The sequence below is a fragment of the Mytilus galloprovincialis genome, chromosome 8 (genome assembly GCF_965363235.1).
Source record: "Mytilus galloprovincialis chromosome 8, xbMytGall1.hap1.1, whole genome shotgun sequence".
In the NCBI taxonomy this organism is placed as follows: domain Eukaryota; kingdom Metazoa; phylum Mollusca; class Bivalvia; order Mytilida; family Mytilidae; genus Mytilus; species Mytilus galloprovincialis.
This window is the reverse complement of record NC_134845.1, coordinates 66,355,330-66,643,687: the sequence shown is the minus strand read 5'-3', so window position 1 is coordinate 66,643,687 and position 288,358 is coordinate 66,355,330. Positions and strand designations below refer to the sequence as shown.

Sequence of the window (288,358 nt, the reverse complement as noted above, 5' to 3'; positions counted from 1 at the left end):
TGTAATCTTAATACTTGTTGGTGTAACAATTTCAACTTTTAAAGTACTTTTTATTGGTATAGTAATCAAAGCCGAAAAATAATCTTCATGCAATCAAATCTCTGTTTTTTGGCCGTAAAAGTTTTGTGAAGGCAATAAAGTTTAACTCGGACATTACCGCAAGACATTGCAAACCTATTGTTTTGAATTGAATATGTAGCTCAATTCATTCATTAATTTGAACTTTTGGAGCTTACACTTATTACAAAACGATCGTGCTTACAATTTAATAAATTACATGTCAACATTTAATTATTTTAACTGAAATGTTTCAAGTTTTAAACTAAATTCCCCCTGGGACAGTCATTGATACATATTTTTTTCAAAATATCTATGCTAATTTTATATTGAGACGGTCATGTAATATATCACGACATAAACATTCATGCAAAATTTCGAAGAGTTGCGTGAACATTTCGCGAATTGTTCGAGGTTAATGTTTCGTGTTTGTTACATGGGACAACGCCAAGTGAACGTTTTTTTCTGATAATCTGTGTCTTCCGAAGCCTATGAATATTATATTTTTATTCTTTGTCTATCATACTGTGAAAATTTAAGAAGCAATCTTTGTTTTCATTTATAATTTGAATATCCAACTCTCCGTAAATATAGAAGACAGGAAGTGTACCCAAATTTTTGTTTGTATCTACCTAATAACTAAGTGTATGCATAATATTAGGCAGATTGAAAAATCTGGGGCTCTCAACATTGCTATGTGCCCTTTGTCCTTACATTTTGACATTTTGTAGGTGAACAGTGTCATTCTAAGCTCTCCGTAGATATCGATGATGAAATTATTCAGAACAATCCTTTCGATATAATCTTAATTTTAATTTTTCGACGTATATTGCTATCACGTTGGCGTCGTCGTCGTCGTCTTGCGTCGTCGTTGTCCGAATACTTTTTGTTTTCGCACTCTAACTTTAGTAAAAGTGAATAGAAATCAATGAAATTTTGACACAAGGTTTATGACCACAAATGAAAGGTTGGGATTGATTTTGGGAGTTTTGGTCCCAACATTTTAGGAAAAAGGGGCCAAAAGGGCCCAAAATAAGCATTTTCTCGGTTTTCGCACTATAACTTTAGTTTAAGTGAATAGAAATCTATAAAATTTTGACACAAGGTTTATGACCACAAATTAAACTTAGTTTGATTTTAACAAAAATTGAATCCTTGGGGTTCTTTAATATGTTGAATCTAAAAATGTACTTAGATTTTTGATTATTGGCCCAGTTTTCAAGTTGGTCCAAATCGGGGTCCAAAATTAAACTTTGTTTGATTTCATCAAAAATTGAATAATTGGGTTTCTTTGATATATGCCAAATCTAACTGTGTATGTAGATTCTTAATTTTTGGTCCCGTTTTCAAATTGGTCTACATTAAAGTCCAAAGGGTCTAAAATTAAACTAAATTTGATTTTAATAAAAATTGAATTCTTGGGCTTTTTTGATATGCTGAATCTAAACATGTACTTAGATTTTTGTTTATGGGCTCAGTTTTCAAGTTGGTTCAAATCAGGATCCAAAATTATTATATTAAGTATTGTGCAATAGCAAGAAATTTTCAACTGCACAGTATTCAGCAATAGCAAGAAATCTTCAATTGCACAGTATTGTGCAATAGCAAGAAATTTTCAATTGCTCAGTATTGCGTAATAGGAAGAAATCTTCAATAGCAGAGTATTATGCAATAGCAAATATTTTCAATTGCACAGTATTGCGCAAGAGCCAGAAATATCTAATTGCACAATATTGTGCAATAGCAAGAAATTTTCAATTGATTGGAGTTATCTTTCTTTGTCCAGAATAGTAGAAGAGTCAACTTAAATCATTGTTTTATACAATATACAATGTATATTCACTTTTACTACCAACTGATAAATTAAAACAATCTTTACCATTCAGTGATAACAAGCACCTATTGTTACATTTTAATATTTTATGATGTATTTAAATGAGTAGTTATTGTTGCAAACTCCATTAGAAATTGAATTGAGATCAGTTTTTTGAAAAAGGGAAAGGGGGATGTGAAAAAAAATGGGGGGGGGGGTAAATTTTTCTCATTTCAGATTTCATAAATAAAAAGAAAATTTCTTCAAACATTTTTTTGAGGGGATTAATATTCAACAGCATAGTGAATTGCTCAAAGGCAAAAAAAAAAAATTTAAGTTCATTAGACCACATTCATTCTGTGTCAGAAACCTATGCTGTGTCAACTATTTAATCGCAATCCAAATTTAGAGCTGTATCCAGCTTGAATGTTGTGTCCATACTTGCCCCAACCGTTCAGGGTTCAACCTCTGCGGTCGTATAAAGCTGCGCCCTGCGGATCATCTGGTTATATACATATGGAAAAAAGTATTCCAACACAGAATTGAAATTCAAATTAAAAAAAAAACACTCTTTATTGTTTGGTGATATAATTTGTTGAAAAGAGCTAGATAAATATTATTTAAATCTCACCTGAGTTTAATCAATGCATATCGACTCGATAAGTTCTTATCTGCACATGCAGCTACTGTACCCGTACACAATAAAACAGATGTTTTATCCTTATTGTTTTCAACAATTTAAATAACCAAGTTTATAACGTTATGTGACTGACACCTTAACTTGTAATGGGTCATCCACAACTCTTAACTGCAGCAAGATGGCAGATTCTCAGCATGAGAGAAGCCGGTATGTCGCTGTGACAATTGCACGTATTGTTTGTCATCACCATTCCACTTTTAGTCGTTTTGAGAATAAAAATCAGACAACACACGATGTTAAAGGAATTCCGAGATTAAAAAGACCCTATAACATCTGCTAGGGAAAATCAAGAATAATTATGATAATGATGATTGGTCATTGCAACCAATATATTCCTTAAAAAGTGGTTGCAATAGGGAGTCTTTAAATAAGAACCGTTCGAGCTCGACTGATCGCTACTGGCTATCGTGCGATTAGCCCATTTCGGGGACCTTTGCTTACGAACAGACGTACAGTGGCCCGTATCCAATGTAGTGCAGAGCTTGCCAAAGTTGGAAATTAGCATCGTTGAGGAAGACCCATTGTTCCAATGGAATTCGATTTATCTTCCTTGGCCCGTTCGTAGCCCGGATTTGAAGCATATCGAGCATATATGGGACACTAATGGGCGTAAAGTGCGCATAAGGACACCCCCAGTTCAAACACGTCATGAATGAAACAATGCCCGTAATCAGGAATGGTTGCGATTACATCAGCAACAATTTATTCGACTGGTGGCAGGAATCAGACAACGTTAAGAGGCGGTTATCTGTTTAAATGGAGGCTGCACCAAGTAACAATTCTTTGGCGTATAACGATTAACCATGATATCAACAACCATCGTTAGATTAATTTTGAAATGTCTGCCATTGTAAAGTTCGACTACAGTAAAAGTTGGAAAATGGATTTTTTTTTTACAAAAATACTTCATTTTGTTATCAAAATTGTGCTTTTTTCATACGTTTTTTTATTCGTTTTAGTGCCAATGTTATCATTAACTATGTTTCAATGTTTGTTTTATGATGGATTTGTTTCAGGATAATAACTTTTGAATAAGTAATTAATACGAAATCAACAAAATTTTAACACAATGTTTATAACCACAAAAGAAAGCTTGGGATTTATTTGGGGTTATGGTCCCAAAGTGGCAAAAAACAGCAATTATTTAGTTTCAGGACAAAAAGTTGTGTATTAGTATTTCAATTGTTCTGATATTGTACAACAATGTTTAATACCATTAGTATTATTATTTTAAGGGGTTATTGGGCAAACAGTCTATGATTGTAACAAAAGGTGCCAAAAACAAGCATTTTTCTAGTTTCAAGACAATAATTTGTGTGTACATGTAACTGTATTAATCTTTCTGACATTGTACCACAAGTTTCCATATAACACAGGGAAGGCTGGGTATAAGTTTGCGGTTAATTTTTTCAAATAGGTAGAAATAAGGGGCAAAAAAAAGGGCCAAAAAGAAGCATTTGTCTAGTTTACAGACAATAAACTTGTGTTTAAGTGTATGGATCTCTATATGTTTTTACAAGAAGGTTCAATTCCACTAATGGAAGGTTGGGATTAATAAGGGACCAAAAAGGGGGCCGAAAATAATCATTTTTGTAGTTTTCAAACAATAACTTATGTTTAAGTGTAAAAATCTCTCTAAAATTAAACCACAAGTTTCCATACCATGAAAGGATGGTAAGTATGGACTGTGGGGCGTTATGGCTCAAAATGTTCCGGGATAAGGGGCAAAAAAGGGGACAAACTAGGTATTTCTGGTCAATGGAGAATTAAGACAATTTAAAAGCAGTGTAAGGGAGGTAATTCTAAAGCATTTAACATAGAATGTTGGGTATGTTCGGATTTACCTCCCTTACACTACTTGTATATTATGTACACAGAAATGTCAGGTTTTGGAATAATTGCAATAAAAAGGGGGTGGAAGTTGTTTTTAATTTGTTTTTTTCAAATTTCTCAAATTCTAAATTTTTGAAAAGTTAAAAGAAGAAATCTTTAATTGCACAATATTGCACAATAGATTTGTACGATCCTGACATTTGTTTTATGTCAGAAACTCATTTTATGTCAACCATTTGACCGCAATCTAAATTCTGAGCTTTATCAATACTTGTCCATACTTCAAATACAATGAAAGTCCCAACTATGTATTGGCTTCCGAAGCTACACAAAACCCCTTACAAATATAGATTTATTTCGTCTTCAAGCCATTGTTCAACTACTAAATTGTCTATTCTTCTTACCAGCACACTTGGTACAATTAAAAACCTGATAATAAATTGTTCAAACAAGGCCTTCGAAAATAGTGGAATAAATTACTTTTGGAGTGTCAAGAACTCGTTGGAAGTACTTGATGAATTGCATGCTTATATTGGTGATTTTGAATCTGTTCAAAGTTTTGATTTTTCTACCCTGTATACCACATTGCCTCACATTCTCATTAAGAAAAAATTCACACACCTAATTAAATGGGCATTCAAAAAATCAGAATGTGAATATATATGTTCAAACTCTTTTAGGTCATTTTTTAGTAGCAATAAACAAAAAAACTATGTTAATTGGACATGCTTTGATACTATATATGCCCTTGAATTTTTACTAGATAACATTTTTGTTCGCTTTGGAGATTCCGTATATCGTCAGATTATCGGAATTCCAATGGGGACTAACTGTGCACCACTTATTGCGGACCTGTTTTTGTATTGTTATGAGTTACAATTTATGACAAAAATAAGCAAAGACCCATCGAAACAACATCTGATAAACAAATTTAATAATACTTTTAGATATTTGGATGATATTTTGGCTCTCAATAATGACGACTTCAGTATGTATATTAATGAAATTTATCCTGTTGAACTTACTTTAAATAAAGCTAATACTAACAATGACCACTGCCCTTTTCTCGATCTTGATATCTATATCACTAATGGAAAGCTGAATACTAAAATTTATGATGAAAGGGATGATTTTTCATTTCCTATCGTTAATTATCCGTTTTTAGATGGTGACGTTCCCTTGTCACCATCTTACGGTGTTTATAATATCTCAACTTGTACGATTCGCTCGTGTATGTAAAAATGTTTTCGATTTTAACGAGAGAAATTTATGTATTACTGAAAAATTATTACACCAGGGTTTTCGATATCACAAACTAGTCAAAACATTTACTAAATTTTATCATCGGTATAAAGACATCATTCGTAAATATAGCTCAACATGCAGACTTCTAATACGTTCAGGTATTTCACATCCAATTTTTTATGGTAATATTCTTTATAAAGCACAAAGGTGTCAGTATTCACCTCAGAAACTTACAAAACCTTTGAACAGACTTATTAAGAAGGGATATAATTACGATACTGTAGTCAAGTCATTAAAGATTGCATATTTTGGCGTTAATATTGAGTCACTGATAAGGTCTTTGCATCGGAACTAAACACATTTATTCTAAAAACAGTTGTTGGCATGACACGGGTTATGTTCTTCTCATATATGTTATGATGGTATGATACTAAACCCCTAACGGGAAGGATTGTGCCTGATGTTCATATAATGAAATCATAATCATTCAGTCAGTTTAATTGAAGTCTGGAGCTGGCATGTCAGTTAACTGCTAGTAGTCTGTTGTTATTTATGTATTATTGTCATTTTGTTTATTTTATTTGGTTACATCTTCTGACATCAGACTCGGATTTCTCTTGAACTGAATTTTAATGTGCGCATTGTTATGCGTTTACTTTACTACATTGGTTAGAGGTATAGGGGGAGGGTTGAGATCTCACAAACATGTTTAACCCTGCCGCATTTTTGCGCCTGTCCCAAGTCAGGAGCCTCTGGCCTTTGTTAGTCTTGTATTATTTTAATTTTAGTTTCTTGTGTACAATTTGGAAATTAGTATGGCGTTCATTATCACTGGACTAGTATATATTTGTTTAGGGGCCAGCTGAAGGACGCCTCCGGGTGCGGGAATTTCTCGCTACATTGAAGACCTGTTGATGACCCTCTGCTGTTGTTTTTTATTTGGTCGGGTTGTTGTCTCTTTGACACATGCCCCATTTCCATTCTCAATTTTATTTTGTCTCAACTTTTCAGGGTTCGACTTCTGCGGTCTTAAAAGCTGCGCCCTGCGGCGCACTTGGTTTCAATGTGTATATGTACAGAGTCTTTGAATTTGTCGAATTTTTAGGACATTGAAAGAACACAGGGGGTCACACTGTCAATTAAGCGTTGTCAGGTAGGTTTTTAACTATAAATTACATTTTTTTTTGGGAGGGGGGGGGTGGTGGTGGGTGGGGGTCTGGTTGGTTTGGGGTGCTTTCTATATATATATTTCTATTTATATTTCTAAATTTCTAAAGTGCTCGGTTTTTGCTTTTATTTTCAGAAATAAATGTGTTTTTTTATAATATTCAACAAAATTTGAATATCCAACCGACTGCTATATTGAATATCGAATATCGATAAACGAACCGGCTGCTAACTTCACATTCATTAATATTACATCTAAGTAGTTATATTTGTTACAATACAATAATAATATAAAAGCGTGTGCTCACCTCGTGGCGATAACATTTTGATGAAATATGGTAAAAAATCTTTTATGGTAATATTCTTTATAAAGCACAAAAATGTCAGTATTCACCATAGAAGCTAACAAATCCTTTAAATAGACTTATTAAGAAGGGATAATTATAGTTACAATACTGTTCTCAGGTCATTAAAGATTGCATATTTTGGCTTTAATATTGATTCACTTATAGGGACTTTGCATCGGAACTAAACACATTTATTTAAAAACAGTTGTTGGCATGACACGGGTTATGTTCTTCTAATGTATGTTATGATGGCATGATGATACTAAACCCCTAACAGGAGGAATTGTGCCCGATATTCATATGATCAGTTTAATTGAAGTCTAGAGCTGGCAAGTCAATTAACTGCTAGTAGTCTGTTGTTATTTATGTATTATTGTCATTTTGTTTATTTCCTTTTGTTACATCTTCTGACATCAGACTCGGACCTCCCTTTTACTGAATATTAATGTGCGTATTGTTATGTGTTTACTTTGCATTGGCTAGAGGTATAGGGGAGGGTTGAGATCTCATAAACATGTTTAACCCCGCCGCAGTTTGCACCTGTCCCAAGTCAGGAGCCTCTGGACTTTGTTAGTCTTGTATTAATTTTAACTTTAGTTGCTTGTGTATAATTTGAAGTTTAGTATGGCGTTCATTATCACTGAACTAGTATACATATTTGTTTAGGGAACGGCTGAATGATGCCTCCGGCTGCCGGAATTTCTTTGAAGACCTATTGGTGACCTTCTGCTGTTGTCTGTTCTATCGTCGGGTTGTTGTCTCTTTGACACATTTCCCATTTCCATTCTCAATTTTACGATTGAATAAATTTCCTTTCTTATACTACTGGTAATCAACACTGGATGCATGAAACACGTCAACACCATACTTTACCAACACTAGTAGTATTATTTGAGAATGAAACATAACAAATTTTTAAAGCATGGTTTTTGGCAATATTGCCGCTAACATGGCTAACGAAATTAACAGATTGCCTGCTTAGAATTTCTATAAAGAACTCATTTTGAGTATTTCTAATACATGATTCACTATCTGGAAGAGGACCCAGCGATTACTAGATTTAAGTCTATTTACTTACATTCCAATAATTTCAATTCAGAAAACTTTTTTCAGTTAATGTTGCTAAACACAGTTTAGAAGAAAATCACCCCAAAAATTATAAACTTTAATAAGATTTGATAGATGGACAGGGAATACAAAGTTTCCATTTATACCAATAAGAGGTCATACAGATATAAGAATATGTGGTATGAGTGCCAATGAGACATCTATTCATGCAAGCCACAATATGTTAATGTAAGCCTTTATACATGTAGGTCAAAATATGGTTTTTAACACGGAGCCTTTGCTAAGAACACCAATTGACTATTGCAAAACCATTTAAAAAGGAAAATCTACCAGAAACGAAAAACACTTATGAACGACGATCACGGAACATCAGATTCCTGACTTAGGTCAGAGTGCAAACAAATGCAGCGGGTTTAAAAAGAGGGACGAAAGATACCAAAGGGACAGTTAAACTCATAAATCTAAAACAAACTGACAACGCCATGGCTGAAAATTAAAAAGACAAACAAACAACAGCACACATGACACAACATAGAAAACTAAAGAATAAACAACACGAACCCCACCAAAAAACTAGTGGTGATCTCAGGTGCTCCGGAAGGGTACGCAGATCCTGCTCCACATGTGGCACCCGTCGTGTTGCTTATGTGATAACACATCCGGTGAATAGTCTTATTCGGTGGGTCACATGCATGAAAGGGAAGGGGATCGTAGTTATAACGTAAGGAACATATCCGATATAATTTGTGAAACGGTTATTCCATAACGGTCAACCAACTCTTAATGGCGTCCGTAAAATTTACGAAGGGATGATTTCAACTTCACCATTTGGAACTCTTGGTTTAATAGCTTCCTTGTGAGCAACAACCCTCTATCAAGAAAATCATGATAGGAAATGCAAGCACGGGAATATCGTATCAATTGGGAGATATATACCACGTATGCAGGTGCTGCTGGAATGTAGCTACTTAGAAATGAAAAGTTCACAATTGGAAAGCTGAAATCATCTCTTTTGTCGTAAAGTTTTGTTTTCAACCGACCCTCATTGTCAATTTCTAGATGCAAGTCAAAATATGAGGCCGACTCATAACGTTTTAAAAGGTACAAACCTTGACCCTTTTTTGAAACAATAGTGTAACATCACAACATATAAATGTTCACTATAATATATCAATTGAAATGGCTCATCTCAATCAAAAGACATATCAACAAAAAAGTTAACATACACAAACGTATATATTTCATCTATGCATGACACAATGTAATTATATAAATACAAAATTAATGAAATACATCATGTAAATGGTGAAAACCAATATAAGAAAGATTATCATAACCTTAGACAACATGCCGCCAAATAAAATAACGTAAATGTACACATGCAATTACAAATAATTTTGATGTACGGTATACAATGATACAGTCATGGAGTACGGACATATTTTTTTGCAAAATAAATAACTTTGTTGTTCATATATAGTGCAAGAACAGAAATGAAAATGTATAATCATACTAAACACTTATGAAAGCTGGTATAGATTAAAGAATATCGAGACGAGATATAACACCAAATACATTAAATAACAAAAAATGTATACATCATGTACATATTGAGTCAACAGACCAAATCACCGTTAGTACGATTCTAGAGTACTCCAAGGTATTGATAGCTTGTTAAAAGCCAAACACTGTTAATAATACAAAAGCATGAATCAGAGATTAAAATCAACTAAAAACACATCTCGAGATTTAGTATTTTAACGTCATGGGCAGTCAAAGAAGACATGTCTTGTGCAACGCCAAAAATTACGTTTTGACACAATTAAACCTTGTATGATCTCGTCAAACATGAAATTATTGCAGCTCTGTCTAATGCTGAATCTTATTGAGTATTTATGTTTGTTATTTTTGGGCCCTGGTTTTTCATTTAGTCAAACATTAGGGTTGACCACATATATTTGTGTCCATAACCTATATTATCATGATTATGTCAATAGTTTGATCACAATTCTAATCATATAGTATCAAGCATCAATATTGTGTCAAAACGTGCCAGGGTTTGACCTGTGCGGCCGTATAATGCTGCGCTCATCGAAGCATTTTATTTTTATTTAATCTTTATTTATGTAGGCAGAAAGTGTGTTTTACGGGGAAACCTTGACAGTGAAGAATGCTCCTTTAAACGATTTCAGCCAATTGTATTTAGAACTGAGGGTAACAGTGATTGCATATATACTAAGTCTTCATGTGAAGATCAGGGACAAGTAATTCACCACAATGGGTCAACCGCAAACAACCGTAAATGTCGATGTGCCTTTGATTGTGGATATCTCTTCGTTTTTACACCACAGCTTACTTCATTTTGCAATCCCTTTGTTGAAGATTGTTCGTGCTTCAGAAATACATCCGTTGAGTCGCTCAACAATTCTGAAGGTAAATATCTAATGGTGTAGGGCATGCCAACATTTTTTCTTATGTAACTTTTCGTTACTTTCCAAAATAAATTAACAAAATATATAGAGAAACGATATTAAACCAAATAAAGATTATTAAATTATATGCCATTTCTTTTTAAAACTTTCAATTTTTAATCGAAATTAGACATTTTTCAATCGCAAATTGAATAATCTAATATATAAAAGAAAGTATTTTCTTTATTTTTCATAGAACTCAACAACACGAAAGACACCTTGGGATGTTCAAAGACAAAACGGTAAGACAATTTTAATCCCTTTTAGCGTATTATAATTTCAAGAAATTACTTTGTATATGTGAGATAATAAATGTTTTCATTAACTGTTCAACATTTAATGAAAATTAAATGATACGTTTATAGCAATTTATGAAGATTCGCATTGTACACTACTACAGCCGTTGTGGTCACTTTTTTTTGTAACTCTTTGTTTGATTGTAAATACTGGCCTTACATGCCCTAGTCTAAGTAGATTCATCAAAGATGTCAGGATTTAAATGGTGTTATCCAGATTTGCGTCAACACAAGTCTCATCAGTGACAGCACTGTAAAGAGAGAAAGAAAAATTATCAAATTAAAGAACATATAATTACTTTTTTGCATCAACTTTTTGTCTAACCTTAATCGAAAGACTAGCTGTTTGTTAAAACGGTTCGTTGTTATTTCAGTGTGTAAGAACAACCAATAATGTAAAACTACTGTACTGATAAGACTTTTTCAGGTTGCCAATGTCTGATAAGATTAACTATCAACATGATCAAATACAAACTACTTTTAGAATTGAACAAGGTATGTGAATGTAAGCTATGGGTTGTGTTCTGTTTTTTAATTTGGATAAAATGTTTATAATTTCACAGAAAACTCAAGAATGATTATTGCATTTACACAACCAATGTATTGTGGACAATAAAACAAAGATTCACATATTGCAAAACACTTCTTGAAGAATAATCCTTGCAATGGGGAAATGATAAAGAATGCATTTAGTCGTGCGAATTAAAAGTTTAATGCGGTGATATATTCTACGTCTAGAGGACATTACAGATGTGTCTTTGTGATGGCATTGATATGAAAGATGGAGTATTAAACCCCTAACGGGAATAATTGTACTTGATATTGAAGACATACTCTTTTAAACAGTTTATTTTAGGTCTGGGGTTGGCATGTCAGTAACTGCTAGTAGTCCTTTGTTATTTTTTGTATCATTGTCATTTGTTACTTAACCTGGCCCAAAGGGCCAAGTGAGCTTTTCTCATCGCTTGGCGTCCGTCGTCCGTTGTCGTCTGTTAACTTTTACAAAAATCTTCTTCTCTGAAACTACTTGGCCAAATTTAACCAGAATCATCATTGGGGTATCTAGTTCAATAATTGTTTACGGTGACCCGTCCAGCCAATCAAGATGGCCGCCATGGCTAAAACTAGAACATAGGAGTAAAATGTAGATTTTAGCTAATAACTCTGAAACTAAGATCTACAGATAAGTCAACTTGACCAAAATATTCACTTTAGAGCCTCTAGTTTAGTTTCTTTTATTACCTATTCTGACAATGGACTCGGATTTATTTTGAACTGACTTGTACTGTGATTATTGCTTTTCGTTTGTTTTTTCTACATTGGCTAGAGGAATAGGGGGAGGGTTTATATCTCAAAAAACATGGTTAATCCCGCCGCATTTTTGCCCCTGTCCCAAGTCAGGAGTGTCTGACCTTTGTAAGTCTTGAATGATTTTTATTTTTAGTTTCTTTTGTATATTTCGAAGTTAAGTATGACGTCCATTATCACAAGACTAGTTTTTGTTTAGAAACCAGATGAAGCACGCCTTCCGGTACAGGAGTTTCTCACTGCAGTGAAGACACATTGATGGCCTTCGGCTATTGTCTGTTCATTGATCGGGTTGTTGTCTCTGACGCATTCCTCATTTCTATTTTCAATTTTATTTTCTTTATCATTTCTTGGCACGTTTGGCACTTTGATTCATGTTAGTTTTTTAAGATTTTATATTGACATCATCCTCATCAATGATTTATACTCTTTGATAATATCCGTTGACACCGTTGGAAAATATTTCAATCAAACTGGTGATGAATGGTATTTAATATACATGGTGTGTGTTCAAGACATGTCAATCAACCAATTGACTTAAAATAGAAAATTAAATTATAATCAAAAGTTAATTGTCCATTTCATGAAGAAATGACATGATTATACAAAAATGAATCTGATAGAAAAAAAGAATAAGATACCGTGGTCTACCATTTCCTATTCCTAACAAAATTAGCTGATTATTTTTATAGGACTTTTTCTCCTGAAATGGCGTTTTAGATTGCTTTCCTTTCATGGCGATTTCACAGCTAAAAAAATTAATTTCTGCAATTATCATTAATATATGATAAAAAACAGTTACTCGTAAATATCGAAGGTATACAAAACTGTATCATATGTGGTTGTAACCACTTCCTATACAATAAATTAAATGACTGTTAGTCACTGTGGTCTTTGTTAAACATACGTGGTACGTTGATTTAGATATCATATCCAATTGAATGTTTTACTCGACTTACACATGGTTTAAATTCAAGTCAACTTTCAAGTTAGCTGTTTAATTAATGAAATTTTTAAATATTATTTTTTAATGAGCGAAAATGGTACTCAGCACATTTATCTGTCCTGTTGTATGTTTGTCATCAACTTTTTCTCAACTGATATTTTCTGTGTTTTTGATTTGTTTTCCTTTTTGTTTGTGTCTTGATGTGTTTTTGTTTCTGTGTTATTCAATTGTATGCTGTAAATTATAAACAACAGATGGAAAGAGTTTCTGTGACAATTTTTATAATTTCAGATATTTTATCCTTTTTATTCCAAGGAGTTGCATGTACATTGTTGGTATTCACTATTATAATGGCGGCAGGTAAGTGAACAAATAAACTACATGTATATGCAGTCTTTTCTTTTTACTTTTTGTCAGTAGTTGGAATATTTTATTATATCTCTATGGTGCCATAAACATTTGTTACAGGAGGTCTCTACATGGCAATTGTATCATGCTTTAATATCAACTTAAAATTTCTGAATTATATATCAAAATGTATGGGATATCATTATTAGCTGGAAATTTACGTTAAAGCGTTTATTTGACGACACATAGCAAACAAAGAAATTTTTCACGACAGTTCATTGAAAACTACGGAAGCCCATTTAGGACCTCCTGATAATATAATTTGAATTCGAAATCGCGAATTTAAATCGTTATCACGAATTATATAATTCGTTATTACAGATTAAATTTGTGATATCGCATTGGTTGTCACAATTTTATGTAATTTGTGTTTATATCGAATTGTATAATTGGTTATAACGGATGTTATTCGTGATAATGAATTTGTGGAATTCGTGATTACATGTTTTATTGTAATTTGTGATTCCGGATTAAAATTCATTATCACAGATTTTTAGCTCACCCGTTGTATATCAGTATGTATGCTCGAAGTAAGTTTTTGTGTGTAAAAGAGAGTTGTCCCCATTTTTCTAGTATCTTGTATTTTTGTTTGTGACGTCATCTTTGTTTGATTAAAATGTAGAAATGGAAGCAGATGTGTTTTTATCTGTCCGTATATAATCGCCTCCAGCTGTAATACACCTCTGGGAACAGTATATCTAATTTTATATTTATGTCCCTGCTCACCTGAACCACAGGGCTAAGTGAGTTGAACACAATCATTTTAATTTTAACCGATTGTATTTGCAAAATAAGGGTATGGGCACAAACTGAAACAACGTTGGTGACTTTTCAATGTATTTGTTGATATGTTAGATATGATGAGAACATAATAAGATTGAAAGCGGCAATTGACATTGTTAACCCTAGTGTTATAGTTTTGGCCATGTCCGTAGTCGGGCAAATCGCACACACTCTGTACAGAAGATACCCTACTTTATTTCTCTCACTTCCCCTTACTTCGGTTAACCGTTCGTAATATACTTTTTATACGACCGCAAACAATTTTTGCGGTCGTATATTGGTATGACGTTGGCGTCATCGTCGTCGTCGTCGTCGTCCGAAGACACATTGGTTTTCGCACTATAACTTTAGTTTAAGTAAATAGAAATCTATGAAATTTAAACAAAAGGTTTATGACCAAAAAAGAGAGGTTGAGATTGATTTTGGGAGTTTTGGTACCAACAGTTCAGGAATAAGGGGCCAAAAAGGGCCAAAATAAGCATTTTTCTTGGTTGTCGCACAATACCTTTAGTATAAGTATATAGAAATCATTGAAATTTAACTACAAGGTTTATAAACACAAAAGGAAGGTTGGGATTGAGTTCGGAAGTTTTGGTCCCAACAGTTTAGGAAATAGGGGCCCAAAGGGTCCAAAATTAAACTTTGTTTGATTTCAACAAAAATTGAATCCTTGGGGTTCTTTGATATGCTGAATCTAAACATGTTTTTAGATTTTTGATTATAGGCCCAGTTTAAAAGTTGGTCCAAATATGGGTCCAAAATTAAACTTTGTTTGATTTCAACAAAAATTGAATATATGGGGTTCTTTGATATATGCTGAATCTACCCATGTATTTAGATTTTTGATATTTTGCCCAAGTTATCAAATTGGTCCACATTTAAGTCTAAAGGGTCCAAAATTGAACTTTATTTGATTTCATCAAAAAATGAATTCTTGGGGTTCTTTGATATGCTGAATCTAACCATGTATTTAGATTTTGGAAATTTGAACATACTAGGTAAATGTCCAATTTAAAATTTGTTTAAGTTTAAGTTCTTAGATTGTAAAGGCTTTAAGTTCTTAGATCACATTCATTCTGTGTCAGAAACCTATTTTGTGTCAACTATTTAATCACAATCTAAATTCAGAGCTGTATGAATGTGATTGGTGTTAGGTTTTAACTTCGATAAACCATGTTGCCGAAACTACTTCTATTGCCTTTGTATGAAATATATTCATTGACGATACGCACGAAGGAAATCAACGGCCTGAAAAGACTTTAAATAAACAAAATAATGTATAATATGACTATTGAACACATTTTGTATTCCCTACGCCGTTAGACCATGTAGATGATGGGGATATTTAGCCAAGCCCCTGTCCATCATTTCAGTCCTTCCGTCGCTTACGTACCAAACAAATGGTTTCTGTTTGTCTCAATTAAGTGTTGTAAATCTAACTTATACACTAGGTTCATAACAACAAAACATTGATCAAATTTGAAATTGAATAAAATAAACAAACAAAGTCCCTAATTGAGTGTCCAGTCTTTTTGCTTATTTTTCAAATAAAACTCATTAAAATTAAATTGCTTGTGGTAATTTCGTTTCACTTTGACTAAAAGGTTTCAGTGAAGTAGATTTTCTTAAAAGTTATGAACAGCAACGGGTGCAAAATGAGGAGAAAAGCTCACGTAACCCGGTGTTTCAGTTGAGCTAAACATCTGTGATGGTGAATTTTATCAGAAAACAAAAATTACCAAAATTCTGTGATAACTAATTCCACAAATTCGTGATCACGAATATAATTCGTTATCACGAATATAATTCGTTATAACCAATTATACAATTCGTTATAACGATTTTTATTCGTTATCACAAATAACAAAAAAAATGTGATTACGCGAATTACAAAATCTGTTATAACGATTTCCACTAATTCGTTTTCACAAATTTAATCTGTTATAACGAGTTATATAATTCGTGACTTCGAAATAATATTTTTTTCGAGGTCCTAAATGGGTTTTCGCAGAAAGCAGATCAATTTCAATGTATTTTTTTAAACATATTTCTATATATATATATAGCTATATAAAGCTATCATTAAAATAATGTTTGTTTTCATCTTAAAAATATCCTAGTAATTAGATATTTAGTTTTCTCGCAACCTACGCGACGTGAGTCACATAATTTCTTACGTGTCTTTACAATCTACCGTTGTTTCGTTTCAATGGAAAATTAGAACAATTTAGGTAAACCAAATAGATTAGATACTGATCGAATTTGATTAAATGCATATGTCGATTCTTTTATTTATGAAGAGTTTATTGTTAAATGAATCACTTGTTTCAGGATTTGTTGTCTATATTATATGGTTTACCTGTGGTAAGTTTAAATGTGTAACGTATAAGCAACGAAAACCAGCAAACATCTTATCTTGATTTTTATGTGTACTTGCATTATACTAACAAAAGAAAATTATATTCCAGCTATTTCATCGAGTGAACAAAAAAAAGGGATCGTAAAGGCTTTAAAATGGAGAGAAAAATGAATGCTACGAAATACATAAGTAGACAACTAGCAGATATCCTTATATATGAATTTTGATTTATCCTACATTGAGTTATTTGAAAATGTTAAAGAAATATTTTAAAATGATATAATTTAGTATTATTATGTATTATTTGAGTTTCGTGAATTGAATTTGGTCTGTTTTATTTAGACCTTATGATCAATTGTATCCCGTCATCGGTCGAACGTTTTACGTTGTGCATCCAACGATTTTAAATGAATATATTTACAATCGACTTGTCCGATTGCAATCATAATTAGGTGTAATGTATGTTCTAGTATCTACATAGATTGTCATGGCTAAGCGATAAAGAGTGAATGCAAAAAATCTTTAAAAAATTTGGAAACCATAAAACATATAGGACATCGACAACGATCGACAAATGCTCAGTATGTTAAAATGTATGTACTTACTATTTCATATGCATAAACTACCAGAATACTCCCTTTTAAAGTTTTTGCTCAATTTTATAACAACTTATTGCCTTTTTGCAGTTAACCTTAGACCTCTAATAGAGTAAACTATAAAACAAATCTGAAATAAGTAAGCTAGACAGAAATCGTAAACTTATCTCTCGTGCGTTATCTTAGGAAATTTGATTTTTCACCATTGTTTTTTTCTTTATTCCTTAAAGCTCAAATAGATATACAGAAGTGATCATACAAATACTGGGTCATTATCATACTTTATTTGACATTTGTTTTTTTATTCGAGTATCATCGAAAGTCTTTGGTCATGTTTAAAGACTAAGCGTACGTTTGGGCAATCAAAATTGTTAGCCTGGTATCTACATTGTTTTTTTTTCTTAAATTTTTTTTGCATTTTTACCTCCCCTGCAAGAAGCAAGACATAGAGAGTACTTTGTCGGCTGTGGCTGCGACGAGGACGTCCAACCATTGTTAAGTTTTCTGCTTAAATTAGTTTGATATAAACTACTTGTGATGTATCATTGATATTTTGTATGTAGATGCATTGTTATCAGTACATACCAGATTGACCACAAGTATTTGGCCTTGCCCCCTCTACGCAATGATCCACTGACCTTAAATTAAAACGCCATCATTAGTGATAAGTTTTTTGCCTAAGTTATTTGGATAGAAACTACCTGAGAAAGATCAATGATGTTTTGTTTGAAGTTGCCTTGGAATCAGTACAGATCAGTTTGACGATAACTGTAAGGCCTCTCCCTCTGAACTAGTGTCCAGTGACTTTAAATCAACTACCAAGTTTCAATTTTAAGATTTCTGTTGATGTTAGTTTGATAGAAACTACTTTTGATAGATCAATGACATCTTCTGTAAAGTTGCATTACTATCAGTACAACTATTGTAAGGCCCTGGTCTCATATGTATCCACGGCTTTCCTCTTCATCTTCAAACAATTTAAAACATGTATAATTTATAAATATCATATATTATACAAACTTGATGATTTAATACCAGAAGGAATCTATCTCTTTATAAACACAATTATAGATTATGTGATGAAATAATTGGAGGACAAGAGTAACAACGTTGTTAGAGTTTTCACAGTTGTTAAATGTGTATTACAACTTTTTAAAGCCTTAGGTTGGTAGAGTCAAAAAGTATTCATTACAACTTTAAAAGATTGTCACAATCGGTAAATTGGTAAAAGTTAAAAAAAAATACAAAAAAATAAAGTGTTTACAGTCGGTAATTTTTGGTACAAGTATTGTAGCGTTGTAGACATTACAAATGTTTGTTTCACCTAACGTTTGGTATAGTTGAGATATGGCTAACGATTTATGACAGTATCATGTATTGTTTTGTTTTTTGTAGGTTGATGATTGTCTTTCTATCATTTTTCGTTTATTGCCATGTACCAGTTTATTAAAAAAAAGGGTAAAATAGTACCAAGTGATATTTTTTTTTTATTGAAATTTATATTTGAAATACCGATATTTTTTTATAGATGATGTAGAAATAGTACGACGTTTAATGATTTGTCGATAAAACTGAAGTAGATTTTAAGAATGTATAACCTTTCACATAATTACTGATTGTATTTGAGTTGACACTATAAACGGATTCAACACTAAAGGACAATACACATGATACAATCTGAATGGCATGTCATGGTCTTATTTCTGTATTGCAAGACACATTCGATGTTAAATATTTTGCAGGTGAAAACAGAGACCCAGAAGAAGGTTCAAATGAATTATATGGCCACGCGAAAATACGTGAAACTGGTGTGTTTTATATACAATATTGACACCTGGGTGCATGAAAGCATAGTATAAATCGTCACGTTTAGTACTGATTCTTTATATTGAACCCTTAGATTATCTTAAGAGATATTACAGTTTGTTAATTTGTAAGGTCCAAAACATATAGGCACCTTAAACATGATAAATGTTCAGAAATGACAGAGTTGAACACGGTCATATGTTTGACTAAATATTACGAAAATTGAAGTAGATAGGGACATTACATGAATTGAAAAAAAAATGTGTACCATGTTTAATATGGTATTCTTGTCGTATGAAAATCAAAAGGTCGTTAAGAGTACATTACAAATATCATACATTAAAGGGGAGACCTTTCAATTGTTTTATATCAGTTTATCTAATGTTTGTTTTTATCTTTTGTATTAATTCAAAAATTTTTTTGACATGACCATCCTACTATTGAAGCTATCATGACCTACTAAATTATATCATCATGAAGTATAAAAAGATAACCTTATGTAAGATTCCTTACTTACATTAGAAGCAGTTTCCCTTCTATTGTTTTTGTTGGATATTTATCCCTCCTCTGCATGTTCTTTATTCGGACACTATCTGTCAGGGATGAAACGTAGTTTAAAAATATCATCGAGAAAGAAACTTTCTGTGTCCGTAGATTTCTTTTTGTATTAGCATAGTAATAAGGACAAACAGTAACATTTACGAATGTTCTCTTGCTGAACTATGTTTGAATAGTTTGACAATGACATTTGTCTGCTCAATATACATATAAGTTGGCTTTATCAAAATATTTCCGACTTTCAGTTTGATTGTCCCTTCGGAATATGTCGCGTCCCTAATAGAAAGATCTATATGTATTGAACCTCTAAGACCTTTAAGTAAAAAGATTGCTTTTTCAACGATACATTTCCCGTTAAATGATTTACAGGTATACAAGACCTACAAGAAGAAAGTTCAAACGACACTTACAACGAGAAGAGAAGTATAACAGGTGTGTTTTATTTTTTATTTTTACCGCATTAACAATGATAATACCGACAAAAAAACACTATGAGTCACTTAATGAAATATGTTTTCGACTGAAACAGGCATGTAACGAAAATGAAGAACTTGTGTATATATAAGTCTGAAATATCTAATACTTTTAGATTTTTTTAATCAATATATAAACTATTTTATACAGCTTTTTTAAACTAAAATCTATTTCATAGTAAATTCAAAGTAAATGAGGCACAATCTGATTTTTTGGTCAATTTTCAATTATGTTGAAATAGTTTTTCTACAATAATTTTAGGTTGTATGTTCATTGAAGTTTGTAAATCTAAGAGGGCATTACAAATTTAGAAAAAGTTGAAAAAAAATTTAAGGTTTTGTTTACAGGCTATTTCAAAAACAACTATGATATAAACACATTGCAAAAAATGAATTCAAAACAGTAATTTACAGTTATCTATTGTGCAAAATAGTTACAGGAGCTGAAGTTATTAGTTTCAGGAATACATACAGGTTTGGTTTTTTTCGCTCTTTTTATGAATTATAATATTTTTGTCACTATCCCCTCTTACTTTTATGAGACTGTTTTAAAAGGTTCATATATTGATTACAATTCAGATACATTACTTATCATATAAGAGTAATCCTTCAACTACACCCCAAAAATGTATTTAATTTATATAATATAATTAAAATAAAAGATACTTTATCCATTTAAGTATTTATTTTTATTAATTTGAGTATAAGTCTATGAATCTCATTTGAAATAAACTACATTGTTTCATACCTGAAAAGTAATGGGGGTTGATTTTGGGGGTTATGGGTCTTATAGTTTATGAATTGGCCCAACATCCATACTTTCTAACACTTTGTATAACTGCTTATTTCTTTTCATTTGTCAACGGTGTTTAATTCAAAGTCTTGAATTCACGCGTTTCTTCAACATTTGTTCAATATGCTGAATCTTAACGTGTTTTTAAAGTTTTTTTTTATTCTAAGCCCCGTATATAAAGAGTCCAAATACAACCTATTTGATTTCCTTAACGATGCAATTTTTCGTTTCTGTAATATGCCGAATAAACTTTATTTTATATCAAGAAAAAAAAATAGTTATCGGACTTCTTAAAAAAAAAGCGCATTTAACCGTGTATTTTGAATAAGGATCCGAAAGTTGTTTACATTAAGATTCAAAATGCCCAAACATAAACTAAGTTTTTCTAAATTAATTGAATTGTTGGGGTCCTTTAATTTGCTTAAACTAAACATGTATTTAGATTTTGATTTTAGGCCCAATTTTCAAAATGGTCCAAATTGTGGTCCAAATTTTGCTTGATTTTATTAAAAATAGATTCTATTTTTTTTAAATGAAGAATATCACCATGTATTTATATTTTGTATAAGTTACTTGCATCTTTTTAGGCAAGGCACATCTTGTCCAGTGGTTGCTGTCTGCTTTAATTGAAAATAAGAATATGTGGTTTGAGTGCCAAATAAACATCAAAGTCACAATTTGTAATAGTAAACCGATATTGGTAAAAGTACAGACTATAACACTGTACTTGGCTCACAGCGATCAGGAAGCTATGCATGGTCCCATAAATGACTAGTGTAACCACACAAACATACTGTATTTCCTATAAAAAAAAAACGTGAAACGAGAAATACTTATGAACAACATCAACATACGACAACCAAGTATGATCAGCTTCCTAACTTAGGACAGGTGCGAATAAATGCAGCTGGTTTTAACATCAGAACATAATGACATAGAAACACACACTTTGACATATCAATAGAGTTTGTTTTCCTTTTTTAATTGATAAAGCTCAAATCAGGCCATTTTTTTCGTACTTACATTTTGGTATTGTGGAATGTCCAGGTTCCTTCGCCCTTTTAAAAACCACTGTAGGCATGAGTGTTGTTGATTGTTGAATGTTGACCGACAAACAGTTGGACACCAAATCATTCGGTCAGACAGCAATGTTTAGATTTTTTAGTGGAAAATATAGTAGAAAGGTCATATTTCTGAATCGGTCAGACAAACCATAAACAAGTTTGGCACAAACTGGTATAAGTTAATAATTTTACCACATTGTTAAAAGAAGTTGGATGGATAATTGTCTCACATTTTTTTCGTTGTCTTTCCAGACAATTATGCACCATTGCCATTTAGAGAAAAAAAATGACGACGTGTCACATGTTGAATGACCATTAAGACACTAGTATATTGCAATGGTTGTTATGCATTTTTACACTAATACTGATTAATTGTCCTTTTTTTAAAGAAAGTACGAACCAACATGACAGTCCATTTACATTGGAACAATCAGTCACACGTCTTACGTTGCCAGGAGAAACTCGCAGCACTGTATACAGTGGAGGTAATCTTTTCTCTCTGAAAATTCATCATTCATGGTAACAAATAATATTGTTAATTTTATAATAGCAACATTATCTTTTATATTGTTCAACATTACAAAACGTTGGTTTTGCAAATCATTTGTGTGGTAATCTTCTACTTTGATTTCGTATTGATTGTAGAAGACAATATGAATATAATGTAATGCTTGATAAACTTACGATATGGATATAGTTTTGAGGTTTTTGGCAAACTTCATAACTACATTGGCTTTCTAGGAAAAGAAAACTCATTTCAATAATATGTATTCAATACTTAATTATCCATTGAAGTTATTAAACTTTTATAGACAAATAAGAAGCTTAGCTTCGAATTCCATTGAACGAAGTTTACCGAAGTCTACTATTGTTAAAGGCCAAAGTCCCTTGGTCATATCTTCATGACTCTTTCGAAAATTCAAACATCGTCCAGTTTTGAATATTTGCAATTAAGCTTTAAGATCAAGAAATCTGGAAGTAATCTTTATAAAAGAAGTAATTTTCATTACAGAAACTACCTACATATGTATGTTGTTTAGCTATGCATGGCTGACGAATATGCAATCCTCTTTTGTTTCAGCTATAGTTTAAAATAAACATGTATAACATAACCTTAGAAGAACAATGTAAAGATTTTCAGATACAACAATGTATCAAAATTTTGAAAACCACCTTGAAGACGAAACCTTTATTTCAAATTTACATCTTGTATAAAATCATACATGCTCAAATGTAGAGTGTACCTTAAATACATAGACATTTAACATGTTGCGCGTGTATAACTTTATAAAGTTTGGGACTACTTGTAACATGCTTATTTGTGTGCTGTACATATGTGTTTCTCCTATAGTTAATCGTTGTTTTTATAATTCATAAGCAAAACTTACCAGTAATGAGCTGTCATTTTTTTATTATGATAACACCACTTTTCGTTCAAATTTCCGCTTCTTGAAATCATATAATGATGTTTGATTGACAAACTTTAAATATCAGTTTACTATGGTGGCCAATTAAGGCCATTTCACGTTTTCTCTTTTCATATTCTATAGGGCGAACACGCGAAAACGCGAAATCGCGAAATCGAAAATGCGAAGTTGAAATTGGTTTCGCGTTTTTGACTTCGTGTTTTCGCGTTTGCGACTTTTCGACTTCGCGTTTTATACTTCGCCTTTGTTCGCATTTAAGAGATTAATCCAAACTTATCAGTAATGAGCTGTCCTTATTTTTTCTGATATGATAACACCACTTTTCGTTCAGATTTTCGCTTCTTGAAATCATATAATGATGCTTGATTGACAAACTTTAAATATCAGTTTACTATGGTTTTCCCGTTTTCGCTTTTCATATTCTATAGGCCGAAAACGATTAAAACGCGAAGTAGAAATCGTTTCGACTTTCCGACTTCGCGTTTCTACTTTTCGACTTCGCCTTTTCGCGTTTGCGAAAGCGCGACTTCGCGATTTTGACTTCGCTTTTTTGCGTTTTTGCGATTTCGCGTTTTCGACTTCGCGATTTCGCCTTTTCGCGTTTTTACGATATACATGTTATTATAACATAACATTTCAAATATAATTGGAGACAAGACTTCAAAGTATAAGTCATTCAAATGGTTGTCATATAAATTTCATATCTGTGGTTTACTTTAAATATTTTCATAAATTAGACAATTCCTTTACATTCTTCGTTTCAAATACTCTAACAAGTCATTATCTTTCTAAAGGTGTCAAATTTATAAGTTAAGCCACATACCTGGATATAGATAACATCACTGAAGAGACATTTATTGGCGAAATCCGGATCTAGTGTTCCAAATATATTTTGTCACCTTATGCAATGTTATGTTTGTGGCTTAAAGAACATCAGTTGTTCGACCTGTTAGTCAAATGCATTTTGTTTAAATATACTTTTTTAACTTTTTGGGTCTTTTTGGAAAATGTTGTTTGTGCTGTATTTAGACCCTTCTACAACGAAATTTGTTTTACATGCACACATTGCAGTTTTTATCCAACGCAATCATAAATTTGAACGTAGTTTTCAATTAAGACTTGTATAGATATATATTATATATACATATTGTTTTACGAAAATGAAGTTCATCAGCTACTGATGACATTGTTTAGATGAAAGAGATACTAGCATATTGTTAAGATTATAAACATTCGATCTTGTCAAACAGCATAGCGAAATGCTTCCATATGGTAACATCATTTGGTAAAAGGGGGACAAAAGATACCAGAGGGACAGTCAAACTCATAAATCAAAAATAAACTGATAACGCCATGGCTAAAAATGAAAAGGACAAACAGACAAACAATAGTACACATGACACAACATAGAAAACTAAAGAATAAACAACACGAACCCCACCAAAAACTAGTGATCTCAGATGCTCCGGAAAGGTAAGCAGATCCTGCTCCACATGTGGCACCCGTCGTGTTGCTTATGAGATAACAAATCTGGTAAATAGTCTAATTCGGTAGGTCACATTTATGAAAGGGAAGGGGATTGAAGTTACGACGTAAGGAACATATCCGATATCATTTGTGAAACGGTTATTCCATAACGGTCAACCAACTCGTAATGGCGTCCGTAAAATTTACGAAGAGATGATTTCAACTTCACCATTTGGAACTCTTGATTTAATAGCTTCCCTGTGATTAACAACCCTCTATCAAAAAAATCATGATAGGAAATGCAAACACTGGAATATCGTATCAATTGGGAGATATATACACCGTATGCAGGTGCTGCTGGAATGTTGCTACGTAAAGTTTTGTTTTCAATCGACCCTCATTGTCAATTTCTAGATGTAAGTAGAGATATGAGGCCGACTTAACTGTATCTGTGGTATTCTTTATCTCTAGTTCAATGGGATAGATGCGTTCGACATAGTCACCAAATTTTGAATTATTTAGTGAAAGAACATCATCTATCATTCTATATAGCGGAAAGTAGAGTTAAAGGATATTGCTAACTTCATATCTTTCTTTCTAAGAAATTCCTGCATGAAGTCAGCCTCATAATAATAAAGAAACAAGTCGGCAAGAAGAGGGGCACAATTCGTCCCCATTGGAATGCCGATAGTCTGGTGAAAAACACGTCCTCCAAACGAAACAAATATGTTGTCAATCAAGAAATCAAGCATCCTTCTAATGTCAGTTTCAGAGAATTTTTTGTTTGAATCAGAGTGATCCTTTACAAAGTAGGATATATCAGGATATATCGTAAATGTCTGTTTAATCCTAAAATGTATGAACACCGAGCGTGTCTGTGTCCTGTAATGCCAATGGTATATACAAATCGTTATATCATTGTCATTAGTACATGATCTCATTATATACATTTGCTTCTGAACAAATAAATCATTATTTAAAAATTGTTTATATTGACATAGTTATGTGTTGGGGATAAATGAATGGATACTGTTTATGTATCCTTTCTTATATTTAAGATGAAGTGTATTCCATTTTACATTCTGGAATTTTTTTTTAAAATACGGTCATGACTAGAGTACAATATCTCCTTTTTTACAATTAAAACTAATTCTCTGTGTTGGTTCTTCACGCATGCTCCGAATATATCATGGTAAATACATCGATACATTACACTTTACGGTGTTCGTACATACGTCAATCTGTCTGAGCGGACAGTATGTGGTTATATTTTTGATCACCATGATGTTTAGGCAACATTAATTTAAAACTTTGTACACATTCATTTATTTATTTAATTTATTTCCTCTATCAACATATGCAATGAACAACTATATTTTTTTTTTAATATATTAAATTCAAAAATTAGCAGAACAGATATAACAATATGTGCAATAAGTATAGTAATGCAATTGTATATCACCAAAAGAACATTGCAGGAACATTACTCTTATTAACGATAGTTCATGAAATGGAACGCTATCGTTTTGCTGTTCTCATAAATCTGGTACATTCAGCAACATAATGGGCAATGCATGCGTGACAAAGCTTTATAAAAACTATCAGTGTCGATATCATCAGTTGTAACGTACTTACCAAAATGAATGCAGTGTAACTGTTTAGCATCGTATACATAACGTTCAACAAATAATTGAATGTTTTCAAAAATGAACGCCCTCATACATCTCTGATTGATTAAGTTCTACAACCACAACAGTCATGTACGTTTACATCTACAAATTGTCTGTGACATAGCATGTCCGTGCTTTCCGTATTATTTTCGAAATGTCAGAAAGTAAATTAGTTATAAAATATGAGTTTATGATTTCTCTAGATGACCTCGCGCGCTTCAAGAATTCAGGAACTTTAATTGAATGTATCTAAATAGAGAACACATATTGTCACTATGTAAACGACTATCATGTCCATTGCTCAGATGGTTCTTTGTCTACCATATTATTTATGATATTTTTCTAGATTGATTTGTAGTAAAATCTTTCCCGCAATATCATATGCTGATAAGGATAATAATTGTACACGATTTTCATAATGTTTACGTCCAATGTCAATGGAATAACAGACGCACACTTTTAAAAAAAATATTTTAAGACTGTTGAAATATGTATACTTGTATACCTCTTTTTAGCTCACCTGGCCCGAAGGGCCAAGTGAGCTTTTCTCATCATTTGGCGTCCGTCGTCCGTCGTCGTCCGTCTTCGTTAACTTTTACAAAAATCTTCTTCTCTGAAACTACTGGTCCAAATTAAACCAAACTTGGCCACAATCATCATTGGGGTATCCAGTTTAAAAAAATGTGTCCGGTGATCCGGCCAACCAATCAAGATATCCGCCACGGCTAAAAATAGAACATAGGGGTAAAATGCAGTTTTTGGCTTATAACTCAAAAACAAAAGCATTTAGAGCAAATTGTTGGGGTTAAATTGTTAATTAGGTCATGATCCATCTGCCCTGAAATTTTCAGATGGATCAGGCAACCTGTTGTTGTGTTGCTGCCCCTGAATTGGTAATTTTAAGGAAATTTTGCTGTTTATGGTTATTATCTTGAATGTTATTATAGACAGAGATAGACTGTAAACAGCAATAATGAACAGCAAAGTAAGACCTAAAAATAAGTCAACATGACCAAAATGGTCAATTGACCCCCTAAGGAGTTATTGTCCTTTAGAGTCAATTTTTAACAATTTTTATAAAATTTGTAAATTTTTACTAATATTTTCCACTGAAACTACTGGTCCAAGTTCATTATAGATAGAGATAATTGTAAGCAGCAAGAATGTTCAGTAAAGTAAGACGTACAAACACATCACATCACCAAAACACAATTTTGTCATGAATCCATCAGTAAAGTAAGACGTACAAACACATCACATCACCAAAACACAATTTTGTCATGAATCTTCCTTTATTCAATATTCACATAGACCAAGGTGAGCGACACAGGCTCTTTAGAGCCTCTAGTTCATTTGAATATTTGTATTGCAGAGAAAGAGACCCGCATAGTTTTAATCGGGAAAATTGGAGCAGGAAAGAGTTCAACGGCAAATTCTTTATTCGGATGCAATTGTTTTGAGGCAACAGATGACCCTACATTGGTAACAAAGAAATGTGTAATGGTAAAAGGAACCGTGCGTCGAAAACCTGTTCTTTTAATTGATACACCAGGCATATTTGGAATAAATGAAAATGAAAAGGAGACCGAGCTAGAAATAAAGAGGTGTATTCATTTAGCAGCACCTGGTCCCCACGCTTTTTTATTTATAATGGAGTATGGTCGTATCAGAAAAGACGATATTGAATCCATTAAAACATTTTTTAAATATTTTGGGGAAAACCTCAAACATTTCATTATAATCATTTTCACTCATGCTGAAATAATGAACGAATATCAGACAATAGATCAATGGCTAAGAAAACTACCTGACTTAGATAACTTTTTGAATGAATGTGAGAGACGATACTGTTTAATTAGTAATAAAGCCAATGCAAGAGACACAGAACAATACGTTATTAGCATTATGCACGCAATTGAGGCACTGAAATTCAAAAATGGATTGTTGTGTTATACTGATGAATACATAATAGATATAAAACGCAAATATCTAGAAAAAGACCAAATTTTAGGGAAAATATCGGACTAGGTTTTCAACGACAAAAAGACTGTGACGGATGGGTTAACTCAATGTCTGAATTCGTTTGATTGTGTAATCTCAACACAATATAGTTACATATTACATAACGGTATTAATAGTAGCGTTATCGTTTGACGCGTAAGTTAAATTGTCCCTGAATCACCGACATACTCGGGACCACCAGAAGCAATGTCCATTAGCTGTGATGTATAGTGGCGTATGGAAAAACTGTACTAGATTGGTATCACAAATAAGAAAAATAACATTCAATTGTGATAATTACGTAAACACTCATTGAATGTAACATTCTTTTCACAAATAAGAATTTCAAACATATGAAATTATGAAATTACGTAAACACTTGTGTGCTATGCCTTATAACGTTTTCTGTCATTTATTTAACCAATTAAATGTTTATTTGGCAGCGGATTGAAGTACTGTTTCCATTGTAACTTATCTGTGTTGTTTTTTTGCAAATATGTGATACACTTTTCTCCGTATTCTTCTACAACTTCCGACTGACGCTTGATGTCATCGCTTCGTTAAACTCCCAACGGTTATTAGCTCCTAAATTTTTCTTTCCAAGTCGCAAACAACAGCTCTATGATCAGTCAAAAAAGTCATCAATGCAGATTGTTTTCAACAGGTACATACAAGAGATAACCAATCATAGACTTGACTGTGGTCGGTCTATTTCCTCTTGTTATTTCGCCTCAATTATTGACCAGTAATAATATGCGCATATCAACAAGCTTAAGGATATGTTGAATGTATCCTCTGCGGATATGGGATGTGCGACTCGTTACAATGTATCTATTAGTATGACAGTGCTTTGCTTTCCTTTCGTGATGTAGTATGAATAGAAGCGGCTTTTTTGGTACAATGATTGCTTTAATTTCTATGTTGTTATCATCAACTGTTTCAATGGCTAATTTTGATTTTTCAAGATGACGAAACTGTCCTATGTTTCCTCAGATAGTTTTAAAGGTTTTAAGTGCAATCTTTTCGGTGGACTCAATTTTAAATTTGCACGCTAATTCATCAGTTATAAATGATCGAACTCTATATCTTTGCTCCCTTGTGAAGTGAAATAGTCATCATAATGGATCGGTTATCGGACCAAACAGGCGTCACCGCTGTTTTAAGTAGAACATCTCTATGTGCAGTAACAGTAGGATGCAAAAATGCGGTCGGCTATAGTGTCGTTTTCTCTACGGCAGTATGTATCATGGTTTTGTGTGTGCTATTCTCGTTTACTGTCAGGCTCTTTGATTCTATGGTATGTACCTGTGCTGTCTCTTTCCACAGTGTCGGCTTTGAAATTTAGATTAACATTCAGCTTCTCTTTGACTTACAAATTAGTTAGAATGTACCCTTTTTCGCTTCATAATTTCCTCAACATCGTTCACGTTTTCGAATGCATTTGCATGATGCGGTTTTTCACAAATTAAATATTTTTTTCGTGGCAGCTACTATTTTCTATTCTTTCCCTTACATGTTCCGGCAATAAACGAAGCGGGTGATCAAATTTCTAAATCTTCATTACTTGGATATATAATAAGGCATGTACGCATACTTCCCTATTTATTGCTGCTTTCAATGATTCCATGTCGTTTCCGCGGTCTCGGGTCTCGGGTTTTGTTTTTCCGTGCATCGGATGTCCACTTATTATATTTGACAGGAGTACACGTAATTATGGTTACAAATGTACTCTCGCTTGTTCCTTACGATTCTAAACCCAGTATGCTTCACCCAGTTATGTCGGAAAAGTATCTCTGCGTTTGACCTCGGCACTGGGATATCAATCAAATTTAGAATATATTTGTTGCACTTGTGAGTGGTAATCTGGCGATACATTGCAGAATTTGATATTCAAATACGTAAACTTTTGTTCATCTAATAATGTGTGTTTGTCATGTATTGTTGATTGATACGCATCCAAGCAAGGTTGTCAGTTTAATGAATTGCCATTACAATATGGAACATTTAATTTTGGTAGCTTGGTGTACAGTAAATGCTAGAATTTGGTGGCTCATTGACGATTTGTATTGCATGTCATTACTCTACATGGAATGTGGAGTTGATTAAAACAAAATCTGCTGCATTTGGATTTCAGTTCTGATAAGAGCTAGTTTCATTTGATGTGTATTTCTGTTTTGAGCTTGATGAATTATGTACTATTGTCAAAATACGTTCTACATCTATAACATATCGACCTGTGACCTCTATCTCTGCTTTCGTGTTTTCCTCTGTTATCTCCGCAATATTTTCACTGTCAAGTTGCAAAAGAATATCTCTCTTGTTCTTCAATGTCTCACATAGGCTTTCGATTTCATTGAGTTGTGTTGTTTCTATCTCCAACTCTTTTTCGATCTTTGAAAATTATAAGTTTGCAGTTTCTCGATTGTCTACTCTAATGGCCTTTTTTTTTCGTTATTATATCCGCTGGTCAAGGTACCAATGTGGCGCATAAATAGATTAATGAAAACGGCGATAAGAGTAGGGTTAATGTTTGAACCGTAAGTTAAACTGTCTCTAAATCACAGACAAAGACAAAAATTGTGATTTTGTTAAACGTTTTTTTATGTGGACATTTGATGAAAACCATTCGGATTGTCGTTCGTGATTGTTGGTGTTTGAATATGTTCTTGAGAGACAGTGTTCACACTCTAAAAAAAGAATTACTTGGAATTACCAAAAAAAAAGTAATTCAATTACTTGATTCAAGTAATGGAATTTGTCAAAATTATTGATCAATGATAGTAAATATTGGTTATGTTAAGTAATTTCAAGTAAATACAAGTAATTTACCTTTTCAGTAATTCTAAGTAATCTAATTCAGTAAACAAAATAATCAACATAAGTAATTCTAAGTAATATTTTAAGTAATTTCAAGTATTTATATTAAGTAAACACTAGTAATATAACAAGTAATTGTAAATAATTCACAGTAAAACGTCAAGTAATTCACAGTAATAATCCAAGCAATTTCAAGTAATCGTTAGTAATAATCTTAAGTAATTATCAGTAAAATAATAAGTAATTACAAGTAATCCCAAGTAATAATTTCAAGTAATGCTAAGTAATAATTTCTAGTAATCCTAAGTAATAACTTTTAGTAATCCTAAGTAATAATTGTAAGTAATCCTTAGTAATAATTTTAAGTAATCCTTAGTAATAATTTTAAGTAATTCTTATTAAAAATCTTAGTAATTTAAATAAAAATTCTACACTGTTTTATTATAAATGCATATAATTTGAAATAGTAACATACCTTTTTAAAGAATGATCATATACTATATCCTTTGTTATAATCCATTTCTCTTGTTTGGTGTAAGTTAACATGGGCTACCTCCCCGTCAACTCTTTGTGTTACATTTTCATTTAATTGAATTAGTACACAAAGAGTAGCCAGAAATATGAAAACCCACAAAGTGTCCTTTTTGTAAGGTTTTCCTTTCCTTTCATGTGTGTAACTCATGTAAGTATTTCAACAAACTCTGTAAACTTTTGTTCAAATTCAAAACTGAATGAGCTCCAGCCAATTTTCAAAAATATCTTACCAAAGTCAAATGAAACCTTAATTCTGATTGGCCGAATATTTTTTCAGTCTTTAATCAAAAACTACTTATCAAAATACAGGAAATATTATACAATTTTGTACATTTATAATAAATAGTTAATTTTTAATTTTAGTAAAACTAAGTCATGTTATTTTACATTATAAAAATTATATTAAAAATAGATAATAATAATTTGAAAATATTTTGATATGAAAATAGGTTAAGTAATGACTAATAATTCTAAGTAATTCCGATCAAATTTGTTAAGCATTGATTGAAAATAGGTTTTAAGTAATGACTAGTAATGCTAAGTAATTCCGATCAAATTTTTTAAGCAATACAAAGTATTATCTAAAAACAGGCTATTTTTTCAATTTGGAATTATTTTTATTTATGTAATTTGCATGCTTTCTTGTGCTTGAAATTCCATGTTATTCTGCATTTTTATTATTATTATTATTATTCAAATGGCTAGATACCAAACACCAAATTGATATCAATCAAATTGAAATCTTATCTAGACGCAATGTTTATTTGAGAAGTTGTAAATATATAGAGTAAAATTATATAGTAATCATTTCAAGTAATTTATCTTATCCTACCTAGTAATGAGAAGTAATTTTTTTCAAGTAATCAGAAGTAATTTTAGTAAATCATTTACTGCATTTAAGTAAAACTGAATGACTAAGTAATTTTTTAATTAGTTTTACTAAATTCAAGTAATCATTTTTTTACTTAAAACTATTTGGATTACTTAAATCAAGTAAAAAAATAAATTAAGTAATTTCAAGTAATTCCTTCAGAATATTTAGTAAAACTAAATAAAAGTAAGTAACTGTAAGTAATTGTAAGTAAATATGTAAGTAATATAATTACTCAAAATGAGTAAAGAAAATTTACTAAGTAATTTTGTTTTAGTGTGCAACCAATAGACGCGGCTTCCTTAATTATATTTTATTTTAGCAATCACATCTTCTGTGTCATCTTCGTGTTCAAAATTGTTCTTAATCTTTCTGCCAATGATTTAGACATTGAAATGTACAATCGATAGCGATGGTTTTGCCATATTATGTCCCCTATCACGGCGTGAGTTTCTCAGTAATACACCCGAAAATATTCGAACACTACGAACAGTCACTTCTTCAACTTTATCTGATTTTGTTTAATATTTCTTCATCTGACAACTCTGGGTGATGCGAAAGTGGTTATTGTATCTGTTGCAGATATAAATGTTTCCATTTAAACCAGGAATCCGGGATGATGGCATTATTATCCACGTTCGTTTCTCTATTCCCAGAGTCCGACATCCTTAAAGAATTATTCTTTTCGTCTTCTTTTTACACCGTTAATGCGTACATTCATTGATATCTCTTAATTGTTATTCATTTTTTTATTATGTCCTGAGTTTTGCCTTGAAATACTAAATCCTTTAAATGTTTAAGGTCTACTTATCTATTCATTGGTAACACAGGACCATAAGGAAAATTATGTTCATTATTTACCACCTCAGTCGCATAACTACCAAACTCAAACTCGATTGCCTCTGTCATTACTTCTTCTGAAACACAAACTTTCTGTTCTGCCTCTTTTTACCCAACCATTATCTTTACGATCAAGTTTACTTTTGTACATATATGCTTCACTCAATGAACATGATCAACAATTATCATCTGCATGTGTCGGGCCGTATTTAGAAACCCTTTAATCAATCCTGATTTTAAGTGTGTTTATTGATATGGTAAGCAACCCCACTTTGGTATGTGAAGAGTCTGCTAAAAATGTATATGCTAGTTCTTCCGGTTTTTATTCTTGCATTATCTTACACTTTATTATCATTCCGTTACCCCGTTCCGTATTCAATTTCCCACATAATTTTTAATTTCTAGATAACCCTGACTCATCTATGAATTCTAAATAAGCTATATCTTTTAATTTTATTATATATTCATCATTTCTGTCAGTCCAGGACATTTCCTTTGTTGAGCTTGAATAAATACGTAAACATTGGAGCTCAATTTGTTGTTTCCTAATCTCTTGCGATGTCTGTAAGCCAATCATACCTAGTAAATTTTGCTAAAAAAACTTGTAGTTGAATTCCTTCAAGAGTACTACAAGTATTCATATTTATTGAATAGACGTCTCGCTTTCTGCATTATATACATACAAATGCTAAGTCAACCACTGTATCAGTTAATCGATACAAAGCGTCAATGAACAGTAAAAAGAATTATTATTTTTATAAATACCCGCATACATATGACAGAGATGATATACGGATAACCATGTAAAGGCATTCTTGTCAGCCTGAAACAGTTTTAATTACTATTGGCAAATGTTATAATGTAGTGTATTTAGTCTAAAAGAAAGGATTGAAAACTATTAATATTTTTTTGGCTGTAAAATGTTTATAACTATCAATATTCAAACGTGAAAAGCAATTTTATATGATTTATAACTTTCCTTTACATCCATCGCATATGTGCGAAAAAAGTTTTTAGTACATTCCAAATAAGTAGACTTTGTTTCTCAATTTTTGTTGTAACATGTTTTTAATAGGAATATAATGGTCATTCTAATATGACGTGCTTCTTTCGCTTTGTAAACAACACTGTGAAAATTTTCGATATATCTATACTCAGCGCAGACTCAGAGATATACATAATAATGGATGTTACAATATACCTCCCACGTAAATCCACATGTATTTGAACCTACTTTGCAAACGCTTTGCTAATTTTATTGTATTATAAATTGTAATAAAACAAAAGACAAAAGACAAAAGAACTTTTATTCTTATTCGAATGCATAATAAAAAGAATTAATATAATGCAACTAGTTTTGTTTATTTCCTAAATATAGTAACACAGCTATATTGTGCAATGTCAATTTCATCATGGAACACTTTCTCTACAATCAGGGGTTCATTAAGGGATGAAAATAAGCTTGTTATTTATGTTACCATTTTAAAAGCTATTAATATACTAATTTAAGTTGCAGTATAAAAACAATATTTAGTCAATGTCACAAAAATATAATGTTTTTTGTAACCATCGAAGTTCGTATAATATTGTATTAAAATGGAATTCTGAGGTAGGTTTTCGTTTGTTTTCCATTCTATTGCATTTGATTTCAGCGAGTCAACATGGCAGCTCCTTCGTTACGAAATGTCAATTTTGGATTTGACGGTAGCTTACGAGAAAATATGTAAATTAAAAATCGGAAATATTGGGTTTGAGAATTAACATATTTTTTCCAGCGGTTATTAACGAAATAATCAATGCAAGCTAAATATTTATGAGAATATTTGAGCTTTATCTAACAAGGAGTAAAAAAGAACAGCTTTACACACGGCATACCCACTCTCACTTCAGTATTTGAATGAACTTATTTGTCCTATTAGAATCGAAATAATTCATGGAAGCCATAGATTTGTTGTAAATTTACACATGGCCTGGGCCGTGATATTCGTTAATTTTATCCCTCGCTAACGCTCAGGATAAAATTCGAATATCACGGCCCAGGCCATGTGTAAATTTCCAACAAATCTATGGCTTCCATGAATTATTTCTTAAATGAACGCCGTATCATTGCAGCAAATACTACATGGATTACATAAAGAAGAAGAATCCAACGGAATCTCACTTTCAAGGAATGGAAAGTAATAGGAAAGTATGTGTGTCCATGGTGTTACTGGAGACAACTGATTAAGGAGTAAAGCAAGAACAGATTTACAAATGACGCCAGTTCTGATAAATGTTTGTACGTTTTTTTATGTGGTCAATATATACAAATATATCGTTTTATTGCTACACTCAAAATACACATCTTTGGTTTAGATATGAATGAGAAATCATAACAGTTTTTTTCTCATTACATACAGACAGCTACCTTGTTATGACCAACGTAAAGATTAAAGGTTTGGAAACACAGTTTTCTTTCCTTGATGTTCGTTGTCAACAAATACAAAAAAATTGTATAGTCTCCAGTGTGGGCAGTGTTTTACTTGTATTTTATTTTTGAATATCCCTTCCAAATTTAGTTTGTAATGTTGTATACTTCAAAAAGCAAAAAGGGGGATAACATGTCAATGTTAGAAATTTGGGTCTTTAATTTTTATGTTTAGACTTAATGATTAAGTGATCTGAAACAAATAAAAAAAGTTAAAAATTGGTATTTCGCAAGCTGCCAAGGGTATTCAAGACCCCTTTATAATACAAATTCTTAAGAGTTCCGCGGAACTCAGTGTCTCACCTACTTTTGTTGTAAATCGCAGGCTCAACAAAAATAAGGAAAAAAATCAATAAAAATATTCATCTTGATACTATCTTTTGATTTGAAAAAGGTTCTGTGCAAGTTTGGTAAAAATCCAGGATAGTTTATGAATCTAATAAATGTTTTAAAACCTTTAAAGACTGTATTGTATGTAAGGTCAACTGGAACAAAAACTAAGTCCATTTATAAGTAAAATGCAGATACACAGATACAAACTATTAACAAAATTTCCTTCTAGATACTAACTTTTGATCATAAACTAGCTTCTGTCTAAGTTTGATACAAATTAAAAATAGTATAAGAATTTTTTTAAATTGTAAAAAACTATTTATTCAAACCTGTTGTATGTTTAATTAGTCTGTATAATAGTCTCATATTGTAATTTTCTGTAGTCTCTTATCTTTCTAAAATCTCATTAGGTGTAAATATTCCCTATAGTTTTATGAGGTGGTTGTTTGTTATTTGTGTCTTAGTGGTATGCAAAGACTTTTGTAAATGTATAGTACCACTCAGACACAAATAACAAACAACCACCTCATAAAACTATAGGGAATATTTACACCTAATGAGATTTTAGAAAGATAAGAGACTACAGAAAATTACAATATGAGACTATTATACAGACTAATTATACATACAACAGGTTTGAATAGATATCTTACTTATATGTAATATAAGTTTTGTTTATACAAACAAGAGTATAATTAATATCTGGTGAAAGATGCTGACATCATTGATACTTTTAACATCATTGACCACCTGTTTTAGCTTGAGAATATTTTCTATGGTATTTGACACTTTGAGGTTATGGAGTCTTAACAGGGAAACATTAATCTTTTTCTAATCAGATATATGTCACAAGCAATTACTCTTGGTGAGGAAATGCAGAGTATGAAAACAGATCTTATAAATTTATTGCACAGCAATTAGTATATCATTCTGAAGGCCAAGTGAGGTCAGTCTCCTCCTCTATATGATTGACATACCCAATCTGTGTGTGAAGCCATATGCATGGTCTTTGTATAATCACTGTCTAGGTTCATAGCAGTCTGACTAGTTGATATAGTTTAAAGGGCTATTATTTAATTTGCTACCCTCCATCCACCTTCCTAACAACTTCAATAATGTTTCATGACAAGAGAAACATTTCAGCATTTTACTAGTGATATATATTATTTTTCTTTTCTTATTATTTTCCTTGATGGAATTTTATCACTGGTCATTTCTAAATTTCATTCATCCCCAAGCATTTCGGGGACAAACTTGATCAAAATTATTCCAGCGCCAGTTTGATAGACCATGCTACTTACTACTTGTAATAGCACCACATGGGCTATCCCCTGATGCAGACCTTGCACAACCCGTCTGCAGATGAGATGTCTATTCTCATCCTCTCTGCGGAGACACTCCACTTCCTGGCTGGCGCATTGTCGGGCAGGCAGTTTCTTCCTTTAAATGAAGGTAACGCAAGCTGACCTGCTCAGGCAGGAACTCAAAATTTTATTTTGTATGCTGAGTGTTTCTCAAGGGCCAAAAAAACATGTTCATTTAATAATAAAATACGGATGAAATGGATTTTTTTTTTACAAAATTTACTTATGGAATATATCTTATCATCATAAAAAAGCTTCTGTCCAAGTTTGGTACAAGCCCAGGATGGTTTAAGAAAGTAATTACAATTTTGAAAAAAGATAACCATAGAGTGAATGTAATGTTTCACCGCAGTAAAATACATAACAAATGGAATTTTATTTTTACAAAATTTACTTCTGGATACTATCTTATGTTGCATTGTATTGCATGTCATTACTCTACATGGAATGTGGAGTTGATTAAAACAAAATCTGCTGCATTTGGATTTCAGTTCTGATAAGAGCTAGTTTCATTTGATGTGTATTTCTGTTTTGAGCTTGATGAATTATGTACTATTGTCAAAATACGTTCTACATCTATAACATATCGACCTGTGACCTCTATCTCTGCTTTCGTGTTTTCCTCTGTTATCTCCGCAATATTTTCACTGTCAAGTTGCAAAAGAATATCTCTCTTGTTCTTCAATGTCTCACATAGGCTTTCGATTTCATTGAGTTGTGTTGTTTCTATCTCCAACTCTTTTTCGATCTTTGAAAATTATAAGTTTGCAGTTTCTCGATTGTCTACTCTAATGGCCTTTTTTTTTCGTTATTATATCCGCTGGTCAAGGTACCAATGTGGCGCATAAATAGATTAATGAAAACGGCGATAAGAGTAGGGTTAATGTTTGAACCGTAAGTTAAACTGTCTCTAAATCACAGACAAAGACAAAAATTGTGATTTTGTTAAACGTTTTTTTATGTGGACATTTGATGAAAACCATTCGGATTGTCGTTCGTGATTGTTGGTGTTTGAATATGTTCTTGAGAGACAGTGTTCACACTCTAAAAAAAGAATTACTTGGAATTACCAAAAAAAAAGTAATTCAATTACTTGATTCAAGTAATGGAATTTGTCAAAATTATTGATCAATGATAGTAAATATTGGTTATGTTAAGTAATTTCAAGTAAATACAAGTAATTTACCTTTTCAGTAATTCTAAGTAATCCAATTCAGTAAACAAAATAATCAACATAAGTAATTCTAAGTAATATTTTAAGTAATTTCAAGTATTTATATTAAGTAAACACTAGTAATATAACAAGTAATTGTAAATAATTCACAGTAAAACGTCAAGTAATTCACAGTAATAATCCAAGCAATTTCAAGTAATCGTTAGTAATAATCTTAAGTAATTATCAGTAAAATAATAAGTAATTACAAGTAATCCCAAGTAATAATTTCAAGTAATGCTAAGTAATAATTTCTAGTAATCCTAAGTAATAACTTTTAGTAATCCTAAGTAATAATTGTAAGTAATCCTTAGTAATAATTTTAAGTAATCCTTAGTAATAATTTTAAGTAATTCTTATTAAAAATCTTAGTAATTTAAATAAAAATTCTACACTGTTTTATTATAAATGCATATAATTTGAAATAGTAACATACCTTTTTAAAGAATGATCATATACTATATCCTTTGTTATAATCCATTTCTCTTGTTTGGTGTAAGTTAACATGGGCTACCTCCCCGTAAACCCTTTGTGTTACATTTTCATTTAATTGAATTAGTACACAAAGAGTAGCCAGAAATATGAAAACCCACAAAGTGTCCTTTTTGTAAGGTTTTCCTTTCCTTTCATGTGTGTAACTCATGTAAGTATTTCAACAAACTCTGTAAACTTTTGTTCAAATTCAAAACTGAATGAGCTCCAGCCAATTTTCAAAAATATCTTACCAAAGTCAAATGAAACCTTAATTCTGATTGGCCGAATATTTTTTCAGTCTTTAATCAAAAACTACTTATCAAAATACAGGAAATATTATACAATTTTGTACATTTATAATAAATAGTTAATTTTTAATTTTAGTAAAACTAAGTCATGTTATTTTACATTATAAAAATTATATTAAAAATAGATAATAATAATTTGAAAATATTTTGATATGAAAATAGGTTAAGTAATGACTAATAATTCTAAGTAATTCCGATCAAATTTGTTAAGCATTGATTGAAAATAGGTTTTAAGTAATGACTAGTAATGCTAAGTAATTCCGATCAAATTTTTTAAGCAATATAAAGTATTATCTAAAAACAGGCTATTTTTTCAATTTGGAATTATTTTTATTTATGTAATTTGCATGCTTTCTTGTGCTTGAAATTCCATGTTATTCTGCATTTTTATTATTATTATTATTATTCAAATGGCTAGATACCAAACACCAAATTGATATCAATCAAATTGAAATCTTATCTAGACGCAATGTTTATTTGAGAAGTTGTAAATATATAGAGTAAAATTATATAGTAATCATTTCAAGTAATTTATCTTATCCTACCTAGTAATGAGAAGTAATTTTTTTCAAGTAATCAGAAGTAATTTTAGTAAATCATTTACTGCATTTAAGTAAAACTGAATGACTAAGTAATTTTTTAATTAGTTTTACTAAATTCAAGTAATCATTTTTTTACTTAAAACTATTTGGATTACTTAAATCAAGTAAAAAAATAAATTAAGTAATTTCAAGTAATTCCTTCAGAATATTTAGTAAAACTAAATAAAAGTAAGTAACTGTAAGTAATTGTAAGTAAATATGTAAGTAATATAATTACTCAAAATGAGTAAAGAAAATTTACTAAGTAATTTTGTTTTAGTGTGCAACCAATAGACGCGGCTTCCTTAATTATATTTTATTTTAGCAATCACATCTTCTGTGTCATCTTCGTGTTCAAAATTGTTCTTAATCTTTCTGCCAATGATTTAGACATTGAAATGTACAATCGATAGCGATGGTTTTGCCATATTATGTCCCCTATCACGGCGTGAGTTTCTCAGTAATACACCCGAAAATATTCGAACACTACGAACAGTCACTTCTTCAACTTTATCTGATTTTGTTTAATATTTCTTCATCTGACAACTCTGGGTGATGCGAAAGTGGTTATTGTATCTGTTGCAGATATAAATGTTTCCATTTAAACCAGGAATCCGGGATGATGGCATTATTATCCACGTTCGTTTCTCTATTCCCAGAGTCCGACATCCTTAAAGAATTATTCTTTTCGTCTTCTTTTTACACCGTTAATGCGTACATTCATTGATATCTCTTAATTGTTATTCATTTTTTTATTATGTCCCGAGTTTTGCCTTGAAATACTAAATCCTTTAAATGTTTAAGGTCTACTTATCTATTCATTGGTAACACAGGACCATAAGGAAAATTATGTTCATTATTTACCACCTCAGTCGCATAACTACCAAACTCAAACTCGATTGCCTCTGTCATTACTTCTTCTGAAACACAAACTTTCTGTTCTGCCTCTTTTTACCCAACCATTATCTTTACGATCAAGTTTACTTTTGTACATATATGCTTCACTCAATGAACATGATCAACAATTATCATCTGCATGTGTCGGGCCGTATTTAGAAACCCTTTAATCAATCCTGATTTTAAGTGTGTTTATTGATATTGTAAGCAACCCCACTTTGGTATGTGAAGAGTCTGCTAAAAATGTATATGCTAGTTCTTCCGGTTTTTATTCTTGCATTATCTTACACTTTATTATCATTCCGTTACCCCGTTCCGTATTCAATTTCCCACATAATTTTTAATTTCTAGATAACCCTGACTCATCTATGAATTCTAAATAAGCTATATCTTTTAATTTTATTATATATTCATCATTTCTGTCAGTCCAGGACATTTCCTTTGTTGAGCTTGAATAAATACGTAAACATTGGAGCTCAATTTGTTGTTTCCTAATCTCTTGCGATGTCTGTAAGCCAATCATACCTAGTAAATTTTGCTAAAAAAACTTGTAGTTGAATTCCTTCAAGAGTACTACAAGTATTCATATTTATTGAATAGACGTCTCGCTTTCTGCATTATATACATACAAATGCTAAGTCAACCACTGTATCAGTTAATCGATACAAAGCGTCAATGAACAGTAAAAAGAATTATTATTTTTATAAATACCCGCATACATATGACAGAGATGATATACGGATAACCATGTAAAGGCATTCTTGTCAGCCTGAAACAGTTTTAATTACTATTGGCAAATGTTATAATGTAGTGTATTTAGTCTAAAAGAAAGGATTGAAAACTATTAATATTTTTTTGGCTGTAAAATGTTTATAACTATCAATATTCAAACGTGAAAAGCAATTTTATATGATTTATAACTTTCCTTTACATCCATCGCATATGTGCGAAAAAAGTTTTTAGTACATTCCAAATAAGTAGACTTTGTTTCTCAATTTTTGTTGTAACATGTTTTTAATAGGAATATAATGGTCATTCTAATATGACGTGCTTCTTTCGCTTTGTAAACAACACTGTGAAAATTTTCGATATATCTATACTCAGCGCAGACTCAGAGATATACATAATAATGGATGTTACAATATACCTCCCACGTAAATCCACATGTATTTGAACCTACTTTGCAAACGCTTTGCTAATTTTATTGTATTATAAATTGTAATAAAACAAAAGACAAAAGACAAAAGAACTTTTATTCTTATTCGAATGCATAATAAAAAGAATTAATATAATGCAACTAGTTTTGTTTATTTCCTAAATATAGTAACACAGCTATATTGTGCAATGTCAATTTCATCATGGAACACTTTCTCTACAATCAGGGGTTCATTAAGGGATGAAAATAAGCTTGTTATTTATGTTACCATTTTAAAAGCTATTAATATACTAATTTAAGTTGCAGTATAAAAACAATATTTAGTCAATGTCACAAAAATATAATGTTTTTTGTAACCATCGAAGTTCGTATAATATTGTATTAAAATGGAATTCTGAGGTAGGTTTTCGTTTGTTTTCCATTCTATTGCATTTGATTTCAGCGAGTCAACATGGCAGCTCCTTCGTTACGAAATGTCAATTTTGGATTTGACGGTAGCTTACGAGAAAATATGTAAATTAAAAATCGGAAATATTGGGTTTGAGAATTAACATATTTTTTCCAGCGGTTATTAACGAAATAATCAATGCAAGCTAAATATTTATGAGAATATTTGAGCTTTATCTAACAAGGAGTAAAAAAGAACAGCTTTACACACGGCATACCCACTCTCACTTCAGTATTTGAATGAACTTATTTGTCCTATTAGAATCGAAATAATTCATGGAAGCCATAGATTTGTTGTAAATTTACACATGGCCTGGGCCGTGATATTCGTTAATTTTATCCCTCGCTAACGCTCAGGATAAAATTCGAATATCACGGCCCAGGCCATGTGTAAATTTCCAACAAATCTATGGCTTCCATGAATTATTTCTTAAATGAACGCCGTATCATTGCAGCAAATACTACATGGATTACATAAAGAAGAAGAATCCAACGGAATCTCACTTTCAAGGAATGGAAAGTAATAGGAAAGTATGTGTGTCCATGGTGTTACTGGAGACAACTGATTAAGGAGTAAAGCAAGAACAGATTTACAAATGACGCCAGTTCTGATAAATGTTTGTACGTTTTTTTATGTGGTCAATATATACAAATATATCGTTTTATTGCTACACTCAAAATACACATCTTTGGTTTAGATATGAATGAGAAATCATAACAGTTTTTTTCTCATTACATACAGACAGCTACCTTGTTATGACCAACGTAAAGATTAAAGGTTTGGAAACACAGTTTTCTTTCCTTGATGTTCGTTGTCAACAAATACAAAAAAATTGTATAGTCTCCAGTGTGGGCAGTGTTTTACTTGTATTTTATTTTTGAATATCCCTTCCAAATTTAGTTTGTAATGTTGTATACTTCAAAAAGCAAAAAGGGGGATAACATGTCAATGTTAGAAATTTGGGTCTTTAATTTTTATGTTTAGACTTAATGATTAAGTGATCTGAAACAAATAAAAAAAGTTAAAAATTGGTATTTCGCAAGCTGCCAAGGGTATTCAAGACCCCTTTATAATACAAATTCTTAAGAGTTCCGCGGAACTCAGTGTCTCACCTACTTTTGTTGTAAATCGCAGGCTCAACAAAAATAAGGAAAAAAATCAATAAAAATATTCATCTTGATACTATCTTTTGATTTGAAAAAGGTTCTGTGCAAGTTTGGTAAAAATCCAGGATAGTTTATGAATCTAATAAATGTTTTAAAACCTTTAAAGACTGTATTGTATGTAAGGTCAACTGGAACAAAAACTAAGTCCATTTATAAGTAAAATGCAGATACACAGATACAAACTATTAACAAAATTTCCTTCTAGATACTAACTTTTGATCATAAACTAGCTTCTGTCTAAGTTTGATACAAATTAAAAATAGTATAAGAATTTTTTTAAATTGTAAAAAACTATTTATTCAAACCTGTTGTATGTTTAATTAGTCTGTATAATAGTCTCATATTGTAATTTTCTGTAGTCTCTTATCTTTCTAAAATCTCATTAGGTGTAAATATTCCCTATAGTTTTATGAGGTGGTTGTTTGTTATTTGTGTCTTAGTGGTATGCAAAGACTTTTGTAAATGTATAGTACCACTCAGACACAAATAACAAACAACCACCTCATAAAACTATAGGGAATATTTACACCTAATGAGATTTTAGAAAGATAAGAGACTACAGAAAATTACAATATGAGACTATTATACAGACTAATTATACATACAACAGGTTTGAATAAATATCTTACTTATATGTAATATAAGTTTTGTTTATACAAACAAGAGTATAATTAATATCTGGTGAAAGATGCTGACATCATTGATACTTTTAACATCATTGACCACCTGTTTTAGCTTGAGAATATTTTCTATGGTATTTGACACTTTGAGGTTATGGAGTCTTAACAGGGAAACATTAATCTTTTTCTAATCAGATATATGTCACAAGCAATTACTCTTGGTGAGGAAATGCAGAGTATGAAAACAGATCTTATAAATTTATTGCACAGCAATTAGTATATCATTCTGAAGGCCAAGTGAGGTCAGTCTCCTCCTCTATATGATTGACATACCCAATCTGTGTGTGAAGCCATATGCATGGTCTTTGTATAATCACTGTCTAGGTTCATAGCAGTCTGACTAGTTGATATAGTTTAAAGGGCTATTATTTAATTTGCTACCCTCCATCAACCTTCCTAACAACTTCAATAATGTTTCATGACAAGAGAAACATTTCAGCATTTTACTAGTGATATATATTATTTTTCTTTTCTTATTATTTTCCTTGATGGAATTTTATCACTGGTCATTTCTAAATTTCATTCATCCCCAAGCATTTCGGGGACAAACTTGATCAAAATTATTCCAGCGCCAGTTTGATAGACCATGCTACTTACTACTTGTAATAGCACCACATGGGCTATCCCCTGATGCAGACCTTGCACAACCCGTCTGCAGATGAGATGTCTATTCTCATCCTCTCTGTGGAGACACTCCACTTCCTGGCTGGCGCATTGTCGGGCAGGCAGTTTCTTCCTTTAAATGAAGGTAACGCAAGCTGACCTGCTCAGGCAGGAACTCAAAATTTTATTTTGTATGCTGAGTGTTTCTCAAGGGCCAAAAAACCATGTTCATTTAATAATAAAATACGGATGAAATGGATTTTTTTTTTACAAAATTTACTTATGGAATATATCTTATCATCATAAAAAAGCTTCTGTCCAAGTTTGGTACAAGCCCAGGATGGTTTAAGAAAGTAATTACAATTTTGAAAAAAGATAACCATAGAGTGAATGTAATGTTTCACCGCAGTAAAATACATAACAAATGGAATTTTATTTTTACAAAATTTACTTCTGGATACTATCTTATGATCATAAACAAGCTTCTGTCCAAGTTTGGTAAAAATCCAGGATAGTTTGAAAAAAGTTATTAACATTTTAAAACTGTAACCACAGAGTGAATGTAATGTTTCCCGCAGAAAAAAAACTAAGTCCATTTATAAGTAAAATACATAACAAAAGGAATTTTATTTTTACAAAATTTACTTCTGGATACTATCTTATGATCATAAACAAGCTTCTGTCTAAGTTTGGAAAAAATCCAGGATAGTTTGAAAAAGTTATTAACATTTTAAAACTGTGTGTAACCACAGAGTGAATGTAATGTTTCCCGCAGAAAAAAACTAAGTCCATTTATAAGTAAAATACATAAAAAATGAAATTTAATTTTTACAAAATGTACTTCTGGATACTATCTTATGATCATAAACAAACTTCTGTCTACGTTTGGTAGACATCCAGTGTAGTTTAAGAAAGTAATTAAAATTTCAAAAACTTTAACCACAGAGTGAATATTTGTGAACGACGACGCCGATCGCTAAGTCTCGCTTTTTCGATTAAACTCGAAGGCTCGACAAAGGCCATGGTTTGAGTAAGATATGAGAAGAATATTAATTGCGATATATGTTGGAAAAGTAGTACACCGCACTAGGAAAATAAATGTTTGCATATTTTCTAATATAAATACACAGCTATGACGTTTTGCATTTATTTTATACTTTCGTGCCAAAGAGCCACATTTCATAATGTGATTCCTTATCCATCGAGCTGCAAATAAACCAACGATAAATAAAACTAACTCGAAAGCTGTCTATTTCATTTATAAATAGAACGTTTGTATTTGTAACAGTCTATATATTCGTTTGTAGCACAGGATTTCCTCCATCATTTAAACTATTTAAATCACGACAGTTTGTTTCAAAATAATTTCCGTGAGATATTCATGTATAACTGTTAAACGTATGGATTATAGTTTCCTTATACAAATGTTAATATACACTTTATTACAATTCGCAATAATTTCGTGCGTTTACGAAATTAAAATGGCAAACGAAGGTGTATGCGTCAAGGAAAAAATGTAATGTAGAAAATTTATTTTTAATTTATATCCGGTTATCTTTATCAAATGTTTATACATTTGCATGAATAAGTAGATAAATATGTGGACGAGTAATTTGTGTCATCTCATCTGAGCTTACTGCAATATATCACTCTGTTTCATAAGACCGTTGTCGATTTAAGTTGTGATCGAGTTATATCGTCTTAAATATATGGAAAACTGTATTTGAATTCAGCTTCAACCTTTCAATATGATCCAAAGTCGTCTAATATATAATTATGTGATTTAGATATATGATAAAAATGGGGTCATTTAAACAGCAGTTGAACTGCATATAATACCCCAACATCCTCAAGATGACATTTAAACGTCTAAGAAGACCTATCAACGATAATTATGTTGAATTCTTAATTATCACATTCTACATATTTGCAAATACATGTATTAAACCTTTTAAAAATCAGCCACCAACAGCATATTCTCCTGAGAAATCAATCACCTACCTATTATATAATATCGATTAATAGATATGATGATACATTAAATCAATTAAAAATATGGAAAGGAATTATATTAACACTACAATAATGTGCAAGATATTACAAAACAAAAATTAGAGCACATACAAAAACAATGAAAAAGAACCATAAATACATGTAATTTATCATTTAAAAAACAAGAATTACTTAAAAAAGAACTTAACAAATGATTTAGTACTAGATGCATGTTTTTAATTAGTTGCGAATGGCTTCGAACTAGCTGTCAGAAACTGTGAGTATTCTCAGATCTGTACTTAGTGTCGTTTGTGTGATGGGATGTAAATATACACTCTGTTTTTGTTAGATATATTTTCATTTGTATCCATCTGATTAGTTAATCGTTTTATTACGACCGCCAAAAAAAAAATTACGGTCGTAAATTGGTATCACTATGCCGTCGTCGTCGTCGTCATCTTTTGTCCGAAGACATTTAACAATAACTTTAATATAAGTAAATAGAAATCCATGAAATTTAAACACAAGGAATATAACCACAAAAGGAAGGTTGTGATTGATTTGGGGGTTTATGGTCCTAACAATTTAGTTATTAATGGCCTTAAAAGGGTCCAAATAAGCATTTAGTTTCTAGACAATAACTCTCTGAAATTATACCACAAGTTTCCACACCACAAAGGGATGGTTTGGATTAGTTTTTGGTTGTTAGAATTAGGGACTCAAAAAGGAATAAAACAATGGTTTCCTGGTTAATGGACAATTTAAAAGCAGTGTAAGGGAGGTAATAAAAAAAATGTATAATGTTGTTCGGTGTTTGATGACCTACCTTAATTTGCTTTTAAATATCTATTTTAAGACTTTTTTAAAGTATTTCAATTTGTAATTATGACTGCAAACTCCATTGGAAATTTAAATTGACCTAATAACGACCATAACTTGAGGTAAATATATATTTTTTGTGGAAAAGGGGTGGTGGTATAACAGAAATAGAGGGGGCAAATTTGATCATTTCAGAATTCAGAAATTAAACAAAATCTCTTCAAATTTGTTTTTGCAAACAATAAGGTGGGAATTGTTTTGGGTGGGGTGGGGGAGATGGGGGTTCAATATGCAACATCATAGTGTATTGCACAAAATAAAAAAATAGTAAATAAAAATTCAAATCATATAACCTATTCTTAGTTTTTTGACTACAGTTATTCTGTGTGAGACATCTATTATGTGTCAATATTTAATTACAATCCAAATTAAAACCTGTATCAAGCGCGAATATTGTGTCCATGTTTGCCCAACTGTTCAGGGTTGAACCTCTGCGGTCATATCCAGCTACGCCTGGTGAAGCAATGTATTCAACTTATTTTTTATAGGTAAAAGGGAGGGATGGCGGGCGTCCGCAAGCATGTTTAACCCAACCACTTTATGTATGTACCAGTACTAAGTTGTAATTGAGTACGCCAGACACACGTTTCGTCTACATAGGACTCATCAGTGACGCTCATATCAAAATATTTATAAAGCCAAACAAGTATAGGTGACTATTCGGCTGTGGTTTTGCACATTATTTGAAGGCCGTACAGTGACTTATGGTTAATAACTGTGTCATTTGGTTTCTTGTTGAGAGTGTCTCATTGGCAATCATACTACACGTATAGGTATTATTTCACATAAAATCTATAAGAACTAAACAATGTCCTTTTTGCACACAAATACAACTCATGAATCAAATTTTAAAGTTAATATTCACATCTTACGCACATGTGTTCATTTATACAAATCACAAACAGCTAACATAGCTAAAATGACATCATCTAAAATATCATATCATAAGTACAATGTACGAAATTTTAAAAGCGGAACGCAGTACCTTTAATGGAAATAGTGTTTACATAATTCATTTATTCAGCACACACGCTATAACGATACTGAAAACACAATGTTAACGAACGTGTACAAATTACAAGTTAAAAGTTACTGCGTTTCATAAAAACCTGTGAATGTCACACATACAAACCTAACCCACTTTTGATCTATCAGCATCCAAAACGTGACTTGTTCTTTCAATCATATGAGATCGCCTTCATACATGAACTTCCTTGAAGTAACAGAAGAAGTTGGCAGTATCCTTTAATCTTTATTTCCGCTATAAAGGTGATGTTCTCTTCCTAAATAATTAAAAATGTGTTTCCATTTGAACTTGAGATGTAAGATACAACTGTTACAGATAAAGTTTTATCGTGACTTACATCCTGACATTAACAAGAGGGTCGATTGAAAACAAAACTGTACGAGAAAAGAGATGATTTTAGCTTCCCAATTGTTAACTTTCCATTTCTGTGTAAGCGACTTCATATGGAGTATATATCTCCAAGATGATACGATATTGCAGGCTTGTATTTCCTAACATGTTTGATTGCTTGACGGTTGCGATTCACAAAAAAAGCTATACAAACAAGAGCTCCTTGTTGTGAAGTTGAAAACATAACAGTCAATTCAGACAGGACTTTGTAAATTTCACAGATGCCATTACGTGCCTGTTGGTAGTTATTGTATGTCCGTTCCACAGATGATAGCGGATATGTTCCAAATTTCGTAGAATCCCGTCTCCTTTACCCCGAATATGACTACCGAATTAGACTTCTTATCTTTTTTGTACTAACAAAAGCAAAACAACAGGTGCCACATATAGAGCAGGGTCTGCATAAAAGCATACAATACAGTTTCGATCCAATAATAATTGTATTTCGAAATCAGGTATTTTTTCACCTAAACAATACAAATGTGTATTAAAAAACAATGACCTTCATGTGTTCATTTAAATAGATAGTTTTGTTTATGGATAACCATATGTTTGACGTCTTCGTGGGTTTCTGAAAATGATCATCTGGAAGCTTCAAAAAGGAATCTCTGTGTCGCCCTTGAACGCCCTTCTCTCATAAAAGAGGAAAATAGGGTGAATCGGAGTAAGCCTAAAGTTATTCAGCGCTTCACTTATTATGTCGTTTTGTTCACGCATCGTTGTAAATGTAACGAAATTTTATGAGACTTTCGTACAAGTGAGAGGTTTAGCGCTATAAAACCAGGTTCAATCCACAATTTTCTACATTTAAAAATGCCTCAGCTAAGTCAGGAATATGATAGTTGCTGTCCATTCGTTAGATGTGTTTTGTCATTTGATTTAGCCATGTGATTAGGGACTTTCCGATTGAATTTTCCTCGGAGTTTAGTATTTTTGTGATTTTACCTTTTCCTTGAAAATGGTTCGAGCCTCTAATGTTACAAATTATTATCTGTGAAAATATTTCCATTAGATTGAATGCCAAAGTGGACAAATTTAAGTAAAACATTTCATGCTTGATTTGCATTTACAATCCCCCAATTTGTTTACGCCGCCCTTGGTTATACATTGAAATCACAAGGTATGCACCATATCTCACCGCACTGTATTGTACAAGCTACGCTGGAAGATCATTTGGTCGTACCTATCGTTAGCTCCTCATTAGTTTGATATGTTTGAACCTGTTTTGTACAAGGTGAGCAATTCTAAGCTTTGCCTCTTTAGTGTCTTCATAAAACGAATTCGCCAAAAATGGTTTAAGTTGCAATTTGAAATCAAATCCCCAAGATTGATTGATTGTTGGTTGCTTAACGTCCAGTGGCAAATCCAATCCCCAAGATGATCAACGTGTGACAGATTTATCCAATTGACAGTTAAACACTGTCAGTACAGAATAAGGCAAGTGAAGTGTAATAATACAAATAGTCTAACAAACAAGTGATTGCCTTTAATTATTTTCTGAAACTATGGAATAAATGTACGAATTTGTATTCACCCTTATCTAAGATGTATTGAATACTTTAGTGGTTACATGTATGTGTATGCAATACAGTCAATGAAAGGCAAATTATCAGCTACATTTAGTAAAGTTTAATTTTTTTTCATATTTATTATATTTTCAGGATAAATAATGAATCTGTAAATGTATCATTCTGCTGTGCATTCTACGAAATGAAAAATAACAGATGCATAGGTATTTACTATAAGAACAATTCAGAACCTTATACTCAACGACCATTATGTGTACTTATGTAACAGACAGAAGAAGACAACATAGGTCATCGAAAACAGAGAGAATTATATAAATTAATATTTATGAATTACTGCGGACTTTAAAACATACACAAAGACTTTCGTAAACTTTTCGTCAATTTTACAAGTGTCAAGCTTTCCAGTAATTCTCATCCTGCAATTATCTTCTTTAAAATGTACAAGCAATGTACATCCCTGCAATAGCGTTTTTTCAAAATGTTTTTTTTTTCTTTTTTTCTTCGTAAAGTACTAAAAAAGAAAATGAAAGATATGTATTTCCTATAAACACATTTTAAACGTTTTTTTTAAGTGATTTTTTACTTATATTTTCGGTCTTGTTTAAATAGTAGCATTCATAATAATGAAATTCCGATGACGATTAAATTAAAATGTAAATATTTATCTGTATAGTCAATGATGTGATTCGTATTATGTCATTTTAACCTTAACTTAATAGTGAATTACTAGTCAAGTATGAATTTAAAAGTTAAAAAGTTGTTGCTTTGACTCAATTTCTTGAGTTTTTATGTCGTTAACAATTAAGATAAGAAATATGAGTTTTTAGGTGAACAGGTTTTTTTTGTCAGTAACAGAGGTAAAAATAAGTTTAATATTGATTTTACACATTTTAATCGTAAATAGTGTTAACAATATCGCAAATGTGAATTATTGTCAACCTTTTTTTCGTTATTTAATGTTGCAATGAATTCAAATATTTTTTCTTCAAAATTATAGTAAAAAATGTGATTCAAGAAAATCCAAATTTGAGTTTTAAGGTTCTATATAAAAGTTCGGTAATCGGTAGTACGTATGAACATGCATATAAACCTATATTCTACATTTTTGAATTGTTAATATGAACAAGAAAATCGAAAATTTCGGATGAATAGGCGTAAATACGAATTATATCATTATATAATCATTTTTTTTAAAAAGTAATGTTAGTTACAAAACGTACATCATTAACGATTACCCTTTTGTTTAGAACACAAAAGTAAAAAAAAAACAGGATTATGACAAATGTAAAATTGTCGCGATTGCAGGATGACGAATGGCAGGATAGTTTTTGAGATAAGCAGAATGAGAAAAGTTTAATAGCTAAATACAAGTATAATTTTTTCAAAGGACAAAAAGAATATCACAAAAGACCAGCATTATCCAGTTTTCTCAGTTGAAATAGACACATGTAGATGTAGTCAATTACTATTTCATCATTCAACCTCATCCCCTTTTAGTGATTTAAAACCGTGAAATAACTAAATATGTCCATGGTACGTACGTACGTACACTACAAATCAGTCTATGAAACTCTATATTTAGACTTGTATAAAATATAGACTTTTTCAATATGTTTGTGTTTTAATGAGCTATCTCTGTATAGCAAATAGCATACGACAAAACATACCCTGTGTACCCCGGATCTGTAATCATAGCATACATGTAGTAATTCAAAAAGGGGTAAACAAATCATTGTTAATAAACATGATTAAGAATATGCAAACATTGTCTGTTTTGCTTAGTACTTCTCAACTAAAGACTCAATATATTTGTTGTTTGCAAAACATGCTGATGGTTTTTTTTAACTTTGAATTACAGTGGAAGTGCATGTATATATAACTATTCCTTAGTTTCTTCAAATCCTCATTAAAATGCTTCAGATCTCAAAAACAACAATAATCAATTGTGGAATATGCATTCGTCCTCTGAACGTCAGTTATCAGACAAACCTTACATATTGTTTTACATTTCTATCGTGACATTTATCCGAATCAAATTTCCTATTGCGTTCTTTCCTGAACTTTAAAAACACTAGTTTGCTGACTTTGCTGCTCATTGTTTCGCTTTTTTAACTTAATGTCCTGTTGCTGAAACTTTCAAACATGTTTTCTAAGAATGCCATCATCCTATTTACCTATGATTTACATGAACACAAATTCATTAGCACCAATAGATCTAGTTCTATACTCTCTTGTCTTGTGTGTTGTTGTGTATTATTTATAAATACATGTACCTTGCCATGTACAGTTCCTGTATTTATTTTTGTTTTTGCTTCTTATTGATTTGTTGAGATCAGACCTTTTCAAATTATTTGTATAGTTTGTTCTTATGCCGTTCTTGTACTAGTACACTACTGTTCAAGGTTAGGGGAGGGTTAGGCGCCAGCAAACATGCAAAATCCTACATAATTCTGTGTGTGACAGTCTCGAGCTCAAGTCAAGAACACATAAATAAGGGATTGTCGTTTTTTGCTGTAAATCTTGCTTGTTGTTGCCATGAAAATGAAGTCATTGGATGTTTTTATAACGGCATACACAATATCAATGGCTTTGCATAAGTGATTCCCAATAAACTGATTGAATTTAAACTTAAATATGTTGATTAAGGATACGTTTTAAAGTTCGTATTCTCGTTGAATTGTTTTACTTGCTTTACTTCGTGACAGTTATAGCGTACTACGTGGTATATGTTTTGCTCATTGCTAAAGGCCGTACGATGGAATACTGTTGTTAATTTCTATGTCATATGGTCTCCGATAGAGGATGAATGTTTCATTGGCAATTTTTTTATTTCTATAATCAACGAAAAATGGAAAACAGAAGAAAGTTGTATGACTGCCATGACATGGAATGTTTAATAAGGGATATATTATATACACCGTAAACCTTTTCGGTACTGATATATTCCCCCAGGAACATATCATATCGTTTATTATAAAATGTAGATTCTAATATGACGTTCTTCTTTAGCTTTGGATACAAAGCCATGTTCTAATTCGAATAGAACATGGGCTGCACGTGATTGACGTCACAATTGAAATTGCAACGTCAGACGAATTTTGAACAACACCAGAGATCAAAATAGACAATTTTGTTGGTGTTGTTCGCTAGGAAATTAAAAAAAAAACATTCTAAAAGTAAGTTTATATGTTTCTGTTCTTTTTTTTATTGGCAAACTGTTGATTTTTCTATAACGTTTTTGTTCATCAAATCAAAATGGCGACATTTCGAGCGTCTACTATAGGTCCGCTTCGAAGTACAAAAGTTCAAAATATTCCTATTAGAATCGAAATAATTCTATCATGCCATGCTCTATGCTCATTTTAACATGGGTATGCATTATATTTGTAAACATTTAATACCTCGCTAACGCTCGGTATTAAGATATTAACAAATATAATGCCTACCCATGTTAAAATGAGCATAGAGCATGGCATGAAAGAATTATTTCTTAATTGGAGCTTTATAATATCTGAATTATGCTTGAGGGATGCAAAAATACTTTTGCATTTTTGGACAAAATATAAACTAGTAATGTCATGCATCATGTGTTTTCCCCATTCATTTCATTCTTTTTTATTTTTATCTAGGGTGCAGTACAGGGTTTTATTCTGAGAATGGAAGTAACTGTAAGCCATGCCGTGAGAGTGTATATGGTATGAAATGCCTTTTGTCTTGCAAATGCACCGAAAATCAAAGGTAAATATTGAACATATTAACTAAATTTTTTTATTAATCAGTTTCTGTCTATCATATGTTTTTTTGTTCAGCAAATTTAGCTGCGATAATGTGTGGATATTTTAATTCAAACAGTTTAAATTCGTAAAAAAATCAAGTTTATTTCAAGTTGGAATTACAGTTAATGTACGATGTCAACTTTAAATTGATGTTCGAGTTAGACTATGGAAGTTAAAGTTTGAGTCTAAGTGGAAGTTCGAGTTACTTTTGAGTAAAATGGAATTCGAGTTTGATTTTTTTAACCAACAAAATGCATTCAATTTGAGTTGGAATCACAACTTCTGTTGGATTTAATGTACTTTTCGAGTTGGCGTAATCATTCGAGTTGAAAAAAAATATTTGAGCTTGATTTTATTTTTAATTTATATCATTTTTTATCCCACATATCACATATTGTACTTTTCCTTTTGCAAAAATTACCATTGACATATATACGAAATATCTCCTTTTGTAATAACCCATGTAAAGATAAAACAATCGTTCTTTTTGTAATATCTTACGGTATCATTTAGACGGAACACATTCGAATTACGAACCGCTATATGTGTTCACACATTCAGAAAGATGTTTGTTTTTTTCAAGCTAATAACGTAAGTTATGGGAAAATTATCAAATCTAATTATTATACCTTGGTCAAATTCTTGATTATTATATATTTTAACTTTACTTGCATCTTTTAAAAAAAAAACTCTTTAATATGACTATATGAATTCAATTAAAAACAACGTTATATTGATTATACCCATTCCTGTTATATTATGGCTTAATGAGAAAAAGTTATAAGTTACAAAAGAAATGTGAGTTTGCATGATGTAAATGATTCCAGTGTCACATATTATTGGGTCAAGTTTACAATATTCATTAATTGTGATATGTAGTTACAATGTCTCAAATAACTGAGTTTTAGTGTCGCAGATTCAGTAATAGAGATAAATTATCGACTCAAACTGAACCGGAAGTAGCAGATTATCTTACTTATTAGTAAGACATATGTTTTAGTTGGCATGATACAAATGAATCTACAGTAATATCAAGCCGGTATTATCCCTTGTATTGCCTCTTTTTTTAGCATGACGAAACTCTGGTATTATTGTGTCTGAAAAGAGTATACTCAAGGTATGAATTATTCATACCATGTGTCTGCATTTTAATTTTTTTCTATTGCCGTCTTTCTATATTTTTCAACCCTAACCCTCCCCCACCCCCAAAAAAATTGTAGTGGAACACTCTATTCTGCTTTGTTGTATCATTTTGTTTTAACATGCTTCATGTTTTCTTCATGCTTCTTTTTTTACATAAATTAGCCCGTTAGTTTTACATTGTCATTATTTCGGGGCCTTTTATAGCTGACTATTCGGTATGGTTTTTTCTCATTGCTGAACGTACGGTGACCTATAGTTGTTTACGTTTGTGTCATTTTGGTCTCTTGTGGAAAGTTGTCTCATTTGCAATCATATCACATCTTCTTTTCTTATTTTCAATGGGATATTTATTTATTAGTTTAGTAAAGCATATATATAATTTGTATAATTTGAACGCCGAAATAACATATCATTAGTGCAAAAGCTTATTGTATTGCATGAGACGGTTTATGTACGTATTTCTCACAGGAATTCATCTAAACACACGTTGTAAATGTATTTCATTTACGGTAGCTATGGTTTTATTCTATATCTCCTAGGTTGTTTAGTTTAACAACAGTTCTTTGGTTGTTTCTGTTTAGTTTAGTCACGTCGTTTATAGCTTGTGACATTTCTAAGCTTGGAATATTGTAAAAACACATGTCTAATCTGAGGAAACATTGTTTGCAGTCCCCTGAATGTCTTTTAGCTGTATTTTAGTTCCTGTCTTGTTAATAATGTTTACCGATGACATATATTCCACATGTTCTTTTATTCATAAACATTACTGCTAAATTGTTGAAACGTTTTACATTCTGTTTTTATCTTGATTGGGTCCTATACTTGCTCTGGTTTACGATTACGTCAACGCATACATCAGTTTTCTTTGTTGCTTTTTCATGCAAAAAGTTATATTTACTGTTGTTACCATCCTATGTATTTTATTCAGTAAAACTGTAAATTGATTAAAAACACCAAAGAGCAGGCGTTCGCCATTGATTACAGATTTTCCCCTGAGAATTAAGCATTTGTAAAATTTATTCCTTAAAATATGAATTTTATGCTCTCTATTCATGGAACCCCTTATGTTATTATCGGTTTGTACTCCTAGTTGCAAACTAATGTTTTGAAACATTTTGAATTAAAAGCAATTCAATTTTTTTTTTGGACAAAATACACAAAAAGTAAGTACAAGTTTTAAGTGATAAGCTTGGATTCATATTGCATTTAGCATATTTTTGGATGAAAAAAATATATAATCTAGCTCTATCATGGTTTACTTTTACAAATTGTGACTTGGATGGCACTCGTACCCTACCCCATCTATACAATAGCGATAAGTGCATGTATGTGTAATGAGAGTATTATATAGGTACAACGTTTATAATTAATTATATTAACTCTACTCTTGTAAAAGATTTCTGCGTTCATTCTTGTAGACGTACATGTATATGATGTATATACATTTCCTTATTATCCTGTGTTTGCATTTTCCAAAACCTACACGAACATTTAAATAATCTTTTTGATTTGTGTATCTCATTCTGAGTACATGAAGGGTTCTTATAGTTAAAACTATTTTATACATGTTGAATACAGTCATGTAGATAATAAATTTACTGGTCTACATGTTAACATACGTTAAGGCAAGTGATGCTGTACATACCACATTAACGTTGTAGATATAATGCACTGGAGGTATAGTAAAGTTATCAAGAGAAAGAATTATATTAACTCTTTAACGGTCTGTCAAATTATTTCGTATAAAGAGGTTTTTTTTCTATGTTGTAAACAACATCTATTTTTCATTACATACACACAGTATCAATCAATGTTGATCAACCACCATTTTGTAATTGTTATTTACAATTATAAAACCATAGCTACCGTCAATGAGATACATTTACACGTCATCTTTTGATTGATCACCACCAGTTGCAACTACAACCAATGACTATCATTAACTCAAACTCAAAACCACAATTCAATTTTTATCCGCCGTAAGCGGAGAAGAGAGGACTGGATCTTGCAAAGGTGGTTCACGGGGTTTCTTACTCATTTTCATCTAGTTTCCGGGACCATGATATTTGGTTCTACACAACTTGTACATGTAGCATACATATAACAAAGAAGATGCAAACACTATTGTGTATTTAGGCGAAAGTTGTAATCTCATCTGCATATAAAAAAAAAAAGAATAATGTAGGCATTCTTTCAGTGTTTGATGTATAATCATGATAATCGGGAAAGTGAAACATCAAGCAAACCAACTAATTAATATGGGTTTTGTTACTATGTTTAGATGTCACCATATTATGGGATGCATACATTTAGAATCTGCTACTGTTACCACGATGTTGAAAGGTTTGTTCATTAAACATAATAGTTCTTTTTATTGTCATATTTGTTGTTTATTTAGATTATTAAACAACATAAATTAATTGAAAAAAAAAACATTTAATAGCAATCATTGGCGGCATCTAACGATAACAGCTATTCAGTTGTTCAGTTAAATATTAAGTTACATATACAATGTTAACCGTTTATGAATATTCTCCATTTTTTTCTAATTTAGATGACGTTTCGTATATTTTTCGTCGAATTCCCTACCATTTTATATACTAGATGAAAGTTAATAGTGTATTTTATATAAACGTATTGTTAATTACATGTTCTCTTTTAGTCAACTTGAACATGTGAAATAGGTTCAAAACTATAAGATGACCATCGAATAAGTATTCTCTACTTTTAAAACTATTAAACAAGATACATTCTTGAAAATGAAGTTAATAATATTAACAACATTGCTACTAAATGTAACATTTTGACAAAAAGATAGTGAAAATGTATTTTTGAAAACAATGGAAAATATTGTTGTTTCCTTTTCACATAAAAATGAATCTTATGTATTATCTTATTACTTATATATTCAACATGTTCATATTACATGAAATAAAAAGTCACGAAAATTATACAATAAAAGCAGATACATGTGTTAAAATTTACAAAGAGACTTATCTGCACCAGATAACATGTATATACAGCATCTGTTAATTTAGTTGTTATAATATAAATACACTGGTATCATAGATTCAGTCAAAAATATTTGGTTTACAGTGATCGACTGGTCTGATAAAAACGATTTCTTTTGTGACAATTTAACGTGAAACCAAACGTAGTATTTTTACTTATACATTGTCATTTACACTTATAGAAAGCACAGTTCTGTATCCAAGGATTACCGCTGTAGTAACAGAGATGCAAGAAATAGAAAACAATGAATCGGAGCATGGTATTTTAAAAATTTTAACATTACAGAAATGTATTACAGTGAAATGATTCACAAGACAAGTATAGAAGAAACCCAATATTGCAATGAAAAATAGCCAAGCTAAGATTGTTAGCGTTGATAATATGTCTAAGTCAATTTTAGCTCAAGCTTGCTGCTTGTATTTTTTTCAAAGAACATATTTCAATTTATATTTAGATATAACCAATAATCTGTAAAATATTTTGTTAATCGCAATAAAGCGATAACATTTGTAGAGCTATCTTAATTTGACGATACGACGACTACATATCTAGTGTCTGCATTGTGAGTTTATTGTTAGCTAACTTAAAGATAATTTGCGTTTTTTTTTCGCTCATTTTCTACATGTTCTATGTTTGTATAGATTTATAAAATCGATATTCTAATACGATAAACCATGAAAAACGTACTTTGACTGAAGCTTATACTTTATTTACTGTCCACATTTTCATTATTACCGACCCTATTTTTGTCTTATCAATGATGTCACCGCCTTTTAAAAGAAGAACAAATTTTAGATTTTTTTTAAGTTTTGTTTCCAGATTTTATAAATATCTTCAGGCGTTTTGTTAAATGTTATTGAATTCCCAATTTTCCATAGTGTCCATTTAAAATATATGATAATTATGTTAAAATTATCATATTTAAGTTCCCCTATGTTTTTACCTAATAATTTTGTCCTTTTCAACAAAACGATTATGTATTCCTATGTTTGATTCGATAAGTATTTCTTGGAGATTTTTTAAAATTAACTGTACTACAACTGAAAAAAAGGGTTTCTATCTACCTGATTCACTTTTCCGTCCCATATAAAGTTCAAAATAATATTATTTAGCTTGTTAGTATATTCATCCGGAATTCCTCGTATTTCTATAAAGTATATTTATATTTTACTAAAAGTTTGTAAATGTAAGCTTCCTACTTTGCTATACGTGTATACAAATTTTAACTTTATCTATTTTTTTTCTCCAAATATCATCGTCATATATTTCATAACCATGACATACCCGTAAAACATTGCCTGTGATCCATTTAATTTTATCAAATTTGAATCGTTTTCTTTTAGAAGCCCCTAATAGTAAGCCTTTTGTTTTGTCAAAGTTAATTCTAGAACCCGAAGTTTTTCGTATAAGGAAAAAACTTAAAAGTATTTTCTACAGATTTTTCATTTGTATTAAATACCTGGATGTCATCTGCAAACATACATAATTTGGTTTCTATAAAGTTCCCACCCACTCCTAATAATTTTAATCCTCCTATTTTAATGTTACCCCTAATGCACATACAATGGGGTCAGCCTGTATGATATACAAGAGAGGCGCTATTGGACACCCTTGTCTAGCGGAGCGAGTACTCGAAAAGTCTATTGGTACAAAACCATTGGTTTTAATACACGTTGTAGCATTGTATAATAGCATTTTTGTCCAAGCTCTAAATTTCCCGCCAAATTCAAATTTCTCAGATACAAAGTCTATTCATTCCTATTAGTGTTATCAACGGTTAACCGGTCGAATGACCGAATACCAAAATCGCTAACCGGTTAACCGGATTTTTTTTCAATTTTGGTAGATTTGATATAAATTTGTATTGAAAGCATTAAATAGTTATGTTTTATTTAAAAATCGTCGGGGTAAATAATTAGACAAATCAATTGTCCAGTATATTGATTGCTATTGTTATCCTAAAAACATAAAATTAATTAGAACTTGTCTCTCAGCTCGGGACAGGATTTTAAAGAAACATTATTAGTATACATGTTTAGTTTGACAGTAACTTTAAATCAGTAAAACGATTTACTTCATTAGTTCGTTTTTTATCTAATTTTGTATAGACTTACATCTAAACGTGCAACCTCCGTCGTGGTCTTAGTCTTACTTTAAACGAAAGGCTAACTAAAAAATTGTGAAATGGAAACCAATGTGAATGTACCCAATGTATACGTGATAGTCCGAGTAACAAGCAAACAAAGCAAAGAAACAGATCGTACTGTGACCTATAGTTGTTAATTTGTGTGTCATGTTGGTCTCTTGTGGAGAATTGTCTCATTGGCAATCATACCAAATCTTCTTTTTTTAAATTAATCATTTCAAATTGAAACACTCCACATTATTTTCGGAGACAACAAGAGAAAAGGAAAGAATAATCGGTTTCAGACATATTCATTCTACGAGATTTATTTTCCAATCTGAAGTTGGTACAGACGCTATAGTTGATACGATGTATTTGATTATTAAAAGTCAAACTTCGCCAGGAATCCTCAAAGACAAACCTTATAATGCCAAAGTACAATATTCAAAGATAAACGCGTAAACCTATGACTTGGATGAAAGGTTGTCAAATTGACACTCATACCACATCTTATATTTGTGTATAGGATACTAATGATAAGGTTTTCAAACCCCAATTTAAACTATACCGGTTAACCGGTTAATCGGTCGAACGATTATCCGAGTAACCGGTTAGTGAAAAGTGTACGATTTGACAACACTAATTCCTATTCAACCGTATCAAACGCTTTTCGTTGATCTAAAAATAATATAATTCCTTCTTCATCTTCGTTGTCAATATATTCTATAATGTCCTGCATCATTCGGTTAGCCGCGCTTATATTTCTATCTTTAACCAACCCTCTCTAATCGGTATGAATAATTTTCGGTAATACCTTCTTTTAAGTCTTTCAGAAAGAATCTTTGCAATAATTTTTATAATCACAATTAAGGAAAGTTAGTGTTCTTTAAAAGGATTTATTTTCATTTTCTCCTCCTTTATGTAGTAAGGTTAAGATCCCTTATGTTGAGTTTTACTTAATATAGTTTCATTAAAAATTTCTTGTAGTAAACTAATGAAATCGTATTTTATTATTTCCTAGTGTAACACATAAAATTTTGATATTATACCATCTTCGCCAGGTGATTTGTTCTGTTTAAGTAATTTTTGTACCTTTTCTACTTCACCGATATTTATATCTCTATCTTACATTTCTTTATCTTCCTTACTTACCTTATCTATCATAAACTGACAAAGTTTTTTTGCCCGCTTTTTTGTCCCAGCCTTCCGTGGCAAAAGGTTTGGTATAAAATTTTACTTGTTCATTTAAGATTTAATCAATGTCACATCTATACTCACCGTTTTCTGTTTTTACACGTTGCCATAATTTGTTCTGCCCATTTTCTTTTCTAAATTAAAAAAAAGTATTTGGTCGACCTCTCCCCGTCTTCGGCCCATTTAGTTCGTGATCTAATTTTTATTAGCATACTATTCCTTGATTTTAAATGTTTTATTTTCTATTTCTAAAATTTTGTCACACGATTTATTTGATTCATTCAATTGAAGTTTCAATTTTTCAAGCTGTTTTTGATAAACGGTTTAGTTTTTTACTAATTTCCATGGTTACATTTTTTTTTTTTTGATTTTGTTACATCCCACTACTCTTGAATACTATTCCATTCTCATTCTTATTTTTATTGAATCGGTTCTTACTTTTACACAATTTTCGCAAAACGTTTTAAATGCATTTGAAAATCCATCTCTCTTACTTGTATTAAGATTCATGATCCACATCGCGGTCCTCTTTCAATATCATCTAATTTTATTTTTGAAGTAACTATGTCATGTTCACTAAATGGAAATGTGATTATACGTGTGTTTAAAATTTTGCAGCTAAGGGATTTCGTACAAACAATATAATATATTCGTGATTTTGAAAATACCGTCTATTTGTTGGAAATTTAGATCGCCACATAGCTTCTAAATCAAAAGTCAATAGAAGACTTTTCAACTCGTTTAATCCTGTATCATCATTTTGATGTGAAGAGGACCTCTCTAGTTTTCTATCTAATGCACAATTAAAATCTCCTAAGAAGATATTATAATGATCTGTGCCATCATCTGAATACAAGTCATTTTTTAAGTTTTTCAGGTTTTCAAAAAAAAGTTTCCTTTCCGAGCCCTTATATGGGGTGTACAAATTAAAATATATGGTAAATCGCAGTGTTAGTTTTAAATTCACAAAATTGCATTCTACCGTTATCATCAATCATTGAGACATCAAAACTAAGCGTAAAATCTTTTTTTTAATAAAATCCACAAACTTTCACCACCCCCATATTCTTTCTATTCTTTGTTCCAAAGCCATGTTTGGTTCTGTGTACAATGTGTTTCTTGTAAACAAATAAAAGATGAATATCTTGGAAATAACTTTATTATTTGTATTGCAGCTTTGTTAAATGAAATAAAAACAAAATATGTTCCACTTTTGAAAATATCGATGTATTTAGCCAACTATATGACAATTTACAGCAAGAAAAACATCATGTATATGTCTTTTAACTCTAAGCATAAACATTTCGTATATTCCCATTTTTTAATGATCACACTTTCCATATTTCTGAATGCGAGTAGAATCAACAAGCGTCGTTCAAAATATGAGTCCTGACCTGTTAAAAAACATATTGCATAATTATTATATTCTCCTTTTACATGTGGTATGCCTTATACAAAATTGAACGTTATATCGATATAAAATAACGTTACACTCGTATCGTTTTGTGCGTCCTCGACGAATTAACATTGAATAGTAATGTACTGATGTTGAATATCAATTGTTCTGATTTCATAAAGTAATGTACTGATGTTGGGTTATAAATGTACGTTGATCACTGGCGCAAACAAAAACGCCCAATTGCGTTCTTGATCTATTTTACCAAGGACATGGTTGTATACTGCTATGTCTTATGAAATCATGCATAAATAGCTGTTTAATATTGTTTTAGAAAATATGTGAACGTTATTTAAATAATTCATGTTCCTGTTTTGTAGGATCAGGACCATTTGATCAAGCAGTAACGATATATTCTGTATGCATAGCTGGTTGTTTGGTTGTTATAGCTGTGTGTTTTATCTGTTTTAAACGTCTACAAAAAGGTAAAACTGGACAATTGCAAGACCGTACCACGCAACAAAACCAGTTCCAGAATGCCCAAAATCTGTTCTTGAATGTACAGGAAAACATGGCGAGTCTTGAAAGTATTTACCATGAAATTGAGTAACTTAAACTCCACGTTGCTTCATTTTTTCGAAACCAGATACTAACATTTGTAATATATTTTTGTGAGAAAGTTCTGACATTAAGCATTAACATATGACGAATGAAGACTACCTTATCCCTAACCATCAAAACGTTAAAGACAAAGACAAATTCGACTGTTATACTTTTACGGTTACACTTTTACTATAAAATTGATTTTTTATTACCGAAAACATTGTTAAGACATAGTCGTACCAAGAATTATTGAAATACAAGTAGCCGACGACTAATTCATGCTGTATACCGCGTATCAGCATTCTATAATGATCGTCAATCAAAATAATTACAAGACTGAAAAAGATCAGCGTCATCTATGTCTCTCAGGCATATTGAATTAAATGTCATAAAGGGAAACGCATACCGAACTATACAGTACTACATTTCAATCAAAACCATTTTAATATTGCAATACAGAAACAAACGTTTGATTTCACAACATAGATGCTGTTCTATGTAGCAGTATTCCAGCAGTGCATGCAGACGAAATATATATATCCAGGTATTGTATTTCCAATCAGATGATTTCCTTGACAGATGACTGCTGCTCACAAGGAATCTATAAAACCAAGAGTTTCAAGTGGTAAAGTTGAAGGTATCCCTTCGTAATTTTTTCGAATACCATCACGAACAGGTCGACCGTTACGAATTATGTGTTACACAGATGAAAGCGGATATGTTAGACAAATTAGACTTATAAGTGGGTTTGTACTTAAATGAGCTATGTATATATACATACATGTATATGAATACGTATGAACCAGTGAAGACTCTATAACATTTTATTCATCGAATCATTAGCAGGGATGGTGATACAAAGCTAAAAATACAATATGTATATATAATTCGCCTAAATAACAGCCCAACAATGTTAGATCTGTAAATGTGCTTTTGTAAATAAATATGTGTGTGTAAAATATTATCTCAAGCAGTGCTTGTATATTTGTTCCACAGGAATATATCTGAATTATTTTCTTTTTCCTGTTAAATTCATAGCATCTTAAAAACACATCAACGTATAAGTTGACGAATGTGTGGATCTTTTCAATTACATCGGTTTTTGTGAAATATACTATGAGTTATATGGTTCGCTACTTTCCCTCAACGGATACATAGAGGGTTAGTAAAATCAATAGGATCCCTATGGATTTTACTCACCCTCTATGGATCTTTTGGGGTCAGTAGTTGAACGTATAACGAATTTATCGCACGCTGCACTTTTTCTGATTCTTTTTGTTGAAAAATAAATAAAAAAACACAACAACATTAATAGATGACGTCACCATTAACGCGTCATTAACCCCCGATGAAATTTACTAACCCCCACGGTCTCATAGGGGGTCACCACGTGACGGCGTTAAACCAATCACAACGTGATATGTTTCCAGCGGTGCGATAAATATCATTAAGCACCATACAGATTTCAATTTACATGACGTTAGGTAATATTTCATTACAACCACTGATAATCCCACATGAACGAAATAAATGGAATATAGCCGTGCAATGCTATACATTAGGTTGGAACGTGTCCAAATATAATCCGAATAAGTTCATCTTTATGTTCCTTTCGCATTTGATGAAACATGTGACAGACATGTTGAATAATGCCGTTTGGACCTATAATAATGTTTATTCAGAAAGTAAAGATGACGAATCCTGAAATTTCATCAGCTGAACATCGTATCAAAATAGAAATTTTAAAACTCACCTATTTGAATTATCGGACTTGTTTTTGTATATTTTATTTCACTGCCTGCCTGTGCATCAGTAAAATATGTCGGTTATGAAATGCATAACAAGTATAGGACTTGAAACACTCCATGACAAATTAATGGAACTTTCCTGGCTTTCTGTATTAAGCAATATGACACTGTATTTGACGTAATTTTAAAGTTATTTAAGTGTGATTCAGACAGCAGTTTTATAAATAGAAACGTTTTAATTTGAAATTTAATGCATTCAAATAATGAAGTTTATACAAATGCATAGACTAGCTGAAGCCTATTTCCGGATGCGGATTTTTACTTTCTGTGTTGCATTGGTGGCTTTCTGCTATGTTATGCTCTTTTGTTGGGTTGTTGTCTCTTTGACACATTCCACATTTCCCTTCTCAATTCTACTAGACAGTACACGAACAATTCAATGTATATGACTTGTTATAAAAATTACAAAAAACAATGAGAACAATTCCCAGCTGAGGAATTTTGATTTCGTGGTTTTAGCCAGTTTAATCTTAAGCAAAGGGTAAAAATCGTTTTCCCATAAATATCCATCAGGATAAAAACAAATAGATAGAAATACAAATTTTGCGGAATAAATATGAATAAACTCATCATAGATACCAGGATTAAAATCTTGAATTTACGCGTACAAAAGACTCATCAGTGACACTCGAATAAAAAAGGTTAAAAGGCCAAATAAAGTATGAAGTTGAAGAGCTTTGAGGACCAAAAATTCCTTAAAGTTTTGCCAAATACAGCTAAGGTAATCTATTCCTGAAGTAGAAAAGCATTAGTATTTTAAAATTCAAAATTTTAATAAGAGTAAATTTATAATTATGAACATATCACTGATAACTCAAGTCAACGTAGAAGTGCTGACTACTGGGCTGGTGATACCATCGGGGAAATAAATATCCACCAGCTGTGGCATCGACCCAGTGGTTGTAAATAAACTCATCATATGACTATGAAAGTCAATAATTTAACACAAACTAATAAAGTTATTGATATAGTGTAAATAATGCTCTGCTATTATTTTCTGTTTGTAAACATGTTTATCAAATACTTTTTCTAAAAACACTTGAGAGGGCAATCGTGTGACATTTGTTTACAATAAATTTATTGTGTCAGTTGTACTTGACATACTTTATAATTGAATGGATTATTTAGAATATCCTCATCATGTTCATTTCAAACTATATAAATCAATATGACTATGTTGCCAGGGTAATGGAAAAGGAAATTCCTCTCATTTGTTCTGATTTAATTGGTGGTCAATAAGGCTGTATTGGGTGTATTTCATGGGATTTTTCACACAAAACAAGCAGAAAATGTGTTATACTTCGAAGTTATTTCAAAGTAAAATAAATGAACAAAAAGAAAAAAAAAATTGTTATTATGCAGACTCAATATGAGAAATAAAATTAAACATTATATATGTTAGGTGTATGAACTTTTTTCGTCACTCTACTAACTTATCAGTATCCTGAGATACCATGTACATATCTTATTGTTTAGGAACGGACACGAATGCCATATCAAGTACATCCTAAAATCATCACTTAACATGCCTGTTTTTAACCAAAGGTTAACGAATCTTACATAAACTGTCATGTGTCGATTCATTCAATACGTATGGCTTAACATTATACAATTATATGCCGTTAGTATCACAATTCCATTGGTAGTATACTGATTGATGTTATAGTATGAAAAAACTAGGTACTTATTTAATGGCTTTTACCTAGATTTTGACTACTACGAGTACTCCTAGATCGGTTTTATTTTGTAAGGAAATGGTACACATTTTAAATGTTTACAATGCCCTGAATTCAAATGACAGAATACTATTATAATACTTATAAGGAACTATTAAAAATCGTGTCTGATAAACCTATATTATATGAAAATACATATTGCAAGTTATAACAGACTGAGGGGTATATGTGTTATCTCGCTTTATACAATTTGCGAAGAAAAATTTATTCTTACGGATATTTGTTTTCAATAAAAGATGCGGTATGAACGCATTTTTGTTATTAGCACACATTGTTTATTTGGTTACTCATGCAGAACATTCCACAAATGTCTTTTATCTTATTGCATGCATGAACCAACAATGTGTTGCGCGTTTAAAACTTGTTCAAATGGAAAGCTTTGATTTACAGCCACCATATTTGAACATGTTATTAAACAAATATACATACAAATGTATACCATAAGAACAGTTCATCTGTTAACCTATTTGTGTTTCTACCAGGAAAAATCCACACGTCGAGGAGACAATAAAAAAATCAATACTATTCTTAATAAACACAACTATACTTGCACAACAACTTATAACAAAACAAACTCTTCGTAAAATGTTTCATTGTTTATATAGGCCGTAACTTTATATTTGATCATTCAAATATTTCCTTTAAAAAATTGTCAATTTAACACGAAGATCTACGAGTGTTGTTTGTTAAAATCAAACTCTTAAACTTACTTATCAAGATATTCATAAAAACGGTGATCCTATTTACTCTTGTTGCTATCAATAATGTTTATGTCTTTTGTTTTTCGCGTTTCAGATGATTATGCTTTACCGAATTCTTAGATGATTTGTTAATTTTTCATAATTTTTATTATATTAGTTGAAGGCTTATTGGTTGATTTTTAAGCTGCGTTTTAAGTGATCCATTATTAGGACTACTATAAGTTCTGTACATAATGTATTCTATTCTTTTATCTATTTTGTTTTGTAGTTATACCACTGTCTGGAATCCAATTCAATTTTGCCAAATCTAGTGATAACTTTTTATGTGTTTTTGTACTAAAAATACCAACATATGCTAAGATATACAGACTTCTTATACGTTCAGGTATTTCACATCCAATCTTTTTTGGAAATATTCCTTATAAAGCACAAACATGTCAATATTCACCTCAGAAAATAACAAAAAACTATAAATATAATTATTTATAAGGGATATAGTTACGATAATGTTGTCAGGTCATTAGACATTGCATATTTCGGCTTTAATATTGATTCACGTATAGGGTCATTACATCGGAACTAAACACATTTATTTATAAACCAGTTGTTACTTTTCTACATTGGCTAGATGTATAGGGGAGGATTGAGATCTCATAAATATGTTTAACCCCGCCACATTTTTGCGTCTGTCCAAAGTCAGGAGCCTCTGGCCTTTGTCAGTCTTGTATTATTTTTACTTTTATTTTCTTGTGTATAATTTGGAGTTTAATATGGCGTTCATTATCACTGAACTAGTATATATAATTGTTTAGAGGCCAGCTGAAGGACGCCTTCGGGTGCGGGAATTTATCGCTGCATTGAAGCCCTATTGGTGACCTTCTGCTGTTGTCTGTTCTATTGTCAGGTTGTTGTCTCTTTGACACATTTCACATTTTCATTCACAATTTTATGTATTATCAAACATTGTTCTACATCTAGTTCCAATTATTTGACTGTCGTTTGAATTATTCTACGCTTCGACTTTTAAAGTTTTTTCTAAACAAATAACATCCATTCGAGACAATACTCTTATCGATCACCGAATAACGAAATTTGTAATTACACGGTAAACATAACTGTCAATTTGCCACATAGTATACGTAGTACCTTCTTCTGTTTGTAGAAAAACAGAATGTCATTTGTTAAACGATCTTCACTGCATGCTCTATGTTTAAAACTATAAAGCATAGTTTGAAGAGAAAAAGATATGAAAAATATTTGTTCAAAATACTCACCAAAAAAGGCCATATAAGATACGGTATTTTGGACTGATGAAATCATAAAAATGTAACCAAATATCAACATCTTTGTCTGAGGGTGTGCAAACATTTAATATTTTTTATTTCTTTTTTTTAGGGACGGGGAGTATAGTTTTCAACGGAAAAAAATGAGAAAATTCATTCTATAAATCATGCCAATGCCCCAGTGCTGACTTTTAAATTGGTTAATCGTAGATAGTGATCTAATAGATATCGTATGAACCAGCCTATTCAATTAACATGTTGCGTGTTTTGAATGATTTTGCTTATTGTAATTAGAGGCTTTGCCTTATGTATAACAATGCCTATATCCAGTTTTTCCCAATAACAAAACATTTTACATCCTTGACATACGTATTATAAAAACCTGAGTCATTCCACCGATACGGAATAGACAGTTACGTATGCATTTAAGTGAATGCATATATATATATTCTTACCATTCCTCGTATGATTCCGTCAGGACGTCTCAGAGCTTACAGTCAGCAGTTGGTATGTGGTTTATGATTGAGTCATAATAACGAAGCTATGATTCCTATTCATACGTTTGGCTTAATTTATGTCGACTGTATATTTGTAGGAGTTATTTGTTGTTGTTATATCTGATCTATTTAATAGTTTTGATAAAAACTGACGCCATCACGAAGATGACAGGTAGGTTCAAGTTCCATCATTAAAGTGTTGCCTAGTCTAACATTTAACACTGCTGTTATCGTTCAAAATTGAACAATTTTCGCATTTGTCTTATTTTAATCCTTTCTAATTCAGATTGATTGATGATATCGTTTCATTATTTAACCTTTACAAACACTTCAAGCATAGAATACGTAAGATGCATTTTTCTATTTTCAGGTCACTTTCTGGACAAAAAAGACAAGAAGGTTAATAGTAACTTATGTATTCATTATGATGTATACTAAATGCAATGTATTTTTGTAACTGCCAGTATATATTTTAACGATATGTTACAGCTAGTAAGCAAGGCTGATAAAATAGTAAAACGTGGAATGACCCGCTAATTGAAAGAACAACCTGTGATAGACCGTTGTCTTATCGACATTCACCGTACACATCCCCTCATCTTTATAAAAAGTAATTATAAAATATAGATTTGTAATACTATCGGTTTAGAGTTGATAGTCGTTGGTGAAAATTAACCAGTCTATACTAAGCATGTTTTCGTAAGTTGAATATTACAAGAGTTGTTGATAGTTATTAGATATAGTTGATATATCTCAAATACAATGTTAATACATATCTGTATTTTGGATGTTATATATAGCTCGGCAAGGACAATGCATTATTTAAAAATACTGTTTTCTTGTATAAATGTTTAAATATTAAACGACTGACTGAACATCCTTTGATTTTAAACGTCATGACAAAAATTGTATGAAACAAGTCTTTACCTGTGATTTAAAGTTTTGACATACAAGGATATTGTGTACAATAATATATCGTTATTCATAGTGATACTACGTTTATAATGGCACTAAGTACATATTAATGCTGCAGGTAGGTCTTTGTGTTTGTGTACGTCTTTTTATGCTGTTGGATATTTACACAGTTGGCAAACCTTTTAGGAAATTTGGTCCTCAATGTTTTTCAACTTCTTATTTTGTTTGGCCTTTTTAACTTTTTTGGATTCGAGTGTCACTGATGAGTCTCTTGTAGACAAAACGCTCGTCTGTCGTAAATATAAAATTTAATCCTGGGATCTATGATAAGATCTTATTGACAGCCGCAAATGTTTTAATTGCATACGATTAGTGAAAAATGACATATGGATAACACTTTTCCTAAAATACATATGTCATTTCCGTATTAGCAGCATACACCCTAGCATTGTTTAACCTACTGTTTTTTTTTATTACCTCCAAAAAAACTGTTCTCTATAAAACTGCGATAACGAGGTATAGGTAATACGTCATCGCGAATCGAAATAACGAAGACACATTTTGTATTTTAGGTTATATACAGTCTCCAACAGAGGCAGGTTTATGTACAATATACAAAGCTATCAATCCTCTAGAAAAGATAATTTTGTGAAATACAAAGTATCCAAGAATTGTTACAAAAATACATTTCTCAAAATTACATAAATATGGTGACTTGTTTAAATATCCACTGCTATGATTCGACTCTTGTGATAGGCACATTGAGATGAACTTATTTCGTTTTTCTTTTTTTAATAATATTTATAAAAGATACTAGACTAAGTTTACTTTTTTCAGGAGTAATTGTATTAATAAAGATTCGTAATTGTTTTTCTTAATTTGTATCATAATTGTAGTATGGTTAATTGTTTTACTGTCCTTTTAATCTGCGATTAGTCACTCTCTGAAACTGTGAAAACTTTCCTAAAAGAATGGTCGTTTGGTGAGTATTTTAAGTGCGAATATTATGCATGGTCAATATTGTCGTCCATATACACATCTTTTATTATTATTTCGCAAGGGGTGGCTAATTATTGTCTTGTATTAGTAATCAACGTATGAACTGTCACTGCTGTTCTGTGTAAATTGACTGATTTAATTGTCATATTCAATATTTAACTAATTTGTACATTTCATTGCATATGTAGTGTCACGGAGTCAATGCAAAGACATTTTAACATTTCACAGCTTGGTCTTCAGGTTAGTTTGCCAGTGTTTTAGGTTCAAATAGCTCATTGCGTGTTTTGATAAAAAAATAAATGATTGAACAATCAAAGCAGGGTGAATCTAGCAAGATGCCTACAAATAAGTATCTGTTTTAGATGTTTAGATGGCATACACTAAATATCTTTGTACATTTTTTACCAATAAATTGCATTCAGTACAGCATATGCATAATTGCAAACTTTATTTCAGAGACGTTTTAAACTGTTCACATTAATGTGTATTTCGTTGGAACAATTACTTGTTTTGTTTTGCGCAGCGATGTTAAGGCAGTTTTATTGTTATTAAATGTTGCTTATATGAGACGTATATCTACTTTCTACTTGCCAATGACATTATCACAATGTCCATTATTTGTTAACTAAAAAACTAAAAAAAAATCTGTATTGTTTTAAGAATATTTAGTCACTGAAAAAGTCACAATCCAGACAAAACATCAATTTTAAAACAATGATTCTATTTTTTCAAATGCCTGATATAGGTACAAAAGCCATATAATAATTGTAACCATCACAAAATTGTGTGCCTTTGGATTTCTATATGATGGCTGTTGAGATCAATGAATAGACATTATTTGTTTGCAAAAACATCTTGTGCAGTAGCATGTGTTATCGTTTGATGTTAGTTAACAAATATTAAATAAGTCTCATATTTGAATTTGTAGCAGACGTGCGTTTCGTATACGCTTAAATAAAAACAAGTTACCATCCCCTTCCCTTTTCATGAATGTGACCTACTGAATTATAATATTTACCGGATTTGTAATAACATAGGTAGCACGACGGGTGACACATGTGGAGCAGGATCTGCTTACCCTTCCTGAGCACTAGATATCACTCCCTGTTTTTGGTTGGGTTTGTATTGCTCAGTTTTTAGTTTTTTGTGTTGTGTCTTTTGCACTAGTGTTTGTCTGTTTGTCTTTTTCTCTTTTTTAGCATTGGAGTAGTCAGTTTTTTGTCGATCTATGAGTTTGACTGTCCCTTTGGTATCTTTCTTCCCTTATTTAAAAAGGTCAAATAAAGTACGAAATTGAAGAGCACTGATGACCAAAAATATTTCTGAAACGCTTAATACAGCTTAGGTAATCGATTTCTGAGTTAAAAAAGCCTTAGTATTTCAAAACTTCAACAGCTAATATATTATTATGACCATATCAATGATAATGTATGTCATCACAAAAAGTGGTGTCTACCTCTACTTGAGCACCCTGGTAATTGTAAACTGTTATATGATTTAAAGGCCTCATTAGTCATGTTAATTACTTTTACCTTTTATAAGTTTTTTAAATTCATATACAGAAAGAGGCGATTTTTACAGAAATTTTCTTTCTCTTCATTCGCTTTACAAAAGGACTAGTTTATACGGGAAAGTATTTTAGAGATGGAAAAGTAGTATGCATACCTTTAAACGACTTTTTGTGTGATTTAAAGTAATGCACTATATAACCTTGACTATTCATTTCGTGATTGATTTAGTATTTTAGACTTGAACTAGTGTGTGTAATTAGATATTATCTTTTGAAGATTTCCTTTATCTGAGTGTGTACAATATGATTGTATCGTCACTTCTTATGAAACCTAATCTATTGAGTGAAATTTTTCAAGGTTACTTGAACTTTAACACAAAAATGTATTACGAGTCTAAATATGTTTAAGCTGAAATAAGATCTAAATTTAACACTGTAATCTTAAAATAGCTTTGAACAGTTTCAAGTCGTTAATCAGGATTCATATTTCGTATTTGTTTTGTTTTTATTTAAAGTCGTATCCTTGAAGTTATCGTCAAATGAAAAGACAAACTGACAATGACGACAGAATTTTCGCTCATTAAGGTAAGACAAAACAGTCGTTATGCTATCTGTAGTAATAAAGAAAAACAATCAAAAATATTAAAAAGGAAAATAATAATCCTACGTACCTGAACTAGTAAAAACTTCAATGAAGCAGCAACTCTCCGACACTAAACACGAAAAGATAAATGGTTTAAACATACGATGTGTAACATGTACTTCGGACACCTTTTGATCTTATTCAGTAAGTGTACAGAAGTTGAATTAGGATTACACCAATTAACGGTACATGTAAAACAATACAATATATAATAAGTGTACACATGAATTAAGCTTAAGTATCGAATCAGTTGACAAAGAAGCACGCATCTGAAAGCCAGTGTTCCTCCCCTTGATATATTTGAAGGTAGATAATACGTGAAGGTAAGAGTTTGATAACTAATTAAAAAATACAAATTAGGAGAAGAAAAAGGCGTTTTGAAAAATAAAACTGGTATATATCATAGCCTTTCGTATTTGATGCGTCACTTTGTGTTTAAACATTGGAGATAAAAAAAACAATTTAGATGGTAAAAATAGGAAAAGTTGGTGACAAAATAAAATTCATTTTCAACTGCTTAAAGTTCGATGCAAACGTCAGCTTGTCGTACAAAATTACTCGTTCGACAATACCATGGTCAGTAAAAAAAAAAGCAATCAGTAACAGTCCTTATATAAAAACATGAGGACAGCTTGCTGAAACAATGACTCTTGTTATTATTTAATATATGTCACTCTTATATAATGGTATATGGTGATACTAAACCCCTAACGGGAAGGATTGTGCCTGATGTTCATATGAAGAAATCATAATCTTTCAGTCAGTTTAATTGAAGTCTGGAGCTGGCATGTAGTCTGTTGTTATTTATGTATTATTGTCATTTTGTTTATTTTCTTTGGTTACATCTTCTGACATCAGACTCGGACTTCTCTTGAACTGAATTTTAATTTGCGTATTGTTATGCGTTTACTTTTCTACATTGGCTAGAGGTATAGGGGAGGGTTGAGATCTCACAAACATGTTTAACCCTGCCGCATTTTTGCGCCTGTCCCAAGTCAGGAGCCTCTGGCCTTTGTTAGTCTTGTATTATTTTAATTTTAGTCTCTTGTGTACAATTTGGAAATTAGTATGGCGTTCATTATCACTGAACTAGTATATATTTATTTAGGGCTAGCTGGAGGACGCCTCCGGGTGCGGGAATTTCCCGCTACATTGAAGACATGTTGGTGACCTTCTGCTGTTGTTTTTCTCTATGGTCGGGTTGTTGTCTCTTTGGCACATTCCCCATTTCCATTCTCAATTTCATATAAACTATTTTGATTCTTATCATGATAATTATTATTTGTATAAGTTCTTTAATTACTTTTAAATATTTTTTAAACTGTTATTGAATTTACCTTAGCCGTATTTCGCATAACTTTTGGGAATTTTTGGGTCCTCAATGCTCTTCAATTTTTTGCTTTTTTTGGCTTTATAACTTTTTTGATCTGAGCCTCACCGATGAGTCTTTTTTAGACGAAACTTGCGTCTAGCGTATTAAATTATAATTGTGGTACCTTTGATAACTATTTACACCACTGGGTCGATGCCACTGCTGGTGGACGTTTCGTCCCCGAGGGTATCATCATCCCAGTAGTCAGGACTTCTGTGTTGACATGCATCGCAAATGTATGGTCATTTTTAAATATTTCCTGTTACGAAACTAGATTACCTTAGCCGTATTTGGCATAACTGTTTTTGGAATTTTGGCTCCTCAATGCTCTTCAACTTTTTACTTTTTTTGCTTTACTTTTTGTTTATCTGAGTGTCACTGATGAGTCTTGTTTAGACGAAAAGCGCGTCTGGCGTATTAAATAATAGTCCTTGTACCTTAGATATTGGATCAGAGACGAAAATCACAAAAGAGCAATTCAAACTCATAAGTCGAAATAAAACTGACAATGTAATGTAAAAAACGAGAAAATACCAAAAAAATAGAAACATCATAAGACACTTATGAAATTATCCAAGTTGCTTTGGTAGAGTAAGCAGTTGCTTTTCTTTATAAGCATTGTGTTGCTAATGCTAGTACATTACCGTTGGTAGGTCTTCTTTGGTAAGTCACTTACGATTAATTAATAGCTTCATTAACACCCTTTATCAAAGAAATAGAAAAAGAAGGACATTATTGAATATCGTGTAACTGGAAAATATATACTCAAAGTCCAAGCACGACTAGTGGTGTGCTGCAAATGAATGAACATTTCGGAATTGGAAAGTTAGAATTAATTATTTCAGTTGGAAATTGTTGTTTATAATAACTTTATTGTCAATTTTATTGATATTTCACGTTTGATGAGATAGAAAAAGAGAGGCAAAAGATACCAAAAGGTCATTCAAACTCATTAGAAGAAGAAATTGTGACAATTTATTAACCAACTAAGTACATTATTTCCAAAAATGACTATTTTCTGTAATGGCCCTGTTTTGTCTGTAATGGCCCTGTTTTTCTGTAATGGCCCTGTATTAATGCCCAGTTTGTCTGTATTAAGCCCAGTTAAATAAAGTTAATAAAATTAAGTTGTAAAGAGTATAATTCCTTTTTGTATTTTGTTTAATTTAGTAACCAACAACAAACATTAAAGAGTTATAAAGAACCATATAAAGGGATCACCGTTCATCCTGTTTTTCAACACATAACTTCTTTCAACTTTATATCTTGGATATTTGGTATATTTAAAGCTTTATCATGGTGGAATACAAATTATTTTTGTTCAAACTAAACTGTCATTAAAAGAGTAATAGAGTACATCAAGTTGGTAGCAACACATATACTTTTGTTCAGTTGGTTAATAAATGTTTTAAGAAATGGATGTTTTTATAATGGCCCTGTTATATGTCCTCGGTCAGTAATAATGGCCGCGGATGTCTGTAATGGCCCTCGGCGTTGCCTCTGGCCATTACAGAATTCCTCGACCATTATTACAAACCTTGGACATATAACAGGGCCATTATAAAAACACCCATTCATTAATATTATAATATTGCCATTAAACGAAATAGAGCAGAAAAACTAAATTGATGACAATATAAGCTCTATTTCATTCTCCTTAGAAATCTGCTCATATGTAAAATAAAATTATTTTTTAAATAAAAAATAAAAGGAAAAAATCCGAAAAAAGAGGAACCCTTTTATTACTAGAGACATTTATAGACGGTTCAATGAAGCGAACCAAATATCCTTTATTAAAGATACCAATAACAATTGTTCGTTGTATTTTGAAAAACTATGATGTCTCTATCGTAACTGCCATATTTAATTTCTATGTAGTTTGTTGTGCTGTTTGGTTTTGCTGACGTAATCATTTGTGTCCGATGCCCTGATTCGTCACAGTGGAAGTTAACTGCTAGAGGAATTTGCAATTTGACACATTCATCGTACAACTGTTTGTATGATGAGGATATACAGACACATAAAGAATTCTGCACTAAGAAGCCGGATTTTCAAAGGCCAGGTATTTATTTTTATTTTTCCACATAAAAAAAACAATTTGAAAATCCCACTTTATATATGATTAGATGGGTGAATATAATTCAATCCTTGACTGTTGATGACGTTCAAACAATGATTAATTTACCAAAGAGATTATGATATTCAACGCGACAAACAGTCGAGGATGAATGTTTTTTCTCCTGTGATGATACACAATTGAATCAACTCACATTTAAAGTCTACAACTATTTCATTATATGACTTTTTATCCTTAACTTATAATTTAGTTTTTGCTCAAAATACTTTTAAAACTGCTTTCTGTTTTTCATTTTCTTAAAAAGTTACTATTTTACATCTGTTGAAATATTTAATCAAGCTTTATTAGCAAATACACCGAAAACAAGAAGAAGATAAAAGATAACCGAAATCAAAAAGAAGAGACACATTGACAAAAAGAAGAAAAAGACGAAATCCGTAATTTTCATCGCAACATAAACCAACGTCAGTTAAGAACACATACGCTGTTCAAAATCTTATCTTTACCTTTCGTGATTTTGCTGCGGCGATTGCAGTGTTCAATTAATAAGGATTTGCTATGCTATTCGTCTGGCGTATCAAACTATAAGCCTGGTACCTTTGATAACAAATTAAGCCAAAGAGAAAAACAGGAAGTGTATGGTCATATATTCAGTTGTTAAAATTACGTGTTACGGTAAATGTATGAGTGGGCATGTTTAAACATATGACAAAATGATTCATTATCTCTCAGTACGATAGTTTTTTTATATATTACATCTTGATATAAACTATGAAAGATCAATTTTATCGTACTTTAATGTTGTCGTACTTTAACGATACCAGAGGAACATTCCAACTCATAGAACTAAAATAAACTGACCACGCCATGGCCTAAACAGAAAAAGACAAACAACAGAACACAACAAACAACACAGAAAACTAAGCTTCATAAGATATTCAATTATGTTATCTCATAATGAGTTTTTAGCAAAATCACATATCAGGCATGACAAATAAAATATCGAAACAGTGTTTTTCGAAAATACTTTAAGGGAATGTAGGAACCATGAGGTACAATGTAGTTCACTTGCACAATTATCATTGATATGAATTAACAGACTGAGTATATCTTACGGAATCACGTGTTATATCATTCTATTCTGTATATCCATTTGTTCTTGTTTACGTCAATCAAACATCTCTCTTTAAACATAAAATTTATTTGTTAAAACAAAAATTCCAAACAACATGAACAAAATGACACTATTTTCAGATATTTTCATATACATAAATTTTCATGAAAATACATTTAAACAATACGTCTAATATATATATAGGGAGACATTGTTTTAGTAGCAATTATCTTTCACATGATATTTTTAAAATAATAAACATTATGTAATGTTATCTATAAATAAATACGTATCTACAATCATGACTCCTCAGTTCACAAACATGTCACTTTGATGTGACTGAGACATCAACGACATCATGAAAACTCATAGATCTAAACTGAACCCCTTTAAATGTCAATTATGCGTAGCATTGAGTTAATTGACACATAGAAACAACCCTCACTACTAAATAACTTGTTCTCGTATTAACATACTCATCATATTTGAATACCAAAACTTGAAGCAAATATTTGTTGGGATATGGCATTGGTTCCTATATGAATATAAATTAGCCCTTAATGCTCGTCAACTTTGTCCTTTATTTATCCGTTCGAATCTTCTGATTCGACTGTTACTGATGAATCTTTTTAATCTTAAAAAAAATTGCTGCTTGTTGGTATGTTTCCTGTTGTAATGCTTATATAATGATTTATTCGTTACAGGATACAAATTTGTCATTAGAGGCAATATAGATGGGATCCAATGTAGTAAGGATATGTACCAGCCTATAAAATTCTGGACCAACGTTAGTCATCAGTGCATATTTCAGAAAGCTGTTTGTGCAGAACATGGGCAAGTCGTATATACCAGTGGCAATTCTACGTCAGACAGGACTTGTAAATGTGATTACACTAAAGGTTTTGCCTTTGTTTCCTCTCCAAAACAGGGTTGTACGTGTAATCCAAGTCTAGAGGATTGTTCCTGTTATAAGAAGATATGTAGTAAATTTTATGTCCTAACGCCAGGTAATTGTAAAATAAGCAAGATAGTGTGAAATATATTTGGACTTATAATATATAAAAAGAACCAATTAATTTGCTAGAAAGTTACCTATTTTAATTTAAGATTTTTAAAGATGGGCCTGGATAGGGATTGTATGTCTTCCATTGCAAACGATATTACAGTGTCTGAGAATGTTCCCGTTTTTTCGCTTTCAACTTTCCTCTTTGAACTTTCTTGGAAATTCCCTATTTTTGTATTTGCCTTTTCCTATTTCCATAGAATAGGTTTTTGCTAACAAAACATCTACTGAAACATAATTTAGAAATGGTTAGCAACCGTACTCAAGTTTGACTGACCGTTATGGAATATCTGTTTCTCTAAGGACGTCGATTGTTGTAATTGTCGTTACCTCAATCATCTCATCTTTTCATTGAATGTATCCTACCGAATAACAATAATCAATTGGTGCTACCTTACATAAGCACATCTACAAATGCCGTTAGTGGAACATAATCTGCTCACCCTTTTTGAATCACCATATACATGATATATAAATCCATGTTTTTCGTGTGGTTCGTTAAACTCATTTTTTGGTTTTATTATGTTGTGTTTTGTATCACTGCTGTTTGAAGAGAATGAGAAAAACTGGGATAGAATTTGATAATTGTACTACTGTTCCCCAATAATTGCCATTATCATACTGAGACAATTATGTCGACATTTAGATACATTATAAAGTTGCGTTTGTACATGATTCTTTCTATTTATAAGTGAAATTAGTATTTCATGAATAAGTATAGCGGTTCAATAAGGGATACATGTTCATACATAAATAGACGATTTGTAAATGAAACTCTTCAATTACAATTGTCTTGGAGGTCAATAAATGTATAAAATTTCATTCTAACATCTTTTGCAGATTATGAGTGCGTAAGAACTAACAGTCTATCTGGTATTTTTGTATGTCCATTAATAAAAACGTAAGATTATAATTGTTAAAGTTGTTTATTATTCAAAATATGAGATTTTAGAACTTATAAATTGATGAACGATATTTCATCTACCAGTTTATTTTAAAACGTATCTCGGAACTGTCAGCACCAGTACGTGCCAGTATATGAATTAAGTACAGTGAAACCAGTTAATACTATGACATTGGTGATAGATACCGGTGTATCAAGAAAGAACAAAAGATTATCAGAAGTAAACTACCACTTTTTCTCAATAAAAATTGGTTTCGAAAGGTTATTAGTATCTTTAGAATCACATCTCTAAAGAAAACTCGGCCAATAACGTCCTGGTAGAAATATATGTTTGTAAACCAAATCTAAGTCATTACAAGGAAATTCTATTTTTTTTCTATTTGAAAGATTGAGCAAAACGCCATTTAAAGAAACAACACAGTGTTCATCCTGCCCTGGTCATGCAAAAGTTAAGTATTACATAGATAGATTATTTGTATTGCTTACATTATTTGTGTTTATAATATGAAACAAAGTAGTTTCGCAGGTAGTAAAACAAATTTAATTGCCGAAGACGTCACTTGAAAACTTTCATCCGTGTAGGGAATTCTACCTTATTCAACTTCAGTAAGAAAGCTCAAACTGATTCATTAGAAGCCAGATTGAATGTAAAAATTGAAAACAACACGTTTAATAATTTATTGAGTCCGAAGCGCTTTTCTGGATTTAACTTCATCAGGAACGCTCAAAGCAAAACTTTTGAAGCGAATCCGAAGATTTCTAAATGTCTAAATATAGGAGATCCTTTAAGACCAAGAGTGGCCAAATTAAACTGTACGTTTTACTTAAGGATGTTTGAACCTTATATTTTTAAATTATATCTTGTGTATCAATAAAAAAAGTATAAAAAGTAATGAATATAAAAAAGAAGATGAGGTATGATTGCCAATGAGACATTTCTCCACAATTGACCAAAATGACACAGACATTAATCACTATAGTTCACCGTACAGCCTTCACGAATAAGATGAGCCCATACCGCATAGTAAGCTATAAAAGGCCCCGAAATGACAATGTAGAACAATTCCAACGAGAAAACTAACAGCCTTATTTATATAGGTCCTTTTTATAAAAAGAGAGCAACACATCTTATATAAAAGGTGCATTCACTCATTGGCACACAAACCACATCTTCTTATATCTACTTACAGATTGGATAACAACAATATTTATTATTGTCGCTATTTTATGCATATTTCCTTTGATCGTTTTTGTGATACTTTTTCATATCATGCTTTTCGCTTGAGATGGACAATTATCGCTAGAAACTAAAGAGCCACGTGGCGTTGCTAATGAAATTGACATACAATTGACTTGTCGTAATAGGTAAAAAAGCGATAAACAGATTATTATTGGTCATGTCAACTCAATTGCTTTTCTCGCTTTCGCCGTGACCGGCTCAAGCGAGAAAATCCAACGATAATCTATAATTCATTAAAGATAAAAAAAAAATTCAGCCACTCGTATATCATATATACTCACATAGATTAAACGTTCATCGCCATATAACATTACAATATCAATATGAAAAAAACCGCATAACTCTCAAGCTTAAAAAAAAATACTAATATCTGTTTGATCCTGTTGTTTACAGATGAATCTACTGCTATGACATTTCAACGAAAAGCTGCGATTACTACAACCATTTTAACTGCTTCATGTAAGTAATGACTATTTCATCACGTAATGTGACGTCGTATTATGTTCTTTGCTAGGAACCAGTGTCTAGCAAATCTATGTATTACTGATAAAATATTACACCAGGATATTAATATCACAAACCAGTCAAAACATTTATTAAATTTTATTATCGGTACACGGACATCATTTGTATGCAGATATCTTATACGTTCGGGTATTTCACATCCTATCTGTTATGGTGATATTCTTTTTAAAGCAAAAACATGTCGGCATTCACCTCCAAAGCAAACCGAACCTTTCAACATACTGATTTAGAAGGGATATAGTAATGATACTGTTGTCAGGTCATTAACTATGACATATATTGATTCAATCATAGGTTATTTGCATCGGAAATAAACATCAGCATTCTAAAACCAGTAGTTGGCATGATACGGGTTACATTCGTATCATATATTTTATGATGGTATGATACCAAGCCCCTGAAAGGGAGGAATTGTACTTGATTTGTTTTATGATGAAGACATGGTCTTACAATCAGTTTAAATGAGGTCTGGAGCTGGATTGTTAGTTACTTCAAGTAATCCTTTGTTGATTTATGTATCTTTGCCATTTTTCTTAGTTTCTTAACTAACTTATTCCTACATCGGACTCGGACTTAAACTAAATTTAACTTTTGTGTATAGCTGTGTTTGTTTTTCTACATTGGCTAGATGTACAGGGGAGGGTTGGGATCTTACAAAACATGTGTACACCGCAGCAATTTTGCGCCTGTCCCAAAGTCAGAAGTATCTGGACTTTGTAAGTCTTGTATGATTTTTATTTTTAGTTCATGTATAGGTTTCGGAGCTTAGTAAGGCGTACATTATTATTGAACTATTATATATTTTGTTAGGGGGTCATCTAAAGCACGCCCCAGGATGCGGGGTTTTCTTGCTGTGTTGGAGACCAATTGGTGGCATTTGGCTGATTTCTGTTCTATGGTCGTTTTGTTGTCTCTTTGGCAATTGTCGATTTGCATTCTCAATTTTATTGTAGAAATCGAACCAACCGACATACAGAATAACATATGTTTTATTGGCCCACTGCGCAGTTAATGCTTCAATTACCTTTTTTATTTGTTACATTTTGTATTTTACAAAATTGCAGTTTATTCAGTTTTATTGATTTCCCCTCAATTTTAAATTATTTTGGAAACACAGTCCTTTTTCTGCCAATTTAGAAGCCTTGGTCAGTGAATACGCCAGTGATTCCTCTAATATATGTCGAAAAGAATGTAACGAATTCATACATTAAATCAATCAAAAACGATCAAGTTATTCAAATTTAAAAAACGGGTTAACATATAACATGATTGTATAAAAAAAAACTATAAATTATGTACAGCGTATGCCTGATAGAGCTTACTGATATTTTGTTTAATCGTGTTTTAATACATGTTAACTAACTTATATTCCTTTACCTATTTATTACAGTTGTGCTCATTTTCGTTGGGACGCTGAGTGGTTCAAAAATACTGGAATGTTGTAGTAAGTATCACAGTATGAGAAGATAAAATGTGTGGTGATTAAGGTGGTACCTAACACTACAGGGAGATAACTCTGTAAAATCAGCTAAACGTTTTAATAACGTTGTGTTGTTGAGGGAATATCAAGCTTCTCAATGATCAAAATAAGTGTTTGTTAAACTGCTATATAACCAGTGTATTTTTTCTGATAAAACGGTCATTGACGGTTGGTTCAAATTTTTTGAAATTTTTATATTTTTGTAAAAGGGTCAAAATGAATATTTTTTCAAAATTTTAAGAAAATTAAACGAGCCAAATTAATTTTAGTTAAAGTGTTGGGTACCATCTTAATGCAAAAATTCATTAAACCCAACCCCCATCTAAATGATGGTATTTAGACGTAGACACTAGGTACTAGTATTATGTATCAAAACATTCCACACCAAAGTTTCCGCCTGCGTTTTTTGTTTTAACAAAAATGTGAGAGATACAAACAATAGTTTGAACAAGGTATTTTAAACGTTTTAGCGGCTAACCTCTTTTACTGAAGTTTTAAGCCCCAGTCCCACTAGACCGAGATCGCACCACGCTCACCGCGATCTAAAATAAATTCAGATCGTGGTGAGGTCGCAGTATGAGCGGCATGAACATGTAAATTTCCAATGCTTTCACGATGCTACTACGTCCTCAGTACGCTTCTACAACGATCCCGCTACGATTATACGACGTTTTCACCGCGCTTATTCTTCAACCTCACTACGCTTATCAAGATCTTTCTACGCTCATCACGTTCTCACTACGACCATACCACGAGTTATCCGATTGCAACACGCTCTTACCACGTTTCTACTGCGCTTATAGCACATTCTTACCACGATTATACTACGTTCATACTGCGATCTTACTACGTTCTCAGCAAAAACGTCAACATCGTGTTCCATATCAATACAGTTCCATTCCTTCTGTTTCTGATTAATACGTAGATTTCTCTAAAACAATACAGTCATGCCACCAAAATCTACTAGAACACATGGGCATGGTGGTAGGGGTTGATGTAGAGGCAAAGGGAGTTCTGATAGTAACGAATTCTGATCCAGCAGAGATGACGGACCGATCAATGCAATTGCAATTGCAAATTACAACCTATTGCTGGTTCATCAAGCTCAAATGACGATATTTTAGTGAACGATAGCACAGATGACACACATGTGTCAATATTAGTAGATATAGGAAGATGTGATATGAGCCAATGAGACAACTCCCAATCCAAGTAACAATTTATAAAAGTAAACCATTCTAGGTAAAGGTACGGCCTTCAACACGGAACATTGGCTCACATCGAACAGCAAATATAAAGAGCCCCAAAATTACTAGTGTAAAACCATTCAAACGGAAAACCCAACGGTCTAATCTATATAAAAACAAGAAGGTTTGGGAAAATGGACAAGAAGTCCTTATTACAAACAGACAAACAAAACCTTGAGAGATTTCATATATGTTATGTGAAAATGACAATAAGAATAAAAGTCGTAGTATGAACGTAGTGAGGTCGTAAGAAGAGCGTGATGAGGAGGGCAAGGGCGTGCTAAAATCGTACTGTGGTCTTAAACAGCGTGGTGTAAACGTGGTGTAAACGTGGTGTAAACGTGGTATGGTCGTAGTGGAAGCGTAGTTGAGTCGCGTTGAGAACGTGATGGTCGTAGTGAGGTCGTAATAACGTCGCTGTGAGATCGAAGCGCAGTCTCTCCGAATAGAATCACGCTTTCGCTACGCTGTCGCTACGATGGCACAGCGACCTTTGCGATCTTTCCACGACCGTAGTGCGCTCTCACTACGCTTCTACTACGACCTGTTTTCATCACGACCGCACCACGATTGTTTTGAACATGTTAAAAGTTGGCCACGCTCATTACGATCTTTAAGACCTCACCACGACCGTGCTACGACCCTACTGCGATCTACACGATCGTACTACGATCATCAAAATTTGCATTTTTTTCGCAGATCGTAGTGCGATCGTGGCCTTGTGGGACTGGGGTATTACGCCTTGTCATTTACTTTTAACAGAGGTCTAAACATGAAAACTATTGCTTTGAAGAAAGGAGCCAAATATTTATTAAAATCTCTCATTCTATTCATTATCTATTTACTAGGCAGTACGTATCTACAAAACTGATTGACGGATGTGTTCCCATGTGTCAAGTTTTAAAGTACCGTAAAAATTATAACAAGAACATATTGTTTTGTTTTTTTTCTTCATTTATTACAATGTAGATTACAATGTATAAGATATATATTTTTAATAATTATAAAAGAAACAAAATACGGCAAACTGGATTTGTCTGTTGTAGGTTAACTAAAACATATGTATATTACTGAATTGTTATCGAAAATAATACATTGATAATTTCTTGAGGTTTTATCATGAGCTTACATCATCAATTATTATAACATGTATTAGTACCTTATCAAATATAAAATTTATTAAAAAAAAAAAGAAGAAACAAAAGTAAAAAAAAAAATAGAGGCTAAATATGTTTCATGTTTCAGCCTTTTATTTACTAAATATCCAAATTGAAAGAAAAACAGATCAATTTAATATAAAAAAAAATACGCATTTGACGAAGCATCCCTCCAAAACGTTAGACCCTACATAACCATTACAACTTCAAGAGATTTAATATTCGTTCAAGGATGTTAAATGTGATCTACCACCTTTATGTGATTGAGATATTTAAAAAAAAACATTTCAATTCATAATTTGTGACAAAATACTTTTCCTCTTTTTAGGCACTCAAGTATTCAAACACAATTTTCTTTGGGATAGACAATGATCTGTTACAATCAGTTGGATTTTTTTTTTGAGTTTTTAGTGTTTACGTTTTTATTTGTGTATTGCTAGCACTTATGATATGTTGTTTGATATATGATATTTTGCAACTGTTTAATGCAAGCGTTCCATTATATTAACACTATTAGTTATGTTTCTATAACACAATTGCAAATTTAAGTAAGCAATTAAAGCTTTAATATGTACTTTCGCTATTATTGGTTTTGATATATTTCAGCTCTGTTATAGCATTTATAGTATTGTATTGTTAGCATTTTATCGAAGTTGATTGTAGCGTGAAACGGGTCGCCTTATTAAAGTATGCATGATGCATAATGTTGCACGTCTTACTGAATATAATCAAATGTTCGATTAATCGTGTATCATTCATTCACAAATGATCCATGAACGTGACATTTATTTATGTAATTAAGTAAAAGCTTTTACATTTGTTGATAATTTTAGGAAACGTTACTAGAATAACGATTGAGAAAACAGTAGAAATGAAATTGAAAGATGAAGTCACCAAGAGGCAAGATATCATTTTTGGTGAGTAGAGTTTCTTTCAAACGTTTGATGTCTCTTTTTCTTATCCCAGCAATAGATTACCTGATCTGTATTTGGCACAACTTTTTGGGGAATTTTGGGTCCTCAATGCTCTTCAACTTTGTACTTGTTTGGCTTTTTAACTTTTTTATCTGAGCGTCGCTGACGAGTCTTGTGTAGACGAAACGCGCGTCTGGGGTATTAAAGTGTAATCCTGATACATTTGATAACTATTTACACCACTGGGTCGATGCCACTGTAGGTGGACGTTTCGTACCCGAGGGTATCACCAGCCCAGAAGTCAGCACTTTGATGTAGACATGAATATCAATTATGTGATCATTTTTATAAATTGCCTGTTAACAAAACTATGAATTTAAAAAACTAAGGATTTTCTTATCCCATGAAAAGATTACCTGAGTTGTATTTGGCACAACTTTTTATTAGAATTTTGGGTCCTCAGTGGTACCTTTGATAACTATTTCTTAATAGCTGCCACAAGAAATTCAATACAACTAGTGTGCTATAGAACTTGACAATTTAATATCACATGACACATCTGTGTCTCACTTTTTTATGCCCTACTTACATGACTTACGACCTACATTGGTGTAATTTTTGTTTGTTCTACATTATTCCTTTGCATCATTAGAAATGAAAATGTTTTGATTATAGAAGATGTCTGCTATCAACGAGGAAAAATATCTTTACCATTTACTAAAAACAGGAATACAGTTCATGCGGTGTTGCTGTTGTAGCCTCTCAAATTATCAAGTACACATATATATACGGCTTTTCATCCTTTTTGTTGAGCGTTATTGGTGACGGTAAGCAACCAAATTATTGCCTCCACTTTCTAGCCCGGGGTTGATACAACTGTGAGGTGTAAGGTTAATGAGGGGAAAATTGTCTCAGTAATCTTTGGTGGTTTCATACATATCCTAGCATCGGAAACGGATTACTTTGAACTGAGTTTCACTGTGCTAATTGCTATTGTTTAGTTTATTCTTATTTGGCTTAAGGTACAGTTCAAGGGCTAGATATTACAAAACACGTTTAACTCCACCTTTGTAAGTCTTGTATGTTTTGGTAATTTCTGTTCATTTATATGTTTCAGAGATTTTCACTGAACTAGTACACATTTTTGTTTACCGGCGAGCTGAAATCGCCCTCTGAGTTTCTTCCTATGTTTAAAACCAATTTGTAACCTTAGACTGTTGTCTACTCTTTCGTTGGATTATTGTCTCTTTGTCACAAATTAAAAAAAATGGCACTCATACCACATCTTTCTATGTCTAATTAAAAAAATTTCCGCCAGACTTTTAAATTAGAATACCAGGCATTTAAATTACTTGCAACATTCACTTTGGAATAACCACTTATCTTTACACAGTATTGAAATGACTATTTGCAACCTATGACAATTTAATTGCCATCAACTTTAAATACCTTTAATTGTACATGGTTATTTGTCTTCACAACTGCTATGGTTTGCCTTGTGGTAGAAATAAAATAATGTGCGTTTGAAATGGTCTTCTAAAGATTTGAAAACATGCCAATTTAAATTATTTTACGCCAAAAAGTCTAGCAGGTGACCAAATTAAAGCGTTAACTCATGTGCAAGATGAGCTGAAAATAAACAATAAAGGAAGGACTGTTTATAAGTTTTTAATGTTTAAGCAAAGTTAGATAATGATAAAATTGAGAATGGAAATAGGGAATGTGCCAAAGAGACATCAATCCGATCATAGAGCAGACAACAATAGAAGGTCAGCAACAGGTCTTCAATGAAACGAGAAATTCCCGCACCCGGAGGCGTCCTTCAGCTGGCCCTTAAACAAATATTTACTAGTTCAGTGATAATGAAAGCCATACTAAACTCCAAATTGTACACAAGAAACTAAAAGTTAAAATAATACAAGACTAACAAAGGCCAGAGGCACCTGACTTGGGACAGGGGCAAAAATGCGGCAGGGTTAAACATGTTTGTGAGATCTCAACCCTCCCTCTATACATCTAGCCAATGCAGAAAAGTAAAAGCATAACAATACGCACATTAAAATTCAGTTCAAGAGAAGGGAACGTCACCATCTAAAAATGGATAATTAACGATAGGAAATGAAAAATCATCTCTTTTATCATAGATTTTAGTATTAAGCTTTCCGTTAATGTTATAAATGGTATACTGAAGATTTACTAAGTTATTACAGATTAGTTTAATTTACAAACTATGATGGTACATTGTATCGTTTTCAGAACTGATAATCAAATTCATCTTTTGTCATTAGCCGTTTAAACCTTCAACGATTAGATACATAATGACATACTTGTTCCGGCCGAATCTATTGTCAACACACTAACACATGCACAAACAATTAATCAATTAATATACTCCCTTTTAGCGGTCATGTGTTGCAAGCTTAAGTAAATGTGTTTATACTTTTTATTTAGAGTCTAACAGATGCAAAGCAGCTTTAAAATTGAACTGCAATGATATCATTACTACTGTAAAAAACAAAGACATAGTACGGTTTTTAACAGACAAAGAGGAACTAACTGTATTAGAACAAGAATCAATACAAATATGTGTTGGACAACGCAGAAAGAATTTTAGACTTTTTGAGATAATATTGAATCATGATCCTGTGCCATACACAGAATTTATTAATGCGTTACGTAGTAATGATATGTATGCCGAACTGGCAAACCAGATTGAACAAAGCAAAGGTAAGATTTTGTTCTTTATTGATTTACGTTGTTTTCAATAAGATCTGACCTTTTTGTAATGCATTCACCAAAACTAGTTGTTAGTTAAATCTTTTAGAGAAGGGACTTTATATGATATGAAACTCTTATGTCAAATCATGTGAAAGAAGTATTTACATAATTTTAGAGAGCGTGATAGAAACACCTGAAGAAATTAACATAGATATAGATGACTTGTACAACGACAAAATACCAGAGGAAGTTCGAAGTGAGTAACTTCTTATATAGTACACTTTTGACGCTAATTATGAAATAATATGTCTTACGACGTTCTGCATTTGACAACGTGAATTTTGAAATTGGTATATGTATGACAAGGAAAGCTTGATATACGTGCTCATAAAGAATTGTGAAATATGTAATTGTCAATTATGAGTAATGCGCCAACTATATATTATTTACAAAAAACATCCCGTCCTTTTGTCAAAGTGTCGGCACTGTTTGTTAACAAAGTATTTGCCAAGTCAATCACGTGATATAAACTTATCAACGTACTTGTTAAAAATTTCACGTGGATTTTTATACCTCTTGGAAAAGATTTAACATGTCGTTAATTTTTTTTAACGATTTACTAAACATTTAGCACTGCAGACCAAATTACACCACCGCGCTACGACCGATAGTACCACTCTCAAAAGGTATACCAACGCAGACCTTCGGACTTTAAGGGCTTTAGGGCCAGGGGAGAACATTGCATGTTAAGACTATTCTGCTTAACATTCTCTGGAACCTGCGATTGCCATCGTTTTTGTGAGGGGTGAGGGGGTGTTTATGACTCAGTCTTAAGAAGTTTTCCATGTTGTTTTATATAGACGCTTTTTTTCTAACGGTCTTATTTTAAATTTTCAGTTGATCATGATCATTTTGTGTATCCCTTCGATTCTTCGGTGACTTATAATTTGCTAAAAAGGAATGCTATATATCGTTCAATAGTATTTAAATGATTAAGGCTATAAATAATTCAGCTGAAAATAGTGTACAATCAATATCCAGTAAAAAAAACCGAAAACTTCGAACTTTCCCTCACTGAAATTTCTACTGTTTATAACCACTCTTACACATGATTATTGGTGTTTACCCCCTGCTCCCTTGGAGCTACTTTTATTGCTTAACTTTTGTCCTACCGTCAGAGTATCCCTCTGTTGTTACATGCATGTTTTCACACATTTTTAACAGATACTCCAAATCGGAGAGTCTTAAATTTAAAGGAAAGCGGTATGTGATTATTATATTCCATGTAATTTGTTTTCACATTCATCCCACATTTACTTCATGGATTCCCCTGATATTGATATAATGAAGATAGATATAAGAAGATGTGATATAAGTGCCAATGAGACAACTCTCCATCCCAGTCACAATTTGTAAACGTGAACCATGATAGGTCAAAATGCGGTCTTCAGCACGGAGCCTTGGCTCCAATTAACCAGCAAGCTATAAAGGACCTGTAAATTGACTAGTATAAAAATAGCATACATTATTAACATTATATAACGTTTAAATGATACACAAAAATTGTCCTCGGGGAAAAAAGTGTGAGCTTCTTAAGCATTAAATTGGTATCAAACTTCTTCGAGGGTAACAAGCTTAAAAGTGTAATGCACTTTCACATCTTTTGGTCATCGTTGTTCAACGAATTCTTATATCATGTATACCGGATGTACTCTTAATGAGTAGTAGATCACAGATCAGCTTTTTAGTCTCATATATCCCACATTTAAATGCTTCCTGTGGTCATCGGGTAGCAAACGTATATCCTTTCCCGGCTGGGTGAAGTCAACGTGTTTCTTCTCTATCAAGCACGTGACATTTAGAGAAAACACAAAACGAATTTATCATGAAAGACAATACTGTTTGCGGCTGGGTTACATGTATTCCCGCAGACTGTTACCTGGTTTACTTAAACAAGCAAGTCTTGTACAACCCAATGTTGACATGTATATCCCATTACAATATTTTAATCCGCAAAAGCTTGTGGCTTTGACCCGTAAAAGACGATAATAAACACTCATATCTCTCATTTGTCTCTTATAATTGCACCAATTATTGTCTCTATTGTTGAAGTGTATTTTAGAACTGTGTTGTTGTCGAATAGATAAACTATTGTATTCATTCAATTTGTTTTTGAATTTATATTACTTAGATTTGCATGATAGTCATATTAAAGATTGGAACTCCAAAGACAACATGATAATAGAAACCCAGGCGTTTCGCAATGTTATGCAACAGCTTTCAGACAAAAAATGTGTAGTTGTAGTTGGACGCCCGGGTAATGGTAAATCGTCCATTTTGCAGCATATTGCTCTCATTAAGAGTGATAATGAAGATTACGATATTATTCCTATAGTTATGGAACCAAAAAACATAATACATTTCTACAATCGAAAGAGAAATCAAATATTTATCGTTGATGATTTATGTGGTAAGGAAAGGGTTAACTCTCAGCACATAGATATATGGGGCTTAGATATTGACAAAGTTTTACAAATTATTAATGAAGCAAGTTCGCCTGGGGTTGACCGACGTGAAAGAGTGAGAGGAAAAACAAAAATATTAATATCTTGCAATGAGAATATATATAATGATCCTAGTTTCCATAGCTTACAGATTACACTCCATCCCTATGTTTGTCTGTTATCCAAATATCCTCTCTCGGAAAAGGAGACAACAGATATGCTAAACAAATATTTACCAAATGGTGTGGGCACTGCACAATATATGAATAGTAAGGAAATTGAGATCCCTTTACTTTGCAAACTCGCACAAGGAAAAAGTTATGATGAAATAAGAACATTGTTTTCCGATCCAGTTAAATATATTAAAAATGATCTGAATGAATTGAAGGATAAAAACAATCACAGGTTTTGTATCATTGCGTTATGCACGTTATTTGATAACACATTTAAATCCGAGTGGCTGAAAGTCGGTTCAATGCCTGAAAAAGTCAAATTTGCGGCAGAAGAAATAGGCCTAAACTTAAAGAAAGAATCAACAATAAAACGCATGCAAGAGGAATTTCTGAAGACAGATTTGCTTTATTTTCGTAGGACTGGTACTACTTATCACCTCATTCATGAAAAAATTCACAATATTGCTGCAGTTATTTGCGGCAACGAGTTTACAGAGTGCTTTATCGAATATTCATCAGGGTCGTTTATAGCGCAACGATTTTAATTAGATTCAAAAAATGAAGTTCCTGACAAAGCAGTTATTCTTTACCCGAAATACTATAAAAGATATTTTGATAGACTTCTGTTAGATTTAGAAAAAGGTGATACATACAGTTCTTTTCATAATATACAATTAAAGGAAAATGATTACAGAGAGAAATTTTGTGATTACTGTAAAGACAGAAAACAAAAATTTATGGAAATACTTAGTCAATTAAAAGTAAATACAAAGGTAGATAGAAGAGACGAGAGTGTTGACGATTACGACTGTTTGAAATGTAATATTTACTTTAATGATCACAAAATAGGTATTCCATTAATTGAAAGCGCTTGGGAGGGTCATGCAGATGTTGTCAAAATGCTGCTCGATGAAATGGATTGTGATGTAAATGATACTGACGCATTTGGAAGAACTGCATTATTCGTTGCATCAGCAAGAGGACATTTTAATGTTGTTAAAGAGCTTTTACAAAATCATAAGGCAGACGTATTATTATGCGACAACAAGAAAAGAACTCCGTTATACTCTGCGTGTGAAGAAGGATATAAAGATATTGCTCAAATATTAATTAAAAAAGGAGCAAATATTCTTGCAAAAGATATACATGGATGTTCCTCCTTTCTTAAAGCTTGTTTAAATGGCCACCGAGAAATCGCTGAAATTCTTCTTGAAAAAAGTACAGATGGTAAGGAGGAAATGAGAAAGCAGGATAATTCAGGTAGAACACCCATATTTGCAGCTGCCCAGAACGACCAATGTAATATTATAAGTTTCTTATTAGATAGGGGCGCGAACGTGAATGATGCTGACGGCAAAGGAATTACGCCACTTTATGTAGCAAGTCAAAGGAACTGTTCAGATACGGTTTCAAAACTGCTAGACCATAATGCAGACATGTTTAAACTGGATAATAACGGATGTTCTGCGTTATTCGTAGCATGCAGAAATGGATCAATTAAGGCTGTCAAAAAATTAATAACTAAAGATAAGGCCATAATATCAAAATGTGATTGGCATAACCGAACTCCATTTTATATTGCATGCAAGGAGGGACATACAGACGTTGTTCAAATATTGTTAAAAGTAGGTGTCGACGCAGCATTCTGTGACGAAGACGAAAAATCACCTCTTTATGTTTCAAGTGAAAATGGACATATAACTGTTGTTGAAAAGTTGTTAGAGGCAAACATCGATGTTAATAAGTGTGATAGACAAGGCAGATCTCCTCTACATGTCGCTTGTAAAAGGGGTCATATTGAAATTGTAAAAATGCTTCTTTCTAAAGGAGCAGACTTGTCACATTGTGACAGATGGGGTGGTTCGCCGTTTTTAATAGCATGCAGGGAGGGATATTTTGATATTGTAGAGTTTTTAGAAGATAAATACGTTTACGTGAATACATGCGATAACAACGGAAATTCACCCTTGTATGTAGCATGTGAAGAGGGACATTTAAAAATTGTTTTATTCTTGCTCCAAAAGGGGGCAAATATTAAAAATCTCAACAATAGCGCTCGGTTGGCAATCCACGCTGCAAGCTCAGGAGGATATAAGAAAATAATCAAAATTTTGATCGATCATGATTCTCCTTTCACACCGGACATTGATGGACAGACACCTGCTGCTGTTGCTCGACAACATCGGCTTATGTCTGTTGCAGAAATGATGGAAGATGAATTTAATGCCTACTAAGATAATAGTTTGTAATTATTGCAAAACGTTCACTTATCTGGTACTGTAATTTAAAAAAAAAACATTTAAAACACTTTTTCACAACTTTTTTCCATATCAGTATTACCGTCAAGTATTCAATAAGGATTAATTTGCTATGATGCATAACTGCTTTCCAGAATAAAATGAAACTTTTACAAAGCGCTGAATTGCGATAGATAGAAATATTTATAATTTGTAACAATTTGTTCTCCCTTTTTAGCTCACCTGGCCCAAAGAGCCAAGTCAGCTTTTCTCATCACTTGACGTCCGGCGTCTGTCGTCGTTAACTTTTACAAAAATCTTCTCCTCTGAAACTACTGGGCCAAATTCAACCAAACTTGACCACAATCATCATTGGGGTATCTAGTTTAAAAATTGTGTCCGGTGACCCGCCAAACCAACCAAGATGGACGCCATGGCTAAAAATAGAACATAGGTGTAAAGTCTATATTTTAGCTTATAACTCTTAAACCAAAGCAAAATCTGACAGTGGTAAAAAATTATATTAAGTCAAGATCTATCTGCCCTTAAATTTTCAGATGAATCGGACAACGGGTTGTTGGGTTGCTGCCCCTGAATTGGTAAATTTAAGGAAATTTTGTCCGTTTTCGGTTATTATCTTGAAAATTATTATAGATAGAGATAAACTGTAAACAGCAATAATGTTCAGCAAAAAATGATATACAAATAAGTCAACATGATCAAAATTGCCCCTAATATTCATTTTTACCAATTTTTCGTAAATTTTTGTAAACTTTTACAAAAATCTTCTCCTCTGAAACTACTGCACTAAATTTAACCAAACTTAGCCACAATCACAATTAGGGTATATAGTTTTAAAAATGTGTGCTGTGACCCGGCCAACCAACCAAGATGGCCACCATGGCTATAAATAGAACATAGGGGTAAAATGTAGATTTTGGCTTATAACTCTGAAACCAAAGCATTTAAGGCAAATATTACAAGGGATTAACTTGTTTATCTAGTAAATATTTATCTGCTCTGAAATTTCCAGATGAATTGTACAACTGGTTGTTGGGTTGCTGTTCCCAATTGCTAATTTTTAATGAAATGTAGCTGTTTTTGGTTATTATCTTGAATACTATTATAGATAGAGATAAACTGTAAACAGCAATAATGTTCAGAAAATTAAGATCTACAAATAAGTCAACATGATCAAAATGTTGAAAGTTGAAAATGTTGACCCCCTGAAGGAGTTATTGCCCTTTATGGTAATTTTTTTTTAAATTATTAAAAATGAAATTGGTATTGCGTTCCTTCCTATTTTATACTAGACTGATAAATATATATCTTACTCAAAGTTTCATACAAACGAGACCGAGAAAAGGAAGTACATTGTAGATTTCTGTGCAGATGCGGGAATTCAAAACATGACATCAAAAAAACTAAACGATTTTGAGTTCATTAGTACAATAAAAAATTTTGGGAAAATTTTCCCCGATTTTTTTTTTTTTATCGATTTTTCTACTGTTATTGGGGACTTCGTCCCCATATTGTACTAACTTTGATCATTCTTATATTTTACACGTTGACCAAATGCTCAACATGTTTTTTTGAAGGAAATCATAATTTTGAAAAAGATTCCAGTAAATACTGCAGAAAAATACGTAGTGTTGAATTAAATTCTTATAATGAATTTTTAAAATGATTTAATCTGAGAAATTTATCCACCTTAAAAATAAAAATACAAAGATGTGGCATGATTGCAAATTAGACAACTTTCTCGACCAGATACCAATTATCATAAGAAAGGTTACCAACCATATGTCACTTTTCGGCCTTCAACAATAAGTTAAACCCATAACGCATAGTTCTCTATAAAAGTGGGACGAAAGATACCAAAGGGACAGTCAAACTCATAAATCTAAAACAAACTGACAACGCCTTGGCTAAAAATGAAAAAGACAAACAGAAAAACAATAGTACACATGACACAACATAGAAAACTAAAGAATAAACAACACGAACCCCACCAAAAACTAGGGGTGATCTCAGGTGCTCCGGAAGGGTAAGCAGATCCTGCTCCACATGTGGCACCCGTCGTGTTGCTTATGTGATTACAAATCCGGTAAATAGTCTAATTCGGTAGGTCACATTCATGAAAGGGAAGGGGATTGTAGTTACGACGTAAGGAACACATCCGATATCATTTGTGATTATTCCATAACGGTCAACCAACTCGTGATGGCGTCCGTAAAATTTACGAAGGGATGATCGATATAACAGTCCCTGAATGACAAATGTAAAACAATGCAAACGAGAAATCTTACGGCATGACTTATGTAAAAAATAAGGAACGAAAAACAGATATACAACAATAACCAAAACATTTCATCTAGTATTAATACTAACGGAATTAATTACTGGAAAACACCAAACATCGATACATTACATCTATTTCCTGATATGTGTTGCTCTGTGTTAATTTTTGCAAGAAATTTGCCTTAAAATACTTAGTCTTAATTTCTGCATTTGACATTGCAAGAAACAAATTAGATTAATCAAGATGATAGTAACTACAATAGATTTATAACAAATGACTTTACTGCTGGGGAAGATATCGTTTACATACACCAGGTTCGTATGCAGGCCTGTAGATATGATAAAATACTAATTTATATTAAACATAAAACATCTTTGTACACCAGGTTCTCGTCCAGATATTAAACAATTATAGCTTTTGTATGAAGTTTATACGACATAAGAGAAAAATATTAAGTAAGAACGATGTCCGAGGTAGTAATGCCTCTGTAGATATATAAAAAAGAAGATGTGGTATAATTGTCAATGTGGCAACTCTTCACAAAAGACCAAAATACACACATTTTACAGTTATAGATCACAATACGGCATTTAACAATGAACAAAGCCCATACTACACAGTCAGATATAAAAGACCTCAAAATTGAAATGTTTTTTAACAATTCAAACAACAAAAATAACAACCTAATTATTGTACAAAAATTCAAGAAAAAACAATACTGAATTACTGGCAGGATTAAACAGTTTAGTAGGTTAGCGGGATCCCAATCCTCGACATAACATGTGACAGTTATGTAACAGTAAACCATAAGAACGAACATGCCTGTACCAAGTCAGGAATATGACAGTTGTTGTCCATTCGTTTTTTATATGTTTTGTCATTTGATTTTGCCATGTGAATAGGAACCTTACAAATGGACAACAACTGTCATATTCCTGACTTGGTACAGGCATTTTCAGATGTAGAAAATGGTGGATTGAACCTGAAGCGCTTAACCTCTCACTTGTACAGTCTAGTCAAATTCCGTTATATTTACAACGTGCGTCAACAAAACAGACATAATAAATAAAATAGTCGAAATATATAACACTAATAATTAGTTTGTTTTTAATATACAGATAGCAAATAAATCGATACGCATATCAATAAAAATAATTTTCAAAGACCTAATTACAGTGTTGAATTGGTAATCTTTTACATGTTTTGGTATATTTATTTAAAGGGTCGATAAGTTTACCCGGATAGTTTCCAAATTTCCAGGCACGCTAAACAACAAATCTGTGAAAATGAGGATGTTGTCGTTTGTTACACGTTGGGTTTCCCGTTTGAATGGTTTTACACTAGTAATTTTGGGGCCCTTTATAGCTTATTGTTCGGTGTGAACCAAGGTTCTGTGTTGAAGGTCATACATTGACCTATAATGGTTTACTTTTATTAATTGTTATTTGGATGGAGAGTTGTCTCACTCACACCACATCTTTCTAGATCTATCCCGTTCTAAATAAGATTTATACAATATAAAAAAAGAAGATGTGGTAGGATTGTCAATAAGACAACTATCCATAAGAGACCAAATGACACAGAAATTAACAACTATAGGGGATCGTACGGCCTTCAACAATGAGCAAAGACAATATCACATAGTCAGCTATAAAAAGCCCCAAAATGACAAATGTAACACAATTCAAACTTGAAAACTAACGGCCTAATTTATGTACATAAAATGAACGAAAAACAAATATGTAACACACCAACAAACAACAACCAGTGATGTTAAGGGGTAATGGTGTGTAATGTATTTTCACTTCATTTACCCGAATTAAAAGTCTTAATAGTGTGCCATTTTCAATTCTATTTACTATATACATTCATCAGACAAAATTTAATGAAAAAATAAAATCAGGAAGATATTGATATTTTTTGTGGGGGTTTAGTAGATATACATATTATTTAATGGAGTAGACAACAATGATCAACGTTTCCGTTAGAATAGACTGATTTATTAAAACAAAAATAATAGTACGACGTATAATTGATTATTTCTTCCTTCATGTACATTTTTACCCGTTTTTAAAAAAAAAAAAACATGAAAGGTTTAATAAACCAGTTTATATTAATTTCTATATCTGGATATTTCTACTGTGCAAGATCAATAGGAGTTTGCAGCAGAGTAAATAGGTAATATTTTTTTTTTAATGTAGTGTGTGTATTCATTCATTAGATAACTCATACGAGGTATACATTCAAATTGATTTTTTTTGGTAAATTTTTGGAATGCATTTTCTTATATCTTTATCAATCACTTAACTTTATTCCCACGAGGATGCAATGTGTCAATGCAAGATCATCACGATCATCACGATGGCCAAGTCCGAATGGTATAACTATTTTACATCCCTGCTGTTCTAGATTAGATAGAAAAAACATTAACGCTTCATAAACTGTAGTCTAAAACACCACCCCATCATTATAATATACTAAATATATCACTATATATTAAAAAAAACCTTTGCGTTCCCCTGACACAATGTTTAAATACTAGCATGCTACATTAACTATTACCTAAATTTAAGGAAAGCATGCACAACACATACACTCAAGCTAGGGTGATCTGGTAGGGGTGATCCGGATCAGATCACCCCTGTTAGAGCAAAGAAGCTTGGATGTAACAATAAAAAGACGACTAAGTAGTCTAACAACTGTATCACTAGCCTGTAGACACTGAGATTGTGAGTTCGAAACCCGCACATTGCAGGTGCGCTCGACTTTAATATTAATTGAATATCATTGTCAGTTTTCCTTCGGTGGTGCTATCCAGGTATTCCGGTTTCTTCTCACTAGTGTGTAAAGGGGTGATCAATCAATCTAAGTAAGAATATAAGTCAATATGTGTCATCTGCTTCCCCCAATAAAACAAGTATTTGATCTGGTACCAGTTGACAACTATAGGGGAGTGATAATGTCATAAAGAATCAAACTGTTACTTACGTTCAATCTGTCTTTGGACTTCAATCGAACGGTATTTTTACTGCATAGCTACAGTTTAGTAAAAGATTTTAGCTTTGAAATGACAAATCATGGTAATGCTACTGAAATACGTTTAGATCCTGTGATTAAAGTGTTTTAAATGTATCCATAACTAGCGTCATGATAAGCGCGAATAAGGCAACAAACCAATTGTTTTTGGAAACCAAACCATGATAAATTTAAAAAAAACTGAAGTAATCACTCCCCTTTGAATTGATGTGGTTCCCTGGAAGGAAACGCTTGTGTACAAATCTGATGTTAAATTGCTGAGAGCCTCAAGGTAGACTACGTGTGTATTACAAAGGTTTTCAGTGTAAAGTAAATATTTACCGTATCTGCTACGAAATAATTTTCCCGGGCAGATGTACACAAAGACGGAAATGATGATACTAAAAAAGCATCAATGCATGCATTAAATGCATTTACAAAAAGCATCTTTAGCACACACACACACACAAATCTTCAACTGCACATAACATTTGTATTCGTCATTGTATGAAGTTGTGTTTTGAAAGAGGGATTTCCTATAAAACATCCCCCCCCAAAGATCTTGAAATGAACACATAATAAACTACGCTGGTCATTAGCACTACTAGTATGTGGTATATAACAATATTCGTGGATTTTATGTGAAAGAAGAAAACGCGACACCCGTTTTCAACTTTATTCATTAAATATCATAACAGAAGAATTTAAATAACATTGAATCCATAACTCTTATTTTCGAGCAAGATTGCCAAGACCATAATTATAGCTTATTCACATATGATTTAAAACTTACGTGTGAATGAACTAAAACGTGTTACTTTTTTGGCAATATCAGGCCCAATGGTTAAATATTGATTAATAACATACATACCCGTATACGGGACGTGTTTGGCTCTAAATAAAAGGCCTCGTCCTGAATATACATGAAATATTTGTCACTGGACGTTAAGCAACCAACAATCAACTAAATAAAAGGAAATTGTGTGCACTACTACTCACTAAGCACTAATGTTTTATCTATAAAGGTACATATGTCTACCTTCTCTGCGGGTATATGCACGGCCGACACTCGGCTAACCGAGAGATTGGTCGGTTAATCTATATTGAGTATGCGGCTATATGGGCGATTGGTCTGTTAATCGGGTTGGTTATACGTCTGTTAAGAGTAAAACGCTTAATTTAATGTTAAACTCTATTAAATATACAGATTTTTGGCATGTTATAAGATCCAAATCAAAAAAAGAAAAGTGTCTGACAAAATGATATCTATCATAGAACATTTTGCACTTGTAAATACATTTCTTAGTCTGCGCAGTTTTCAATAAAACTAAAAGGCGTCGCGCAAGTATGTAGTATTTATGCTTATACGCATAGCAATTTTTTTAATAAAAGGCGAAACAAACAAATTTAGATATCATTTAAAGGACACAAAATAGTAGTTTGGTTTTGACATAAGTAAATATTTCATAATTGTAAAATAACGTGAATAATACCACGTTTTAGTAAAAATTATGGGAATAAAGTCTGTTAATGGGTTGGACAATTGAAATTGTGTCAGTTAAGAGTTATTTAGCCACGACAATAATTTTGCTAGCTTTATATTTTCCCCTTGAAAAATTTAAGAATGAGATATTCCTGAGTAAACAAAAATGACAGTACGGTGCCACAGTATCCTAGAAAGAGCATTTTTATTTTGACTTTCTTTGCATTTTATTGAAGGGTGTGTCACTTCAATATAGCGTGATATCGATTGGCCTCTGGAATATGCATGATTTTTTATTGACGTTTTCAATCAGCCTTAGTTTTTGTGTCTGTTCGAAGTAGCACGTTCTCAATTCCGACTGAAATTGTCTTTCTAATACAACACAGGGTACATATAACGTGTTCTCGTTCACATATGAACATGATATTTGTTACTGGACGTTAAACCCTAATTCGTGAGCATCATCCAATTGGTTCTTTTTTTCTATTACTTAATCATATGTTGTTTACAAATCACTCTAAAGAAGTAAACGGAAAGGAGCGAATGCAGCTACAAATGGTTATTTTAAGTTTCAATTCATTTTATTCCGTTTAGTTACTTTCTACATAAATGCAGAGGAGAACTACAGTTGTCTATGGTGGCCGGTGAAGTCCATTTCGCGTTTCCGCGATTTCGCCTTTTCATATTCTATAGGGCGAAAACGCGAAATCGCGAAGTCGAAAACGCGAAGTCGAAAACGAGAAATCAGTTTCGCGTTTTCGCGTTTTTGACTTCGCAATTTCGCGTTTTCGCCATATAGAATATGTAAGGCGAAAACGCTAAAGCGCTAAAACGCAAAATGGCATTAACCTGCCACCATAGTTGTCCGCATGTAAACTTCTAGAATTTGTCACCAATATAAGTACATCGCAATCCGTTACTGTTTCAACAGCCATCGGTGTTTCATGTGTGTATTCTTAAACAAGTATTATTTTTCTCTCGTTTTTAGCAATGTATCACTCTCTACTGTCCTCATATATTATTCTATATTTTGCGTTTCCATCCAGATTATCGTGTATACCATGAGGGTCCGGATTGGGGGTATTGTTTATTTCTGTATTCTTTAAATTGTCTTTTTTTTCTACATTTTATTTATCTTACTCATTATTTTTTCTTTATTTTTCATATTTTGTCATCCCGATATATTTTACTTACTGATGTTTAGTTACATTACGACATTTATCTCTGATTTATATACTGGTTACCAATGTAGATGACAAATTTGTGTCATTCATGACAATTAAACAGAATCAACATGATATATGCGATCATTCTTGGATGAAATTAATATTACTTTAATATTACACTTTTTGAAACCATTTTTATCAATTTTCAATTTCATGTGTTATTTCCGTATATGTTATGTTTCATTGCTCATGTGTTGTTTTCGTATATTTTAGCCGCCCGTCTTGAGCCTACTCATTTGATCCGATAACACCCCATATAGCAATAAAACTATACTTTTATTGCCATTTATAACTCTTAACAGACCAATTAACAGACCGGGTTTTATACATCCGACCCATTAACAGACCAGGTTTTAAATAAAGATTGATTTATGTCACCAAAATACAGATTTTCGTGTAGATTTTATACACAATGATATCAATATGGTTAACAAACATAATGCCTTTCTTTTTTCGATGTTCAAAATATTGAATGCAAGTAAATTTAACCAATGTGTCATTTTGTGTACATTTTATGTGTGTAAAATGTGTATAAATTTATTGATGAGTAACCCGCCTTTTCATTTTATAGATCGTACATCGAAGCTAGAAAAATAATAATTACACCACTGAATTCAGTACCTTGAATTGTTTTGTTAGACATGAATACTTTTTATGATGAAAATATATTTAGAAAGTTATACAATGAAACATGCTGAACTTTCAATGATTTTTTCGATAACACCTGATTAACAGACTTTAGCCAACCCGATTAACAGACCAACCGCCGATATAGCCGCATACTCAATATAGATTAACCGACCAATCTCTCGGTTAGCCGAGTGTCGGCCGTGATATGGTTTCAAACAATCTAATATACTTTTAACGTACTAGTATCCGACAAAATGGTCAATTAATAGTACATATGTATGTAAAGTTAGCGTAAAAGCAACAAAGTCTAGGAACTCATAAACAATGACTAAATAGATCGAACAGATAACAGAACTTATTAAAGTTGCACAGCTTACTAAAAAAATTACATAACAATACCTTTTCTATAGAAACCTAATTGAGCAAATCAGTTATAAAATATGAAGAGCCCACCCCGCCCCCCTCCCCCCCCCCCGCCCCCCTGTGTGTTTCGTATATTGGTTGTCATCATTGTAGTATAGGTAGTATATTTATTCGAAGTAAATTCATATAATTCCAAAGGTGTATGTATTCGACAGTTTTATCGACTATCGTTTATTTGGTTCTCCATCGTCCTTTCCTTGGTATCTGACATGACGGACGCCATAATTTCATGCAGCCGTCCTTGTATACTATTGGATGGAATCAAATTTAATTATGCTGGCCCACAAATTTAGACTTTGTATAGTGTACATGCCCACTGGATGAAAAGCTGATTTGGTGTTTATTTCTCGTCATGACGTAACTGACATCATGCGACTTGGCTGAGGCAAATGAAAGCAGAACATTGACATTCCGTCACATCGGAAATGAACAAATGGAACTTACTTATTAAGCTTACTCTCAGGATTGATGCAACCACTTTTCCAATATCCAGTTAAAAGTAAATAAACAAGGGAACTTTTTATAAGAGATGGTAAAAATGGCAACTTTGGTATAATTGAATTGTTTACATCTGTTTCTATGGCCTGAAGTTAATATTTGTTGCATGTAATATACGTTTTTATACGCAAATTAAAGTATGGGGCTTTTATATAAAAGGCATGTACTATTATAGAAAACGGTGAAATTGAAAAATAGATCTGATTGTTCACAGTGTACTGTAGCTGGAAATAGTCGTATAACTATAACTCCTCTCTAAGGAGAGCGGCGTGTCGATGTTATATCACCTCGATGACCGTAGTCACATCACGTTCGAGTGGGCTACTGTTTTGCATCCCTCGTCCTCATGGGGTAACTATTAAAGAACGCCACACATGCATTATAACATATGTTATGTATTTATTACTTTAAGGTATATACATATCCTTTATGAGCCGCTGATACAATCATTTAATATGTTAAATTAACTCATGGCAACAGTTTATACCTAGTCGAAGTATATCAACAATACAGTTTAGCGATACATGTACTCTATATTCATGATATCAAGAAATGAATTTATTTACATTCAATAATTGTTATTTTTCTGAAATTATGGATGTTCGCTACTCAGCTTCAAAATAGCAAGGTTTTTTTTAAATACTGTTACATGTATCAAGTGATAGTTTACGGATAAAGAAGCTTATTAAGCAGAACAAAAATAAGGGTCTGAGTGCTTGCTTTCGAGATATTAGCCATTGCAAATTTGGCGGGAAACAATTCACTCTTAGTTTATCATATATTTAATATTGACACTTTTTTTCTTTTTAAAACGATGAAAAAATAACAAGGATTTAATAATATTTTCAAAGATGACATATTAAACCATATATTATCATCAAAATATTGAAAGAAAAGTAGGGGTTAGTGGTCAAATTTGTTAATGGCACTACGTGGATAAAACGTCCGAAATTGTGACAAAAATTCAAAAACAGGAGGTGCGAACATCCTTTTTGATATATTTTTAAGAAGAACTTTTATCCTTATAGTACAAGTAATCAACATGTTATATTAATGTAAAAAAGAAAATGTGCGTTCGGTTTGTATCTTCTTTTTTCTCTTTTTTTAATGCATGTTGTATTAATTAGATAATTTACAATTGCAGCCTTGTATCTAATAATGGTGTGTACTACTACAGGAACGAATTCTGTTGTGACAATTATGAACGACACGAAAATGGTAGCTGTCTTGGTATGGTATCTTTTTAAACTATAATTTAATAAGAAATAACTACATGTATAATGAACAATCTCCTCGATTTAAGACTAAAATCGCCAAAGTGGTCCTTAATAGAGCTGTGACAAATTAAGACTGAGGAAATCAATATGTTTATCGTTTTAAGAGTTTTATCATGTATTACAAAACAGATATTTCTAACTTTATCTTGAAAGTAGATATGGTAGAGAATAATGTTCAAAAATGTAATTTTACCATCAGAAATGGTATTCTGTATGTTAATATAAAAATAAGAATAAAGATGCATATAGTCTTCAACAAAATGGTGTGTCTGTTTAAAATATGTAATCCAAATCACTCGAGTCTGTACATGTTTGTTTCATCTTAATCTCTTGAAGGTACATGTGCACTAAAAATCAATAACACCGAGTGGATATGGTAATATGTTGAAACATAACTCAATTCTTACAAATGAAGTCTTGAGAATAATTCAATACTCGTTGATTGTTATTTAAAAAAAAATGAATATATTACCCTGAATTTTGAATTTAGTTCGAATAGCTGGAAATCTGATAATGAAAAATACAATCTGGTTAAATCACATTTAATATAATAAAATATACGTACACATTTTTGTCTATTATAAAATAAACAGGGGGTATTTAAAATCTTGTGCATCTTGAGCTGAATACTAATAAAACGCAGACTTGTAGTCATTACTACATAACAAGTCCCCTCACAAGTATGTATGAGCACATTTGGAAAGATTATGAATTACACAATCGACATGGTCTCTTTTAACGATTTAGTTTGTACAGACTCACGAAGAAAGCTATCTTAACAATCAAAGACTCAAAGAGCAGTTATTAAAATACGACTTAAATAGCTCTTGAGTTTGTTAAAGCACCTGGAATCCCGCCGCATTTCTGTGTCTGTCCCAAGTCAGGAGTCTCTGGCATCTGTTAGTTAGTCTTGTGTGGGTTTTTAAAATTTTGATTCATTCATATGTTTCGGAGCTTAGTGTGAAGTCCATTTTCACTGAATCAGTACGAATTTTTATTAAAGGGCCAGTTGAAGCCCGCAGTTGTGTCTGGTAAGGAATTTTGTCGCTTAGTTGAAGACCCGTTGGTAGCCTTGTGCTGTTTTCTCTCTTTGATCGGGTAGTTGTCTCTTGAAAATTCACCGTTTGCATTCTTACTTTTATTGTAAGAAGTCATAAAACTTTCGAGTCAGTTTTTTGTACTCATACTCCAAAATCAGCCAATCAAAATGCTTGATTTCATGTTTCGAGCATGATTTGTGTGCTCCGAGCACTGAGCAAAGTTTTATCACTTCAACCCAAGATTATGGGTGGTAAATGTCAGTGAAACAGCTACCTTACGACAAAAATTACCAAAAGAAATCTATAAGGCAACCAACAGTGTGTAAGGTACGGTACACATTATGGCCATTCCCTATTATCAAAGGGTAGATATTTAATTTATATGAAATAATGTATGAATAAAATTTATATAAGTTACACAACGAATGTAATGATTTTGTATTAAAAAAAACCACTTGCTAGTTGCTAATGAGAAAAAGTGTGGTGTATCACTATATGTCGAATCTATGTGTGAATTGATGATTACTAATAGTTTCCTTGATAGTGAGGTTATTTGGTTGACTAGTAACTTTTTCAAATATTTTATGAAAAGTACCTAGTAATTTCCTTTGTTTCAAATTAAATCATTTCAATTACATCCGAAATCAATCATACTGCACTACCATACGGGTTAAAATTCACTACATCCTATCTTCCGTTTCGGAAAGGCTATTTTTAAATTCTCATGAAAACTTAAACATATTTTACAAAAACTTCCTCTTTATTCAACGCTGTATTACTTAACAATGATCCCAAAAAAACCCACACAAAATGAATTGAATACAAATTTAATTCGTACTGAGAGCGTGTGAATCTAAGGTATCCCAATGTACAACTAAAGCCTTGAAATTGACATGTATGATGAGTTCTAACAGTTACTGTGGACTGTTACCTTGTGAACTATCACGTTTAAATAGATATATGTCAATGAGACAACTGTCCACCCAAGTCACAATTTCTAAAAGTAAATCATTACAGGTCAAGGTAGGTCTTCAACACGGAGCTTAGTCTCACACCAAACAGCAAGCTATAAAGGACCTCAAAAATTACTAGCGTAAAACCATTCAAACGGGAAAACCAACGGTCTAATCTATATAAAAAACGAGAAGTAAGAAACACTTATTGAACCACACAAACAGACAACAATCATTGAACATCAGATTCCTGACTTAGGTCAGAGTGCAAACAAATGCAGCGGGTTTAAACGTTTTAATTGTACCAAACCTTCTCCCTTTTCTGAAATTATAGTAAAACAGGGCAACATAGAAAGACACACTATAAATATCAATTGGAATGGCGTAACTCAATAAAAAAAGTAGTTACACAAATTAACACACAATGAACGGATACATTTGATCAGTGATACAATGTAAATACATAGTTAATAAAATAAGGGATGAATAATTGAAATAAAAGTATAAACCGGTGTGAAAATGTTAAGCAATTTTAGAAAAAAAACCATCAACTATGAAAAAAATCACGTCAAAATCTGTTTAGTCTGTCGGTCTCGTTCAAAGCAGCCATCCTCCTTCTAATAATTATAATAAAAACCATTAAAAATTAAGTAGATTTACATGCATACAGCTTCTTTTATTTTGTCTGTTTATAGCTTGTCGTGTTGGATATACATCAAAAGCAGGATTTGGTTGCACTCCATGTCTCAAAGACACATTTGGATTCAGATGTGCTGACAATTGCAAATGTGACCAGAGTGAAAGGTTAAACATGCTATTCTATACAGTCACATTTGATTTCACTTGTTAGTTATTTGCTCTTTCAATACATTTTACGACAGGGGCGATGCAAAGTCGACGTTTTAAATTATTTGTAAAACATTTATTATTGTTTTGGTCTTTTTTATGACTATTTTGTATTGTTTATTTGTTTTACATTTCCGTTTAGTTTTTTGTTTTGCAAACGGTGGAATGGAACGAACAATTTCACGAATTTGTGTTCATACCATTTGTAAAACGGAAAGTAGCGGATAAAGATATGCATGTATCCATTTTTAAACGGTAAATTATATCTCTAAAATTACTACTTTTACCATTAATATCGTGTTTAGTACGGAGGCACTTTAAGAGCATATATAGAATCGACCTGTTAAGAGACCTCCAAATCTTTATTTCAAATATACGCAGTACAATTTTGTATTTTTATAATCTGATAAAGACAAGAAAAGGAAATTGTTAACCTCGATACAACCTAAAGCTTCGTATGTCCAAATTAGCCAACATTTTTTTTAAGAAACCAAATTTACGTATTAAAGGTAATAAAGTAAAACAAGAACGATGCTCGACATGACATCTGTAAAACTCTGCATAGCATATAACAGAAACGCATTTAACCATCTCGTGATAAAGAGTGACCAATTATGTTATCACGCATATAATGTTAGATGTATTCTCAAATACAGTGTAAAAATCATTTCAAATAATGCAAACATAAATAAAATATATAATGGCTTTGATATAAGGTCAAGACAAATGAAAACAACAAACAAACTCAAGAAATTAAAACATATTTGAAAGAAAAAAAAACATGTTTTTTCATAGTTAAAATTCTTTATTGTCCGGATCCATGTTAAAACTTATTTTTTTAAAGGTTTGTTTGCTTTTTTATCAAATTTATAAGATTTTATGTAAATGTTATTTTTTTCAAAAGGTGTGACAACGTGCATGGATGTGTCAGTGGACATTTTTCAAATAATCTTTCGACTCAAAGTAGCGTCATGAGTGCAAATATAACACAGAATGGTACATGTATGTATACTATACTATCAAACTTGCATTTACAGTTTATAGTTCGATATAACTGATGAATTCATGTGAATTTTGTTTTTTTAAACAATTAAGCCCACAGTTTACATTAATTTACAACAAAAAATTGTTTCAGCAAATCTAATCTAGCTTTATTCATATAATCAATTTAACCAGCTTATGTTCTTTTAAAAGCAGCCATTGGTCCAAACAAGTACATGTACTACAGATGGGTGCAGTCCTAACCTGTACAGCAAGTTAACTTGATAACCAGTCATTTGGACTGGTCAAAGTTAACCTGTGACCAAATTTAGGACTGCTGCTCTGACCAGTCCTAGGACCAAAATCTAGTTAACTTGAAAAGCGGACTTGGTCCTAGGACTGTTTTTATGTCTGCCAAAAAGTTAACTTCGAAACAGGTCCGCTATTGATGTATCCTTAATATGCAAATTTCACTTATATGCGTGTACACAATACTACAAATGTACATAATTACATTTGTAAGGCTTCAATAATCGATTTATAAGTTCTTCTGTTTTCTGTCCTTAATGTCTCAAATTACAACTGTTTACTCTGTGAAGATTTATACTGCTATTCAAAACCACTTTTGTTAGTGGATTTTTCATGTTCCCGTTAGTGCTACATTTTACTAAACATGAATTTAGAACCAAATGGTTAAACAAGTGAAAAAATATTCAGTTAATTCTTGTTGCGTAAATGCGTGTTGTTTCACTTCGGATAAAGTATAAATGTTTTTCGTTTTGCCAAATGATTAACCTTTAAAAGACAATTTTCACTTTTTAAGATTCGAACAAATATCAAACAACCACATCCCATCTGGATACTAATGTTACACCAACAAGAAAGGAACTACACAGCAGTGTATGGACATCACTAAAACCCAAAGAAAATGACAAAAAGAATGGTAAGACTGTATATCTCTACAACTATATGACCTTCCAAATTGGATACTTGTCCTTCAGAATTTTGTGTTATTATCAAAATGGGAACCAGCGAAAGATATCTGAAATTCGGTGGAATGAAGGCGTATTTTAAATTTATTGTACTTGAAGTATATTTTATAAGAATAGGCAATCATAAAAAAACTTAATGTAATTTGCACTGAATTAATACATTTCTAAAATCATATTGTTTAGAGCAACAAGAACGCCGTCAAAAAAGGGGGCATTTCAAGTGCTGAATAATCAAAGATAAGCAGCTAAAAAACATTTTATTTCTTAAAATGAATATGACTTGATATATGCATAATACAGGATGATGGTTGTGTTTAATATTTGTAAAGTATATCTTATCTGAAATTCACAGGTTTTATTGACCAGAGTGTACTAACATACATGTTTACGGCTGTAACTGGCGGACTTCTGCTGATTATAGGACTTTGTCTGTGTCTTATATGCGTTTGTTGGAAGCGCCATATGTCATCCAAAAAGAAGAATATTATAAGTTCAAGATCAGCTGTTCCGCTTACTCTATCATCTGATATACAAGACGATGCTTTGGATTCTCAAGGGACAAGTATATATGGCTATGAAGTAATTGATGAAGCAAAAATGGAGCGGGAAATACCAGTTATTCAAAACGATAGTATTAGTGTTAAAAGTCCGAATACTAGTTCAGGGATTTCTCCTACAGACAGTGATGGATATTTAAACCCCTTCCATTCTATCACTTATAGAAACAGTATTTCATGCAAAGATAATAAAAATAATGTTATAATATGCGAAGAGAGACAATACTTGGAACTTCCCGAAGCAATTCAATGCATAAGTAGAGTGCAGCAAAGAGAAAATTGCGAATTGGTTAAAAATGATTTTATCAGCAAAGATGATGATGATAGCATGTATGAAATTGCCAAAAGTGTAAACTGCATTGGTGACCAAGTTATTATCTTTTAAATAAAGAATGAAACTTATTACATTTAATTTAATACTAAATGAAATTGAGTTTCTAGTTTTTTCTAGTTTTCATTTTAGCTCACATGAGCGAAAGGCCAAGTGAGCATTTCTTATCACTTCGTTATTAACTTTTATAAAAAAAAGATCATCCCCTCTGAAACTACTTTGCTAAATGTAACAAACCTTGACCCCAATCCTAACTGGGTTATTTAGCTTTTTTAAATGACACCACCTGCCTACCATCATGTCCAAAAGTATAAACATATAACATAAGGGTTAAATGCTAATTTTGTCTACTAACTTGAAACCCGATATGAAAAGAGAAATCTGAACTGGCAGACATGTTAAAGTGTTGGTACCTCCCTACTGTCCATTAACGCCAAAGTTGTCTGACGAAAATTATAGAAGTAAGAACCCTTAAATGTCAAATTTTACAATTCTTAAAAAACAATTGTTTATTATTTTGAAAAACTATAAAAGATAAAAAGAAACTTCAATAATGAAAAATGATCAACAAGATCAGATCAACAAACAAATCAACATGGTTGAAATTGTGCTCTACTAAATGTACTATAGGAATTATAGCCTTTAGACAAATATCCTTTACCAATTGTTTGCGATTTTGCTTAGTATCAGGAAAGTTCTGAGTGAATAAAGGTAAACTTTGAAAAGCAAAATTGTGCAGGACAAAATATACAACTGTGTTTAAATGGCCATTCCATAGAGTTATTGCCCCCAAATGTTGATTTACATATATGCGCAAGACAAGATCAACAAACGTCCATCGTCGTTAACTTTAACAAACATTGAGTCCTAATGACCCTTCCTGGCAACCAACATGACCGCCATGGCCAAATATAGATAAAAGGGGTAAAACTCTTATTAACTTGAAAACTGCTATGAATAGAGGAACTATGACAATAACGAAATGATCACAATGTTGAGATCTACCTGCTGTCAATAACGTCGAAAATGTCGGACGGCGTATTGATAGAAGTATAAATTACTAACCTAAATCGTCAAAATATTTTTTTGTCAATTATTTTTGAAAACTTGAATGGAAACAGAGAAATATCTATTAGGGAAAATGATGAACAAGACAAGATCTATAAATAAGTTAACACTAACCATCATAGTTCAAAATCAATATTTGAAGAAAGTGAAAAACTATATTACATTTAAAGACAGTGGTAAGTGGTATTTGAAGTTATAAATATACCTATGTATACTGCCACATGATTGATTGTTGGTTGCTAAACGACCGGTGGCAAATATTTCATGCATGTTCATGACGAATATATATATACTGCTACTACATGTACATGTTGTATGTTCAAAGAATAGGTTAATTTATCAGATTAAAATTTTATATTGATTGTTTCCCCTTGAATGTTTTTTCCAAACATTTACACGTGTTATAACACTAGTACTGTTGTTGACGACTACATATTGTCTTCTTAATGTTTTGGTAATTTTTGTTGTTGGGTTGCTGCCTCGATATCATGTCATTGGTGTTTAACCAATATATTCATATCAATGAAAGTTGTCTTTTCACAACCCCTGTCATACTAGAAATATTTGTGCTATTCAGTATCCAGGTGTATTTTACCAACAATGTAGTACTCATTAGTCAAATCATAAAACTCTATACAAAGTAGTAATACAGCCTCTCACATTTCCAAGCAAGGCAATCAGGACATCAAATACAACAAAAACATGTTATATTATTCTGTGCAAGATTAGGAATTTGGACCTTGATAGTAGTAGACTTTAATAACAATGGCATCTTGAGGGGAATACAGCTGATTTGGGCTACAGTTATGCATAAAACGAAAACGTTGCATAATGTGAGGAACAAGAGTGCACACGCTGAAATGTCTCATCTGATTTAAACAGCATGATTTAATTTATAACTGAAATAAAATTGAGAATGAAACTTGGAAATTTGTCAAAGAGACAACAACCCGACCAAAGAGCAGACAACAGCCGAAGCCCACCAATGGGTCTTCAATGAAGCGAAAAACTCCCGCACCCGGAGGCGCGCGTCCTTAAGCTAGCCCCTAAACACACACGACTGACGTATACTAGTTCAGTGATGATGGACGTCATACTTAACTCCGAATTATAATCAAGAAACTAAAATTAAAAATCATACAAAACTAACAAAGGCCAGAGGCTCCTGACGTGGGACAGGTTTAAAAAGGCGGCGGGGTTAAACATGTTTTTTGAGATCTCAACCCTATACTTCTAGCCAATGTTGAAAAAACAAACACACAACAATACGCCCAGTAAACCTCAGTTTAAGAATAAGAATAAGGAATAAGAATTTTATTAGTATAAAATCCAAACAATAGGATTGTTACTAAAATACAAAACAAAAACAAACAGACAGACATACAGACAGGCATATTAATTACAAAACGATAGACATTAAACATAACAAACATGTAGCATTGAAAGATTTTTTTTTTATTTTTTTTTATAGATTATTAATTTGAATTAAAATGACATTATAATTGTTTCTCTCATTATACATTTCACTTATATAGTTAACAATAATAAGTAAAATATATCACATTCTTCACAGGAAAATATAAAATAAAATTTGTTTTCTTCACTCATTGAATTAAAACTGGGGACAATACTAGAAATTTCATTAAACATTTTGATCCTACTAGTTTTATTAATTTCTGAACATTTTATGATAAAATGAAATTCATCTTCCACCTCTTTATGGCATAAAGGACATATTCTATTTTCTAAAGCTGTTTTGTTGTATCTACCGCGTTCAACAGCCAGCATACTATTACTTATTCTTATTTTAGCATAATTTTTTGTAACATTTTTATCTAAATTCAATAAAAGGTACTTTTCTAGTTCATACTTTACTTTAAATTTTCTGTAGGTTCTTAGTTTATTTCCATTTATTGAATTATTACTTTGAATTATTAATATGTTTAAGAGAAGTCCGAGTCCAATATCAGAATAGGAAACAAAAGAAACTAACCAAAATGACAATAATACAAAATTAACAAAGGACTACTAGCAGTTACTGACATGCGATCCATGTAAATGAGATCAACGTAAAAAAAAACTGCCAGACAGACAAGTCATCTTCACCTTACAATCATACCACACACCAAATACAGCTAGCATATTGTTTATAGTATAGAACATTGACCAACGAGTCATACAATGAGGTCGAAGTCAAGAAAACAGTGTATGATGGACATGTATGTAGATCTTGCAAGGATTCCATATATCATAGTTATCCATTTACTCATGATATGCGAGTATCAAAGATGACAAACAAATAATATTTTACTCATGCTATGACATCGACTGCTATGATGTATGCGTCTCGACTTATGAGAGACTGTTCTTGGTCTAAGAAGTCATGATTCCAGAAAAGTAAATAGAACATACACCAAGTGATTGCAACAGCTCGCTTGCCACATAGAACCTGATGAGCATAAAATGGCGCTTTCTCTTCCTTTAAATATGAATACAGTCTTCAGATCCATTTGTAATTTATGTTAGTTTATCAAGAACAAGTTTTAAAGGTGTGAGCAAATAGGGTTAGTATGGTGCGTCTTTTACTATATGTATAAATGATAGGCTAAGTGTCATTATAGCTATATGCATATATACATGTACATAATTCATAAATATTTGATGTTTAACGGCCGTTGCTGTCTGTTTGATTATTTTCTTTTTCATATGTATCGCCTTATTGTTCGCTGGCTTATTGTTCGCGTGTTGTTGTTCGCTGGCTTATTGTTCGCTTGTTATTGTTCGCTGGCTTATTGTTCGCTTGTTATTGTTCGTTGGCTTATTGTTCGCTTGTTATTGTTCGCTGGCTTATTGTTCGCTTGTTATTGTTCGCTGGCTTATTGTTCGCTTGTTATTGCTCGCTGGCTTATTGTTCGCTTGTTATTGTTCGCTGGCTTATTGTTCGCTTTTTATTGTTCGCTGGCTTATTGTTCGCTTGTTATTGTTCGCTTGTTATTGTTTGCTGGCTTATTGTTCGCTTGTTATTGTTCGCTTGTTATTGTTCGCTTGTTATTGTTCGCTTGTTATTGTTCGCTTGTTATTGTTCACTTGTTATTGTTCGCAAGCTTCAGCCTGGTTAATTCATACACAATATTGGAGACATTCAACATTAACTACATTGAATGATTTAAGATAATTTTATGAACATCAACTTTCACAAATGATCTGCGCCTGAGAAGTTGTCTAAAAAAAGGCTTTCTTGCTAACTGTAATTGGAACTTATGGCACGCTTAAAACAAACTGATGAGCAGTAATTTTTTTGATCAAAAATACAACAGCTTGATTCTTTGCAAATTGTCAAATTGTTACAGAAATTCGACCACTTCTTCTTCCCGTGTAAAGAAGCTAGGATATTTGGGGTTTGCCCTGAATTATGAGGTCGGTAAGTTTCTTCTTATTTTTGTCTTTAAGAGGAGTTCAACAATTTCTTTCTTTCCAGATATGCAAAGCCATATGAAGAGAAGAACATCCATGTATATCACATGTAGAAATGTCAGCTCCTTTCTCAATTATTTTTTTTACAATATGGGTGTGTCCTTCTTCACAAGCCATGTGTAGGGAAGTTTTTCTGTTATTGTCGGTAAATTTGATATCCGCTCCGTCTGGGTTCTCTTTTATTTATTTCGAGTAAGAGATCAACCATGTGTTTATAGCCTTGCGATGCACCATCGATCAGAGGAACTTTAAAATCAAAGTCAACTGTATTTTGGTGAGGGAGTTTCTGTTTAACGGTTTTATCGCTCTTAATATTCCCAAGTAATTCTTTCAATTTTAAGGCCCTTTTCCTGCAGTAGGCTATGATCAATGTTCTGTACTTTGCGTCAGTTTTTTGTATTTAGTTTTGAATGTAACAGTTGTCAAACCATCAATGTGTGCAGAAAAACTATAACGTTGTGTTATAAAAGAGCTCATATGACTCTCCACATATAACTGATGAAATTATAAAAAAAATCTTCATGAAAATGGTGATGTACATTGTGTTTCACCAGAACTGTTACGCAAATCTATTTTTTCCTTCTTTAACTGGTCTCTGAATGAGATTCAGGTCGGTATCGTTTGTTAGATCTAAATGAATTCTTAACACATTTCTATTATGGCATCCTGTACACAAACATTTTCTTGTTCACTAATTATGATCAGCCATTGTTTTTTGAACTTGTTATTAAATAGAGTACTTAAAAGCTTTTGCACAAAACTGAAGACGCAGTCTGTCTTGTTTCTGAACATTCGACAAGTCATCTTTGGCAGTTTTGAGTTGGTCAGAAAACAGGTCACGAATTTCTTTCATAGTTTTTCCTTTTGACAACTTACAAAGCAGTGGGAAATCGAATTTGATTTGTTTGTCATTGAACGTAAAAGATTTTACTGATGCACCTGGAACGTATTTTCAATCATTTTTTCTCTCTCTTCGTTTGTCAAAGGAAATTTTGATAAATTACAGACAAACGATTCTAAATGTTTTTTCAATGGTTCCAAAATTGGGGTCTCGTAAACACTTGTGTTACAAGATATCTTAATTTTTGTTTTTGTCTTTTTTACTCTTTTTCACCATGTTCAAAACCATTCTTTTTCCGTAGGGAGTTTTTTTTTAGAATTAAAGAAGGGGATTGGTCAACATACTGTAAGGCACCATTCCCTACTCATTCTTATATAAAAAAATTTGTTGTTGATATTGTTGTGTGTATTATATGACAAGTACATGCAGTGTTTGAACTGTATATTTTGAAACGGCATAGATTTATAATGTTATTTATTTGAATGTTCACCATATGAAATGTGTTGTTTAGACAAGCAGCTTTAAGTATCTCTAGTCTTTTTGTAATTGTTCATTTTAGAACACAAACAGTGACATAACAGAAATAGAACATATTTTATTCAATTTTATTATTGACTAGAAAATTGCATCACTGTAATATTCTCAATTTTGAATGATTTATGGCACATAAAGTTAAACTTTTCACAGTTTAAATCTTTGAAACTGTTATTAACAAAAATAAATTGGCACGACATACTTCCCAGTATCTGTTTTATATCGCAGACTTTTGTATAAACATAACTTCCATGTTAATTCATTTGAAATTGTTGAAACTTTGGTCCATCGTCATGTTATTATATAAGGCTAAAGTGTCGTCTTCTGCTAGTGCCTCGTTCCAAAATCAATTTGCATTTTAAACATGCGCTGATGTCAATCCAAAGGGTGTTACTATTAGAAAAACGCAATTTGTATGCGTGTTGTAAATAAACTGCGGTTTTTGTATGAAGAAATGTTATTCCTTATATATCAGTCCTTTTGATTGAATCGTTGTTATATGAAGTTTTCCATTGTAGACTTTGAAATGTAAATTACGAGCACCTGTTCGGAGTGTTTATCTTTATGAATGAATGTGTAAATTCCTGCTCATGCGCAGTAGTGATAACATGTCACCTTATCGTTGATGATTATTTATGGCACGCCTGAACCACTTTTATTAATTAATCTTAGATTATCTCAGATAAACTAGGTTTATCTGAGATAATCCCGGTTTATCTCAGATAAACTAAGATTATCTCAGCTTAATTCAAATTTGAAAAAATCCTAGTTTAACTCAGAAAATACATAAAATTCATTATCTGGAGAAAATCCCGGTTTATTTTAAAATATTAAGAAAATCTAGGTTTATCTGAACGATTTTCAGATAATCCTACTTTATCTTCAGATAATTAATTATCTGAATTTCAGATAATTCATTATCTCATTTTCCAGATAATTTAGGTTTAAATATACCAAAGAACAATGTAACGAGTGTTATAATTGGACGACAATCGTTTGCCAGATACCGTCAGATAATTCATTATCTCAATTCCAGATAATTCATTATCTCATTTTGCAGATAATTTATATAAAAAATACCGTCAGATAATTCATTATCTAATTTTGCAGATAATTTATATAAAAAATACCGTTAGATAACTCATTATCTCATTTTCCAGATAATTAAGGTTTATTACGGATTCTAAATATACCATATCTTTATTCTCATAAAGCCAATGCATTACATCAGTACAGAGATAACAACAATAACTATTTACAATATATACAAAACAAAACAAGGAGAGAGGTTACAGAGGTCACTAGCCAGGAGGACAAACACAAGTATTAATATTTTTTATAAATAAACAAAGTTTCTTCAGGACTGGTTTTCGTGTACTCGACATAAGTTCCGAAAATTTAAATGTATTATGTCGTTGTACAACATAGGAGGATAAATACTCTGTACGTTTTTGATCGAAAAAAGTACATTCCAATATATAGTGATATTCGTCACCAATTTGTCGATTTTTACATAGATGGCAAACACGGTTTTCTCTCAGTAAACTTTGCCACCTTCCTGTTTCAATCGGCAATTTGTGATTGGTCGTTCGAAATCGACAAAGAACAACGGCATCTTTAAAGTTCAAAATATTAAAATATTCCTCAAATTCCCAGTTTTTCTTAAAAATTTTGTAGTTAATAGCTTTTGACGAATTTTGAATTAGCGAATTCCAATTCTGAAGAAACTGGTCTAACAGTCTTTGCTTTATAACAGTTTTTAACCAATCTTTATCTATAAAATTTTGTGTTTCCCATATATATGAGAAACCACAATCTTGAAATATTTTTTTGACAAAAAGAATCCATTTAGTCTGCATGTTAAAATGAACATTCATATGGCGAGAAAGTTGATACAATATACAGGAAAACTTTGCTTGTTTGCCGGATATCAAATTTGCCCAAAATAATACTGCTCGAATTTTTATATCTATGTCAACCGGATGGCGACCTAGTTCCCCGTAAACCATATAGTTTGGTGTTGAGGATTTCAGATTTAAAAGTAATTTACAGAATTTTAAATGTATTTTTTCTAATACCTCATTATTACTAAAACCCCATACTTCAGACCCATACAACAATATGGGCTTGACAATTTTGTCAAAAAGATCTAGCTGACATTTTATGGAAAGCTGATACATCCTTCCCATTTTCAGGACTTCGTACATGGCTTTTAAGGCCTTATCGGATAAATGTTTTTTTGTCATATTAAAATTCCCCGTTTTAGTAAAAATAATTCCCAAATAGTTACACTGCTTTACTATCTCAATGTTAGTGTTATTGTAAGAAAATCTGAGATTTTTTGGCAAACGCCCAAAACCAAACACTAAAGCTTTGGTTTTGTCAACGTTTACTTTCAATTTCCAAACCTTACAATAATCATGAAAGGCATTGAGTTGAGTCTGCAGGTCCTGTGCTGTTTCGGCCAGCAATACCGTGTCATCTGCGTACAAAATTATAAAAAACTTTAAGTATATTTCCAATTCCCTTTCCAGATCTTCTGAAATAGTTTGAAGTCCTGTGATATTTTTACTGACTAAGAAATTTTCTAAGTCATTCAAAAATAATGAAAATAGGAAAGGTGATAAGTTTTCCCCTTGTCGTACGCCATTATCACAAGCAAAGTATTCCGAATTACAATAATTATATGATATACGAGATTTAATATCACTGTACATATTCAATATTAAACACTGGACACTTTAAATTTGCAAAACACTCATTTGCAAATCCGCCGCCGCCTCAAATAAGAGCTACAGTGTCATGTATATAACCAAAATGTGCGGAATTACATGGGATTCAATAATTTCATTAGTTTTCTACTGTTACTATTATATTTATTTTGCTATTTGATTTATAAAAACATGGGATTTTCAATATCCCATGGGACAGGGCAAAATCCCATGGGATTTACCATTATCCCATGGGATTTTAGTTAAATCCCATGGGATTTTTTTTGGTCCCATGGGATAATTGTAGTCCCATGGGATATTTGTTGTCCCATGGGACAAAAAAAATCCCATGGGATTATTATTATCCCATGGGATTTTTAATATCCCATGGGACAAAATAAAATCCTATGGGATTCAAATTATAAATATATAGATATAAATATACAGTATGTGTATGTTGCAATGAATGCTGTTTGGTTGTAAAAAGTTTTAAATGTATACAAGTTTTTTTATATTTTATTAAATTTTTTTTCATTTTGTCACAAACATGTTTTTTATTTGTTAATACAATAAAGATTATAATTCTGATTTTGGAATGTATAATAAAATTTAAGGTCAAAGAGTAAAGTTCTTTCACTGAAACAAAATGATGACATGTTTAAATAAATGAAAAAATATTGTTTTGAAATCTTTGTCTTGTTTATTTTATAATGAAAAATAGAACTGAAAAAAATATTTCATATTCTGACTGAATAGTTTACTCTTTTCGTGAAGTAAGGTTTTCTTTGTTATAGTTTCATTGCAATACATGATTGAATATGCAAACAATTTGAATGATATACCTTTGTGGTGTACATAATATTATGCTTATATTTGCAAATTTATAATTTAAACACTTTTTGTGTTAAAGTTTTAGTTTTCTTTTTCGCTGCTTGCTATGTACTATTATTCAGTCCACTATATAAGAGTCAAGTCAATAAATTATTTCATCCACTAGAATATTCCTGCAAATTCTTAGACAAAACATTTTTCAATCTGTTCTTCAAAGATCCTCCTCGGTACATCTTTATTGGATGGAGCGATTCAAATGAGAAGACAAAGCAGGTTTATTTGGACAACAACATACTAATATTTTTTTCATTCGTTCCTTCTTTCAATTGATAATAACATTGTTGCGTTTACATGATCAAGTTCTTGAGCATCTATGATCGTGATGATATGACTCCTTTTTGTTTATAGTCATATGTTGAAATTTCCTTTTTCTATTAAATGTAGAAAAAAACATTCCATTTCAAATTAATAAAAAAAAGTCGCACTGTTGAGAAAAATATCATCTTCCAAGTTTTCTGTTCAGTATTGATCTGTTGAATGATGACCATGAAAACCGAGATGTCTGACCTACAAATACACAAAACTCAAAAATTATCAGTGAAGAGAAATACAGCAATAAAATGACTATTTTATCATGTTTATGAACATTTTAATAAACTTTCATTTAAATATCTATTGTTAGTACTCTTATTTCAGTGCTTTGTGTCTATGATTTACATATTACTGGTTATTGTTTGGTTCCTTGTTGCAGTCTTTTGAGTTAAGCCCATTGCAACAAATTTTTACAATTTGTTCAAATGTTGTGCTGTTATTAAAACCACTGTCCGGTATAGCGTTTGCTCATTGTCAAAGGCTGTACAGTGAACTATTTTTGTTAAATTAAGGGGGCTCACAGGTTTCAATCAATTTTTTTTTCTTAATACATGTAATATAGGGTTACGCTATATTTTTCTATAAATGAACTTTATCTTATACTTTATAGAAAAATAGAAAAATTAAATTAAAACTAGAGGCTCTAAAGAGCCTGTGTCGCTCACCTTGGTCTATGTGCATATTAAACAAAGGACACAAATGGATTCATGACAAAATTGTATTTTGGTGATGGTGATGTGTTTGAAGTTCTTACTTTACTGAACAAATTTGCTTCTTACAATTATATCTATAATGAACTTTGCCCATTAGTAACAGAGAACTATATTTGGTAAAAATTTACATAAATTTACCAAATTAATGAAAATTGTTAAAAATTGACTATAAAGGGCAATAACTCCTTAAGGGGTCAATTGACCATTTAGGTCATGTTGACTTATTTGTAGATCTTACTTTGCTGAACATTATTGCTGTTTACAGTTTATCGCTATCTATAATAGTATTCAAGATAACCAAAAACGGCAAAATTTCTTTAAAAATTACCAATTGGAGGGCAGCAACCCAACAACCAGTTGTCCAATTCATCTGAAAAATTCAGGGCAGATAGATATTGACTTGATTAACAATTTTACTTCTTGTCAGATTTGCTCTAAATGCTTTGGTTTCATAGTTATAAGCCAAAAACTGCATTTTACCCCTATGTTCTATTTTTAGCCTTGGCGGCCATCTTGGTTGGTTAACCAGGTCACGCCACACATTTTTTAAACAAGATACCCCAAAGATGATTGTGGCCAAGTTTGGATTAATTTGGCCCAGTAGTTTCAGAGGAGAAGATTTTTGTAAAAGATTACTTTAATTTACGAAAAAGGTTAAAAATTGAGTATAAAGGGCAATAACTCCTAAACGGGTCAACTGACCATTTTTGTCATGTTGACTTATTTATAGATCTTACTCTGCTGAACATTATTGCTGTTTACAGTTTATCTCTATCTATAATAATATTCAAGATAATAACCAAAAACAGCAAAATTTCCTCAAAATTACCAATTCAGGGGCAGCAACCCAACAACCGATTGACCGATTCATCTGAAAATTTCAGGGCAGATAGATCTTGACCTGATAAACATTTTTACTCCGTCAAATTTGTTCTAAATGCTTTGGTTTTTGAGTTATAAGCCAAAAACTGCATTTTACCCCTATGTTCTATTTTTAGCCGAGGCGGCCATCTTGGTTGGTTGACCGGGTCACACCACACATTTTTAAACTAGATACCCCAATGTAATTGTGGTCAAGTTTGGTTCAATTTGGCCCAGTAGTTTCAGAGGAGAAGATTTTTGTAAAAGTTAACGACCACAGACGTTGACGACGACGGACGCCAAGTGATGAGAAAAGCTCACTTGGCCCTTTGGGCCAGTTGAGCTAAAAATGGGGACACCATTCAATCACACTCACAATCCGCCTTTGAAAGAAGCATATATATACATTTTTGTAACGGTACTTTTTTTTCTGTTTAACTAATAGGAGAAATAGAGGTAATTTTGAAATGAAAAAAGAACTTAATTACAGAAATCGCTTAAATTTTACAATAGTTTAGTTTAAGTAAAGTTAGTTAAAAATGATTATAAAAAATATAGATCACTGATGAGCTAAAAAAGATATTACAATTCTCATGCCAAAAAATGGCATTTCTGCACCAAAGGGAGATAATTTGGAGCTTTTTCAATGATATGTCATGGTGTGTTATTTGGCTTAAATTTGTGTTAGTGTTATTTTGGATTATAATTATGTTTTATTTTAAGAAAGAAAATTTTATGTTTGTATTTTGTAAGAATTGTAATTAATTTGTTTAATTGATTTTACCTATGCTGTGGCATTAGTACTCGAAATGTCACAGTTTGCTCAAAGCACTTTATTTTGAAATATTAATTGTAATTAGCATATGTCACTAGGATTAGGCTTTGTTAATTAAAGTCTCTTTTTACTAATGAGAGTAATATTAACATCTTGTGTCATGTCAAGTTATTTTGTGTTTTAGTATAAATAGCGTTGTGAAATTTAGAAAAATTAGTCACCTTTCGGAAACCTAACCTTTCACTACTAAAGTCTATTATACTGGATCTGTAAGACTGTCGATCAGTCTACTAGTTGACTTTGTAGTGTTTAGACAAAAATGTATTTTTGACTCACCTTTTATTTTGGGAATTTTTTTAGATAGCAGTCAGTGTTTCGGAAGCGTAACCTCACACTACTCATGTCATTATACTGGACCTATAAGACTGTCTACCAGTCTACCAGTTGACTTTGTAGTGTGAGACAAAATTTATCTCTGACTCATAATTTAACTTTAGAAAATACTTTTGAGAAACTTTTATTTTGAGACTTTTATATTTTGAAATTGAGATTAAGTTCTATTTATTATTTAGTAATTTTGGCATTTAGTTATATTTTACATTTTAAGGAGAACTAGTTTTACTTTGGATTTGTTATTTTGAATTGATACTTTGTACTTTAATTAGATTATTATTATTTGGCATTGTTTATTGATTGATTTGTTATCATTCATTTAAATCGTTATCGTTAATTAAATTATGAAAACCTTCCTTGCGTTTTAGCTATGCCTGTCAGAACATTAAGTCTAGCGATAGACTGACCCCCTGTCCCTTGGTTCCAGCACATACGAGTTAGCTCCCCCTTATCTAACAGTGCTCTCGAGTGGACCTTGGTGACAGATATGGTGGATTGACCCGAGGCATGATACAAATTAGATTCTGAGACTGCATAGCTAGAATGTAGGTTGACAAAATTCATTCAAAATTATTTAAAACTTAAATTTCAAAATTGAGACAACAGCAGGAGAAACAATGAGAGGAAGAGAGAACCAGTAACAGCAGAGAAAAGTTGCAGATTCAACAACACACAACTAAAAGATAAGTACATCTTGCCTATTATATTACACTTTAATAACTTTTAAGTGAAAAGTATAGATGTATGTTGATTCTTGGTGTGAATCTGTTTACTTTAAATAAATATTTGTTTGTGCAAAAACTTTACAAAAGTTAACATTCAGTTCTGGAGAAACTGTACTTGTGCAAATAATTTTATACGATCTGGAAATTTGACTCATAGTAGAGAGAATTTAACATTTAGTTCATGAGAGATTTTATTTGCAAAATTAATGAAGTTATAACTTAAGGTAGAGAGAATTGAACATAAACAATATACTGACAAAAATACTTTAAGTTTTAGTTTGGTAATTGGAGTAGAATTATCATGGGGAGAAAGAGAATCTCAAAAGGATGGTGCTGCCAAAAAGACAGATGTGCCAGGCTATCCAGTGTAATACCAGGAACAGCAGGTTTCCAGTTTACTACAACCATGGAGAGGAACTTTGTCGAAATTGGAATAGAGAACCTTCAAGTGAGATGTTTAGTTGACAGTGGGGCTTCTTTATGCAGTATCAGCCAACATCAGTTGTACCGCCTTAACACCACTACAGCGATACACAGAGATCAACGATCAAGGATGCAATAAGTGTTCGTGGATATGTGTATGCAATAATCGGAAATATAGTGCTTCAACTTTCTTTTGGACATCTTACCAGAAATTCATAATTTTGAACATTACTTGCTAGAACTTATTTATAGGATTAAACTTTTTGTGCAAAAACAAAGCAAAAACAGACTACAAGAACAGAACTTTGACATTACCAACTCAGATCATTTAGACATCAGTGAATATCATGATGGTGCTTATCATGTTACCACAGCAACCTTCCAAGACAGCAGTACATAGAAAACTTTCGGTTTCTATCTTCTTTTTTTGTGGTTCTAGGAACTAGTAGGAGTGCACGCCTGTTGGTTCTTTTCACTACATCAATTTGAATTTTGGATTACAGAAATATTATTCTATTATTCGTCTGTTAAACAAGGAATAAAGGTTGCTGGAAGCTAGCAAGCTGATATAAATTGTTGTTGATACATATAATATATTTTTTCTTACTGACGCCAGTTTATAGTTTGTACAGAGTGTATTGAGATATTTTAGGTGTTAATATGTGAATGTATATATCATGTTTGGGGACAAACATATAAGAGTAGGGGGGAATATGTCATGGTGTGTTATTTGGCTTAAATTTGTGTTAGTGTTATTTTGGATTATAATTATGTTTTATTTTAAGAAAGAAAATTTTATGTTTGTATTTTGTAAGAATTGTAATTAATTTGTTTAATTGATTTTACCTATGCTGTGGCATTAGTACTCGAAATGTCACAGTTTGCTCAAAGCACTTTATTTTGAAATATTAATTGTAATTAGCATATGTCACTAGGATTAGGCTTTGTTAATTAAAGTCTCTTTTTACTAATGAGAGTAATATTAACATCTTGTGTCATGTCAAGTTATTTTGTGTTTTAGTATAAATAGCGTTGTGAAATTTAGAAAAATTAGTCACCTTTCGGAAACCTAACCTTTCACTACTAAAGTCTATTATACTGGATCTGTAAGACTGTCGATCAGTCTACTAGTTGACTTTGTAGTGTTTAGACAAAAATGTATTTTTGACTCACCTTTTATTTTGGGAATTTTTTAAGATAGCAGTCAGTGTTTCGGAAGCGTAACCTCACACTACTCATGTCATTATACTGGACCTATAAGACTGTCTACCAGTCTACCAGTTGACTTTGTAGTGTGAGACAAAATTTATCTCTGACTCATAATTTAACTTTAGAAAATACTTTTGAGAAACTTTTATTTTGAGACTTTTATATTTTGAAATTGAGATTAAGTTCTATTTATTATTTAGTAATTTTGGCATTTAGTTATATTTTACATTTTAAGGAGAACTAGTTTTACTTTGGATTTGTTATTTTGAATTGATACTTTGTACTTTAATTAGATTATTATTATTTGGCATTGTTTATTGATTGATTTGTTATCATTCATTTAAATCGTTATCGTTAATTAAATTATGAAAACCTTCCTTGCGTTTTAGCTATGCCTGTCAGAACATTAAGTCTAGCGATAGACTGACCCCCTGTCCCTTGGTTCCAGCACATACGAGTTAGCTCCCCCTTATCTAACAGTGCTCTCGAGTGGACCTTGGTGACAGATATATACATTTTAAAAGTTGTCTGGGGCCAAAACGAATGGATTTTTTAGAATGATTTCTGTACCATATGAAAAAGTAAAAACTAACAAAGTTATAAATAAAATTAGTTATGTAAAAAAAAAATATTTAATATTTTTCTGAAATTTTTATACCCTCGAGCCTCCTTAAACATTGTTAAATGTCATTTTATCTCTATTGGAGAAAAGTCTTATTTGAAATCAGACTGCTTCTTATTTTTATATCAACCCAGCCATATTATGCCTGTCCAATATCAGGAGCTTGTACATAGTTCAGTGGTTGATGTTGGTTCATATCCGTCATTTTTGTTTTTCATAATATTTTGTTTTTTTATAAATTAGTCTGGTATATTTGAAGTTTGAATTGATGCTTTGTTTCAAATTTTGTTAGCGTTGTCTTTTATAGATTACTATATCATGTATAGGGTATGAGTTTTTTCATTACTAACAGGTCATCATTGGCCTCTAATAAGTAATTACAATGCTTACATCCACTTAATTGAACTCTGATGGATATTTTTCTCATTTATCGTACCACATCTTATTTTAATAAATATTTAATCATTACTCAAGGGCTAAAACTTTTTTCAACAGTGGACTTACCATTTAGGCTTTGTTGACCTTTGTAAATCTATTTTTGTTGATAATTTCTTCTGTTTATAGTTTCCCTTTTATATCTTTAATATTCTTGCCCTACACATAAAAGGGTAAACAATATCATTTAATGACAAAAATAACTACTAATACATAAAAAGTAGGCAACTGAAAATTTTGCCTCATTTGTATATAACTTTGACTTGATTCTCATTCTTGCTGTTTAATATTATCATTGTTTTATGAAAATGAGGTCTTAGTAAAATTAACCTTGGCAAACAGATATCTTCTTTTTTTATATGACACCTTGCATTCATTTCGTACAACAAGTAGACCTATGCTTATAATATCTGATAAAATGACAAAACCAAGAAAACTTAGCATTGACCAAAGAACCATAAAATGCGGTCATCAGCTGGTCATGGTTTTATGAATCTGCCAGAGAGACATGCACACCTTACAATTGTTACATATCCTACAAATATAATCTACCTGTAACTTTAAGCATAATTATGATAAACAATCCAGTGTTTCATTGACCAATGAAAATGAGGTCACGGTCATATAAAATATGACAGACAGACATGTGCATCTTACAATCATTCCGTTCACTAAATAAAGTGACCTTATTGCTTACAGTATCTGGAAAATAAACCAAACCACAAAAGCTAAACATTTTCATAGTTCCTTATACCCTGTCACATTCATAATATATGTGCCTGTTCCAAGTCAGGAGCCTATAATTAAGTGATTGTCCTTTATTTATGTGTAACATTTAACTGTTTTTCCATTTTTTGTACATAAATTAGGTTGTTAGTTTTCTGGTTTGAATTGTTTTCGTTGTCATTTCTGGACCTTTTATAGCTGACTATGCAGTATAACTGGGAGTACTCTCAGATCTGTTCATTGTGTCTTTTTGTGTAGGGATGTACAAGTACCCGGCCACGTCCACTTGTATTTTTGTCCATCTGATGAGTTAAGCCTTTTTCAACTGATTTTTATAGTTTATTCTTATGTTGCACTGTTATACCACTGTCGCAGGTTAGGGGGAGGGTTGGGATCCCGCTAACATGTTTAACCCCGCCACATTATTTATGTATGTGCCTGTCCCAATCAGGAGCCTGTAATTCAGTGGTTGTCGTTTGTTTATGTGTTACATATTTGTTTTTCGTTCATTTATTTATATAAATAAGGCCGTTAGTTTTCTCGTTTGAGTTGTGTTACATTGTCTTATCGGGGCCTTTTATAGCTGACTATGAGGTATAGGCTTTGCTCATTGTTGAAGGCCGTACGGCGACATTTAGTTGTTAATGTCTGAGTCATTTTGGTCTCTTGTGGACAGTTGTCTCATTGGCAATCATACCACATCTTCTTTTTTATATTTGTTCATTGTTAAGGCTGTAGGATGACCTTGAGTTGTTAATTTCTGTTTCATTTGGTCTCTCATGGGGAGTTGTCCAATCATACCCCATCTTCTTTTTTTATATTGTCCTATGTACTATGAAGATAAAGTAAGATGAAACTTCTCAGTCAGATATATGCACCTAGTTGACCTTTTGCTAATTTGAAAATAATAAAATAGAGAAACTGGTCAAAAAAAACAAAAAGGTAACATTAAGCAATGAACCATAAAAATGAGGTCAAGATTGAATAAAACATGCCAGTCTAACATGTACATCCCTAAAAATTTTCATACAACAAATATACTTGACATGTTGCATACAATATTAGAAAACTCGACCAAAACACAAAAACTTAACAATAACCACTGAACCATGAAAATGAGGTCAGAGGATAGAAAACCAGATAAATTGACACAAATCCCTGTGGTAAGACAAAATGTGCCATAATATTAGTCCAAATGATAATAAAGTCTTGCATGGCTATTCTGTTCTGTTCTGGTTTAGAAAATCCCTCCTTCAAAGGAGCACTTTGCACAATGACGAATAAATGTTTATATATATATATATATACCTAAAAAGACATACTAGGTACGCCTCGTGAGATAAGTGTTGGTTACTGTCAAAGACCCTTACGCTTGCTTGGCAGAAGGTTTTTAATTATGAAGACGAGTTCGTACTCCATGAAGAGCAAAGCAAAGCTTCCTTGTTATGTATTCTACAGTGTAGCAGGCATCCATGCATTTACATTTGCAACCACAAGCACATATAAAGCTACTAGGGTCCAATATAAAGTTAGTGTCTAGCTATTTCAACTTTTTTCTTGGACGCCGTCATAGTAAAAAAAATCCTTTCAAGGTGTAATAATTGTTTGTATTACAAAAAGAAGAAACCTAAATCTTACTTGTTAGTTGTTATGGGCTAACAAAAAAGATTTATTTAAAGTTGGTTATACATACAATACAACATAAGCTCTAGAGCTTTTATCCAACATATATATGACAAGCACAATACATAAAACATTAAGTTCATCACTGAGATAATAGTCTCAGATAGAGGGAGACAGGGTCAACCAAACCCCTATTCAATCTGAATGTAGGACAGAAAGTCACAGGACAAAAAGTCACGGTCAACAAGTCACAGACAAAAAGTCACAATTCAGTTTAGAGATTATTTTTCTTTGAACAAGAAAACACTTTTTTTTGTATTTTTCTTGAAGTTTTATTTAAGAAGCAACTTAGTAATTAAAATTTATTCAATAAATATCAATAATAATCAAATAATTGTTATGAAAACAAAATTTCAAAGTGGCTTGGTACTTAAATGGCTTCAATTTGCCAATAAATATGGCCCCATAAATATATCCTTTGCAAGATTAAAATCTAATACATTTCCATTTATCGTGTTTATCAAGCTCTATGAGCAATTTCCTTAAATTAAAAATGAATGTATGTAATAAAAAGAAAATATTTCAAGATCTATGTAATAAAAAGAAAATATTTCAAGATCTTTTTCATATATATATTCAAACCAATTGTCAACAATTTGTTTGTGACTTTTTGTCCTATCAAATTTGTGACTTCATGTTCTGTGACTTTTTGTCCTGCGACTTTCTGTCCGTTTACCTTCCATCTAAATCAGTAAACTGAATAATTGTTTTTTGCAGTAGTCCGGGTAACGAGTCGATATCTGTTATTAATCATGCAAATTGCGAGTCAACACTTACACACTTTTTTTCAGAATGTCAGCTAAAAACAAAGAATCACTGGTGATAGGGGAGTGTAACCGATGAATTGATCCTGAATCAGATAAGATTTTCCAAGTATTACGGAGTCGGAGAACCTCTTTATTTGATCACACTCACCGGGAGATTCAATAATGAGGCTACTAAAAACATTTCATTTTCCCATGTTCGCTGTTTTTCGCTATAATTATTTAAAGCTGAATAAAGCTATTTGAAAAATACATTAATTTGTGTTTTTTACTGCTACAAGATATTTGAATAAAATCACGTAAAAAAATGCTAATTACGCACCAGTTGCTGAGCAGAGAATCATTTAAAGCCAGGAACAGTATATACTAACTGTAAGAATAAAAATTCCCAGTAAAAAGGCAGTCAAATCTTAACAGAACTGTAACTTAATGATACATGTATATCAAGTTCCAACACCTCACCCAGCACCCTGGCCCAGCACACTGAGTTAGCAAACTGGTGTGTGTCAGTCTTATAATATAAAACTGTGTAGGTTCATATCGTTAGATTTATCGTTTGTTTGGATATTTTTAGGATCGTTGTAAAATTATATATCTTGAACTTTGTTAAAATACTATTTTAAATTGTTCAATTCGTTATATTTCATAATTTTGTCAAAGTGTACTTTTTAAAGTTTTAAATTTTAAAGATATAAAAAATGAATATATATATATATATATATATTCCATTTTGATTTGAGGGAAATCTGTTTGAACTGTAATGACATGGTCAGTCAACTGATTTGTTGCAAAGCTGATTACAGGTAATTATAACATACAGCAATTTTCCATTACGACAGTGCGTGTACTCTCCGGTGTGTATAAAGTAAAGTTTCTAGAGAACATCCTGTCTACGTGTAATACAGATTGATGACATTACACAAAATTTCTTTTGTTAAATGTGCTTAGGTATCTGTGTCTATTCCCTATTTCAACACCACAAATTTTTAGAAGAAAAAAAATCAAAAAATCAATTATATGAAATAAAGAAGAAAAGTAGCTAATATCAACTTCAGTAACTAGTAACTAGTAACTGCGCATTGAGTAATCATAATTTCAATATTGCATGAACCAACAAATGGAAGTTTTTAACGACCTTGACTGGCTATACAGCCCTTGCACGGTCGGTAATGAACCAACCCTTGACAAAACGTATACATGTAGGCCTATGTAAAAGTGTTTAAAAAGACCAATTCCTATTGGTTATATTTCACACTAGGACCTTAGATAACTAGAACTAAGCAGTGGTTGATCCAGAAATTTTCATAAGTGGGGACCCATTGACCGGTACGTCTAAACACTGCTAAGGACTCCTTAGTGCACTAAGGACTCCTTAGTGCACTAAGGACTATACAATGCCACTAAGAACTAGAAGGAGTGCTGTTGTGTGTATTATTTTTACATATTATGTTAGAGATTGATATTTCGTGCATAAATTTCAAATTTTATAGAAAAATAATCATAAATAAACAAGATATTCAACATTATTTAGGCACGTGCCCGTTTTTCTTTGATATGCCGAAAATCAATGAACCGTTTGACACGTGCCAAATGACAAAACAATTCATTAAACAATCATAATCTTTTTATTTAAGGTAATAAACAATTGTATCTAAAAAAATGTATGCTTAATATTTATAATTAAATGTGTTGTTCTTATGAAAAATGATTACAGAACAAATAATTTTGTTTTTGTTTTACTTCTTTCCCGACAAAGTTATTTGCCACAAGTGCACGACTTTGATGTGCGCCTACTAAATGACTAATAAGTTAGAGTGTGGTCAGCTTGTTATGTAAGAGATATGAAGACAAAATAAATATATATATTGATAAGTGTTTTGTTTTTATTTTAATTTCGACAAAGATGCGTGTATATATACAAATGGTTTCACTAAAACAATACGATGGAATTGAGAGAGAGAAAATTATGTGTCGTTCTTGGGGTTTATCCAAACCACTAGTTTTCAACCAGCTTGATATTTGTTTACAAAGGCTTCATACGGTACTTATTTGTTTGTATATTTCGACATTTTATTATTCTTCTAAAAGTAAAAGAAGTTAAAAAAATCATTTCCCGATTTTAAGTCAGATTAAGTTTCATTTTCAAATATATAAAAGAGACAAATGTTTTAAAAATGTTCCACATCTTTTAGTACAGTATTCACGAATTTTTTTTTCAGTATGTGTAAATTTAGAGCTAAAGATATAATTCTGACAGAGAAAGAGAATGCTTCGTATGAATGCCTTGAAAATATGCCTTTACCACATGATGTGTAAATAATTATTTTTTGTAATGCAATATAATCAGAATATTTAAACCTAAATATATCACGCGAAAAAAAGAAAAAGCCGACAGAAATATTTTCAACTATAATTTCTTTAAATCTACTTTTCTTAAAGAAGAACAAGTATCACAGGCACTTGTCTCAGAAAAGGTATATAGGAATTTTTTTTCTGAGACAAATGCCTGTGGCAAGTATGTCAGAAGGAAATCCGATTTGTATTGTTTTTAACAAATTGTCTGCTTAACATATCGTACGAAATAATTTATGAAATAATGACTATGTGCTATGCGCTTTACTCACTGTTGAAGGCCCGAAATATATTACTCAAACGGGTCATATATGAACTTAGTGTGTTGCATGTAGTAAAAATGCATTATCTTATTGGTTTCGTTTTGTCCAGTTATACATTTCTTAAAATGTCTTCATATATGAAAATAAATTTTGAACAGTGCACCATAAGAAACAAACTAAAGTGTTCCAGCTCCAAACCAGTCTATTGTTCAAACGCATGTCCGTCGTCGCCTGTCACCACATTAAAGCACGCTTGCAAGAAAAAATAAACAGAATAGAGATACGGGTACAAAACACATTATAGATAATGTGTCCGACCACCTGAAAAATAAAATTGGTTCAAGAGACAAAGAACGCTACGAAATATTAGATTAATTTTTCGGTACTACCGGGCTTATCACAGCCCAATAACAAGATGAATTTAATGAAAACGCAACAAGCATCTGCCGGTTATCCAAACTTCAACACGTACTTTAAAAAAAATATATATAAATGTGAATTAAATATCTATAAAAATTTGTATTTCAGTCACTTATTAATATGAACATCAAATAAAAATCCGACATTAGATATATTTCTCTGGTGACAAATTTATTATTTACAAGAAATATACACTTGAGAAAATACTTCTTCATTCAGATTTTTTTGTTAATAAAATTTCAACAACAATTCATTTATTAGTATCCAACTTTACCAAAAGGCTTCCCGTGTAATCAATTAATATGTAATTTGACACTTGTCAAACGGTTCATGGATTTTCGGCATATCAAAGAAAAACAGGCACGTGTCTAAATAATGTTGAATATCTCCTTAATTTATTATTATTTTTCTATAAAATTTGAAATTTATGCATTAAATATCAATTTCTACCGTAATATGAAAAGAAATTGCATGTAACAGCTCTCCATCTAGTTCTTAGTGGCATGTTATCAGTCCTTAGTGCACTAAGGACTCCTTAGCAGTGTTTAGACACACCCCCCATTGACTGCCTAAGAGGGGGTCCCTGCCAGTCATGCTTCAGTGATTCCCTATATAATCTCCCATTTTCCAAGATTAGTGTGTGGGGGTGGGGCTGGAAAAAAACCTAAATCCGCCTCTGCTAATTGGGAAGTCATTTTGTCTGATACACACATATAAATACCTATAATGTACAAAATGCTTCAAATATATGCATAAATAATAATGGTACGTCTAAAAACCGTTAAGGATCTCCTCGGTGCACGCAAGACATAAAAAGTCACTTAGGACATGTATTTTAGTGTTGAGGGTATTCATTCGATTCAAAACTTATTTCTTAATCTTGTAATTTTTGTTTTGATAAAATTTGAGACATAAATACATGTATTGAGACATATAATATACATGTATTATATGTCTCTGATAAAATAAAACCAACTTTAAAGAAGTTATTTAAGTTTGAATCGGCTGTCACCTGTGTTTTGCATTGGGATGCCAAAACATTATTGTTATTTACAAAAATGCCAAAACCTGCAAATATATTTTAGGCAAAAAGAGACATTTATAAATCGATGATTTTTTACACTAAACGTTTTTATAATTTGTTATAGAAATATTAATAAGTACATGTACATAGTTTTATCAGAGACATATAATATAATTGTATTATATGTCTCTGGTTTTATCAAGGATTTGTATAGTAACTATACACATCCTTGGTTTTATAAAGTCCTTCATTGCTTCAATTAACCCCTTGGTGAAATTTAAATGGCGAGACGATAATTAATAAACTATCTATCTATCGACATGCGCCGTTATTTAGGATTTTAGAATACGTCACGGATGACCGATGATCATTTTCAATACCAATCATCATTTGAATTTTGTCAATTGATCTTTAATGATTAGGACTGATTGGCGATGGCAAAGAATGTGTCTCTGTTGATGGTTATAAACACATAGAAGTAAACTTGACAAAAAAAAGTTTACTTGGAAAAAAATATAAAATTATATGAATATGCTAAATAAATTTTTCTTTGGTATGTAATAATCGAAGACGTTTAGAAATATAAAGAATCTTCACATAGTTGGGAAATTTTCTATTCAAGTTATATCATTTAAAAACGTTTAGAAATATAGATCTTTTTCGATGTACAATTTGGCCCGCTTGGAGATCTTAATAATTGTTTGCCTACTTTCGTCTATTTATATTGCTGAAATTCTTTAATAAAAAACTTGTACAAGCCCTTGCTATAATATAATGAAACTCGTCGCCAATATCACCATAAATACTTAAAGAACAGATACAATCTTATCCTAAATAGTTTGCCATCTAACAATTTAAAAAGAAATTTTGAGTCGAAACTGAAGTACCAAATCTTGAAAAAGAATCACCTTTTTTTGTAACAGTATAGACGTCGAAAATTAAACTCTATATATATATTCTTTTTTCAAAACTCCTGAAATTATTTAAAATTATCTTTAGACAGCTTTCATATGCAAATCTTTTTAGAAGTATGTGAGCGTATTACCCCCCCCCCCCTTTTTTCCTTCTATAAAATTTATTTGTAAACGATTTTGTGTCTTAATTTGTGTTTGCTAATTAACTGTTATGTAACATGCCGACTATGAATAAAGCTTTGAATTGAATTGAATTGAACTGCGGTTCATGCTGTCAAAAGTAAAAAATGTCTCCTTGTGTATAAGTTATTGATAAAAAAATATTTAAAGCCGCCAGAAGAATAAATCATTTCCTGAACTTAAATACATTTATTTGTAAATAAAGACAATTTGCCTAAAACATTCTCTCATATATTTAAACAATTGTAAAATAATTAATTCAACGACTTTCTTTTACTTTTTACTTTTCTTCTTCAGTTTTTTTTTTTACCCATTGCTCTTCAATTACTGATCACAAATTTTTCGGATGCTTTTTATCCTATTTTCGTATCGAACTTACATGTTAGCAGTTGAACGGAATTAAGTACATTTTTCAGGAATTTCAACTAAAATTTTCAACAACAAAATTCCACACTTTTTTACTGGGATTTTTTTTTCTGTTTTAAAGGCGCCACCAGTGACCCCGTAGCACACATAACCAACACCTCACATGGCGTATTCACGATGTTGAGGTATTGACCTACACTCACATTTATCAATATACAGCAAGTAGGTAATTTGGTGTTGAATGCCAGTAGGTCAGAATTTGTTAATTGAATTTTACCTGTAAAAGGGTCACTAGCTGTCAAATTCATGTTCATCGATTTTAATCAAATTCACATAACATGTGGTGTTGAATTGTTTATTAAAATTCCACGCACAATCTTGGCTGATATGCATAAAACCATTATTTCATGAACCTGCATGAAATATTGACTTATCACAGAACTAAAAAAATAAACCACCGAAAGTCCACATAAGAGATCATAAGAGGGTATAGAGAATAACGGGCAAAGAAAAAAAGGAATAAAGAATAGTGAAAGAAAGAGAATAATGGTAAAAAGTGTAAGTCATTAAAAATATAGCTTAAAAAAAAAGAAGCCTCTTGCATCAATTTGAGGAATTAACCCAAGATTAATTTTACGGCGGCTTATTTTATTTTGGATTAAAAATAAACACAATTGACAAGTTTCCTTCCCCTGCATTTTCGATCGCACATGTAAATAGCACGTTGGTCTCAAATAAGACACTGATCACAGGCACTTGTTTCTATCCATACGAAGGTCGACTATCCATATAAATACAGGCACTTGTTTCTATCCATACGAAGGTCGACTATCCATATAAATAGAAGAAGGTGGCTAACGAAAATTTTTTTAGGTCACGACAGTCTCCGCTTGGGACGCTTTTTCTACCCTTCAACTTAATGCTAAAAATCCCTACCTTATATGAATCGATTCAGTGAATATTTTCCTTTAACACTAAACTAATTTCATAATCCCCACAGTGTTCCTCTTCACGGTAATCTACTCTCAATTCACTAAACCATGTCCAAAAGTTCAACTACCATCTTTCCAATGTATCTACTTCCGGTTGTGGGCAGAATGCTATCTTTTTAAAAACGAAAGGATTCTGTAAAATTACCAGTTTATTATTTTCATTATCAATATATTTTTAAAGATGAAATTTCACCGAAATAAGTACATTTATTGTTGTTATTAAAAAAATCAGAAAGTCAGAAACTAATTTGAATGAATTCGATAATACTAGAGAATGCCGAATGTATATGGTAACTCTAAAGAATTTCATCGATCTTTTATTTTGGAGGTAAAAAACGTATCAGAATTAGGGGAAAGAAACTGAGTCAATGAAAACAAAATAAATTTACTGCGATGTCAACCGGAAGTAGATACATTGGAAAGATGGTAGTTGAACTTTTGGACATGGTTTAGTGAATTGAGAGTAGATTACCGTGAAGAGGAACACTGTGGGGATTATGAAATTAGTTTAGTGTTAAAGGAAAATATCCACTGAATCGATTCATATAAGGTAGGGATTTTTAGCATTAAGTTGAAGGGTAGAAAAAGCGTCCCAAGCGGAGACTGTCGTGACCTAAAAAAAATTTCGTTAGCCACCTTCTTCTATTTATATGGATAGTCGACCTTCGTATGGATAGAAACAAGTGCCTGTGACACTGATACATTACAACACTTGCCGTCAGTATTTGAAAATATTAATTAAGAAGGTATAGAAAATTAATGCACGCACACTATTATCCACCACAGCCAGGCCTAAATCGTTAGTCCGCAAACAACGAGGGTGATAAAAAAAACCCAGCACTTTGAACACAGCCACCGGCATGCTTTGAATTTGAAAGCTTCCCAAATTAGTAACTATCAAGTTTATTAAGCATCTAGAAAACTTTTGTCCTTCTTTATCAAAAATGAAATTTAAATCAATTTATTCATATATTTGACCGACTAGAATTAATTGGGGAATTTAAACCAATTTCTATTGTAAGTGATAAAACTATCAGATCATATCAGGGTGATTGAAATGAGGAAAAGGGGGGGGGTGATGAGGTATTTTGGGGGGAAGAAAGAAGGGAGGGTGAGTCCACCCCCTTCAATTTGAGAATATGCTATTATCTTGTAAACGGTTTAGATCCCCACCCCTAAACCATATATATTCTTGAATGGGACAATAAAATGAATCAATTAAAATTAAAGGGAAGTCCCTGGGGGGTCACCCCACCCCATTCAATTTGAGAATGTGCTATTATCTTGTAAACGGTTTAGATCCCCATCCCCGTTCAATTTGAGAATGTGCTATTATCTTGTAAACGGTCCAGATCCCCACCCCTAAACCATATATATTCTTGAATGGGACGATAAAACAAATCAATTAAAATTAAAAGGAAGTCCCTGGGGGTCACCCCGTCCCGTTCAATTTGAGAATGTGCTATTATCTTGTAAACGGTCAAGATCCCCACCCCTAAACCATATATATTCTTGTATGGAACAATAAAACACATCAAATGAAATATAGGGAGAGTCCATGGGGGGTCACCCCCACCCTCACATGTTTGAAAAACTTTTAAATGGTTGAGATCCCCAGTAGTTAAGTGAAAAAAATTCCGGATCACAGGGGGAGGATTCTAGGGGTTGGTAGTTCAACTTGGAACCCCTCCTTTTTTTCAATGCATTTGAATGGGAACATATAGTTGGAACCACCCCTCCTAAATCTTGGGTTGGGAACAGGGAACCCCCTTTATAAAATGGCTGGATCCATCCAGGCATACCATCTAGCTAGCTATTAAGGCTTTAAAAATATGAAATAAATCAAACAAGGAAATTAACGGTGTAGGCAACTGTTTTGAATTTTTAAAAAAGCCTTTATTAACAATGTTAAATTTTGTGTGCATTTATTTTTGCTTATTTTCAATAACAAATAAATAATGGACAGAATTGCGTGATTGATTATTGTAATTTACGAAAAATCTGCATACATGTTATAAAATGGGAAGTAGAAACTGGGAATTTGTCAAAGAGACAACAACACAAGTGACAACCAAAGAGCAGACAACGACCGAAGGTCACCTATGGGTCTTCAATGCAGTGAGGAAATTTTGGCACTGGTCTTCAGCTCATAAATATGTCTCAGAAATGAGAATGATATACAGCTCTCATTTGCATTAATAAAAACCTCACAATATGTTCTGAATATCAGAATATACAGAATTGCAAGATACTCTCATATTGTACACATGGAGCTGAGAAACTGTAAAAATAATCATGCTAATTTAACATTTAAGTCCTCGGAATCAATCTTAATATGCATACTGTTGTACAAAGGAATATAAGTATGCAAAAGACATATATATATATATGGTCTTCAAAAATAAGAGTATCAATGCTATTAATTTATGACAAGATCTTAATCAAGTAATTATTTTGGTTTGTTTAAATATTTAGGAGGTTAGTATGACCTCCTTTTTTGTGATGATGTTTTCCTTTTAAGCTGGGAAAAATTGTTTGTATCAACAAAAATAAAAACACAAAGTTAATCTAAAATTATGTTTTTATCATTTTTTTATGTTTAGATCATGTAGATTGTCAGCAAGATGAAAAGAAAAAAAAATATGCAGCTCAAAAGTCAAAATGTGGATAAGCTGAGGTTCAAGGTCCTACTTTTGCAGATTTTCATATTTTGCATGAATGAATTTAAAGTTTATACCATGGACAGCAGAGAAAGAAAAAAAAACTTTCAATTTTCCTGCTTCTGAAGGATAAATGTAACACATCTTGTTTTTGGTAAGTTTTATGCTCTGTTTTAATAGTGTTGGTGCATTCATCTGTCCAGTCCTTCCTCTAAATTGTATCCTCTTTAATTTCAGTAAGTAGCCTGTGGATTTACATATATATATACTCAAAATTTAGTACTAATATTAAGGGATTTTAGCATGACATCCTGTCGAATGCTTGTTAATCATGTTTATGTTCCAGAACATATGAGTATTTAGACTACGCGTACAGTCTGCCCAATTTTAAGAAGTTGGTCAAGTTTATTAGAAACAAATATACATTACAGATCAACATAACTGAAATCTTTAATAGATTAATACAAAAAGTTTAATTGCAGTAGAAATAAAAATACATGTTTGGTTGAGCTCTGGTATTAGACAGTACAAGTACCGGGTATACTCAAATGGTCTGATTGTATGCATATGGTCGGACTGTAAGAGTATACTTATAATTATGTTTCGGACCATAAACGTACGGTCCAAATACTTATATGGTCTGAAACATTTATACATGTCTTAAAATAAGTATCTGACAAACACGTTGGTGTTTATGAACTTGGTAATAAGTTATTCGATAGAAATATAATGTTTTCAGATTATAAAAATAAAAATATCCCATATTTACTTTTAATAAAGAAGAAGATTATTGATGTATGTATAACTGTAAAATGAGACAGCAAGCCAACAACACAAAAAATAAGTATGAAACAATATATTTTTTTGTATCAATGTTATAATCATGATAATTTCCAATATGTCCGAAGATTTCAAGGTATTTTTACATTGAAATAAAACACAAATTGAACTCTGTCAGAACTTCAAAAGCTTAAAGATATATTGTTTCTGTTGTCTGCATTTTGTATAATATATTGAAATTCTAGTGAATAATGGAATATGTTATTATAATTGCCTAAAGTTTTAACATTGATCTTTATATATGATATAAATAACTTGGGAAAATACCCAAACATTATAAAGAAGAATAAATTAATTGATTATTATATACCGGTAGTATTAGAATAGGAAGATGTGGTACATTGCTAATTTGACAACTCTCCATCAGAGACCAAAGGATGTAAGAGGTTAGAAACTGATGACATTGGACAACCTTTAACAATCAGTAAAATCCATACCGCATAGCTATTTTTATTAAAAATCATATTATTGCTCCATGTATGCAAAACATTTTATATAATACTTCAGATTTTATTGGTTCTTTTTCAGAAGGATTGAAATTCATCATCTAGAATAAATGGAGAAAACATAGAAACAAGACCAGAATAAATTCAAAGACAAAAGTTGGATCAGCTATTATTTTCATCACTCAGTCAATGATTTGAAGTTCTTTTAAATACCAAAGATATTGAAACCACAATAATGTCAATGTTCTGTGGCTGAATGACCAAAAAGTGGACTATAAGATCACACAATGCTGGATGATAAGAAACTATTAATGTTTTGTGTGGAGGGATATTGTGAAAAAAAATAGATTTACTTAAATAGCTACTGTAAATTCAAGAATTGTTGTGAGGGTTTATATTTGCAAAAATTGCAACACAGATGTAAACGCAATAATTTAAACTCCCATTTAGAAATATTTTATATGAATTAAACTGATCTCAAAATCATAAAAAATTAAAATCTCATATTAGTCTTAAATGACAAAAATCCAATAATAAATGCACGCAATAATTTCTGAATTTACAGTACTAGTATGTTCAGCCTTATATTAGAGTTTTTCATTGATTTTAAATGGTAAATAATAGTGTTTCAAGAAAGTATTCTATAATTCATAAATAAACATATATTGATACTTACATTATCTACTTTGTTGTTTAAAAGTTTAGTTTTGAACAGTTATAGAACAATATGTTAAATTAACATTTCCAAAGAAAAAAGATATTCAATTAAAAAGATTCATCTTATAACAATTTACTACCAAATAGAATACATTGTAACATACACATTACTGTATATTTATATCTATATATTTATAATTTGAATCCCATAGGATTTTATTTTGTCCCATGGGATATTAAAAATCCCATGGGATAATAATAATCCCATGGGATTTTTTTTGTCCCATGGGACAACAAATATCCCATGGGACTACAATTATCCCATGGGACCAAAAAAAATCCCATGGGATTTAACCAAAATCCCATGGGATAATGGTAAATCCCATGGGATTTTGCCCTGTCCCATGGGATATTGAAAATCCCATGTTTTTATAAATCAAATAGAAAAATAAATATAATAGTAACAGTAGAAAACCAATGAAATTATTGAATCCCATGTAATTCCGCACATTTTGGTTATATTCATGACATTGTAGCTCTTATTTGAGGCGGCGGCGGATTTGCAAATGAGTGTTTTGCAAATTTAAAGTGTCCAGTGTTATTACATTATACATCTTACCATTTATATTATTCAATAGCATTTTATAAAACAAACCATCTCGCCATACAGTATCGAATGCCTTCTCAAAATCTACAAAGGCACAATATAACTTCTTCTTCTTACATTTCAACAATTCAAAAAAAGAATATAAGGTAAATATATTATCTGTAGTAGAATACTTTTGACGAAAACCACTCTGGTTTTCTTGTATGATAATAAATTCATCTGAAAAATCATTTAATCTTTTATTTAGTATTCCAGTAAATAATTTTCCCAAGCAACTAACAATAGTGATTGGTCTATAGTTCTTTGGATCTTTAGAGTCACCTTTATTTTTATATACAGGTTTAATAGTGCCAATAAGCCAACTTTGTGGAATTAAGCCTTTGTCGAATATAATATTAAAAAGTTTCTCATAAATACAAATAAACTGGGTAGATGTGGATTTTATGTATTCATTTATAATTTCGTCTTCTCCACAAGCTTTGTCATTCTTCAGTTTCTTAATGCACCGAAGAATTTCATCTTGCGAAAAAGGCGAATTTATATTTTCATTTAGCTGCTCACTTTGCATGGGATCAATGTCGGGAAAACGCACACTTTGATCATCTTCCGGTGCAGCGTTCAAGTTTTTGAAAAAATCGTGTAATTTTCCTATATCAATATCGGGTTGCTTTTTCTTCTTTCCTTTATTTAAAATTTTCCAAAATTCTTTCGGATTGTTGCCACGCAAATTTTGAATTTTGTTTGAAAGATCATTTCTAAACTTTCTGTTTTTGTTATCGAGAACCTTCTTATAAACTTTTTCGGCATTTAACATGTCTAAATGGTTTTGGCAACTATTTTTAGACTTAAATCGTCTCTTTAATTTTCTATAATTTTGGCGCGCAAATTTACATTCCACATCAAACCATGCTCGAAACATGAAATCCAGCAATTTGATTGGTTGATTTTCGAGTCTGAGTACAAAAATCATGCTCGAAAGTTTTATGACCGTGAGGCCAGGACTGCTGATACAATAATCAACGACACTGGCATTACGACAAGTAAATCGCCCAATATTTTGATCCCTTCCCATTCTCCCATTTAGTATGAAAACGCCGTTACCTTTACAAAAATTCAACAGCATATTTCCATATCTATTTTTTCCTTTATCCATGTTTACACGTTTAATAGGGAAAGACAGATCTTTAAGAGCATTAACGGGATTTTCGATAAAATCAGATAAATTATTATCACCATGTTCATTTCCATCAATAATTACAAAATCATCATCACAACCTGTTCTGGCATTAAAGTCGCCTAAAAGGCATATATAATTTGAATAATTTGAAAAGCGTAAGTATTCTTGTTCAATCTGATTTATCGCTTCATCTGATGAATACTTAGTATATTCCGGAGGAATGTAAACAACACCAAAAACAACGGGTTTGTCTAAATTAAAAACTTTCCCGTTTACTTGAAACCACAGAACGTATTTACAATCTGTTTCTTTAATTTCTATCATGTTCTTTAAATTTTCTGTATAACCAACTATAATACCCCCTGATCGTCTGCTAGTCACCGTTTTTCTGTTTTTCATTTTAAAATGAAAACCAGGAAAATTTATGACATCAATATCGTCCGTTTTCGTCTCAACAAAACATACGATATCGTGCTTTTTAATTATATTTTCAAATTCTGGATATTGCATTCTGGACTTTATGCCACAACAGTTTAAACATAAAATATTAACATCATTAATGACATGATTACTGTTAAAGGTACTATTTACACTCGGTGAACGACCACTAGTGTCATAGGAATATGAACTATTTAAATCTCTGTCGTATAAATCATCATTTAAAAAATCTGAATAGAAATTAGCAATGATTTCTGAAAATAAATTGTATATTTCAACTGCAGTAAAATGGTCAAAGAACAATGTAACGAGTGTTATAATTGGACGACAATCGTTTGCCAGATTTTATATAAAAAATACCGTCCTTTTTTAGAGGCGGCATGCAATTATCAAACTACTCATGGTGTGGACATCACCGTTATTGACACCTGGACAAGCGAAATTCGTTGAATAAATTAAAAAAAAAAACAGTGAATTACAGAAGGGCTGATTATATACAATATGAGATTAGTACACTAGAAAGAGAAAATCAAGTAATCCAATACACAAATAATGCACGATTCAATTATGGAAAAAACAATTATTTCGTCATGGAAAAATACATATTTTTCATTTTGCTTTTCAAAATAATTGAATACATAAGTCAGAGTTTAAATGCCTTAAACCTGAAAGAGTCAGTTTTAAATTGTAGGATATAAACAATACATGTACATTGTCGGAAAGACTAAATGTTTGCTTACTCGCTAAGAAACAGGAGAAAACCTCTTCGTTCTGTTTTTAAATCTGGACCCAAAAAAGTTTAATTTTTACAGGTAAATGTAATTACGGGTGACGTGATTGTCAAACCTCTACCTGTTACATATGGGTAATAAATATAGGGCGATATCTTTTTGCGCCAAAAAGTAACTCATTTGCGCCAAAACTTAATTGCGCCAATACCTCTTTTGCGCCACCTAATTTTCAAAACTATAGGTATCATTTGCGCCAATAAAATAATCATCTAATTGCGCCAATTTTATATATTTTTATTTATATATAACAACTAAATGATTGACTAAGTACCAACAGCAAAAAATTCCTCTGACAGTGTACACTGAAATTTCAAATTAGCCTCGCATCCTAATAAAATTATACCGCTTGTTGGATCGTTACACAATACAAAGTCATCATCTTTGTTTGTAATAACACCAATATCATCTAATACTCTGTGAAATTTTGCTCGATTGTTAGATTAAGCCGGACGCAGTTTTCGTCTCTCTATATACATAGACTGACTCACATATTTTAAATCTTTCTTTTCTAAATTTTATTCTTCAATTTGGAAGATCTCTGAATTTATTATTTTTGAAGGTCGCTCTGACAACAAATTGGTTGCTTTTCTTTTACACGCAGTTCTCAAAATTTGACGTTCTAATTTCTGGACTTTGATAATGAAAAAAATACATTTCTTTTTACAAATGAAAATATGGTATTTTATACTGCCAAAATCTGCTATGAAATTTTATTAAAGCGAAAATGTATTTTATACTCGTGATAGTTGACTTGTATTTGCATTATAATTTTAAGAAAAAAATGTTTTATAGTCTCTCAAAACTCTTTATAGAGTGGCCCTTGTTGTTAACTTGTGTGTTTAAAAAGCTGTATATTTTATATGTAACAAGTGGCGAGACTTTAATATAGTATTTGTCTTGTCTTGTCTTGATATAGGTAAAACATGTACAGGTATGATATAGGTAAAAAATATTAACAGGTAAATGTGGCGCAATTTCATTTCATTTATTGGCGCAAATAATACCATCAAAATAAAAGAGAGTGGCGCAATTAATACCTTTTCAAAACTGCAATTGGCGCAAATTGATTCTGCCCTAAATATACAACTACCCGCAATAAATGTTGACATAACAGGAAAAAAGTAATAAAGGTCTTTTAAGACTGCCCAAAACAAAAAAATAACTCATGCACGAAAAAGATATTTTGAAAGGTTAATATTCCTACGGTTTCTGTTTTATATATTTTTCTCTTATCTTTTATTCTAATTATCACTCCTGACTCGAAAACTAGCATATTTTAACACAAGACACAAAATCACAATCCAGTGATATGATTTTTTTTTAATTAAATCCTGCACATAGGAAATAGCCTTCTACAATAATTAAGTCAGAGCTCTTCAAAATTGACGAAGAACATATATAGAAAAGAAAGAAAAGAAATTTAAAATGTGTTCGTCAATCCATGTACAAATAAAGAAGGGAACTTCATCAAGTTCAACCAAAAATCCATCTGAATTTCACAAACTTCTAGATGATCTTGGTGTTGTCTCGGTGTTGTAACAAACACAGATGTTTCAGCATATTAATTTTGTAGAGAATTAAAATTACTCTACCAAGTTGTAAATTGCTGGTCCTAAGCATGAATAATGGAGGAGCGAATTCAATTATTAGTCGTTTTATACATTTATAAGTAAAAATAAATAAATTCATAAAATTGGCCAGACAAGATAAATTTATCAAACCGGCAAGACAAGACAATTTATTACAACTTAGGCACTCGTTACAAGATTAAAAGTCAAGATTCTTATATAAAATAATCTCAATAATTGTACAAAATCTAATGTTTGATCGTATTTCACTTTGTTTCTTTTCAAGGTAAATAAATAACATTTTTTTTTTAATTTCATTCTTCAAGTTTTAATTGTTTATTTTTTCCAGACAGTGGACAATTGACATGACAATAGTAAACCAAGGAAGTTGATAACCCTCTGAGACTCTGTTTGAATGTATTTAAAACGAATGTAGGACAGAAAGTCACAGGACAAAAAGCCACAGACAAAAAGTCGCGGTCAAAAAGTCACAATACAGTTTTTGAGAAAAAAATTCTTTGAATAAGAAAAAAACTAATTTTTAAAACATTTTTTTTTAGTTTGACTTGAAGTATTCTATATTGCAACTTTGTTATTTAAATGTATTAAATAAATATATATTATGATTAAATAATTGTTATCTGCCAAGGAATATATCATTTGCATGATCAAAATTTAATAATTTTTCATTTATCAAGGCTTATGGAGAGTTGTCTCATTGACACTCACACCACATCTTCCTATATCTATTATGAACAAATATCCAAAGCTTAGAAATGAAACAAATTAATTGTGACTTTTTGTCCTGTGATTTTTGTCCTATCAAATTTGTGACAAGTTTATGTCCTGTGACTTTTTGTCCTGTGACTCTGTTTACCATTTGAAAATGACATCTTCAAAGTTTCGGTGTTAAAAATATCCAGTCTTTAAAAACAGTAAACTTTATCAAATACAAATACAATAATATATATTTAATAAATATTTACACAAACGACGAACAAAGACATCGTTCATTGTTTTTTTGACACCATGTTATCATTTTTTTATTACAAGGTACAAAGTCTTGACATTTTTTTTCATGAATACATTCTTCAAGGCCATACATTTACACCTTTATTACAACTACGGATCAAGGTTATCTAGACTACAACAGGTATATTTTCTGTTTCATCAAACAGCCCAACGAAACATATACCCCAAATACAGCTGTGCAGTCCTTTTTTGTTGCACCATGTGCTCTTTTTGTTCCTCATAGCAAATTACGATTTCTGTTGATTCTTTACAAAACAGTGATTATAAGACCCTTTGTGCTCTTATGAACTCCTTTATGTTCCTTTCTGCTATATTGTGCTTTTATTGTGCTCAAAGGAGGTCCTTTATGGTGATTACGAGACCAAAAGAACATGATATGTTGTCATATGTTTGGTATGTAGAAAAATAAGTCTCAGAAAAAATCTCTGCGTGGGATTTTTTTTCATGAATTTGGATTATAATATTTAAATGTATGAATGATTTGGTCAATTTTAGAGGTCAATGTCTAACTCTATCTCTACCTCTATTACATGGCCCACAGCTGGTAATAGCATGAACAGTTCAGGTGGTCGTTGTGACAACCAGACACTTCTACCTAATGCTTTAAAACTTTTACTGGTCTAGTGCTATGGGTAATTTTAGATACCATGCATACATATGTACCTCTACTACTGGTAACCATGGCTTACACGGAAAAATCAATAGGACATTGAACAAGTTCCAAGTATAATAGATTTCAACACGTACCTGTAATACATATAGAATATCCAACAAGTACCTACTATACCAATAGCTAGGATATTTAAGAAGTACCTGCTTTAGATATATGACATTCAACTAGTACTTGCTATAACAATAAGACATTAAACAAGTTCCTACTATGATAGCAGGAAATTCAAAACTTACCTGCTTTATTCATAAGACATTCAACAAGTTCCTAGTGTACCAATAGCACATTCAACACGTACCTGTTATATCTATATGACATCCAACAAGTACGAACTATACCAATAGGATATTCAACAAGTACCTGCTATAGCTATGTGACATTGACAAGTACCTGCTATATGTAGAGGATATACATTAACTTCCTACTTTAACCCTAGGACATTCAACAAGTACTTGATATGACTTCAGGAATTTAACAAGTACATTTGTACCTGCTATGACTATATGATATTCATCGAGTACCATCCATAACTATAGGACATTCAATAAGTACCTGTATATCTCCATGACATTTAACAAGTTCCTGATATGACTACAAGACATTCAACAAGTACCTGCTATAGCAATACGAAATTCAACACGCACCTGCTATAACTATAGAAATTCAACAAGTTCCTACTATAACTATAAGACATTCAACAAGTTCCTACTATAATAACAGGGTTTTGCCACGCACTTGATATAGATACGGTATAGGACATTCAACAAGAACCTACTATATCAATGAGATAACCAACATTTACCTACTATAGCTATAAAATATTCAACAAAAACCTGCTATATCTAATATATTTTATATAACTCCTGCAACAACTATAGATCATTCAACTAGTATCACTATACCAAAAGGATATTCAACAAGTACATACTATACCAAAAGGATATTCAACAAGTACCTACTATACCAAAAAGGATATTCAACAAGTACCTACTATACCAAAAGGACAAGTACCTGCTGAAGATATTGGACATTCCAAAAGAACTTGCTATAACTATAAGACTATAAACATGTTCCTACTATAACAGTAGGAAATTCAGCACGTATCTGCCTATCAATAAGACAATCAACAGGTTTTCAGTATAACAATAGAAATTCAACACGTACCTGTAATATATATATATAAACGAGTCTAAATTGAAAACTACGTTCAAACCTATGATTGCGTTGGATAAAAACCGCAATTTTTATACGTGTGCATGTAAAACAAATTTCGTTGTAGAAGGGTCTAAAAACAGCACATACAACATTTTCCAAAAGACCAAAACAGTGAAAAAGTATATTTAAAATATATATATAACTCGTCTAAAGATCAACCCAACCATGTTAGTTCTGTGAATATACCTATCACCAATCTGTTCATCTATCTGCATACTGTATATCTATCGACAATCTGTACATATATCACCACTCTGTATATATATATCACCACTCTGTATATATATATCACCAATATGTATATCTATTAACACTCTGTAAATATATCACCCCTCTGTATATTTATCACCACTCTGTATATCTTCCACCACTCTGTATATTTATCACCACTCTGTATATCAACCACCACTCCGTTAACTACCACCACTCTGTTTATCTAATCTCATCTATACATCTATCACCACTCCACATCTATCTCAAATCTGTATATCTATCACCACTCTGTATATATTTCCTTAAGTGTATATATATATATCAAATACTTGTATATAAATTACCTCTATGTAAGTCTATCACCACTTTGTATATCTATCACCACTATGTATATCTTTCACCAATCTGTATATCTATCACTACTCTGTATATATATCACCACTCTTTATATGTATTATCACTTAGTATATATCTATCACCACTCTATCTTCACTCTGTATATCTATCACCACTATGTATATCTTTCACCAATCTGTATATCTATCACTAATCTGAACAGCTATTACCACTCTGTATACCTTTCACCACTCTGTATATCTTTCACAAATCTGTAAATCTATACCGATTCTGTATATCTATCACTACTCTGTATATATATCACCACTCTTTATATATATTATCACTTAGTATATATCTATCACCACTCTATCTACACTCTGTATATCCATCACCAATCTGTACACATATCACCACTCTGTATATCTTTCACTAATCTATACATCTATCCCGATTCTGTACATTTATCACTACTCTGTATATCTTCCACCACTCTGTATATTTATCACCACTCTGTATATCAACCACCACTCCGTTAACTACCACCACTCTGTTTATCTAATCTCATCTATACATCTATCACCACTCCACATCTATCTCAAATCTGTATATCTATCATCACTCTGTATATATTTTCTTAAGTGTATATATATCACATACTTGTATATAAATTACCTCTATGTAAGTCTATCACCACTCTGTATATCTATCACCACTCTGTATATCTTTCACCACTCTGTATATCTTTCACAAATCTGTAAATCTATCCCAATTCTGTATATCTATCACTACTCTGTATATCTATCACCACTCTGTATATATATTATCACTTAGTATATATCTATCACCACTCTATCTACACTCTGTATATCCATTACCAATCTGTACACATATAACCACTCTGTATATCTCTCACCAATCTATACATCTATCACCACTCTGTATATATATTATCACTTAGTATATATCTATCACCACTCTATCTACACTGTATATCCATTACCAATCTGTACACATATCACTACTCTGTATATCTATCACCACTCTGTATATCCATCACCAATCTGACACATATCACCACTCTGTATATCTATCACTAATCTGAACATCTATCACCACTCTGTAAATCTTTCACCACTCTGTATATCTTTCACCAATCTGTAAATCTATCCCGATTCTGTATATCTATCACTACCCTGTATATCTATCACCACTCTGTAAATCTTTCACCCCTCTGTATATCTTTCACCAATCTGTAAATCTATCCCAATTCTGTATATCTATCACTACTCTGTATATCTATCACCACTCTGTATATATGTTATCACTTAGTATATATCTATCACCACTCTATCACCACTCTGTATATCCATCACCAATCTGTATACATATCACCACTCTGTATATCTATCACCAATCTGTACATCTATCTTCATTCTGTATATACATGTATATCACCAATCTGTATATCTATCGACAATCTGTACATATATCACCACTCTGTATATATATATCACCAATATGTATATGTATTACCACTCTGTATATATTTACCAACACTTTGTATATTTTTCACCACTTTATTTTTTTTTCAACCTGTTGATATATCACCATTCTGTATATCTATCACCAATCTGTACATCTATCACCACTCTGTATACCTATCACCAATCTGTACATCTGTCTGCATTCTGTACATCTATCTGCATTCTGTATATATATCACCAATCTGTATATCTCACAACAATCTGTACATATATCACCACTCTGTATATATATCACCAATAAGTATATCTATTACCACTCTGTAAATATATCACCCCTCCGTATATTTATCACCACTCTGTATATCTTCCACCAGTCTGTATACCTATCATAACACTGTTTATCAACCACCACTCCGTTAACTACCACCACTCTGTTTATCTAATCTCATCTATACATCTATCACCACTCCACATCTATCTCCAATCTGTATATCTATCATCACTCTGTATATATTTCCTTAAGTGTATATATATCAAATACTTGTATATAAATTACCTCTATGTAAGTCTATCACCACTCTGTATATCTATCACCATTCTGTATATCTATCTCCAATATGTACATTTATCACCACTCTGTATACCTATCAGCAATCTGTACATCTATCTGCATTCTGTTCATCTATCTGCATTCTGTATATATATCACCAATCTGTATATCTCACGACAATCTGTACATATATCACCACTCTGTATATATATCACCAATATGTATATATATTACCACTCTGTAAATATATCACCCCTCTGTACATTTATCACAACTCTGTATATCTTCCACTAGTCTGTATATCTATTACCACACTGTATATCAACCACCACTCCGTTCACTACCACCACTCTGTTTATCTAATCTCATCTATACATCTATCTCCAATCTGTACATCTATCATCACTCTGTATATATTTCCTTAAGTGTATATATATCAAATACTTGTATATAAATTACCTCTATATAAGTCTATCACCATTCTGTATATCTATCACCACTATGTATATCTTTCACCAATCTATATATCTATCACTACTCTGTATATATATCACCACTCTTTATATATATTATCACTTAGTATATATCTATCACCACTCTATCTACACTCTGTATATCTATCACCACTATGTTTATCTTTTACCAATCTGTATATCTATCACTAATCTGAACATCTATTACCATTCTGTATACCTTTCACTACTCTGTATATCTTTCACAAATCTGTAAATTTATACCGATTCTGTATATCTATCATTACTCTGTATATATATCACCACTCTTTATATATATTATCACTTAGTATATATCTATCACCACTCTATCTACACCCTGTATATCCATCACCAATCTGTACACATATCACCACTCTGTATATATTTCACCAATATATAAATCTATCCCGATTCTGTATATCTATCACTACTCTGTATATCTATCACCACTATGTATATATAGTATCACTATATCTGTCACCACTCTATCACCACTCTGTATATCCATCACCAATCTGACACATATCACCACTCTGTATATCTATCACCAATCTGTACATCTATCTCCATTCTGTATATCTATCACCAATCTGTATATCTATCGAGAATCTGTACATATATTACCACTCTGTATATATATCACCAATATGTATATCTACTACCACTCTGTATATCTACCGACACTCTGTATATTTTTCACCACTTTGTATATCTTTTTCAACATGTTTATATATCACCATTCTGTATATCTATCACCACTCTGATTATCTATCACCAATCTGTACATCTTTCACCACTCTGTATACCTATCAAAAATCTGTTCATCTATCTGCATTCTGTATATCTTTTTCCACTCTGTAAATATATCATCCCTCTGTATATTTATCACCACTCTGTATATCTTCCACCACTGTGCATATCTATCACCACTCTGTATATCAACCACCACTCCATTAACTACCACCACTCTGTTTATCTAATCTCATCTATACATCTATCACCACTCCACATCTATCTCCAATCTGTATATCTATCATCACTCTGTATATATTTCCTTATGTGTATATATATCATACTTGTATATAAATTACCTCTATGTAAGTATAACACCACTCTGTATATCTATCACCACTCTGTATATCTTCCACCACTCTACATATATCTATCTCCACTCTGTTTATCTATCACCACTATGTATATCCATCCTTATCTGTACATATATCACATCTTTGTATATATCTATTACCTCTCTGTAAACCAATCACCACAGTGACTCTGTATATCTAACATCAATCTGTATATGATATCTATCACCCCTTTGTGCATCTATCAACATTCTGTATATCTATCTCCATCTGTATATATATCACCAACCTGTTTATCTGTCACCACTCTGTATATCTATCACCACTCTATATATTTACCAAAACTCTGTATTTCTTTCACCACTCTGTAAATCTATAACCACTCTGTATCTATATCACCACTCTGTATATCTTCCACCACTCTCTATATCTATCACTCCCATGTATATTTATCACCAATTTGTATTAATATCACCTTTTTGTAAATCTACCGACACTATGTAAATCTTTCAACATTCTGTATATCAACCACCACTCCGTATATCTACCACCACTCTGTGTATCTATCGTTATCTATACATCTATCACCACTCTATATCTATATCACCACTCTGTATATCTTTCACCACTCTGTATATCTATCACCACTTTGTCTATCATCCACCACTCTATATATTTACTAAAACTCTGTGTATCTTTCACCACTGTAAATATATCACCAATATGTGTATACATCACCTTTCTGTATATATATATCATCACTCTGTATATCTTCCACAACTCTGTATATCTATCACCACTCTGTATATTTATCACCTTTCTCTCTCTATATATATATATATATATATATCACCACTGTATATCTATCACCACTCTGTATATCTACCACCACTCTGTATATCTACCTCTACTCTGTTTATCTATCACAATTTTGTCTATCATCAACCACAATGTATTTCTACCACCACTCTGTATATCTATCTACACTTTATTTCTATCACCAACTTGTATATTTTGCAAATTCACGGCCAATTCTATCACCCTCTAATTGAGGTCCAATTTTTGGCTCTTCTAATCGAAGTCCAATTTTTAGCTTTTAATCGTTGTCCGTTTTAATGGACCTATGGAAAGATCCAAACGCCGAGACATTTTTTGCCGACATGCCGTATTATACAAAAATATATCTTAAAAAACTGAACAAAACTGTGGAAATTGGGACAAAAAAGTTTATAACAGAACTGAAAGTTGGATTGTCCGAGAAGAATAAAGATAAAAAAAAAAGTAGTAAAGACAGTTCTAGGTCAATATTTGTACAACCTAAACATAGTATATGTGACAAATAAAATATATAAACGTATAGAGATTGCTAATCGGACAACTATACACCAGAGTTCAAATAAAGTGGATGTAAGCAATTATATAGCCCTTTACCTTTACAGCTTGCTGTTCGGTGTGAGCCAAGGCTCCGTATTTAAGACCGTATTTTTACCTATGATGGGTTTCTTTTATAAACTGTGACTTGGATGGGGAATTGTCTCATTGGCACTCAAACCACATTTTCTTATATCTATAGGAAACTGTACGTCCTTCAACAAGGAATCATTGAGTAATTAAAGGTCACGACATGACACATATAAAACAATTATTATACAACTAAAAACTAACTTAAAACAAAATAATCTGAACAACAAATATTCAAGACATAAACCAACGACAACCACTATACTACAGGCACATACAATATTTGGCTGGGTTTAACATGTTTGTGAGCGCTTAATCTTCCTCTAATCTGAGACAATGGTGTAACAGCACAACATAAAAACATAATGCCAATTTATTTTGTATATTTTTCACTCCAGGTGTAAAACAAATGAATTTGTTGACAAACTTTTACAGAGTCCAAATTATAATACTTTAACAGTTGGCATTTATACTTCTTTATTTTGTCCATAATGATTGTTGAAGACTGAGTGTTGCCCTATATATATATTTCGTTTAGTTTTCTTTGTCGTTCGGTTCTTATTTAAGTATACTCGCATGTCATTTATCAATGTGCATTTACATGTATAAGTGTAAGTGCAGCAATTTGTTATTCTATTATTCATTAATAGTGGACATCGATAAGAGAAGACTACTATAAATCGGACGTCGTTTTTGGCAATACATGACGGCACATTGTCATTAGGTGTCGATTTGAGTATCAAACAATTGGACGTCTACTTTAAAAGAATTTAATCACCACTCTGTATATCTAACAACACTTTGTATATCTACAATCATTCTGTATATCTATCACCACGCTATACCCCGTGACACCCCTAATTATTTTTCTATAGAGGCTATGAAAAAAAAATCCCCATTTTTTCATATTTTTTTAACATAGTGCCACTCGATACCTTGCGCAAAAGATGCGCTTGTTTCTCCTCTACAAGACCTAAATACTCATACCCGGTGACTCCCCTCATTGTTTTTCTCAAGAAGCCATAAAATAGGCCAACCCCACTTTTTTCCGTTTTTTTTTCAAATTTTTAGCCCTATAGTTTCAGATTTTTGAACATAGCGCCACTCGATTCCTTGCGCAAAAGATGTTGTTCAATAGTCTAATATGAAGTTGGGCTATTGGAAGTATTCCGTTTAGGATGATGATAGTAACATCTGCTACATAAGTTGGTAATGAGAGTATAAGCTTAGAGGTAGTTTTTTCTAGAATTTTTCGATTAATTTTAGTGAATTTGTTTTGGTAGTGTTAGCTCTTATCCATAGATAAGTACTATAGATACGTAACACGAATGATTGAATGACACATGAAATGATTGAATGACACATGAAATGACCGAATGACACATGCAATTTTAATCTTAGTTTAAAAAGTATTTATTAATGAAAATTTTTACAAGATTAAGTATTACAATATGTTATATGAAGTTTTAATCTTAATTAGCATAAATTGGTGACTTTTAAACATTGATTTATAAATAGTATTGTGTATTAAAAATGATTTATTAAAGCAGGAAAGTACATAAAATGTTATTATAATTGTGTGGATACATCTGTTCCTGATTGCATATATACGATTGCCCAATGTGTTCAATCTGGACTACCAAAGTTGGGCTCTCATTTGTATAATAAATTAAAACTCACTGACACTCCATGAATTTACATGTATTTCATTTAACAGTAAAAAAAATTATTTTAAGTAATAATTTTCCAGAAAGTCTTAAAACCGCCCAGGACCTCCTGATTGCACTGAGTACGAAAGGTTTTCTTAGAACAAAAATAAAGATACAAGTTGCAAAAAAATAGATCTAATTCAATGCAAAATGTGGCGATCAAACACCCGTGTTAACAGCGTTTGCTTAATGGTTAACAATGCAGCATAAAAATTTTCATCCAGCTCAAGCGTGGGTCTAGCGTATACCTGTACGCTACACGCACGTTATACATACGCTACACGCGCGTTTAACGCGCTACAGATAAGTTTGAGACACGTTTAGGGCACGTTGTATACGCTTCGAGATCGTTCGACTTTGATTAAAAGTTAAACGTAATATGCGGGTGTGTTTGAAACAAACATCGAAATTACTAGCGTATTGGCAGCGTATATGATTTTTTAACACGCCCGTTGTACGTCGGGGCTATATGCTGATGTGTGACGCCGGTATTAAACTTGATCTGTAACTCATCTTTGTTAACTCACATGCCAAAAATCATCTCAATATCTGAAAGCCTCTAGAAAAAAAGTCCGTATAATTGTGATTTTCAACAATTTATCAAAGTCAGTAATTTTGGCAAATATAAGCGGAGCGGATCGAAACTTAAACTTGATCTGTAACTCATCATGGTTATCTAACATACCAAATATCAGCCTAATATCTGAAGGCGTTTAGAATAAAATCCATATAATGGTTTGATGCGGACTGACGGAATGACGGAATTACGGACTTACGGAATTACGGAATGACGGAATGACGGACAAGGGTAAAACTTCGTTGCGGGGCCATAAAAACATATGTAATTGAGGTTAAACTTAAGTTCTTAATATGATCACATGTATATTGGTTTTTATACCAAAAAAACACTTACGGAAGTTCAGGGGTTTAGAAAAAAAAATGACAGAATTTTCTTATTCTTTGCCAAAATGATAAAACGTATGGGTCACCGCGCTATGTACGAGTCGTTAAAAATTGCCAAAATTTGGTTTGATTATTCATGAAAAAACACATTTTTGTGCATAAAAAGAAATCTATGAGACAGAATTTTGAAAAAAAATATGACAAGATAGGTTTTATAATATATATTTAAAAAGAATAAAACTAAAAAAATTGTGTCACCGAATTTGTTTTCTTGCTACAAGTAAAACATAAAATTCCCCTATATGTCCAGTATAATTTTGTTACTAAGAGAGTTATCTCCCCTGAAATGGCTTATTTGAAAAATTAATTCATAAGCACAAATATTTAGTATTTGTTCAAATATTTTCCATAATGCAATGAATATCAAGTTTTCTTTATGTAAATAAAAAGTGTACCCAATACGTTGCAAATCTGTCTCAAAATTTGCAGATTTTGGCAAAGAACTATACCGATTATTTACTGTGATTGTACAATTTAAGAGAGCGGTATACCCCTTATTGACAGTATAGATATGTCATAGAATAATAAACTACATATTTGACGTCAATTTATAAAATTAGTGTCGGAGAATAAAGTTACACACATTCGTCAATCAGTATAAAAATTCTTTTTTTACTCTTACTTTTTGTCGGCAATTTTTGTTTACGTTGAAAGTTTTTGTTTCAAAATGTTTTCAATTTCTGTGTGTCCTCTCATTTGTGCAATGTCCGAGGGAGTTCTCTTATCGTTATCTTCATGATTAATATCAGCTCCTTTTTTAACTAAAATATTCACGATTTCAACATGTCCTTCATTGCAGGCTATCCATAACGGAGTTTGTCCATTGGACTCTGCAGCATTCAGATCCGCTTTGTTATCAATCAAACACATGACAACTTCAACGTAATTGCCTTTGCTAGCTGCATACAAAGGAGTTCTTTTATCGTTATCCTGACGATTAATAGCAGCTCCCTTTCCTACTAAAAGTTTCACGATTTCAACATGTCCTTCATCGCAGGCTATCCAAAGCGGAGTATGTCCATTAGACTCTACAGAATTCGGATCCGCATTGTTTTCAATTAAATACCGGACAACTTTAACGTGACCTCCTCTGCTAGCTGCGAATAAGGGTGTCTCGTCCCATATATTGAATACATTCGTCTGTGCACCCTTTCCAGTCAACTTCTTTACAATTCCTATAAATCCTCCTCTACATGCCACGTATAGTGGTGATCGTTTTTTATTATCAGTTTTCAAAACGTCTTCCGATAAGCATTTTGACAGCAAAATGTCAACAATTATCTCTTGCCCCTTTTCACATGCTATAAAAAGCGGGGTCTTTTTCTCCTCGTCAGATTGCGAAATTGTTTTATCGTAGTTTACCAACAGTTTGACCACCTTTTCATGTCCAAAAGAGGATGCAATAAATAATGGTGACTGTTGATGGCAATCTAACTTCAACACATCTGCTTTATGACTAAGTAAAATTTTGACTATTTCATCATGTCCCTTCTTTGATGCAATAGACAAAGCAGATCTTCCATCAACATCTTGATCATTGATTTTGATTTCATCGGGTTTTGCATATATCAATTCCTTAACCACATCCAAAGATCCCCTAGAACAAGCAGCCATAAGAGGAGAGAAACCTTTCATATCGCTATTATTGATGTTTGCATTCTCTTTAATCAATAACTTCACTATCCCCTTTCTTCCATAATCTGAAGCAACGAAGAGTGCTGAGCGACCCGAGTTATCATAATTATCTACATTGTTCTTGGTTACTAATAATGGTATTATATCTCTGTGACCTTCTGCACTAGCTGCATGCAATGGCGAATACCCATTTTGGTCGCATTGAGATGCAATGGCTCCTTTGGCAAGTAAAATCTTTACTATTTGTGTGTGTCCTCCTTTGCAGGCAGCATACAGAGGTGATTTTTCATCAGCTTCACATTTTGATAGGTCAGCTCCCCCTTCTATGAGCAGCTTAACTACTTCTTCCTTTCCCCGATAACAGGCAACATATAATGCCGATTTACCGAATTTGTCTGTTTCGTTTACGTCGGGTTCCAAGTCAATTAGCATTTTCACAATTTCATAATGTCCTTCCCATGCTGATTCAATTAACGGTATCTTCATATTGTGTGACGAGAACTGCCATGAATTATTAAAGTCTATGTAATCTTCATAGTCATTACTACTGTCTTTTCTTGAAACTATTTGGTTGTTACCTCGATTTTTCGGTGGTTGTGAAGCCCAATTTTGTAATCGGTTTAATAGTTTGACGAAAATTTTTTTTCTGCCATAACAATATTCACAAAAGAGGGTTCTGTATGATTTATCTTTGAGTTGGCAGTTGTGGAATGTACTATAAGTGATCCCTTGTTCTAAATCGTTCATCAATCTATCAAAATATCTTCTTTTTGTGTCTTTATTAACAATATATATGTTAGTTTCTCTTCCATTTGTTTTTGGAGGAACAAAAGAATAACGCTCGGCAATGAATGAACTGTATGCAAACCTAATAAAACAGTTTTGGAGTATTTCACCACATAATAAGGCTGCAATGTTGTAAATGTCTTTGTGTGCAAAATAATAGGTATCATGAGACTTTACAAAGAAAGTTTTTTCGAGATTTGCCAGTTCATCTTTTAATTTCATTTTGGTAGTTGTATTGCTAAAATCAAGATCGAACTCCGAGCAGACGACTTCTATTGTTTCATATTTTTCAGATGCATATTCCTGTCTAAAAATATCCTCCGTTAAATGTTTAAATAAAACACCCAAAGCAATCAAACATATTTGTTTTTTGTTTGTTTTTTGCAGTGTAATGAAGTCTTTTTTTATGATTTCATCAGGATTATTGAATAAATTTATGGTGTCGTTCGTCGTTTTTCCTTCAGAAAGTTTACATAGTAGAGGAAATATTTCTGTGTGATAGTTTAAAATGCCAGGCAATGATTTTTCAGCACTTTCAGGCAAATATTTGTTCATCATTTCTTTTTTTTCCCTTTCATTTAATTGATGATTGGATAGACGAACTTGGTAGGTTGAAAGACAATTTTCATGACTAAAACTTGATTGTTCAAAAACAAATGGCTGGCTTGCAAATAAAAGTTTTATTGTCCCCTGGCCTGTATAAGGGTGCTGTGTACTTGTTGGATTTTGTTTTATTAATTTCAGTACATCATTAATTTGTAGTGACCCCATTTGGACAACTTCGGCATTTGTAACCACTTTTCCACAAAAATCATCTAAAACAAAAAGTTGCTTTCTTTTTGGGTCATGATACCGTAAAATGTTAGATAAATCCAAAACAATAGGAATAACATCATAACCTTCCTCGTTAAAGAGTGTTAGAGCAATGTGTCGTATAATTGCCGACTTTCCGTTTCCTGAGCGCCCGATGACTACGACGCAGTGATTCTGTTTTAGTTTACTTTGTATTTCACGTGTAGCACTAGTAACAGTAAATTTATCATCATCCTTATACCAGGTTTCAAAGTATGTATTATAGGTCTCTGTAAATACAAAGTGTTCTATATTACATACACATAAAAACAAAATAAACCAATTGTTATAGAGTATATACATTTAGTGATGATAAAACAATTTAACGAATCATGGTAGAGTATATAAGAGTAATGCCCATGTTTAATTACGATAGTGGTAACTAATATGCATGATACCTAACAGTGGGACATTTGATGTCAAAGTAATGCCTGCCCTGTAAACACTAAAACTTGGTTTATTTCAATGTGTGTTCCGTTTTAGCAAGGACGCTACTGATTATAAATTCACAAGAAAAAGTTTAGGTAAATAGTTACAATTAATATGAATTGGGGTAAAAGAAAATCCTTTTACAATAAGCATTCCCCTCTTAAGATAGTGAACCACGAGTACATCTGAGTATAACATATTTAAGGGATTTGTGTTAAATTGATTCAAAATGCTAATATTCGAATAAGTACCAACTTTTATTAATTTCCTACTGACTGCCTAGCTGTCTGAAACATGCAAATTATCCGTTACGGTATATGTACGCAGCTAGAAAGTAATCCATCGATATGCAACATTTTGAATTCTAGTTACGAAGCAAATTCCAACCGACCTGATCCCGATATAAACATTGCATTTGCATATAGCTAGACGACCGCAAATGCTAATACTGAGACATGTATCGACGATTTTTTTTAAATAAAACAAATATATAGTAAATATCGGAAAGGATAACCTGGTGCTCTGTAAAAATATTTATCATATTTTTTTAATGTTCGAACCTTTTAAAAAGTAAATCATTAAAGATCAAAATACAGCCTTCAGCAGGGAGCCTTTGCTGATAAGCAAGCTATAAAGGACTGAAAAAAACATTTAAACGGGAAAACTAGCATTCTATTGTATATTTATATATAGTACGAAGTACTTGTGAACCACGTTTACTTAACAAACGACAATCACTGAATATAAGGTAACTGTTTCTTACTTATGACAGGACAAACACATGCAACAAGATAAAACGTTTTAATAGGCACCAAACTAAAGCTGTGTTCACACCTTACCGGTTAGCACGAACGGACGTCTAAAAAATAAAAGTTGTCTGTTGACAAAATTTCTATCCTTGATGTACTGACCAGATAAAACGAACGTGTAACGAATGCATAACGGACACAAACCGGTTATGCAACATACGAGAACCGGAAACGTACCGGACAAAACGGATTTCGAACGTACATCCAACGGACGAGTACCGCATAAAACGGACACCTAACGGAACCGTACTGGATAAAACAGATGGACAAGATATACGGACAAATTAAAGGCGACAATATTAATGCATGCAAATCGCATAAATATTCAAACAGTTTCTGTGTAACTGGTTGTGCTTTGTTCTTCAAAATGCCGCCAAAGGGTAGTGTCTAGCCTGAGTATGAGCTGCTTAACAGTGCCCTTACTCTAAGATCGATTATGAATAATAAGAATTCATGACACTCAAGAGACATCTGACATACCAATAATTGGCATTTCTGGCGCGAAATTTTCATTTGACATTTATACGTTTCAGATCCGTTCATCATCCGTTTTATCCGTTAAACGTCCGGTAGAATTCCGTTTCACATTCGTTCAACATCCGTTTTATCCGCTAAACGTCGGTTAGAAGTCCGTTGGTGAATTTGTCTGCCTGACCTCTCTACAGATATATAGTGGATAAGTAATGGAAATGATACGGATGACACTTCATCCGTTGAACGTCTGTTCAAAGTTTTAAACATGCTCAAAAACTTCCACTGGACAGAACGGACGTCTACGGATAACACGTACACTAAACGGACGTGAAACAGATATGGACGGTCGTCTAACGGATAATGAATGGATTGAAAAATTTGCCCAATACGGCTAAAAGAAACACACAAAAGATAGATTGAAATGGCTTTACTCCATCAACAGACATATAACTAAATGATAACATACTGAATGTATAATTTGATCTATGACACATAGTTAATACACAATCAATTAAAAACAGAGGGGGTAGATATAAAATAATGTAAGAAGGACAACCATTACTTTGGACAAAATACCGCCTAACAGAGTAAGGAACACAGGTTAATAAAACTAATTTGTTGTCAAATGAGTACGGGAAAAAAATCAGAGACTTTTCATAAGACCACTTATTAAACTATTTACCGGATTTGTTATCACATAAGCGACACGACGGGTGCCACATGTGGAGCAGGATCTGCTTACCCTTCCGAAGCACCTGAGATCACCCCTAGTTTTTTGGTGGGGTTCGTGTTGTTTATTCTTTAGTTTTCTATGTTGTGTCGTGTGTGCTCTTGTTTGTTTGTCTTTTTCATTTTTAGCCATGGCGTTGTCAGTTTGTTTTAGATTCACGAGTTTGACTGTCCCTTTGGTATCTTTCGTCCCTCTTTTATTAAAATATGATTACTTTTTCTTGATAAGATTGTTTGGAAATGTAGTGTATACGTACAGGGTGTTGTACAAATTAAGAAGATATTATTTGGTTTTATTCATTTGAATGCTTATTGCCCATTGACCTCCATTTTTCATTAGCTTATGTTTAATTATAAGCCATCTGTTAAAGTTTCATAAAATCTTTGTTATTTTTTAATAGTTTTTGACCACTTAAACTTGTCAATTATAAAGCTATGAAAACTTAAGAGAGAACATTTTCCCGCCACAATTTCAATGGCTTAAATCTCGAAAACAAGCAAATTGACCTATATTTTTATTTTGCTCTTTTGGTTTCTTTAACATGTTTAATAATCCCCCTATCAATATATACTAGTGATATGGAAAGCTTGTTTTTTTTAAACTGAGTAGCGAACCTCCTTAACATATATTAAGCATACCATTGATTACCTTCCCTGACATTGTTTTATCATGTTTTAAATACAAGAATCGTTAAGTTGTCCTCAAACGTCCTTGTTATCTGTCTATATGTTATTTAAACACACACAAGATGCTAAAGTCTGACAATTTTCTATTTAAAATCTGATATTCACCAGTTCACTGGGCATTGGTCCATATACCCAAAGTGCACTGATCACATTTGTCCAAAACAGTGTCCTATGAAATATTATGCAAAAATAAAAGGTATACCAATCTCATGGTCTTTCTCGCGAGAGGAATTATCACACGTTATTCCCCTATTCCGAATCATGACCAGAAATGACCGCCAATACAACGCAAATTACATCAATCAGTGACACCAGTTTCAACAAAACAACAGCTAAAAAAGTCAATGGACAGCCCTATTTTGTACTAGATCGACACGATGACCATTTTATATAACATGCTTGATAACAAAGTAACAGTCACATTAATGATGTGGCACTACCAAGATATATAATTAGTCTAATCAGACTAAATTTTGCCCTTTCTCCTTAATGCCATTTGCTAATTAGCGGAAAAGCAGCAATACCCATTTTAAAGTTTTTGGTTGAGCCTGGCCGGATATCTACCCCACGACCTTCTTTACTCAAGGAAAACACGCTACCACACGAAATCTTGTATATGAGCTAAAAAATGGGCACCTTATCTTATCAAATTATTTTCAGTAAATCAAAATGCAGAGTTACATATGTATATCAAGTTTAAATGTACATACTTCTTACGTCATTTGATATCTTTTTATTGGACCTATTTTCTTCAAATTTTTCCAGAAAGCCTGTGAATAAAAAGTAATGGATTAGCACGTTTGAGTGAATACACCAAACATTATACTGAAACGGCAAAAACGTATGTTATATATTTCAGAGGTGGTTTGAGTTAAATACTTCTCATGGAAAGAATGTACCTTTGCCCCTAGTACTTTATTTAATAATTTAAGTTTCCATTGACGAATGCATAATAAGTCTTGGTTATTGTATAGAAAGGTATATACTATGAAAATTAGAGCGAGGGGCTTTGCCCCAAACTCTTATTTTCATAGTATATACCTTTCTATACAATATCCAATTTAGCCCATATTTACAACTTGAGTAATCCTGTAATTAGTCTATTGATATATTTTGGCTATCTGGATGTAGCTCATTTACGCAGTTTTGTAAATCTACTCACTATAATATCATTGTAAAAATGGGATTTCAAAGGCCCTTGACTTTATAATGTAAAGAAGGTAGCTGCTGGTGTAAGTATGTTTATTGATATGAACGAAGCGTTGTTTTACTATACATGTCCTTATTTAAATGGTAAGATGACAAAATGAATTGACCAAGAGCAGACAATTCTTAAATTGCAGTGAAAGCTTTTCATTCTTGAAAACATTTTTTTAATTTCACATAAAACCTAAATCTATCTTAATACAAACAGTTGGATCCCCCTCCCACATCTTTGGTTGAAACACCTTTTAAAAATGGCTGGATTTGCCCCTGGTATGTACCCATAGGTAGTCTAGTGGATAGTTTATATGCATGAAATATTTGTCACTGGACATTAGGCAACCAATTATCGACCAATTTATGACTAAATATATCAAAATGCTTTATTAATAATTTCCCTTCAAAAGTTTCATGGTTGACTCTTTTTGTGTACAAATGGAAGATAAAGGATTACAAATTTTAGATTGAGTTGTACTTTAATCAAGGTATAAAGCACCATTATTATTACTCTTTTTTTAAATGAAAGACACTTTTTTAATTGTCAAAACAAAATTTAGATCAAAAGATTGATTAGTAGGATGTTAAAAATTTGTTTGAAAACTAATTACAAACTATTTAGTTAAATTTGGAACACATCATTTATTTCAAAATATAGCCAGTAGCATTTTTTTCCTAATGTCTTGATTACAATACAATGAAATCTTACCCTTGTGGTCATTCATGCGTAGTTACTTAGTACACGGAAAAAGTATGTACTATGAAAATTAGAAGCCAAATTCAAGCAATTTGATTGGACGAGAAGTTGTAAGTATGTGCTAAACACATTTATCTCATAAATCGTCCATTGACAGTGGATTTTTACTCTAGTGTTAATGATCTGGACCACCTATCACCCTAGCTCATTTGTTCTACAAAGTGTAATCTAAGCCGGACCATCGATACTAGATCCCCCGAGCTTGAGGTTGTATATTTTGCATACTTTCCTTTGTTTTCTGACATGTTAGCGGCAATGCCTTTAAAAAATTACAAGATTTTGGAATTTTTTGAAATACGAAGGCTTTTCTACCTCAGGCATAGATTACCTTAGCTGTATTTGGCACAACTTTGAGTAATTTTGGTTCTCAATGCTCTTCAACTTCGTACTTTATTTGGCATTTTTAACCTTTTTGGATTCGAGCGTCATTGATGAGTCTTTTGTAGACGAAACGCGCGTCTGGCGTATATACCAAATTTAGTCCTGGTATCTATGATGAGTTTATTTATTAGTCACAATATAACATAGATTTATTTATACGGGAAAGACTAATTATCAAAATTTATGCAGAAAGTTTATGCTGGAATTCGAACTCAAGACAGTTAGCATATGAACCAACGACTCAAACCCCTACACAAGGAAAACTCAATAGGAACTCACTGCTAATTTAACATACGTATACATTGTCTCCGGGTCCTTTTTTAGAGTATATACTATATATTATGACATATAAAGTATATAATGAGGAAAGTGTGGTGTTCTAAGCTAGATTTTATAAAGCGTTGATTTTATTTTTAGCTGATCTAGAACAACTGGGATGTAAAATAGTTATCTCATTCGGACTTGATGTGTCAGTATAAAATCACCCTTTGGACTCCGGCCATCGGGATGTTCTTACACAGACACACCGTGTCTTCATGGGATAACTATTACTTATATTAAGGCCATACAGGTAATTTTCGAATACATTTTATCTTAGTTCACATGAACACAACGCTCATTCTCCAACACAAAAGCGGCGCAAGTTATATAATGATGCGAAAATGCGTGATATTTAATGATAATATTTACTAATAAATTACAACAAATAAAATGTGTTAAATAATGGAAAAATGCACGTAAGTTAAAGAGAATGTTTAACAATAAATTATAAAATAAGAGGACCAAGGAATACACGTAAATAAAACAAATTTAAAAAAGCCTAAAGAGGCTCGAGGGTACAACAATGTCGGCAATAATTTAAACATTTTGTTCATTACGAATTTTATTTATAATTAATCTATTTGTTGTTACTTTATGATATGGTACAAAAATCAATAAAAAAAAAATGGCCCCAGATTACTTAATATATGTATATCATTAAAAACAAAGAAGCTCCAAATTATCTCCTTTCGTTGCAAAAATGCCATTTATTTACATTTAAATCGGTATATCTCATCTGTGACCTACACTTTTATCATTTTGTTTTAAAATAACCTGTACATAAACTTAACAATTGTAAAATTTAAGCGGATTCTGTAATTTAGTTCTTTTTTTATTTCGAAATTACCTCTATTTTGCCTATTTGTTCAACAGAAAAAAAGTACCATAAATATTAAATCTGACGACACACTTTTAATTCATTTTCGACAGTCTACGATACTTTGATATTGTGTTTCATGAAGTTTATAATCTGTGAATCTCCAGCGATCCTGAGGCCAACTGTAATTAACATAGCCAATGGTATCATGATTTTATTATTTCACAGACTCACCATGCTCATGTCGAAGTGTTTCAGTCTAGAGTCGAAGGAGCATTATTGTCTATACTACCATCTTATCTTTTTTTATTTTAACGAATAATAAATTACAGGTGGCTCGATGCAATTAAAACATGAAGGTTTTAAGTTTTGAACGATAGAATGATAGAAAATAAAAGACAAATTAATAAAATCAATACATCGATTAATGGATTTTATTTTGATGAAATCCTTTTTATAATCTTTGGTGTGTCAATTTGGGGGAACAGTCTATGGTGACAAAAAAACTCTATTTATACGTGTACACTCAGATCTTGGGACTTTAAAAAGATACTTTATCAAACTCGTAATAGATATTGTGCAATTTACATATTGGCATTTGACCCAGTTTACTTGCTTTAAAATTTGAACATGTGCACATGAATGTGTAAATTTACATACCTTTTCCATCTTTTGGTATCGTCCCATCGTTAAGAGATGCCTTTCGATAAGCTGTTGAAAAAATACGTAACTATTTGCTTTTTTAAATAAAACATGATTTTGAATTTTTGTGCTTTATATTTCTTTTAAAAGATCCGAAAATGAAAATTAAACAAAATAATTCCCCCGTGAAAGTAATGCAGATTTTAATAAAATAAAAGAAAAAACAAAGAAAAAGAAAAAAAACTGTTATTCATCATTAATACAATGTCTTTTAAAAAATCTGTAAACTTATCTGTAACTATCTTAAAAAGATTTGTGTTCTGTGTTTGTTTTTGTATTAACGATAGATTGAGTAACCAGTTACATTGTGACGGAATAAAGATGAAACTGTTAACTTGTCCCTTGTATTTTATATTCATACCTGTACAATTTTCAATGAGACGTTCAAGATTTTGATGTGAATCGCTTTGATGAATAGTCTTAATAAACTCCTTGTATAAGGAAGTCCTAGTCCATACAATTTCCAAAAGTTCTTTATTCTTCTGTCTTCGTCCTTTGCATGCATCGATTGTTTTTTTCTCTGGTTCTGACATTGATTGTAACTTAGCTACTATTTCCATCGTATTTATTCCGGTAATAATGGTTATGTAATTTGTAGTTTGCTCTTTCATTTTGTTTTGATCTGTAAAAATAATAATTGATTATAAGCGTACAGTTAAATTCTTTTTTACATTCATAATATCTTTACATATCTAGTACATTGTACCTAGATAGTGTAATGTGTCACTCTGGAAATCGTCAAAAATGAGGATATTTGTTATTAGGCTTTAGCTGTTAGATATTTCATTATTATCTATAAAACATTTTAATGGATTTCGAAGATGTAATATCCCGTTTACACAGTTGTCAAATATCTCATCCTTATACTCTTTCTAAGGATAAGAAAAAATTCATATGCACCCAAACAACACATTTAGTTTGCACCAATACTACATTTTTATAGTAAAGAAAAAAGATCTATTTTAGAAACTTTAAACAATTATGTTACAAAATAGTTTTAAAACGTAGGATTACGTTATATATATACAATGGATAAGCGTTGATTCTTGAAAAAAAAGAGCCGGGAGGGCGGATGGTTTGTTTTTCAAGAATCCAAATGTGTCCATTGTATCTATAACTTAAACAATTGTGTTAATATCTTTTTTCAAATTAAGGCCTTTTCTTTCTTAATAAAAAGTGAGTTTAAATAACCATTTTATAATATTCAACGATGCATCAATAAATCCAAGATCACAATTATTAGTATTTCGTTAGAAAAATACAAGTATAACAAAACTCGTCTGCCTTTGAATTTTCAGGCATCTAAATGTAATATGTATTTACAAAATGAGACATATATGCGAACTCATTTCTAACAAAATTAAGAATCGAAACGGGAAATGAGTCAAAGATAAAAGAACTCAATCAAAGAGCATATACGGTATTGAGTATATATTAAGTTTATTTCCGATATTTTTAGCAAGAAGCCTAATTCTATGCACAATACGTTTTACTTGCAAAGCCATTTGCGAAAAGAAAAATTGAACAGTTATATACAAGATGAAATCATAAATATTTGGTATAATTTCTAGGTATTTTTGGTCCTTAATACTCTTTAAATTCGTTCTTTATTTGGCTTTTTTAACATTTTTTATTCGAGCGTCACTGGTGAGTCTTTTGTAGACGAAACACGCGACTAGCGTAAACACAAAGTTTCAATCCTCATTTCTATGATGAGTGTATTTATAAAACAAAAATTGACAAATGAAAAGTTATCCTTTTCGTTTCAAATATGTGGAATAGCCAATAATAATTCAAAAATAAACTGTAAATTAACAAAGAAAAATATGATTCGAGCCTAAACCGACTAGTACCTACTTTAACTTTTGAAAATAAGAATTCGCTTTTAGCAGCAAGTATGGCTCAATAATGACAAAATAAGCAAGTGAATAATTTGACCTGAATGAATCCGTCTTCATGTAAACTTCAACTTAACCCCTTAGCTAGTAAAAGGTAAATCACAAAAATACTGAACTTAGAGGAAAATCTAATCGGAAAGTCCATAATCACATGGCAAAATCAAATAACAAAACACATAAAAAACGAATGGACAAGAACTGTCATATTCCCGACTTAGCACAGGCATTTTCAAATGTAGAAAATGGTGGATTAAACCTGGTTTTATAGCGCTAACCCTCTCACTTTGATGACAGTATCATCAAATTCCGTTATATTTACAATGATGCGTGAAATAAACAGACATCATAAATAAAATAGTCAAAATATGGGTACAGCAGTCATCATCGTGAAACAATTTTAAAAGGAACAATTTAACAGAACACAAAAACATCTATCTACAAACACATTCATTGATTCGCGTGTAGTGATATATAAGGCATGAATCAAGTGTGGTTAGTCTTTTACAGAAAACGAATATCAACATTGAAAGTGAAATAAAGGTAAATCATTTGATTGACTGATTTGTTTAAACAGGTAAAAACGATGACTAACATATATATTTACATCCCAGCTGTTTTCGATAAGAAAAAAAACCATTTACAATTCATAAAATTTAGTTTAGAACGCTGCACAACAATTATAATATATTTTATATATTATTATATAAAGTGTACCCTTTGTGATACCCGAACACGATGATTAAATATGAAACAATGTCAAGCCGCCCCACTAGCCAGTCAGCCCACACTAGATCGCAACTTTATAAAAAAAATCGCCCCACTCTTCTTTACCGACTCACCCAACTTTCAATAAAGTGTAAAATCAAATTGAACAAACAGTCTGACAACTAACTTATTTACGAAAAGGGATAAAACCCCACTGAATAAAGGTCTGCCAACTCGCCCAACTTATATAAAAATATCTTGCTTCCTTTGAGTATGTTAATTCACTGCTGGTGTAACAGTATGTGTCGTGGGTTGATATGCTAAAGGCCTTTAGTTCGAATCCCAGCATAGACACTGGATTTTTCCAATGTAAATGTTGATAAATAGTCCTGTCCGTATGATTAATTAAAAGTTTTATAGTAGATTTGAGATGCGCGCCAAAATGTTACAGAACAAAGGAAAGCATGCAAAACAAAGAAATTCAAGCTTGTGTGATCTGGTAAGGGTGATCCGGCTCAGATCACTCCTAGTAAAACAAAGGAGCTGGGATGTAAATAATATGAAATTAGATAGACCTAGAAAAATCGAATTGCACGATTTCGCTTAATCTATAATTCATATCTATATTCATGTTTATATACCTTATATGTTCATTGGAAGGTCAACTCGATATATATATATATACAACTCGTCTAAACATCAACCCAACAATGTTAGATCTGTAAATTTGCCTTCGCAAATTTTTGGTTCTTCCCTCGCCGTGATTCGAACCCATGCTACTGTGATAACGTGACACCAAATCGCCTGCACTGCAGCTGTCCCGCTAGACCACACGACCACCTGGGCTCTCAAAAAAAGAGCTTTCGCTGGCCGTGTGTTACTTTTCCTCGTCATATATATGTGACAGGCTTACTGTACTATAAGGCGACAATTGGTAAATTACAGATTTAAAACACGACACATATTCTCACATCATAACAAAACGAGAGAAAAGTGTTTAGAATTCTTAAATCGAATTAAAAGAGACGTTACAAGAAAAAATAAAAAAATAATTACATGACAAATTCGAAACTGAAATGCACTGAAGACTCAAAATTGCAACGTAACAACAACAAGATGGAACGATGAACGGTCAATGTTTTCATTGAATGAACACTTCGCCTACGGCGGGGCCTTCACAAAGTCTACGAGCGTAATCATAATCAACAGTATCGTTTAAATGAATGCTTGTTATTACGTTTTTTAATATTCAAGTCATTATTGCCATAACATTATATAATTATAGTATATATGACACAACATAACAAAATGAAAATAAACAATAAAATCAAGCTAATTAATATACATAGCAAAAAAATAATATTTCAAGAGTTCCCTGTCCTCTTTACTTTTGTAGCTGAATTAGGTTCTTTGATTTTTCTACGATACTATATGTTAGTTATGTACGCGCGTCATTGTTTTTTTATATCATGTGATGTTCGTCGTTGATGGATTAAATTCGTTGTTTTTTCTGCGGTTTGTATGTTGTTTGTACGTTTCTCTGTTATGAATGTTCGTGCGCGTTTTTGTGCAACATTTCTACACGTAGTGTTTAAGCGATATTTTGTAACACTGTCATAAAACAGAAGGTTTGGAATGCCATTTAACATGTTAACCAGGTGCAATCCACCATTTTGTCTTTAAATGTAATACCAAGTGATCAGGAATAGGGCAAATGTTATCAAATAGTTTGTTTTTAATCAACATATATATCAGCTACTGATGTAAAGATTTTGTAAATATTAGTTGTTTACAAAGTAAAATCACAAAAAGACTGAACTCTAAGGAAAATTAAAAAAGAAAAATCCCTATTCAAATGGCAAAATCAAAAGCTCAAAGCTTTTTTCAAAACTTTATAAAATGAATTACATTAGATGTATGTTTTTTTCAAAACTTTATACAAGGATATGGTATTATATAGAGAATATCATAAAGCCCTTTCAATATTACATCTGTATTAATAACCTCAGTCTGATTCTGCTCTAGGGATTATTTCATTTAAGAATTGAATGCTTCTTTTTGTAACTTCATTGGGGTGTAAAATCGTTGACCGAAGTACATTTTGTATGAAGCGCGGAAGCGCTTCATACTAAAAATGTGCGCACGGTCAACGCTTTTCCAACCCTATGAAGTTACAAAAAGAAGCATTCAATACTTATAATTACATGTTTTAGCTTTTTTCAAAACTTTATACAAGGATATGGTATTATATAGAGAATATCATAAAGCCCTTTCAATATTACATCTGTATTAATAACCTCAGTCTGATTCTGCTCAAGGGATTATTTCATTTAAGAATTGAATGCTTCTTTTTGTAACTTCATTGGGGTGTAAAAGCGTTGACCGAAGTACATTTTGTATGAAGCGCGGAAGCGCTTCATACTAAAAATGTGCGCACGGTCAACGCTTTTACAACCCTATGAAGTTACAAAAAGAAGCATTCAATACTTATAATTACATGTTTCAGCTATGATCATGAAAACTCGAATTTTATTATTGTTTTATTTAATTCACCTGTGCACTTTATTGTGGGACCACGAGTTATCACGAATGAAACGTTTTATTGAGCAATGCAATTGCTTACGGAATAAATCGTGATGTGCAGTTAGCCAATCAGAATAAAGTATCATAATGAAACATACATCTAATGTAATTATTTGGAGTTGATACGGTGTGTGGAATTGGAAAAAAGCCAAATCATGTACTCTTTACCATATACCTCTAGCAGCTGTTTTTATCACGCGACATGACGTAATAAAGACTTTGTGATTGATATCGAAATCAATGCGGATAGCTGACACATCACGATTGCCATTGAACTTATTACAGATATTTAAGTCAACTCAGGTACGAATAATCTTTTGTTATAGTTTTCAATTAATGAAGATGTTTTGTATGAATACCAAAAACATCTGACAATAAAATCAACAGAAATCTAGAGGGCAAAATAAAGTCTTTGAATAACAACAAGACTGGCATTTACATATCATGCATAACATATATTTATCCTTTTTATTAATTGGTATGTTTCAAACCCGATCAAAACCTTTCAACATGATTTGGAAGTTCTGATCCTATCGCTGTGTTACTTTGTCCATATGTTGTTATTCATTTACTGAGATTGATTTATTTTTGTTATAATTTTTATTTTTATTATTATTATCTTGTTTTCAAATGTTTAATTTTGATATCTGGGAGTAAGTAAACTTTTTAAGGTTTCTTATCGTTTTACATTACAACTCCATCATGATATTTAATACAGGGGAAAATGAAAACGTGCACTATCGTATATTAAATAACAGTATATGTTGAGTATTAAAAAAAACAAGACAGAAAGTTTTAAATTAAAACAAAATGTTGAAAAAAGAGACGAAAGATACTAGGTAGTACTCAAGACACTTTCATCGAAGAAGAACCGACAGCATAATAGCAAAAAGTGAAAAGCAACGTACCTCAAAGAACAAACTAAACAGTGCATAGAAGATGAAGACCTACTAATACGGGATTGATCTAAAGTGCACCGGAAGGGTAAACACAACCAAATCTACATATGGCACTTTTGCTAAGTGATGTTAATATTTACCGTTTATTTCGTTTTTCCTCGCCTCTACCAGCATTTCTTCGAATACTACGCCTGTCATATTAATATTTCCTGGAAAAAAATGCCAAAATTTTTCATTATCAGCATGTAAAGAAATGAAACATCTAAATTATGTTCCATCACTGTTGTCTGGTGCTTAATCGTGCTTAATTTTCGATAGTAGCTTATCGTTGAAGGGAACTGTTAGTCATTTCAAAGAATTTTGGAAGGTTTGATTTTAAACTATTGTATGTTTATTCAAAGTTCATGACCACCTATATATGCATTACATATTTGCACTATCGGTTGTAAAATGACAGTACTAGTATCTTTTGATTCAAAGCGAAACAAAAAAAAATGTTTGTGAAAAATGGATGAAAGGTATATCTTTTTAAATAACAACTTGATTATGAGTTGCATCAAATTTTGGAATACTTGTCTCTGAAATGCACGCGTAAAGCAATTTTCTCAGTTTTGGATTTTCTTCTTTAGAAAATAAAGACACTAGCTGAATTGTATAAATTATCAGCTGACCACTATTGTGATTCTGTTAGGGGTTATTTATGCAAATAATTCCTCAATTAGAAACAGAAGCTCGAAGCTTGATGAACATTTAAATGTTACATAATAAAAATTTGTTTTTTTCAATTCAAGATGGTCAAGATTGTATTCTGTCTTTTTTTCATAGAGGCAAACATAGAGTCTGGTGTCATGTTATGTCACAACATGGACTCACTTATTCAATATACTTTAATTTCGTGTATAATGAAAGAAATGGTTTAATAAAATAAGTATTGTTTTAGTTTTAATTTATAGAAACTCGTTGGCGTCTTTATGGAATCATTCAGTTTTATATAATTTATATTTCACTTCAATCTATGAAAAGAAACGTTATAATTCTTTTAAGACATATCTGTATCAACTATTTAATTTTATGAACTTATATTCTATTTTTTGTGAATGTTGAGATGTTTGATACACCATCATAGATAAGTTTAACATGTTTAAAATATTTTCAATTTGTGAACACAATTATAGTGATTAAGATGATAACACAATGTTGACTGTTGTACCCCTATTTTTGACATTTTTACCTATTATGTCTGTTTGTTTTGTTCACGCATCGGTGACTATATAATGGAATTTGATGCGACTGTCATACAAGTGAGAGGTTTAGCTAGCTATAAAACCAGGTTCAATCCACCATTTTCTACATTTGAAAATGCCTGTACCAAGTCAGGAATATGACAGTTCTTGTCCATTCGTTTTTGATGCGTTTTGTTATTTGATTTTGCCATGTGATTATGGACTTTCCGAATTGATTTTCCTCTGAGTTCAGTATTTTTGTGATTTTACTTTTTAGATATTAAGCCAATTCTAAGGTGATGAAATTAAATATTTGAATATAATTTGCTAAGTCCCATTCTGCAACAAATGTAGAAGCATTGATTTGAAGAAAAATATGGTAGGCGAATATATCATGTATATGTTGTACATTGTGTAAAATTGTAATACTTTCCGATTTAACTATTTAACTTTGATAAGTTAGAATTCAACAACTCAAACTTCATGGTCATTATTGCATTTAAATTTGCAATCAATTTCCTCAACAAAAGAGTACGCACTTAAGAGATTATGTAGCTCATTTGTCGTTGTCGGTTAAAGCAGGATACCGTTCATTAAACGATCTCAACTTTCGTTTTAATTATTGCAATTGCTTTTGTAATTGTTTACCTCAACAAAAGAGTACGCACTGAAGAGGTTAGTTTGCTATTGCTCGTTGTGGGTTAAAGAGGAGAACATAAAAACAATCTATTGTAATACTTAATGTTATGTTGACGATTGTAATGCTTTTGTATAATTCTTCCACAATGTATAATACCTCTCGAAAGGCCTCTTATTCCCAAAAATGTATTGATAACATAAGTAGTTATGTGTCCATTTAACACACATAAACTACTTCATAGCATATATAATAAACTTACTGCAACATTTCTTTATTTTCTCACTATATGTCGTAAATAAAATTATGATGATAATAGCTGGAAAAAAATCATGTATATTCATAATTGTTTAAAAACTTTAATTAAAAAAAATCAGTATTCAAAGTAGGTTGGTTTTTTTTTAAATGTGGAAACGTTAATTGTAATTGATAATGAATCAACTATTTCATATATCCTTGAGTAATAAGGAAAAATACAGAAATAACGGCAGCTCTGTAAACACATTTTACGCTCTTTTTTATTGTCACAGTTTTGAAATCGTAGACCAGCGTCAACCATTTGTCAACTGATGCGTAATGCAAGTGTTTGTTTGGTCTTTAATTACAACGATATATTGTAAATATTAATTGCATCCTATTTTTGTTTTGGTTATTAGAATATTTTTTAATTGATTTCACAGAAGTAGTAAGTACACACAAAGATTAGGATGTGTATTAGGTAACGCTCTAACTGAAGTTCCTCTGGTTTTGCTCTAGATTTGTATATAATAGATCGGTAAACATTGCTACCGTTTATTTTTAAATCTGTAAATGTCTCTGACTAACGGGAAATAATTGAACCCGTTGTTCGTAATTATCATGAATACAGGAACTTTTAAAACATTGTACAGAGGAGTTTTGATTTGGTGAATAGGTATTAAATATCTGTGTCAAAGATGGACGTAATAACCAAGAATAGGATTTTCCAATTATATTAGCTTTTTCCATGAGTATACCTTTCTAAACGCTTTTTTTACAGGGATTTGTTCTTGACAAGAGAAACACACATGCATCCTGATATAATAAGGCGTGGTTGTGTAACATTTTTTAATTTTTATTTAATAAACTGTTTAACTGACTGTAGATGTTTCCCCTTTTCCACTTTGCTCATTAGTATTTTCCAGTAAAACATACTCACTTGACACAAAAAAGGCAGCTATTAGTAAAGCTTTGGACTTCTCACCAACCATCGCCATTATAGGAGACTTGATTATATCTAAGAACAAAGAAATAACACACTGACAGACGCTTTTGAAAAGGAGTCCTGTTCTGTCTCGTGTTTTACATATCTTCAAATAATTCAATTTGTTTAATTTTTCAGCATATTTCCTTATAGGATTGATGTTTTCCTGTTCTTACAGAAACAATCTTACATTATCAAAAAATATGTCATTGACGTGCTGTTTCTTTATTCTAAAAAGATAGAACTACCAGTAGGTAGCACTTATAGTCTACTGTTCTACGAACATGTATATACATGTACAACTATCAACTAAAACACATTTTAAACAAGAAAAACTTAAAACATGTAAAAGCTGCAGAGCGAAAAAAAAAGGATTCCATATCCAAAATGTATGTAAGTAATAACAGATAACAACCAAAACTCATATCATTCGTTTACAGTCTTATAATGCTATACGTCCCTTTTCATTTCCTAAAGCGGTATTCGCATACTAAAGGCCAAAATGACAGTGATGACATACATGAATAATTATTCAATTTAGATCTATGAGAAGGTTTATATCTCTGATGTCGCTATGAATTGTCATATCGTTTTGAGCTTGCATGTATCAGGGGCTTACAACGTCATTTGTACGTGCTAATGAAAACATAAATGTTTCATGCAGTCGTACTGTTTGCGTTTTTATTCATCAGAATTATAATCACTCGACAACCTTAAAAACATTCGTAAGTATATTAAACTGTTTTGCTGTTATAGACGTCACTATTTCATACAGAAATGACAACACACGATAATACACAACGAAACCCCTATAAATAAACTGCAACTTAAAAGTTTACAGGTTTTTTAATAGAATAAACAACCAAGTTTAATTTTTTTGTATTTATTTGAACACATTGAACAGTCATTGTTTTAAATACTGGTACTTTTAAATATTGTTATAATAACAGTATGTCTAGTATTTCTCATTTGAACACAATTATAATTCTCAATTTATACAAGTACACTGAAAAAAAAAGCCTCAGGATTTACCTGGTGGTAGTGTTGGACATCTTGTTGCTGTACTGGTCCTAAACAGCATGTATTGAAAAACAAAATTACATTTAGTTTAAGTGATTGAAACTGTTCTGTGTGTAACAAATATCCCTATCAATTCAATATATTCTCTTTTCCGTTATCATGTTAATATTGATCCTCCTAATTCAACCGTTACATTCCTGTGAATGTTTTCAATTTCATTTTAAATGCCTGTGATGTTTTTTAAATGGTTCGTCTTGATAACACTTTGTCGAGAAAATTGTAACCGCTCCACCCTTTCATATTTGGACTTAAATTATTGGTTCAATATCAAAATCAACCAATGGTTTATATTGGAAGTATCATAGGGTAAGACAAAATACTCTTTACCAGTCCGCTATGTTGCAATGCATTATCATGGAACGGTGGACTTACTGGATTAACACAACGGGAGTCACTAGTGAAACAGAAAAATGCTTCCATTTCAAACGCCTTTAATTTAACCATCTGTTAAGTAAGAGATTATGATGTTAAATTTTTGTTATCTGTCAAGCGTAGCCGTTGCTACACTTGTCCATTTGTACGTTGTTGTGTTGTTGTCTTACTGACGAATGCCCATCATCTCGTTTATTATTTATGTTAAACGGAATTTACATGACAAACCCAAATGGTGTAAAACATTCAAGAAATTGTGACCTTTAACATTCTGGCAATTCTTTTTAATCACCTTTATGTTAAATACATTAATTTACGAACTCAACATTGTTAGGACCAACGCTTTAAAAAAAACATCAAGGACGAAATTCAGAAAGCTACCCTGATATACTTCAACTTACATTGTTTTCGTAATCACAGGACACTTGAAAATACCAGTCCAATCACTGGCATCAATGCAATTGTAATCTAGTAAACAATAAACATTATAGACGTGTCTTCTATTGAATAAGTAATATACAATTTTATTCTTTATTTGGTTAAGTGTCAGCCGAACAGTGACCTACAGTTGATAACCTCTACGTCTCTAGGTTTCTGGAGGAAAGTGTCTCACTGGCAATCATTCCACATCTTCTTGTTATTGAAACTAGAAAACAACCGCGAAATTGCGGGCATCTAGATATAAAAAAGAAGATGTGGTATGATTTCCAATGAGACAGCTGTCCACAAGAGACCAAAATGACACATACATTAACAACTATAGGTCACCGTACGGCCTTCAACAATGAGCAAAGCCCATACCGAAGAGTCAGCTATAAAAGGCCTTTGTTGAATGTATGTAAACTGTTGTAGAATGAATTTTGTAAAAGATTTTAGGTCTGGAAAATTTCAGAAAAGGTATCAAAATGCGTAGGTACTTTGAGACAGGACAATAATTTAAAACCCTCTCCCTTTTTTCCAAAGTCTGTTATTTTTTATTTTTTTCTCTGTTAAATTCCATGATTTTGGCGTTTCTGTTTACTATGAACAAACATGTAGCATATTAATCTATTGTAATAAAAATTCATAATATCTAATAAAATTTGTAGATTTAACTTACAAAGTCCTCATATTTGTATAAAGTAACCTTTCGTTTTTGGTGGAAAACTGTTGTAACGTTAAATTAGCTACAATTAGTAATTGCTTGATATTCCCTCTCTGTGATTTATATTAGATAACTCTGGTTAAATTCCCAATCAATCTATCATGAAGGTGAGATAAATAATTCGACTTTCATTTATAGTTTTTTTTCAAAAATGATGAAAGGTTCCTTATATTGATATGTAATCATATGAAATTATTTTCGTACATCAATGTTTATGATACACCAATAACAAAAACTGAAATATATTGAATTGATACATTTTGTAATCCAAAATTATATCAGACACCTATACTTAATAATAAAATAATGAACCTATTAAAGGGAGACAATTCTCGCATAACTTTTTTCGAATCGGCACATAATACAAAGGAATGTCACTCTTGCATACAAATAGCACATCAATATAATTAATTAACTGTGCATTCGTGCTCCACCTTCAATGAAGATTCTTAATTATAAATATAACCAAAAGTTGTTAATCTATAGGATAGCGAAGACTAATGAAAGCTAACCCATTGTAAAAAATATTTCTTTGAAATTTTTTAAAAACTTCCTCAGAAAAATGCTCGAGCCACTTGACTTGCATAGCTCATAATTAACGTTTTAACACAATATTTTAATAAAATAGTTAAAAATGATTTGCTTCTCTAAGTGTAAGACGCAAGAAAAATCGTATGCTTGCATCATCTTACCCAAATACAGATTTAATTAAGTCCGGAACATTTCGACATTTGTTTGTTTATTTTTATCAATACCGGTTTAAAACAAATCACAAGTACATGTTAAGATCAGACTAAATACCTATATCCCGATATCATCAGGTAAATATGCTAAAACATGTACGTATATTATGAATAAAGTGTATTTGCTATTAACTATCAATTCCAAGTTTCTTCGCCGCGGCGATCACTGCTATATCATATAAAGTCTCTATATATTATAGGAGTAAAATCATAGTATACATGCAGAATAACGCGAAAATAATCGTCCTGTTCCCAAGTAATTATGAAAATTATGTTCAAAAGTTTAAAGTCTTGTTTATAACTTTAAAGTCGGTCTGATGACGGAGACAATACCCGGACGTTTTTTTTCTCGTTTTTCTCCCAAAATAAACCAAACTGAATGATAAAAAGAATGGATGACAAATGCGACTATGCATGGTACCTATATGACACAGAGGCATGACGATTAATTTATTGTGTAAGGAAGAGAAGCGACACAAACAATGAGGTCTCCTCGTTTAAGAGTAAAGGTTAACGATTTCTTCGATATCACAATTTAAAAAAAATAAAAAGGAATAATGAATACTCACCAGGTGTCATGACTTGAAACTTGCTGCATGGTTTCAGGAAACAGGAACAATCCTCATGAGAAGGATTACAGAAGCAGTCCTTTTGTTGGTGTGATACAAAAGCAAACCCTCTGGTGTAATCACATTTGCATGTTCTGTCTGATGTAGAATCCCCCTCATCATGAATTATTTGCCCTGGTTCATTACAGTGCGTTTTTTCAAAGATACAATCGCTACTACCATTAGTCCAGAATTTGATAGGTTGAAATCTATTCTTCTCACACTCAATTCCATCTATGTTACCTCGGATGATAAATCTGTAGCCTATAATAAGAATTAATATCTGAGAAGGTTTGAACCAATTATATCATGCATTTAATGCACTAGTTCAAAAGGATTGGGAAAGGATACCTGTTAATCGATGTAATAATTTGTCGATCAATTCTAATTAACGACTAGCTGAAACTTTTTTTTTCCTGCATTAAATATAGTTATACAGAAAATTTCAACAAAGAAACTTAAAATTGGATTTAGAGAACAAGAACCAACCAACTTTTGTAATGCAATGTATCAAGTCCCTCCGGTTACTCTACAAAACTTTATTCAAAGAACACTTTAAAGAGTTTTTTCTTCATCTTGAAGTACTAGAAACAGTACAAAGGCATAAAACACGGAACAGAAGGCAAGTCTGTCCCTCAAATTGTATTGAGTCATGTACGTCGAACATTGTTAACAAACTGTTCTGTTACTATATATACACATGGAAAAAAATATTGCAACATCTTGAAATTTTGAAACTTGAAAAATCAGCCTCTTATTTTGAATGGAATATGATAAAATATTTGTAAAATAATATTGAAACGTAGTTAATGATAACATTTGCATTAATAAGAACAAAAAAGGTATGTAAAACAAATGCTTTATCTAACAAAAAATTTTATAGCAAAATAAAGTGTTTTTTGTACTAAAAAATGCATTTTACAACTTTTACTGTAGTCGAAATTAACAATGTCAGACATTTCAAAATCAATCTTTAGATGATTGTTCACATCATGGCTGATCGTTATACGCCAAAGAATTAGTACTTTGTGAGCCTCCATTCAAACGGATAACCGCATCTTAACGTCTTCAGATTCCTGCCATAAGTCGACTAATTTGTTACTTAGGTACCAGCAACCATTCCTGACGAAGGGTATCGTTAATTTCATGACGTGTTTGAACTGGGGTGTCCTTCTGTGCACATTACGCCCAATAGTGTCCCATATATGCTCGATTTGGTTCAAATTCGGGCTACGATCGGGGCAAGGAAGATAATCCCAATTCCATTGTTACAATGTATCTTCCTCCACGATGCTTATTTCAAACCTTGGTGAGCTCTGCACTATATTGGATACGGGCAACTGTTTGTCTGTTCGTAGGCAAAGGTCCCTGAAATGGTCTTGTCGCACGATAACCGGTAGCGATGAGCCGATCTCGAACAGTTCTTATTTAAAGGCTCCTGTTTGGTCATCACTCTCTTTTTAGGATTGTATTGTTTGCAATGGGTTTTCCTCTGACCAACCTTCATTATGCTTGATTTTCCACAGCAGATGTTATAGGGGGTCTTCTTGATCTCGGAAGGTCTTTAACATTTTGTGTTGCCTGGTTTTTATTTCAAAACGACTTATAGTGGAATGGTGATGACCAACAATACGTGCAATTGTCACAGCGACATACCTGCTTCTTTCATGCTGATTATCTGCCATCTTGCTGCAGTTATGAGTTGTGGATGACCAATTACAAGGTGTCAATCTTATAACTTTATAAATTTGGTTATTTAAAGTGTTGAAAACAATGAGGATAAAAACATCTGTTTTATTGTTTACGAGTTCAGTAGCTGCATGTGCAGATAAGAACTTATCGAGTCGATATTTATTGATTATACTCAGGTGATATTTAAATAATGTTTAACTAGTTCTATTTCAACAAATTATATAACAAAAACTTATATCGTGTTTTTTTAATTTGAATTTCAATTTGGTGTTGCAATACTTTATCCTATGTGTATATGAATCATCCCCCCCCCCCAAAAAAAAAATTACCGACTTTTCTAATTTTATTCTATTCTTAAATTTCAAAATTCAAAATTATCATGTTTAGATTCCGATGTCATTTCGGGATGACTCATCATCTTTTGCATGCACTTAGTTGTATCTGTTCAATACATTGCAAATTTTATGCGTTCCTCAGCCTGATCGCGAATTTTATAAAAATAAATTATCAAAATAATGCCAAATGTATTTATTAATGTTATAAAGAACACGTGTATTTGATGGGACATTTGTCACATGACTAGATATACCGATTTAAGGTATACTCTAGAGTAATGAGTATTTCACGAGCTAATATATGCGGGAAGAATTGTAACGGTAAATCTGTGTGTAATTATGTGTCATTCGACGCTTGCATTTCGGACAGTTAAGTCTGATCATTTCTCTTCAATATTGCCGAACATACAGAAGAAAGTCTACTTCTACAAGACGACTCGTTACCTTATAAAAGCAGTCATGGTGCAACCAGAACATCTTCTGATAGGGACTTACATGACACGTTCTCTCTATTCAAGTTGTACATGGACGGGAAAATGGATAGCCTTGAATCCAATTTGGTACGTGAACAAGACACAATGTCCAAGAATAAAAGAGGAAGTCTCTAACATATTCAAGCATGAAGGAAACCGAATTCAATTTAAGTTTAACGAAGAAATTGTAGATGATCTCAAGTTCAAGCTCTACAAGTTAATATCGTCAATAGAGGCAGAGAGTATTCGTGTTGTTCTGGATTTGCTTGATAAAGTTAAAGGCCGTTATTAGCTAATACGGATTGCTGATTCTTCACCGGCAGGATGGTCAACCGTCCGTGAGTATGAGTCTAATGATATTGTTCTGACAGTGAAGATGAGAAGAAAATTCGCCAGGCGGAGAGTCGAGCCATGCGCACGATGATAGACAGGACAAAAGGACGTCCCGCTCCGTATTTCAACAAACCCAGATTGCCACCAGCCGAAACCTATGCTAATCCTACCTACAATCAACAGTTTCAGAGGCAGCCCTTTCGTAACAGCGTCACACGGCGTGAGCTGTGCCAGTGGGAAATGTGCTTCTTTTGTAAGCAGTTCGGGCATTGGAGAACAAATTGCTCCCTCAAATCTGGATCCGTAAGTGTTGGATCGTCTGGAGTTGCCAACCACAAGTTAATCTGCAGATGCACCCAGAAATGTAAATGATAAGTATAATTTTACTGATATAGATTGTTTTGAATGTGAATATGGGTCACAGTATGAATTAGATAATTTCTTAACTCAAATTCATTATTTTGAAGAAATTTGTCATAATTTCATGTCATTTACGGGTGTAAAAGGAAGGTTAGCCAAGCATGAAAAATTTTGGGAAGTATTGGAGCAAATTCCTTTGTAATTGACACAATAAGTAACGGTTATGTCATTCCATGTATTGACCCGCCGGTAACAATGTTTTTAAGAAAAACAAACGGCAAGGCTGAATGAATCATTTGTCATTTGTTAGTTTCTACAGGTTGTGTTGTTGAAGTACCATTTCAACCTCATGTTGTCAATCCCTTAAGCGTAGCGATTCAAAAATCTGGCATAAAACGGCTTATTCTTGACTTAAAAATTGGAGATTGGAAGATAGCAGTTCAGTATTTTCAGAAAGATTCGTACATGTATAAATTCGATTTAAGTTCTGGATATTTTAATTTGGACATTTTTCCGCAGCAACAAACCTTTTTAGGTTTCAGATGGAACAATAGATTTGATTGTTTTACAGTTTTAGTATTTGGTATATGTACGGGCCCATACATATTTACAAAATGTCTGAGACCTATGGTAAAATATTGGCGTGAAAACGGTATAGATATTGTATTGTACCTTGATGAAGGTTTTGGTATGTGTACAGATGAATCTAAGTGTTTAGAAGATTCAAATTTTGTTAAGAAATCTTTAGAAGACGCTGGTTTTCTTATAAACGAAGGAAAGTCAATGTTACCCCATGTACAGTCCTTAGAATGGCTTGGTATTGTTTGGAATGCTAGCGAATTTAGTCTTGTTATCCAAGATAGACGTGTAAATGATTTGCGTGTATCACTTGTATCAGTTATTGTAAGATTTCCTAATATAACTGCTACGACCTTAGCTCAGGTTGTAGGTAGAATTATTTCCATGGCTCCATTCATTGGCAATGTAGCTAGAATTATGACAAAATTTTGTTATATGGCAATAGAATGTAGAATAGAATGGGACAAATGGCTGTTATTTCCATGTCCGTACAAAGTCTTATAAGAATTGCATGTTTGGTTAGAAACATAACTAGTTTAAACATTAAGTTGTTGGGTCATTACTCAAGGCACATGTTGTAATTTACTCTGACACCAGTGGTAAAGGGGAAGGTGCATATTCAGTAGAACTTGACAAAAAAAAATCATGAAACGTGGGATTTTTCTGAAGCTCAAGAAAGTTCGACATGGAGGGAGTTGAAGGCTCTAGAGCTAGCCTTGATATCTTTCAAAAATGTTTTTGAAGGCAAAACGCTAAAATGGTACACAGATAATCAGAACTGTGTTAAAATTGTAAAAGCTGGTAGTATGAATGAGAAACTACAAATTTTAGCTTTTTCAATATTTTCTGTCTGTATTCAAAAATGCATTTCCATTGACATTCAATTGATTCCTAGATCTCAAAACTCTCAAGCTGATTATATCAGTAAAATGGTTGATTACGAGGACTGGGGTGTATCACATGAGATTTTTTAATTTATGAATGATTTATTGGGTCCTTACACAATAGACAGGTTTGATAATTTTCAGAATGATTTTCATTACCAGCTTCTACTGTAGATATTGCATTATATTTGATCCATTTATCAGAAACATTCATCTCTACAAGTAAAATAGACGAGGCTGTATATGCGATTTCTTGGGCACACAAGTTGGCCGGTTTTCCGAACTCTTGCAATTCCGACTTGGTTACTTCTGTTCGTGAACGGTCATACAGTAAAATTGGACACAAAATTAACAAAACGGAACCTATTACAGCTAACATTTTATCAAAAAATGTTCATTTATATGGTCAAAATTGTAATAATCTGAAAGATGTACGCATTGCATGCATGTGCTTATTAAGTTGTGCAGGATTTTTACGATTTTCTGAATTAGCTAATTTGATAAGATTAAATGTAACCTTTTTTTATTACTCATGTTAAGCTATTTTTAGAACAGAGCAAAACTGATGTTTACAGGGAAGGTCATGAGGTAGTTTATTTCAAAAACTGGAAAAAATACTTGTCCACTGGCTATGTTAGAACATTATTAGTTACATAGTGTGCTAGTGACCTAATACGGTATATATGGGGTCAGTAAATTCCATATGGGGTGAGAGCGAAGCTCGAATCCCCATATGGAATTTACTGACCCCATATATATCGTATTACGTCACTAGCACACTATGTAACGAATTTGTCTTACCGACTATCTTAACGTGTGAAATTAAGACTAGTGATTCTCAAAACGAGCAAGTCTTATAGATATATTTAATTGCTGAAATATAACTAGTATCTGTTCCCTTTCTTTGTTTTCTTTCGATGCTTATCTGTACTGTCCATGCGAGCTGATATCCCAAATAGTGTTTGGTTTTTTATTTATAAATATTTTATGTTCGTTTGAGTTGAATAACAAGAACATAAATGTATTTATCAATGTTATAAAGAACATGTGTATTTGTTGTGACATTTTTCACATAACTAGATATACCGGTTTAATGTATACTCTAGAGAAATGAGTATTTCACGAGGTAATATAAGCGGGAAGAATTGTAACGGTAAATCTGTGTGTAATTATGTGTCATTTGACGCTTGCATTTCGGACAGTTCAGTCAGGTCATTTGACCCCACCCATCCACCCACTTGTTATTTTGTCAATATTGTAAATTGATTTATTTACACTTATGATTGATGTGAATGTTTTTTAAAGATTATACATGCTTGAAAAGATTGGTAACACAGATATTTCTTTTGTAGATTGTGTATAATTGGGAAATGATATGTTGAAGCAGCGGCTACGGGCCTGCAGACAAATATTCATATATTGTAAATAAAATGAATAAACATGCTTAACTGTACTGTCCAGGCGAGCTGATATCCCAAATAGTGTTTGGTTTTTTATTTATAGATATTTTATGTTCGTTTGCGTTGACGAACAAGAACATAATACTTATTAGTTATCCGATTAGTTAATGTCGATTAATAACATGAATAAAACGAATTAAATATAGATTGATCTTCTGTAAAATAGGAATATTATGTATCATTTGAAAGTTTAATTTAACGTCATTGAGTTATTAATTACATAGCTGCAGTAGATTTTTTTTAAGTGAATACATTGTAACGTTATCATTGATAATATATATACGTAAATATTACATTTATCAACACAATGTCAATGGATCTTCAACAGATTTACAAACTTTTTTAGAAGAAATACCAGTCCAGTTTATACACCAATAAATGGCTTTCAAAAGTTGTTTAATCCTAAAATATTGTTAAAATCACAGATAAAGAATGCGTTTTCCCCGTTCGTTACGTCTATCACACGTATGTGTTTGTTCATTGAATTTGCTTGGCATATGAATATTTTTAAACGTAGAAACGCCCACATCGTTTATAATAAATCACTTCAAAAAATCGCTACCAAAAGCTTGTTCGACCAATCTTATGAACATATTATCATATATGGAAATCATATAAAATAAGATGATGACAAGTAACAGCTTTTGAAAAAAAATCGAAGTATTACTCATTGCTGAATAAACAAAAAAAGAGAGGTTTCTTATCCAAACAGTTCGTTACCCGAGGTGTATAATTACCTTAAATCATATATTTGTTAACATTGATTATTAGATAAAAAAAAAAAAAGAACGGACCCCACCAAAATCGGGCCGTGATCTTAGGTTGCTCTGGAAGGGTAAGCAGATCATGCTCCATATTTCCGTCATGTTGCGTATGTTATTACATACCCGGTAACTAGTCGAATTCGGCAGGTCACATTCATGAAAAGGGAGGGAAATTATAAGTTACACTATTGTTTTAGATAAAGACGAAGTTTTGGTACCATTTGAACGTTTAAACCTGCTGCAATTGTTTACACCTGTCCTAAATCACAATGAATCATGAATCTGATTTTCAGTAGTTTTCGTTTGTTGGTGTGGTTCATAAGTGTTTTTATATAGATTACACCGTTGGTTTTCCGGTTTGAATTATTTAACACCAGTTATTGTTTTGCACATTATAGCTCGGTATTCGGTGTGAGCCATGGCTCCGTGTAGAAGACTGTACTTTGACCTATAATGGTTTACTTATTTTAAATTGTGACTTGGATGGAGAGTTGTATTATTGGCATGCGTACCACATCTTCATACATCTATTTTTACGAGTTACAGCAAAGACATGAAATGGATTCGCAATGAAATTTTTCAAACACCATTTAATTAAATATGAACACTTTCTCTTGATAAGATTGTATGGAAGTGTTGTATAGAGAGTAGATAAATCTTAACTTGCAACAGAGTTAAAAGGACCATTAAAAACATAAATTTTATTTTTAGCCCCCTTAAGAATTTTTAACACTCCAAAAATAATTAATCATTATACCATTTTTTCATAATATTTGTTACAAAAGTTAATAACAAGTAATTTGATAGTAGTAAGGGAGGTAGTTAGAAGCACCGATAGATTTTATTATGTCTTGAAGCAACACTATTAGTAATTTCTTATGTTCATGTTATTCAAAACATAATAAATGTCTATTGTTGGGAATATCAATGGACTATGTTTTCGGAATGTGGAAGCAGGGGTTTCAATAAACACCGCTCGGCAAACTCTTTGGTCAATATACATTGTTATTTATAGCAATAGGTCCATCCAGTTTACTCTTGTTTCAAAACAGAAACTACAAAGTATAAGAGTAGACTGAAGTAAGGTAAAATGAAGTCGTTTCTCAATATTTAATTCACACTGACAATGGAACCAATTTTTGAATACAATAAATCAAGATACATTTGAGCATAAAGTTTGTGTGAAAATAATTATCCATTACTTCCTGAAAATTACACACTAACTTTCCTACTTATGAAAGGGGTTGTAATTTTATGGCATATACTTAGAATATTGGAAAGTGCTCACGGCTCAAATAATCACTTTATTCAAGAATTTGTTTCATTGCTATTGCATTGTTCATGATTAACGGATGACTTTCCTTTTAGTCAATTTATTTATGTTTTAATGATGTAAAGACTAACTTTTTAATTTTGGAAATTTTAATGTGACGCAACGTTACAATCAAATGGTAGAAATAATTTCAGTATTTTAATTGTAAGTACATGGCTTTTTGTATTAGTGTAAATTATCTGTTTGTTTATTTACAATAATTTTCCAAATAACAATTTGTATTCCACAGCCAATTGTGTTTCAGTGCTTCACATTAAATTCTACTTAATTTAACTAAAATTTGAATGTTAATTCAATATACATGATATATCTAGTCATGAATTTGGGGTTATTTTTCTTCTATCGTTAGAATTGCTTTCGCATTGCCTATAAAAAAAAATTATAAATTTGAAATTCCTAAATCTATAAATAATAACACAATGATATATATTGTTCTACACAAGTAAACAGCAAACTTATTATCATTATTTGTTTGTTTGTTGCAAAACACAAAGCTCAACGTTCGATGATTTATCCTAATAAATGTGCTTTGGGCAGTTGTAACTCAATCACAGAACTTCTTTGTTTGGAACTGTAAATAGCCCAAAACAAAAGATAAAAGGACTAAGAACGTGAGTTACATTCTTTCTTCACAAGTAAGGAACACCAAAATTATACACTTTCATTGATCGAAAACACTTTATCATAAATGTATATTATAAATAGAAATTATATAAAATATATAATAAACTTTTAAAAGATACTCAACATCTTATTATGGATTATTGTCAGATGATCTTACCGGGATGCTGGGTCGGCACTAAAGCCGTTAGAATATTTTCTTAAAAGAGTGTTGCTAGATTGTCACTACTCCAGACGAAATACATGCGTATAGACTCATAATCCAACTTACAATTCCAGTCAGATAACATGAATAGGATCAAGAACACATAAATTTAGTGAAAATATAAACAAATGATAAAAGATTCTGAAATAATAATTTAAACACTAAGAACACCAAAAAAATGTCGATGTATGGGTTTTTTTACGGACGAATGTGGGCAGTAAAAATGTGATTTGGATTGACTATAAGCGAATGCAAGATAACAGTTCAACCAAGACTCAGACATTACGTTAACAATAGAATAAAAGAGATCATAGTAATGTGTGCCTTTTTTGTTCAAAGATTGAGCTGTGTGCTCCGGCAAAGGAAGTTAAAATTATTCAATAAATACCTAAATGGTGTAAATACTCATACGGTCTAGCCTGTTTATAACCAAACGAGTATAATACTCATAGGGTCCAACCATACGTGAATTGTCGAATCATATGAGTATACGCATATGTTTTTTGCCATACACGTCTGGTCCAAGTATTGATATGGGCCGGAACATCATTATTATATAAGAGAAGACAAATGAAATTAAACGGAGAAAAGGATATAGGTACACTGAACAAAATTGTTGAATATGAATACACATATTGGAAGAGACCAACAGATAAGGTGCTGGCTTCTTATATACTTTGTGGAAGAGGATCCACAAAAGCTATATATGTGTGAATCTGATAACTTAAAACTTTCGAATACTTTAAGAGTTATTCCTCTTGATTTAATACATGTATTTTATTCTACCTGTGTTATATTAGGCATTTTAAATCTTTAAAATGATTCCTTTTTTTAGCTTTTATAGACAGTGAACATTATTTTTAGGTCCTGTATAGATGGAGAATATACTATATAGATCATGGTAATCTGTTAATATAAGACTTACTAACACTTTACTTGGTAAAATAAAAATTTTAAAAAATCTAGTATAAGGGAATTTGGAGATTTGCCTGATTCACAATTTTTTTTAAATAAGTAGTCGGACAACTGTTCATACTTCACTAGCCTGTCCAACATTTTGGTTTTGAGTTCAATTCCCGCACATGACAGGTGCAATAGACGGTAATCTTAATTGCCAAGAATTGTCAGTTTTCCTACGCTAAGTCGGTGATTTTATCCGATCACTCCGGTTTCCTCAACCAATGAAAGCTGACGGCACGAAAAAGCACAATAATACTGAAAGTAACGTTAAACAATGAATCAACCAATTAATCAATATGAGGGGCACTATAGAAACATTTGAAAAGGGTTATCATTGTGACCGGCGTTTCTTTTGATAATTTGGTAAAACTTTCAAACTTATGATTAAATACTAGGTGTGTTTTAATGGTCATTTTTTCAGCCTATAAAATATTAATTCAAGTTTCTTTTTCGACACTTTATATTTACTCTATATCTTAAATTGTCTGTAGGTACTCTGTCATAGACAGTGTATGATATATTTTATCGTGTAAAAGAGTGGAGATGATACAATTGGGGCAATCAAAGATAGGCACAGAAAATATTTGAAACAAAACAAATGAGTACTACCAATGTCTTAAAAACTGGCGGTTTTGGTGGTTGAGATAAGTGGTACCGGAATAGGGTTAAACCCAGATGCTTCGGAATGATGAGCAGTTTCTGCTTATTTTTTTGCAGTCTTCATAAAATTTTATAAAATAACATATATATGTTGACACATAAATTCCGCTTAATATGATGACCATGTTTGCCAATCTGCTGCAAAAGCAGCTCAACTTGTCAAATGCAGTTTATAGTCTTATACCATCTAACCGTTTTCTTAAAAGCATACTATTAAAACGAGAAGATGTGGTTTGATTGTCTACGACACAACTATCTTGGCGGGGACCTAATTAATGTATGACCTTCAACAATGATCAAAATCCAAAAGCTTATAATAAAAGTAGAATTACCTTGAAATAACAGCATTAATAAAAGTAAACAATTCATTTGAAATTATTTTTGTGAAGATTATTGCAAAGGGTTATCACTTCAAAACAAGCATTATTGAACTTACGACCTTCGCCCTTGAGCTAAGTTATAATATCACATTTGATTTCAATGCTGTTAAAATATATCGGTCATGATCACTAACCAGGTCGTTGGAAATCTGGTATTCTGGTACAGAACTCCACATTTGTTGAAGTCGTCTCATCATATAGGCAGTTCAATGACGGATGTGTAGAATTACAAATGGCTCTGGTTCTGAAACTCCATTGTGAGGAATCTGGACACACTTTAGCAATAGCTACGCAAAACAATCCAGACACAATCAAAAGCTTCAAATAAAAATAAAAACATGATAAAAAACTATCGATATCTTATTGGTTTTGTGTTATTAATATTTGGCTGTTTTTAACCAAAAAATAATAAAGTTTTGAATTTGGACTTGATAATCAAACTGAACTGATTTTTATTTCGAATGTTTAATATACCAGCTTATATAGGTTTGTGCTGTTTATTGGGAATGTATTTCCACTCAATCGGTGTTGTCATCTTTACTGTCGTCACCTTAAACATGTGAGAGTTGTACCAGTTCATAACACACATTACTATTTGTATTTAAAGCATTAATTTTCAGTCTTTGTTGTGAATTGCTATAATAACTAACAGCAATTAATGCAAGTTAAGATATCAATTCATATTGTTCAGAATTTTTTCTCTCTTTTAAATACATCCGACATTAAGTAAATTCCTCGCATAATGGGTTACTTTCGTCTTTATCTTATTGGTAACAGGAACGTATGTTAATGATATATAAACATCGTCATTTTTTAAATTTTTCTGTGTTCGGTTTTAACTGTTTTATTGTATAAATTGCAAGATTTATTCAGAATTGATTTATATGATTCAAATTACATCATAATCATACTGATAAGGAATATCTGTTATTCGAAATGTTTAAACATTTATTCATTTTATTATTATTTTTGGTGATATTGAGCCCTGTTTGACTTGTTAGACATTTTATTTTGTAGTGTACTGTATCATAATCATATGGTCCATCACACCGTAAGATTAATCGTTGGCTATTATTCAGTCCTTTTAAATAATTATATATATAATATATATATATATATATATATATATATATATATATATATATATATATATATATATATATAACTCGTCTAAACATCAACCCAACAATGTTAGATCTGTAAATTTGCTTTCGCAAATTTTTGGTTCTTCCCTCGCCGGGATTCGAACCCATGCTACTGTGATATCGTGACACCAAATCGCCTGCACTGCAGACGTCCCGCTAGACCACACGACCACCTGGGCTCTCAATAAAAGAGCTTTCGCTGGCCGTGTGTTACCTTTCCTCGTCAGTTTCAATCTAGCGGCGTACTACAGTACATGATATATAAGGCATGAAGATGTTATTGTTACAGATCAGCTACACCACTTTATTTTTAAATTCAAAACAAGAAGTGTCATTAACTCTGAATATTATAGAAATTTTTGGATCACTTTCAGGCCTAAAGCTTAACCGAAATAAAACAGAAGGAATATGGCTCGGCAATTTAAAGTCCTGCAAAGATAAAGTTGAAAACATTAATTTTACACAAAAACCTATAAAAGTTTTGGGAATATACTTTGGACTTAATAAAAATGAGTGTAAAAAATTAAACTTGCAACGACAATACGAAAAATCTGAAAAAATAATTAAAGATTGGAATAAAAGAAATTTAACTATGTTAGGTAAGATAACTCTTGTTAAATCATTAATCTTACCGAACATTACTTACGTTGCATCTGTAACCGAAATTGATAACGAATACCTAGCAAAATTTAAAAAATTGATATACAGTTTTATATGGAATAATAAATCAGAAAAAGTTAAAAGGGATAAAATAAGTAAAATTTACCATGATGGCGGGCTTAACATGATAAACATAGATAAATATCTAGAAGCGATAAATATTAGTTGGGTAAAAAAACTCATCGATAATGAAGATCTATCACCCAATTGGAAAGTCTTACCAAAATTTTATTTTGATAAATTTGGACAAGAATTCCTTATATTTAAAATGAATTTCAACAATATTAATTTGGTCTATAAACTGAAAGAACTAATTCCACAATTTTACTTAAGAATAATCATATCATGGATAAATTCAAAATCTGAAAAAGAATCAGATCATCTATCATATAAACAAATTAGACAGCAGCTTATATGGGGCAATACAAATATCAAATTAAACGGTAAATGTCTCATTTTCAAAAACTGGATAAACAGTAAAATTCTTTTTTTTTAAATGACATTATTGATAATAAAGGAAAATTTAATCAAAACATGATCTTAGATAAACTTTCCTGTCATGCTAACTGCTTTTCAGAATATTCTAAATTAATGAAAGCAATACCAAAACAGTGGTTACAAGAGCTAACTAAAGAAGAATCAATAAAAACAAAAGTTGCCATTGACTCCGAATATAAATTTAAAGATAAAAAAGGGAAAATGGTATCACTTAAAAACATTTCCTCTAAAGACATTTACATCTCCCTCTTAAATAGATATTATGAAAAACCAATAGGATTTCAAAAATGGGACAACATATTTATCTTGGAAAACAACACAAACAAAAGACAACAAATGCTAAATTATATCTTTTATTATTTACAAGATAATAAATTCAAAATGTTAAGATGGAAATTTCTGCACTACATTTTACCAACCAAACAATTACTTTTCTCTTGGAAAATAACTAAAACTCCGCTATGTAATATTTGTGATGTCATCGAAGATTATGAGCACTACTTTTTAACATGCAAATTTCTGAAATCATTTTGGGATCAAATAAAACTATTACTTGATAAACTTAAAATAGGACATCATATCATATCAATTAAATCACTTTTGTACGGATACAAAATAAACGATACAAGTTATTACAGTATTAATGATTTAATAACAATTGTTCTTTTTACTGTATACAAAGGATACAATATATCCGAACAAAAAACAAAACAAATTAATATGTTTGAAATTTTCAAAAAAGAATTTTTTCAATATCACGAAATATTGATAAATAAAGAAAGCAAATATGAAAAATTCCATAATCTGGTTGCAGCAAAAATTAAATTAATTTCATAAATTAGAATTTATAATACATTATGTTATCATATTTCTATTCCGTTACATATATGTCATTATTATTATTACTATATATATATATTGTGCACTAACAAGTACTAACTTATCAATGAAATGCTATATACTAACGTTAACGAGGCCGGGATAAGGTACCGGTACTTCATGTATCTCTAACAAATGTAAAATTCAAATAAAACATTATAATTTCAAAAAAAAAAAAAAAAAAAAAAAAAAAGATTAATCGTTGGCTATTATTCAGTCCTTTTAAATAATTATATATATAATATATATATATATATATAACTCGTCTAAACATCAACCCAACAATGTTAGATCTGTAAATTTGCTTTCGCAAATTTTTGGTTCTTCCCTCGCCGGGATTCGAACCCATGCTACTGTGATATCGTGACACCAAATCGCCTGCACTGCAGACGTCCCGCTAGACCACACGACCACCTGGGCTCTCAATAAAAGAGCTTTCGCTGGCCGTGTGTTACCTTTCCTCGTCAGTTTTAATCTAGCGGCGTACTACAGTACATGATATATAAGGCATGAAGATGTTATTGTTACAGATGAGCTAAATTATCTACAGTAAAGGATCCTACAAATTTATGTAATATACAGTCACAGAAAATAATTATATTTATAAGTACGTCTGAGTCAGTGACAACTCTACAACAGATGTATCCATCGGATCGCCATCAATGATGGTGATACATGGCTGTGTACATAATGTATATACAACTCGTCTGAACATCAACCCAACAATGTTAGATCTGTAAATTTGCTTTCGCAAATTTTTGGTTCTTCTCTCGCCGGGATTCGAACCCATGCTACTGTGATATCGTGACTTTCGACTACTGCTTGAAAATAAACGGTGGTTGATATTGGCAGCATTTTAACCGTGTCACATACGGTACCATATAATCACCCCAAAATCTTTTGAAGGGTTATTTATAAGTGGAAACGGTGATGCGTTGGATTAAATCATAATCAAACACAGTAATCCTTCAAAAAAGAACTTGTATATGTAAGTAGTTTGAAGTTGGTTTGACTTACTTTACACTTTTACAATATCCTCAGAAAAACCACATAATTTATTTAAGTTGATGACACTACAACTTTATCATTTACTACTATGACCAAGACATGTATCCTAAAAAAAGACAGACGAATGGACGGACACAAAGACCCGTCGAATGGGGCATAACAAAGTCGTGAATTGAGTAACATATAAGTCTTGTGGCAGCATTAACAAAACTTTCTGATTTGCAGACATAAAGTATAATGCATAATTACAAATAGTAGTTTTAAAATTGTTACATATCAGTTCCATAGTGACCTCACTCTTATGTCTGTTTCAAACCGTTCCAGTAAATAAAAAAAAATTGATAAACTAAGTTTCAGACAAAATAAATGTAGGTTTTTCAGTATTCGTTTCAGGTCTCGATAAGAAACATTGCAGTGATGATAATAAACCATACAATGATGACTTGTTAAAAAATAATAGGTAAAAAAAAAGGTGTACAGCAGTCAACATTGTGTAATACTCGTATTCACAATAAAAGACAAACTAATTTTAACAAAGAAAAACAAAACTTGCATGTAGACACTCTATGGAAAAGTTGATCACAAATAAAAGACAAGAATATATTAAATATGACCTTAGCACAATAATTCAATGGCAAGATGTATAAATACTGAGCTACACCAAAAGTACATTTCTAAATATGGACTTAAACACAATTTCATATCAATTCCCGATAATTTTCAAAATAAGTAAAATGTAACATCGAGAGAATACTAAATTAAAACAACACCATAGAACCCTCATGCATTCGAATCGCAGTTCTGTACTCACGAACGCATGACTTATGAGCGACCAAACTCGGAACACGATAGTAAAAATAGAAAAAGAAGGAAAATTTAAAGTAAATACAATGATACAAAGTATGAGAACTTAGAATATATAATTCAAGATCAATCTGTATAGTTTGTGTAGTAGACAATGATTATTTTATATAAGATCTTGATGATATTTCCGTAAAAAAAGACTTAATCTGATAAGTTCTTTGAAAACAAACTTGCAGATTATTATTTTTCTCACCAGTCACTATTGACGTTTTACAAAAGTCTGGGCAGCACCTGTTCAATATCGCATGAGCTAGGAAAGTAATATCCACATGCTGTTGAAGGGGGAACAATGTTGCTGAGGTGAGAAAAAATTGATAATTTTAAAAATTAAATGTCCTCGTTTATCAATATTTGCAATATAATCTTGTCTAATATGTATAAGATAAATTTAAATCGCAATAAAAAAAAACGTCATTTGTAGATAATATATTAAAAAAGCGTCATAAATATGTGATTACCAAAGCACTAAAAAAGGTGACAAACGCAAATAATAATGTCAAATAAACTTTAAGTGGGACCTACCTGAAATCCTAAATCTAGTATCATAGTCAATCGAAGTTTAGTTTCTCCTTCTAACTATTGGTAATAACACCATTTTATACTTCTAAAAATAGATTGTAGGTACAGTTTAAACATTAAAATCATTGTCTGTACTTTCTATTCTACAAGATAACTATTGTATATAAAAAAAAATATTGACATCGCTTTGACATGTCTGCAAAATGGGATAAATTACACTTTTTGAATCAAAACAATACAATGCACGTGCTGCGTTTTTTTTTAAATGACTGGTTAAGTTATATTACGTTTAACAGATAGATTGTCCACACAAATTGGATAGTCCTCTCTGTAATATATATATATAATTATATATATTAAAATGGAAAAAAGGTATTCACCAACAACATTAAATAGCTATAGATGGGTAAAATATTTCCAATAAAACACGGCTGTCAATCGGTATATCGAGAAAACAATATCGTGAAAGAATACCTAACAAATGGTCAAGTATTGCATTTAGATCGTGAAAACTTTGGTATAGGATCGTGAAGGAAATTCTATCGGGAAGACATATGCAGGGTCAAATACTGACTTGATTTAATGCAGTATAGGGACAATACTACAACCAAATTAAAACTATCTGTCAAAATGTTTCAACATTATGATATTTGCAAATGTAAAAAGTGCAAACGTCCTGTGCCCGTCTGGTCATGCTTTGTCTGTCACGATCAAGATAATGCGTTTTCCGATTTTTCACGATCAATTTTGAATACAAATGAACAAAAGTTAATGTTTACAAAAACAAAATGAATAGTTTCAAGGTTTTTTTTTTTTTTATCTTACTGTACTATCTAACACACCAAATATTCAGTTTCAAATATACCTTCATATATTGAAATATGACCATTTTAGTTACTAAATGTGATTTTTATGCCAACTAGTATCATTATGCTTATGGGAATGTCTTGAAACTTAGTACACATGTTTCCCATGACACTATCTTTCTAACTGCGGTGCCGAATAATACTTTTGGCCCCAATTGCACGGTCCACGAAATATATAAAATAAGAGTGCAATCAAACTTTAACGTCGAAAATAGACTAGCAACGCGGGAAAAAATAAAGATAAAGACAAAAAGACAAACAACATTATAAAAAAACAACGAAGAAAACTACTGACTGAGCAACACAAGCCACCATAATAAACCTTGGATGATCTTAGGTTTTTTTAAAGCATCAACACGATCCAGTTTCTCCTGCTGCGCCCGTCTTGTTGTCCTTTTAAGTACAAATGTCTAAATAAATGCAATAGTAGTATTCCGCAGTTCAATACTCATAAATCGATTTAACTGAAACAAATCCGTGTAACAAACCAAACAAACGTGGAACAACAGAAACTCTGAAGTGCAATAAAAACAAACGCCAACTAATAGCTATCAAATGTACCAGGATTATAATTAAATACCCCAGACGCGCGTTTCGTAGAAGACTCATCAGTGACGCTCTGATCAGAATAGTTATACAGCAAAACAGTTGTGCCAAATACGTCTTAGGTAATCTATTCCTGGGATAAGAAAATCCTTAGTTTTTAAAAAAAAATCGAAGTTTTGTATTAGGAAATTTATAAAAAATGACCATATAATTGAAATTCATGTCAACACCGAAGTGCTGACTACTTGGCTGGTGATACCCTCGGGGACGAAACGTCCACCAGCACTGGCATCGACCCAGTGGTTTGAATAGTTATCAAAAGTACCAGGATTATAATTTAATACGCCAGACGCGCGTTTCGTCTACGTAAGACTCGTCAGTGACGCTGACTACTCGGTTGGTAATAGCATAGAAACAAACTACTTCGTCGGTACACAATTCCAAAATAAATCCCAGTGTTTAATTTGCAATCCACATAAATTATTATTAATATTTCATAAGAATGAACGAACGAACGAACGAACGATTCCTAAAAGTTAAAAAAACAAACGTTTTTTTTTAAAATAAGATACAACACTTCTAAAAAAAAGGTTGGATGAAGTTGGATGCTGTAGTTTCCTTGATTTTTTTTTGCGGTGATAGAAATTACTGTAGACGAAAAAGGCGTCTGGAAAATTGTAATGCATTACACTTAATTACCATTACATTTTCAATTACCCCATCCCTAGCCATATGGTAGTGCATTATTTTTGATTTTTTTTTAAATGCTGTATTGCATAAACTTTCGAAAGTATTTATTTGTATCACAAAGAAAGAATTACTTAGAAATAGGTTTCATCTATTTTAAGTTTAAATACTGATCTAATTTTTATATTATACAAATATGATCAAAATTTTATTTATTCCTCAAGAAAGAAATTTGAAATTCACAAAGAATCGATTCATAGAAACCCCTTCATAAAATGACATCAAACTTAAATGAAGTAAAACTTGCGTCTGTATATAATTTACCAACTCTCTGAATAAATGGACTTTTAAATAGATTAAACCAAATCAAAAAGGTTTAATTTCAAAAGAATTTTCCACGAAAGCATAAATCAATATTTTGTTATCGGTATTTACTGTATTTGCTTAAATGAATTCAAGTTTATACATATTTGTTATTATCAGGCTTATCGGTCATTTTGTAGAAAACGAATCACCTCACTTCGTGGAAAAAAATATATTTCATTGTCGGTAAAACAGTTAAGAAGTATGGTCTATTTAAATGGCTTACATTTTGTATATTTAACACATCTTTTTAAATTTAACAAACAAATGATCCAAATTAAATTCCACATGGACAAAATAATTCTAATATTCTTATATAATTGATTGAAATCAAACATATCAAAGTAGATGTAGTTTTAACTACATATTGCAAATATGTTGTCGTAACTTAATTTTCTCTAAATGAGCTTTATCTTATCCTTAATAGAAAAATGAAATATAAAAATGGGGTCACCGTTCATTTACGCTCACAATCTGCCTTTGAAAGAAGCATACATTTTTGTCAATATCCTTTTTTTCTGTTGAACTAATAGGAGAAATAGCGGTAAAATCGAAATAAAAAAAGAACTAAATTACAGAAATCGCTTAAATTTTACAATTATTTAGTTTATGTACAGCTTATTCGAAAACAACAATAAAAAGGATAGGTCACCGATGAGATAAAAAAGATATGTCAATTTTAATGCCAAAAATGGCATTTTTGCACCAAAGGGAGATAATTTAGAGCTTTTTCAATGATATCGACATTTTAAAAGTCACCTGGGGTCACCACGAATTGTTTTTTTGGAATGCTTTTTGTACCATATGTTAAAGTAACAACTTCTAAAGGTGTTTAATTAAAGTAATGTAAAATAAAAGTGTTTTTTTTTTTCTGAAAATCTTATACCCGCGAGCCTCCTTAAGACACAATTTTGTTTCTTTTTATACTAACTAAATACATCATTGCACTTTACGCATACATGTTATACTTTTACTATGAATACAATTTTATTTAGGGCAAATGTCGTAAGCATGATTACAACAAACAAAAGAATACGGATTTCTTCAAGCCAACCATATTATGTACATTGTTAAAAACCTTAGTATGTAGATACATAAAAGATTGTCCTTTTTTCATGACAAATTTAAAAAAACCCAAAATAAGTGAGATTCATATCTACATAATTGAATGCGATTTAATTAGATATTACAGAACATTACTGAAACATGTACAAATGATGCATATGAATAAACCTATCACATCTACATCAATCTACAGCCTAATTAAATTTAGTTAACTTACATATTTGAATATACTGGTTTATAATCGAGACTAAAACACCGACGTGCAGTTGTTATAACGTTGAATATTTAAAGGTGAGAAATTGTTTTTATACTAAATCGTGTGTGCATAGTCATTGTCATATATCAATACCTTTTGACAAATAAATGTTCACGTTTAAACATATATCAGTTTTTAAATTACTATTCTTTATCCATTTAAGGTTATCGTAGAGTTTTTGGGAACTCAATAAGAATACTTCGTGGAAAATTAATTTGGTCTGCATTCGTCTTTAATTTTACCCTTCGTAGTAGTTCTTTAATTTATGCTACATCATAACGCACATGATAGATCATTCATTTTCTTCTGCAATTTTGATTAAGAATAAAAATTATAAACACAATTTTAAGACAACTCAGTTGCACAACCAACGCCGTTTTTTCTTCCTCTTTTTCCAATATAGATATGCAATTACTATGATTCGATACTAATGGTGCAATCAAAATTTAAAAAAAGATCAAAACAACATCATTACCAGCAGTGCCGAAAAACGTTAAAGCAGCCAATAGATCTTCCCATATAAAACTAAACATAAGCATTGCACATTGGAATAAGATAATCAAAGACAAGAGGTTATGATAAGATTAAGATTAGAGTCCACGGTCATTTATGGCATATATATTCCGTGACAGTATCTAATTATGATAGCGACTTTCAATTCTCAAGGAGATGGCTTAAAGTCTATCTTGAGAACTCTAAGTTGAAGTATTTCCTTGTTAACAGCAAGCCTCGTGGAAATAATAAAATTACGGACCAAACTCCGGAATTGCAAAAGACAGGTGAGAGATACCAAGGGGACTTTCAAACTTATAAGCCGAAAATATAACAAAATAAAAAACTAAGGACTGAGCAACACAACCTCAATCAAAATTGGGGGGAGATCGTAGGTGCCAAGAAAGTGTAAGCAGATCCTTATTAATATGTGGCACCCGTCGTGCCGTTTAAGACCTGGTGACTAAATTGGTAGGTTACATTCGGGAAAAGGGTGACGGGATTGTTGTTACAACAACGACCCTTTTCTGTAAAACAGATATTCCATTACATTCAACTAACTCCTATTGGCGTCTGTCAAATTTTTTTAAAGTTAATTTCAACTTCCAACCTGAAACTATTCGTTTGATAGCTTCCTTTTCAGATGCATTCTTTTATTTGACAATAACATTAGCCCTTGATTATCGTTTGAACATTTGAAATGAGAGATATAAACTCCATATGCAGGCGCTGTTCGAAAGTTGCTACATAAAAATGGAAAGTTCACAATAGAGCGTCAGCCTTCAATGATATTGACTACTCATATTTATTCTTTCTTAGAAGCTCCTGCATGACATCAACTTGATACATGTATGATTGAAGGAATACATGTAAGTCGCAAGAAGAGAAGCATAATCGGGTACCATTGGAATGCTGATTAATTTTTGAAAAGTACTTCGTCCGAACGTACATATATTTCTGGTCAATCAAGTTATCAATCATCTGATAATGAATAATGCCATTTAGATAAAATATTTGTTTGTTTATCCCCTTTAGACAAAACACTTTCGTTTTCGTTGGCCATTCTTTTGTATTCAACATAATAGACCCAGCGGCTTTGATTGCTGATAAAAGAGATGCTCGTAACTTAGCAGAAAGAGCATTTAAAAGAAAACAATATAACGATTTCTGTAACGACACTTATAATAATCTAAGTATCCAAGTCAATGTAATTTCTAATTTATTTATCCAACAGTTCTTATATTTTTGTACACACATAATTGATGTTGTTTTAAGATTTTATCGGCGGTGACAATAAAAGATTTTTCACAAAGGAAGGACAAGTGATTTTCAATATTTTGGTCTTTGAATTATTAGCATGTGTATTCATATACCTATCCAATTGTTTTTAATCCTGATTTTTATCAACGACTTCAAAGTTCCAATCTTGTCGGAAGAGTAGCTACCTCTATTTTCTTGCGTTTAAACCATTGCCATGTATATTTATTGACTGAATCCATCAGTATCCTGGAGTTGTGTTTCCAATTTATGGATTTAGGTTTTCTATACTTTGAACTTAAAAATATGAAAAGAAGGTACTTTTTAAATAAATTTTTAAAGTCATTTGAAACTTCAAATTTAAAAAAAAATATTTTATATACATGAATGTCTTGATTTCAATCTAAAAGAAGTGAACTTATTTTCTTAAATCCTTTATATTTTAAAAATCTTCATAAATGTACTGATCTTTTTTCGGTACGGAGTCACATTAACCATTTAATGACGAGACCCCTAGAAGGAGAAAAAAGATTCTTAAAGAACAAATGTAATACAACAAATCATGAAACAACTGTTGAGAATTTATTTAACAAATGGGAAAAATATAAAAACAAATGTCAGGACTCTTATCAATTATTTGTCACATGGATACAAGCCAGATTAATATTCGTCATTTGGTTTTTGTCGTGTTTATTTGTATAAGAATTATGTTTGAGTTTGGACACAAATGTTCCCAGTTAGGGGGTTTTAAATGATATGGCATTTTTAAATTTATCTTGACATACGTAATGTAAACTTATTGTGTAACGAGGTACCCCTGTTCAAATCACTTAAATCGATTCGGATAGTACAAATTCAGGTTACCAATAACAACTGAGGGAATCACACGAACATCCCAGATAAGGTGCATCCCCTTACTTACTCTTCCGGAGCACCTGAGATCACCCTCAGTTTTTGGTGGGGTTCGTGTTGCTTACTTTTCAGTTGTCTTTGTTGTGTCATGTGTACTATTGTTTGTCTGTTTGTCTCTTTTATTTTTAACAATGGCGTTGTCAGTTTATTTTCGTTTTATGAGTTTGACTGTCCCTCTGGTAAATTGTGCCCCTCTTTTACATGCAAATCTTCACACAATGAAACGTCCAATGTCTGGAAAAGTACACAATTAATGTAATTTAAGATGAGATTACTATTCTGTAACGATATAATACCTTGAAACTAAGACTTGTGAGTTGTGATACTGGTGTAGCGTATCAATCGGTCAATCAAATCGTTTTGGAGCAAGAATTTTGAAAGGCAATTTAGGCAGTTGACAATTTGAAACTATATTTTCTAAATATATATAAGTTTGTCATAGAATCTAGTTTGAAGTAATCCATATGTGCCAATACAGAAAAGGAAACGGTATGATATAGATCTTCGAGCTTCCGTCGTAACCTTACTAAATGCATTGATGTACATCAGATACGAACACTAACTGTGGAATGTAAGTTATGAGACACAGGAGAACATTAATATAGATCAAAGAGAAATTCTTCTTTATAAGCATGTAAATGTATGGTACAAAAGCAAGTTTAACAGTTGGATTTCACAAGAATTAAAAATCGAAAATGGAAATGGAAATTGTGTCACAGAGACAATAACTCGATCAAAGTGCAGACAGCCAAAGCGGACCTATTTGAACATCGACTATCTTTTGAAATATCATCTATTGGCTATCAAATTGAACCCATAATTCGTCGATCAATTTATTTTGATAGTTTCCACTTCGGCATATTTCTTATAGGAATCAGTGGGAGTCTTAAGAGAGTAAGAATTTATGACTTAATAAAATCAATCGACCCCAATTTTAATAGCATAAGCTCTGTAAATCAGTAAATGTAGACGGTATATTTGTTCTTTTAATTCAGCATAATCATTAAAAAAAATTATGTCATATGAACTTACCCTTTTAAACTAAAACAAATTGTCTAGGCAGAAATAACTGAGAAAGTTACATAAAAAATAACATGATTACAGTGTATAATTTTTTGAAGAATCAGTGTGATTCTGCATAAGTAAAATTGTTTGTAATCTTACACATATAATTCAAATCACGTACGATTACCTTTTTTGGAACAAGAAATGAAGAAAAAATCTGTTTGAGGAGGCGATGTATTTAAGAGGTTGTGTATACGTGGAATTGTAGTAGACAACTTCAAAGATTTCATCGATTGTTAATAATGTGATTGAAAATTTTGCAGTGGATATTTATAATGATTTAATAATTCTCATTGCCATATTTTTTTGGTAAAGAAGGGTAGTTATAAGTTAGAGAGGTGATATTGTTATTTTTGACGGTTCGGCTAAATAATGTTCTTTATAAGAATTTTCTATTTAGAAAAAAAATCCACAATACAAGATACGGAGTTTTGTACACCAGACTCGTAGTTTGCCTACAAAAGACTTATTATTGACGCATGAATAAAAATAATATTCAACGAGGTCTAACGACGATTGAAGTTGAAGTTGAAGATATTCTGAAAGCTTCTGCCAAACACAGATGGGATACTCTGTTTTTAATAAATATGAATGCAATGAAAGTCTAACAATAAGGTTTAAAAAAGAGAACGTACTCTGTACACTAAATTATTTGACTGTCTAGCATATACGCTAAATGTAATCATCATTTATTATATTTACAAAATACACAGAATTTTCAAAAAAAATATCTAGAGACAGGAAAATATTATTAAGAGTGCTTTAAAGTGAGTCTTTATGATGTTTATGTATTGACTGCAACAGTTACTTTGGAAACAGTGTTTCATTAAACACATTTCAAAGAAAGACTAAAAGAAATAAGTACCCACGTCTGTCATGATATACAATGCAGTCGAGGTTGGTTTTATTTGCACACCACACACATGCCACATGTACTTTTTATATATTAAACATTCTTTTTAAAGTCATCCTTAATTGGTATTACGTTCAATATATTCATGATTACATACATGAAATACAGTACACCTTGACAATTCATATCAATGAAGTAGTACAGTATAGCAAATTGGTTAGATAAAAACAAATCTACATTTTCTACAGACATTTCTCAAACATATGAAACATTATAAGATCTGCCTCATATTATTGTTTACCGTGTCCTAGGTTCAACAAATTATTATTCTTACAAGAATTACAAATTATTACACATACTAATGTATTTCGTTGTTACTAATTCGCATAAAATACTGCATGTATTAATTCTTAGGTTTATCAAACACTTAAACTGGTGATGTGTCATGTCTTTACTTGCATATTTAGGGGACTTTCATGAAACTTACCATTGGTTGAATATTAAGATATACCGTTTTTTATTGAAGAACATTGTATTCATAAACAACATAGACATACATTTGTCCTTCAACTGCTTAATATATTTTCCACTCCTGTATCCTTGACATAATAAAAAACAATATTTATTTGAGGACAATTAAGTTGACCCAGTGCAAATTTAAATCTGTTATTGCAAAAGTAATGCCTGTGTAGTACTAGTATTTAAATCTTTTTATAAAACTATTGATAGATATAAATAAGTGTTGTGGTTTATCAAATTACGTCGTTAGCTATTTTCTGCTCTGTGGTCACATGTATATTTTATCATAATTCTTTTCAAGCTTTAACAACATACTGATTTATATGGATATATATATATATTTATTTCTTGGAAGCTAGAATCAGATCACTTCCGAATCGGCCGGTATATTACACTTTTATATACCTGCAATATTAACCGCATTATATTGACGCGTGACATTTTTCAAAACATTCTCCTACTTTAGGACTTTGGTGCACATGTCGAGCACATGGCTGCATGATATATCATCCAATAGCTTATTATCTGTACTTTCTGTTATGCCCGGTCGTATATATCAGATTTTTATCAAAAATAAGGTACACTGTTAAGTATATAACCACTTCTTTTCTAAATGTTTTGATAAAATGGATTAAATATTATGTATAAATGGACATTGCCTGTCAAATTCATGTTCACCGAATTCTCATATTAAATTTAAACAATACTTAGACGTATATTCAAATTTAAGAAAGACCAAATACAATGTAAGCGTTCATGTCATTATTTCGAGCATATTAAAGAACAGAAGCCATAATTCTCTATTGCGATGACCTCGAAAAAGAACTGACGATTTTATTATCCGATAAATAAATAAAATTAACAAAAAACAATAGAGAGCACATGCAATCGATTTTATTCTATGTCTGCTTGATTTTATATTACATTTCAAATAAGATTGCTGTAAATCATCATGTATACACTTGAAAATTATTTGTTTTTGCCAGATCGGTCTTGCCATACTTTTAAAAATAATTAACATGCCGACCAACTTATGCCGAAAACATACGCATACAGTGGACATTTTAGCTAATTTTCACTTCTAATTACGAAATATAAATGCTATATTCCACTTTAATGAATTATGATTAATTGCAAGAACAAATAATCGTAATTAATGGTTTAATATAGTGGTAACTAATGCTACGTTAAAAAACTTTATACTCTTACTTTTTTACGTGTCATGAATTGTTATTTCCTAAAGACTTACTTGTTTATTACTGAGGTTATCATGGTCCATATATAACATATACAATTAAAAAACAAAGAATCTGCTCATCGAATAAATTTTTTTCCGGTAGAAAAATAATGAAGATCAATCGATATGAAGTCCACGTAAGTTTTTATATGTAAAATCGAAAAGATGAACTTGCTTTTATGATCAGTTTATCACTGTGATATAGTTATCCTATAACGGTCAATGAAATATAAGCATCCTCAAATATTATCACATTAGCAGCAATTCACATGCTAATATATTATGACTAGAGGGATACCACTTTTCATGAATCTTATGGGTATAGATTAATCCAGAATTTCAATGTTCGACTATTTACAAATAATCGGATGGACATTTTTTTTTATATTTATCGAATGAATCTATTTTTAAATTCTAACATTCCACAATGTAAATATATTACTATACAAATATAAACAAAGACTTCTAAGTCCATACTAAAACAGTATAAAATAATCAACATTATGGAAGTTATCAAATTTTGTTGTGATTATTGTAAATTGAATTATTATTACGGTTGTTGTGAGCAGCAATCTATAGCCTAATTGCAAACTTCAGCGAAAACATGAAATCAAATTTCCACAAAAAAAAACCGATTTAACCCCAAGCCAGTCCACGAAAATTAGCTATTCCTCAGTATTGCTGATATATTATTTCGTAGATCTGACAAGATTGAAAGATATTAATGAAAAGATGTCAATTATCGCTTTGTATCTTTATGTCCTATATCTAACATCACTGTCAACTTCCATAGATTATGAACGACACGACACAATTGTTGTATTTTCTTCAAAGATCGTTTTTAGCTCACCTGGCCGAAAGGCCAAGTGAGCTTTTCTCATCACTTGGCGTCCGTCGTCCGTCGTCGTCCGTCGTCGTCGTCGTCCTGCGTTAACTTTTACAAAAAATCTTCTCCTCTGAAACTACTGGGCCAAATTTAACCAAACTTTGCCACAATCATCATTGGGGTATCTAGTTTAAAAAATGTGTCCGGTGACCCGGCCAACCAACCAAGGTGTCCGCCATGGCTAAAAATAGAACATAGGGGTAAAATGCAGTTTTTGGCTTATAACTCAACAACCAAAGCATTTAGAGCAAATCTGAAAGGTGTAATATTATTCATCAGGTCAAGATCTATCTGCCCTGAAATTTGCAGATGAATCGGACATTTCGTTGTTGGGTTGCTGCCCCTGAAATGGTAATTTTAAGGAAATTTTACTGTTTTTGGTTATTATTTTGAATATTATTATAGATAGAGATAAACTGTAACAGCAATAATGTTCAGCAAAGTCAGATCTACAAGTAAGTCAACATGACCAAAATGGTCAGTTGACCACTTTAGGAGTTATTGCCCTTTATAGTCAATTTTTAACCATTTTTCGTAAATCTTAGTTATCTTTTAGAAAAATCTTCTCCTCTGAAACTACTGGGCTAAATTTAACCAAACTTAGCCATAATCATCATTGGGGTATCTAGTTTTAAAAATGTGTCCGGTGACCCGGCCAACCAACCAAGATGTCCGCCATGGCTAAAAATAGAACATAGGGTTAAAATGCAGTTTTTGGCTTATAACTCAAAAACCAAAGCATTTAGAGCAAATCTGACATGGGGTTAAATTGTTCATCAGGTCAAGATCTATCTGCTCTGAAATTTTCAGATGAATCAGACATTCCTTTGTTGGGTTGCTGCCCCTGAAATGGTAATTTTAAGGAAATTTTGCTGTTTTTTGTTATTATCTTGAATATTATTATAGATAGAGATAAACTGTAAACAGCAATAATGTTCAGCAAAGTAAGATCTACAAATAAGTCCACATGACCAAAATGGTCAGTTGACTACTTTAGGAGTTATTGCCCTTTATAGTCAATTTTTAACCATTTTTCGTAAATCTTAGTAATCTTTTAGACAAATCTTCTCCTCTGAAACTACTGGGTCAAATTTAACCAAACTTAGCCATAATCATCATTGGGGTATCTAGTTAAAAAAATGTGTCCGGTAGCTCGGCCAACAAACCAAGGTGGCCGCCATGGCTAAAAATAGAACATGGGGGTAAAATGCAGTTTTTGGCTTATGGGTGCAATCAACAGTTTTTTACGTGACGTCATTCTGTAACAGGGTATGTAATAGTGGACCCATCATGCAGAAGTCAGATATTCATAGTTATATAGATATCTATACATCAATGGAAAGATAATTCTATGGACTTTTTGAATAAATAAATAAATAATCCAACATCTCTTGTTTAAACATGCAAATTGGTACAAGTTATCAGCTGAAAATTAGTCATTTTCACCCTAAAAAACCTTAAAAACATACCACCTTTGGACACACGGATCATTAACCTGTGCACATATTTCAGATTTCTTATAATATGCATTTCGAAGAGCTTGTCCGGCTGATTTAAGAAAATGTAGTTTCATGGTACGTTCGCCTGACAAATCAAAGTGCTTTTTGCAACAGGTGAAAATCAGCTGTTTATGGAGTTGCCTCCCATATAGTAGGAAGTCACAAAAACCTTTTTTTTTTTTTAAATCTTGACAAAAGTGGCATTTTAATTGAACTTCAATATATGTTTTTCACATTGAACATAAAAAACAATCAAATTTTTCATTCAGTGGTATATAAATAGCAGGGTATTCCATCAGTATGTAAATCTCACTGGGGAAATACCCCTAGTTTTTAGTACGAAACTGTTTATAGCACCCTATAACTCAAAAACCTTAGCATTAAGAGCAAATCTGACAGGAAGTAAAATTGTTGATCAGGTCACGATCTATCTGCCCTGGATTTTTCAGATGAATCGGATAATCGGTTGTTAGGTTGCTGCCCCTGAATTGGTAATTTTGAGGAAATTTTGCTGTTTTTTTGTTATCTTGAATATTATTATAGATAGAGATAAACTGTAAACAGTAATAATGTACAGCAAAGTAAGAACTAAAAACAAGTCACTATGACCAATAGTCAATTGACCCCCTAAGGAGTTATTGCCCTTCATAGTCAATTTTTAACAATTTTCTTAAAATTTGAAGATTTTCAATAACATTTTCCACAGAAAGTACTGTTATAGATAGAGATAATTGTAAGCAGCAAGAATGTTTAGTAAAGTAAGATCTACAAACACATCACCATCACCAAAACACAATTTTGTCATGAATCCATCTGTGTCCATTGTTTAATATTCAGATAGACCAAGGTGAGCGACACAGGCTCTTTAGAGCCTCTAGTTTCATAGATCCAAACGAGGACTTTACGCGTAATGAGTAGACCGTCCAATATGGTATACCATCGCAAAAGAAAAATTACCTTAACGTAATGCCTCCTCATACATCTTTCGATTTCTTAATGATCACATCTATTCACCTCGACCCTGCAGTTGGCACGTCTGGCTTACAGAAATAAAAGAATGGTATCCTTGATTATTTATTTTTTAATCTTAGTAGGAGTGAGTTGTTATATTATGACAGTTAATTTTTTTTTCCTCGAATTTAAAAAAACAATGCAAAAAAGTTCAGAAAAATCACATCTATTTTAACAGACACTTCGAATTTTTTTTTCTTTTCTTTGTCATGCTGAATGCGCAATTATGTGTTGAAATGAACTAATAGTTAACTTGCAAAACACACCTACATAATCATTATATAATAATCTCCTGAAAAAAAACGTAGTTAAACTTTAAATCTATTTTTTTTTCTAAAAGCACACACGCACACTCACATTTTCATACAAAATCGTGCTAGATTTACTAACCTTAGTAAAGTAAGATTATCAAATTTTATAGTAAAAACATAAAAAAACACGTATTTTTTCCTTTGTAAGCGAAATACATTTCATATATGAACTCGGTTAGACTCACGGTCTGCTAATTTGAGACACTCTTCCAAAATGATTCGGAATTGTCTGTTAAGTAACTTCCTATTTTTTATAAAACGTTTATATGTACTTCCCTCCCCACGAAATAGATATTTTACAAGTGAAAATTTAAAAAAGTATGAATTCTTGAAGATTTGATAGCTACTATCTAATCAATTACTAAGGTGGTCTAAAGAAAACACTAATGGTTACTATTTAATCATTATATATATATAAATGACTTCCCTCGAAATGCTTATGATAGTTTGGACTCTATTGGGTAGTTGTGTTATTGACAAATATACCATGTCTTCTTTCTTCATAAGAGATTTCATTGTTCGTACCCCAAGAATAAGATAACGTGATAGCATCGGTTAAATTTAGTGTGTAACTTGCAATAATTTAAACAAATGATCGTATTAATTCATTATCTTGTATGTAACCATTTCCGCCAATTTTGTAGCAATATAAACATGATAAATTGGTGATAACTTCCTCATTCTACAATAAGTTATGTTTTCTGCCACACGATGAGTTTATGCACATTCTTATTAATTCTAATATCTGGATCTATACATTGCTATTGGTGCAGCTCAATGGGCTATTGCCAAGAAGTAAAGAGGTAATGTATATTTATAAGGTATTGCATTTGTACATAGTCGGTTATACCAATATTGCACTATATTAATTTTCTTATTTTGGGTAAACTTGATCATCTTTCATTTGACCAAAAACAAAATCTGCAAAGAAACATATAAATAAACACCAACCATAGCTTTCAAATCATTTGCTATATTCTGTTTCTGTTCTCTAAATTTCAATCGGAAAGAGTTTACTCATTCTTGACAATAAATTAAAAATGCAGTTGTAAATGTTGTAGGAAAGAATAGAATTACGTTTCCCTTGACAGTGTCAAATAGTTTAAGACAAGCAAAGAGGACTGATATATATGCAACACACAATTTTAAAATCAACACAAAGCGCATGATCAAAACACATGCGAGTCATTTTTTTATTTATAACAAAAACCAAAGATAAATAGATTTGTTAAATACATGCACTATGAATACTATCAGATTGTTATACATGATCCTTACTCATTGTAACTATTGTTTCAGAACTAAACTTTTCCAAGAATGCGCTCTCAAAAAGAATAAGGAAAACTATTATGTAGCCGTATTTAGAACTGCATGATTTGTACTTTAGATAACATTCTTCAAATGTAAAAAACCTTCAGTATGTCATATATCAGATTTTTCTACCTTATTAAGTCTACAAATTTACTTGTAGGATCATTAAAAATCGATTTAAAGAAATACAGTCAAAAAGTCATGTTTTCATAATCTGTGTTTGAAACTTTTTGTTATGAGCAACACGTTCAAAAAGATACTTTGCAATCATATGTGTATTATAAAGATACTAAAGTGAATCTAATACCTTTTTTGTAAGATACGGGGTCGTGTTTATTGTAACTACCTTATACGCGTTCATATCAATAAGCAATAAGTATTGACATCATTTCGAAAGGATACAAGATTTTCACTTTTTTGCAGTTCTTAATGCAAACTGAGGTAAGACATAAAGTACCATGAAATTTAACAATTGTGTGTTGCATTATCTTGACGTATCTATGTATAATCAATAATAATTTGTTAATAATTGATAATGATTATTAAAGTATGACTTGCTTTGTCTGTCCATTTGACGATTTTTGTTTATAAAAAAAATAAATCTGTAAAATATTATTATTTGCACTTTCTGTTTCCATTTGTAGCACTGTATCTAACAATAGAAAATTCTACTTTCTGGAAGAATTTTGTTGTGATAATTTTCAAAAACATGAGGATGGAAATTGCCATGGTAAGGAAATCTATAAAACATAAGTCATAATAGAAAAGATATTAACCGTTTATCATATGTGAGTTAACAAAAACATTCAACAATTACAATAAATTTAACAGATCCTATAAAAGAAGAATTAACACGTATATATGTAACGAATATTATTCTGTGAAAAGGTTAAATATAAAGTTTTATTCAGCAATCAAAGTGCTTATGTTTTTACAATGGTAGTTTAATTACTGGCAACATAATGTATCACGTATGATACAAATTATCTCTGCCTATCATATATTTATCGATATACCGGTTGACACCCGTGATAAGGGAAGGCGTAAAGGTTAATGACATAACCAAATTATTAAAAAGATAATTTCAGTGATAAAAAATCAATAAAAGACATTTGTTGCAATCGACGAGGGTTCATTTTGAAACGGTGGTCAGAGTTGAGGACTTCGTTTTAAACAAACCAACAAGTTTGTTTGCACCCTAAATGGTTTGAATTATTCTTTCAAGGTTTTTTTTCATTCAGTTCCTCGCGTATCGAAGTAATTTTATATTATACTCAATATGAATGGAGAGTTAATCCAGAAAATCATATCAGATGTCGGAAACCAAGGAAGGAGTTGTGATGAGAGAAATAATGTTGCCTTAAAAATTGCAAAAAGAAACGTATTTAAAACTTTCAAATTGTCAAAGCTAAAAAAATATATAATTGCTTTTTTTTATCTTAATGGTTTGTTAATACCGATGATTTACTATGCTTTGAGGTGTTCAGGTTTTATTTTCAAATAATGAGTTTGAACATTTCTTGGAGTCTTCCGCCTCACTCTTATCAATATTATGAATAAATGAACGGACAGGATAATGTGTACGATTTAGTACGGGTATCTCACTCATGTTGCCAATATTATAAGAACATATGTCGATATTTACGCATTTGGATTAAAATAACCATTTAGCGCATAGTTTTGGTAAACCACATCACTCAAAAAAGACTTTTTACACTCATAATATTTCTGTCTGTAAAGAACATTTTGTGGCAAAATATTCGAGCTATTGGTTATATCTTAACATTCATGAAAAGATGTAAAAATAATCAAGCTATTTTTTAGCTGTTTTGCACCTAATGATTTTGAATTGATTGATATTTATTAAACTGTTGATCAATAAATAAAACATAGTCCTTTTATGACAATGTCACTGGAGTGTTCAATTTGTATGTATTTCCTTTGTTTTTAATTGCATCCGAAAACAATTAAAACGCAGTATTCAATGGGTTAATATGAAAGCATCACATCTTCCGTTCCGGAAAACTGATGAAAATTGAAAACACATTGTGTTATTACTTCCTTATAGACAATGGCCAATAAACGAGAATGCTTTGAATTTTGTCTATATATTTTTGAAGGGGCATTAGCTGTCAAATTTCTGATCACTGATTTCATTTGAATTTCTATATTTCATTTACATCATACGTAAACTAAACTTCATGTTACCTAAAAAATATCAGCAACAAAAACGACTCAGCACCACGTTCGTATTTCAGGCTAGATGACATTTATTTAACTATCGATACTTATTCGGCCCGATATAAGCATTGGATATAAATATAAATAGACCAAGAAGCATGTGGAAATGTGTATTTGCAATTTTTCGAGGTCTGTTTGATATAATGTCAAAAAGATAATAATGAAAATCGTAGCTCCGGGATACGAATGATTTCTTGTGGACCGAATCGGTCAAAGAAATACTTTTTTTGTTATGGATACCGTAAGCTGTTTCACTTTCGGGGTTCACATTCTTTTCTTTTAAAACATAGTAACAAAATAAATGAACAGGCTAAGGTCATGCATAACCCATCTTCAGTTTTAGGTCAAGTTGGTGTTACATGAATAATGGTTCTACTGATGTTAAAATATTAACTTGCATAATACATTTGGAATCTTTTGATCTCATTTTGACCAAATTCAATCCAACTGACGACTAATAGCAAAACAGTTTTTCATCATTCCGCTTTTATAAAAGTTTGGAACAATTATTGTTTATATGGCGGCTAATCCCCTTATTTCGATATCGTTATTGCAAGAATTAGTTCAACAAGATTTCTAATTGATTGATTCATCATTAGTGAAATTATAAAATAGTTATCTGCAATCAGCTTTTAGGAATCCGCAATAGATGGATTTTATAATTTTACACGTTATATCGTTATAAAGTTAATGATTATTTACACCATACGCCATGTACCGTATCAAGTTTATTACCGTTGCTTATCGAATTAAGATACCTCATGTATCTTCTTTAAAATTATGGAGTTTGTAATTATTTGTTTGTTTCTAGCTTGCAGTGAAGGATTTACATCAAAGGCAGGACATGCCTGTACTCCATGTCTCAAAAATACCTTTGGAACCAGATGTGCTGAAAACTGCCATTGTGACCAGAGTGAAAGGTTAAATGTGCTTTTTAATTTGCATAAGAGTTCATTAAAAAGAAATATGACCATCAAAAAGCAATTTTGCTGACAGGTGCACTTCAACTTTCAAGAAAGTAATTTGCTACATTCGATTCCGTTTTCCTTTTTCATTTAAATATGTAATTGTAAATGATTGAATATAACACTGAAGTTATACAGTTATACATGATAAGTTTGAAAGATTCAGCAATACAAATGAGAAACGACAATTAGAAAATGATTACCTTTATTATACATTTGGGAGAACATTTAACTTCTCACATTAACCATGTTAACACTCGAACCTTTAATATTTTTCAAAGATTGTTTTTGCAAATAAATTGAAATCCATATTTATCTTATATCTATATTTATACTTTATCAAGATATATATACATATATAAAAACAATGGGGTGTTCTCTCTTACAGGTGTGACCATGTGCATGGGTGTGTTCCGACACATTATTCAGATACGCTTTTTACGGGGGGGAAATTCACGATGATGAACACAACCTACAGTTGTAAGTAAATGTTATCAAAGATTGCATTTATAGTTGTGTTTGCCGATTTGTAATGCCGATAAGTTTTAGTAATACCAATCAGAACTTCAACCCCTTTTTTAGAGACGCAAATTATGTAATGAGTGCTAACAGTTATCTAGCCACTTTCAAATTGAATCAATCATAATTATCAGATTTTCACAGCGGATGACCGTGACGGCAATCTGGTTTATTTTTGTTGCCGAGATTTTTAATACTTAACTTTCGTGTTAGACTGGTAACCGATCTATAATCTATAAAGACGTGGACACCATAGAGTGCAAAATAACATACCTTATCGCTTGTTAAAAAATTCTGTTCTTCAATAGCTACTCATATTTTCTTTTATTTTTAACATAAATTAATAATATGAAAATTTTTTGTTATATATGTATATAAGAAAAACAATCATTAATATATGTACACAGGAACAGAAAAGTGTGTCAACGCATGCGGAAGAATATCACAAGAACGTTTGTAATCTCCCATGTAGATTTATCGGTCCTTGCTCTCTCAAGATTGAACGTTTTTCGGCAAAATACGAATGTCTACTCACATCCAATCTATTAGAAAAATCGAAATATTACAGAAAATTGTCTACCATGCACTTGCACTGCATTATTTTGAATACAGTAGAAAAGAACAGAGCTGGTATGTGTCAATATTAGACACTTATGTAAAAAGATTATGAATCAGTCAACATTCGCAATTTGACAATGCGATTAAATCTAAATTTTAGAATTACTCATCTGAATATTTTTCAATGGTATATTATCATGACAACAATCTATACATTAAATTGGTTTCAATTTGGTATCCTGACACTTCATATTTGTTTAATTATCTAAATGCAAGTTGCTTCGTTCTGTTTTGTTTCGTTTTGCTTTCTTTTGTTTCGTTTTATTTTATGTTTCGGGTTTTTTTTTCTTCTTTTTTATCAAATGCTATAACTCATTCATTTGTCATAAGTTTTAACTAATAATTGTGATGAATAAGACAAGAGAAAACAGAGCAGTCTTTATGAACAGTGTTATTCATATAAAAAAAATATTAATAAACTTTACCTGCTTGGTAACGAAATCGGTATAATGTAATGTGTTTTTTCTAGCGTTTTATGCACACAAGCTGTAAAATATCATAGCTTTGCTACCTTAATGCATTAAAACTATGTTCTGAAATCTGTTAATTATAGCCAACCGTTTTTTTATGTGACCTTAAAAATAAAAAAATGTTATTTAAAACATGCATTACTATGTTTTTTGATTGAGTTAAGTCATTCCAATTGATATTTTATAGTGTCTTTCCATGTTGTGATGTCATAATATTATTTCAGAAAAGGGAGAAGGTTTGGTACCATTACAACGTTTAATTCCATTGCAATTGCTCGCACCTGTCCTAAGTCAGGAATCTGATGTGGTTATCGTCTGTTTATGTGGTTCATAAGTGTTTCTCGTTTTTCGTTTTTACATAGATTAGACCGTTGGTTTCCCCGTTTTAATGGTTTTACACTAGTAATGGTTGGAACCCTTTAAATCTTGCTCTTCGGTGTGAGCCAAAGCTCTGTGTTGAAGGGCGTATCTTGACCTATAATGGTTTACTTTTATAAATTGTAACTTGGGGGAGAGTTGTTTCATTGACACTCATACCACATCTTCTTATATCTATGATAAGCAGGATTTAATAAATCATGCACGACGATGGTCTCCTTGTGCTTCTTTTCCAAAACAAACATAAGAATACAAATATTTCTATTTTTTAAGATTCGAATAGCTTTCAAACAACCACATTTCATCAGACAACTGATATAAGACCAACAGGACCAAACAATGAACAGTTCAGCGGTACATGGACATCACCAAAGTCGACATTAAAAGACAAGAATAATGGTAAGACTGTAGGTGTGCAAGTCAACTATTCCATATCTTTTTTTATATATTTCTTTATGCAGTTGTTATCGAATAATGTGTTGGCGTTTGTATTTGTAGCTCTGTAGTTTTTCTGTTTTTCCGTTGTTTTACCTCTTATAATTGATGTGTTTCCTTCGATTTTAGTTTGTAACCCGAGTTTGTTTTCACTCCGTCGATGTATGACTTTTGAACAACGGTATTTTACTGTTGTTTTTATTTTATTCAAGTTTTAAAAAATCAGTATATGTCAAAAAGCTGTATTTGATTTGATATTTTTTTTTATCATTTTGATTGATTGTTCCTTTCACAATAGTTCACTAAAATGTCTCAGTTTAACGAACCTTATATTTGTGTGCCTTAAAACATTTCTAGGGAGAGTACTGTATTAAGTAAAACTTATCTTGAATCTTTTAAGTTTAATTGAATAAAACTTCTTGAAAATCTTATTGGCACATATCTTTAAAAATCCTTTTGTGCAGAAATTCTTTGTCTTATGAGGTACTGAGATCGATTTTTCAAAATGCAAAAAAAATAGTGTAGAGCGTAGAAAATCTAAAATTTGATATTACTCCAAAATGAAAAAATTGTATAGTCGATGTTTACAATTTTTAAGAATCCACATCTGATTAACACCAGCACTGCTGACTGAATGTACCTTTTTCGCAATATTTCTGAAGTATATTTTCCGTAGAAAAAATCCTTTTTATAAATACAAAAATATATATCTTGTTTAAATACACTGAAAATAAAGTTAAAAAATAATATAGGAATATAAGTAAAAAAAACCACCAGTGTTTTTATTTAAAAATTGATTATTCAAATTTACAGGCTTCATCAACCAGACAGTACTAATCTATATGTTTATGGCTGTAGCAGGAGCCTTAGTTGTGCTTATAGGATTGTGCCTGTGTCTTATATGCGTCTGTTGGAAGCGACATGTGTCCTCAAAGAAGAGGGAAATAATTGCTTCAAGTCCCGCCGTTCCACTTCCTGATATTCAGGAAACTGTTTCCGATTCTCAAGGGACCAGTGGATACGGATATGAAGTAATCGACGAATCAAAACTAGAACGAGAGAAACCAGTTATTCAACACGATTATGCTAGTTGTAAAAGTTCGAATGATGATTCTGAGGTTTGCGGAACAGACAGTGACGGATATCTACATCCATACCATTCGTTAGTTTCTAATAACAGTATTTCAATCAAAAGTGTTCATGCTAAAAGTAATGAAAATATATATGAAGACAAGCTTTACATAGAACTTTCGGCGGAAAAGCAATGGAAAAATGAAGAGCAGCATTAAGAAAATTACGAATTTGCTAACAAAGAACTTGATGATGAAATCAAGTATGATGTACCCAAAAATACAAAATCGATGGTAAAAAAAAGTCATCCTACTTTAATTAAAGCAATGGTATTTCTTAATCATTCGATTGCATATAATACTAAAATTTTGCTTAATTTTTTTTTTAAAATAAACATCAATAGAACATTCTATATATAGCTACTTCGTATTGTTTATTTCCTTATTAGTCCATAATTATATGAATGAAGTTTGAGGGAGCAATATTCTGCGTGATTATAAATGTTTGAATGCAATGCAGAAACAAACTTGGAAATGATAATTTAATTTTGATTATGAAAATGTTGGGAAAGCCTATTGCTTATAAACAACATCGGTTGTTTTATGGCAGCATGTTTGCATCTAATAAAAGTGATGGGTTTTTAACTCCATCCGGGTCAACTCAAAGATTTAATTCGCTAATTAACCGTTATAATCGCGGCATGTTGGAGCAAGAGTAAAACTAGTCGGCTCGGAGTTAAACAATTGTGACCAGTAAGGATTACATGACTTTATACGGACTGTTACCTTGTGAAATTCTATTGAAAGAGTTGCAAACACATATTGAAGTGTGTAGATAAAAAGAACATTTCCGAAAACTCCCAAGTAGCTTTTTAATTTTTTTTTTTTCTTCTTCTTTGATAACAGATTTGCTTCACCTACTTTCTTTTCCACTTTGAATTGTATCAAACGTTGTGTAATCAAATTATCCAACCATGCAGACATATACAAAAACATAATTATATGCAAATTACTACCAATGTTTTACCGAGTCGGACGATTTGCACTCAATGCTTTCCAACTATTTTAGTCGCAAATAAATGTTTTAAATGTCATTTAGATTTTTTTTTTAAAAGCAGTCCCATAAACCTTCTGTAATTGTAAATGGTACCCAATTCAAACATACTGATTTCTTTCAGCTATGTAGTATGCAGTACACATATTTAGCCAAAATCTCAGGCTACTTTGATAATAAACAGAGCATACTAAATGAATAATACCTTAAAATTATTTTTTTGGTAGATTGTCCATTTGCTGCTCAGTTTTTCTGTCGTTTTTTTGTTTGATTGGTTTCTTCTGCCTCTTATTTTGTATTACACGACTCTTCATCTCCATTGTCTTTGACTGTAAGGATACAATCACACAAATTTGAACTATGCATCTTATTAGTGCCTTGGCTCTAAAAGGATTAAAAGTCGAAAGAGCAACGGTTAACAATAGAAATTTGGTGTTACATTGACCTATTATTATAATACCATTTTATATCACTTATAGATGATCGTATGTGTTGCAGTAATACGACATCAATTTAAATAAAAGCCAAACAAACAAGTAGGACTGACAGTTGAAAGAGATACGGTAAACAATGGAAAGTGGTTGATACATTGACCTATAATTATGCCATCACATAGCACATATATAGAATCGTGTGTGCTGCAGTAGTCCGAGATTACTCTGACGTCCAGCGGCTGTTTTGCCAGACAAGCTTGGGCCGTGGGACGTCAGACCTCGTCCCATATCAAAAAGTGGATATTTGCCCGTTCAAAATAGATGCGCTGCTTCATCGCTTCTGATGCCGACTAACGGCCTTGGAATTATATAAGTCGGGTATCAATTTGTTTATTTTTCATTTATCCCTTCATACATGTAAGTTTCATCTATCTGCCACCATTTATTTTCTCAAAATCAATGTAAATCCAAACCAAAAAACTAGAAGGTCATCTGTGTTTTTCTAGATCCTGATTATACGGATGCAGGTTAACATGAAATACACATGTTTAATGGTAAACTGAAGAGTGTGTATTTGCAATAGGGGGGATGGGGGATAGAATATATCCTGTCATTGAAATTGAATTACTTCCTCTGATTGATTTATCTATGTTGGGAAAAAAAATCCGTAGTTTCGAAGTGTTTATGAAAATAATATATAATCCACAATGCCACACTGACAACAAAGAGTTTACAGACAATAAATATACTATGATATTTACTCAACTACGTAACCTATAATTTTTATAATTTATTAGAAAGTTTAACACACAAAAAACTAAATTTGACAATATAACACAAATATATTGCTAACCAAGCATAGGCATATTCTTTGAACGAATACAAAACGTGTCCAGATGGTGGTTTTATTTTAACAATCCTGCCTTGCTTCATACCAAAATATACTACAGGACACAAAATCATCATTATTTATGCATAACAAGCAGATATACCACTAATTTTGAAGACGTTTTTCGAAAAAAAGTTTAATAAAAACAATCGTCCCATACATTGAATGTTGTTATTGAATTAAAGTTAACATTGAGTGAAACATGTATTAACATTGAAAGGGTACATTCTTTTAACAAACTTTCGAATACATTTTACAATAACAAACCCGAAATAGTGTCAAGTTTCATAGTTCCTTTTTAATTTTGTACAAATTACTTGGTATGGTGTTTAATGTTATCATTCCTTGAAATCTAATACTATATTTACTGTGTTTGTGCACGCCCTATAGCTCTAATTTATTTTTAACCACCAATATATTGGTTGTTAAAGACTAACAATTATCTTTTTATCGTTATTTATTCAATTAGATAATAACTCGTGTAATTGAACCCTTTTTATTGATTTCGTCACTTCAGTTCATTCCACTTTATATGGTGTCAAACGTTGTGTAGTACAATTCTCACAATATACAGACCAATATTTAAATCTGTTTTATGTATTTTACAATTACGTTGTTTTCCCAAGCATGCCAAGTGACACGATTTGTAGACACTTTAATTTTATGTTTTACATTGTTTTGCTCGCAAATTAATCAGCTGTTCAATGTATGAATTTATTAAAAATTCATTCAGATTATTTTTAAGTCCCAGCGAACTTTCTTTACTTCAGTGATGCTCTCTATGCTATCTCAAGAAGTGTGAAGAGAAATCATTTGGCTTGATTTTCAGGCTACTATCATATTCAAAGAGGATTAAAGATAGGCCTCTGCTTTGCGGAACTTCATCTATGGTAGATGAATAGACGTTCAACAGGATTCACTTAAAATGTTGGCTTGTCAAAAGGGGGAGGGGGCATTTTTCAAAATCCCAGAATTACATCTATATAAAGAGCACACCCATTGAATAATAACTTAAAGCGAATTGTGTTGATATCTTTTGAATCAGTTGATCAATTTTCAACTTTCTGTGTAATGTCTTTTATACTTATATTTCCGTCGTTTTTCGTATTTTGACAATTTCTCTTTGATCATTGTGTGAATATCACTTTGATGTCTTCTGTCTCGTTTATTCAAAGTGTATGATTCCTCATCTTCATCGCTATAGAATGTTAAGATACAATCATACAAAGTGGACCTATACACACATGTTAAGATTATCTTGAATTTGACAAGATGTTGGATATAACATGCGATTAGAAGTTAACTATGAAAAGTCGGTTTTCATTGTCTTATATGCATTTAGCATGCTTTTAAATGCACATGGAGGTGATCTTTGGCAAATAAGAAATTTATCTGTATTCATCTGGATCATAATATGACTCATTTTCATACAAGTAAAATGATCTAAAACTTTAAAAATTTGATGAATTTTAATGTGCAACTGATTTAAAGTCTTTTTTCTTTCATTGATTAAACAAATTATGCAATGCTATCTCTCTCTCTCTCTCTCTCTCTTTATGTGGACGAATATATAAAAATCAAAAAGAAGCAGCATTTTGCAAATCTAACAACATAAGTAAGAAATTTTTTGTGGGAAAAAAATGAAATAAAGAAGGATTTAATATGTTGCCATTTCCTACCTGATTCGAATTTGACAGTAGAATAATCATGCTTTTTGTGCGATGGACAGTTCTAAATGTAATAGTTAAACAAATATGTCATGATTTGATACAATATATTTCATCAAACATAAGTATTTTTTATATTCTCAATATTTCAATGAAAAAAGTAGTGTTATGTACATGTGTCTGATACACAATGAGAGGAAATGAGTGTCTCGTTACTAGTATCTGATTGTTAAACAATTATACATAAATTTTATTCCAGAGGACAATGAGTAAATTTAACAGAACATTCGACATACACCTATTCTTTGCAAGATTCTACTACTTGAAAAAAATTAAGAATACAATTTTTAATGATTTTCATATTGTTTCAGAAAATACCTAATAAATTCATCCCAATGTACAGCAAAAACTGTAGCATTGATAGAAATACATAGATGGCAGATATGGTCAAAGCATAACCATTAAAGAATCAGTGTTTTTCAAGTAAAGACACAGAAGCTGTATGGTCCCCCAAACCCTTACGATAAAATATTTTCATTCCACTGGGACACATATCATATTCTCTGCTTGGTTACTTTATGTAAATGTATTTGAAATATTGAGAATAAATAAAAGTATTAGTTCATTTATATTTGAATTGTATTTTTCAAATTGTATTCTGATAAAAAGCGACAAAACTGAAGTATTTGTTACGGGCATATATCCTGTCATTAAAATTTAAGTGCTTCCTCTGATTGATTTTCCAAAGTTCGAAAAAATAAGGTCTATTGTTTCATTGATAATTTCTGTCCGTAGTTTTGATTACTACGGAAATGTTTAAAACAGTAAAAGTACATGTAATGTCAAACATTGTCAACATTACTTAACGATTTGAGCTTTATATAATGAATTTTAACATACCAAAAATTTGACAATGTTAAACACGTATTTACACAACCATGAACATATTCTAAAAAATGAAGATAAAACATGTCCAAGGATATCTTGTTTCATCTGTGGTGCTAAAGTCACACGAAACGAGTGACTATTGAAAAATAATAGTAATCCAATTATTTAATCGATGCATGAGTAAATGTCTTCAAAATTTTGACAAATTATAATTGTCTTGAGAAAAATGAATAGGAACATAAGTTTTATAATAAAAAGATACCATTCAGTCCAAAAATTGTATGCTTCATTTTTTTTTTTTTTTTGAAGTTTCGTATTAATTTAATACTGTTGGTATACTTGCATATGAAATATTAACTAAAATATATAACATTATAAAACCTGGGCTCTGCTTTTGTTTTAATTAAATTTTATGTTTTTTTTTAAACAACTAAAATTAAACTGTTAAATGTAAGATTAAAGCCATTATTGAAAACTTTGTCTTTGCAGAAAGTTCTTAACCAGGGGTGTTTGTATGTCAAAGAACGTCTCGTCCTTTTTTATATCAATGTCATCGGAAGATACCATGAACTTATTGATAAATATTCCGTATCAATTTCATATATAGACTTGAAGTTAAGATTAAACAAGGTACTGACGTTGTTTATCTTCCTAATAACTTTTTAAAGTATTCTTTTATTTATCCTTTATTTGGTAAATTATTACTTTTAATTACTGTTAAATATTTTGGCGTTATCCATTTGACAAGGCTCGGTACTTGTACATCACACTGTGAGATTAGTGTACATGAGCTATGGTAATTATTTCTTTCTTATCTTTCGTTTTTGTCAAACTTCTTTGTGTATATTTTCCTTATTGCTCATCTTTGTTGACATTTTTTATTGTTCTTATAGTGTTTAAGAGGATAACACAATGTTGACTGCTGTTCCTTTCTTTTTTTAACATTTTTACCTGTTGTTCTGTTTGTACAAGTACGAGATTTAGCTTTCAAGAAAATGCAAGTACCAAGACAGGATTGTGACAGTTATTATCCAATCTTTTGATTTTGTCATGTGGTTGGTAGATTCCGTTTTGAATTTTCAGTATTTTTGTTCATCTACTGTTTATGGTATTAAAGCCATACAACAGCAAATATATAAAAGTTCGGATCACCTAAAGGTTCTGGGCTGTAGTTATATATACTACATATGTCGAATGTTACAAAGATGCTCAAAGGTGCTCAATGGATAATTGTTTTAGCAGGGAACAGATTGTCATATTTTTTTCATCTTGTTATAATCTTAAAAATTGTGAATGGAAATGTGTCAAAGAGGCAACAAACCAACCAAAGAGAAAAAACAACCGAATGCTACAATGGTTCATACACACAGCGAGAATACCCCGCACCCAAAGGCGTACTTTAGTTGGTCCCTAAACAAAAATGTGTACTAGTCAAGAGATGATGGAGGCCATACTAAACTCAAAATCATCTGAATTAACTAAATCTAAAAAGCATACAAAACTAACAAAGGCTCCTCGCCTGTAACAGGCGTAAACATGCGGTGTATCAAACATGTTTTGTGAAATTTCTACCCTCTCGCTTTACATCTAGCCAGTGTAGAAAAAACAAACACATAGCTATACGTACAGTGAAACTCAGTTTAAAAGAAGTACGAGTCCGGTATGGTTCATATTAGATATAAAAAAAAATTAGCATGATAATTCATAATGATCTCAACTGTTCCCGCTTTTCCTATGTTATAGTATATTCTAAGTCTTTCGTAGCTGTTTCTAGGGGTAAAATCTCCAGCTACCTTTTCCGTGGAATACTGTGTAAATAAATAAGAATTTGTAACCTAAATTTTCAATATGTACAACGAAACTCTCATAAGATAGGGTAACACGATTACTACATATAGATAATGTTTATATCAAATATATATAATAAAAGAACAAACAGTCGTAAAAATGTAACGTTTTAACTAACTTGATTAAACATGAAGTTAGTTATGAATTGAAATAGTTAAGATATCATTTATTAGGAAAACTGAAGGTTACATTTAACAGGAACAAACACGCAGTCAGTGTCAGGATTTGTTCTTATTTAAAATTTTGTACAAATACTAGGAAGACTTAATGTAATCATTCCGTGAAATCTGTATTTACAATGTGTTGTGTTCGCATTTGAACTCTTAATGTATATGTTACGTCGGATCTATTCCTTTTTAAAGTATGACAATCATTTTATTCAAGGTATTATAATTAAACAATAAAAGGAATTACAAACGCATAGTAAAATGTGAAATTTAAAACCTGTTATTGATTTGTTCACTAAGTTCATTCCACTTTAAATTGTGTCAAACTTTGTGTAGTAAAATTCTCACAATATGCAGACTTTTTATTTAAATCTTATACAAAAGCAGTTTTAAAGTACCAACTGATTCAGCTTTTCCAGAATGACACGATCTGACGTCACGTTTATCATGTTTATGTTTTGCTTGCAAATTAAATGAATACAATGTGCAAATGTATTAAATGTCATTAAGATAAAGGCAACAGTAGCATAACACTGCTAAAAAAAAGATAATTTTTTTAGTAGTCCGGGAGAACTTCTTTTCTTTAGTGATACTCTAAATGCTATCTCACTGCAACTAAGTTGTGTGCAGAGAACATATTTGGCTTGATTTCCAGGCAACTTTCATATTCAAAGGGAATTAAGGGTGGGGCCATCCTTAATGGAGCTTCATCATGATAGATGAAAAGTTTTTTTTACAAGTATCAAGTATCCAAACGTTGGGATGCAAAAAAAAGGGGAGGTTCTAAATCTCAGATCTACACCTATATTTATATCATACTCCCTGAATAATACCTTAAAATAAATTATGTCAACAGTTTTTACATCGGTTGATCAGTTTCAAGTTTCTGTGTAGTGTCTCGAATACTGATTTTTTATGTTTTTCCGTCGTTTTTCGTTTTTTGCAATGACATTCCAAATTCTTCTGATTTTCTGTTTAAAGTGTATCGTATTCCTCGTCTTCTCGTTCATTTAATTTTAAGATACAATGACACAAAAGAACCTACAATGTATGAACACTTGTTAAGAGATAATATCTTGAAGTTGGCAAGTCGTGGGCTGTAAAATGCGATGAAAAGTTAAATGAGAAATGATTAACAATGAAAATTATGTGTAACATTGATCTATGTGTACTCAGCATGACATTAAGTGCACTTCGAGATGATATAATGTGCTGTGACATCAATTTGAATCTTAACATTTTAGCAAGTTTTCAAGTCATCTTCATTCACCTGAATCCTAATTTGACTCGTATTCATGCAATTTAGCATGATCTACAACTTGAAAAAAACTGATGAGGCTTTATGTACAGCTTAATTTCTCTAAAACAGTTTTAAAATAATATGTTTTCCACTTATTTAGCAGAGTTTGTGCTGACTTAATTTATTCTTAATATATTGAATGCAACATTTATTAAGAAAGATATTTTAGAAAGCTACAGTAATCGAATTCAGCAGAAAACTTAATACTGAAAATTGCTAATTAATTCAAAATTCAGACTAGTATCTATGTAGAAGGGCCTCGAACTAGTCATCAAACTGATATATATACATGTTGATAGTAATGCACTTTTATAGAAAATATCATTGATCTATCAGAAGAACTTGCTATCAAACTGACTCAAGTAGAAAACTTAACATTGTTGATTCCTCCACCGCCCCCAATACAGGCGAGTCAAAAAACCAAGATATGGACAGGTTCTTACCTTTTCTAAGTCTTGAAAATTTAAATAAATTTAAGACTATCAAAGCTGAGTAATTAACCATTAGCTGAAGGACAAAAGCATTAGATATTCATATAATTAAAGACAATCTGTCTTGGCTCAGGTCTAAGTATTGACCATTAAACTATGCACGGCTATCTCTTCTCAATCCTGATGAGTGGAAATTGAGTAATTGATTGCGATGGTTTGATTCTGTTTCATTGCCATTCACTGCCATTGGCTTTATAGTGTTGACAAGATTAAATTGGTGTAGGAAGCCTGTGTGCAGAGAAAAACACTGACCTTCAGAAGGAAACTGGCAATTCTAGTCAATTAGAATCAGAATGTGCCATGTGCATGGATCGAATTCAAAACCTTAGTGTTGACAACTTCACATGCTAATGTTACAGTAGATGGACAACTAAGACCACTTTGTCACCAAGGTCAAAGTTCAAATTGCTGGTCATGAAAAGGGTTTCAAGGATACCTAACAACAGTAATGCACCTAACCTGTGATAAAAGACTGAAAGTAATATAAAAATTAATGAAATTTTTTTCTGTCTAATGTTAGACACAGATAAAACTGGTTACTTGACAAAGAAGTTAAGGTCGCTATTTAAAAAAAAATCATTAACATTGAACATAAATCCATCAGTAACACAAAAAGCACATCATGTTATTAATTTTATTTTGAAATAGAAATGCATCACAGATTCTTTTTGTGGACTAATACATAAATATGAAAAAGCAACAGTGCTTGGCGAATCTAACAACAGAATATAAAATATTGTTAAAAAGGGGAATAAAACATGATTCTATATGTGGCAATGTGCTACAAACTTTTGATTGAAGTTACCAGAATAGAACAATCATGTGTTTGTCTCAAGAAAAGTTTCTGAACGAAATAGTTCAACTAATATTTCAAGGTTTGCTACAATTTAAATTTTTCAAAATTAAATATTTCTTATTGTTTCCAAATTCAGTAGAAAATGGTAGTGTTTTAAATTTTTTTTTATGTCTAAAGGTGGACAATGAGTACACGTAGGAGTAATAACACAAATAGTTAGCAAGAATATACTTATAAGGGAAAAAGGTAAAGAATACATTTTTTTTATGATTGTCATAAAGTTTCAGACAATAATTCCTAATCCCATTGTACAATGGAAAATACTATGGGAAGAAAGAGATGCTGGATATAGTGAAATCTTATTTTTTACAGAAAAATGGTGGATTCGGTTAAAAATCCAAACAGGCCATATGCCCCTCCCCCCCCCTCCCCCCCCCCCCCCCCCCCCCCCCCATTATATGGGAATAATAATACCATGTCATTGTCACACTTAGAAACCTGACAAGAAGTATTGAGAAATAGTGTATTAGTTCATTTAAACATAAATGCTAATTAAGTACTAAGTAAACAGGTACATGGATTAGCTCTTATAAACCTCACGGCAAGAGAACATTTCACATTGTGCATATAGAGCTTAACAAAAAGCACTTTTATACATATCATAAAAAAGCAATTGTTTTAATTGTAACAACAAAAATTTATATCTACGACAGTCTATTATATATTTCTAATATCAGAATGGCACACATAAGGAAATATTGCAAAATTTGTTAACAGCATATATCCTGTCATTGAAATAAAATCACTTCCTCTGTTTGATTTATGTATGTTTAAAAAATAAGGTTTCTTGTCTCGGCTCATTAATTATTTCTTTCCGTAGTTTTACATAGTTAATAAATAAAAAAAATTATCTATCACGAAAATATAAAAGTTTAAAAACCATAAAAATACTATCATATTTACTAAAAGATTTAAACTTTTTATTAGAACAATGTAATACAAATATATTGCTAACAAAGGATGGGCATATGCTTTAAAATAATATAAAACATGTCCAGATGGTGTGGGTTTTTTCTAATATAACTTGCTTTATATTAAAATATACTTTTTAAAAGTAGCTTTATGACACGAGGGTCGTTATTTATTCATAATAAGCAGAAAACTGATATACATTGTACCTCTAACTTGGTAGACGGGTTTTTTTTTGCACTTAAGGTCTTAATTAATGCAAACACATTTGTCTTCAGGGTTGTATGACTTTATTTGATAAAAGATCGAGTTAGCCATAAAATAACATTCTTTAGACAAACTGAAGAATACACCTAATAGTTAGGAACCAAAGATAGTGTTTGTTCCGATTTTTATTTAGTTTTGTATAAATTACGATGTTTAATGTTATCATTCCTTGAAATCTAATATGGAATTTACTATGTTTATGCACGCTTTTGAATTCTTACTTATTTTCAACCACCAATCTATCGCTTTTAAAGTTTAACAATGATTGTAGTATCGGTGTTATTCAATTACACAATAAAAAGTTATACACACGCATATAATTAACTCGTGTAATTGGACCCTCTCTATTGATTATTTTCACTTCAGTTCATTCCACTTTAAATTGTGTCATACATTGTGTAATGAAATCCTCACAATATGCAGACAGACATGTATATCTAAATCTGTTTATGTACTTTACGATTATGCTATTTTCGCTAGCATGCCTAGTGACACGATTTATAGTCATATTGAGTTTATTTTTCAAATTGTTTTGCTTGCAAATTAATCAACTGTTTAATATTTGAATATGTTAAATATTATGCAGGTTATTTTTTGTCAAATTCCCAATGAACTTTATTTACTTTAGTGAGACTCTAAATGCTATCTAACTGCATTTAAGTACTTTGCAAAGGAAATATTAGGCCTAAATTCGAGGATATTTAGGATATTTAAAAGAGGATTAAAGGGGAGGCTTCCCCCTCCCCCGAAAATATCACCTCAGACTTTGGCATGCGATGGAGGAAAGGGGGCTTTTTTCAATATTCTTGTTCCACTCCTGATAATGAAAACGGCATACCAAAATAAACCCTGAAAATTAAATTGTTAATATCCTTTTATCAAGTTGATCAACTTGTCTTGTGTACTGTTGTTTGTCTTTCTTTCATTTTTCGTTTGTTGCTGTTCGATTGCCAATTTCTCTTCAACTTGAGTTTTAAAATCCCTTTTGTATCTTGTCTCTTTTTTCTAAATTGTATGATTGCTCATCTTACTTCTTTTAATTGATTGTTCAGATACAATCACACAAAAAGGACCTATGCACTGATATGAAGATCATCTTAAATTTTTCAAGTCGTAGGATATGAAATGTAATGAAACGTTGAAACAGAAATGGTTAAATGTGAAAAGAAAGTGTGACATTGAACTATATACTTAGTGAGCCATCGTATTCACTAAGTGATTATTTCTTTGCTTTTCAATGCCACTTTTTTGGTAGAGGAAGTCTGAGTGCAGTGAGGTCCACTGATCTTTTGCAGGAAAACTGGCTATTCTAGTCATTAAAGATTCAAAATGGAACACACCTACCATGTGCAGGGATCGAATTCAAAACCTCAAGTGTTGGTAATTTGAGATGCTAATGATACATTAGATGTACTACTAAGACCACTTGATCACCAAGACCCCAGAGAAAATTGCTGGCCATGCCACATGAAAGAGGATACAAAGATACCTAAAATAACCAGTAATGAACCTAATCTGTGATAAAAGACTGAAAGGAATATAACAACTCATGAAACTTTTTTTCTGTCTTATGTTAGACACAGATAAAACTACTTATTTGACAAAGAAGTAACTGCCATTATTAAAAAAAAATCATTAACATTGTAAAGAAGTCTATCAGTAACATAAAAAACACATAACAACTGATGAAACTCTTTTTCTGTCTGATGTTATAGTCGCTGTCAGCTGAAATTCGTAGCGGTTATCGGTAAAAATCATCTAAACTATCAATCGCGTTCACTCGAGATATAGTTTTTCACATTCCATTCGTAAATCGCAAAAAGAAAAACCACTACTGACCTACCTTTTAAGTGATCGCACTGTAATAATCCTGACCTTCACTTTTTCATAGACGATTTTGAATGGTGGAATCAGCCATTCTTTTTACCGGAAGTGTTTCCGTGGAGTTCAATTTCATAAAGTTTGCATAAAGCGCCGGAAACCTTATCACATCAATGAAAGGAACATTTCAGGAAACTGCGTACAGTGACGAATGTCATATGTAAACAAATGATCCTCATAGAAATGAAGATGGCGGAATTACAATGGAATATATTCTGGAAAATGTGAAGGTCAGGATTATTACAGTGTGATCACTTAAAAGGTAGGTCAGTAGTGGTTTTTCATTTTGCGATTTATGAATGGAATGTGAAAAACTATATCTCGAGTGAACGCGATTGATAGTTTAGATTATTTTTACCGATAACCGCTACGAATTTCAGCTGACGGCGACTATAGACACAGATAAAACTGGTCATTTGATCATAAATGTAAAGACAGCCATCAGTAACACAAAAATCACATTATGTTTTAATTTTATTTTGAAATAGAAATGCATCACAGATTCTTGTTGTGGACGAATACATAAATATGAAAAAGCAACAGTGCTTGGCAAATCTAACAACAGAATATTAAATATTGTTAAAAAGGGGAATAAAACATGATTCTATATGTGGCAATTTGTAACAAACTTTTGATTGAAGTTACAAGAATAGAACAATCCTGTGTTTGTCACAAGAAAAGTTTCTGAAGTAAATATTCATGATTTGTTACAATTTAAAGTTTTCAAAAATAAATATTTTTCATTGTTTTAAAATTCAGTAGAAAATAGTGGTTGTTTTTTTCAGCTTACAATATCTGAAGGAGGAGAATGTTAAAATAAATATATGTTTCAAAATATCAAGCAAAAATAGTAAGCAAGAATATTTTTTTTGGGAAAAGGATAAGAATACTTTTTTTTTTATGATTGTCATTAAGTTTCAGACAAAAAGTCCTAATCACATTGTACAACTGAACTAAAGTTTTGGAAGAAAGAGATGCTAGATATACATGATATAGTCAAATCTTAATTTGTAACAGAAAAATGGTGAATTGGGTTTAAAATTCTTAGGTCTCCCAATTATTTTTGAAAAAAATATCATGCCACTGTCCCACTAGCATGGGAAACCTGACAAAAAGAATTGAGAAAGGTTGTTTTAGTTCTTTAAATTTAAATGCTAAGTAATACAGGTACATGGATTTGCTCTAAAATGGTTCCCAGCAATGGAACATTTCACATGTAGTGCATAAGGCTTAACAAAAAGCACTTTTGTTCATATCATAAAAAAGCAGTGGTGTTTACTGTAACAATTAAAATTTGTATACTGTGGATTCATTATTAATCATTGAATACCAATTTTCGTGGGTTTCGTGGGTACAGGTGAACCACAAATTTTCAACGAATTACTAATTTTATTTAGGCTTTGCCCTCAGAGATGAGCAAAACCATGAAATCAAATATCCATGAAAATGCAAGTTTTTCTCAATCCAAGAAAATTGATATCCACAGTTTACGACAGTCTATCATATATTTTTATATCAGCTTGGCACACATGAGGAAATATTGCATAAAATTGTCAAATATAAATAAAATATACTATTACAGTATCATAGACTCTGAAATATGTACATATATACAAACACTATACAAAACAGATAAGTTAAAAGTGAGTATATATAACATGTACAAAACCGTACCTCATAATTGTTATCACATTTTCTTTCTTTCATTTGATTAACATAATTATGGACGGAAACAAGACTTGCAATATAAAAAGCCTTCACAAATCTCTTTGAATATTTATCTTTTATAGCAGCAAAATATTATAAATTTATATCGTGATGACCATTTATCAAAATTTTAAGAAGTAGTGAATTTTTATTCAACTTAACAGCATGTAAAATTAGAATGCTCAAGGAACATTTAAAGTTCTTATAATAAATAGTACATAGTATAAATATGCTATTAAATTTTGATTCATTTGATTTTTATTACCACAAAATGTTTAACCTTTAAATAAATAATTACTTGCTCTGATAAATGCGACATAAAGCATGATAAATGTATCATTTTAAAAACCTACAAATAATTCATAATTATCACATTTTAAAATTACAAATGAAAAAAAGTTCTATCAAATATAAAAGTGAGGTAAATAATTAATTCTAAAAAGTATCTAAAAGTAACCATGGAAACAAAAATAAACAATTGTGAATACTAGTATGGTGGATAATTTCTAAGCAGCAGCAGTTCTTGAGTGAGATTTGGAGAGATAAACACATAAGTAAGAAATACACACTCAGCATTTATTTTTACTTTCTATAAAATTCTGTGCAAAAATTGGCTATAAAATCCCATTATAAAAACCTCAATACAGTTATTTTAAAAATGTTTGTCTCTTCAATAAAATTTTTAAAAAATCCAACGAAATTTTCTTAAAATATTTCAATACTGTAACATTACATTTTTTCTTTCTGCAAAAATAAATGCATTTAATAGACATATCATACAACAATAAATTAATTCTAAACACAATTTTTCAATTTTAAATATTGTTTCTTTAATATAAAAGACCAATAATTATGACACAGCCTGTTGTTTATTTGTGAAAGATTTAAGGCTATTGGTCATCATTTCAGGGTCCATGCCTGACCCAAAAGGATCGTCTTTGTCAAATTTCACTTTGGGAAAATCTGGATTAGGAGGGTCAACAATTTGGGACCATTTTAATGTCTGATAATCTGAGGGTCCTCCTTTGTCTATTTTCTTGATCTTTGTTTTCTCGTGTCGTAACCTGAAAGACAGAAAAAATAAATAAATGTATGATATATTTTATATACTATGGAAGTTGAACTATTTCATACCAAAAACTCTGGTACCCCTGTTTTGTTTATGAACTAAATAATAGAAATCTCTAGCAAGTAATAACAAATATGAGCATCTATTGCTGTACCAGCAAAATAACAAGCAATACCTGCAATTTGTTCTGATTAATTGCAGCGTGCTTAATATCCAGTGGAAAATATTTCAACCATATTCAGGATAAACAAGTGTAACTGAGGGCTACTGCTCACTGATGATACCCCCACCGCAAGTCTTTAATGTTAATAGTGTAAAGATCATGTAAGTGTTCGGTAAACAGGAAGTTGTCGAGTGATGAATCTGAAAACGCATCACAAAGTATAGCTGACATATATTAACCCTGAAACCAAATTTCATAAATCTTTGCATTCCTGAGAAAAATGTGACAAAAAATATTCATAGGATGGATGGACTGACTGATGGACAGACAGAGGTAAAACAGTATAGCCACCCTTTTAAAAGTAGGGGAATAAGAAATATTTTTAAGATATATTAAACAATATAAAACACAAGGAATATTTCAAAAACATTACTCTTAATAACAATTTTGTGATAACTTCTTTGAGTAACAGTCTGTGCTTAGTCAAAGAATTTTATAATCTCCTGTTATACATTTAGTCAAACAAAAACAAAAACTAGTGTGTTAAGTCTTCTTGAATTCTTATGAACTGCCGACTTTGTGAAACGTGTCAAGCTATTTGTTTAATGTTAACTCAAAAGTTTTGTTCACATTTGAATGCAGAATATCGTTATTAATTTTATTTGAAACGAAAATGTTGTATAGGTCTTAAAAATTTAACTGGAGTTTTTCATCAATTATTTAGGAAAACTCAACAATCTAAGGGAAATAACTGGTGAATATTTTCAACCATTTTAATTTGATGTCATGTTTTTTTCAAATTTTCAAATTAACTGTTCAATACTGCATTTAATGACTTTTTCTATTTATTTTCATTCTTTAAAAGATTCTTTTCCTTTTCATATCCTGTTGATTTTTATTAGGGTGCTTTTTCCCTTCCTTTTAATGTTAAAACATTCTGGTAGTACTAAAAATTAAAAAAAAATAAGAGTGAACTCCCTTGCATAATATGTTACTGGGTATAATATAAGGCCAAAAAATATGCTGTTTATCTTGATTGTACTTGGGTGAAATCTATTCTTAACACTTATTAAAAAATACATCTATGCATTAAACTTTTCAATTTTTTTTTTTTTTTTTGTGTTAGTCACTAGTTCATATATGTTTGTCAGTAAAAATTCATTTCAGTCTTTAAAGCAATGCAATGCGGAATATGGGCAAAGTAGCTGAAAGAATTATGCATTGTTCCAGAACCTAGTACTTTCAATCTAAAAATTAGTATTAACATGACCTTAGAATTCTATTTAAAAGGGAAAATAACTTATATATTCTATGATGTCGAGGTGAATTTAGAAAAATCTTCATTTGCAATGAGGTCAAGAAGCTGTATAATTTGTTACAGTATTTTGCATAATTTTGGATGAAGTTATGTGGATTTATAAAAAGTGTCACTAAATTTAAACTTTAAACTTTGTAATTTCTTGCAGGATAAAAATCAAAACGTCAAAATGTTATGATCTATGGGAGACAACTCAGATATTTTTTGACAGTTTTATATTTTGTATATGTTGATGTTTTATTTGTATTTTAATAAATTTAAGATTATATCAAGAGCAATTAATGGATTTTGACTTTTGAGCATTCCAAATTCTTCAAATTTTCTGTCTTTGTCATGTTTATATTCTTCCCACCATATTTCTTTACAGAATCAAAATTTGACAAATTAAAAATTTCAATAATTTTAGTTAATCAAGAGTAAGCTCCCATATATATTAATGTTGGTAGTCTTTAATTCTGTAAAACATATTTAATGACATTCGATTTCAGAATTTCTGTTCCTTCAATATATTCAGAAATTGTTGTATATCTATTCATCAGAAGATAAATATGAGGGGGATAGGACCTTTATCAGGACTCTAGGGTCAGTGTTTTTAAACTTAGGAATTCGGGATTCACCCTTTCCAGATCTGAGAATTCTTTTTTCAAATTTCGGGATGTAGGGATTTAAATTTATTTAAATTTGGGACCTCGAGATTCAGTGTTTTTTAGCCTGGGATTTCGGGAACAGGACCCCTCCTATCCCCTCAAATATGCTGCATAAGTGTTTTTTGGGGGAATGCTGCATACAATAACAAAGGGTGAAGTCTAATTTTAAAATGCTAGTTTAAAATAATGCTTACAGCTCTTCTTTAAAAGCATGCAAGGAAAATATTTGATCAACTTGCTTGCTATGTTTGTTTGGATGTTTGTAAACAACAGGTAGGTAGTCTATTTCAGTCTGTTTACTATATACTGGAATTTAATTGGACAATAAACATTAACTTCATTTCATGTAAATTTTTGGTGTTCAATCAAATCCCAGTATATATAAAACAGACTGAAACTCCGCCTACCTCATACCTGTCAACTGACCCGTATTCTGCGGGTGTGACCCGAGATTTTCACAATTCTGAGGGATCACCCAGAACACCCGCCGGGTCATTGAAATAACCCGGGAATTCCGAAAATGACCCGATTTCACCCGTATTTTTTAGCCTTGAGATTGATTTCATAAGTAATATTCCTTTGAAATACCGGCAAATTCGTAATTCTTCCATGAACAGGAAGTTCATCTAGCTATGTAAACTGTCAAATTAAGTGACCCATTAAGTGCATGGCTTCACTTGACAGCTTTGGTGTCAAACACACTGTTAATTAACATCAATTACCTTAGGCCGTGTTCACACCAAACTCCGTGTACAGTAAACTTGTTTACAATTAGTTTAATGTACTGGACATTGGTTTCACATTAAATTTGTTCACATCTATACACCTTGTTTAATTACCTGTACATAAGATTTGTTCACATTTGTAAACTCTATGTCATTTAAATATTCATTACGTAGAATCGAATGAAATGTTTTCGGACAACTTTTCTAGCAGTAAGGGAACGACCATTTGACTCTAAATAGGGGGGATAGAAATATTCCGAACCCCAATTGGATAAAGAAAACAATTTTGGTTCTACAGATGATACAAAATATTCTTAATCAAGAGTTTCCTCATACATTATAGTGTTAAATGTTGCAGAAAAAAAGTTGATTACCAGCATCGAAAAAAAACCGGAATAAAACGTTTGCACGGAAAAAATTCTGACTTAGATAAATAAACAAAATACCCCCCCTTTTTTTTTTAAGTTAAGTGGTTGTTTCTTTATGAAAGCCATTTTGATGATTTGCAGTAGTCTCGATTAAGCATTAGAAAACGTAGGCTGCAACAGCGTGCTTACAGACGAAGAAAAAGGATTGATATATTAGGGATCACTATATGTCTATCTTTTCTGTTTGTTCAAATGGTATTTCTTCTCAAAGAATAACATTAACGGTACCAATTTTCCTGCACCAGATGCAAGAAATATTTGGCAAAGGGAGGGGGCAATGTTTTTTTTTTACTTTTTAAGTGTAATTTTACGGATCCGAGATACTAGACAAACAATACATTTACCTCACACTTTTTAAGTAATGCATTTATGAGTGAATCGTTGTTTGAGTAAAGACCAGTGGCAAATATTTCTGTGTAAGTCAAGTCGATTCGGAAAGACCTTAATTTTCAAATGAATTATGTGTTCGGCAATGATGCTGCTTTGAGTCTTGGTAAAGGCTTATTATAGCTACGATAAGTTTTATTTCTAAACAAAACAAATAAATATATCAAGTTTAGACAAATATTTCTGTAAAGAACTTTATAAATAATTGCTATAAATATCAATTTATTCAAAAATCGTTTCTTCCTTAAATATGCACGGTGAAACTAATGTTTTAAATGCCTAGTTTTGTGTACACTTAATCTACACAAGGCCTACATCGAGTATCGACTGCATGTAGACAAAACATGATTTACACTACATGTAAACATTGAGTTTTATCAATGGGAACGTAATTTTGTTTAGTTTACGTGTAAGTTACACTTACACAACACCGAGTTTAGGTCAATGTGAACACGGCCTTAGCTTTAAGTCGTAAATAAATTGCACCATTGGTTTACAAACTGAACTAGCGTTACTTCCCCTTATTTGTCACCATTCAAAATTATTCCTTATATTTACATTTTATGGGTGAAAAAGATTAAATCATAAAAATATAAAATTCAAATACATATTGAAAAATAACTTTTCATTATTTTTATACCTCTATACAATTTTTTTTTAAAGTTTTTTTTTACATTTATACTTCCTTTAACTGTATTACTATATCTTATCATAGTCTAATTTCCTTCCTAAATGAAAAATATTATGTTTAAAGGCTCCATAGTCAATAGTCTCAAACACTTAGGAATTACATTAAATTCTAGTGTTTGATGATTGTAGAATTTTTTTCTCAAAAAGTAAAGCACATAAGACTGAGTTACACAAATTTATAAAAATCTTTAAAAGTGCAATGAAATAATATTTAATAAGATTTAAAATGACTTAACAAAGTGAACATGCATTGATGTTTTGGTATCTTTGATATACATTATAAGAAAATGTACCATAATACTGAAATTCAGCTCAAAAAGTTCGTACGCGTTATGACCTGAGATTTGATTCTTCAATGCAGGTCATGACCTGCATTTTCATTGTCACAGGTTGACAGGTATGCTACCTATTGTTTGCAAGCATCCAAGCAAACATAGCAAGCAAATTGATCAAAGGTTTGCTTTGCAGGCTTTTAAAGAAGAGTTGTAGGTGTTATCTTGGGTTAATCACAATAATGAAAACACAGCAAGTTGTTTTTCTGAATTCAAAGCTTTTTAAAAACAATTTCAGGTTAGGCTCTAACTGAATTTATTATTTGTGTAAGGTGTAAAATTAATGACCTTTTGCAATTGGTTTACTTGCATCTGTTTTTTTAAAGAAAACCTACCATTTCCCGTGATAATTCTTGGCTTGTTCTTCATCAAGTCCTGTATCTTTGAGGATGCCATTTAGATCTTTGATATCTCTAGCAATTGTTTCATCATCTATATTGATCTGTGGTTTGGCATAAGATGTATATGCTGGCTGGATCTTTGCCTAAAATTATTAAAAATCATGTTTTATTGTGTATCATTTATAAAATATGCCTATGGTATATTTACAATAAAACTGTATTTTCTGTAAATTAGTAATTTGGGTTACTAAACTTTCAATCCAAGGTTTAATGGTAGTTTACATTATATTACAACACATCTAAAAATACCATTGATAATTCATTAACTTGGTTCACATCAATGTTTGCACTTGAACTTCTACCACTGATTCTCATATGAAATATTAACAAGTTTCTTGTTTTCAAATCAAATCAAAAGAAAAATGTTCTTCTGAACTTGAACTTGAACTAAATTTTCATAATTTAAGCTATAGTTTCAAATGTTTTTAAATTCACCATTTCATTCATTGTTTTGTACATAAATCAGGTCATTATGTTTTTTGTTATGACATTTGTCATTGCAGGGCCATTATAGCTGATTATGCAATATAGGCTTTACTCATTATTGAAAATCAGACGTATGGTGACCTATAGTTGTTAATTTTCCTGTCTCATTGGCAATCATACCTCATATTCTTTTTTATTTATTTAACGATGTTAACCATCTTTTTCTGTTGAATCTTTCTTTCAATAACTACTAATACTAACTGCTAGTTCATTTACCATTAATTCAAAAGAATACAACCACCACATACTTCTATTCTACATTGTAATTCTTTCATGACATGTGAAATAGGATGTAGAATTAAAAGAGAGACTCTGTTCTTCAGTCCTCATTGTGTAATGACATACTTCATATTGCAATTCGAGAATTAATGAAAAGGGCAGTGTCCAAGGTGATAAAGAGGGAGGAGTAGACAAATGAGCTTTTCAGATTACCAAGCTATTTATAGATTTTGACAATTTTACTTTTAATCTTTAGGCTATCTATTTAAACCATAAACCTTTTTTTTAAGCTGTTTCATTTTGCAACTGGGCAATTAAATTTCAAAGGGATCATTAGATATAGTTTAAATGAAACGTTTTACGAATTTACGAGGTAAAATGGAAGAATAAAATAGAAATTGTAATATAGCACACGATTATAACCAAGGATAATGTGACTTCAACAAATTTCCTATCTTTGTAACCCTACACCATACACTTCTTTCATCAAATTTGAAAGTGCAGAAATACCTTGTCTAAAACCAAATATTTTCTAAGTCTATTTTTTTAGTTCATATATATATATTAAAATAAACCTTTTCCTAATTTATTCTCTGACTTACATAGAAACAGAATGAAGATTTATGCCAAGAAGAACCACTCTAAATGAAAATTATATCATGAATTTAGGCTAAAAGAAGACAAACGTCTGAAGCAGTCATTGAATAAAAACAAAACAGACTTGATTAACAGTAATAGTGGTAGAGTACTTCTATAGTCATCATTCACCAGTCCTCTTAAATTTTGTTTTGTAATTTCAAGCATTTTATAGATTGCTTGGCGGTATCAGTTTTATTCATTGTTGAAGGCCATGCAGTGACCTTCTACATCTTTTTGTTTCCTTGTGGAGTGTTGTCTCAATGGCAACCATACCACATCTTATTATTTTGGTATAGATAAGGCATTGTATTTTTCTTTCCTTTAAGCTATTTTCTTTTATCATTTGTTTATCAGGAGGATGCAACAAACTATGCTGCATAAATTGTCTATCAAACTTCTTGGCAAAACATAATCCAATGATAACGAGTGTTTGAAAATAATACAACCTACTTGAACTACCATATTACTGATGCTGAACTATACAGAATTACTGGTTTTTTTTTCATTATGATAACTTGATGGCTGCTTGATGTCAAGCAGCAAAATTACATGCATGTTGAAGACAATTATATCTTAATAAAATAAGAATATACATTGCTTTACTAGACCAATACACTGAGTATGATTTTCAATGAATTAGGCCCAATGAAAATCTGTGTGCTTATACAAATAATACTAACAGTTTCATCTTCCTTCTTTTTAATTTCCTCCAGTAGATCGTCTGTCTTACTTCCTTCTTTCAGTACTGGGTGAGATGGTAAACTCATGGGGTCTATCAGTACATCGTATGGCACCATGGGATGACAGAAAGTAGACATGTTATATAGGTCCCATTGTTCTGGCTGACCAAATGTACCTGAAAAATTATGTGTTGAATTTTAACAAGAATTTATGACATTTTATGCTGAAGTTTCAAATGGACAAATATGTAATATACCTTAAAAGTTTAAGAATATCAAAATCTTTATGCAAGAACTTACAACAGACAAATGTTGGTATGATTTTTGAAAGAACAAATAGTCTCAATTACACTCATACTTCATCTTCATATTTCTATATAGTTGATCAGCTTTAGGATAATCATGAAAATCAGCTATTTGAAATATTTGAACTAACAAAGGATGATAAATAAAAGTATCCTGAAATACATGAAATATGACATTTTTTTGTTTAAATTTAGAAATATAAATGTCAGTATCTACTTATTCCACTAATGCTATTTCTTAATTTATATTACACTGCAGATTCATTTATTTTCCTAGGTGCTAAAATTTAAAAAGAAAAATCTAATATATCATTTAGAAGATAAGAAACTGGAAAAACATATTATTAGATGATCTTTGAAATTCAATGCAATTTTTCACAAATCATTAGTTCACTCTCTCATTCATATTTGCTTGGTATCTCTTTTCTTATTTCTATTTAAATATTACAATCAGAACTTACCTATATAATTGCCTTCATAGTTCCACAATCTGACTGTACAGTCTATTGAAGCTGTCATTATAACTTTGTTTTTTTCTACTAACTACATGATATACTATCTACATGTACTCTCCATGTGTTCACCACTGCTATAACCAAAATATAAAGTACAAGATTGGTATTTCTCATAAAAGTTGATAATATTAGGCTATTTGGTCAATTATCTCCCCTTTAATTTGACATGGTATAATTCAATGGATGGCCATTCACATCGCAATGGGCTGAGTAAACAAGAGATTTATTTCTATAGTAGACTAGTCTGTGACATTTATCTGTGAAGTGCTTCTGGTTGGGTTTTTTTTCTTGAAATTAAAAATAATAAAGCAAAAAAAACATTCTCTTGACTGAATTGTGACTTTATACCTTTTTTTAGAAATGGAAACTAGATCTCAGATGATCATGTATATATAATGGTACATAATAACCGTCATGAAATTTAGGGAGGATATCTAGAAAAATGCAGCATGCATACATAAATTTCGGAGTTTTACATTTCTGAAAATTGGCATTACTTTTCCAGAAAAAAAAGATGTCGTTTCTTGGGAAAAAAAAGTATCCGCTTCCTCAAATAAATACCTTACTTTTCAGGAAAACAGTAACTATTTCAAAAAAAAATCCATTATTACTTTTCCCCTAATAACTAATTAACCTGTTGATCTAAGCAAAACCATAATAAACATGATAAAAAATAAAATATTAATTAAGTTAAAGGTCATCATAACATGCAAGTAAAATTCATCATTCAAATGTATGAAAACTTATGTTCAAAAGTCTGCACTTATCAGATATATCTTGATATGTGAGTTCACAAGTCAGTTCTGGCAGAATATTTGTAGCCAACACGTCGTAAAAAGTCCACAATAGTACATTCACCATTTACAGGTTATGTATTTTGTTCAAGACAAAAGTCCAACTTCTCCTTTTCATATTTGTGAACGGGTGCTTTGACTGTTAGAGTTCTCATCTTTATGTAAGATGTTGTTTGCAGTTTCAATAACACATTGACAAAAAACAACCAGATGCTCAGCAGGGGGCAGCTTTATACGACCGCAGAGGTTGAACCTTGAACAGTTGGGGCAAGTATGGACACAACATTTAAGCTTGATACAGCTCTGAATTTGGATTGTGATTAAATAGTTGACACAACATAGGTTTCTGACACAGAATGATTTAAACTTAAAATCTTAAAATTTTTAAATTGGACATTTACCTAAATGTATTATGGTCCAATATCCAAAATCTAAATACATGGTTAGATTCAGCATATCATAGAAACCCAAGAATTCAATTTTTGATGAAATAAAATAATGTTCAATTTTAGACCCTTTAGACCTCAATGTGGACCAATTTGATAACCAGGCCCAAATATTAAAAATCTAAATACATGGTTAGATTCAGCATATTCATGATATTGAAGAACCCCATGTATTCAATTTTTGTTGAAATCAAACAAAGTTTAATTTTGGACCCCAATTTAGACCAACTTGAAAACTGGGCCCATAATCAAAAATCTAAGTACATGTTTAGATTCAGCATATCAAAGAACCCCAAGAATTCAATTTTTGCTACAATCAAACTAAGTTTAAATTTGGACCCTATGGACCTTAATGGAGACAAATTTGAAAACAGGACCAAATATTAAGAATCTAAATATCTGGCATATTCATGATATTAAAGAACCATAATGATTCATTTTTTGATGAAATCAAAGAAAGTTAAATTTTTTACCCTTTTGGCCCCTAATTCCTAAACTGTTGGGACCAAAACTCCCAAAATCAATCTCAACCTTTCTTCTGTAGTCATAAACCTTGTGTTAAAAGGAGTAGGGGCAATAAGGCCCTTATTTGGCCCAAAAATTACTGCATTTTTAAAAGTTATCATACATATTCTTTAATTACTGAAAACTTGACAAAGGTATTAGATATTCAGAAAAACAAAAGAAATTTGACATTGAACAAGTAACCATGGCAACAAATCATTACTTAATTTGCATATTTTGTAAAATTTTGTGATTTTCCTTGTTTTTTCATCAAATTTTAAGTATATTTTAGATTGAAAAAGTATGTGCGCACCCAAGAAACAACTTTATATATGGTGAGATTATGTCAATAGTTATAATAAAGCTTCTGTTAAATTATTTCGTTGTTTCTTGGCTGCGCACGATGTTTCCACATAAAAAATAAAGATAGAAAACTGCATAAATTCTGTATCTTTCATCGTTTTTGTGAAAACAGTACATATTATGACGTGATTGTGACGTCATTGGATAATCAAAGAGCTGAATAGCTCTGATGGGAAAGACGGTCCTTGTTTCTATTTATTTATTTTTTTGGGAAAAGGGGGGTATCTTTTGATAGTCTTCATATAAAGAATGAAAAAAAGAACAGCTAGAACATGTAGAAAGGTTGACGATATTGAAATCAATTGTTGTTTAATGTAATTTTGTTTCCTTAGTTTGGGATTCAATTTGGACCAATGGAAGAGATCTGCATCTTCTAAATCTAAACATATGATTAAAGTTGATAGTTAATAATCTAAATTTCAACTGAATTCTGTCATTTCACAACAACTACAATGTTTTTTGAAATCTTAATTGTGTACCACTGAACTGCGGGCTAGGGCCATTTTCCATTTTTTGGGACAGTACTCTTAGATTTTTAAGTTTTTTCTTAAGAAAGTTTGGACTGAAAAATCTATTCAGTTTTAACTTTCCATTGATAAAGTTCCCAGTGACAACTCTCATCATCACAGGGAAACAGGTACTAATAAAAAACAATATGATTGATGTAAACTGTGTAAAGCTTGTTTCCAAATGCTAAATTTGAAATATTTGTAAATTTCATGAATAAATAGCATGAATAGGTTAAAACTACAAAATGCAACATTTTTTTTTTTTTTTTTTTTTTTTTACCATTACAATGATTATGTTCCCAAGAGAAAACGAAAACGGGATCAATCGGGATCCCAATGCAATCCCGGTGAAATTGTCGGGATAAGCCAGGATAAGCATCTGGAGGCGGGATCCCATTCGGGATAAATATCTGAAATTGGGATCCCATTCGGGATAACTGTCTGAAGCCGGGATTCCAGTCTAGATGAAACGGGATTAATATCGGACACTGGGATCCCAATTGGAACTGTTTAAAGCCGGGATCCCAATCGGGAAAACTGTCTGATACTGGGATCCCAGTCTAGTTAAAACGGGAAATTGTATGAACCAAAATTAATTTATGTTGTTAAAAATATGCAAGTGTTTTGTTTGTGTATGTATATGTCTCTAATAACATCAAGTATAGGTTATTGGTGTTAATTAACAATGTGTATGACACCAAAGCTGTCAGGTGAAGCCAATCACATTTAAGTGTCACTTAATATTCAGTTTGACAGATATTTATAAGTCAGAAAAATGCCGAGATTTTCGCGATAAAAATGACAGGGCGTCCGAGGAAATGTCAACGGGTGTTTTGCCAGACAAGCTTGGGCGTTTCTAATGTTCCCCAAGTTCTCATAAGTGCGTTTCTATTAGTTGTCGTCTGGCATCAATGATAAGATAATGACTGATGTCGTAAAACGTTGGTTTCTCAACTTATGTAAAATGTAAAAAAATCATGACCACGTGCTTTGTTTTCAATTGTACTGAACAGTTCGACCCAAGAAAATACTGTCCTAAATAATGCGGCCACTATCTTATCCGCATGCACCAGGTGCCGATTACTAAAGTATTCTTTTCTTATATTTCATGTATTTAGTAAAAACTGGCCAGTAATTAATACTTTTATGCGATACTCTTAATTTATTTATAATACCGTTACGGAGACAGATCAACTTGGCCGATATAATTTGGGGCGAGATTGTCACGTCGACGTTTGTGTACTGGTAAAAACGTCATCAAAATTTGTTTACGCTGAATTATGGACAGGACGAAGATGAAGATGTTTTCAGATAAGTGCATTAATAATTCAATTTAACATGTGTATATCTGCATAAAATGATTATAAAAATAATTTATGGAGGAACTATGATTTGTATGGTTTTTATCTGAGCAAATCAACATCAGAAAGTCTGAAAGCATAAACTGAAAATATATTTATTTTTAACATATACAATGAATAAACTTGTTAACTTGTCACATAACAGGCATAAATAGTAGGTATGTCAAAATTTAATTCAGTTGTGTGGATGTTTATTTGGTGAAAATAATAAGTCGTTAGTTATTTATCGTCAGGGGATAAAAAAAGGGGGAAGGTAATTAATTTGCAAAAAAATTAAAATAACCTTCCAAGACCTCATAATTATTTGGACTAGCTTCCAATCTACTGTATTCTATAAACATTAACATGCAATAATATTTCTATTGAATTTGTTGCTTCAAAACGTATTGAACAAATGATTCTTTGTGGATTTTTTTTTATACTTTTAGGGGATATACTGATCTTTTTAAATGGAGCTTCCAACAAAACAAATTGCATGCAGATATTCCAGTTACCATAATTTACTCAGCAATTCTACTAGTTGGAAGTACAGCGACAGCAAATTAATTAACAGAAAGGAAAACATGACATGTATCCTTTTGCATAAATAACCCAGGAATCCCAGTGGCAGTGCAATTTGAATTGGTGCATGTATATCCTGCTGGTATTTATTTTTGGGATCCCGCTTTTTTTTCCGGGAATCCCAGTATATTCTTTAGATTCTTTTACAGGAATCTGAAATTTTATCCCAGTACATTTACATCGGGATCCTGCTTATTTAGCGGGAATCCCGAAATTTTATCCCAGTGGGATCCCAATTGAATTCCCACAATATCCCAGTGGGATCCCAGTATAATTCAACCGGGATTTACATCGGAATTCCCGGACTTTTGGCGGGATTCCCGAAATTTTATCCCGGTGAAATTAGGTGGGATCCCACTTGGAATCCCATCAAAATTCCAGCCGGGATTCCAGTGGAATTCCAGATTTATTTTCTCTTGGGTTGGTACACAAAAATTTAGTTTTAATGGAAGACTACTAATCCAATGAAATGTCACATTTTAAGTGTTTAGAAACATTAACTTTTATTTTAGTGGATAATTACTCAACAATTGAGGTGCTCCTGAATTGGAGGAAGATTCTCAAAACAGAATTTTTACAGAAAAAAAATGAATAAAATCGTTTCTCTCCCCTATCTCATGTATCCCCACGATCTTTGTTTACTTTGAAAGTTGTTCACCTACACATTAAAGTATTGCATATTGATGTTTGAATCATCTACAGCAAACATTATTATGTTTAAATTTAACAAATACCAATGTGTAATTAGTGCACAATCTCTGAGAATGATTTAAATAACCAGTAAAGGATATCCCTGCTTCTGCGTAGTGTGGCATTCCAAGAATGACGTCACTATAAAATACAATGTAGGTTGGATATATTTAGAATATCTCGTCATACTGATTTTTCCGGATTGTAAAAGAAACATAAACAGTGTAAAGGAGAGCTCAAGATACGATAGTTTCGTGAGAAACAGAAGGGAAATGTGTAAAAAAGTGTTTAAAGTCAAACTATTCAATTCTGGGTCTCCTTCTCTTCAATCTTAGTAAGATTTGTTGGGGGGTTTTCCACACTATAAAAACAAAATGAATGATGTGAGGGAATGTCACTATGGTCAACCCCATAGGGGATTGACGGCTTAAAGCCGTCTTCCCCAAAAATCTTTATGTTTTTCATTTATATTTCTTGACCCTATGCATTTCTTAACATTATGTGCCAATTTGAAATTGTTATCAAACGTTTTGTTTTCTTGGGCCAAAACTTGTCCTTAATGCCCCTACTCCTTTTATAGATGTCTACTTACTTATACTAAAGTTATTGTGCAAAAACCAAGAAAAATGCTTATTTGGGACCTTTTTTGGCCCCTTAATCCTAAACTGTTGGGACCAAAACTCCCAATATCAATCCCAACCTTCCTTTTGTGGTCATAAACCTTATGTTAAAATTTCATAGATTTCTGTTTACTTATACTATTAAAAGTGATTGTGCAAAAACCAAGAAAAATACTTATTTGGGACCTTTTTGGCCCCTTATTCCTAAACTGTTGGGACCAAAACTCCCAAAATCAATCCCAACCTTCCTTTTATGGACATAAACCTTGTGTTTAAATTTAATAGATTTCTATTTACTTATACTAAATTAAGTTAGAGTGCGAAAACCAAATGTCTTCGGACGACAACGACGACGAATACGTCATACCAATATATGACCAAAATTTTTTCAATTTTTACAGTATAAAAATGTTAGGATGGCTAGCGTAAAACTGCTTTTTCAGGTGGGCATGAAAAGACTCGGCACCATTCGTTGTTCTCTTTTCCTCTGGGTCTGGAGGTATCATAGATGGTTGGTGGAAATCTAGTCCGAGATTACTCTGACGTCCAACGGCTGTTTTGCCAGACAAGCTGGCGCGGGCCGGGCCCCAGCTTGTCTGGCAAAACAGCCGTTGGACGTCAGAGTAATCTCGGACTAGTGAAAATCTTAACCAGAGTTTAGTATATGTATATTGTACTGTAGATATAAAATTAAAACCTTTCTTTATTAAAACAATAAAATAAATAAATTACCTAATATATCATGTATATATTCAAATATTTATAATTTACCATGTTAATTTCCAGAAAAGTAATAAATACCAATTGCGGAAATGTATGTATACTTTAAATTTGCGGAAACGTAGTATAGGGACTTTTGAAAAAAAAAAGAATTCCCGGATCCCGAAAGGGTCAATCCCAAAATCCTGAGCTTAAAAACACCCGATCCCGACATCCAAAAAAAGGTCCTGCACCCTCTTACATGTAATCATCAAGACTACTTACGGTTCATCATAACAAACGGACAAATATGGCTGTATTTACATGCCAAAAAAATACTCTGAGTACAGACTTACCTGTGGAGTTGGAAAAGTTTTAATGCCTGGCATCCACTAGATATAATAAAGTTAAATGCATTTTGTGTTTCAGAAAGATAAAATCTTTTTCGGATTTTGATGAGCATTTATTTTTCTTCATCATGTTCATGCAAAAGGTGTGAAAATTAACTAAGTTGTGGAACAACTATGAGATGCTCCCTCGGTAAAAAACCGGTTTGTATTGTTTTGATTGTCCTTAATTGACATGGACAACAGGTTTCATCACATTTATAGGTGAGTTAAAGAATTTATCTGAGTCAGTGAGTGGACAGTATCAAAGTAATTCAGGTGTTTGTTTCTTTTTACACCTTCTGCAAAACGGGAAAAAAATGCCCATCAAAAACCAAGATATCTTTCTTAAACCCAAAATGCATATAACTTTTATATATCTAGTGGATGCTAGGCATAAAAACTTTCCAAACAGCAAAGGTAAATCTGTACACAGAGTAGTTTTTGAGTTAAAAAAAATACGGACATATTTGTACATTTGTTTAGTCCAAATAATTATGACGTCTTGAAACGAAGTAAGGCGTCAAAGAAAAAAAGTATAATAGCCTTTCAAGACGTCATAATTATTTGGACTACCATTTGTTATGATGAACCTTTTATGCGTTGTAATGCAGTCCTACAAGCTAATGTTGTTTTGTTTCAATGACATATTTGTCTAATGTCTGTATGGTACCTTAGATATTTGTTCACTAGATACACGAAATTAACTTAAACTCGTAAATCAATACATTTTCTGAAAAAAATCAACATGACCACTGAACTCGCACCATATTCAGGCCTACCAATAAAAAAATTATATTATGTCAACTCGTACCGCTAAAAGCAAATTCGTACCTGAGCACACTCGTACCACTCCTATTTCATCCGCAGTCTTTATTTAAAGTTTTTAAGAAATAAATTAATTATTTCGAATGCTTAAAAATATTGCAAAATATTTTAAGAATAAGATAAAGGATCATAATATAGACACAATCATAATTAATTTATATATGCAAACGTTTATATTTTTATTCTGTGAGTATTAAAATAGTAAATCTACTCGACGTATAAGAAAACAATTTCAGTGGCGGATCGAGAAATGTTCATAAGCGGGGTCCCACTCGCTGCCTAAGAGATGGCCCGCCCCCGTCACGCTTTAGTGATTCCCTATATAATCAACCAATTTTTTTTTCTCAAAAAGGGGGGCCGGGCCCCCTGCACCCCACCCACCCCCTAAATCCGCCTCTGAATTTATACTGCAACTAGTTGTGTTTATTTTCTAAACATTTAAGAATTGAATGCTTCTTTTTGTAACTTCATTGGGGTGTAAAAGTGTTGACCGAAGTACATTTTGTATGAAGCGCGGAAGCGGCTTCATTCTAAAAATCTGCGCACGGTTGCAGTATAAATCGGCGCAAATGAAAAAAAAATCGGCGCAAATGAAGTGCAAATCGGCGCAAATGCAAAACGCCGGACTAAACCCTTCACTGAAAGACTTTTACTAAATTGAAAGAAAAAATATTTAAAAGAATGATTTTTTTACATATTTTTCTTTCAATTTTGTATTTCAAAAATTACTTCTTGAAATTTACAATCACACGATTTTAATAAAACCCAGTAGCCAACAATAAATGTATAATCGGAATTTTAATGAAAGTAAACACAGAAAAGCGCTCCAAACGTAAAAAAAAATTGAATAGATATGTTTGTTTGCCTATAAATTATCTTCAAATGGAGAAACAAACTGAAAACACCTACATTTTAATATCATTTTGGTGCATGTTAATTTACACATGAGTGTACAGCGATGGGTGTGTTTAGTTGTTGAGTTGGACATGATGTACAGTTGAGATTTCCCAACTACAGTATATTCCACTATGAGCTGCTTATTCAAAAATAAATGTTGTCACCAAATGCTTTGTAAAATAGAACTCAATCATAATCGCTTATTATATATTTTGGTCCCTCGACAAAATGCCGCGAGCGTACCGTTTTACCCGTGTCCATTTGGCCACCCGTCCCTCACGTAACCGTTATATAGGACGCAGCTAAGGGTTTTTACAACTTATTTCGAAGTGCTACATTTTCTTTATGTCAACTTTAAAAAATATATATACATATATACCAAAACTGTGCATATTCAGTCAAGACTTTTTTTAAATGACAGGTTTCTATTTGGTATTTTGAAAATATATAAAGGCACGCAGAGCACATTGTCCGACTTCCTCCTTCTACAGTGTACAATTTCAACGAAGGCGGAACTTTTATAATGTACCGAGTGTTTTACTTATAGAGGATGCATGTATGTTCTCAGATTTTTATGTATCATTTTTCACGAATGACAGGATGTTGAACTTACATTAAATACAGTTTGCAAGGTTTGTCTGCAACTATGCACACTACCAAACGTTTACATCATGCAGAGAATATAGTTATATTAGAAACATGTATTATTTATCTTTCACTTTTACAACTGACGGAATGTTTTAATCAGTAACCTTTTTTGATGGCTGCATTAGAAATGCGTCTTTTAGACACAACAATTTTAAATTGTATTTTATCGTCCTGAACATGCCTGAAATATTTGCCACCGCACATTTGCAACCGGCCTCAAATCAATCAATTAAAATGTGTGTACTTGAAAATCACTGTTCACTCAATAAAATTTTTGAAACTGAATGTGCACCCTGTTATTTGGAAATAAAACTAAATCAGTAGAATTAATAGGAAATTTACGAAACCAGACAGGGGAACTGAAAACAAAATAACAAACACCATTCAGATCACATTACATATTTTGTCGAGCCTTCGACTTAAGTCGAAAAAGCGAGACATAACAATCCTACATTCCGTCGTCGTCGGTGTCGTCGTCGTCGGCAGTGTCCACAAATATTCACCCTGTGGTTAAAGTTTTTGAAATTTTAATAGCTTTCTTAAACCGTACTGGATTTCTACCAAACTTTGGCAGAAGCTTGTTTATGATCATAAGATAGTCTCCAGAATTAAATTTTGTAAAAAAAAAAATCCATTTTTTCCGTATTTTACTTATAAATGGACTTAGATCTTCTGCCAGAAACAACACATTTACTCTTTGGTTAAAGTTTTTCAAATTTTAATTACTTTCTTTTACTATTTTGGATTTGTACCAAACTTGGACAGAACCTTGTGTATGATCAAAATCTATTATCTAGAAGGAAATTTTGTTAAAATTGTGTACCTGTGTATCTGTATTTTGCTTATAAATGGATTTATAGTTTTTCTTCCAGTTAACATTACATACAGTCTGCAGTTAAAGTTTTTAAAACATTTATTAGATTCATAAACTAACCTGGATTTTTATCAAACATGGACAGAAGAATCAAGATAGCATCAAGAGGAATATTTTTATTGAATTTTTCCTCATTTTTGTTGATCTTGCGATTAACAGCAAAAGTAGGCAAGACACTGGGTTCGGCGGGACCCTTACAAATTTGTTCAATACCTCTCAGAAAAAAGCCACTTTACTCTATATATATATTAAGTAATAAAAATTATTTCATCCTTTTTCTGCCCAATTATATGCATATCGGTTAACTTTGAAGCAATTTATCTAAAAAAATAAACCAAGGATGGTGACATGTGTCTCTATACATGCACGGGCTCACAATAAAATCCTGGAAATTGTTAGTTTTTAGTCTTTCTCCATATATAAGAGATCGTAATAAATTAGTAACGAGGTTCGGAATATTTTTTTCGTTACTATGCCATTTTGGGGAATTTTTTGCAACTGTCAATTCAAGTGGAAGGTTTGGCTAGCCATAAAACCAGGTCCAATCTACCATTTTCTACATAAGAAAATGCCTGTACCAAATCGGAACATAACAGTTGTTATCCATTTGTTTGATTTTGCAGATAGATAAAGGACTTTCCGTTTTTATTTTTTGCCTCGGAGTTTTTTTTTGTTTTTGTTTGTTATTTTACTTTTTATTAGCCCTTTCTTGAATCTTTTGATTAACTCATTTATTAAATAATTGTTTTCTTGCTAAATTTTAATAATTTTAATATACATTTTTGTCTCCTTTTTATCTCCTTTTCTCCTTTCTCATGCCCCTTCAATCATTTCTCCCACCCCTTCTCTCCTTTCTCCAGCCCCCTCTCTCCCATGCTCCCAATACCCTATCCAGGCCCTCATTTTAGGCATTAAGCTTAATGCCTGCACACATTTTGAGGACAGGATTTAAGACTAATGCCTAACATCATTTAGACAATAGACTTACTGCCTAGGCGTAAGCTTTATGCCTAGGATTCCAGCTTACTGCCTGATTTAACTTATTGCCGCTAACATTTCATGAAACACGATAACAATTATTTAAAGAAATTTCATATGATAGTGTCAGCGTCCTTCAAGAGGGAACGGCAAGTGTAACTTTTTATCAGTTTTTAATAAATGTTATTTATAAATCAGTAAAAGTGATACTCTCTGCTACTTCATTTACATCTGACAAAACATATTTTATTGTCTTTTGAAATTGAAATGTTATCATAAATAAAGATATAAAAGGGGCAAAAAGAAGAAAGTGACGAATTTAATAGAAAAGGAAGATGTGACTATTGAGACTTCGTTGCTTCTAAACAAAAACGTGATAATGAGCGGGACCTCAATTCTTTTTTATATACTAATGTACCAGAAGATGAAAAATATCCAAATATATCTATAGGTCTGTTTTTTGTTAATTAATAAATGACAAGGTATATATTTTTGATAAAAAAAAATATATGAAAAGGGTGTACTTGATGTCTCAGCTGCTCACTCCTACCAAAAAAACTTTGAAGTCAGAAAAATATCAACTTTTTTGTACTTGGCGCAAAGCTGGAAAATGGTTCGGTACAACCTCGCCCTTCTCCAGTTTCTCAGCCTCATACAAAAACGTGATATTTTTCTGAAATTGACCTCATATTGTTTATGACTGGGTATAATTACTGAGTGTTATAAAGAAAAATAAATGTTAAAAATCTTATTGCATCATAATTTGATAAAATATTTTTTCATATACTTAAAGAAAATAATGGTATAATTGTACCCCATGATAAAACTTATTTGTATATATATTTGCTTCGCATCACGGTGCGTATAATTATTTTAATTTTCAACAAGAAATTAAGATCTTTTGAAAGCATGGGTATATAACGCATACAGACACTCTTAAAGAACATCAATTTTTTATCAATCAATATCTAAAAATTCCACATTTCCAAAACTAATTAACAACCACATGCACACATATTACCTTAAATTAGGGTAGAGCGAAGCAGTCCATAGCTGTTTAGAAGATTTGAAGAATTGCAACAGGCGTGTGATATGACTTTAGTTATCAACTGCTCCCGGCTTACATCATATAGATTCCACATCTGCAACAAGTGTATTACAATATTTCTCCACTCGAGACAGTTTTAAAATTTTTAATATTTAAAACGCGAGGATTGCCGAGCTTTTTAAATCATTAAAATTCAACTGTTGACAATACATGTCTATTCAGTGATGCTCGTGGCCAAAATATTTGAAATCCAAAGCTTATATAAAAGATGAAGAGCTATAATCCAAAAGGTCCGAAATTTATAGCCAAATCCGTGAAAGGAATCAAAGCTTTGCATGAGGGAGATACATTGCTTAATTTATGATAATTTCTTACATTTTGTAACAGCATATTAGTTTCTTTGTGTAAAACATAACAATGTTGGATACAAAAAAATATTAGGAATCAGGAAAATATATTATTAAAAAATGCAAAACAAATATTAAAACTTGGCAAAAGCATTTTTTCAAAGTTTAAAAAAAATAGTTTTTGGCTATATGTCTTTTGTTGAAGTAAATGATAAAAAGAACATGTCATGATGTGTCATTTTTCATTTCAAACCCCTTAAGCTGATCAGCCCATGGTCAAAATCATTCCTCGAGCCTGTCGGCTCTCGGGCTGATAAGGGGTCTGATATAAAAAAAAAAATAAAAAACATGCCATGTTATAATCTATATAAACAATTGAATTTAACAAAGCCAATCACATAGCTTCAAAAATTAAAAAAATATGTAAATTTAACGGCTTGCTTTCAAAAATAAAAGTCATGTATAAATAATTATTTGTGTAAACAATGTAGTTTATAACTTTGCGTCCGCTTTTATCGTGTACATGTATTTGAGGACATATACTTCAGCATGCATCCATCAATTGTAGAAAGACAAATTTCTTTTTGTTAGATTCGACTTTATCGATGAATGATTGATTGACTGTTGGTTTCTTAATGTTCAGTGGCAAATATTGCATGCATGTTCAAGATGATATCGATGAATGATATCATGAACATCAACTGGTATTGTGAATTTGCTGATAACTTGAAATATACTTTCAGTAGATCTGACTTGTAAACTTGCATTTTTCAAATTGCTTTTTAAGGCTTTTTTTTGGTTTTTTTTATACATGTGTATCTAAATGAGTCATAGGGCGGCAAAAGAATATTACACTTTATCCACCAAATTATACATGCCGGTAACATACATGTACTTATAAACGATTTAGCTAGCATGCAAGCTACCCGGCTTTACCTTCACTCTCAATGCAATCGGCTGTAATAGAATGGTAGTTGTTTCGATATTTTAGGAGGTTTTATTCGAATAAGTGTAGCGTCAATGCACCGATTAAATTTCGAAATTTTGTTTTTCATAAAAAATCTTATTATACTGTAAAGTCCAGCCTGGTTAGTTAATTGGTACCTTTATAACGTTATTTGATTTTGCCATGTGATTATGGACTTTCCGAATTGATTTTCCTCTGAGTTCAGTATTTTTGTGATTTTACTTTTTGCTAAGTCATATTGAAACTTTCTGCGTCATTTCAAGTATCAGTGGCCGTTAAATTAAGTCTATTATATCATTTTACTCATTATCCACATATTCTATTGGGTAATTACTGTCTCGGTCATCTCGTTATCGAATGTGTCTGTAAACAGCAGATATATTATTTTTTTACGCGATATTTTAACCGGTCATCACCGGTGGATTTAAACTGTGACTATAATAAATGATGTATCTTAAGTTTTCTATAAACGTAAACAGAGACACTAACGTTGTGCACGATGTTCCTACAACAAGACGTTACACTAACTAGAGGCTCTAAAGAGCCTGTGTCGCTCACCTTGGTCTATGTGAATATTAAACAATGGACACAGATGGATTCTTTACTAAACATTCTTGCTGCTTACAATTATCTCTATCTATAACAGTACTTTCTGTGGAAAATGTTATTGAAAATCTTCAAATTTTAAGAAAATTGTCAAAAATTGACTATGAAGGGCAATAACTCCTTAGGGGGTCAAGTGACTATTTTGGTCATATGACTTTTTTTTAGTTCTTTCTTTGCTGTACATTATTGCTGTTTACAGTTTATCTCTATCTATAATAATATTCAAGATAATAACAAAAAAACAGCAAAATTTCCTCAAAATTACCAATTCAGGGGCAGCAACCTAACAACCGATTATCTGATTCATCTGAAAATTCCAGGGCAGATAGATCGTGCCCGATCAACAATTTTACTCCCTGTCAGATTTGCTTTAAATACTTTGGTTTTTGAGTTATAAGCCAAAAACTGCATTTTATCCCTATGTTCTATTTTTAGCCATGGCGGCCATCTTGGTTGTTTGGCCGGGTCACTGGACATACTTTTTTAAACTACATACTCCAATGATGATTATGGCCAAGTTTGGTTAAATTTGGCCCAGTAGTTTCAAAGGTGAAGATTTTTCTAAAAGATTACTAAGATTTACGAAAAATGGTTAAAAATTGACTATAAAGGGCAATAACCCCTAAAGTGGTCAACTGACCTTTTTGGTCATGTTTGACTTATTTGTAGATCTTACTTTGCTGAACATTATTGCTGTTTACAGTTTATCTCTATCTATAATAATATTCAAGATAATAACCAAAAACAGCAAAATTTCCTTAAAATTACCATTTCAGGGGCAGCAACCCAACAACGAAATGTCCGATTCATCTGAAAATTTCAGGGCAGATAGATCTTGACCTGATGAACAATTTTACCTCGTCAGATTTGCTCTAAATGCTTTGGTTTTTGAGTTATAAGCCAAAAACTGCATTTTACCCCTATGTTCTATTTTTAGCCATGGCGGCCATCTTGGTTGGTTGGCCGGGTCACTGGACACATTTTAAAACTAGATACCCCAATGATGATTGTGGCCAAGTTTGGTTAAATTTGGCCCAGTAGTTTCAGAGGAGAAGATTTTTGTAAAAGTTAACGCAGGACGACGACGACGACGGACGACGACGACGGACGACGGACGCCAAGTGATGAGAAAAGCTCACTTGGCCTTTCGGCCATGTGAGCTAAAAATGCGAAGTCAAAGAGGGTTTTTGACTTCGATTTATTTTTGCAAGTTTTGTTCGTTTTTTATAGGTTGTTGGTTGATTCTGGTTCTGTTCTTTTTGTGATGTACCTCAAGTTGTGGAAATCGATTTATTAGTGTTTACCCTTTAAGTTATTTCACCTAAAAATGCAGTACTGTCGCAAGTAATGTAGGACGGAAAATTGGACGGAACTCCGAAGTACATGTTCATTTATACGGTTTTCCATAAATAAACAATTTTAATTTAGATGTACAAATATTTTATCATAGGATGTTCAACTTTCACGGTGAATATTACCTGTCATTGTAAAATTTCTATATCAGATTCTTCAACCCAAATACAAATATATCCGACACTGCAAGTAAATTGGAGCAATTTTAACCTTGGTTAATTTGAATAGAGTTGTATTTTCCCTGGCACATAATTTTTCGAAGTACACCCCTCCAATTACGTGAATCTTGACTTGAGAATTATTTCCCAAGTCATCTGAAGTTGCTTGCTTGAATTGTCTAACTTCTTATATACATTTTAAAATATAGTTATCTACTTCTGGGTCGTCCGTAAAAACGGCTAATATAATCCCGGGTTCTATTAATTCAAACGGTTTTCGTCGCTGTTTGGGATAAGTTTTTCGATTTACTCCATTTCATGCACAAGTTTGTATTGACGAAAAGTTCCGGCATCGCTAGAACAGGAATTACTTTCATCACGACATTTATAACATGAATAGCAGGACATATCGCGAATTAAAACATTCCGTGGACTTGTATTAAGTCTTTTAATATTGGTGAATGCACCTTACTGAAGTGACGACTATAAATGATCTATTTCGGAGTACTGGTCCGAGACCACCATTGTCGTCCCGTGATTTTCGTTGTTCAAATATAGTCCCCAGTGTTGACAGTGGGTTACTTGCCATTAATTTTTATACCCCTTCCAAATTTATTTCTCCATGTTTAATGCCTCAAATTGCAAGTAGGGGGTTGAAATTACACTGTAAAAAAATTTGGGTCCAGAATTTTAAAGGAAAGTAGTGATTTGGTCCAGCTGAAAAAGGTTTAAAATTAGCACTTCGGAAGCTGTCAAAAGATTTCAAGACGCCCTAAACATAAAATTGTCCATATTTTGAGTTAGAGACGATGAAGTTTTCTATAGTTTTGATATAATTTGTCCCAAAAGTAGTACAACACACTGTAAAAGTTCCTTTGAGAAAGCGCATTTATGTTCTAAAAGAAATGCACTACCAAATAATTGTGGTCTCGGACCTACTGCCGCAACATAAATTAAAATTCGCATTTTACAATAACAGGACTGTCTTGGTGTCTCCGATTTGTCTTTGCAAAAAGTGAACGAAGTTTATGTAATGACATTTTTTTCCCCCATTTCACCATTCTTTTAAATAAATCGTTAAACGCTAAAAAAGATTGATAAAAATTGCAAAATTTAACCTGTGTTAAATGTATGTCGCCGGCCGGAGTGTATAGCAACACGCACTATTCTTTTTTTTTCGACAGCCATCAACATCTTTTTCCAAATTTCACTACATGTTTTAATTATCATGAACATTATATATATAATTAAATTGAAACTTAAGCACATGTAACGTCGGAAATTAGCGTCAGTTAAAAAATACGCGTTAACTGCTTTGAAAAATGAAATATCAGCTTGGACAAAATGGCTACCGCTTGAAAAACGACTGTGTAGAGAATAGTTTATACAATCTGCAATATTTGAACTCACGAACATTAAGGCAAATATTTGTACTTTCGGTAGATGCTATTATTGTCCTACTCTTTTTATTCATTTTCTGCTATATCTATACTTATAAAATTCACTTTCAGTCGTTGAGTTAACGAAAAACGTCGTTGGACATTTTTCTTATACCAGCTTAATATGCAGCTACCGAGTCAAATGACATTTGGCAAAATAACGGCTTTTACGCTGGTGTTTTAATCCTCAAATATACTAGATATTTCTTAGCCTGTATTATCAAGTTTGAACACATATAAAAACATAATTTAAAACATATATTTTTTTTAGTGGTTTGTGTTTGCTAACATTTTTATTTTGTTTTGAGGAGGAAATTTCGAAGATTATGTTTTAAATCCTAGGGGTTGTACAAACAGCGTGCGTAACGTTTCTAGAAAATATTTTACGACTATGACACGTCTTAAGCTAAGACTATCGTTACTACTACCGTTATACATCCGTGAATTTATGTATACACTTAAAACTCTTTAAAAATGTTTTAAAACTTTCATTGCGAAGTGAGGCTGGATTCGCATTTTCGGATGGATTCGCATTTTCCGATAGTTAAATTTTGTCTAGCAGTTAGAGCTAGAATTTCTAACAAGCAATTAAGCTACATATTATATCATATCATGACCATAAATAGTGCATGACGGCTAGAGAAAAATGATTGAAAAATTATACATTTGTTATCATATTTTTTTAATTTATTTTCTATATTTTATTTTTTGTAATACCAATACTGCATAGTAACAATACATGTACGTTGTTGGAAATAATACATTTAGCTTATTGCACAGGATTTCCTGTAACCGTTTGGACAAATTTCAATAATTTCCGTGAATTTTGAATAAAATGGATTACAATTTTTATCAACAAATTTTGAATTTAAGTATTATAAAGTTAGTGCTGATGTCAGGTGTTAGCGGAAAAGAAGGCGAATGCCACAAGAAAGAATGGTAATATTTACAAAATTTTCATTATTATCATCAACTTATTCAATATAATCATCAATAACACATATACTTTAATTTCCTTTCAGACATGTTATCGTTGTATTAATCGTCAGTTTTGATTTTATCTTAGAATGAAATTCAAAACAGTGTGGCTGTGGCCATTGATTGACACATTAAATTCATCCATTGACTGGGACAATTTACGTGAACGTTTGTCTGTAACGACCACTGTTCACGACGTACCTACGATAGACATTTAAACTGTGGGGTCACCAAAGGTTTCTTAACGCCTTTAATTATAAAATAATTCGAAAAATTAATCAGGAATAACCTTTATGTTTTGATTTATATAATTGATATAAATCAAAACATCGTTTTATTTCTGATTATTTTTTCGAATTACTTTATTAAGGTGTTGAGAACCTTTGGTGACCCCATAGGTTAAGTGTCTATAAAAGGTACATAGTGATCAGTGGTCGTTACATACAAACGTTCACCTAAATTGTCCCAGTCAATGGATGAATTTGATGTGTCAATCAATGGCCACAGCCACACTGTTTTGAATTTCATTCTATTCTAAAATAAATCTTAAACCATTTTTGAAAACTAAAAGAAACTGCAGACACGTGTATGACTACATGTATAAGCATCTTTGTTAAATGATTGTTTCCAATTTTCTCCTCCAACAGCCAACCTGAAGTCTGCTCTCATTACATAAAACGAATCTGTTGTCCATGTAACAAAACACAAATCGCTTGGTAAAAAAGTACATGTATAAAGGAGAGGGTAAACTAATACGTTAACCATTTAACAGCGCGATGCAATACATATCGCTTATGACCAATGTTTCCAATACATTTTACTCGTAAAACATGTAAAGCCTATAAGACATATAATGTATTTATTCAAAAATAGTCTTACTCAGTTAGTTATCGATAATTGCACTTTGTAAAATTTTAGAGTTGTCCCACATCACAAGCTTTGATTGTCCGACAATTTTCATGGTATATAAGTTAATAAATAAGCGACGCAAAGATGTGTTTGTTTATCAATATTAAAGGGGAATATAACATGAACATCAAAGAAGTGTGATATCAGTTGTTTAATATTAACAATTAATTGTCGAATAAATGATTAATAAAATGCATTTTTAATTTTATAACATCGCATTTTTTTCTAAATTATAAAAGACATCTATAATACATGTATGTTATAGTTAGCAATATCGGTATCATTGTTACAATAAATGTGTATACCAATACCAATGCTACGTCAATCTTTAAAGACCTAAATGTTGCAAAACACTTGTCCTACAACCATGACAAATATGTTGTTGTCCCCGCAGATAAAGCACCAAACAACATCGTTTTGTGTGTAAATATCATTACATAAACTGCTTGATAAATGATTTAGGTATTGACAATTCACTTGGAAACTCAACATATACCCTTACGACACTTATCAAAGTGGAAATTCTGGATAATTCTAGATTTGTTCTTTTGAATTTTCAACCAAAGATCAAGAAATGGATCTTCCATCATTGTATTGGATACATAAACTGCATTAAAGACCTAACAAACAAAGTGCTCTTCCCAACCTCTTTCTAAATTATAAAATTTTTCTATCAGCAATCAAAGCCGGGCTTCAAAATTATTGTAAAACTCCCTACTCTAGAGGTGGCGTGAATCAGATGTGAATACTAAAACATTCCAAAGATCTTTTAGAGTGCAAACAATAAGACAATTTGAAAGAGTTGGTATTGCTTTGTTTAAGAAAGGGATACATTCTTCTTTGTAAAGAATCGCTCTGATTCAAACAAAAATTCTCTGAAACTGACATTATCAAGATGCTTAATTTTTTGATTGACAACATATTTGTTACGTTTGAATGACGTAATTTTCAAAAAACCATCGGCATTCCCATGAGAACCAATGTGCCTCTCTTCTTGCCGACTCGTTCTTTTATTCTTATGAGGCTGCATGACTCCATAAATGATCCCTTTAATCTTACTTCGCTATATAGATGATGTTCTCTCACTACATAATCAGAAATTTGGTGACTATGTTGAATGCATCAATCCCATCGAACTAGAGGTAAAGGATACAACAGATACAGTTAAGTCTGCCTCATATCTTGACTTACATCTAGAATTGACAACGAGGGTCGGTTGAAAACAATACCTTACAACAAAAGGGATGAGTTCATCTTCCCAACTGAGAACTTTTCATTTCTATGTAGCAACATTCCAGCAGCGCCTTCACACATAGTATACTAGTATACATGTTACTCCTTAATAATACGATATTCCCGGGGGTTGTATTTCCGTATCACGATTTCCTTTATAGAGAGTTGCTTCTCACAAGGAAGCTATACAAGAGTTCCAGATGATATCGGATATGTTCCATATGTCGTAACTACAATCCCGTTTGCTTTTCACGAAAGTGACCAACCGGACTACACTATTTACCGGGTTTGTAATAAAGAAATAACATTAGCAACACGACCGGTGCCACATGTATCTTACCTTTACGGAGCACTAGGTAATACCTCTAGTTTTTGGTGGGGTTCGTGTTGCTTAATCCTTAGTTTTCTTTGTTTTGTGTACTATTATTTGTCTGTTTGTATTTTTCTTTTTCACCATAGCATTGTCTGTTTATTTTTTATCCATGAGTTTTACCCCTCACTCTAGTATCTTTTGCACCTCTTCTACTGTTTCAGATATTTACGGACTTGTAAACAGTTTGGATGAAGTTACATAATTGCTTCATAAATTCCGTGCGTCCAACATTTTTTTTCGGAATGCATGAACCCATGTGACAGTAAATTTGTTGTTACCAACTAAGGTTTTGAGTTCGAATTCGAAACTTGACAGGTGCGTTCGACTTCAGTCTTAAATGAATAGGATTCTCAGTTCCCCTTCCGAAGGTCGGTTGTTTTCTCCGGGAACTCCAGCTTCCTCTCTCAATAAAAATCAACCGCCACGAAATAGCACAATAGTGCTGAAAGCGGCATTGCTTATCAGTTAATCAATCAATCTTTCTCGGCTTTATGTGTTAGTGTTTTTGTGAAGGTAATTACTGACATATATACTTTTTTTTTTTTGTAGGATTGATAATAAATATGTTGACGAAATATATTGCTGCAGTAACTACGAAATGAATAATGGAAATTGCATAAGTATCTAAGTTTTAGAAATAGTTAAAATTAAAACTTTAGTCTCCATAATTGAAACTGCATATAAAACACCGTTGTATATACATGCAATTGTTTTGTTTTTGTTTGGTTCAAGTGTTTGAAAACACAGATTTTTACCATGTTTGAAAGGTCTTTATTCTATTATCATAAAACTTACTTCATATCACATTGCATAATTATGACAGTTTAATCAATGACAAGAAGTTTTAAAAATTTAAAAGCATTTCAAGAAGTCGTAACATTTAAAATTGAATAAGAAGACAAATAGATAACTACAGGAACAGAGCTTAGGTAATTGTGGTAAGAACATGGATATAGAAAGATGTGGTATGAGTGCCAATGAAACAACTCTCCATCAAAATAACAATCTATAAAAGTAAACCATTATAGGTCAAGGTACGGCTTTCAACACGGAGCTTTGACTCACAACGAATAGCAGGCTATAAAGGGCTCCAAAAATTACCAGTGTGAAACCATTCAAACGTGAAAACCAACGGTCCAACAGGTTTTTTTTTTGCCCTCTCCCTTTTTAGCTCACCTGGCCCGAAGGGCCAAGTAAGCTTTACTCAGTAAGCTTTACTCATCACTTTGCGTCCGGCGTCCGTCGGCGTCCGTCGTCGTTAACTTTTACAAAAATCTTCTCCTCTGAAACTACTGGGCCAAATGAAATAAAAGTTGGCCACAATCATCATTGGGGTATCTAATTTAAAAAATAGGTCCAATGACCCGGCCAACCAATCGGAGAACCGGCTGAACCTGTTGTTGGGTTGCTGCCCCTAAATTGGTAATTTTAAGGAAATTTTGCCGTTTTTGGTTATTATCTTGGATATTATTATAGATTGAGGTAAACTATGAACAGCAATAATGTTCAGCAAAGTAAGATCTACAAATAAGTTTAATAACATTGTCACAAACAGTACGACAAGTCTGCACGGACTCTTAACTCTGGGACTAGCTCTTGTAATTACAAAAGACGATTCTGGTTAGCGCGATAAGTTCAGCATGGAATACAATTGTACAGAGTTGGAACTGCTCAGTGTAATACTAAATCCAATCTGCCGCATTAAAATAACAACATAGTTTATATAAAAAACCAAAAACTACTTGAATAGACTTGACAAATATTTCTCTAAATGAGTGAGAAAATTCAATTAAGGGATAACAGAAAAATTAACGCATCTAGATAATAATTAACAATAGAACAAACAGACTTATTTATGGAATTAAAGGTTTGGCTGGTCATATACGAATAATAGATCATTTTGAAGTAAAATGTCGCTAATTGAAAAACAAATTAAAACATGAAATTAGATTAGCTTAATCTTCTAAACTTGACTTAAATCTTGCACAATAAAAAATAACAAAATCCCTTAGTGAAATATTGCAATTATAACAAAACAGTAATTTTACAAAATCTTTTACAAAATGTCCGAAAAGTCTCAATTCAATTTTTTTGTCCATTTTTCCACTGTGACAACATGATCAAAATGGTCAATTGACCCCTTAAGGAGTTATTGCCTTTTATAGTAAATTTTTAACAATTTTTCGTAAATTGTTATAATCTTTTACAAAAAACTTCCTCTCTGAAACATCTATGGCAAATTTAAGCAAACCTTTGTTAGTCTTGTATTATTTTAATTTTAGTTTCTTGTGTACAATTTGGAAATTAGTATGGCGTTCATTATCACTGAACTAGTATATATTTGTTAAGGGGCCAGTTGAAGGACGCATCCGGGTGCGTGAATTTCTCGCTACATTAAAGACCTGTTGGTGACCTTCTGCTGTTGTTTTTTTCTATGGTCGGGTTGTTGTCTCTTTGGCACATTCCCCATTTCCATTCTCAATTTTATTGTCCACAATCATCATTAGGATATGTAGTTTTAATATGTTATATTTTACAAAAATCTTCTCTGAAACTACTAAGACAAATGTAACGAAACTTGTCCACAATCACCATAAGTCTTAGAGTATCTAGTTTAAAAAATGTGTCCGATGACCCTGCCCGCGAACCAAGATGGCAGACATGGCTAAAAATAGTGCACAGGGTAAAATCCAGGTTTGGTTTATATCTCTGAAACTGAAGCATTTAGAGCAAATCTGACTGGCGGCAAATATGTTCATCAGATTAAGATATACCTGCCCTGAAATTTTCAAACAAATCCGACTACCAGTTTTTGGGTTGCTGCCCCTGAGTTCGTAATTTTATGGAAATTTTGCAGTTTTGTGCTATTATCTTAGATATTATTATAGTATCAAATGATATCTCATACTATAAATTATGATTTTAACCTTATTTTACATGATTTCCAAAGCATCAGTAAATACAGGTGAGCGACACAGGCTCTTTAGAGCCTCTAGTTCAAAAATCTTTAATTTTTTTCGTTTTTCATTAATTTCAATTATATTTGAGTATATCTGTATTATTAGAACATTAGTTTACAGCATATAACTATTATTTGCGGTCACTGATATATTATAGAGAGACAAGAAAGCTCACTTCGTATCTTATCACCTATTTCCCTACGAGAATTCTAAGAGGAATCTCAATTCCAATTGGGGAGGGCAAACACAAAATTTACTTAAGTATATCCCAGTATATATTCGTTAGTCTAAGAGTAGATATATCTAAGTAACAGTCTTTGCCGATATAGTAAAAACAATATAATATTTTTTTATAGCAGAATCTTAGTATATATACCTGTAGTACATGTTACCAAATGTGAGCATGTAATTCTACTGTATACAATATATTGCACCAGTTCGTTTGGAGAAGACGTTACTAAGTTGAAAAACTTGTGTCTAACCCATTTGTCTGTTTTGAACAATAACATATGCTTAAACTACCAGACCGATTGACATTTCAAATACGCGACGTGCATAACTTATCAGATGGATACACTTTTTGTTTTCTAATAGGGTATTTGTCTGTGCATTTCTCTGTGATGAGTGTGATTAGGTGGGTTTGTGTTGTATTTCTGGCACGTATTGTTGTCATTTCAGCGAAATTTTTACAACATTGTCATAAAGCTAGCCATTCAACCAGGTACAACCCACCATTTTTTCTTAAAATGTCCTGTACCAAGTCCAGAATATGACAGCTATATCAAATAGTTCGTTTCTATGTATGTTGGCGTTATTTACAATGACGATATATAGAAAGATTTATCCATATGAATTGTTTGAACAACCTAGTAGAATATATTACTAAAAACATTTCATTATTTCCAACTTTTATTATATTCTAAGAAACTTAGAATCATCCAAATGTTGATCTTGTGAGTTTCACAAAAGATAACCGTTGAACATAACTATACTAAAATACGATTTTATTTGAAGACAAATTGTCTGATTGATAAGATAAGACGTAAAATGGGAACGATGTTCCTTCGTTAAATCTTGTTTATTTGAAACTCCATCTAATATTTACGTTATGAACATGAAAATGTAAGTTCACACATGACATTATTTCTCCCGAATGATTCATGTGAATACGGAAATGTTGCTGAAAACAATTGAAATACATAGGAAAATTGAAGTCATTTGGTAATTTTAATGTTAAGGAAATTATTCAATAAATGCACTTATATATTTCCAGTTAATTAAGTGGTTTTTGCTCGTATTGTTTACATTTCTCACGAACACATAACGTATGATTGACAACATCTATTTTATTTGGTGATTCTTTTAATCAAATGACTTGACTGCTTATTCATTTCTTTTTATTTTAGTGTCAAAATTCACCAGGCATTACTTTGACAAACAATCAAATTATAATCAGAAAACACGTGCACAATTTTGATGGTTTTTGTTAATATATTTTCCACGCGGTTCTGTTTGTTAATCATTTTTTTTCATACAGTTGCTAAATTATTTGGTGTGAATATTATGTCTGTCAGAATAGAATGATATTGTACGTATTTCTCATTTGTTTACCTTTTCGTTTATCATGGGGTTTCAATCGCACTGCGCTGTGCGGTTACGAAATTTCTAACGGCTGGTGGCATGGTTAAGGTGTCAGCATACTAAAAGATTGTCTACGAATTAGAGCACCGGAAGACAATAATGCAATGACAATTCATCTTTTAAACATTTAATAGAATGTGTGGTGATCTCTAAAGAAAGTCTAACTATATATCACACGTGTTTTTAAGCGAAACATAGGCATTCAATTATACAATATGTATGTAGCTTGTTTGTTTAATTATTCAAACGATTATATTTGACTTTAAACGGATTTTCAAACAAAAAACTATTGATATCTGTTGTATGAGCATCATAGATCATCATTAGATTTAATATAAATTTTATAAACACACAGTTTGCAAACAAATTAAATGTTCTTGTCATTGTGATAATTTTAGAATGTGGAAAAGGTTTTATTTCTAAAGATGGAGGTAGCTGTCAGTCATGCCCTGGAAATGCATATGGAACCCAATGTCTTCAATCCTGCATTTGTACAGAACTTCAAATGTAAATATCATTTTTCAAATATACTAGCCGGAGCATGAAACATATGAAAATGATTTTTTCCTATAAAACTCACGGTGATTTCCTAGGACAGTTGCTGTCAAGGTTCTCATTTCAGATATTATATTGTCTTTATTTAATATGAAATAATTACTTAACATCAGAAAGTAACGCCTTCTTGCTGTATTTGAGTTACCAAATTGCGAGAAGTTTTTTACACGATCATAATATACTATTCTATATATGTACTACAGCAAAATAAATGGTATCTATATGCATCTTGGAATCACGCAAAACTCATATTTGATACAAAATTAACATGACCTTATTATAATAAGTAAACATGATATGTTTTGGGAATTAATCAGTCTTTTGTGCTAACCTTGATAAGATCAGACGTTTTTGTAATATTAAATATATCCTATGCGTTATGATTTAATATATAGTTAGAATATATATTTATTCAATTCGGAATAGACTGCTTGATTGTTCCATAGAATAAAGGAATAAAGGAAATACACTTTTATTTACATGTCATGCATGATAATAATAATTTATTTAAATATAAAAGTGAGATACAGTGTGTTCTGGGATTTTTCAAGTGCAACTACATGTAATGGAATAAATATCGCTAGTATCTTCTTTCTTTTCCATTTTATATTAGATGTCACCATGCTGAGGGATGCATAACCTTGCAATCAACAAGTAGTTTTGAAACAAATTTTGAAGGTTTGTTACTATATACAAATAATTTTGGGACTTTTAATTTTTCTTGTAAAAATAAAATGATAACATTCTATCTGCGTGATTTTGTAGTTTGCTCGACCACTTAAGTAAAATATGATATTCAAACTTTGCAATTTTGAACGACAGCAACGATTGATTATTGAAAGTAGCGATCGTCATTTGTATTACTGGTTTTTATATAACGTCGTTTATTAGTTCTTCCAATGTTGAGTGTCAATAGGAATGTTATTTACTATGAAATTTAAATAATACATTCGTATGTGTTAATTGTTCTGTGAATCCTTTTTTGTTTCGTTGATTTACTTTTTTATGCACTAACCTTCTTAAGCGTTGTTTTCAAGATCTTTCAAGCGTGCTGATTTAAGATTTAGCAATTCGACAGCAAAAAAGGGCTCAGAAACGGGAAGACTTATATGAAGAACAGAAACAATATCTTTGTCTAAGCTGCGTAAGAGAAAACGACACGTTGTTTTCAAGATCTTTCAAGCGTGCTGATTTAAAATTTAGCAATTCGACAACAAAAAAGGGTCCAGAAACGGGAAGGTTTATATGAAGAACAGAATAAATATCTTTGTCTAAGCTGCGTAAGAGAAAACTACCAACCACGTCATCATTGTTAAAACAAACTACTAGTAAATTTATTTCGTCAATTGTTCCTCTGATTTCATTGATTCACTTGAGTCTACAACTTGTATACTATGTTTTATGTTGACACACCACTTTTATATGTGAGAATGGGGATTATAAGAAGTGCACATAATACACATTGTGTATGCATAATTACTAAGAACTTTCCATCTAAGGAATATATTGCATTAATAGCTGTGTTTGAAAAATCGTTAAGAATTTAGACGAAATGCGTCTGGCGTACAAAATTTTAATCCTTGAATCTTTGATGTTTATTTTTTGCTATCCGTACATATCGGAGATTACATATATGAAAATTATCTGTATATAAACATGGTCTAAGAGGTTAATACGATTTTGTGTATATTGGAGGACCAGTAGGTATCACTGTCAATACAACGGTAAAAAACCGTATCCTATTATCTACTGTTATCAATTTTCCCTTTTTATCAATTTGTAATTATTGATTTATATTTGTGTAAAATTAATGCGATGTAATAACATTGGTTTAATATTCCAAATAAGAAATAACATAAACCTTTCGTGAACGTACCATATTTATCGGCGTCAATTGATTCTGTGAAAGTAAACATATAAACGAACTAGTAGCGGTATTAGTTAACTTGTACATGATTGAAAAAAAAAGATAATACGATAAATTGGGATACGTCATTCCTTGTCCTTTTTTGGAAAAGTAGGAGAATCATTAAAAAGACGTTTATTGTCGAAATCCGCATCTGGTGCACTGAAATTGGCGCCTTAAAAGTTTGCCAAAAAGACAGTCAACATACAATCGTCATCTCGAGTCTAAAAAAGCTAGTTATTATGAAACAATCAATATCGCGTATTCCTTCATGTTATTACTAGATTTATTTCACTTGACTAGGCGGTGTTTAAGAAGTTCGCTTATTTAAGAACAGTCCATCTATAGACAGGAGTTTTGGGATAAACTTATCAATGAAGTATACAGTTATTCGTCTCATATCATACACCCAGTTCTTTTGTATTTGCGTTTTGTAACATTTATAGGTGATTAGAATTTGATAATTATTATAACGGCAACCATCCTTATCACACACATCTTCAAATTAACTGTCCTTATGCAAATTAAAACATAAGCTCCGCCCGATCAGTTGAAATATCATGGATAATAATATTGTCAGAATTTTAGTTCTATTAGTTTGATTTTTTTTAAAGTGTGCTGGTTTCAGTTGATAATTTCCTAGTGTTTAGTTTTACCCATAATGGCCCTTCTAAAATTTCCTGTCATTCCTGAAACTGAAAGGCGAAAGATACTAATTGGACATTCAAACTCAAAGTCGGAAATACACTGACAGTCATAAGCTTAAAAAGAATAAAAGAAAACAGACAAACAACAGTGCACAACACACACCATGGAAATCTAAAGATTGAGCAACTCGCATCCAATCAAGCATTTGTAATGATCTCAGATACTCTTGTAGGGTTAAGTATAATCGGAAGGTCACCTTTCAGACTTTATTTAAATGGGGATTTAGAGTATTTGTACACATTTTTTAACTAAAAATAAACAAAATATTCATAATTTTACAGTGAAAATTTTACTTTCTCAAAGAAATTTGTTTTGTCTAAAACATCATGCACAAATTTATGATTATGTATGATTTTAGTGAATGTTAATTTAAGAAAACCATCGTTTTTTAAAGGGGAATATAACTCACTTATAACTGTATATGTCAAGTTATCAACGGCCATTGAATAAAATAAAACGCGTCCATTATTGGATATACACCAATTCAACGTGGTCGCCTTTAACCAATGGTATTCATGGAAGCACTTAGGAAGAAAGATAATATCTACCAACCATGAAATATATATATATATCAATGAGGCATTACGAAATCTTTATTGACAATACTTGAATTTGTTTTTTCGTTTCCTTTATAGTCAACACAGCTAATTACCAAAGTTTAACTACATCAGCCATCGAAGTAAAAGAAGGAGACAGCACTGAACCGAGTCTTGGTAATGATATATTCTGTTTTATACATACGTATATTTATAGCAATGGTTGTTGCATTAAAAAAAAATACAAAAGAAAGCAACAAAAAGAAGTAACTACACTTTTCCATTTTAATAATTTCAAAATCTTATCAAATTTAAAACTCAACATAATTGATGTTTACCATTGACAAATCATTTTATTTTGCTTTCTAACAAATTTGTCAGCTTTTCTATAATTTCAAAGTTAGTAAAGATAAAGTAAGCTAACCATATTAAGTTTTAGTTCTAATGTGCTGTTCCAGCACTTTCCCCGGTTAACAGGATTGATAAGCGCTAACATTTATCATACACTAATAAACATAATACTTTTAAACCCAAATCATAATTTATCGTATGCATGTCCGAAGTCAGCATCATGATTTTCCTTGAATGTGGTTGGTTGTTGTTTATCGTATATATATATTTTTTTCATAGTTGACTACAGAAATCATGCCGATTGATTTCTCTTTTGAGTTGTTTTGCATTTTTATTATAACGGGACCTGCCATAGCTTGGTGAAAAAAAATCTCTGAAAAAGCACTAGCACTGAAATTCATGATCACTAATTATTTGACTCAAATTCTCATTTTGTTTTATTTATAACATACTTAAATGTATTTCCACATTACATTAGCCTGATATAAATATAAACATAAATATAAATGCGCCTCGTGCAATTAGATTTTGCTAGGTCTGTTTGATTTTTTTGTGGATCGAGCTAGTCAATGAAATGGCATCTTTGTTTCACTTTAAACGTTAACATATTTTCATACTCCATTTGTAGCAGACTAAAACATATATCCAAATAAAAATATATATCATATAAACAATTTTCAAGGCATGGGCTCGATAATATGTATCATCATATCGTTTGTATTTTAATATAGACGCCCTCTAATTAACCATCAGGTTAACCAGAGACTGCCGAAGGTCATTTAAGCAATATAGACATAAATAGAGATATAAATAGAAAGCGAACTCGTGAAATTATATTTTTTCTAGGTCTGTTAAACTTCATATCATAGGTTGAAAATTTATGTGAATCATTGTTTTACATTTATAAGAATAGGTTTATATAGATCAAATCAGTAAATTAAATGGTTAACATTTTTTTCACATTCTATATTGACATTCTTTTCCTTTAATAGCTGAACACATACAATTCATACGTAATCCATTTCTAGCTAAGAGTTTGATTTAAAGTCATATGGATACGGATTCAATGATGTCGAATTATTCACTAGCATATATATGAATAATTTATCATCGATGTTTCTTAGCTTATTTTGACAAAATTGAACCATTCTGGCTACTAAAAGCAAATTATTAATTCACTTACTTTCATTAATGTTTGAGCAAACACGATCATATTTTAATATTTTTACAAGTAATAATCTGGAAGCTTGTACCCTTTTAAAGGTTGCACTTTGTAAATACAGCTGTTTCTCAAAACACACCTCTTTTGGGGAGATCTTGAATATTCATAGAAAATTAATTTTGTTTACATACTGGTTCCCAGTTATACTCTCTGTGTTCCATCTCACAAAGACATTACTTGGGAATGTTACCAGTAAATTAACATGTGTATATTGTTTACATTGAAATCTGTGGTAACCTTTCATTCGAGGAAGGGGTAGTTAAGAAAATTAGTGTAAGTTTAAACTCGGAGAAGTTCAGGGCATGTTAACGTTGAAAATATGCCGCACAGCCCTATATTTTGACCTTTGAAAAAAATTGTGGTTCATATGAACTTTTAATTCTAGGATAATTTTTTTTCAAAACTTCATAGTAAAAGTGGTACAGTTTTAGCCGTAAAAAGAGTTCCTATGGAAATTGCATTGTCAATATTTACAGAAATGCAACCTTTTAAAAGATAAAAAAGATGTCGTTTTTCTGATGGGAACTAAATATATACCTTTATGTCTTCCTTAACTCCTTTCGTAGACATAAGGCAAACACAACACAAAGCCAAGTAAGTTTAGGGACCTTACAACTCTCCCTAGAATTGCAAATTAAAATATTAAAAAAACTTCCTTTTTACTGTTTTATTAGGTCTTTCCACTTTTCTGTGGAAAGACCTATTGTTTTTCTTCGGATTATTTTTTTTTTTCTTCCGCCTAATTTTGTTCTTGCGATAAACATTTGTTTCGCAATATGTCGCTTAGATATTTTGTATATGATATCGAACAGTTTATGCGCTTTTGAAATTTACCCTGCGTAAACGAATACTTTTCTTTGTAGGAGTTATCTCCCAAACACTGTTTTCCTTGTTATGGCATCTCCTTCGCAACCGTTAAAGATTATGACAAATTTATTTTACAAAATTGTTCGTTACATCCTCAGTAATTTTTGGCGTATTTGGATCGAAGCGATTCGAAGAAATTTTATAGGAGTTATCTATCTTTTCGGAATAAATTTGTCGGTATGTTTTTTTAACTCATAAACCGTTAACCGTATAACCCTGGAATGTTTTTATTTGAGTCCCCTGATTCCTAACTTAGAAAATTAGGTCAAGGTCAAAGGTCAAGGTCATATTTTAGATTTTCATATGTCTTTGATTTCCCTATAACTCTTGAACGGTTATAGATACAAAAAAATTAAGCAGTGAAAAATGCTTGGTACTTCAAGGGGCAACTTTTTTTACATTATGACTATATTGATTTTACCATCATGTAAGGGACATTTGACATATTGACCTTAACGGTCAGTGTTTGGGAGATAACTCCTACAAAGAAATATAATGAGTTAAAAAAACATACCGACAAATTTATTCCGAAAAGATAGATAACTCCTCCCATCGATGGTTTTTAAAAGGCCATTTTTAGGCAAAACTCTTAAACAAAAGGTCCTTGACCCATAGGGTCTTTTGCAATGACCTTGTGGAGCAATGACCTTGACGAAGGTTACAAGGTCAAAGGTCAAGGTCATCAAATTATGTGGTTTTGGCACTATTTAAACAGTTTTATGTGTGTTTGAATTTCAACCAACCAACCAACATACCAACCAACCAACCAACCAACCAATCAATCAATCAATCAATTAATCAATCAATCAATCAATCAATCATGATCATGATCAATCAACCAATAATGATCATGATCAATCAATCAATCATGTTTCCGTCTCATGTGTTTCTTATAGGGTTCAACCAACCAACCAATCAACCAATCAATCAATCAATCAATCAATCATGATCATGATCAACCAATCATGTTTCCGTCTCATGTGTTTAATATAGGGTCCAAGATCTTCTTTGTTTCTTTTTCCGTGTTTCAATTGACCCTATCCAACGTGTTTAACCAACCAACCAACTAATCAATCAATCAATCAACCAATCAACCAATCAATCAATCATGATCATGATCAATCAATCATGTTTCCGTCTCATGTGTTTAATATAGGGTCCAAGATCTTCTTTGTTTCTTTTTCCGTGTTTCAATTGACCCTATCCAACGTGTTTAACCAACCAACCAACCAACCAACCAACCAACCAACTAATCAATTAATCAATCAATCAACCAATCAATCAATCATGATCATGATCAATCAATCATGTTTCCGTCTCATGTGTTTAATATAGGGTCCAAGATCTTCTTTGTTTCTTTTTCCGTATTTCAATTGACCCTATCCAACGTGTTTAACCAACCAACCAACCAACCAACCAACCAACTAATCAATTAATCAATCAATCAATCAACCAATCAATCATTCATGATCATGATCAATCAATCATGTTTCCGTCTCATGTGTTTAATATAGGGTCCAAGATCTTCTTTGTTTCTTTTTCCGTGTTTCAATTGACCCTATCCAACGTGTTTAACCAACCAACCAACCAACTAATCAATTAATCAATCAATCAACTAATCAATCAATCATGATCATGATCAATCAATCATGTTTCCGTCTCATGTGTTTAATATAGGGTCCAAGATCTTCTTTGTTTCTTTTTCCGTGTTTCAATTGACCCTATCCAACGTGTTTAACCAACCAACCAATCAACCAACCAACCAACCAACTAACCAACTTATCAATCAATCAATCAATCAATCAATCTGTATGACTGTTTAATCATGACAGTTTATTGAAGGAACAAACTCTCAATTATTCAAGAAAAATTGAAATTTAATATTGTTCTTACGTCACTTCTGAAAAAAAAATCCACATGTTCTCTGAAACTACAAGTACAATCGACCTCAAAATTTGCAGTCAGCAGGGCATACATGTACTAAACGTTTATAAAAAAACTTGGTGCAGATATCTCTCAAAGTTTTTCCTAGAGAAAAGAAATGGCAATGCCGTGAAAATAGCTTGCTAGGTCCGTAAATCTCAGTAAAAACCTACAATAAAATGTCCGCTCCGAGTTTGAAATACTAATCTGTGTTACAAACAGGTGCTGAAAAATGTACATTATCAGAAAATAATCAATAAATGTGTTTTAAAGTTACACCGGATCAATTAAATCCAAAACATGCACTGCCCGTGACCTGTGATCAAAATGTCAATTTCCTACAATGACAAAAGAAATTACATTGTGTACATTCCATCTCTATAGATGTTGTCTGTTTAACGTCCCCACCTAAAAAGAAATAAAAAGACTATCTTTTCGTTATTATAAACCCGTGTCACGTGATGTGGCGCGCGCGCTGTACCTAAAATAAAAGAAAAACTTTCCAAACTAAACATGAAACTTCTCCGGTAACAATAATATAGACCCCATACAGAAACAAACAAACAAACAAACAAACAAACACCCCCCAATTCAATTAATTTTACAGGGGGAAAGACCCCCTACAATTGCTTTTTTAAAGCAATTGATTTATATTTCACCTTGTTTTTGTATATGATATGGAAGGTATTAAACGCTTATAATATAACAAACCTTGTTTGTTCTATAATTCTGGCATTTTAGGCTTTACCTTGAAACCGGGACAGCAGATATTTTAAGGTAAATGAAAACAAAACATAGATATCCCCCAAAAGTAATTACACCATAAAATAAATCTACATATTGCTGCTTCTCCAAAATACTTCGTATACCTTTGTAATGTTATTCAGAGTGACAGTACATAGTATTACTATTTCTGCTTTCCATTTTAGGACCAGTCTCATTTAACCAAAATATAGTGATATATTCTGTCTGTATAGCAGGACTTTTATTCGTCATCACAATATGTTATATTTGCATCAGTCGTCTTAGATATAAAGGTACAGAACAAAAAAAGGAAAGCAACAGGCAACAAACCGGAATTCAGAACGCTGCAAATCTTATTGCGCCTATTCCAGAAAGTTTTATAAGAGTTGAAAGTATTTACGATGAAATTGACGAAATCAGCCTCAATGATGTATTGCAAAAGAGTCATTCATGTATATTAGACGATTTTAGTTCAGACGAAACTTCTGAGGAAGAACATGCAGATTTGACGTATGATGACTACCTGAACCCATATCAACCTATCGTTAAAGATTTTGAAAGGCATTACTATAATGATGTTACTGATCATGGAAGATACATTAATTTGGACAAAATTATAGACAGCGGCAAAGTTGACAAGCGTATTGAAAACAATCATCTCGAAAATGCAGTAAATGAGCATGACTATCTTGACGTAATCGATGTAGTGTATGAAGATCGAACCATATATACCAATTCAACCAAAGTGACAGATGACTACACTGTTCAACTGTGCACAAAAACTAATTGTGCAAAAACGCTCATTATCCAGAATAACGAATATCCTGAAAAATTTCCGTCAAACGAATATAAAACAAAAGTTGATGAAGAAGAAGAAGGGGAAGTTCCAGAATTAGTGTCGAACAAACGGCTACCGATTTAAATCTATATTTTGAAAAAGTATTTTTTTTAAATATATGTACATACCTTCATGGTTGATTTGAGTTTTATCTTTTGAAATTCAATAAATTAAGCTTAGAGCTTATCTTTATGGCTGATGTTATATTACAATTGAAGGTTTTCATACAAAACATTAAAAAAAAAAACAACAACAGTGAAATATTTTGACCCCATTAGATTTTATTCACATAAGGAAAGCTCACAATATTAGATCCGCCCCTTACTGTAATCCGTGCAAGTCTGCCACTGACAAGAATTTTGTTTTCAAACTAAGGAAATATTATCAAATTAATTCTTATGCAAAAGAATAAATATATGCAAACAATTTTTTTTCATTTTTTTAATCTTCATGGAATGTTATAAAACATGAACAAAAGTTAATCTTCAAGACCCTGAAATAGAATCTAAAGAAAAGTTTTTTTTTAATTTAGCAGCAATCGGAGGCGAGACAAATGATTTGTATACGAGAAAACCCTCATGATTTTTTAGTTAAATCACTTCTGTCTTCTGTGAAGTCTTTTCTTTTTGTGTTGCTATAAGAATATTGATAATGACTTCTATGTGCTATACATATATATATACATGTACTATATGTTTATAAGTTTCGCTTTTGCTAGTCACTATGCTAATAAAATTGACGGTACTAATTTTCTTGCACCAGATGCGCATTTCGACAATACATGTCTCTTCAGTGATGCTCGTGGCCAAAATATTTGAAATCCAAAGTTTATATAAAAGATGAAGAGCTATAATCCAAAAGGTCCAAAAAGTATAGCCAAATCCGAGAAAGGAATCAGAGCTTTGCATGAGGGAGATTCATTCCTTAATTTATAATAATTTCTAATATTTTGTAACAGGAAATTTTAATAACACAAAAAATCCGTATTTTCATGCCAGTACCGAAGTACTGGCTACTGGGCTGGTGATACCCTCGGGGACTAATAGTCCACCAGCAGAGGCATCGACCCAGTGCTAAATGTTCCATACTAATGTTCATCTTTGTTTTCAGTTCCTCGCTTAGTATGTTCTTTATTTTGTGCATGACCCATTGGTGTACAAATCCGTCTCTCAGTTGATATCGGGGTTCCGTTTTCTCAAACTTTTGGTATCTTATTGATGTTTTGATATTGTTATAAGTGTTTTTGTCTGTTTTTTTTTTATATTAATGCATTGGTCTATGGTTGAAACAAATGTATCGCTTCCCTCTCCTCTCTAAAATATATACACATCTTTTCATGTGAGCTGTCATCTGTTTGTTTTATCTCATTTAATATATATATCTATCTAAATGACCACACATTTTGAAGTTCATTGACTTGATCTAAGCTGATATCAATAAGCTTTCATTGAAAAACAAACACTCAATAAATGTTTGGCTGTGGATACAATTGAATCTCGTTTGTCCTTACCACCAAAGACAAATGCATAGTTTAACAGTTATTGATATTTCTATGTTTTTGCATGCCTTCTGCTTCTTTTATATATCATGTTATTAATTTGTAAAAGAAATATCCATTCAATAATTAAACTTATCATCAATACCAGAATAAATAATTGTAAAAATTGTTAAGATTAACTCAATTATAATTATTTGTCATTGTAACTATTATAGGCACTGTCAAGACTAATTTATATATCTTTGTATATTATCATGATTATGCATTATGTGTTTTGAAAAATGATATAAATTCAATGTATATAAAAAAAAATATACCAGAATTAAAGATTCAAAATACTCATCTGTGGGAAAAAAGAAAACATTTAACTGCTAATCACGCATTTCTGCTGCCAACTACATTGACAGTTGGTTAAAGGAGTGAATTGTTTTATTTGAACAAAATACACACAAACTGCGTGCACCTTGAATACATTTCAAATTGACTGTTATGATATGAATATTTTGTCTTGTACCTTTACAATTGGAACAACGTATTTTTATTATTCATAAACAATAATTAAAAGCAAACAATGATCATATTCTGCAAGAAAATCATAAACGAGATATAATTATTTTCAAAGGGCTGTCAATACTTAGAGATAATTGCTTACTCATTAGTATCAATGGTGCACGGCAAAAAACTAAGAAATATTGATGATTTTTTTCTTTCGATCGGATAGACGGACGGATTCGAACGGTTATTAGACCTATCAGGTAAAAAAAGAGACTCCAAAACTTAAAACATATGAAATAGTTGACTAATCGGTCACCTAGCCTACTTTGTTTACAAACGTTTTGTGCTCACAATATCTTCATCGTATTTTACATTCGATAATAGTAGATGTTATGAAGTGATTTAACGATGTTGTTCTTTTGTATTTTCCATTATTGGGTACAGAGATTCTGTTAGTATGAAACTCTTTATAGTTGATTAATAAATGCAGATAGGTTTCTATTTGAGAACTAGAATATTTAACTTTTCCATTGTAATTAGATATAGGAAGATGTGGTATGAGTGCCAAGGAGACAATTCTCCATTCAAGTTACAATTTATAAAAAGAAAGCCTATATTGGTTAAGGTACGGCCTTTAACATGGAGCTTTGACTCACACCGAACAGCAAGCTATAAACGGTCCAAAAAATTACTAGTGTAAAACCATTAAAACGAGAAACCAATGGACTCTCATCTATATAAAAACGAAAAGTCGAGAAAGTTATCTTAAGTTGTAAAAACACAGATGGGAACACATACAAAGATGACAGAAAATGAAGTTATCACCTGGGGAACTTTTTTGACCTTATTCAATGTTATAATATATTTCTGATAGTTTTTCCCGACCTATTCGCATAGTTTCAAGCTAAAACACATCTATTCAAACGGCACATTATATCAGCTTGTATATAGCATGTATAGGAAGTGCCCCTCCCCTCCCCGAGTATTGAAAATCACTCATAATCTCAAAATCTACGTCTTTTGCTTCTTTTTCTACATTTTCTAAAAATAAATCATGCTTACAAACGTCATTTGCCAAAAATACCGTTTGAGAGGGGAAAGGTGTCCAAAGTCGTTCGGCAAATAATTGTGTTAGCATGATATAATTTTTCAATTCCACCGAATGTTCAATGCATCCATCTCAATGAAAAGTCTAATAATCTATGGACGTCATCTTATTGTTAGATATGTTTTCCACATCTGACATTGGTTTTGCTAGCAAATACCCTGGTTCTAAAAACAAATACACCATCAGAAAAAAGAAAATCTCAATAAAAAGAAAATTTGTGGAAACATCTAATTTCTACCGTTCTAACGAAATACATTATTTTACATAAGATTGAATTAAGTGTTTAATACAATACTATTTGTTAAATCTTTTCTAAACCCTTTACTTGCGTCTGTTTATAACAGTTCAAATAGTTTGAAAATTCCCTTAACAAGTTTCCAAGCATTTCTTTATAATAAAACAAAACAGGAACATTTTAATTTAACAATTCAAATTCACATATCGTCATTCATTAATCTTGAAAATCAAATTATGGGAAGATTGAATAACACTACATGTTCAATATTTAAGGCTTTCAGATCACCCTCGGTAAGAGATATCTGAGTAACATTGGATTCCACTTTCGATTCTGAGAAAAATTTAAAAAAAAATATTATGTGAATTATAGTTACATATGAAGTTCGTATATGAGTAGACGAATGACATGAACTAGCTAAAATTTTGCAAGTGATTTGAAAATTACATTTTCATCGACCAAGCGTAAAGAAACTAAGGTTTCTGATCGTTCTCAACTCAATAAATGATTTATTGTTTTCCTAAACATATATCCCAACTAGAACGAACAATTTCTTCATACGCATTACATTCCAAACTAAAGGAACTATCATTGTTGGCTTTATTTTTTCAAAACACATTGCTTCGGTTTTAGAAAAAAAAATGTTTCAGCAGAACACATCTTAAATTCCATTAAATGACTTCAATAAAAGACACATGTAAATACATGGATGTATTTCCGAAAAAAAAAGAAAAAGTGGTATCATCCGCTAACTGTAATATTTTTTTTATTACAGGTCCACGACCATTTTTTTTAATGGGAGAAAGAATACCTTTTGTTTTTACTTTTCTCTCCATTTTGAATGGTCTTAGTGGAAGATATTAGCAGGCAAAATCGAGGGAATTGTGCAAATGATGATACAAGCATGAAAATTACCACAAAGCATCATTATTATGTACTTTTAAAGAAACAACTGCTGGCCATTAAAAAAAATCATTTTTTCAAGATGGCCACCGTCGTTTTCTAAAATGACTGTTTTTTCAGTTTGAAAATACTGATTTTTTTCTGGAAAACATTTCGTTTACCTTCTTTTAGTGAAAAACAGCTGTCAGGTTTGGTAGCTACCTTCCTTACATGTGAATATTTCACTAGACATGAGTATTTAACATATACAGGGTTTGCGCATGCGCGAAAAAATTAACAAAATTCTTTAAAAAATATTTCAACTATTTACTATAAAATAAGAGATTTGGGATTTTCAATGATATTATGATTTGGTTTAATAACATTCTTCAAGTTTATGACACGAATTGATAATTTTTCGCATGCGCAAACTCTTTATAGACATAATGAGTCATTTGTATGCACTACCAGGGCAAACCGTAGTTCATCTCATTACTTTAAAAAGCAAGTTAGTGTAAAATCTATGATGCCACTGTTTAAAAACAAGCCCATTCAGTTGCAATGATCAGGCACTTGATGGATAAGACGGAAAATGTGGTTAATACGAAAAAAACATCAATATTAACGGCAGATCAGTCACTTTTGGTAATGGATAATCAGTGGGAATCGCCTGATTTGTACAAAGAAGATAAGTTTATCGTCATTTGAGGTGGATTTCACATTGAAATGACTTGTTATAAAATTCTGGGTGATATATTACGTGAAAGAAGATAGACATATGTCCTCACTAAAACCATTATTGCAACACCTAGAACGGCATATTCTTGTATGTATGTTCAAATGTACCTAGCACTAGACACGCGCATCAGATAACTCTATGTGTTTTAGCTTGGATTGTATATATCGGCTTAAGAAAGGTAAACACAGAAGTTATAATCATGTCATGACTCTGTGACGTTAAATGATTTGATAGACTGGTGTAAGAAAATATAGTCATCTCTACCACAGTTCAATTCCTGGCGTTCAATTATAAAATAAAAACTTCTTGTGAATTTGGTAGTATGCTCATTTCATGACTCAGATTTTGTACCAACAGTCCATATAAAGCATGATACCGTATTCATTTAGGTCTTGATCGTGTAACATATTCTCGATCGCTACCGACCTTTTTCAAGATATGGCTTCCCTTCTCTTACGTCACCCACAGGTGGCAATTGATTTTGAAAATGATAATTTCAATGTACGTAAGACCAGCAAATATTTTTCTTATAAAACAATTGATAAGACAAAAAACTCAAAATCATACAATTGTAAAGGGCGATGTGTTGTCATAGGTTTAACCGAAGACCCCATTTAGACGTATTAATGGTAGCTGGACCAGAAGTCAGTAGACTATCAGATAAATTTGCAAGATCTGGTGGTTTGAGGCATTTTATAATAGATGAACGACTTAATGAACACAAAGGATTTCTCTTAAAAGATCAAAGGCAAATAATTTGAAGATCGTTTAAAGCAAATACAAAACGAAGGAGAACCGGTTTCTTATAACCAGATCAAAAAGAGCAACTTCCTATTATGTCGGTAAAATAAAACTGTAAACGTTTTGTATATATCTTTTCTAGACTTTTATTTCTTGTCGCAGTGGACAAACTGCTTTGGAATATTTCTTAATCCATAAAGACAAACTGCTCCTCCGTTTTTGTCTTCGGATGTCATTTTAAACAGTGGTATAAAATCGGTGCAAATGGATACACTTGAAACATTTTGCAATTTGCAGATCCAAATTCTGACGCATTTACCGTTGATGGGGCAGCAATGGTTAATTCCAGGCCACCTTGTAGGGCAACAATATTGGATGATTTTGCACTTGTGTCATACGATCTTAAATAAAATCTTTCATCGATAAGTATTCAAGAGTAGACATTGTGTTAGATTTACTAAAAAGACAAAAGTTGGGTTCTGGAGTAGTTTTCTCTATGAAGATGACAACGAACCGAATTTTTTGCCGACAGAAATGCTTTTATATAGACTAATAAGGATACTTTCCAGCTACCCCTTGTAAGCATGGAGAAGCAGATATACGAATGTTTGTCCATGATCGGCATGATTATGAAAATTGTTGTAAGACGGTTATTTAAGGTAGCACCGACACAGATGTAGTAGTATTAAGAATTGCAGCACTCCAAAAATGTGGTGGAACAAACTGAGAAAAGGTTTTGGCAGGAATGAAGACTTTTGATGACTTCCTGTACGTGATATATCAAATGCGTTTTGTCCTCGTATAGCTACTCTTCCTTTCATTCATTCAGTGGATGTGACACTAAGGGAATAAGTCAGTTTGGATGACATGGGAAGTATTTCAACATGTAAGGGACGTACTTATTTCTTTACTGAAGTATAAGGACACATACATGGACATAAATGAAGCATTTGTTTGCATCATATCTGACAGAACAACATCACTACTTGCTGTTAACAAGGCACGATGTAAATGTTTACCCAGGTAGCAGCGGCATTGTGATGTCGTTCCGCCTACAAGAGTTTTTTTTCCGGAGCACATCCAAAGAGCAACGTATCAAGGCGGATAAGTTTGGGCTCAGCCTGATTTATGTACCAATTCATGAACACTGGGGTTGGATGAAAGAAAAAAATCGATGACAGTTGGGAACCAAAAAGGACTTCTACGGCTGCCGTTAAAGTTGCATCCTCCTGTCGGGAACTTTTGAAATTCGGAGTTGTGTTGGTGACTGTAAATGCTACCGTTCTGTCCTTGTACGAGTTTTGTTATTGGCTACTGTCAGATAATTATAAGATAACGAACCTGTCTTTCTATCAAAATTAGGCATTTAATCTTAACAAAAATTAAAAAATTTGGCCGCCATTTTGAAACCGGAAATCACTCTTTTTTGTCATTTATGTGTTGTTTTTTCGTACTTTAGGAACTGTTATTAACGCTTGATAAAAACTTACATTGGATTATACCTATAACACAACTGTCAAGGATTTCAACTGGATATGACTCCATTTGCAAAATTATCGGTGGCCATCTTGAAAAAATGGAAATATTTGATGGCCAGCACCTGATTTCTTTTACTTATCATTTAGTCCACCTTTATACCAAATTTCATGCTTGTATTTCATGCTTGTGTAATTATTTGTTAAGTTGATGAAAATTATTAAAATATTTTCTACGTTTTTTGCCTCTAATTAGGAACCGGAAACCACTATTTTTCTTCATTTAAGTGTTGTTTTGTCGTACTAAGGAGCTGTTTTTAACGTTTTATCATAACTTACATTGGATTATACATTACACATCTTTCAAGGATTAAAATCCCTTGTAAAATTGCTTGAAAGTAAAAAAAATCGAAATTTTTTATTCTTTTGCCGACATTTTGAAACCGGAAGTCACCTATAGTTTCATTAATGTATTGTCTAGTGGTTATTTATGAACTGTCATTTGCTTTTTATCAAAACTTATAATGGATTTTACATAAAACACACCTTTCAAAGGATTAACAAATAATGGCTAATTTGATATGACGCCATTTTCAAAATGTGTGGTGGCCATCTTGAAAAAATGATTTTTTTTTTCTGGCCAGCAGCGGATTTTTTATAAGTATCATTTAGTTAACCTTTATACCAAATTTCATGCTTGTATCACGATTTGCACAATTATGTCCATAATATCTCTCACTATCTAGAAATAAATCCAATATGATATACAGATTTATCATATACTTCGAGAAAATAACATATAATTTTTACAGTATGATAATAGCATTAAATTAACGTGAATTCCATATTTTTCCGAAATGGTGTTTAGCGGGCTGATATGAAAAATTTGATTATTATCACATGCCTTTCCGTAACGTTATCACATGGCATTCCGGAGATACTCGGCAAATTCCGGAAAATCCACCTAGTAAATGGTACGTTTTCAGTGAAAAACATTACAAAATAAGGTACAAAACAGTTATTTGGATACTGGAAAGTATATTGGGTAAAATAAAAAAGAAAAATAACAACAAACAAATGAAAAAATAAATGCATTTTCAAAAGTTTCAAACATTATCTAGAAAGTTATTTTAAAAATGTTGACTTTTCCAAACATGGTTCATTATGTATATTGTTGATTTTTTTTTATCGTCCATATAAGAATATATCATACTGCTGGTTTTTTTTTCTGTTGAGGCTTATGCTAGAAAAATTTCATTTTCAATTTACTACATTTGGGGTCCGACGTCCGTGACCTCACTAGTTTTGGGAACAACGTAAAATGATCAATACATTAATCTTTTCTTTTTCTCCATTGTTGAAGCATATGATAAAAAGATCATAACATGTCATTTATTATATCGCATGTATTATCAGCCCTCGAACCATGCGGCTCTTGGGCTGATATTAAATCTAGGGCTGATTATACATGCGATATGAAAAATGCCATGTAATAATGTGATAATATTTGAGTACACAATGACGGTCCTGTTCTATGGCCGTTATTGTTTTTAAAATTTTTACGCAATCATATTTTGTAAAATCTGTATCTTATATACTTTTTCAGCCCTGACAAAATCAGAAATAATATCCAAATTATAGAAAAGTAAGATTTATACGAATAGTTATCAGTATTGTTTTTCATATAAACTAATGTTTTTGTGCAGTGTTTCTTTTGAAGTAGTTTCGATGCCGTTGCAGTGCTCGGAATGTAATCGTATAATGCACTCCCTTGTTTGCTCTTAATCCTCTTTACCCTTATCGAAATAATCAAAGTGTATTTATATCTTTTATTTTGCAATATGTACGAGAGATAATTGTCTTAATTTCGTCTTTTTTATATATATAATTGGATTTTTTCCCCTGCAATTTCATATTTTACACTTGGAGGATTTGACGGTTTCAGCTCTTAGTTCACGTGTGTTCCATTTCAAATGTTGTATTTTCGAATAATGATATTTATCATTACATTTTGATAAACTATCTTTAACTTTTTCCACATGTCTATGCAGTGTTTATAACTTGCTCTTAGAATAGTCATTAGAGGCATGGATATTCGCAACTATAGGACTGTATTTGGATTTGTCTGGGGCCCAATGTCTACGGCTCGGTCAATTGTAACGTGTTCATTTATTTGAAACCATTCTTGAAAATCCATTTAAATTCTGCTTTGTCCTCTTTCTGCTAATGAACTTTTATTCAAATAGTATTTTTTCATGATACATTTTGCTAGTTGACTGTTTTGACTTTGTTAATAATCTAGTCTAGTTTCTGGATAAATATCACATATAATTTCATTATCTATATTTTGAAAAAAACTTTTATATTTTTATTTCTGACTTCCGCTGCCATTGTTGTTTAAACTTCAGTTTCTGTATAATCGGCTTGAAAGTTTGGCATCATGCCACTTTTTTGGCGTATATATCCTTATTGATAATATAATTAGGTCATTCTACTATTCTATTGTATTTGTTCTGATAAACATTTTTTCCGCAAATTTTGTTCTTCAGTTTAATTTTTGTTTCGCAATATTATATATACATTTGTATGTCTTTATTGTATCGTACAATTAATAAGCTTTAAAGCCGAAATATTTTCTTTGTAAGTTTTATCTTCCCACTCATTGTTTATCTCCTTCGTAACAAAAAAAGATATTTACAAAATTCTGTTTCTGATTTGTTCGGTCCTCAGGAAAATTTGGCGAAATCATGATTGAAGCGATCTAGTAAAATCTTCTATTAGTTATTCTGCTTATCCAAATCAATGTGTCGGTATGTTTTTGTAACTCACTACCGTTGACAGTTCGTGTTGCTCAGTCTTAGTTTTCTATGTTGTGTTTTGTATACATAAAATAAAATCACAAAAATACTGAACTCCGAGGAAAATTCTAAAAACGGAATTATTATAACAAC

General features: G+C 31.7%; 5 protein-coding genes and 6 long non-coding RNA genes across 14 annotated transcripts in view; 7 read left to right on the top strand and 4 right to left on the bottom strand.

Moving 5' to 3' along the window:
- LOC143043471 (uncharacterized) overlaps positions 1 to 11,487 on the top strand; it is a 14,753-nt gene extending 3,266 nt beyond the window's left edge. Inside the window, exons 2-4 of the long non-coding RNA XR_012968413.1 lie at positions 10,361 to 10,663; positions 10,898 to 10,943; positions 11,425 to 11,487. This is a non-coding gene — a long non-coding RNA (uncharacterized LOC143043471). The remainder of the gene's footprint in view (positions 1 to 10,360; positions 10,664 to 10,897; positions 10,944 to 11,424) is intronic.
- Positions 11,488 to 13,550: 2,063 nt separating this feature from the next.
- On the top strand, positions 13,551 to 29,126 carry LOC143043470 (GTPase IMAP family member 9-like). 2 transcript variants are annotated; one of them, XM_076215756.1, is made up of 6 exons: positions 13,551 to 13,611; positions 16,774 to 16,806; positions 19,140 to 19,205; positions 20,131 to 20,193; positions 22,481 to 22,576; positions 28,028 to 29,126. In XM_076215756.1, exons 1-6 carry the CDS (start codon positions 13,602 to 13,604, stop codon positions 28,681 to 28,683), a joined length of 924 nt encoding a protein of 307 aa, XP_076071871.1. In that variant the 5' UTR covers positions 13,551 to 13,601; the 3' UTR covers positions 28,684 to 29,126. The 2 variants fall into 2 exon arrangements, with proteins under 2 accessions (XP_076071871.1, XP_076071869.1); XM_076215754.1 differs by lacking the exons at positions 13,551 to 13,611; positions 16,774 to 16,806 and having other exon boundaries at positions 18,146 to 19,205.
- Positions 29,127 to 71,451: 42,325 nt separating this feature from the next.
- Positions 71,452 to 81,954, top strand: LOC143043469 (uncharacterized). The gene is made up of 5 exons (XR_012968412.1): positions 71,452 to 71,532; positions 74,439 to 74,508; positions 77,817 to 78,000; positions 79,834 to 80,136; positions 81,033 to 81,954. It is a non-coding gene; the product is annotated as an uncharacterized LOC143043469 (long non-coding RNA).
- Positions 81,955 to 82,554: 600 nt separating this feature from the next.
- On the top strand, positions 82,555 to 94,640 carry LOC143042409 (uncharacterized). Its single transcript, XM_076214697.1, has 6 exons — positions 82,555 to 82,795; positions 84,252 to 84,305; positions 87,579 to 87,662; positions 90,111 to 90,386; positions 90,553 to 90,633; positions 92,569 to 94,640. Exons 1-6 carry the CDS (start codon positions 82,744 to 82,746, stop codon positions 93,597 to 93,599), a joined length of 1,578 nt encoding a protein of 525 aa, XP_076070812.1. The 5' UTR covers positions 82,555 to 82,743; the 3' UTR covers positions 93,600 to 94,640.
- Positions 94,641 to 99,645: 5,005 nt separating this feature from the next.
- On the top strand, positions 99,646 to 111,916 carry LOC143043468 (uncharacterized). The gene is made up of 6 exons (XM_076215753.1): positions 99,646 to 99,771; positions 106,013 to 106,098; positions 108,834 to 108,942; positions 109,889 to 109,986; positions 110,789 to 110,908; positions 111,310 to 111,916. The coding sequence occupies exons 1-6, from the start codon at positions 99,680 to 99,682 to the stop codon at positions 111,897 to 111,899; spliced, it is 1,095 nt and encodes a 364-aa protein (XP_076071868.1). The 5' UTR covers positions 99,646 to 99,679; the 3' UTR covers positions 111,900 to 111,916.
- A 9,367-nt stretch (positions 111,917 to 121,283) lies between these two features.
- Positions 121,284 to 232,744, bottom strand: LOC143042408 (uncharacterized). Of its 3 annotated transcripts, none has more exons than XR_012967977.1 (3): positions 232,666 to 232,744; positions 127,902 to 127,991; positions 121,284 to 121,871 (listed from the first exon to the last, which is right to left on the bottom strand). It is a non-coding gene; the product is annotated as an uncharacterized LOC143042408 (long non-coding RNA). The 3 variants fall into 3 exon arrangements; XR_012967976.1 differs by lacking the exon at positions 232,666 to 232,744 and adding an exon at positions 131,019 to 131,261; XR_012967975.1 differs by lacking the exon at positions 232,666 to 232,744 and adding an exon at positions 130,918 to 131,255 and having other exon boundaries at positions 121,285 to 121,871.
- Positions 138,207 to 142,139, top strand: LOC143042405 (uncharacterized). The gene is made up of 3 exons (XR_012967974.1): positions 138,207 to 138,262; positions 140,120 to 140,330; positions 141,545 to 142,139. It is a non-coding gene; the product is annotated as an uncharacterized LOC143042405 (long non-coding RNA).
- On the bottom strand, positions 156,299 to 168,507 carry LOC143042404 (uncharacterized). Its single transcript, XR_012967973.1, has 3 exons — positions 168,453 to 168,507; positions 165,027 to 165,086; positions 156,299 to 161,418 (listed from the first exon to the last, which is right to left on the bottom strand). It is a non-coding gene; the product is annotated as an uncharacterized LOC143042404 (long non-coding RNA).
- On the bottom strand, positions 179,503 to 202,008 carry LOC143043467 (uncharacterized). Its single transcript, XR_012968411.1, has 5 exons — positions 201,965 to 202,008; positions 198,224 to 198,305; positions 192,782 to 192,965; positions 181,570 to 181,872; positions 179,503 to 179,581 (listed from the first exon to the last, which is right to left on the bottom strand). It is a non-coding gene; the product is annotated as an uncharacterized LOC143043467 (long non-coding RNA).
- Positions 212,739 to 220,465, top strand: LOC143043466 (uncharacterized). The gene is made up of 6 exons (XM_076215752.1): positions 212,739 to 212,848; positions 214,001 to 214,086; positions 216,409 to 216,517; positions 216,951 to 217,042; positions 218,821 to 218,946; positions 219,796 to 220,465. Exons 1-6 carry the CDS (start codon positions 212,757 to 212,759, stop codon positions 220,269 to 220,271), a joined length of 981 nt encoding a protein of 326 aa, XP_076071867.1. The 5' UTR covers positions 212,739 to 212,756; the 3' UTR covers positions 220,272 to 220,465.
- Positions 232,745 to 234,782: 2,038 nt separating the features above from the next.
- On the bottom strand, positions 234,783 to 243,463 carry LOC143042407 (uncharacterized). The gene is made up of 4 exons (XM_076214695.1): positions 243,361 to 243,463; positions 242,595 to 242,770; positions 240,505 to 240,653; positions 234,783 to 235,474 (listed from the first exon to the last, which is right to left on the bottom strand). The coding sequence occupies exons 1-4, from the start codon at positions 243,416 to 243,418 to the stop codon at positions 235,261 to 235,263; spliced, it is 597 nt and encodes a 198-aa protein (XP_076070810.1). The 5' UTR covers positions 243,419 to 243,463; the 3' UTR covers positions 234,783 to 235,260.
- Positions 243,464 to 288,358: the final 44,895 nt, after the last annotated feature.

What these genes read in the sequence shown, in the direction of transcription:
- LOC143043470 (XM_076215754.1), top strand. Translation starts at nt 19,079, where the DNA reads ATGGCATGTCATGGTCTTATTTCTGTATTGCAAGACACATTCGATGTT. An exon ending in CGAGAAGAGAAGTATAACAG is followed by an intron (nt 20,194 to 22,480) that starts GTGTGTTTTATT and finishes CTTTTTTTAAAG; the next exon opens with AAAGTACGAACCAACATGAC. An exon ending in CAGCACTGTATACAGTGGAG is followed by an intron (nt 22,577 to 28,027) that starts GTAATCTTTTCT and finishes TTTGTATTGCAG; the next exon opens with AGAAAGAGACCCGCATAGTT.
- LOC143043468 (XM_076215753.1), top strand. Translation starts at nt 99,680, where the DNA reads ATGAAAGGTTTAATAAACCAGTTTATATTAATTTCTATATCTGGATAT. An exon ending in GTTTGCAGCAGAGTAAATAG is followed by an intron (nt 99,772 to 106,012) that starts GTAATATTTTTT and finishes TTACAATTGCAG; the next exon opens with CCTTGTATCTAATAATGGTG. An exon ending in AAATGTGACCAGAGTGAAAG is followed by an intron (nt 108,943 to 109,888) that starts GTTAAACATGCT and finishes TTTTTTCAAAAG; the next exon opens with GTGTGACAACGTGCATGGAT.
- LOC143042409 (XM_076214697.1), top strand. Translation starts at nt 82,744, where the DNA reads ATGACATTTCAACGAAAAGCTGCGATTACTACAACCATTTTAACTGCT. An exon ending in GAGGCAAGATATCATTTTTG is followed by an intron (nt 87,663 to 90,110) that starts GTGAGTAGAGTT and finishes CTTTTTATTTAG; the next exon opens with AGTCTAACAGATGCAAAGCA. An exon ending in CCAGATTGAACAAAGCAAAG is followed by an intron (nt 90,387 to 90,552) that starts GTAAGATTTTGT and finishes ACATAATTTTAG; the next exon opens with AGAGCGTGATAGAAACACCT.
- LOC143042407 (XM_076214695.1), bottom strand. Translation starts at nt 243,418, where the DNA reads ATGACAGCTTCAATAGACTGTACAGTCAGATTGTGGAACTATGAAGGC. An exon ending in AAAAGAAGGAAGATGAAACT is followed by an intron (nt 240,654 to 242,594) that starts GTTAGTATTATT and finishes TAATAATTTTAG; the next exon opens with GCAAAGATCCAGCCAGCATA. An exon ending in AAGAATTATCACGGGAAATG is followed by an intron (nt 235,475 to 240,504) that starts GTAGGTTTTCTT and finishes TCTGTCTTTCAG; the next exon opens with GTTACGACACGAGAAAACAA.
- LOC143043466 (XM_076215752.1), top strand. Translation starts at nt 212,757, where the DNA reads ATGAGTTTATGCACATTCTTATTAATTCTAATATCTGGATCTATACAT. An exon ending in TATTGCCAAGAAGTAAAGAG is followed by an intron (nt 212,849 to 214,000) that starts GTAATGTATATT and finishes TTCCATTTGTAG; the next exon opens with CACTGTATCTAACAATAGAA. An exon ending in CATTGTGACCAGAGTGAAAG is followed by an intron (nt 216,518 to 216,950) that starts GTTAAATGTGCT and finishes TCTCTCTTACAG; the next exon opens with GTGTGACCATGTGCATGGGT.